The 283400-nt window shown below is 37.9% G+C and overlaps 5 protein-coding genes and 7 long non-coding RNA genes across 16 annotated transcripts in view; 7 read left to right on the top strand and 5 right to left on the bottom strand.

Moving 5' to 3' along the window:
• The first annotated feature begins 4850 nt into the window (after positions 1-4850).
• LOC137490419 (uncharacterized) lies at positions 4851-6420 on the top strand. The gene is made up of 3 exons (XR_015502558.1): positions 4851-4954; positions 5084-5190; positions 5533-6420. It is a non-coding gene; the product is annotated as an uncharacterized LOC137490419 (long non-coding RNA).
• Positions 6421-6497: 77 nt separating this feature from the next.
• On the top strand, positions 6498-33741 carry LOC147841727 (uncharacterized). 3 transcript variants are annotated; one of them, XR_015502530.1, is made up of 5 exons: positions 6498-7745; positions 11567-11627; positions 30644-30799; positions 31542-31635; positions 32832-33741. It is a non-coding gene; the product is annotated as an uncharacterized LOC147841727 (long non-coding RNA). The 3 variants fall into 3 exon arrangements; XR_015502528.1 differs by lacking the exons at positions 6498-7745; positions 11567-11627 and adding an exon at positions 17615-17790; XR_015502529.1 differs by lacking the exons at positions 6498-7745; positions 11567-11627 and adding an exon at positions 19298-21183 and having other exon boundaries at positions 27779-30799.
• Positions 33742-40878: 7137 nt separating this feature from the next.
• ghrh (growth hormone releasing hormone) lies at positions 40879-148577 on the top strand. Its single transcript, NM_001080092.1, is given in 4 exon segments — positions 40879-40995; positions 41549-41633; positions 147540-147644; positions 147902-148577. Coding segments are annotated over 4 exon segments (339 nt in total). The 5' UTR covers positions 40879-40988; the 3' UTR covers positions 148044-148577.
• On the top strand, positions 81260-86545 carry LOC147841726 (uncharacterized). Its single transcript, XM_087273592.1, has 3 exons — positions 81260-81375; positions 81745-81820; positions 84083-86545. Exons 2-3 carry the CDS (start codon positions 81746-81748, stop codon positions 85970-85972), a joined length of 1965 nt encoding a protein of 654 aa, XP_087129718.1. The 5' UTR covers positions 81260-81375; position 81745; the 3' UTR covers positions 85973-86545.
• LOC147841725 (uncharacterized) lies at positions 86963-90137 on the bottom strand. Of its 2 annotated transcripts, XR_015502514.1 has the most exons (4): positions 88899-90137; positions 88385-88759; positions 88184-88266; positions 86963-87466 (listed from the first exon to the last, which is right to left on the bottom strand). XR_015502514.1 is itself a non-coding variant. In XM_087273664.1 (3 exons), exons 1-2 carry the CDS (start codon positions 89706-89708, stop codon positions 88424-88426), a joined length of 1146 nt encoding a protein of 381 aa, XP_087129790.1. In that variant the 5' UTR covers positions 89709-89858; the 3' UTR covers positions 86963-88266; positions 88385-88423. The 2 variants fall into 2 exon arrangements, 1 of the variants encoding a protein (XP_087129790.1); XM_087273664.1 differs by having other exon boundaries at positions 86963-88266; positions 88899-89858.
• On the bottom strand, positions 90457-93908 carry LOC147841724 (uncharacterized). Its single transcript, XR_015502633.1, has 2 exons — positions 91651-93908; positions 90457-91579 (listed from the first exon to the last, which is right to left on the bottom strand). It is a non-coding gene; the product is annotated as an uncharacterized LOC147841724 (long non-coding RNA).
• Positions 94435-98779, bottom strand: LOC141376578 (uncharacterized). Its single transcript, XR_015502629.1, has 2 exons — positions 97976-98779; positions 94435-97865 (listed from the first exon to the last, which is right to left on the bottom strand). It is a non-coding gene; the product is annotated as an uncharacterized LOC141376578 (long non-coding RNA).
• On the bottom strand, positions 105590-120336 carry LOC148679629 (uncharacterized). Its single transcript, XR_015944896.1, has 2 exons — positions 119939-120336; positions 105590-107629 (listed from the first exon to the last, which is right to left on the bottom strand). It is a non-coding gene; the product is annotated as an uncharacterized LOC148679629 (long non-coding RNA).
• Positions 148578-150566: 1989 nt separating the features above from the next.
• On the top strand, positions 150567-156086 carry LOC110438909 (uncharacterized). Its single transcript, XR_015502591.1, has 6 exons — positions 150567-151846; positions 152129-152285; positions 152791-153268; positions 155125-155204; positions 155539-155582; positions 155704-156086. It is a non-coding gene; the product is annotated as an uncharacterized LOC110438909 (long non-coding RNA).
• Positions 156087-165802: 9716 nt separating this feature from the next.
• On the top strand, positions 165803-177057 carry LOC147841723 (uncharacterized). The gene is made up of 3 exons (XR_015502625.1): positions 165803-169480; positions 174691-174861; positions 176760-177057. It is a non-coding gene; the product is annotated as an uncharacterized LOC147841723 (long non-coding RNA).
• A 21725-nt stretch (positions 177058-198782) lies between these two features.
• On the bottom strand, positions 198783-204978 carry LOC147841722 (uncharacterized). Its single transcript, XM_087272943.1, has 5 exons — positions 204834-204978; positions 202674-202906; positions 202423-202503; positions 201704-201761; positions 198783-200002 (listed from the first exon to the last, which is right to left on the bottom strand). The coding sequence occupies exons 1-3, from the start codon at positions 204976-204978 to the stop codon at positions 202450-202452; spliced, it is 432 nt and encodes a 143-aa protein (XP_087129069.1). The 3' UTR covers positions 198783-200002; positions 201704-201761; positions 202423-202449.
• A 386-nt stretch (positions 204979-205364) lies between these two features.
• Positions 205365-283400, top strand: part of rpn2 (ribophorin II) — a 107317-nt gene continuing 29281 nt past the window's right edge. The window contains 15 exon segments of one of the 2 annotated variants that reach the window (NM_212748.1): positions 205365-205412; positions 220965-221152; positions 221245-221340; positions 221977-222152; positions 222228-222303; positions 232296-232430; positions 232563-232739; positions 254058-254176; positions 254816-254921; positions 255314-255405; positions 255482-255596; positions 257860-258054; positions 258146-258232; positions 274431-274526; positions 274650-274725. In NM_212748.1, the coding sequence (NP_997913.1) occupies positions 205400-205412; positions 220965-221152; positions 221245-221340; positions 221977-222152; positions 222228-222303; positions 232296-232430; positions 232563-232739; positions 254058-254176; positions 254816-254921; positions 255314-255405; positions 255482-255596; positions 257860-258054; positions 258146-258232; positions 274431-274526; positions 274650-274725 (1747 nt within the window). In that variant the 5' untranslated portion in view covers positions 205365-205399. 2 annotated transcript variants of the gene reach the window in all.

The raw sequence follows: 283400 nt of genomic DNA, 5'->3' as shown, positions 1-283400 counted from the left end.
ACATATTATTTTCTAGCCTACATAAATATGAAAAATCACTGCTTTTATGTCTTCATCTTGGGAGGCTTTTTCAGTTCATTCATAACAATTTGCTTTTGTATAATGTTATTATTATTAGCAGTATTATTTAATATTACCATATTTACATTTGTTTTATCAAAAACAAGCTTAGATTTGCCCACCTGTCAGGTTTTAGACCATATGGGGCATGGCAGGTGTATTTGGAAATAACTCAGTATTTTGACCACACTTGGTCATTATTGTTCATTTATTAGTTTGCTAGAAATTAGAACTGAATTTAGAAATAGTTTTGAAACAAATCTTTGCGCTTAACAAACGAAATTAATTATTTATAGGCTAATTGATGTCTGTGTGTAAAGGTTTCCAAGAGCAAATGTGAAAGTAGTTCCATTATCTCTCATTCTCACGCAGTAGATACTCTGTTTAACAGTTTTCTGTTAAGAAATTGTCAACTGTTAACTGTTTGCTTGTAAAATGCTCATTTTTTTCACTTAGACTTACTTTGCGTCCTGTAAATAGCGAATGCGCTCTTGGCGCGACGCAGCTGGGTCTTAAAGGGAATGGGAGATGAGACTCTAATTGGTTTATTCTCAAAACACACCTATAACTCATAAACAAAAAATAAACTCAACCCTTTTAGACCATGCGCCTTGGCGCAAGGCAGATTTCCCGTTCTTAAATTAGCAAAAACGCGTCCTGACACGCCCTGAAAGCGTTTGCGCCCTGTGTTTTGTACTCTGTGCATGGACCGTCAAAATAGAGCCCTTTGCCTTTGTTTGACCTTATAGTCAACAATTGTACTTTGTCTTTTGTCACTTATATGTCATTATCGTTCATTTCACTTATAGTCAGGGGTCTAAGAAACAAGTTAAGCGCAAAGCACTTTTATTTGTTTGGTAAAAACTATGGTTCAGACTTTTGTTTTTTTCAAGAAACCCATTCTGTCAAGGAGGATGCTAAATTCTGGAGATCTCAATGGGGGACTGATATTTGGATGTCTCATGGAACAGAACGGTCAGCAGGTGTCGCTATTTTCAAAAACAGGTTTTGTGGGGAGATTTTGCATTCTGTTAGTGATGAGAAGGGTCACTTTCCATTGCTTGTTGTATCACTTGGGAACAATATAAATAAATATAAATATAGTAAATATATATGGGTACAACACTTCTAAGGAGAATACAATTTTATTGAATGAGATCAGTGATAAAATTCAATATTGGTTAGACAAATTTCCTAATTTTTCTATTATTTTGGGTGGAGACTTCAAAATGGTAATAAACAGTCAATTAGATAGGTTTCCCTCCAGAGCCGGCTCTACAAATTCAATTCTAAATAATTTTCTGTTGAGATTCTCTGTTGTTGATATCTGGAGAGAAAAAAATCCACAACAGAAACTCTATACATGGTGTAGCAAGGATCATTCTAAAAAGTCTTGAATAGACTTTTGGCAAGTTTTTCAGAGCTTAGCTAGTAACTGTAAATCAGTTGATGTCCACATTTCTCCGCTTACAGATCACAGTGCTGTTTCTCTTAGAGTTTGTCTCTCTACAATAATTGATGTATACTCATCTTCTTACTGGAAATTGAGTAATTCTTTGCTCCATTGAGAATGTTAAAAAGGATATTGTATTATTGACTAAAAAACACAGGAGCAGAGCTGTTAACTGTAAACTTATTTTCCTTTTTTAATTTTCTTAACACAAGTTAATATTATTTGTTTTTCTTTTGCTGTTTTCTTTTCTCTTGTCTGTGCTTATTTAATGCTTTACTCTTCTGTAAAACTCATGTACACTCTTTGTAACAAATTTGTATGTTGTCATTGTTACCCTGACATTAAAAAAATAAATAAATAAATACATTTTTTTAAAAAGTCTAAATCGGTGCGTCTTCGATATCAAGAACACATCCGGGAAGTTTCACACGTCCTCTGTTCTTGCGGTCTATTATATATATATATATATATATATATATATATATATATATATATATATATATATATATATATATATATATATATATATATATATATAATTAGTTTTTTTGTTTTTGTTTTGTTTTTATTGAATACAAGAATAACAACATCACTGCATTGAAGAAAAATACAATAACAAAAAATAAGAAAGGAGAGAAAGAGGAAAAAAATTATAAAGCCTCAATCATTAAGAAAAAAGATTATCATAAGCTTTAAGAAACTTATTATTCTTATTATTATTAATAAGCTTAAGAGATTTAATATTGTACGAAATTTCAACAAGGAAAGTATTAAGTATTGTTTTTAGGAACTTATTTTTGTGTATGAAAAATTTATAGTGTAACACTAAAAATTTACAATAAGATTGAGAGCATGATCATTACCCGAGAAATACAGAAATACAGTATATATTTTATAGACAAATTTAAATCATGTTTAAATAACGAAGATAAATAAAAAATAATGTTATTCCAAAGATGTTTAATGTGAGTGCAACTAGAATAAGTGAAATAAAGTCTTTTCATGTATATTGCAGAAAGTACACAAATTAATTACATTAAAATAATTAGCAATTTAGGAATTTGTAGGATAAACATTATGCAAGATCTTAAAATGTATCTCTCTTTTTATTTTGTTGGATATGCTACATTTTTCATGTAATAACCATGCTCTCTTCCATTGAATGCAATCAGAAAAGTTGGTCCAGAAAAATTTACATTACTTTAGTAAGGAAAATCCCCAGGTACTTCACACAATCTTTGACAGGTATGTTGTGTATAAGTGATTGCTGTGTATCATAGAGACAAAAAAATTTGAATTTAAAGATTTAAATTTAAGCCTGAGGCTTCAGAAAAAGATTGAATAATTCTAAGACTTAAAGGAATTTGAGATTGATCTTTAAGAAATAAAGTGGTATCGTCAGCAAGTTGAGAAATTTTTAATTCTTTGTCAAACAAAGTGAGTCCTTTCAAATTTGGATTTTGTAGGATTTTAAGAGATAACAGTTCAACAGATAAAAGAAAAAGGAATGGGGCAGCCTTGGCGCACACCTCTATCACAAATAAAACGTTTAGTGGTTTGCAGATTAACCAAAACCGAAGAGTTATTGTCATTGTAAAGCATTTTCACCACATTAACAAAGTTATTCCCAAAACCATAAGCTCTTAGAGAGTTAAATAAAAAATTATGCTCTAATAAATCAAACGCTTTTTAAAATTCTTTAAACAAAATCATAGATTCTGAGTCAATGTTCTCTGAGTCAATAAGATCAAATACTAATCTTATATTAGAGCTTATATGTCTATTAATCATGAAACCATTTTGTGTTTCACCAATTATACTGTGAAGACCAGATTTTAAATTAATTGCAAGAGTTAGGGCAAGTAGCTTATGATCTATATTTAACAATAAAATCGGCCTCCAATTTTCAACTAAAAGCCTATCTGTATCTGATTTGGGAATTAAAGAAATAAGACCCTGCTTCATTGTGGGTGTCATTTCAGTTTTTTTAATACATTCTTTAAACAAAAAATATAAAGGCTGCTTTAAAATATTCCAGAAATGTAAATAAAACTCAACAGAAAAACCATCATTGGCTGGAATTATCCTTTTTTCATAGATTTTAATGCACCTTCCATTTCAGCAATATATATATCAGCTTCACATAGCAACTTAAAATCCTCACTACTAGGAACTTTATCATGGACAGACACAAAGAAACCATCACATTTTTCTTGAGAAAACTCAGATAATTTTTATAGAAATTGTATACAAAGGATGAAATAATATTAGGATCTGTACAAAGAACCTCACCAACCTTTAAAAAAGAAAGAGAAGTTTTCTATTTCTTTTTTCAAGAGCAAAAAAGTAATCAGTTTTTCTTTCACCCTTTTCAATCCATTTCGCTCTAGAGTGTATAAATGCACCTTTAACAAGTTCTGAATACATATTTTCAATTTTCATTTGACAAATGCTATATTCTATCTCATCTTCTTTACTAAGATTATTTTTCTGCATTAACACACCTAATCTATAAATTTGAATTTCTACATTATTTTTTTCTTTTTTAATTTGTTTGCTCCTATTTACGGCAAAATCTCTAACTTTATTTTAATTTAAAAAGCTCCCAGCTAGAGCAAGGAGCTTTTTCCCTATTGCTTAAAATACGTTTAGCCAGCTGAGATACATAATCATTGAATGGGGTGTCTTCCAATAAACGATTATTAAATTTCTAGTAACCTCTTGTATTGCTTGGCATCCTATTTTGTTTAAGGTCCAGATAAATTAACATGTGATCAGTAAACGGAGAAAAGCGATGATTAACAGAAAAAAACATCTTTTAAAATAGCATGAGAAACTAAAAAAAGATAAATTCTTTCCTTAAGTGATCCAGATTTGTTGGACCAAGTAAAGCCACCCCTGTCATTATTTAAAAAACGCCATACATTTACAACTGAAATATTTTTACATAACCATAAAATAATATTATCAGCGTTAGTTTTTGTTCTTGAAGGAAATCTGTATTGTAAGTCATCTAAAGTATCATTAAAATCACCAGCTATAATAACATAAGCATTAATATAACGCCTCTGAATATTAACAAGTTTAGCACCCAATTGTTTAAACATAAATACATTGGCACTTCTTGTTTTGTGTCCATAAACATTATGTAACCCAGGTTACTAGTGGGTAGTATACAGCAATAGAGCAAATAGAAATATAAGGAAAAAACATTGGCAGAATACTCGATAAAATAATATACATAAAAATTATTTACTTATATAAATAATTTATAATAGAGTATTATACAGCATTCAAGGGAATAGTGCTTTAGAATGACATCATCGTGCCTTACACTATAGCAGCAGATCAGCTTTCCAAACAATAACAAATCTCGCTTGTCTGTTAGTTTGTGTTTACCGTTGCTATGGTGATTCAGTGTTCGCAAGGGAAAGCAAAGATGTAAGTTGTTATATTAATAACAGTAATATAACTATTAGATTTACATCTTATGTTTTAATGCGTATTAACTGTGAAAATTGACTATTAATAAGATGCTGACATGATTTCAATCATATATTTTTAATGAAGGATTGAGAGAAGAAAAAACAAGATTTGTCTCTGAGAGTGAAATCTGCACATGAGTGCCACCTGGAGTTTTCCTGTTTGTTTCGTTTTGATTTTGAATGATTTCCTTGGTGAGTTCGTGTCTTTTTTTATTGTTTTCATTATAACATGTTTTAAACTAGTGTCGAAAAATGTGTTTCATTAATTAACCATTTGTTTGGTCTTGTAAAAACAAAGTATTATACAGAGTATTATACAAGTGATTGTGTAAAGTTTAAGTGAGAGAGTAAAATGCTGTCATTTATAAAAAGAAAATGCCAAATAGGAGAGAGAAATAGGAAAAACACAGAAATTCAGCAGAGAGAAGCATATACATGGTTATTTACTGTTGCTGTTTATTTAGAAATGTGTTAAGCTGAGTTAATGCATACACTGTAAAATGCTAATGGTTTCTTTGGCCTTGTGTTTTCAAGGCCAGGTTTTTTTTTTTTTTTCTTTTCCTTGGTTTTGTTCGTTTGTGCATCTTCTTCTGGTTTTTCATCGGTGAGATGTTCTATTGACGTCAGTTGCTGGATGTGATCTGCTCTGGATTCGAATTAATTGAAGTTTGAACTCTTTTCTGGATTTGGATTGTCTCAACTTCCATCGGCGTGTCTCATTGTGGAGTTGGACTGGCGAGCCTACCATTAAGTGGATTCTTTGGAAACACCTGTTGGAAAGATACAAAGTAAAACCTATTCAGTGTCATGGTAGGAGTGTAAATTTACAACACACTCACAAGTGCAACATCCTGGATCTCTGGAACTGAATTTGCAACCTAGTTGTTTTGCAAAAGAATCTTTTTGAAAGTTTATCACCTTTACTGGACTTTTGGAACATTTTGAAATGTTTTAAGTGAATGTTTTATTTTCATTTTTATTTTATTTGTACATTGTTCCTTTAGTGTTCATTCGTTGAAATTTTTGAATCTTTATAGAGAGAGGTTAACTGATTTAAGAAGGGAAATCTTGATTATATGTTAAATAATAATACAATTTTAATATTGTATTATTAACTTACACTTGCAAACCTTTAATATAGTATTGTTATTAGTATTATATTATTGTTATAATAGTAACCAAAATATAATATTAGCCTTAACAATAGAAAAACAGAAAAAATAACATTATATTAACTTACCTTATTAGTGATATAGCCATAAAACCCTGTGAAGAAAGAGAAGTGTTATTAGAGAGTGTAAATAAGATTGAGGTCATAAGATACGTGTGAAAAAAAACCTAGAATTTGTTTAATTTTTTTTTATTTATTTATTTTTTTATATTTCTGTGAACATTTTACAATACAATCTTTTAATATTCTTACCTCTGTGTCCGAGTCCTTCACTGTTGTTGTATCTTCTCACTCTTTGGAGGAATTTAGACTTCTGAGCATCTGGTCCATTGATTAAATCTTATAATACATTTGTGTACCGAGAGTTACAATTACACAAAATGAAAATCACATTTTTGATTTTACAAACCAAGACGATCCATCTACCCTCGTCAGATGTTAGAGATTCTACAACGTCACCTCTAAACTTGTGAGTCAAAATTAAAGTACCAGCCGAACAGTTAGAAACATGACTCATTAATCACATTTCCCCACTGCTTTTGCCAAAAAATTTTTTATCTGACTCAACAGAATGGCTTTCTTGGACAAAAATAAAATCTGAAAAAAAGAAAAAAAAAAAGTCTCACAGGCTTCATAATATTTCAATTTACAGTTTATGAGGCCTCAATCTTCTGTCCATTAATAAATGCAAAGGGACCAGAGAAGGATGCTTTCTTACCCTCCTCTCTTGCTTTTTTAATGATTGGCCATAACTTTGCACGCGCAGCAGCATCTGACATCCTTGACAGAAGACTAAAGCTCTGTAATGTCACTTGCAATTTTTTTCTGAGTGTTCCTTGACATCAGAAACAAGCTTAAGCACCACAAAAGACAGGTTGTTGAAGGCTTTCGTTGTAGAATCAGCCTAAGTCTCAATAGCGGTTAATTTTTGTAAAGTAGTGTCCTGTTTAACAGAAAATGTATGAATGTCGGTGAAATCCCCACTAGTTTCAGGCTTCTTCTTGGGTTTTTTAGATGGAGGACTTTTTGCTGGACTTGCAGGAAAGGGTGTCGCCAAACTAAGTTTCTCATGATCAAAGGTAGCAGTGATCAGCAAGTGCCTCGAACCTGTTGCTCAGGCTGACTTTGTGCCAACTTCGACATCCATGACTTTAGCTAAATCATGTCTTTTCCTTCCCATTTAAGAGAATCTCGGTAAAACAAGGCAGGCACTATATTAAGATATATTAATACAGAAAACAAGCAAAAAACAAAGATTAATGCTAACTGATTAATCACATTACTACACTGTAAAATATTACTCAAGGGGGTGTTAAATACCACCCAAGAAAATCAGTTATAGTTTAATTAAGTTTGTGAGTTAGCATCTAAAATGCAACATAATGGGTACATTCTACCTACACTATCTATTTTTTAACAGTAAAAAAATGCAACACTTAAAAAAATGAGTAAAGTATACTCTTAAATATTTGCTTTGGTACCGCAAATTGCGCATGTGTCAACATCCAGGAGGGAATTGCAGGATCGCCATTTTCCATGTCATTGCCAACGTGGTGGGACGGCAATTGAATTGCAGGTAAGTTTTATTTAACTTGTTGATTTATTGAATGCAAATGTTAAGTTGTGCAACGTTAAAATCAACCAGAAGATTATAATTTGCGCGCTTCTCTTTGTTGTCGACACCACTGTAACAGATTCATATTTTAGAATTTGTGGTCAGTCAAATTAGCATTTAAATTTTAATTGCCCAGTACTCGCACCTGCTAATATGAATAAACATCTATATCATTTAATTATAGTAGTTTTCATCATTGTCATTGTCTGAAATTTATAAACAGCGAAGCTACTCCACTCCAGTGTTTAAACTTGAGGTGACGGTCGTTCTCAAATGATTCATTCATGTTGAATGAATCTTTAATGGCACTCGAGAAGAACATGATATAAACTCAATTATATTTTCGGCACAGACAGTATTCTTTAGGTTTATTGGTTTGTCCCGTGATGAATGAACAATGCAAACCCAAAGCTATATATTTGTTCTAATAATAGCATATAGTTTTGCTTTGTTTGCAGTGTGATAAATGATTACTTAAGGAGTAGATGTGTTAGGGAGGTATCATGTAACATTTAAAAATGACATAAAAATAACGAAATGACTCGTTAAAAGATTCGTTTATTTTCCTCAACTCAAAGGTCCGAGTCGGTAAAATGATGAATCGAATCAATAGCGTGTGAAAACAAACCAAGTGGTGCCGAACAGTTGATGTGCAGTGGCGAAGGCATTCTGAGTAGGAAAATGGGAGTAAAACTGTTGATATGGTATGCTAGATAATAACTCTTATTATTCGTTTTATTGCATTTGTATTTATATATTGTGTTTTTTGTTATATGGGATCCATTTTTGTTATTATTTTCGCGCGATGTGCTTTATTCGTGATAATTTTTTTTTCCTTTACAAGTACTCAAAGTTAAAAAAATTTCGAACTATTTAAACTGTGTCGTACACAATGTTATTCTAACAACTAGTGCCTGGGTACGTTTGTGTTACGTTTATAAATTTGACTTTACAGCTTATCAGCCTTTGAGCACATGATTAGCATGAATGTAAGGTTACCGCGTGTGCTCAGCTAACGACAAATAGCAAATGATGAGAAATGAGAAAGGGTGTTTTTACGTTCCTATTGTGATCTTTAACAAAACAGCTGTATGATGTGATGTTTTAAATAGTACCACTTACTTTTATTTCATTTAATTGTGTTTGAGTTAACATTGGATTTGCAAAGGCATTGCTAAAGTAGTTAAAATAGTATTTTATTTTATGTTCAAAGAATATATTTTATATAATTGTTTTTTATTATTATAGTTAAAAGAAATATTTTACATGTGGCATCTTTTGTTCGGGCAAGTTCTATGCACGGTCATAATGAAAGTGTCACAGTGTAAAACTAAGACACTGTGACTAACAAACACACATCACATTGCACTCATACATAAAATACATACTTTTAAACATGGACCTTTGTGTTATTTGTATTGTGCATGTGTGTGTTTGTGTAATGTGTATATGTTTTTTTTTTGTCCAGATTAGTATTGTGTTTATGTAAAAATTTAACTTTTATGTCAAACAATAGCCCATATCAACACTGAAATAACCACAGACACATTTTCTTTCAAACTTCATATATTAACCAAACATAGAGTTTACATATACTTACCAGTTTCCATTTCTCAGCACCAAACCTGTTTAACTTTCAAACAAAGCCATTTATACAGATTTTTCCCGCCTTCACTTTGGAGCAGCCATTTTCCATAACATCATCAGGGTCACAACCCCCTGGTCAGTAAATAAAAATCACAGTTTTGTTGTTTAAATTTGTATTGGTTATTTGTTGTGTTGTATTTTGAGTTTTGTATGCATATTCATTTACTTGCATTAATTTATATTTCTGTTGAATGTCTTATGTATTTTTTTGTCTACATGGTAACCCACTACCAGTAAAATGGTTTAACCCATGGGCGGGGCCAATACAATAAAATGGCCCCAAACATTCACTTGGAGTGGGTAGTTGTAGGAGAAGGTTGTGTTTTGTCAGTATTGGTAACAGATTTTGTTCAGGTCATTTACTTGATTTAGCTGAACAAGCCTGTATATACATTGTAAATATTGAATAGTTTATTTTTCTTTATTGTTATTTTGTCACTTTCACCTTTTTGCTAGTGGTGGGCAAAGCGAGGCTTCGTGAAACACTGAAACTATCGAAGCAAATGTGTCGAAGCTTCAAAACGTTTCGAAACACCACTCTACGGTGACACCTAGTGGTCATTGTATTTGTATTTCACTGAAACAGCTTCAGCGAAGAACAGTTGAGCAAATTGAGGTATCAAACCCCACTTTGTAGCCTGGACTCATCAAATGGTTTAGTTGAGCGGTTAGAGTTTGTGGCTACCATGCGGGAATAATGGGTTCGAATCCAGACTAACACAATTGTTTTGAAATTACAAAAAACTTTATTACCAGTTGGTAATGCTTTGTTATTGTATCGTTTTGTTTCAACATTGCTCTGACATACGAATAAACACCTTGTAAATAAATTTGTATTGTTTTGTTCATAAAACAGGGTTGTTACTAGATCAGATACAGTTGTGGCCAGAGGTTAACAATAATTATTTATATTATTAATTAAATTTCCCATTGTATTTTATTAACGTCTATCCAAAACCTAAACCCATCACAGTACTGTAAAACTATGAATTATTGTTTTACAATGTTCCAAAAATGATGCTAAATTGATGGCATATCCACAGCTGTATCCTATCTAGGCTACACCATAAAACAGTAACATGATTAAAATACATAAAATCTGGATTTTGGAGTATTTGTACTAGTCGAGATTCGAACCCAAAACAAATTTGGCATAAAGTACCATAGTGCACACGCACAGTCCACTAGGCCATATTAGACAGAGACATAAATAAAATCATGCAAGTCAAATGCAAATTCTCCGGGTCTTGAAACGCCTCTGAAATGATCGATGCTTTGAATCGCTTTTGTCACGTGACCAAGTGTTTCGAAACACTTTAGTCACGTGACCTGGGTGTTTCGGATCATGCTTCGGTGCAGTGTTTCGAAACACTTGCGCTTCGGGATCTCGACACTGTGTCGAAACGTCAGTTTCACGTCAGCCATCCCTACTTTTTGCTGGATTTTTGTTTTCACTTTGTGTAAATAAATCACTCTTCACTTTCACCAGCGGCTTCTGTGACACTTTTTTGCCTTCATCCACCCGGTCAATCGTAACAGAAAGAAACAGTGTTAATGTTAACAAGATTTAAACGTATTAAATGTTAAAATAAACATTAACAAAGATTAATTAATGCTGTATAAGTGCAGTTCATGTTAACTAATGCTACGTTAGTTAGCTAATGAACCTTATTTTAAAGTGTTACCCATCTCAACTTTTCAAAATGCTGTGTACCGAGAGTCATGTGAAATGAACCAACCAATCAGCTTCGTAACATTAGAAACTTCATTCAAGGAGAGAGAGCTTTATAAATAAATCTTATAGCTGAGCTACAGCGAGGTTTTTCCTGACGGTAAATAGCAAAAATGTCATTGTAACTGACAGCGCCAATCATGATTGCTTATTAACAGCAGACACACACAAGTGCCCAAGTGCTTCGAAATTGATGTAGGAACCAATGCGCCTGGCGTTTTCCACGCGTTTCTCGGTGCGACATGTGAACGCCCCCTTAAGTTTAACATTTTGGATATTCTAAACTTTAAACATTTGAACCAATGTAATTATGAATATATATTTAGTACAATTCATTTTATTGTGAAGCTGTAATAATTCTGTTTCAAAAATCTGTTTCTGACATAGTTTTTTTTCTCCACAGAACAATTGATGTGGAGAGTTCAAGAATTATTCAGAGCAGTTATCCAGAAAGTAAACTATAGGTAACTGTACTGAACACAGCGTCATTTGTCACTTGTTGCAAATGAATTGGCAGTGCAAAATATGCAACTTTACGTCATCAAAACGATTGGATCTGTTAAAACACTACAGATTACAACATGTGCATTCAAGTCTAAACCAATCTATGCCCTGTCTCCATTCTGAATGTCCTTGCACCTTTAGGACATGGGGTGCATTATATACACATTTGTCCAGGTTTCATTCACTGACAACTAATCCAGGCCAGCTTCTTTCCTTCACATGCATAGTGTGTAAATCACACTATTTCCACACAAAAAGCAATATTTTGAGCATCTGGGTAGTCATCTTAAGAAGCATGAAACTGTTCCTTGTGTTTTCCGAGACTGTGATTACAAAACAAATGTATATACAACATTTCACAGTCATAAGAGCAGGAAACATAGCCCCCATTCAGTAGAAGATTTTAAAAGTATTGTTTTTCAAGAACACCAAACCCAGATTCAAGAAGAAAGTGATTCTACTTAACATGAAACTACTGCGACTTTGTCCTTAATGAGGATGAAGACTTGAGCGAAACAATTGTCAAGAAACTGGGATTGCTCTTCCTCAAATTGGAGTGCATTTTTAATGTATCTAATGTATGCATTGATGAAGTAGTAGAGGAACTTAATTTCCTTACGTCATCTGCATCTGGCCCTGTTATTAAAGACATTATCCTGAACACTCTAAAGAACCATGACTGCATTTTAGAAGATTCAGTGATTTTAGAACTGGTCAAAGATCTTTGCAAGCTTAACCCTTTATGTGCTGCTTTAGGACTGGATGGGCCTTTAAGCAATCACTATAGGAGAGACCAATTTTTGAAGGAGCATCTTTCACTGACTGAGCCAGTTGAGTACATACTTAATAGTAGCAAAGATGCAACCTTCCAGTATGTTCCAATTCTCCCATTATTGTCTCAGCTTTTGAACAATAGACCCATTCGGAACACAATATTACAGAACAGAAGGCAACGTAATGGTTCTTCTGAATGGCGATCACTGCGTGATGGATCTTTATACAGAGAAAACATCTTTCTATCTGGAGATGAACTTAAGCTCCCATTGATCCTTTATGTAGATGACTTCGAAATATGCAACCCTCTGGGTACATCACGCAAGAAGCATAAAGTCACTGGTGTGTACTGGGTGTTTGCAGACATCCCTGCTACTCTGCAATCCACTCTAAGTTCTATTAATCTAGCCATTCTTTTAAGGCAAATGATGTCAAAAAATATGGATATCCACAAGTGTTGGAGCCACTGCTTAAAGATCTGAAATGCTTGGAGGATGATGGTATTTTTGTACCAAGTCTGGGCAAAGTGGTGGGGGGTACAGTATTTGCAGTATCAGCTGATAACCTTGGTGCTCACTCCATTGGTGGGTTTGTTGAAAGCTTCTCATCATCACATTTTTGTCGCTTTTGCACTGCAGAGCTTTTACAGATTCAGATACAAGAAGTAAGAGCAGGAATGTTTCCTTTACGAACCAAGTCCAGCCATACCCACCATGTTGAAACAGCATTGTGTCAGACTGCTGAAGCTCATCATTGTGGAGTAAAAAGACAGTGTCCCATGTCTGACAATCTGAGTTACTTTTATGTCACATCAGGTTATCCCCCTGATGCTTTGCATGATTTACTTGAGGGGATTGTAACTTTCGAAATGGCACTGTGTCTTGATGTGTTCATAAAGAAGAAATAATGCTCTCTTCTTGAACTTAACTCTTCAATCTGTCAATTTCCCTACAAATGGAATGACAAAGTCAACTGTCCACTAGCGAACCCCCTGACTTATGCATCACGTAAAAGTATAGGAGGCAATGCACATGAAAACTGGTGCTTGTTGCGGATGCTGCCTTTTCTGATTGGGGAAAAAGTGCCAGAAGAGGACACAGCATGGCATGCAAGGAGATACAAGTGTGGCCAGAAGGTTCTTCAGAGGCTTTACAAGACTGCTTCAATACCACAGACTGGGATATGTTTAAACAGGCTGCCACTTACAACAACACCACTGACCTCCAGGAGTATGCTGAGACTGTTACAGCCTACATAAACAAATGCACTGAGGATGTAACAGTCACCAAAACCATCACAGTCCATCCCAATCAGAAGCCATGGCTAACAGGAGAGGTCTTCAACCTCCTGAAGGCTAGGAACACTACCTTCAGAGCTGGAGATGAGGCGAGCCTAAAGTCAGCTAGAGCCAACCTTTCCCGTGGCATCAGAGAAGCTAAGAGACAGTACTCCAGAGCTATAGCCCATCGCTTTAATGACAGCAGGGACACACGGAGTCTGTGGAGAGGAATACAGTCCATCACAGACTACAAACCCCAACCACAGACCTGTGACAGCACCATCCCCCTGCTGAACGAGCTAAACAAATTCTTCGCTCGTTTTGAGGGACAAAACAGCACCAGTGCACAGAAGATGCCACCTCCCCCTGGTGACCAGGTGATGACTCTGTCTCCGGACAGTGTGAGAAGGTCTCTCAGCAGGATCAACGCACGCAAAGCTCCGGGCCCTGACAACATCCCAGGTCGTTTACTGAGAGACTGTGCATCAGAACTCACTAATGTCTTCACAGACATTTTCAACATCTCTCTAACCCAGGCTGTCGTCCCCACCTGTTTTAAAGCCACTACCATCATTCCGGTCCCAAAAAAGTAATCTCCCTCCTGCTTTAATGACTACCGTCCAATTGCACTGACTCCTATCATCATGAAGTGCTTTGAACGGCTTGTTATGCAGCACATTAAGTCTGTCCTCCCCCCCTCCCTGGACCCGTTTCAGTTTGCTTATCGGCCCAACCGCTCGGCTGATGATGCCATCTCCACTGCACTTCACACAGCACTCACACATCTGGACAAAAAAGACTCCTTCGTCCGTATGCTGTTCATAGACTTTAGTTCAGCATTCAACACTATCATCCCCCAACAGCTCTCTCAAAAACTCCTCCAGCTGGGGCTGAACACCTCTTTGTGTAACTGGCTGCTGGATTTTCTCACTGGAAGACCACAAGCAGTACGGGCCGGCAGTAACACATCCAGCACCATCACTTTAAACACTGGGGCCCCTCAGGGATGTGTTCTGAGCCCTATCCTCTTCACCCTGCTCACTCATGACTGTGCACCATCACACAACTCCAATCTGTTCATCAAGTTTGCGGATGACACAACTGTGGTGGGTCTCATCAACAAAAGCGATGAGGAAAACTACAGAAGCGAGGTGAGCCGTCTGGCCGGGTGGTGCAGAGACAACAATCTCTTTTTGAATGTGGAGAAGACGAAAGAGATTGTTGTTGACTTCAGGAAAGAGCACACTCTCCATGCTCCCCTGACCATCAACGGTGCATCTGTGGAGCGTGTGAGCAGCACCAAGTTCCTGGGTGTACACATCACTGAGGATCTCTCCTGGACTAAAAACTCCACTGCACTGGCCAAAAAATCACAGCAGAGTCTCTACTTCCTCCGCAAACTCAAAAGAGCAAGAGCACCAGCCCCAATCATGTACACCCTCTACAGAGGCACTATTGAGAGCATCCTGACCAGCTGCATCACTGTGTGGTTTGGAACCTGCAATGCATCCTGCAGGAAAACACTTCAATGCATAGTGAGAACAGCTGAGAAGATCATTGGTGTCTCTCTCCCCTCCCTTCAGGACATTTACAGCACACGTCTTACCCGTAAAGCCCTCTGCATAACAGCAGATGCCACCCACCCAACGCACAGCTTCTTCAGTCTGCTGCCATCAGGGAGGAGACTGTGCAGTTTCCAGGCCAGGACCAACAGACTGAAAAACAGCTTCATCCATCAGGCTGTCAGGAAGCTGAACTCTCTCCCAGCTCTGCCTCCCGCTCCCTCCCCACGCACCTCCTCCCCTCGCATCTCTGGACTCTGACACACATACACTCACACTCACACACACACACACACACACACACACACACACACACACACACACACTCATACACTCATACTCATCTGCACTGGTCACTTTATGCAGACACACCATACTACCTCCCAATATGTCACTGACACTTTATCACAATTATCATGTTTACAAGTTCTTTTTGCACTATACTTTTTTTATCTGCACAACTCTGGTTTACTTTGCACTCATTTGCTATATGCCCTTAATGTCACTGTATTGTCTACAATTTTTATTACATATGTATATTTTTTAGACCACATTTATGTGCAATGTATATACTGTAAATTTTCTTTTTCTTAAACTCTACTATTTTTTTATATATATATTTTATATTAATGTTAAGCACCTTGGGTCTGAGAGTAACGCAATTTCGATTCTCTATATGTCTTGTACATGTGGCTGAATTGACAATAAAGCTGACTTTCACTTTGACTTTTGGTGAACTTGAAAGATGTCTTTGAGCTTGTCATGGCCCCTGTTTTCACAGATGAGACTCTAGGATACATGGATAGCAAGATCAGTGAACACCGTTACAGGTTTTTGGATGTGTTCCCAAAAGAGAAATTGACACCGAAGCATCACTTCCTGGAGCATTATCCTTTACTTACAACTGCTTTTGGACCACTTGTTTTTCTCTGGACCATGCGGTTTGAAGGCAAACACAGATTTTTTAAAAGAATTGTGAGGCAGACTGGGTCATTCAGAAACATTCATGATTGCATACCACATCCATGATGCTAACATTCTAAGGCCAAAAATCTCTGTGTCAAGAATGACTCAAGTGGCAGTGGAGGTTCTAAATGACAGCATTAAGGAGTCATTTGTAAAGAAGTTTCCCATGGCAATGGTTGTGAGTATGACAAACAAAGTCACCATTTTAGGCACTGACTATTGTGTTGGAATGGTGTTGCCTTTTGGATCAACTGGAGGACTGCCTGACTTTAGAGAAATACTCCAAATTATCATTTTGCTTGAAAGTCCTGTCTTTGTTCTGAAATTGCTAAGTGGATGGTACCATGAGCACTTAAGGAGCTTCAAAGTAGAGCCCACAGGAGAGATTGAAGTCCTTCAGCATTCAGAAATGAAAGATACTTACCCCTTGGCTGCATATTATACACTACATGGTCGAATGCTGTCCCTAAAATACTTCATTTGCATATCAGATTAGGTTTAAAACTTCAGTTTAACAATTCCTGTTGTGTATTATTCATGCTATATCAATCATGCCAAGTGTACTTACCAATCTTCTAAAAGATCTTGTTTCAGTAATCATTCAGACGTTCCAGGTACATGGTGAATTTGGACTGCTCTATGAGGACACATGCTTTGGGAACCAATTTTTCACTCTAACATCAACTGCAGACCTGGAAGACAAGGCCACTGTGAAATTAGTACGAAACGAGCCCTTGATAACTCTTGACTTGCTTCCAGTAGATGAAACAGGACAGTCCTCTTCACCGAGTACCTTGGAGACCTACCTTCCGGATGATGGTGAGACATGCACCTCTTCTGCAAATGACTCTGTATCATCAAGTTCACAAGATACCATTATTCTCCCTGAGTCATGTCGTTATTCTCCATGGCCAGTGCCGTTTCAAGTGCCAACATTTTCCTGTGACGTTAAACTAATCCTTGCAGAGGCTAGCAAGGCATATCATGCCTCTGAAACATATTTCCATGATGTAAGTGTTAAATCTGCAATAATGCAAGACCTTGCCAAAGCTATATTTTCTTACACTGCGTACCCTTCAAGCATGCAAATATCCTCAGTGGCTGAAGCCCTTCTACAAAAGTTTTCATGCCTAAAGGAGCCTGGTACCTTTGCAGGCATGTATGGCTGGCAGCAACGCCTCAAGTACAAGATGCACAATTTCCGTGCTAAGCTGAAGTAAAAAAAAAATATACATATCCAGAATTAGAAGTAAACACATTGAAGAGAAAGCCAACAGCTGATTCAGCACCAGCTAAAAATGTGTAAAGGCCAAAGAAAGCGGAAGTGAATTATCTCCCTCCTCATCCTGTTGGAGAAAATCAGGACACACTGGAAAAAGAGAGGCGTGAGTTAGTAGATGAAATAAAGAAAAAGAACAACTAAAAAGTAATTGAAGAAAAGATGTCAAAAACCTTTTCAGTTAGAAGACTGGAAGTCGTGACCACCAGCCCTCCTGTAAGTGTCTTTAGAGAGAGGTGGCCGGGATGTTCAGTAAGGCTCAAGTAAGAATATTTTTTTTCAGCTAAGAACTGTTCATCTCATTTGTTTAGCTAAACCTCTATAAGTGATGTTTGTAAACAAATTTCGGGAGGAGCATGCGCAGAAGTTTCAGTATCGAATACGTCATTGACAATTATCCCATCATCAAATCAGTTTCTGAGCAACGCCTATATATACCAAAGCTGTCTTACCTGCAGCATCTCACGACTTTAGCATTGGCACATCCAATCGCTGTAGCCTTGTCCAAACAGCAAAATTCCATGAGGATGACACGGCTCCTCTTGCAAACTCCAAGCCGACGTCCAGCGCATCAGCACTCGGCAGAGCATATCAATAGAGTCCGCGGTCTTAACTTAGGCCCGCCACGCCGCCGCTCTTCCAGACACCGGCAACAAACCTGAGCCGCTCCCCAGTTGGAAACCACCGGCCCAGATCAAGCGAGTGCCAGGCCACCGCTCTGCAGGCGAAGCGCCACCATCGGCCAATTCGCCATGACAGCGTGAGCACGTCTCCGCTACGGCCTCATCCACCCCCCACGCACGGAACATTTCCACTTAGTAGCGCCCGCAATCCCTGCTCTCGGCGCGCCAAATTTAGGATTAACAAGCCCGTCCGCTCGTGAGTGTGACGTCACGCGAAGCGGCTTCCGGGTCCAAGTGCTCTATTCAACTGCATGGGGAGACCCATGAAATGGTAATTATAACGTTTACAAAGCGATTTATTACTTTCGAAAATCATGATCACAATATATATGTCTATGCCTCATACATGATGCAAGTGATTAATTTTATAAATTGTTAAAAATGTTTGGTATTTGTTATGCAGCAAGCCCAAAAATGGTTGTGTACAACATGACTCTGTATAAAACTAACTTATCGTGTAATATGTTTAAAATTGATCATAAACAAATAATTTCTCAACTTACTGCATGGGGAAGACTCATGAAATGTTAAATGTTACAAAGCAATTTATTACTTTCGAAATCACTATCACAATGGGATATATGCCGAAGCATGCTAATATGACTCTTAATTTGCCAGTAACCTGGGTTAAGCGCTTCCGGCGAATTGAATGCCAATGCAAAAGCCAGTGCGTTTTAAGTCTGTTTTTTTTAAAAATGAGCGATCTCCACTAGCTGAGTGATATCGCCATATCTTTATAATATGAGCATTTATTTTACCCCAGTATGTTTAATGGAGCTTACGCGTTAGCCTGCCGTTTCTGACGAGCGCGTGCGAGTAAACAGCTTCTGTCTCATTTTACGCTTGAGCAACCAAATAAATGCTAAAGTTTATTTAACAATGTATTTTAATGACATTACAACATCGATGCTGTATAAGGAACCGTACAAATGGAAATAAGTTCACAATAACAGGTCACTGGAAGTGTATCAGCATGGGAACAGCATTAGCTCAGCATATACCCTATACATACGTCCACACCTTATATCTGACGGGCAGAAAGTGATTAATTTTTATAAATTGCTTATTGTTTTTTTTTTTTTTTTTTAATTGTTATGCAGCAAGCAATGCTTGTGTACACTGATTTTGTATAAAATTAACTTTAATGTGTGATAAGAACTTAAAGTGATCATAAACGAATAAATTTCTCAACTCAAATAAGTGGCGGCTTGGACCCGGAAACGGTATTACATACGTCACCAACAGGTCACCACTTAACAAGCGGATTCTTCATTCATGCTGCTTGCAGATTAACCAGGTTTGTTCAGGCCCTGATGCAAGTTCCAGCGTGAGGCTGCCTCCGCTGATGTCACCAACGCCAGCAGCCCCTTCTCTCTTCTCTTTTCCTTCCACCTGTGATCCTAGGGCCATGAGTAGCGCGAGCACGCCTCCGCAATCGGCTCTAGCCCCCAACTTTCTTCAGGTCCCGACGCAAGTTCCAGCGTGAGGCCTCCTCCGCTGATGTCACTAGCACTAGTAGCTCTCCTCTCTTCTCTTTTCCTTCCACCCGTGATCCCAGGGTCATCAGTAGCGCGAGCATGCCTCCGCAAACGGCCCTAGTCCCCATCTTTCTGTCAGGCCCCGACGTAAGTGCCAGCGCGAGGCCGCCTCAGCTGACGTCACTTACGCCGGCAGCCCCTCTTCTCTTTTCCTTCCACCTGTGATTCTAGGGTCATCAGTAGCGTAAGCACGCCTCCGCAAATGGCTCTAATCCCCAACTTTCTGTCGGGCCCCGACGTAAGTGCCAGCGTGAGGCTGCCTCCGCTGACGTCACTTACGCCGGCAGCCCCTCTTCTCTTTTCCTCCCACCTGTGATTCTAGGGTCATCAGTAGCGTGAGCACGCCTCGCAAACGGCTCTAATCCCCAACTTTCTGTCGGGCCCCGACGTAAGTGCTAGCATGAGGCTGCCTCCGCTGACGTCACTTACGCCGGCAGCCCCTCTTCTCTTTTCTTCCCACCTGTGATTCTAGGGTCATCAGTAGCGTGAGCACGCCTCCGCAAACGGCTCTAGTCCCTAATTTTCTGTCAGGCTCCAACGTAAGTGCCAGCGTGAGGCTGCCTCCGCTGACGTCACTAACGCCGGCAGCCCCTCTTCTCTCTTTCCTCCCACCTGTGATTCTAGGATCATCAGTAGCGTGAGCACGTCTCCGCAAACGGCTCTAGTCCCTAATTTTCTGTCAGGCCCCGACGTAAGTGCCAGTGTGAGGCTGCCTCCGCTGACGTCTCTAACGCCGGCAGCCCCTCTTCTCTTTTCCTCCCACCTGTGATCCTGGGCCACGTATAGACTATATTCCTTAGAGTCATCGTTTAGGTACTTAACATGCATAAACTTAAGTATGTTATTAACGTTTACATAGACAACACGCGTCTATAAAATAAATTGCTTAATTAAATAAATTTGATAAGTAATTATGAAGTAATAATAACACCAAGCTGATAAGCAACTTCAGCTCAGAAATCATCCAGAATCCCATGACTAGCGTACCCCATCTATTTTCACAGCGATTCAAGTCGCAATTGCACTCAGTATAAACCATGGAACTCCATTCAAAACTTCGGGTACTACTCAATGCTACTCGCACTACCTTAAGTTTCTTTAATCCTATCAATTAAGTTTGCCACAGAAATTAAACCGAAAAGTCAGTGGAAACGCGCTATCGTTGCCCCCTTTTTACCATTTCAACCCCTAAACCTTTCCTAACCCTGGTCATTCACCCCTTCAAGGAGTTCTATTATAAGGTTGCTGCTGCACAGCGACCGCTCTCACTGGGGACGCACACCCTATTACGTACTACTTCAAGCACAGTGGCTGCTTCCACTCTAGACACACGACTTATTACGCTCCACTGCAAGTGCAGTGACTGCTCCTACGGCAGACGTACACATCATTATTATGCACCACTGCTAGCGCAGTGACCGCTCCTACAGGAGTTGTGACGGGGTACTATACCTCTGTCAACGGAGTAAATTTACAGTTCTACTGGCGGACAAATATGGACATTGATTCCGGTCAGAGAATCAGGCAACAAAGAAGTAATCCTCTTCAAACTTCTTTAATAACAATTATTAGGCAGTCAGTGCCATCAAACTTTCCAAGTATGTTGTGTTATTTGGTGCATGAACGCACAACATGTCGGAAGAAAAGGAGCGCATTGTGATCTGGCCCGGCATCTGAGTATGGGAAGTTGCACCGCTAATAACAGTCCGTGTGAAACTCGCTAAATATTTTCGGTTCCTAGTGGGCTTTCTGACATAGCCGCCCCCAATTATCGATAAAGATAATTGTAAACCTTAAGAAAGGCCATCTTTGGTTTCCGTGTCTTTATCCTTCATTTCCGGAATTTGAATGAGTTTTACAACAGGCCTTAGATACGACTTATCCTTGACTTGGACTTTGGCAGTTCGAATCCTCCCATCCGCCCCTGCATAGGTCTCTGTAACAGTTCCCACAGGCCACAGCGCACGCGGGAGTTGATTATCTATAAGTAGTACAACTTGGCCGACTACCAGCCCTTTACCATCTATTCTCCATTTTTGCCTGCCCTGTAGTTCTGGTAAGTAGCGATGGACAAATGCAGCCCAGAATTGGTCAGCCAGTACTTGACTGTGTCGCCACCTGCGTTTACCCAGCATCTCGTTAGAGTCACAAAGGACTTGGGGCAAGGAGGCATCATGACGTCCCATTAGTAACATATTTGGGGTTACAGGATCTGGGTCGGCAATGTCAGATGAGACGTAGCCCAAGGGTTTGGAATTTAGTATGCCCTCCACCTCCACTAGTAAGGTTTGTAGGACAGACTCTGGTACACATTGTTCCCGAAGAATGACTTGCAAAGCAGCCTTAACCGATTTCACTTCTCGCTCCCAGGTTCCACCAAAGTGAGGTGCGTTCGGTGGGTTAAATCGAAACTGAATCTGCTGTTGAGCTAGCTGTGTCTGAAGCTTTGGGGCCATTTGCTTAAATGAGTCTCTTAACTCGTGGTCCCCTCCTACAAAGTTAGTCCCATTATCACAGAGTATTTCAGCAGGCTTCCCTCTACGGGATATGAAACGTCGTAGAGACAGAAGGAAGGCATCAGTATCTAGATGTTCAAGTAGGTCAAGATGCAAACATCTGGTGGTTAAACACTTGAATAAGATCCCCCATCTTTTCTCCCTGCGCTGGCCTATCTTTATGTGAAAGGGTCCGAAGCAGTCTATGCCCGTAGAGTAGAATGGTGGTTTAAACAGACGTAGTCGGCATGGTGGTAGGTCGGCCATTTGTGGGTTCTGTGGCTTGGCTCGCCAGAATTGGCAGTTCTGACAGAAATGCTGGTGTTTCCGCACAGCTTCGCGACCTCTAAGCACCCAATATCGACGCCTTAGCTCTGCTAGTACTCGTTCTGCACCAGGGTGATGGAGTTGTTGATCTATGTCTTGGATCAGTAACTTTGTGACTTGATGGTGAGAGTCTAGAACAATCGGGTGAATAGTATCAAATGACAGGGTTTCAGCACGACGAAGACGTCCACCCACTCTTATCAACTCAGCATCTTTGTCGAATTCTGGAGCAAGAGAACTCAAACGGCTATCTGTCGGAATGGGCTGTCCAGCTTTCAGGGCTCTGAATTCCCCTGGGAATGAATCAAGCTGAGCATGCGCTAAGAGAAGCTTTTCCGCCTGTATATACTTTGAGGCATCGTTTGTAGTTTCAGCGTCAGCCGCCCCATCACAAGATGTGACAGTCGCTTGAAGAAGTTCCTTCCAAGTTCTGAACTGACTGAGGTCTGCTGGTACTGGGCTGGGGGTAACACTAATGGCTGCAATGAACGATGCTCGTTTGACTTCATTCATATCAGGTTCAGACTTTGTACTGGGTGTCACTGGCCATACTTCCTGTGGTTGAGTCAAGAATGATGGTCCATATCTCCACTGGTGAGGGCCGGCTATTTCCTCTAAAGTAAGCCCCCTGGTAATGTGGTCGGCAGGGTTTCTATTGGAGTCAACATACCTCCACTTGGACACATCTGTCAGTGTCTGAATTTCAGCTACTCTCGACCCTACGAACACTTTGTACCGGCAAGATTCTGACTTTAGCCAATGCAGCACAGTAGTTGAGTCGGTCCAATGTGTAACTTGGTGTATGGGGATAGTAAGCTCAGCTTGTATGACCTTTGACATCTGAGCGCCAGAGTGTGCAGCACACAACTCCAGGCGGGGCATCGATAAACATTTGCGAGGAGCCACTCTAGAGCGAGCTAGGACAAAGGATACATGGACCTTCTCCTCATTCCGGATTTGAAGATAGGCCACCGAGCCATATGCCCTTTCTGAGGCGTCACAGAATACATGTAACTCTCTGATGGTGGAGGGAGTATCTGACATTGCAGGAGCGTATGGTCTGGCGAATTGTACTGTAGTGATATGGGACAGTTCTGCAACCCATGTGGACCATTTATCACGCAAGTATAAGGGTTCGATAGGGTCATCCCAGCTTAGGTTTTGTTTCCAGAGATCCTGAATCAAGGTTTTAGCCCTAGTGGTAAAGGGTATAATAAAGCCCAGGGGGTCAAACTGACTAGCCAGGGTTTTGTACAGGTTTCTCATTGTTGGCTGGATGGGTTCGGCTATGCGGGTTTTATAACCAAGGGTGTCATCAATACAGTTCCATTGCAAGCCAAGTGTGAGTTCCTGCAGGTAAGAGCTACTCTGGGACAACCAGCACTCGCTACTAGCCGATATAGCCTCTGATGAAAGATGCTTCAGGACAGAAGGTACGTTGCACGCCCACTGTCGGATTTCAAAGCCTCCCTTTAACAGTGACTCACGTAGGCCATCAATTATAGCTTTGGCTTCATCCTGATTGGGGGTACTGTGAAGGCAGTTGTCGACATAAAATGAGGTCTCCACAATATCAGCTAGGTCTGGCCTACTTTCTCTGTTTTCCTGGGAATGGCACTGAAGGGCATAAATGGCACAGCACGGGCTGCATGTTGTGCCAAATGGAAGAACCTGCCACTCGTAAATGTCCGGAACTGCCTCCCTATTCATATTCCTCCAGATGAATCGCAGCACAGGCCGGTCCCCAGGTAACAGACGCACTTGGTGAAACATGCCTTTGATATCCCCACTCACTGCAACGGCATGCTGTCGGAACCTCAATATCACCCCCAACAGAGATGGTCCTAGCGTTGGCCCAGGAAGAAGTTGTTCATTTAGACTTTGGCCATTATACTGGAAGGAGCAGTTAAAGACGATACGATCTTTTCCATTATGATGCACCCGGTGGTGTGGGATAAACCATGACTCTGTGGAGTGGTTTGCCTCTTGTGGTGTTATCTTTGCTATGTAACCTGCTGACTCAAGCTTTTGGATCTCAGAACAGTAATCCTGTGCCTGCAAAGGATTTTTGGCTAATTTTCTTTCAAGGTTTCTGAGGCTGGGCAATACAGCTTCAATGCCTGTATGGAGCAAAGTGATGGGGGTACGTCTTAGCAGTGGAGTAGCATAACGCTGTATCCCATTTACGTCTACTCTGACAGTAGTAGTCTGTAAGAGGTTATGGCATTGTTTGTCTTGCTGTGATCTTGTTATCAGCTTTTCATTGTATGGCAATGTGTCAATTTGCCACAAGCGCTCCACATGCTGAGACAGCTCTTCACGTGATGGGGCTGTCATAATATGTAGGCATTGTTGCAGGCCTTTGGGGGGCTGAATTGGACTCATTGGTCCCTGTAGTACCCAACCAAGCTTGGTATGTATAGCAACAGGGCCACCATCTGGTCCCCTTCGTACTGGCTGTGTTGGCGTCAGGAGGTGTGGCAGGTCAGACCCTATGAGGAGTAACGGCTTGACTCTGTCTACTGGCTGTAAAGGCAGACCTTTCAGATGGTGGTATGACTTCTGTAGTGCTGCTACGGGGTAGTTATGCTCAGCAAGACATAGACCAGGGGCAGAAAAGGCATTGCGTATGACATACCTCTCTGATGGCTTGGCAAATGGAGAGACCTCAAAGGTGACTTTGGACCCATTAAGGTTAGTATGGTTTCGCTGGATTGTCTGCAGAGAAAGCACTTCTGGAACTCCACTAAGCCCAAGCTGTCGAACTACTTGAGGGAGGACAATAGTCCTTTCTGAGCCATCGTCGAGCACGGCATAAGCCTCAATGGTTTGGGTTTGACTGTGCAGGAGAACTCGTGCAACCTTGAGCATCACCTTCTGTGAGCGGTTAGGTCTATCCAGATAGATTTGTGTCGAAGGCAAACTCACCATTAGAACTGCTCTGGAAGTGTCTTTAATTGAGTCATGCAGTATGGTAAGATGGATTTCTTTGCATATTTTACATGGCCGCTTGAGGTTACAAGTATTAACTGAGTGATTCCTCCCACACTTCCAACAGCGTTTGTCTCTTGTGATCCAACTGACGATTTGATCGGTGGTCAGCTTCTTGAATTTGTCACATGAGTTCAAATAGTGGTCTGGGTTGTCACAGTACGGACAATACGGCTTTGGCTTGGGACTGACCTTTGCCGGTGTTGCTGCTGGTGGCTTAACAGCGTTTTCTGAAGTCAGAAACGAAGTCGTTGGACGTTCCCAATGATATGAAGAACTTTTACTCCTGCCAGATGTCTTTGTAATATCTGACTGGAACATAGCAACCGCTCTACTGGAGATTCGCTTGGCTTGGGATTTTGTCTGTAACCAGGCTGCTAGGTCAGGAAGTGTATACGTTCTGTCTGTACCAGATTGAAGGATGCCATGACTAAAGCAGTACTCCACAAAGCTATCTCTGTAGGCAGGGGGCATTTTTCCTAAAAGGCGGTCAACATGGGAACCACACATGAGCTCAAATCCATTCTGGCCCTCTAGAGTCCTCAGCATACCGACTAGGGATTGGACAGACAGGGCGAATGAGTCAAATGAGTTTGCGTCACCTATTTTAAGTGGAGGTGTACTCATAATAGCCCCTAATTCAGATTGAACTAGCTGTCTGGGCTGGCCGTACTTCGCCTGTAAAGCTTGTAAGGCTGCGGTGTAAGGTTGTGGGTGGTGCATATAAGCTTTAGCTAGCTGTTGTGCACTAGCAAATTTCAGATGACTCATTAATACTTGGTATTTGTATTGCTCGCTAATGTGAGTATGGGGACTTAGTAGGCTGTCTAAGGCCAATTTCAAGAGGGCAAAGTAACTTTCTATACCACTTTCAAACACAGGTAGTGTTGGGCGAGGGATGCCATAGGCTGCGGCCATCAAAAGCTCTGTTCCGGGTTGAGGCAAGTAGCCAGTTTGGGAAACAGGTGCATTTGCAAAGGGCTGTGGGCAAATAGGCATGTTAGATGCAACTGTCACCCTCTGATGAGGAGCTGTTGGTGGTATAATATCACTGTCTGTGTGGGGCATAGCATTATGAGTAACTGTTGTATGCATAGGGTTAAAAGTGGGTCGTGGCCCTGAAATTGGGTTTGGTGGATGCTGATTGGCTATTTGGGCAGTGTGAGCTGGAGCTTGTGTTAACTTAGTTGCCTGTAGCGCCCCTGGGGGAATGTAGGGTGTTGAATGGGCCATATAAGGATCCTTTAATGTGCTCTGTGCCTCTGGAACAGTTTGTATGATCTGCATTCTGGGCGGTGCGGCGCATGAAGACTGCTGTAGGACAGAAGATGGAGCTGGGCTAGCACAAAGGGACTTTGGTGGCGGTGCTGTGGTGTCTGGGGATGCTTGAAGTTCAGCATCGTTCACACTTAGGTCTTGGCTGAGTAAAGAATTTACAAGTTTAGCGACTTCTAAGTCAGCTTCGGCCTTTTTCAGCTTCCGTTGTCTTTCCAATTGATTAGCTAATGCTTCCTTTGCCTCCAGAGCCTCTTCCTGTACGCGCTGAGCCTCCTTAGCTTGTGTTCGCAGTCTGTGATATTCTATTTCTGCCAGCTTGTCCTCCTCCATCTGCTCAAGAAGATTATTATACTGACGCTGCTTAATTCTCTCCTCCTAGATGGCTGCCTGACTGCTTGTGAGTGCTAAAGTAGCTTGTGCACGAGAAGTAGTGGAAAAACTACTGGATTTAGAATGAAGGCTGGCTTTACTATGGGACGTTTTCCTTGACTGGCTTTTATGTTGGCTGTGACAACGTGAAGCAGTGATTGAAGGAGGGCCCTCAGGAAGTGTATAGCCAACTTCATAATCTCCCAAATGTGATGGCAGTTTACCCTTTCTCTTCGGTCTGACTGCGGGGTCTGATACAACTACAGTTGCACTGTCCATATTGTTTGCTTTGCCAGATCCGGCTCGAAGGACCAACTTGTGACGGGGTACTATACCTCTGTCAACGGAGTAAATTTACAGTTCTACTGGCGGACAAATATGGACATTGATTCCGGTCAGAGAATCAGGCAACAAAGAAGTAATCCTCTTCAAACTTCTTTAATAACAATTATTAAGCAGTCAGTGCCATCAAACTTTCCAAGTATGTTGTGTTATTTGGTGCATGAACGCACAACATGTCGGAAGAAAAGGAGCGCATTGTGATCTGGCCCGGCATCTAAGTATGGGAAGTTGCACCGCTAATAACAGTCCGTGTGAAACTCGCTAAATATTTTCGGTTCCTAGTGGGCTTTCTGACAGGAGTCTTACACCATATTTTGTATTATTGCAAGCGCAGCGACTGCCCCTACAGGAGTCGCACACCTTATCATTTTGTACTATTGCAGGCGTAGTTACCGCTCCCACCGTAGTCACACTCCTTATCATTATGCACTTCTGCAAGCGCAGTGACCGATTCTACGGGAGATGCACACCTTATTACATACTACTGCTAGTGCAGTGACCTCTCCTACAGGAGACACACACCTTTTTATCATGCACCACTGCTAGCGCAGTGACCGCTCCTACGGGGAACGCACATTAATATTACGCACCACTGCAAGTGCAGTGACCGCTCCTACAAGAGACGCACACCTAATTACACACTGCTGCTAGGGCAGTAATTTCTCATACGGGAGACACCCTATTATTATGAAAAACTGCAAGCACAGTGACTGCTCCTATGGGAGAAGCACACCTTACTATTATGTGCCACCACAAGTGCAGTGACAGCTCCCACTAGAGACGTACACCTCATCAAGCATCACTGCCTGTCCAGCGACTGCTCCCACGGGGGAAGCCCACCTTATTATTATGCACCACTACAAGTGTAGTGACCGCTCCCACTGGAGACGTACACCTTATTATGCACCACTGCAAGTGCAGTGACCGCTCCTACGGGAGACGCATATATTATTATGCACCACTGTTAGTACAGTGACCGCTCCTACGGGAGACGTACACCTCATAATTATGCACCACTGCAAGTGCAGTGACTGCTCCTACGGGAGACGCACACCTTATTACACACTGCCACTAGGGCAGTGACCACTCATACCTCATACAGGAGACACACACCTCATTATTATGCACCACTGTTAGTACAGTGACCGCTCCTACGGGAGACGTACACCTTATAATTATGCATCACTGCAAGTGCAGTGACCGCTCCTATGGGAGACGTACACCTCATAATTATGCATCACTGCAAGTGCAGTGACTGCTCCTATGGGAGACGCACACCTTATTACACACTGCCACTAGGGCAGTGACCACTCATACCTCATACAGGAGACACACACCTCATTATCATGCACCACTGTTAGTACAGTGACCGCTCCTACGGGAGATGTACACCTCATAATTATGCACCACTGCAAGTGCAGTGACTGCTCCTACGGGAGACGTATATCTTATAATTATGCACCACTGCAAGTGCAGTGACTGCTCCTACGGGAGACGTACACCTTATTACACACTGCCTCTAGGGCAGTGACCACTTATACCTCATACAGGAGACACACACCTTACTATTATGCACCACTGTTAGTACAGTGACCGCTCCTACGGGAGACGTACACCTCATAACTATGCACCACTGCAAGTGCAGTGACTGCTCCTACGGGAGACGTACACCTTATTATGCACCACTGCAAGCGCAGTGACTGCTCCTACGGGAGACGTACACCTTATAATTATGCACCACTGCAAGCGCAATGACCGCTCCTACGGGAGACGTATACCTCATAACTATGCACCACTGCAAGTGCAGTGACTGCTCCTACGGGAGACGTACACCTTATTATGCACCACTGCAAGCGCAGTGACGGCTCCTACGGGAGACGTACACCTCATAACTATGCACCACTGCAAGTGCAGTGACTGCTCCTACGGGAGACGTACACCTTATTATGCACCACTGCAAGCGCAGTGACTGCTCCTACGGGAGACGTACACCTTATAATTATGCACCACTGCAAGCGCAGTGACCGCTCCTACGGGAGACGTACACTCATAACTATGCACCACTGCAAGTGCAGCGACTGCTCCTACGGGAGACGTACACCTTATTATGCACCACTGCAAGCGCAGTGACTGCTCCTACGGGAGACGTACACCTTATTATGCACCACTGCAAGCGCAGTGACCACTCCTATGAGAGACTCATTCCTCATCATACACCACTGTCAGCACAGTGACAGCTATTACGGGGATGCATACTTTAACACACACCATTGCTAATGCAGTGACCACTCCCGCAGAAGACGCCCGTCTCCTGTGGGAGCAGACACTCTTGCTAGAGACATTTGTCATGCACCACTATCAACACAGCAACTGCTTCCTCCCAAAACACATACCTTATAACTCAACAGCACCCCTCCAAATTTTTAAGATCAGCAAATTTTGGGGGGCTTGCACATTGTCTGGCTGCTGTCCTGTAACAAATAGCGTTTTTTGGGGAGCGTTCTGGGGCCGGGCAAGATACTTCGCTCAAATCCCAACTCCTCTTTGTTTCCTTATAAGGGGAATAACTCGAGTTGGGGTGTCTCCTCGAGCTCAGAGCCCTCCCCCCGGACAGCACGCCAAATAAGCTTTATACTTAAACGAATGCAAGTGTGAACTCGTGAAGTGATGTTTGTAAACAAATTTCGGGAGGAGCATGCGCAGAAGTTTCAGTATCGAATACGTCATTGACAATTATCCCATCATCAAATCAGTTTCTGAGCAACGCCTATATATACCAAAGCTGTCTTACCTGCAGCATCTCACGACTTTAGCATCCCTCCACCACCCCGTCACCTCACCTCTTGCATTACATTCCCGGGGGGAGCGTTCTGGGGCCGGGCTAGATACTTCGCTCAAATCCCAACTCCTCTTTGTTTCCTTATAAGGGGAATAACTCGAATTGGGGTGTCTCCTCGAGCTCAGAGCCCTCCCCCCTGACAGCACGCCAAATATGCTTTATACTTAAACGAATGCAAGTGTGAACTCGTGAAATGCTTACTACCACTATGAAATTTGTTGCGTTTTTGTCTTGTCCCTTAACTGATTTACTAGATCAAGGAGGAGTTCCGGCGTATAACAACAATCTCCTTGGAAGAGACATTTTTGCGGAATCTTGATTGGCACACACCACGTCTTCTGCAGCTGATGCATGCCAAAGGAGGAGCATTTGGTACCAAGATGCATCCTCTCCTGAACACTGTAAATGAGGTATCTTTCTGTCTTATTTTCTCATTTTGCAGAAGAAAAAAAATACATGACACATTCTTAAAGAGTTAGTTGATCCAAAAATGAAAATTCTGTCATTAAAGACTCAACCTCATGTCGTTCCAAGCCCTCTGTTCATTTTCAGATACACATTAAGATATTTTGGTTATAACCCAAGAGCTTTCTGACCCTTCATAGATTGTATAATCATGAATCACATTGAAAGTCCAGAAATGTAACATAAATATTCAGATATGACCATGTGACATCAGTTGTTTTTGTGCGCGAAGAAAACAAATACGTTTTTTCAACAATTTCTTTTCACCCGGGGCAAAAGTGCCATCTGCCATTATGGGAGGCACTGCAACGTACATGGATGAAGTTGCTAATTTCATTGCATTTGAAGTTAACTGGACGAGCACAACGTGATGGATGTTGGCTTATTCCTATAATGGCAGATGGATGTCTCTTGAGAGAAAAAATTGACTTAAGTTATATTTTTAGTTTTCTTTGTGCATGAAACGTATTCTTAAACTGTCTATGGAGGACCAGAAAGCTCTTTGATTACACCCAAAATACAGTATCTTTGTGTTTGAAGATGAACAAAGGTCTGACGGGTTTAGAACTACATGAGAGTGAGTTATTGATCACAGAATTTTCATTTTTGGGTAAACTAACCCATTAAGTTGTAGTGCACAGAACTCACAGAGTTACTGTATTTTCACTGAAAACCATGTCTTTGTAGTTCAAGGCTATTGAGAAAAAAAAGGGATACGTTGATCCGTTGCCTCATTGAGTATCTTGGGGAAACTCAGGAAGAACTCTTCCAAGACTGTCAGGTATGTTACTAAGTGATTTGTTGTTTCAAATAGGGCAACACGATTAACCGTTATTGCATCGATATCGAGGTTTTAACTCCCGCGATAACCTAACCTCAGGAGGCTGAGGTTTTTTCCCTCGCCTCTGACATTTGAGTGACAAACCTATTAGCCAATCAAAATGGTCGAAAATGACGCTATTATTTATTGTGCGTTTCTCCTTTAAGACGCAGCATCCACATTTACAAAGAGAGCCATTTCAGAAAGAAGTTACGAACAGGCGGGACATCCAGAGGAAACACTACCGATCTATACGAGCATCTTTAAAATCAAAAAATCGCATTGCAATCACAATATTTATCAGTAAAACCGCAATTAGGTTTTTTTCTCAAAATCGTGTAGCCCTAGTTTCAAGGTAATCAAATGATTACACATAGTTTAATTTTCCTTATTGAACATTGTGCTTAAAGAATTACTCCACATTCATAAAAAAATGTCACGATAATTTACTTACCCCCATGTAATGTGGGAATAATTACATTTGGAATGTAATTATCTGCGAACACATCTGCGCTAAGGCAATGGCTAAAAGAAAGTGCTCTAATGTTTGGGTTACATTTCACAAAGGTTCATGCGGACGGACATGGAGGACCAGAAATTACTTAAGTAAAAATAAATAAATGTATAAATACATAAATGCAGAAATAAATAAATGTAAAAATACATAAATTAATAAATAAATGCATGTAGAAATACATAAATAAGTAAATATGAATAAATAAATGTATATATAAATAAATTAATTAAATGCTGAAATAAATAAATGTAGAAATACATAAATTAAAAAAATTAATAATTTTGTGTTAAAGTGTCATTTATAATTTAGCTATTTTGGTACCATTTGTGTTATGCTACATTTATTTCTACATTTATTTGTATTTCTATATTTATTTATTTTTACATTTATTTCTGCATTTCTACATTTATTTATTTCTGTGTCCATATGTTAATGAGGTAGGCAGTCCTAACCTCTCTCAACGCAGGATTGGTTAAACGGGATCCCTATTTTTATGGCTGTAGTACTGTGGATAATACAACCATTGCTAACGATTTACAGCGAATGCACCAAGCGACTGCCTTTTGCTTTGTTTAAAACATGCTCTCGATGATTTAGTTCAGTTCAGTGCTGAAAAATGCTTTTTTTTTCTTTTTACCAGGAGAATGAACTTGAAGGCCACACAAATCACATAATGAAATTGGTAGTGATTAAAAATCCCACAGCTGAGGTGGACCCAGTGAATGTGTGTGTCGTCATAGAGGGCAGCAGAGTGCTGAACGGTTGTGGGAACATAACCACAGCATGCACATTATTGATGGGACTTATTTATGCACTCAACCTTCAATATCCAAAAAACCTCAAGTACACTTTTGAAGTGTTCCAGAAACTGTTTTTGGAACTTGATGGAATGAAGCTGCTAAAAAAGATCCAAAGCCTCAGGTGTAAGCTACTGGAATGAGCTGGCTACATCCAGTAAAGACACTGTTCTATATGTAAATGGTATTGTGTTGCAATTACAATTTTGTAAAATGTTTTATGAAGTTGTGTTGGGGGGAATTTAATGCACTTGTACCTAATTAGTGTTTTTTCAAATGTTTTTCAAAATGTTTAAGAAGTTGCATTCAATGCAAGTTATATGAAGTTGTATTTTCCTAAAAATTTTATCTAAGAGCATTTTTTGCTTTGGTTTTTAAAAAAAAAAGTTGTTGAAATGTTGGCATGGCATTCTGTTGAGGTAAAGGAGATTTTTTTTATTTATTTTTTTGTATTTTTTTTATTATCATTTCAGTGACTCCTTTCATTTGTGTTGCAAGTGTTGCACACGTATCTAAACACTGAAGTTTTAATTTTGGAATGTGTTCAGATGGGTGGAAAACATAATATGGAATGTTTAATGCTTTATGTAATGTATTTGTTTTGAAATTTATTGTAAGGTGTTTTGTATGTACTTTTTTGGTAAAAACGTACCTTTTTTGTACTTGCATTTTTTTGTACTTGCATTTTTTTATTACATTTTTTAAATGTTTTTAAAATATGTTTTGTCAATAAAAAAAAAGCAATTGATGCTATCTCCTGCTTCTGTAAGATTTTAAGTAAATTCAACCTTTAATGAAAAAATTATTTTTGATTATTCTTATTGGGTAATAATTAATAATAGTAAATTAGTAGATTGACTTTTGCTTACTAACATAGAGTTAATTTTACTCAATTGTTATAAGTAATAATTTATGTAATCTAATGTAAAATATTAGGTAGACCGTACCCAATTCTTTGCAGTTTGTCAGAGCTGTTAAATTGAGGTATTCTTTATATAAATATATAGTTTATAATCTACCCTTATTGAATAGACTCTATAGGTTGTTTTTTACAGTGTACCAGAACGAAAATCACACGACTAACCACAATGACGCCATTTTGGCTCACCTCTGTTCTTGTGGTCTTGAGTACAGAGTGGAGGAACTATGACGTCAATTTGTATGCAAAAACCCGGAAGCGAGTTAGCATTTTAGCACTTCCGGTTCCTTTGCCCCAAAGTCAATGTGTTTTTTATATAGGGTTTCAGTAAAATCGCTTAAATAAAGTCCATGGCTGACACAAACTCAAGATGCTTTCACGTTTTGTTCTACGATGTAAAACACATCAGTAAAAGCACACTCTTTAAATTTTAAATCGGTTATGCTTCTTTAAAAAGACGGTTGCTATCAAGTTGCTAAATGGGACTACAGGCGGTATCGGAGACATTATACGTCATCGAGCTGAACTAGTCTGGAGCGCAGCTCGCTTGTGTTGGGCATTTGGATTTGTCTGTGATTTGGGTATTTTCATGAATATTATTTTATGGTTTGTTGTATTATTCTAATTGGGAATTTATATTGTGTGTAGATTATTCCTTCAATTGTAAAGGCTGTCAAGACAGATTCATTTGTTGATCCTTTATTTTAATCAAACGATATTATGGAGATACTGCTTACCAGTGCAGCCTGTCTCTTTCCTTCTCTCAGTGACGCAAACGTGTGAATAAATGTGTAAAAATACTTGCATAATAACTGTCATTTTAACGTGATCAAATGACTTTTCGTCTTTTTTTCTGCATCTGAACACATTTAACTCTGTCATAACTAGGGATGCACGATATATCGGGGCCCATATCATTATCGGCCGATAAACGATATTTTTAAGATTATCGTTATCGATCCGATGTCATAATTAGGCCGATATATTTAAGCAGATAAATTACGTAATTGTACAGACCTGCGTGCCGCGCTCGCGTGGGGGGAACATGTTCAGACTTGTCCAGTGCACTATGGAGCTTTCCTCACACTGTTTCCTTCAAAGTCCGTCCTTTCTGTGGCATTGCTGTGCCTTAATAACTCAGTAAGTAACCATGTTCCTTATCATTGTAGATATGCTTGATGGAGAGTCATTGTGTATTTTGCTTTAAATTGCCTCAGGAAAAATATAACATGTGTAAACCTTTCCTGCTATGTCTCTTTGTTGTGTTAAGAGATATCAGGGGAGATTCACTTATTACACCAGGGCCGAATAATATTAATTCCGGGGTGAACTCTTTTCGTTGGAGCTGGTGAATGAAAGAGGACACATGTAACTTGGTCCAAAATATTTATTACTTTCCGTGTGGTACAACAAATAAGCCACCAAAGCTTAAAAACCGCTCTTTTCTCTCTCCCTCTCCCTCTGTCTCACACACACCCCAAACCGCAGCCCGGTCCCATTGAAGGACCCGCACATTTCACAACACGTGTAAACATAACGGTTGTTTGTAATCTGATTATTTGTTATTATCAACACATTGCTGGTCATGTCTTGTTGATGTAAGATGTATTCAGTTTGATCGGAATATTCATATTGATTATAACGAGGGCGAGCTGTCACCGCACACACACACACACACTGTAGCACGGGGGAGAGGCGAGAGGTGAATCCAGTCAAAGGGGCTCTTAACTAGCCGCTCATTCTGTCTTTATATTCTGCTCTGTGTTTGTCATAAAGTCAGCTTAAAGCAGGTTTTGACTCTGATGGCAACTCTGCCTCTACAGTTGAGTAAAACTCTCAGCGGTTTATTGTAAACTTTTCATCGATCATTTTCCCGCGACTGACTGCAAGAACGAGCGCAAACGATTGACAAGCAGCACCTACATGTGATATGTCAAAACGCCAAATAGGAGAAATCTGTGCCGCATTTTCTAAACGTGCTAAAACATACTATCTGTATTTACCTCTTGGCTTGTACGGTGGCTCTAAACTGTCAAAACACCTCTGATAAAGGCTTTTTCAGACATGACATATTTGTACATGTGTACATCACTGTAACATGTTTTATTCATGACCATTTGAGCTGGTTTCAGTCCCTAGCTCTTTCATTTTCATCCTATTTAATATATATTTATCTTGCTTGTTAAAAAATACCATTTTGTTAGTTAAACTATTATTTTTATGCAACAATCAACTTGCATATTACAGTTTTTCTCAGTGGCTTTGGTGCATTACTCACAGCACTAATTACATTTGCACAACAGGTAATGCATTTTTCAAAACAATTAGTCATTTTTGCACATCCTAGTAGCAGTTTCTCATTCCTTTCAACAAATTGCAAATGCTTTTGGACATGCAATAATTGCTTTCATACAAGTCTCTGCTATTTATAACATTATCATTTGCTTATGTCATGTCAGTCAAAATGAACTAAACTTGTAAATGCTGAATAGTCATTCCATATAAAACTTGTGGTCCTTATTTTATTACTTGAGTCATTACATACAAAAAATGTTGAACTAGTTGTCAAAATCTTGCAAGCTAATTATATATAAAAAAAAAATGTTTAAATATTTATTTTACTGAAAATGTCTTCAGTTTCATGAATGATTTACAGACCTGTGTATGTATGTTGGTTCAGTTCCAATATGTTCTGCAATATTGTTTACAGTTGTGCACAGCTCTACCTAAAGGGAGTTTATGTTTGTTGTAAATAAGGGTGTATTTATTCTTCTGCACAATGCTGTGAAAAAAATCAAATTGTAAAGAGCAAATGCAGAAAAAATGTGAAACACACATATTCAGTGTCTTGTACTCAGATACCTCACTAAATGCAGTGATGTCTAACTTTACTGTAGTTTTCAATTGGCTGTGCTAATAGTATATAGTACTATCTTTAGATTTTTTTAGGAAGTGTCACCAAAATCTGACTTTTTAGCATTGAAAAAATGTACAGAGTAAACTGTCATGATAAAAACATGACTAAGCCATTTGACTATCTTGTTCATAAACAGTGGTGTCAGGACCTTTCATTTTGATGATACTGACACTTTGATTGACATCAATACTTGTTTTTGAGGAATGAACTATCCATTTTTAGCATGTGACACTTTTGCAGGTTATCAGCTAGGTTTTGCAGTTTGTACTAACTGTTTTGAGAAATGCATTAACTGTTGTGCAGAAATGCACTGGTGTTGTGAGAAACGCACCAAAGCGACTGAGAAAAACTGTAATTTGCTATGAAGAAAAGGAAATAATTTTTTGCATGCTAATTTATGTGAAATCGTGAATATAGGTCTATAATCACCTTGCAATTTTGAAGTTATAGCTTTTTTGCTTTGTGTATAGGCTCAGTTCATAAGAACAGTTCAATCTTTTTTTTTTTTTTGCTGTATAAAAAGTTTGCTGTATAAAAATTTAACAATTTAAAATATTTATGATTATCGGCCTATACATATCGGCTATCGGCCTCCAAGTCTGAAGAATTATCGGTTATTGGTATCGGCCAAAAAATCCATATCGGTGCATCCCTAGTCATAACTGCAATATTTACACTCCTCCATAAAATGTATAGCAGATGTAACTGTATGGGTTGCTTTTCGCTGTACTTCGTGACAAAAAAGGAATATTGAATGTTGCTCTGTGTCCATGATGATGAATCTTGCAGGCATTTAATAGACTTGTTCCTCCTCATGCCTCATTTCTGTCGTTTGTTAAGGTAAGCAGGCTCTGTACCCGCGAGCGATACACTTATTTAAATATGTCTTATGATAATACTATGAAGGCACATACACACAGCTTTAAAACTTTTAGAACAACTGCAAAGCAAAACAGATGTATTTTCCACGTAAAAACGATCCAAAAGGCACATAGGTCTATGTGTTTTTGCGTATTTATTTGTTTATAATATATACCGCGGATTATAATAAACAGGGAGATTGACTCTTTGTCATGGACATTATTTCTAAAAATAAGCTAGAAAAGTTGTCTGTAGCAGGGTGGTGCTGACGTCACAGACGAGCGCCCCAAGGGCACTGTAGTCTGTTTATAGCCTAAGGTTAGTACCATTTACAGAGAAGCACAGCGGAGCGGGTGTATGTTTAAACAGACAAATACACTGAATAATATGTAAAAATCTCCATCCTGCATGTTTTATTTTAAACAGCTAATTTTCTCTTAAATGAGCACAAACAGATTCTAAAGTAATGGAATGCTTCATTATAGATCTGTGCATTCTTACAGAGACACCTCTGTTATCAAACAAAACAAAACATGAGATTAATTTGCTGTTTACTTGTTTGATAACAGAGGTGTCACTTTAAATGGTGCGTACAGAAGCTGATCTGGGATCCGTTTATTGTACAGATCGCGTCTGTCAGTCAGCGCTTATACATGCATTCACTGGTTCAGAGGTTGCATATAAAAGGCGACGATCGACGCACAGATTTAATGTAAAGAAAGCTGGATAGAATGGTAAAATATGGGAGAATTTCGCCAAAAACGGGAGGGTTTACATGAGAGAAGTGAACAGGAAGTGCTTGTGGAGAAACAGTTTTGCGAGAGAACGCAAAACATCTTTGCGAGGGAATGCAAAACATCTTTGCGAGATGACGCAAAACTTTGCGAGGGAACGCAAAACATTTTTGCGAGAGAAGGCAAAACTTTGAGATAGAACGCAAAAAATTAGAAATATATATTTTTCTCCCACCCATTTTTGTGGTTTACCCGGCCAATTTTTTTCTCCTCCACTACATCCCTTTCGGGGTTCCGTACAAAAGTACTCAAAGTAGTATTTTCGTGTGACGATTATCCGGCTGGACAAAACGTGTCAGTGTAATGAACAGTGTTTGAACACAGATTTTACTATTTGCAATGTTCGAAAACTCTATGGGAAAATCCTATCCGCTTGTTAAGTGTGACGTCACGCGAATCGGCTTCCGGTTCCAAGCTCTCTATTCAACTGCATAGGGAGGTAATTATAAACGTTTACAAAGCGATTTAATACTTCCGAAAATCACGATCGCAATATATATGTCCATGCCTAATATCCAATGGCCAGAGAGTGATTACATTTTTTACAAATTGTTAAAATGTTGGTATTTGATATGCAGCAAACCCAGAGATTGTACACTATGACTTTATATAAAGTTAACTTTGATGTTTGTTTTGAATAAAAAAAAATAAACTAATAAGATCTCAACTCAAATGAGTGGTGGTTTGGACCCGGAAACAGTTTTACAAACGTCACCAAAATGTCACCACTTAACAAGCGGATTGGGATTAGACTCGTTTGAGATGGCCAAAATCTGCGCAGAACTGATCACCGGTGATCACCGCAGGATGCATGCCGGTTAGAAAGGTGTCCGCCTTGCCTTCGCCTTGTGGTTAAATATTGTTTTTATTGTTAATAAACACAAAAGTACACAAAAGTAGACATTCTTGCTGAGTGTTTTATATGTTAAATATGTTAACAGTTATGTGAATTTCATAATGGTATTTCTCCTGCTAAAAATATTACAAAAGACCCAGAAAACCCTCTTCCCAGTGGTGTCACTTCACTTCTGCCTTTTAGAAATGCAGTGATTTTAGTTCTGATATTTTAATGGTTTATTATTTTGCTTCAAAATGAAAACGCATATTGCATAATTACAACAAGTAAAGGTAGAGTCTGAAAAAAAGCAGTGTTTTTAATTCAATTTAATGTTTTCCCTTTAAATGGGAGAGTTCTCTGGAAAATTTACAGCTGAAAATATTAACATTACACTTTGATTTAAGGCTATTAAAAATATTGGGCAGGTGTCCAAATGTTTACTCACTGCTTTGAGTTTGAAAATGATTTATTGATTAAGAGCAGAGATAAGCTCTTATTTATCAAGGGAAGAATATGTTTGTAACCTTTTCACTTATTAAATCATATTATTTTATCATATAATGGATTTATTTTTACGTTGATGCTGCTATGAATATAAATGTATATTATCTGTTGTATGTAAATGTTTCAGCACGAGTAAAATTCTACATAAATTTTTTTCATATTACCTGGTATCTCATCTATGAATGCAATCAGTTTCAACATTCATTATTTACTGATACATTAAAGTTTTGTTAAGTTTCTCCATTTTAATGAAGACTCTGCTGGATTTTTTTTCAATCGTTACATTATAAAAGCTATTCTTTTTGTGATTATCATTCACAGACAATCTCAAATAAAAAAATAAATAAAAATAAATAAAAAACTTCTGTGTGACCTCAGAGAACCCAATGAACAGCACTTCAATAGTATTATTATTGGGGGCGACACGGTGGTGCAGAAGGTAGTGCTGTCGCCTCACAGCAAGAAGGTCGCTGGTTTGAGCCTTGGCATTTCTGTGTGGAGTTTGCATGTTCTCCCCACGTTCACGTGGGTTTCCTCCGGGTGCTCCAAAAACATGCGGGTTAAGTAAATTGGGCAAGCTAAATTATCCGTAATGTATGAGTATGAATGACTATGTATGGATGCTTCCTAGCGATGGGTTGGAGCTGAAAGGGCATTCGCTGTGTAAAACATATGCTGGATAAGTTGGCGGTTCATTCTGCTTTTTCGACCCCATAATAATAAAGGGACTAAGCCAAAAACAAAATGAATGAATGAATGAATACATTTATTGTAATTTGTAAAGCTTCGGTTACTAGAAAGAAAACTGATTAGCCATAAAGTAGCCAACACAAGGTGTAGACTCTTATTTCAGAACTATATACACCAAGAACAATTCACTTTATAATGGCTATGCCAGTTACAAAGAAAGATCCATTAAATAAATAAATAAAAAACAACACATGTAGTGCACACGCTCTATAAAGCTGCAGAATTGAATGAGGCTGTGTAAATGGCTTGAAAAAGAAAGGGAGAAAGGGGGTGGGGAATATAAATTGAGAGAGATAATACAAAATGCCTAACTACAATCACCAACAGTAGAGGCTGGGAATAAAATCAAATCCTCAGTGAGAGAAACATCTTGTTTCCGTCACATTTGTTACAAACCTGGACCAGAAATCTTTGATCATGCAAGGTAAATCATAAATTTTTTCTTCTTTAGCATTTAGCTTTATAGTTAGAAAACATTTTAGGTTTGAAATTAAAATGTCAAAGTAAATGTACTTCTTTTTTCTGCAACATAGGTTTATCTTCAGTAAGCATATAGCTCTTTAGGGAATAAATGAGAAAAAGAAACGTTTGTCATATCATGCAGTAGGTTATTGATATCTATTTACTCTTTTCAGTCCCTTTGTTAATGTTTTTTTTTTTGCATAAAATAATGTAAAATTATCAATTTACATGACAATAAGAACAAGATGAAATTATTTTTTTATGCACGTCCAAAACCTCCAAATTACAAAATGTTTTTTTTATTATTTATTTGTTTATATATATTTTTTTACATTTGCTAAAGTAGTTATGTGATTATAGAAGATAGTCATGCTTAAAGAGCATAATTATTATACTGACTGCGTAGGCTACATGGAAGAACAGTCTATACAAGTGTGTAAATAAATGAATAAAATAACATAAAATACAGGTATAAGTTCAGTTGATAAGAATCATATTATGAACTGTGTTTCTAGTGGGAGTAATTCAGAGAACTGCCTTGCTAGTGCTCTGCTGCTTGTTACTATCAGCATCATCTTCCCCAGTCTACCCAGCACTGAAGTAAGTCAGACACTATCATTTTTTATTTCTTAATTAAGGGTTTTTAAATTCAATACTTTTTTGGTGTTGTGTAAGATGTAATATTTTCTTGCAGATACACTGACCTTGTTCTAAAGTGTGAGAATAAGCCTAACGACTACTACAGCTACACATTTCAAATATCTTTTACAACACTAAAATTACTTGTATTCGATACTGTACAGAATACTTGATTCCAATTACATTATATAAATGATCCAGTGCAATTTTCTGCAGCATATTGTGTTTATTTGCAGCAAACATTTACATTATGTATAATTACAAATATACATTAAATGTCAAATTACTAATTTATCATCCAAAAATGTATTATAGAAAATCATTTTCATGGCATTCAGAATGTCTCAGAACATTGGCTGTTCTCGTTGGAATAAGATACATTCACAATGCATGACTCATTTTTACACTAATATGGTTAAACACCTCTATACAGAGACATGGGTATACATTAGAGTGCAACAATTATTACCAAAGAATAAATTGAAACTGAAATTCCTGTGAGTTGCTTCTAAACATGTTCAAAATCTCTTACATCAGCCTAATCAACAGAGCCTGAGTTTTGTCAATTTTGTTTACTGGGATCAGGTTCTCATTATGAACTACTAACACTGGGCATCTCGGAGTCCACAACTTTTTCATATAAGTAATTACATGGAAATTTATCACACTTAATAAATTTTTATTATTATATTACAAATTGTTAACACATTAAAATTGAATTTTAAATGAACATAAATGAATCATAAAGATTTTTAAATAAAATTAAATCATAATCATCTCTAACATTAAAGAAGATCAAGGTGCAATAGATTGAAGAATTAAGAATTGCTTTATCTGAAAAATTTAAGTTCTTTACTGAATTCACTATAGCAAAAAAGGAAGAAATAAAAACACCATCACAGTGATACTGTATTTTCAGATGCTTAAAGTCAGAGGAAACATGTAAAACAGACCGCTAGAAAAATACACACACAGATCAGTTTTGATTGATTTTTTTTTAAAGTATTATTTATACAAACTTTTTTGGGATTTGATAAAAAAAGAGGTCTTATGTGGCAGACACACCAGTCATGGCTTGCATGAATAGATTGCGCTATTTGCTCTAAATTAGATGCGTAAGCATTATGAGTTTCCTTTCTTCATTTGCACATCTAATTTGCTTGATTTCCTTCTGTCACATGTGAAATTCCCTTTACAATAGATGCAGTAGGGGCTCTCTGCCTGATAAATCCTGTTTTGTTGTTAAATGGCAAAAATATATTTTATCAAGAGAGTTTCTGTGCTTTATGTGCTTTAGGAAAGCTGAAAAACATTGTAGATTCATTCGGCGCTGTGTCTGGGTCCATCAGGGGCCTGTTTCAGAAAGGAGGTTAAGTGAAAACTCAGAGTATTTTAACCCTGAAATGAGAGAAACTCTGGGTTTTCCGTTTCAAAATGGCAGGTTTGTTAAACTAGAGAAAGCGGGGTAAGTCAAGCCTGTTTCTAAAAGAGAGGTAACTTTAACTCAGAGTCAGTTACTGTGGTAACTTATTCTGTGAACCTAACCTGGTCATAAGCAGGTTTTAGTCTCTGAACTTAGAGTTTCTGTCGGTCTCCTCCCCTTTTTTAAAGACGAAGCGGTATTTCTCGCTATAGCCTTACATTTCCCACCTATTTTAATGCTTATTTTGGATATGTGCATAAAAACGATTGATAGAAACGTCATGATGCACATAACTTTTTAAAATATGCATAAAAACACACGCATAATTGAGCAGAATAAACTTTTATTCGATAGAAAATAAACACATAAACTACGATGTACACACTTTTACTGAACAAATTACAGTATGTACATTAAAAAAAGGTCATGATCATATGATGATGAAAACGTGTGTTAATGGACAATCCAGCAGGCTGAGCACACTGTATTACGTCTTAAATATTGTTTTAGTCATTCTAAAATGCCTTAACTGTTTCAGTATTAGTGTATATTATTAATTACCTCCAAGCGTCTGGGGCGTGTCAATAGTCTCCGTGTCTCATGGCTTCAGACGCCCCCACGTGTTCGTTGTGTTTCAGCATTGTCTTCTGACATCGAGGCACAAGTACATTAATTAAATAAAGAAATAATTGACGCAGCTAATTCTACCACAGTAAATTCTGTTTTTACTTTTGATATTTGGTGCCAGTTTAATCAGGAAGTGACAATTTTTTTCTCTTTGACTCGTTAGATGGAATCTCTGCTTTATTTGCATCTTTTATGCAATATTCCAGTTTTGCACATAAAATTATGTAATATATTTGGATGGAAACATAGCTATAGCCTACATTTTAGTCACACACAGAAGAACTGTACGAGAATGGCTTGTCCTTTTTTAATAAATAATTAAATTAAATTCACCTTCGACATGTACTGTAACTAGATTAATGGGATTATTATTCTTTCTAAAAAATATTTTTAGTACTGCTTACCTTCTAAATGTTATATCAAACTCTATCACTTAATCAATAAAAAAGGCAGACACACAAGTGCACTGTTAAATCAATTAAAACGGATAAATGTGTATAAAAGTTTAGAAAAAAATTATAAACGTCATACATTACATTACTTATTTTATTATACTTAAAAAGTGAAATTAAGCATTAACTTGAGCAGCTGTTTTCCCAAGCTAACTGTCTCTGCTTCACTGATGGTTGCTTCTTTTCAAATATATATGTTCATATATTTGCTATTACTTTGCATGAGAACATCAAGTTCAGCTGGAGAAAGAAATGGTGATCTCTTTTATAAGATATTGCCATAGTCACTCGTAATATCTGCGCTCCATTGATAATGCCTTTTTATAGTCACGGTGCGCGCGCTTAACTCTGAGTTGGTCTACTCGAAGTTGATTGACCCAACTCAGATTAGCTGTTCTGGAATCGAAAACTCAGATTTTTTATTCTCTCGGTAAATCAACTCAGAGTTCAAGTTTAAACTCAGAGTTGGTTGAACCTCAGTTCTGAAACAGGCCCCAGGTCCTTCAAAGCTTTACCCAGCTCTGTGATTTCATCAACTCCTCTAGAAGCTGTGCTTGGATGACGGACGGTTTCAGCGGTACTTCCGACTAAACCGGTCTCAGTTTGATGAGCTGTTGTCCTGTGTCGGCAGGAGGATTTTCTCTCAGGACATCAACTATAGGCGCTACATCATAATTATGCCCCTACTAGAGCAAACTCCTGATTGGAAGTTCAGATTTTTCAACTGGAGAAATAAAGTGGAGGAACTATGATATCACCTTGTAGGCTAATTGGGTGCAAGTATAAAACTTGTTCCCTCTATAAAATCCCCAAAGGATTTTTCCATAGGATTTTCGAAGATTGCACATAATAAGCTCTGTGTTCAAACACAGTTCATTACACTTACATGTTTTGTCCAACTGGATAATCCTAACACAAAAGTATAACTTTTATCACTTTTGAATCCTAAATGCAAATGCAATAACTGAAATAACTAACATAAGGCTATAAAATGACTATACTGACTTCAGGGCAATCGCTTGTTGTTACGTTAGCACCACCCTGCTTCAGACCACTTTTCAAGCTTATTTTTAGAAATAAGGTGTATTGGCAAAGATTTACTCTCTCGATTTACTATAATCCACACTATATATTATAAACAAATACAAATACTCAAAAAAAAAACAACACATTTGTATATAAACCTTCATGCATTTTGGATAGTTTTCCCGAGGGAAATTATTTTTTTTACATTACAGTTGTTGTAAAAGTTTTAAAACACATACTTTATGTTTTTATAAATGTGCCTATGTAATATTATCATAATACATGTTTAAATTAGTATATCGTGTGTGTGTGTAAACAGCCCACTTACCTTAGTAATAGCTACAGAAATGAGGGACAAGTCTATCAAGTCTATCAGGTTTCCATCATGGACAAAGAACCACATTCAATATTTGTTTTGCCAGGAAGTACAGCGAAAAGCAGCCCATAAAGAAAAAAAAAGAAAAATCTTTTGATTTATGTTTATGTGAAATGTTAAAATGTTAATAAATATTTACATATTTTTACAGATTTATTCACATATTTGCCTTACTGCACTGATAATATCTTCACAAAATAGTTTTATTGAAATAAATGAAGTAAAAGCATTATCTACACACAATATAAATGCCCACTAAGAACAATTTTACAAACTAAAAATATGATTTATAAAAATACCTAACCAAATAACAGACAAATCCAAATGCCCAACGCAAGCTGTAAGCAGGCTGCTTTCTAGACCATTTCAGTTCAATAATGTGTCGACATCGCCTGTAGTCTTATTTAGCATCTTGTTTCAACCGTCTTTTTAAAGAAGCGGAACCGTTTTTAACAATCATGAGTGAGATGTAACTTGTGGTTTTTATGTCGCAGAATAAAACGTGAAGTATATTGAGATTGTTGCAGCCACAAACCTTATTTAAGTGATTTAACCAGAATCCTTTCCAAAAAACCTATTGACTTTGGGATAAGAGAACCAAAACTGCTAAACTGTCCTGAAAAAAACCTGCTTAAACCAGCCTTAGATGGTTGGCTGCTTTTGCCCGGTTTCAAGCTATTTCCAGTCTGGTTTTAGCTGGTCATGCTGAAAAATGACCACCCAGGAAGGAGGCAATATTCTCACGACCTTGTGCAACGTTCCATAAAAGGTCCCTAAAGGTAATGAAAGTCCAGAACTTTTACAGAACATTAGGGATGTTCTCAAAACGTTCTCTTTTAGTCATAAAAAACGTTCCAAGTGTGACTTTAGGGGGACGTTCTGTTTTGGTCCTGCTATGGTTACATAATGACATTACAAAGAGAACAATTCTAACATTAACAGACATTTTCACATGGTCCTCCTTTAGTAATATAATAAAGTTTCCAGTATGACTTAAGGAGGACATTCTGTTTTGGTCATTCTATGGTCATATAATAACGTTACAAGAGAACCTTTCTGACATTAACATAACGTTTCCACATGGTCCTCCTTTAGTCATATAATATTGTTTCCAATATGACTTAACGAGGACGTTCTGTTTTGGTCATTCTATGGTCATATAATAACGCTACAAAGAGAAAATTTCTAACATTAACAGAACGTTTTCACATGGCCCTCCTTTAGTCATATAATAACGAGCTTGACCAGCCTGATTAAGCTGGACATTGTTGGTTTTGGCTGGGCTCCCTGCCTGGCAAGGCTGGTCAAGCTGTTTCAGCCTGACCAGCTAAGACTAGACGGGAAATGGCTGGAAACCAGCCTGGAAGTGGCCAAAACTCCTCTAAAACCAGCCTGGTTGACCAGCTAAAACCAGCCAACCAGCCTAGGCTGGTTTAAGCTGTTTTTTTTAGTAGGTTCACGAGTTCACACTTGCATTCGTTTAAGTATAAAGCATATTTGGTGTGCTGTCCGGGGGGAGGGCTTTGAGCTCGAGGAGATACCCCAACTCGAGTTATTCCCCTTATAAGGAAACAAAGAGGAGTTGGGATTCGAGCGAAGTATCTAGCCCGGCCCCAGAACGCTCCCCAAAAAACGCTATTTGTTACAGGACAGCAGCCAGACAATGTGCAAGCCCCCCAAAATTTGCTGATCTTAAAAATTTGGAGGGGTGCTGTTGAGTTATAAGGTATGTAATTCGGGAGGAAGCAGTTGCTGTGTTGATAGTGGTGCATGATGAATGTCTCTAGCAAGAGTGTCTGCTCCCACAGGAGATGGGCGTCTTCCATGGGAGTCGTCACTGCATTAGCAATGGTGTGTGTTAAAGTATGCATCCCCGTAATAGCTGTCACTGTGCTGACAGTGGTGTATGATGAGGTATGAGTCTCTCATAGGAGTGGTCACTGCGCTTGCAGTGGTGCATAATAAGGTGTACCTCTCCCGTTGGAGCAGTCACTGCGCTTGCAGTGGTGCATATTAAGGTGTACGTCTCCCGTAGGAGCAGTCACTGCACTTGCAGTGGTGCATAGTTATGAGGTGTACGTCTCCCGTAGGAGCGGTCACTGCGCTTGCAGTGGTGCATAATTATAAGGTGTACGTCTCCCGTAGGAGCAGTCACTGCGCTTGCAGTGGTGCATAATAAGGTGTACGTCTCCCATAGGAGCAGTCACTGCACTTGCACACGCAGCGATCTCAGATCAGTTCATCCAGACATTCTAATCTGATTCACAAACTTGTTTGAAGAACCAAATTAGCAAGAGATCAGTTATCAAGATTAAATGATCCAGGATCAGCAAAATCATCTTAGATCATTTAAGCGAGGTACGAAGAACGGACCCTTGGTTTAATTCCTATAAACAGGATTAGATCGGCTCAGTTCAAGCAAAGATAATATAGAAAATATGTACCAAATTCTGATATTTTCTTACAGTAGTAGCTATATACATTTGGGAAAATACAAAATATTTTAAACTATATAAAGTTATAGTTGTTTATAAAATAAATTAAGTTATATTAATAAAACGTATGCAATCTGCATCCCCAAAATGAAAGTACAAAGACTGCCACCTGGTGGTGCAAAGAGAAAACTTATTGATATGAACTTTTTTTGCAGTCATAAACATTTTTTGACAGTTAATATGACAGTGATTTGATGCTTCATAAAAGTTGCAGACGCCTTTAGTAATATCAAAATGCTTTTGTAAACATCTAGTTATTCTTTTTTTCACCAATTAAAAAAATGGCTAATACTACTATGGGTACTATAATAAACAGTATCCGCTCTAACTGTTAAACTAAATAAACTGCTCTTGACACATGAAAGGGCCAATCATGCAGCCCACAACAAGGTGTAAAGTTATTCATTCATTAATTTTCTTGTCGGCTTAGTCACTTTATTAATCCGGGGTTGCCATGGCGGAATGAACCACCAACTTATCCAGCAAGTTTTTACGCAGTGGATGCCCTTCAAGCTGCAACCCATCTCTGGGAAACATCCACACACTATGGACAATTTAGCCTACCCAATTCACCTGTACCGCATGTCTTTGGACTGTGGGGGAAACCAGAGCACCCGGAGAAAACCCACGCGAACGCAGGGAGATCATGCAAACTCCACACAAAAACGCCAACTGAGCCGAGGCTCGAACCAGCGACCCAGCGACCTTCTTGCTTTGAGGCGACAGCACTACCTACTGCGCCACTGCTTCGCCCGGTGTAAAATTATTGTGTGTAATATTTAACAAACCGTTTCCAATGAATTTTATGTAATTTTGCTCACATGGACAATTGAATATTAATCAGATGATGTCATTATGCTTCTGTGCCGTCAGCCAATAGTTGCATTGCTGATCATGATTTCGAGGATCGATAGATCAGTCCTTCACAACACACGGATTCAGTGTATCCAGACATTTTAATCCGATTCACAAACTTGTTTGAAGAACCAAATTAGACAGAGATCAGTTATCAATATTAAAAGATCCAGGATCTGCCAAATCATCTTAGATTATTTAAGCGAGCTAAGAAGAACATCATTTAAGAAGCACGCGTGCCTAGAATGCAATTGTGATCGGATCTCTTTCAAATGATCACAGAGATGGAGGAAACATGGGTAAGACAAGAAAACTCATTAAATCAATTAATGTGTAGTTAGTGTGTTAAGGCACATTGTTGGTGCGTTGCTATTTTGAGGAACTAAAATAAACTGTGTAATAGACCAGCTTAAAAGCAACGCTAATAACTTTACAAATGAAAATGAATTAAAGGATTAAATTTAATTAATTACAAAAATTATTATTTTCTACATCAATATAAACACCACTACCTCCATGCCTTCATCTCGGGAAGCTTTTTTCAGTTTATTTACGACAACTTGCTTTTGTATAATGTTATTATTTTTATTATTATTTATTATATGCAGGGCTTTACATTAACATCCACCAACTCGCCAAATGCAGGTAGATATCAGCAGATTAGACAGTCACTCTCACTAACCACTTTGGCTGATTGAAAATAATTTTTAAATTGTGGTTTTCTTAAAAGCAGGGTCTGACTATAAGAATGACCCAATATGCGGGCAAATGTGATCTTAGAATAAAGAAACAGCACGACTAACAAAAAAAATTGCATTCGCGTGAGCAGAAGAAAGCAGATGAATACCGAATAAGAGGATAATCACTCGCGCTAACAGCTGATGTAATGTGCGCGACTGTTTAAAGCGTGTGCGCGCTTCTGTTTCCTTCCTTGAAGCACACGTGCCTGGAACGCAACTGTAATCAGATCTCTTTCAAATAGTCAGGCAAAAAAGTAATGCTAATGCACACACAGTCTTGCTGCTTTCAGGAGCTCCAAATGTCTTTTTGTGAGCAGCACTGGTTGCTTTCGCTTTGAACAGATTATTAATTGGCCTTAACCGTGTGATCATCCTTCCATTATCACACAGTATGTTTTTCACCTGCTTTCTTTTGCTGACGGTTATTTTTGTTTATATGGTTTAATTATCATTTTTTACAACAACATTGCTTTAATATGAGATTAACTCTCCATTTATGTGTAGTTAAGTGGTGATCTGAGAGACCTTTAGCGAGGACAGATTACTGTGCATATTTGTGATACATGACAATAATTATTTTTAATAATTTAAAATCATTTAAAATTTGTGGCTAAGAAATAATTTTTGTTTGGTGTGGTCAGAGATAAATTATGTAAATCCTTAATTTTAAGTTCTGAAAAGTCATGTGAATGAGAAGGCATGTGGACATAACACAAAATCAAGTAATTTTAGCATGCCAAAGTCATATTTATGCATATAAAAATATTTTCCCAACAACAAAATTGTGGCTTGTAAAAATGCAGTAGCTAGTAAAGTTGGAAAACTACTAGCCACTGTGGCTGGTGATCAAAAAAGTTAATGTAAAGCCCTGATTATATGGATATTTATATTTGTTTTATTAAAAACAAGCTTAGATTAGTCCACTTGTGGGTTTTTGGACTATATGAGGCATAACAACAGGACGTGTGATTGGATACAACTCAGTTTTCTGACCACACTTCTATATTATTGCTTATTTATTAATTTGCTGGAAATTAGAATTGAATTTAAAAATAGTTAAAAAACAAATTTTTGTGCTTAGCACACAAAAATAACTATGTAGGCTTATCAATGTCTTCAGTGGAGTGCGCAACACCGTTTTCTTATCCATGAAAGAAAGAAAGTAAAGAGGCTGATTGGAGGAGTCTCGTTCTTTATCCTTACGCTGCAGATGCTTTGTTTAACTGTTTTCTTGCTAGTGAAGCGCTCAGTTTTTTCCACTTACAAAGTCTGCCATGTAAATAGCAAATGCACCATGGGGCAACAACTAACTCTTAAAGTGAACAAGAGATCATGGGACTCTGATAGTTTTATTCACAAAACACACCTATAAATCATTATGGAATAAGCACAACCCTGTTAGACCATGTGCCATGGCGCAGAGCATATTTTTCCGTCTTTAAAATAGCAAAAGTGGATTCGGACACACCCTTAATGCTTTTGCGCCTTGAGCTTTAGACTTTGCGCCTAGATCGTTAAAATAGAGCCTTGAAGATTTGAGTAATGATGCTGAAAATTCAGCTTTTCATTACAACCATAAATTACATTTTAAGATTCACATAAAAAAATATTTATATTTAGACTGTTGACCGATACCTTACACCTTAATTCATTCCTAACCCCTGAAATTTAAATATTTTATTTTGTACAGGCATGATACACAACTCATATTCAGTCAAATTTTGTCTTTTTCTTTTTTTCCAACAGCAGCTTAAAAGGAGCCTAAATGTTCTAGAGCTGCTAAACATCTTATGCAAGTACATTTTTGACTGACTGCCAAACAGTGATGAGCAAAATATATTTTAGTAGCAGTTGTTTAAAAAAAATAAGTGGGATGTAGATCTGGAGATTTATATATTTTTTAATTCAAAATATATTAATTTTGAATTATTTTGTAAAACTTAAACTCCACTGTATATACCTGAAAGTAAAAAAATAAAAAATAAATACAAAGAAAGTGAACTTATTTATAAATATTGTTATTTATGCTTTGTTTTAGGCAGCAGAAAAACAACTGGACAAAAGAGAAAGTGACTAAGACATGCACACAAACACACAGACACACCATATTAAATATTAAATTGGTTGACAAATGAAGAGTAAAGAACTTTTATTGTCATTGTAGTTGTACAACAAAATTTGTTTGGTAACTCACAGAGACCAGCAGCAACATAAAAAAGAGAGAAAACAAACAATAGACATAATACTAAAATATAAGAGGCAAGATAAAGTATACTAAATGTAATAAGTTGTAACACTCGTCTTTAAATCAACGGGATACACAAGAAAAAAATAAAAGATATGGTTCAATTCTCTAGTTTCTGTATTCAAATTTCATCATGGATTGAGAGATAGTTCATGTAATAGAACCACAAATGTCTCTGAACAAATCTTAACAATGAAACAAAAACACAAACAACATTTATACAATAACATAATACAAAAATGGTGAGTGAGGGTGTGTGTGTATGTATGTATGTATGTATATGTGCAAAGTCCAAAGTCCGTGGATGAGAGTATATGCAAAATGGATTGTTCTCACCAGAAAGGTTTGAGTCCAGATAATTGTACCATCATAAGTTGCAAGTGTCCTCTTAGGATAGTCTTTACTTCAGACCTGAAAGACTAACAAGTCCAAAAAGGGCAAAAAAATCCACAAAAACGATTGTCCTTCGCACACGAAAACAAGAAAAAGGTAGACCTTGGCAAACTCTTACTCCATGTGCTCCTCTGACTTCTTCGGATGACACTGTGAGTAATGTCCAGGTGCCCTCTATCTCCCCCTTGTGTTGAGTATGTTATGTGAATGTGTATAAATAGAAAAAAAGATCAACAGAACAGGAAATAGAACACCGATACAATCACCTCACCTCATCCCTTCAAAATAAAGAATCTAAAATAAAAGTCCATTACTCAGTTGTATATTTGGAGCCTCAAGAACCGTGAGTATGCTTTACTGCCAGGCCTATTCACACATTTAATGAACATAACAGAAAGCGTACCTCAATTATGTGGCAGCGCTACATAGATCCCCCCCCCCACCCCAGCCGGCATCTCGGAGGAAGAACGACCATAAAAGCATTTTAAATTAACCACATTAAAACAATCAGTTCTTGGTGGATCACCCCATGATACAGAGTAATTTATTGGCCCTTTTCTCTTAGTAATCACCCCAGGTCCTTCCCACTTCGGAGCTAATTTGGAGGTGAATTTACTGACTGCACTGGATAAAGGGTGAGTTTTAAGCCAAACTAAGTCACCCACCTTAAATGGTACATCTTTCCTTTTAAGGTTGTAGTACTTAGCTTGTTTAGCCTGGTTCATCCTCATTCTTTGCACGACCTCCTGTTGAAGGTAGTGTTGTCGATCCAGTACAGTGTATGATGTTTGTTCAGGTGATGGAGGCAAGTGTATGAGTCTTTCCAGAGGTCCATGGATCTGACGTCCTACCATAAGCTCCGCTGGGGTACAACCAGTTGTCTCCTGCTGTGCGGTGTTGATGGCATACCTTAACTCGGGCAACCACTGGTCCCAGTTCTGGTGTTGTTGGCCTACATAGGAAGCGATCATGGTTTTAAGAGTCCTATTTACCCTCTCAGTAAGATTGCTTTGTGGATGGTAAGCAGTAGTTAGCTTTTGTATGCAGCCCCAGGATTTACACACATCGGACAAGATGGAAGAAGTAAATTGTGGACCTCTGTCTGAGACCAAATACTTTGGGACACCCCATCGGGTAAATATTTCCTCTTTGAGAATCTTTGCAATCCTTTGGGTCTTACTGTCTCTCAAGGGAAATAATTCAGTCCACTTTGTGAAGTAGTCCACAATCACAAGAATATAAGCATTCCGCTTCTTGCTCATAGGGAATGGTCCCATCAGGTCAGTCCCTAGAGTGTGTCCTGGTTCAGTAATTAAATTACTCTGCAAAAGTCCAGAGGGTTTACTATTACTAGGCTTGTACTGCTGACAGAGCTTACAACTCTTAACATAACTCCAGACCTCTTTTCTTACAGATGGCCACCATGCCACTTCCAAGATCTTCAGAAGAGTTTTGAGTTGACCCAAGTGACCAGCTAGTGGATTATCATGGAAGTAGTGAAGAAAGTTCTGAGTGAATTCTTCTGGTACCACAAGCTGATACTTATTCCCTTCACCTTTTAGGGGAACTTTTCTGTACCAAATACCTTGGATTTTCTCAAAGGTAATGGCTTGATCTTTGGCAACACAGCGTGATGGAGTGGATGTTAACTGGAGGAGAGCTTTATCATCTTGTTGAGCTTTTTGAATTTCATCCAGACTGATGGGTAACTCTGTTGCATTTGTTGAAGTGATGGAAAGACAAGGGTTAGGTACTGATGAATCACCAGCTCTTGACAGGGCGTCAGGTACTAAGTTTACGCACCCTTTACGATGATGCACTCTAAAGTCAAATTGCTGCAGCCTCAGGGTCCAGCGTGTTAGACGAGAAGAGGCCTTTGGGCAATTAAATGCCCAAGTCAATGCAGAATGATCTGTGAAAACATCAAAAGGCATTCCTTCCAAGTAATGTCTCCACTTTTCTACTGCCCAGACCACCGCCAAACACTCTTTCTCTGATGTACTATAGTTCTTCTCTGCTGGAGACAGAGTCCTTGAAGCATAGGCGATTACTTTCTCTTGGTTGTCACAAGTTTGAGTAAGTACAGCTCCCAGTCCCACATCACTAGCATCTGTGTGTATCTGGAAAGGCTTAGTGGTATCTGGTTGTGCAAGTATAGGTGCATGTTGTAGGGATTGCTTCAGAGCATTCACACTTGATTGACATTCCTCAGTCCAATCCCATCTCACTCCTTTTTTCTTCAACTGATTTAGGGGGGCAGTGATATCAGCAAAATGAGGAATATAGCGGTGATACCAACCTGCTAACCCCAAAAACCGCTGGAGGGACTTCAGGTCAGATGGTGTAGGAAAATCCACCACTGCTTGTATCTTTTCTTTGTCCATTTCTATCCCTCTTTCAGTGATCAGGTGTCCAAGGAATTTCAGTTGTCTGGTGAAAAACTGACATTTCTTCATGTTCAGGGTGAGGTTGGCCTGAGTAAGTCTCTCGAATACTTGGTGTAAGTGTTTCTTATGTTCTTCTGGGGTTTTTGAATAAATGATGATATCATCAATGTAGACAAAGCATATCTTACCCCTCAACTCTCCCAACACTCTCTCCATTAGTCGTTGGAATGTTGCAGCAGAGTTTTTCAGTCCATATGGCATCGATTTAAAATGGAATAGGCCTTTGGTGGTGATAAAAGCAGTCAACTCCTTGCTTTCCTCTGCCATCTCGACTTGCCAATATCCAGATCTTAAATCCAAGGATGTAAACCAAGTAGCTCCCTCCAATGACTCCAAGATGTCCTGAATTAGAGGCATGGGATAAGCATCAAAGATGGTCTTTTTGTTAAGACGTCTGTAGTCTACGCAGAAACGATAAGTTCCATCTTCCTTAGGGACCAGGACCACCGGAGAAGACCAAGGTGAGAAAGAAGGCTCAATGATGTTGTTCTCCAGCATTCGATCTACCTCTTCTTCAATAATGCGTTTCTTCAAAGGAGATACTCTATAAGCTCTTGATGTTACTGGAGTGTGGTCTGTGAGGGTGATTTTGTGTTGATAAATCGATGTATGCCCAAGTTTTTCTGAGGTGGTAATTGGCCATGCAGTGATCAAGTCTCTTACTTCTTCTGGAAAACAGATGTTTGATGTGTCAGATGGATAAGTCATTTTTGGTTGATAGTCAGGTGGAACAGCACAGTACAGGTGGAGTGCAGCATGTCTCACTGAGCAGGATGGACTTACAGGCATTTCCTGGGAACAAGGGGGTAAAACAGACATGAAGGGGAAGTACTCACAGTCTTTTCCTCTTCTCATACCATATCTCCCTTGTTCTAAATCCACCACCACTCTGGCGAGCTTCAGAAAGTCAAGTCCAATGATAACAGGGAAAGCCAAATGAGAATCTTTCATAATGAAGGCTCCAATCTCGAACTTTCCTCCATGCCACTCAACACTCATCAACTGATGATCCTTAGAGTGGTGAATGGTTCCATCAGCCATGATGAATTTTTGAGAGGATAGAGTCTTTGATGCTTCAACTCTCTTACATCTTAGTCTCTTCCACACACTCTCTTGAATTAATGTAAAGGTACTACCTGTATCCAGGATGGCTGTTATCTCCTGTTCATTCACTTTAATGGTTACTCCCAACAAGAAGGATGTTGGATGATGTTGGGTTAAAGTCACACCAGCCAGATGTTTACGTGAACCAGCTTCAGATGATTTCTTGTTCTTGTCTCTTTCATTACTACTTTCCACTTTCTTCCAGTACTCCTTTGTCCCCATGCAGTCCTTTTCCACCAGGGCTCCCACTTTCACCAGTTGACTAACAGTATTAACTGTCCCCCTCAAGCATCCTGCAACTCTGGGGTTGATGTTATTCAGAATCCTATTCACCAGCTCTTCTTCTGAAGCATCTGGTTTCCATTTCAGGCATAAAGCACGATAATTGTATGCAAAATCCCTGAGCCGTTGATTGGGCTGCTGTACCATATTTCTAAGTTTTTCTTCTACTTCAGACATATAGTCAGCTGGTAGGAATGCATCCATTAATGCTCTTTTAAAGGATTCCCAGTCTTTCACCTTTCCCTTTTCAGCCTTCCACCAACTTAAAGCTGGACCTTGCAGGACAGTGCTAAGTGTACCTAATAGCTCTATATTGGACAATGGTCTCACCTCTAGATAGTCTTCACATTTCTCTATGAAGTTGAATACATCAGCTGTCTCACAGGTTTCACCAAAAGAGGGGAACTCCAGACGTACCGGAGGTCGAGCGAAAAAGGAGGATGAACCAGGTAAAGCGTTAGCGTCAGACCGTGTCTGGTGACCTGAGGAACTAGGGGCAGAAACATGGTAAGTAGCATTAAAAGATGGTTGGGTTATAGGTGACTGTGCAGCAGAAAAAAGATCAGAATGGGTAACATTTGTCTGTCTAGTTTGCCTTCTAGAAGGAAAAGGGGTACTAGTGGAGTAAATTTGTTTAATTTTACTTTCCCATTTTTCATCTCTCCTTAGAAAACAATCAATGACAGCTTTTTCTAATTTCTTCAATGAATCCTCAAAGTTTTCTTGCATACTGTTTAAACGATCATCTAATGCTTGTCTAAAGTTTGTTTCACGATTCACTGTACTCTCAAAAGCTTGGTTAAAGTCATATTCCATATTTTGAACTTTATCAGAAAGGGCCAATAAATCCTCCTTTAACTGAAAAACTTCATCATGAATTCCTTGATTACCCACTTCATCAGAAACAACATCAGCAGTTTGATCATGATCTGATATATATAATGAACTAAGCAGTGATGTTAATTGTTCAGTTGGATTACGTCTAGTTGTAAATTGTTCACCTGTATAATCAGTTTCATTTCCTTCACTTAAATCAACAGTGTGTATTACAGGGTTAATTTGTGGTTCTGTAATTTCAACTTCATCCACAGTTGTATATGCAGTATCCATGATAAAAAATGAAACAGAGAACTAGTGCTAAATATTGAATTTCCCCGTACTGGCCACCACTATGTAACACTCGTCTTTAAATCAACGGGATACACAAGAAAAAAATAAAAGATATGGTTCAATTCTCTAGTTTCTGTATTCAAATTTCATCATGGATTGAGAGATAGTTCATGTAATAGAACCACAAATGTCTCTGAACAAATCTTAACAATGAAACAAAAACACAAACAACATTTATACAATAACATAATACAAAAATGGTGAGTGAGGGTGTGTGTGTATGTATGTATGTATGTATATGTGCAAAGTCCAAAGTCCGTGGATGAGAGTATATGCAAAATGGATTGTTCTCACCAGAAAGGTTTGAGTCCAGATAATTGTACCATCATAAGTTGCAAGTGTCCTCTTAGGATAGTCTTTACTTCAGACCTGAAAGACTAACAAGTCCAAAAAGAGCAAAAAAATCCACAAAAACGATTGTCCTTCGCACACGAAAACAAGAAAAAGGTAGACCTTGGCAAACTCTTACTCCATGTGCTCCTCTGACTTCTTCGGATGACACTGTGAGTAATGTCCAGGTGCCCTCTATCTCCCCCTTGTGTTGAGTATGTTATGTGAATGTGTATATATAGAAAAAAGATCAACAGAACAGGAAATAGAACACCGATACAATCACCTCACCTCATCCCTTCAAAATAAAGAATCTAAAATAAAAGTCCATTACGCAGTTGTATATTTGGAGCCTCAAGAACCGTGAGTATGCTTTACTGCCAGGCCTATTCACACATTTAATGAACATAACAGAAAGCGTACCTCAATTATGTGGCAGCGCTACAAAGTCACATAAAAACCAACAATAGACATAATACTAAAAATATAAGATGTAAGATAAAATATACTAAATGTAATAAGTCACAGTATTTACATTATGGCAAATGAGTGCAAACATGAATATCCATAAAGTGTCTTTGTGCATTAGCAGCAGAACATCAGGAAGGTAGGGAGTGAGGGGGGGGGGGGGGGGTGATTGTTAATGTGTACAAAGAGGAGGGGTGGCACACGCTACAGCTCTGGGGAAGAAGCTGCTCTTTAGCCTGTTTGTGCGGGTCTTAATTGCCTTATATCTTTTCCCTGATGGGAGTAGTGCAAAAAGTTTATGTCCTGGATGAGTAGGGTCCTTAATGATGTTGCTAGCTCTCCTCTGTAGGCGGCTAGAGTAGACTGTATCGAGGTTTGGGAGTTTAATTCCTATGATCCTCTGTGCAGTCTTAACAGTCCGGGATAGAGCTCTCCGGTTTTCCGCAGTGCAGCTAGTGTACCACACTGTGATGCAGTGACAGAGGATGCTCTCTATCGTGCTCCTGTAGAAATTTAGTAAGAGCTGGGTCGGTACTTGCTTTGTTTTCTGCCATAAAGCCAATTTTAGTAACATTTTATTGATTGAGCTCTCTCTGTCTCTAACATTCAGGACAAGAAAATAACATTCTGTGAAGGTCCCCAAAATAACGTCCCCCACACCTTTAAAGAATTCCACATCTTGACCTTCTCAGAACGTTCTGGGAACGTTACTAGACAACAGCCTTAACACCAACAAGGATGTTATGAGAACGTTCTGAGAACGTCACATTTTCCAATAAAGTATGGTCCCCTAAACATTCTGAGAACATTCTGAATGTTCTGTAAAGGTCCCCTAAAAAACTTCCCTCCACACCTTTAAAGAACTCAACATCGTGACCTTCTCAGAACGTTCTGGGGCGGTTACTAAACAATGTCCTTAACACCGACGGGGATGTTATGAGAACATTCTGAAAACGTCACAATTTCCAAAAAAGTACCCAGATAGCAGGTAGTAATCGGCCCGAGCTTGGCTGACCTTCGGCACCTCTGGCTCCGACTTGGCATCGGCGAGTGTTATCTGGGCCAAGTATGGCCTGTAAAGCACTGGCCCGATTCCTGTTAACCATATCTGGCCCGAGTCTGTCTGTAGAGTCTGGGCTGCTTGTGGCAAGGACTCGGCTTGTTTAACTGATGACAACCAATTAAATTCTTTTTTTATCTAGTAATTTGTTAGCTCCACATTTAATGATAATTTGAGAAAATATACATGGTACGACTGCAACAAAATAATAAGAACATATTGTGTTGATGGTCCCAATGTTTAGACGCAAATAAAACAATATTAATTATAAATGAATTATACATATCGTCTAGGGAAAACGATGTAAAATGTGCTTATTTTCGAGATAGCACACTCCTGTGCTGAATGTTTTTTTAAAGCAGATCTTGGTTTCATAAGAAACACATGTGCGAGTAAACTCCTGATCCAAACTCCAATCCAGACAATGGTGGTAATGCTCCAAAATGCTGGTTGCCAACCGCCATGAAGATCACAAGAAAAAAAGAAGTTTGGTGTTTCAAAACAGTTTGGATTTAGGTCAGAAAGGTAAGGTTTTTACTGCTTCTATACTGTATACTTTGCAGATTCAGTGCTTAAAACATTTTTCAAAGTGTTAGGTTGTAATATTGTTTAGTAATTTAAAACAATTTGATAAAAAAAAAATGCAACTTGTTTTAAAGAAACCCGACTGAAGCTAATTGTATCCTAACTCTACGTTACAAATACGTCTGAAAGTTCCTGTTCCCCTTCGGTTGGGGAACTTCAGTGCCATGAATGGGAGGATTCGGATCAGAAGCCGCTTATCTGGAGAGTATTGAACGGGCCAATGAATGAAATTAATTGGCAGCGTAAGCTTGCGCAGGTGTGCGACATCTGCAATTATCTCAGCATATAAGCACACCTGAAGCCAGCAGACGCCATCCTTTTCGCTTCAGATCCTTTCTGAGTGAGTCGATGAGGGTTCCTCTTGCTGATCAGCACTTCAGAGCGAACGAGTGTGTCTCCCGGTCCAGAGTGGGTCTTCGCGGTGGCAGACGGTCGAGCTGGGTTACTCCCTTGCCTGCGGTTCTTTGGGTCCGGTCCTCCAGAGCGGTGCGTATAGTTGCAACTTTCCTAAAAGAGCAACACAGTCGTGCAGCACGTCCTTTTCAGGATGGCGCTCCGACTGTGCGTTTCTGGATGCGGGGGTTTCCTGTCTCCGGATGATGGACACGATCACTGCATTGCATGTTTGGGGGTCCAGCATGTTAATGCGGTGCTCGCGGGCGGTTCATGTCGTCATTGCGATGCCATGACCGTTGCACAGCTAAGATCGCGGCTAACTTTCGCAAGAGAGCGAGCCACCCCAGTTGCCTCCTGTTCTAAAAAAGCAGCGGGCGCTCGGGCAGATCTGAGGGTTTCAGCGGGAGCTAATCCGCCGCCCACGGGCTCGCGGACCTCTCGCTCCTCACGGCGCTCCATCCAAGCTTCGGGTGGTGAGAGTGATCCGTCTAACCAGATGGTAGCTCTCACACTCGCTGACACCGGAGATCAGATGTCCTCCGCGGCATCGGAGGGTGGGCTTTCACTGTCCGACGAAGATCCGGACCCGCTCGCCCCCTCCGGGCAGGTGAGCGCTGTCAAATCGGATCCTGAAGCGGACATGTTAGCCGTGCTTTCCCGGGCTGCTTCGGCCGTGGGGTTGGAGATGGTTTATCCCCCAGCTCCGCGGCCGGACCGACTAGATGGGTGCTACGTAGAGGACCAGAAGGCGAAGCCTTCGAAGCCTCTCGTCCCCTTCTTCCCGGAAGTGCACAGTAGGCTCACGCAGTCCTGGAGGGCACCTTTCTCTGCCCGTGCTGCGAGTGCCTCCGCCCTCACCGCCCTTGACGGCGGAGCTGCCAGGGGGTATGAGGCGATCCCGTCAGTGGAGCGCGCTATCGCGGTCAATCTTTGTCCGCGCGGCGCCTCTACGTGGCGGGGTTTGCCCCGCCTCCCGTCCAAAGCCTGTAGGTTGTCTGCCTCCCTCAGAGCCAGAGCTTATAAGGCTGCGGGCCAGGCTGCTTCTGCTTTGCACGCGATGGCCACCTACCAGCGCTACCAAGCGCAGGCGCTGGCCGAGCTGCACGAGGGCGGGTCCAACCCAAGCTTATTACATGAGCTGCGCACCGCGACCGACTATGCTCTTCGGACTACTAAGTCCGCCGCGTGTGCGCTGGGGAGGACGATGTCCACACTTGTGGTTCAGGAACGCCACCTCTGGCTAAACCTGGCCGATATGCGCGACGTTGACAAAGTTCGCTTTCTTGACTCGCCCATATCCCAGGCTGGCCTGTTCGGCGACACCGTCGGTGAATTCACCCAGGAATTCAAGGCGGTGAAAGAGCAGTCGGATGCGATGGGCAATGTCATCTATCGGCGTGGCCGTAAGCCCGCTCCGCCCGCCGAGCCATCCACCTCCGCTGTTCCTCGCCGAGGGCGCCCGCCAACGAGTGCTGCCCCGCCCCCGCCTGCGTCTCCGGCCAAGCGGGCGCGGCGTTCACCTCGAAAGCAGGCAGCCCCTCCTGCCCAGGGCGCCGTTAAGTCCGGTAAACGGACCGCAAAGCGTCCCTGAGACAGGCCATCCGGAGAAGAGGAAACTTGCTCTTTCCCCGCTGGAGGGCGGGGCCCCGATAACAACGGTACTTTTCAGTGCCACCAAAACATCAGTAAAAGAGCACTTTTTCCCTTCCCCGGATGTGACTGCACGAGTTCTGCCAGTCCGGGACGCGCTGCCTTCCGGCTCGCAGACTCTACGTGCTTCGCCAGTGGCTCACGAGCGCTGGGGGGACGGTCTCCCTTCCCTCAGCCCTCCAGCCCCCTCTCCGGAGTCAGGGTGCGGAGCCAGAGCGAATCGCTCTCCTCCAGCTTTTCCGCGGGACCCTCGTGCTTCCCGGATCAGCACACCCACTCCGCGCTGCCCCACCGCTGGTACGTCAGCGATTGTAGCGATGACTCCATTAGCGAGGGCTCTGCCTGCCTGGTTAGCGCGGGCCAGCCCCTCGCGGTGGCTCATACGCACAATCAGACTCGGTTACGCGATTCAGTTCGCGAAACGGCCCCCCAAGTTTACGGGCGTGTATTTCTCCAGGGTCAACCCCCTGTCCGCCCCTGTCTTGCGAGAGGAGATTGCTGCCCTCCTGGCGAAGGGTGCAATCGAGCCGGTTCCTCCAGCCGAGATGGAGAGTGGGTTTTACAGCCCATACTTCATCGTACCCAAAAAGAGCGGTGGGTCACGGCCAATCCTAGATCTGCGCGTTTTGAACCGCTGTCTGCACAAGCTGCCGTTCAGAATGCTCACGCAGAGGCGCATTCTCCAATGCGTTCGTCCTCGGGATTGGTTTGCAGCCATAGACCTGAAGGACGCGTATTTCCATGTCTCCATTCTTCCACGCCACCGCCAATTTCTGCGGTTTGCGTTCGAGGGTCGAGCGTGGCAGTACAAGGTCCTCCCCTTCGGGCTCTCTCTGTCTCCGCGGGTCTTCACCAAACTCGCGGAGGGTGCCCTAGCGCCCCTTCGGCTCGCGGGCATTCGCATACTCGGTTATCTCGACGACTGGCTGATTTTAGCCCACTCGCGGGAGCAATTGATTATGCACAGGGACGAGGTGCTTCGGCATCTCCGCCTACTGGGGCTTCAGGTCAACCGAGAAAAGAGCAAACTCGCCCCCGTGCAGAGGATTTCTTTTCTCGGGATGGAGCTGGACTCGATCACCATGGTAGCGCACCTCTCCGAGGAACGCGCTCGCCTGTTGCTGAACTGTCTGAGGGAGCTCGACAGCAAACTAGTGGTCCCACTGAAGTTCTTTCAGAGGCTCCTGGGGCATATGGCATCCGCAGCCGCCGTCACGCCGCTCGGGTTGCTCCATATGAGACCACTTCAGCACTGGCTTCACGATCGGGTCCCCAGACGCGCATGGCACGCGGGCACACACCGGGTCTCGGTTACTGCGCTGTGTCGCCGCGCCCTCAGCCCTTGGAATGACCCCTCGTTCCTACAGGCCGGTGTGCCTCTAGGACAGGCGTCCAGCCATGTTGTTGTTTCAACAGACGCTTCCAACACGGGTTGGGGGGCCTTGTGTCGCGGGCATGCGGCTGCGGGCCTCTGGAAGGGTGCCCAGCTGCATTGGCATATCAATCGCCTAGAGCTGTTGGCAGTGTTCCTCGCTCTCCACCGCTTTTTACCGGTGCTGGAGCGGCAACACGTGCTGGTCAGGACGGACAGTACGGCGGCGGCGGCGTATATCAACCGCATGGGGGGTATGCGCTCTCGCCGCATGTCTCAGCTCGCCCGCCGTCTGCTCCTCTGGAGTCACCCGCGGCTGAAATCGCTGCGCGCCATTCACGTCCCAGGCACGCTCAATCGTGCAGCCGATGCGCTCTCACGACAGCTGTTACGCCCTGGAGAATGGAGACTCCACCCCGAGTCTGTTCAGCTGATATGGGCGCGATTCGGGGAGGCCCAGATCGATCTGTTTGCTTCCCCCGAGAACGCTCACTGCCAGTTGTTTTTTTCCCTGACCGAGGGCTCTCTCGGCACGGATGCACTGGCCCACAGCTGGCCTCGGGGCATGCGCAAGTATGCGTTTCCCCCAGTGAGCCTGCTCGCGCAGTTTCTGTGCAAGGTCAGGGAGGACGAGGAACAGGTTCTGCTAGTTGCGCCCCTTTGGCCCAACCGGACCTGGATATCAGAGCTCTCACTCCTCGCGACGGCCCTCCCCTGGCGGATCCCTTTGAGAGAGGACCTACTCTCTCAGGGACAGGGCACCATCTGGCACCCTCGCCCCGATCTTTGGAACCTCCACGTGTGGTCCCTAGACGCGAGGAAGACTTAGGTAACCTACCGACTGCGGTGGTTAATACCATCACTCAGGCTAGAGCCCCCTCCACGAGGCGCGCCTACGCCCTGAAGTGGAGTCTATTCACTGAATGGTGCGTCTCTCGCAGAGAAGACCCCCGAAATTGCCAGATTAGTGTTGTGCTCTCTTTCCTTCAAGAGAAGTTGGACAGCAGGCTGTCGCTCTCCACTCTCAAGGTTTACGTGGCCGCCATCTCCGCTTATCATAGCGCGGTAGCTGGCGGCACCGTGGGAAAGCATAACCTGGTCATCCAGTTCCTTAGGGGTGCTAGGCGAATTAATCCATCTCGCCCCCCTCTCATGCCCTCTTGGGATCTCGCCCTCGTTCTCACGAGTCTGCGATCCGATCCCTTTGAGCCACTCGAATCAGTATCTCTAAGATTTCTGTCCCTGAAGACAGCTCTGCTGGTTGCGTTGGCCTCCATCAAGAGGGTCGGGGACCTGGAGGCATTTTCGGTCAGTGACTCGTGCCTGGAATTCGGGCCGGATTACTCTCACGTTATCCTGTGACCCCGCCCCGTGCGCCTTTTTTATCTGTCAGTAAAGTTCCCCGTCAGGTGAGCCCTGCAGATTCCTCCGTGGCCCCCAGCACTGACTCAGCGGAGGAGTCACTTGCTGGCCCACTACGTTGTAGGTCTGCCCGCTGGTCAGCCCGCGTTTTGGGTATAGGTGCCTGCTATGCGTGATCCCCACTAGGCGATCCCATATGCTTATTCCGCCACGGTTAAGTCCCCCCCCTGGGCGGACCCGTGTCTTCCCTCTCCGCTAACCACTCTTTGCTATGCGTACTCCCCCTTTTTAGGGCTAGTCCATAGGTAAATTCTGCCATCTATCCCCCCCTTGGGTAACGGATGGCCTCCGCAGCGTCCTCCCTATCGGGATTGCACGCTTCCCAACGTACTGTCGTATTTCCTAGAATTATCTAGATGCTCACGACTTCCCAAAAAATATATCTAAATCCGTAAAACTTCTGTTGAAGTAGGATAAATTAGGGCCAGGGACACGTTGGAGGACCGCGCCCCCCATGATGTGGGTGCGTCACGCTTGCTTGACTATCTCCTCATCGGGGGTGTTGGTAAGGTGCTGTCATTATGGCGCTTTCCATATTCTCCCATTCATGGCACTGAAGTTCCCCAACCGAAGGGGAACGTTCGAGGTTACAGAAGTAACCCTTCGTTCCCCGAGGAGGGGAACGGAAGTGCCATATTCCGTCGCCATAATGACTGTCCCTTAGCTGTTTGAAAGTCTCTTCAGCTTAAAAGGATGGCGTCTGCTGGCTTCAGGTGTGCTTATATGCTGAGATAATTGCAGATGTCGCACACCTGCGCAAGCTTACGCTGCCAATTAATTTCATTCATTGGCCCGTTCAATACTCTCCAGATAAGCGGCTTCTGATCCGAATCCTCCCATTCATGGCACTTCCGTTCCCCTCCTCGGGGAACGAAGGGTTACTTCTGTAACCTCGAACGTTCCTTTTACACAATGTTAGATTGTAACAGTGTTTAGTAACTGAAAACTATTTTAATTATTTAAAAGAAACATGAAACCAATTAGTGTGTATGCTAACGCTACGTTAAAGAAAGTTTCTGTAGACGAATGTTTCTGTAGGCCAAACATGTGCTTTTTATTTCTGAGTTAATTTAACATTATAAAGTATTATAAATTATAAATTTTATAAAAATAGAAATAATATAATAAAATATTATTGTTTAACTTGTTTATGCAGTGCATCACAAAAAAGTGATCGAAATTCGACTCTATTTACTATTCTCTTTAAATCATCTAAGAGAAATATATCAGCATGTGCTTTAATTCATATGTGTTACCCTTTGTGAATCAATTATATCTTATCTTCAAGCTGTAATTTGCGCATGAAAAACTGAACGTCTTAAAGCAGATTTTGATGTTGTTGTTTTTTTTGTTTATTGACAGTTTTACATTCTGATTTAAATGAATGGGTAACAATTTTTTTGTTAAGTCTTATTGTTCTTGTTTAACAAAGGTTAGAGGGGTCATTTTGCAGCACATCACAAAAACCAAAGATGCCAATGGCCTTCTTATGAACATGTGAATAAAAAAGTCCATAATAAGCTGTAAACTGCTGATACATTTTTAACATACTTGAGCTTTTCAGACTTTACATTACTAATTGCTTTACAAACAACTGAAATGGTTTATTGTTATTGGCTATCATCATTATCATCATCAAACATTTTTCAGAATGGTAGGTTAATCTTCATAGGTACAGAATAATGCATGTGCTTGGCCATCTTAAAAATCTATGTCTAAGATTCCTTAGGCTGTCACTCTACATGAATCTAAGAATAAATCTTGTGCAACCTTCAGGGTGCTGATTATTTACACTTTAGGTTTTATAGCCATTATAACTTTGATAGTATTTTAGGATTTGAACTTTTTTGGGGGAAGGTTAACAACAATGTGATGTTTTATTATAGACACACATGAGGAAGCTTGACTCAAACTTCTGCAAGCATCTGTGATGTCTGACTGGCAGACAGATGAAGACGATAATTGCCCGTCATACACCAAAAGAAAGAACAGGTTTGTTTGCAATTATTTTAAACGCATACACTGAACATTATGTCATTGATCCATTATAACATACGAGTTTTGCTCTGCACTATACTAAAACGATGTTTTGTTTTGTAAATGTATCTAATCGAGGGACATTAACGAAACAACTATAGTAATTGTGATGAAGAAAAATTATTTGGAAAAAAGAGGCTGGAGAAAAAGCGGATATGAAGATTTCAGAAATTGATGCAGCACCACCACAAGTACCATCACCACCAATGACTATGGCAGAATTCTAAAGAACACCGTCAAGATGCATAGATGCTGTACATTCCAGTACACCTATGATATTTTACAGTCCTTGTTCCAGTGCAGTTGGAGATCAAGACAGAATTTATTGCAACTTGCATGTCTTTGTAAGAATTCAAGACATCACTAAATTTGTCAAGGTTTTATGCAGCTAGAAAGTAAAGATCAACTAGAGAATATCAGCAGTATCAAACCCACTGTTGTATTTACACAAGTTGCATGACAATAAGCTACATGTTGACTTATATTAATTTGTTATTTTTCTTTTTTTTTAGCACAACTGACTGAAGTTTTAAAATCATATGACGTCATAAAGCAGCAACTGGGCCTGATTCTCAAAAATCAGCAAAACCAAAACAAACGTGATGAAATTCCAGATGTAAACACATTTAACCTTCCTTTGTCCAATTTGATATGGAAAAGCTTGAAAATCCATTAAAGGAGCAGCCCGAACAAATGAAGAAACTGGTAAGTTCAAGCTCTTGCTCATTTTAAAGTGTTTTAAGTTTATTTATTTATTATTTTATTTTTATTTATTTATTTTTTTGCTTTGTAGGTAGCCTAAATCATTGGTGTTTTCCTCTAAGGAAGCAATTCGGCGTATCCTGGGAAAGCTTTTGGCTAACTCCTTGGCTATACAAATTAACTGGAGCGGGGCAAACCAAAAAGTGGCCTTTTGTGCACTTCCCCACTACTGTCATAGTCAGTAGTTCTTTTTACAACTTTGACTTGTATATTTTACGGATTGTCAGGTATTTGTAAGATTTTGCTTGCTATATCTTAAATTGATTTCTATATTCAGGTGTATATAAAATTTAGCTGTTTTAAGATGTGTCTTGTGCAATTTTTTTATTTAAGTCTATTGGGAAAAAAAGGTTGCTTTAAAAAACTTTTGTGTATGTGGAAAATTTCAGATTTTTTCTTTAAATCTTCATGTGTGTCTTTATTGTGTAGTTTTATTGTTATTTTTATATTGATGTTCTTGTGCACTACAAAATAATTTAATCAATTATAGTATTATTTGTTTCGTGCAATCAATAAAAGTTTATTATTGTTTATTTTGTCTTTTGTTTGATTAATTTTGTTATCGGATATATATGCTGTTTGCATTTGCATTGCATTGCATTCAAAGGTTAAACGCAGTTCCTACACTTTGTGTTTACAGTATAGCCTGTGTTTGCTGTTATATATATACATATATATATATATATATATATATATATATATATATATATATATATATATATATATATAAATACAAATGGTTGTAATACCATGTATCAAGTACTAATATAATACCAAAAGGTTTTATTACAAGGTATATTAAGACTGAGTCGCGCCAGCTCCGGGCCGCAGCACATATTACTCGCGGGCCGATTCTGGCTCTGATGGTGAGAATTTAGCCGGAACTGGCCTAAGTGTATTTTGCTACCTGGGTATGGTCGCCTAAACATTCTGAGAAAGTTATGAATGTTCTGTAAATGTCCCCCAAATAACATTCCCCCACACCTTTAAAAAAACTTAACATCGTGACCTTTTCAGAACGTTCTGGGAATGTTACTAAACAACGTCCTTAACACCGACGGGGACGTTATGAGAATGTTCTGAGAACGTCACAATTTCTAACAAAGTATGGTCCCCTAAACATTCTGAGAACATTGTAGATGTTCTGTAAAGGTCCTCCAAATAATGTTCTCCACACCTTTAAACAATTCAACATCGTGACCATCTCAGAACGTCCTCAGAACACCGACAGAGACGTTATGGGAATGTCAAATTTCTTGATAACTCACTTAAGGGGTTTTGTATACAAATTGACATCATAGTTCCTCTATTCATGCGAATCACATATTAAGCATGTCAAATGCTCGAAACACTCAAGCCGTGCTGTGTGTGTGCTCATTCATACAAAGAGCACCGCAGGATGTCTGATCCCATCTTTGTATTGACTAAACAGGAAAATCACTCGCGGTTGATGCATCATTTGTATACTACTTCATTTGTGAGTAGAAGAAAGTAAAAGATTAATGAGGGACAAAGGAAAAGGCTTCTTACCATAAGCCTCCATGTAGTGAACAATCTAAATATTAAAGTATTCATCTTTGAGGTAAATTTGTACAGAATATATATGTTAGAAAAGATATCAGATTCAATTTCAGGCAACAGTTTTATTTATAAGGGGAAGAAATGAGCAGTGCGAGTAGTAACCGGATAGTCCAGCAGATGGCAGTGGTGAGCAGCGGGTCATTCAGACCAGTGAGAATCAATCAGACGAGGGCGAAGAAGACGGCTGCCGGTGGGTGTTTGGCTTCGTTCACACTGCGAGGCTTAGTGCTCAAATCTGATTTATTCCCAGATCAGATTTTTTTTGCAGAGCTGTTCACTAGGGTTGCTACCTGTCCCTTGAAATACGTAATCTTTCCAAATTTGAGAAAGAAATTGCATGTAGCGTTTTGAATCAATAGAGGATGGGTATTGTCCCGTATTTTAAAATTATTTTTACAATCTTTTTTCATGCAACTCAACCCACACGCATTAAATGCAGATGCCTTATTTCCTACTTTAGATTGGGTAATACTTGATGTCATCATTAGTTTGATTGGTCTTTGTCCAGTGAGGAGGGCGTGTCTATTAAGCAGAGTCTGTCAAGTCTTGACAGAGAGTAATGGCAGATGCTTCTCCAGGTAACCCCCCACGTCTGAAAGTTTCAGAGTTTAAACACAAGCGGCTACAAAAGTACTGCAGAGAAGGGGAGGAAACTAATACCTGGCTGCAGTGTTAGAAATTGTTATCAAGCCAACTGCACGATTTGTCGGAGAGCGTTCTTTGTGGCTCATGCGGCTCTGTCGTGCGACAACATGCTTCTGGAAAGCCGCATTCCCGCAATGACAGAGCTCACAAAAATCAAAGCACAAACAGTTCTTCGTACTCCAAGTCTTTCCCGAAGCAGACATGGTAATGACAGTGACCCAGTCTGACGCTGTGAAAATCTAGCTCTGTGTCTGATTCGTTTTTTTTTTTTTTGTAATTTTCTGTTATTTTATGTGAAATAAAGAACAGTCTGAAAATAAAAATATATATACGTATATAATATTAACTGAGTAAAACCCAGTCAACAACTAAAATTACAGTGAAATGAATGACTACAGTCAAACTTTATCTCAAAATTAGATTTAGCCTGTTTTTCACACACTGGTTCACAAATTTAAATTAGTAAAAATTCTGTAAATACAATGCAAGTGGATCACATTCCAATGCAATATTATGATTTGTTTTGTTAAGGTTAAGTCAGGCACATATGCATTAATTTATTACATGAAACATTACATTTAATACATTAAAACAACATAATGCCCATGTAAAGAAAATAAACTAATAAATTGCAACTTTCTATATTTTTAAATTAAAAATAGGCATTTGAAAACTTTACTAGCTAATGTTTGTAGCTAGTTTATAGGCCTATGTGCTGTTCCCACGTTTAGATAGGTGTTACTGCAAATTTCGACAACTATTTTAGCCAAAATCTGTTATCAATTCCACCCTTTAAAATTAGGTTCATATATTCTCCTCTCCTCTAGGTTACAGCAGCTGAGTTAACTCAGGTGTACCACACTGTTAAACATAACATCAGCTATATATCAGTGCTGCATAGTTGTTAAAGAAAAAGACTGACTGCATCTGTTTACACAGATTTCAACAAAAGACAGTTTATTTTAATATCTAAGTGTTCATACTTTCCTGAAAACATATTTTAAGTTGTGACTTACCACCACTGACAGGCCCGGATTAAGAAATCGGAGGCCCCTGGGAACAATGTCTTGTAGGCCTCCTACCTAGCCGCACCCCAATAGTTCAATAAAAAAATAAGATTAATATAATATTTGTTAAATAAAATTAATCTATAATGTAGAGCTGCACAATTCTGGCTAAAATGAGAATCATGATTTTTTTGCTTAAAGATCACAATTTTCTCACGATTTTGTATATGTAAAATAAAGGTATGGTAAAAACAAACATATGGCACAACATCGATAATTATATTATGTGTAGGTCTAGTGGTTTCTATAAATAATTCTATTCTACTTATAATAATTATGATGTTGAATTATTATGTTTGAGATACTGTATATGCTTGCAATATGTCATATTAGACTAGGGATGCTCATTTCGGATAATTTTGCCAACCGACAACCGCAGCTCGTTAACGGGTTATTAACGGTTAACTGGTCAGATTAATATTGAATTAGTATTTAATAAAAACATAAAAATAATTCACGTTTCTATTTTGTGACACATTAAATTTAGGTTTATTTTAACATGCAAGCAACCGCATACAGAACAACGGAGCATATTCACGCATCTGCGGGGTTCCAACTGCATAGAAAAAGAATAAACTAAAAAATAAAAAGAATATAATAAATAGGCCTGCTTTTTTCACTTAAAAGACAAATTTAGATTACGAAACGAAAACGCCGACTGAACCTTTTAAGAACCGGAATATGCTGCTTGTCTAGCGTTTTTTTTTTTTTCCGTCAAATACAAATAGCAGGCTATCTCAAATCGATCACTTGATTTGAGATCGCCCATGGAAAATAGACCTAGGCCTATGCATTTAGTTTAAGGATACTCGTTTCGGGTAATTTTCCCAGTGATAACTGCTATTTTCCCCAATATTAACTGATTAATAAATTATCATTTACTGAAAAAAGATTGAAAGAAAAAAGAACTGACGAGTGTTTGACACATTAAATATTGCATTTTTAAAAACATTTATTTAACGTGTGCTAACAGCAAATTACAGAACATATCAACAACAGAAAGAACCTGGATACAAATTTTTCATGCACCAGCAGCGTTTCCAACAGCATAGAAAACAGAATATAGGGCTAAATAAATTAAACAGAATAAACTAAATGGCCTGCAATCCTGCACATAATATTTTTCAATTGATCAAATTAAAAGACTAGATTAGGCTACTAAACGAAACAATACTGGATTATTTTAAAGAACCTAGCCTAGCTATGTTGTTCTTTCCAATTATCGAAAAAAAAAAATTCCCTCCATCAAATAAAAAACAGGCCTACCTCAAACAATAAAGTGTCTAATTTTTATTTTTAAAAAAGTAACATATCTACGTGCTGTGGGGATAATCTGGAGCGCAACCTGTTGACAGTTAATCCTGCGGCAGAAAAGACCCTCTCAGATGGCACAGATGTCCCGGGAATACAGAGATACCGCCTCGCTAGAATGGCGAGTGTCGGGAAGCGTCTTTCATTTGCTTTCCACCAGTCAAGAGGATTCATATCCAAAGAGGGCGGATTGTCTCTCAAATAAATGGCCACCTCTGCTTCTGAAAGTCATTGTCTTCTTGTGGAGTGGCATAATCTTCTCCAAGGAGCAACATCATGGCATTGCTCTGGCTGCATTGTGTGCTGTGGGCACCAGCGGACGCCGCTTTCTCATCGCCTCCCGTGGCCGTTTTTAAAGCAGAGCACATGTTTATAAGTTTCGCCTTCGCGGCTTCTTTTTCAGCTTGCGCAAGGTAACGGAGGTGTTTATGGCTTGGATCCAGCAGAGAGGCAATCAGCACTGGTTTGGCAATGAACTCCTCTGTGTCAACCTTTAACCAAACAATATCCTTATAAACGATGCATAAAAATAATAATAATAATAATAATGATAATAATAATAATGATAATAATAATAAAAATAATAATATCTACCCCCATGCGGTCGCTTAAGGTCTGCCGAACTTTCGCCTTAAACTCTGCCACTCTGATGTCATCCTCCTCAGCCCTCATCAAATGTGTGTTGAGGAGGCTGAAGGTGATGGGGTAAATGTTGGAAATTGACATGTTTTTTTCTGCCGACATTACTGTGGTTGCACATTTTAAAGTTTCCAACATTGGCACAATCTCAGCTATTACAGTAGGTGAGAGTTCAAAGTGACTATTACCGCCACGTCATATACCGCCGCCGTTTGAAATAGGAGCCGCTTTGTTTTTAGTGTATGACCGCAGTTTGTGAATGAGCCGCCAGGGGGCGCAAAGGGACGGGATGCGAACCGACAGAAATAGCCCACACAGCAGCCTTAAATATGCTATTGTGCTTGTAAATGAGATTAAACAATAAGTCAAAGCATTATAATTCCTTTATTAATCATTTAAAATTTGTTAACACGATTTATTGTTATTCTAAACTTTTTAAGTGCAAAGAGGAATCTTTTTGAAAAATAGAATTGAAGAAGTTAAAGACAACTAATATGAAAGCACAAACATTCAGTACAAATATTCTAAGTATGCCTAAATTAAAAAATTAAAGCAGTCTTTTAGCCTAAATGTAAAGAGATTTTCAGTGTTTGCTATTTTGGTAGGACTAACACAAGACCTTTTCATTTATGTTTTAATTTACCTTTTTATTTACATTTTCGTTGTTAATTATATTTTACTATTTAATTTTATGTCACAATTATTGTACATAATAATAAACAAATAATGAAAAATAATAAAAATAGGCCTTGTGGTGAAACACTAAGAAACGGTCAGGCGCATGGTCTAAAGAGCTTAAGTTGAATACTGCTTCATAAAATAATTTTGCCGCAGGACATATCTCGCAGGTTTATTTTTAATAGTTTTCAGTTATTTTTTTGTTTCAAAACAACAATGTTCTCTTTAAAGTTCTCTTTAAAGTATAACTGTTGTTTTGTTTTTTTACTTAATGGCCCAGTATGTTTTGTATTTTAATTTCAATTTCAGTCACCTTCCATATGCATTTGAAATATAATGCGCGCATAACCGCGGAAAGAAAAAAAAACTGTCAAAGGTTAGAGCTAATTCATCAAAAGGTCGCATTCTGCTTTCACTCTCCCCAAAAAATGCTCTGTTTGAACGATTTAATTATTATCATCGTACACACCATATAAATATTTAAACCTTCTCTGGTGTTTATTGTTTTTAGAAAATATCTAAAATCTTTAAAAAAAAAATATCTTGTAAAATGAAAGTTTAATTTGACTTTAACGGTTTCATTTATGTAGGCTACATAGACCTACCTAAACTGTTATAGCTTGCTTTTGCTTGTTTTATATTGGTTTATTTATTTAATGCGGTTTTATCCGATAATGTAATTCTTTAAATTATATTTTAATATGGCTTAGGCAATTTTTTCAAGATTTGACACTTGTTTTGAGTCTACAAAAGGGGACAGGTAATTTGTAAAGATTTATGTCTTTCTGTTGTCTTTAATATGGTGTATAGATTATTATGCGTTATTGAAACATCAAGGGGACGCAACAAAGTCACTTATAAATTAAAATTGTATTATGCAACAGCCTTTAAAACGGAAACATAAGGGCAATTATAAGCAAAAAGACCTCAGCCTATAAGGTTAGATGTTTTCTTTCCTTTATTTATTTATTTATTTATTTATGTATGTATGTGTTTGACGCATGTAACTCGTGTGCGATCGGTGTAATGACGGCAAGCCATCTTTCCCAGACTCGGGGCAAAAAAAAAAAGTGTTATAAAAATAAAGTTGCCGCAGGACATAAACGAAGTCCTGCAAGTTTAGTTTTAATAATTTAGTTCCAGTTCTGTTCAGTTTTTTTCCTCAAAACGTCTGTTCTTCTTTAAAGTAAAATTTTAGTTTTTTGTTGTTGTTTTTTGTACTTGTAATGGCTCAGTATCTCAATATATATATATATATATATATATATATATATTAATAAACTTCACAGCCACAAATATACATAACACAACTTGCGGGTGCAACCAACAAGGGTTGTGCATTTTAGTTTAACTTTTTGAGCGTTATAAGCAGTTCGGTGTTAATTTTTATATCAAGCCGAAACTAAACAGCGCATTCTCTCCGCCTCCTCGTTCATAACCAGCTGGACACACGCTGCTGAAGCAAGCAGGAGAGATAGCCTACTCCGTCATTCATAATCTTAGCTGATGTATCTGAGTCGAAAGAATATATTAAAGAGGAATGTTCTTTTAACAGTCCCGATACGTTTAATCTTTTTATTTTTTTATTACTTTTTTCCTGTCATTTCTCTTCATCAAATTATTTTTAAGCTGCTTGAAACAGAAACTATGTTAAAACAGAAAGCAGAGCCCGTCAATTGAGAGCGATGCATGTCATGTGTTGCATAATTGCCTTTTTTCCTGTGCGTGCGTGATCAATTTCTGATCCTTTTTTGCTCGGGCTCTCACACACAACCTTTATGTCTGCTGTGTCTTTAATATGGTGTGTAGATTATTATGCGTTATTGAAACATCAAGGGGGACGCAGCAAAGTAACTTATAAATTAAAATTGTATTTTTTTATGCAACAGCCTTACATTTAAAACGGAAACATAAGGGCGATTATAAGCAAAAAGACCTCAAGGCTAGATGTTTTCTTTCCCTTTTTTATTTATTTGTTTATGTGTTTGGCGCATGTGTGCGATAGGAAAACTAGTGTAATTACGGCAAGCCATCTTTCCCAGACTCGGGGCAAATTCCGCCTTTCCTTTCACTCCGTCCCGAAGCCCCAGCTGGCCCTCCTGCCATCCACTGCGTAAAACATATGCTGGATAAGTTGACGGTTCATTCCGCTGTGGCGATCACAGACTAATAAAGGGACTAAACCGAAAAGAAAATGAATGAAGAATGAATGAATAAATTAATAATAATAAAATAAAAATAAGGTAATAATCTTTAAACACAAATGCCGCATAAGCGGCCTTTTTATTTTTAGAGATGGTACATTTGAATTGCCTCTTCCCACTTCCCCCACCTCAAAATTGAAAGTTGCTAAGAGAACTATAGCTCATTTACACCTTGATGTCTATAGCCTCAATAGCAAAGAGCACAGCCCATTTACACCTCAACACAGAGCAAGTTTAGCAGAAGAATGTCAAATCAGAATCACGCAGATGAAGCACACCAGCTACTACTTTCATGAAACTATTAAATGTGTATTGTCATAAATTTGCTTATTTGCAGCAGCTTTTTTTTAGCGCAACAGAATTGCGGCGTTGGGAAGCCGTCAATGAATAAAAACAGGGTCAATAGTGTCCACACAGTGAAGATGACGCTCATAATGCAGCACGGCGCCTCAACATTTCTGCTGTCTGTTTAGTTGTTAATATTAAAATGAAAATAGGCAGTTCCTTATATCATGTTTACATTTTATTGTTGAGAAAGTGAAACAACGTAGCCAGGGTGATGTGAATGAAGTTATAAAGTACACTGTTCCCTGTGAAGATTGACGCGTGTCCTCGGTATGTTTTCCATATCAAACTGAGAAGAAGAGCCTTGATCAAACTTGCGAAGTCTGAACTTACTGAAGAGCGGTGTTGACGCGGTATTGTCGCGCGCCTACTGAAGGGCGGGACCGACCGCGTCTCGGGGGCACTTTTGATCATTTTGGAAGGGCACTTTCTATCCAAAGGGCATGTGCACTGCACAGGTTGAGCCCTATGTGTGCACGTGCCTGTCTCGGAGTATTTAGTGCACTATTTAGTTAGGATATGCAGCTCCGTCTGCTGAGGGCACAGCCGCTTCCCCACCGGCAGCCATGTCCGCTGCCCTCTTCTAACATGTTAGAAAATACTGCAAATCAAGCTGTTGGTATCTCCCCGTGGTTGAAATTGTTTGTTATTCGAAAAAAAAAAAGAATAAATATCCGTGCGCAAGCTTTCTAGATTTATTTTAGGCCTATATTCAGCTGTTTTAATCTTGCAATTCTGATAACTTTTAGAGATAATGTCTGTTTTTATCAACTTGTCTGTCATTTATTTCTCATTTGCTACTTATTTTATTAATTTGTTGATGTTAATATACTACATAGTCTTGTATATGCATATCTAAAATCCTTTGGCATTCAAATTTGCTTTGAACTTGAAAGAGAGAAAGAATCTGATTTTACCCGTCAGAGCACATTGCATATGCCTTTTTTAAATAACATTTATTTAACAAATATTTTAGCACATCGAAAGTAATTAAATTACCTGTCTTTTGATTAAAACCTTTATGCAAAAAGATCAGAAAAAAAAGGCAATATATGCGCCATGACATCGCTCTCATGCCACGATTTGAGGATAAATTCGCTTTTAGGCGCTGCTTTGAATAAAATAAAACTATTAAAAAGCACATTAAAGACACTCATAAAATAAAACATTAATAAAGGAGTATCTTATGAAAAAACACCAATTGACGGGCTCTGCTTTCGGTTTTAAAAGAATCAAGCAGCTTTAAAAATATAATTTGCTGAAGAGAAATGACATGGAAAAAAAGATTAAACATATCGGCACTGTAAAAAGAACATTCCTCTTTGATATATTCTTTCGACTCCGACACATCAGCTAAGATTATGAACGTCGGAGTGTCTCTCCTGCTTCAGTAGCGTGTCCCGCTGGTTATAAAGGAGGAGGCGGAGAGAATGCGCTGCTTAGTTTCGGCTCGATATATTTAATTAAAAACTAACACCGAGCTGCTTATAACGCGCAAAAAAGTTAAACTAAAATGCACAACTCTTGTTGGTTGCACCTGCGGGATGCACAATGAACCTAACGCGCCATTATTTTAATTCTATATTCGTGAAGAATGAGCCAACCGCATATGCTAAGTCAGTCCTGTTGGTCGGGACTCTCTGCTTTATAACTTATTAGTTTATTACAATAATCACACTTAGCTTTGCCATCGTTCTTCACCACATATAGCCACTCAACACATCTTGCGGTCCATCTTTAATGTTTAGATTATTGAAGGTGCTATTGATGTTTTGAGAAAAAAAAATTGATAGTACTGAAACTAAATTATTAAAAATAAACTTGCGGGACTTCGTTTATGTCCTGCGGCAACATTATTTTTATTACACTTTAAGTGATCTGCTTGAGGTAGGTCACGTTTATCAATGGTAAGTTTTAGCCTAAGTTTACATCAATAACATAATGTGCATTGTCCTTTACCATACAAAAAAAGTAAAAAAAAAAACAATTATTTATATAGCATTTATTTTTAAATGCATTAAAAAACAAGCGCATATCTAAGCCTTGAGTTTGTTCACACTCTGCCTGACTCTGTATTAACATAAATGCTGTATTTTAATATAGCTAATTTTGATTAGCTTTAACTGACAGCCTTTTCTTCTTTTTCCGCGGTTATGCGCATTATATTTCACACGCATATGCAAGGTGACTGAATATGAAATTAAAATACAAAACTTACTGAGCCATTAAGTAAAAAAACAAAACAAAACAACAGTTATACTTTAAAGCAGAACATTGACGTTTTGAAACAAAAAAAAAACGGAACTGAAACTAAATTATTAAAAATAAACCTGCCAGACTTAATTTATGTCCTATTTTCATTTTTTATTTATTTTTATTATTCGTTTATTATTATGTACTATAATTGAAACATAAAATGAGATAGTAAAATATAATTAACAACGAAAATGTAAATAAAAACGTAAATTAAAAACATAAATGAAAATATCTTGTCTTAGTCCTATCAAAATAGCAAACTACATCTCTCTATATTTAGACTAAAAGACTGCTTTATTTATTTATTTATTTATTTATTTATTTATTTATTTATTTAAGACTACTTATTTGTACTGAATATGCTTTCACTTTAGTTGTCTTTCATTTCTTCAATTCTATTTTCCAAAACGAATCCTCTTTGCACTTAAAAAGTTTACAATAAACAGGTAAACAAATTTTAAATGTAAGTTGAGGTGATCGCAAGTTCACAACTGTGAGGTGATGTGCTCTACCGGCAGGATAATATATATTATTTTGCTGTTTTTTATATGCGTACGTTTAAGATTTGAGATAATAACATTGCCATGATAGTCAAAGAAATCAAAACATTATTTTCACCCCAACGCAATTTAATCGGGCACTGAAGGCTAATAACTTAATTCTTATATTTGCTTTTTGACTTCTCACCATGTATCTTTTCTACAGCATAGTATAGTGTAAGAACATGTCTATTACCAGAAAAACTAAATTGAAATTATATTTTAATTGAACACATCACATCACATACAGTAAGCTACGCCTACAGAACAGTCTGTTTAGCATTGTGAAAAGGCAAAGCTGAATATCTGTGGTTAAAGTGCCACCCAGCGGTCAAATGCTGCTGGCGCATCAAGTACCGCTGTCGCCGCGGTATGAATGGCGGCACAAGGAACACATTGAAGTAGTAACATCTGTATATGCCAGTGTTCGTCTCGCATCTCGAGGGTTCTGGCATCTTGCATTTTTGTTATCGTTCTGTCAGACAGAACCGCTGTAATAGCCCACCTTTGTTCAAGAAGCCTCCTGAACATGTCAAACACCGAGTTCCATCGTGTCTTACATGATGTTCGTCAGTCTCCTGTTTTGCTTCCAATGCTTTGGATGCGGGTGTGCTGTGGTTGAAATGTCTGACAAGCCGCCCAGCTGCAACAATGACGCGATGCACGAACACGTTGAATCCATCATTTACAGCGAGCTGCAGTGTATGCGCAAAACAGGGAACTGAGTCCCAGTTAACTCGCCCTGGAGACTTTGCCGCCACGATGTTCCGTGCATTGTCATGGACACATGCAGACACTTTACCATCTAGACCCCAGGTCTCCACTGTATCCACTAATTTAGCTGTCAGGTTCTCAGCCGTGTGTCTGTTTGCCATACTCTGTGTTATTAGAAGAGCTGATTTAACTTGCCAGTTCTCATCGATGTAGTGACAAGTTACTGTTATATAACTTTCAGTAGTGAGGGCTGTCCAGCAGTCAGTCGTGAGGGCCACAAACTTTGTGCGACTGAGTTGTGTTTTGAGCGATATTTTTCTCTCCTCAAAACAGGTCTTGATTCTACGGGTAATAGTAGCTCGCGAAGGAATATCGTAATTCTGTTCAATAAATGTCAGCAGCTCTTGAAAACCTTCACCACATACGACACTGATAGGCAAAATGTCTTTAACTACCATTAAACATATTCTCTGAGTTTTCTCTTCAGATCGCCGTGCATCGCATCTTCTCCCTGATAACATGGAGGGCAGCATTTGTTGTCCTTCATCACAGAATGCATGTGGATGTTTGCTTCGCAGGTGATATTGCATTTTACTTGTACTACTGCTGTATTTTAATACCGCGTTGCATATTTTGCAAGTTACTTCGTCTGCCTTTCTGTCAAAATGGTCCTAAACGGTACTTCTTTTTGCTCTCTTCATTTTGCTTCTGTCAAAACACGCGACCTCTGTAATCACGTGCGATTGCACGTGTTAAGGACCGTGAGTTCTTAACAAATATGTGTCGCATATTTATTTATTATTTTAAAATGTATAAGGATATAACAAAACTACTAATAATATTAATGTTATTATTAAATGACAATATAATAATGAAAATATTAATAATCATAATAATAATAATTTTAAACCGTTTAACTGATAACATTAATCGGTCAAAAGTGCACCCTTTCGGTTAACGGTTAAATGGTCAATGTGAGCATCCCTATATTAGACAAATTTATTCAGTGGTAAAATCAGACATTTGCAATTATCAGATTATATTCAACAATATATAGGCTAGAGTAGTTATACTGACATTGTAAACATTAATTTTCATGCACAACTGTGGGTTTGCTATGAAATAAAAAAAAGAAAACATATCAAATGCTTGCCGTAATCGTAACTCTAAAATGCGATATGATCATTTAAATGAAGCGCACACTTTCTGTTTAATTTTGACTGCTAAGTGCGTGTTCATACTTCGCGCGCGGCTCCCAAACGTAGACGCGCACGTGTGTATCATTAAGTAGAGCGCGCACGCCCTCTCTGTGATAACAGCTCACGGTCAGCCTGGCCGCGAAAACATCATTATATGAAGACAAAATTAGATTTTTAGGTGAATTATACCTTTTAAATACATTATGTGACTCATTCAACATCATTTGGACGTGTCAATGTCACTGAGCAACGTATGTGAAACAATGGAAAGACTCGTGCAGCCGTCTATGGAAGCCCGTTCCCGCCACTGAATGATAAAAAAATTAAGAATTTATATAAAAAAAATATATATAATACTATTTTTAAAAAAATTATAAAGTCAGAATTCTGAGTTATTAAGTCACAATTCCGAGTTATTAAGTCAGAATTCCGAGTTATTAAGTCAGAATTCTGAGTTACAAAGTCGCAATTCCGAGTTATTTAGTCAGAATTCTGAGTTACAAAGTCGCAATTCCGAGTTATTTAGTCAGAATTCCGAGTTATTAAGTCAGAATTCTGAGTTATAAAGTCGCAATTCCGAGTTATAAAGTCAGAATTCTGAGTTATAAAGTCGCAATTCCGAGTTATAAAGTCAGAATTCTGAGTTATAAAGTCAGAATTCTGAGTTATGAAGTCCCAATTATGAGTTATTCAGTCGCAATTCTGAGTTATAAAAAAATCTTTTGAATTTCGACAATTTCTCACGACATTTCATATTACGTTACGAGAGTTCCTGTCGCCAGCAGCTGAACGTTTCTGCGACGCCAAGGTATGGTCATATTTACTATTTGGCATGATAATTATTTACGATATGAAGTGTTACAGTAAATGCCGTGTTATAATAGAAGCCTTTGGCGAGTGTAAAATCCGAAAGTTTTGCGTGTGTGGTATCATAGCCTACAGGCTCATGCGGTTTCCTCGAATAGTAGTCGTGTTGCTTTTATGGACAATTCAGTAGGCTAGTTTACATTGCACCAAAAGGGAGTAAAATTAGGTTTGGATTCAAAGCTTGCTTTGTTATGTACAGTATACTAACCACAAAAGTACATGGATTTTGTTTTCTGGCTTATATACTCGGTCTAGGCTTTATATTGGCCTCTAGCCTCACTATGTTTTCCTTTTAAAACTATCATTGTAGGATGGACGAATTAATAATTTTACTAAGGGAGAGAAACATCCCTGAAACAACTATCAAACGACTGGAGGAAGACAAGGTAATACCTAAACAATTTACCACACACTTTTAAAGTCATAATTTGGAAGAAGTGGACATTTTAATGCATGTTTAATTTTAGTCACTTGCAGTTTTATTTCTTAAAGTAGTTATATACTGTTTATTTTACAATAAATAACTTAACTTAAGCTGAACACTTTGGCAAAGCTCCAGTGTTTACCTAAACACTTTCAATTATACTTCAGTTTAGTGACTGAATCTTAATATTAACCAGTTGCTTGTTGACATGCATAATACTAGCAGACTGCTTATTGGTACTTAAAAAACATATATTAATGCCATATTTTGAATGACCATATTTTACATTCTTTTTTAAACCATTCATAGTTACTAAGAGGCATACTCAAAGAAAACAGTACTACACCATTGGGGAATATTACAGAAATTTAATACATTTATTGAAAAACAAAGTACCAAAATGTATGTAATGGCAGAAATATGAAATGAAATATGAAAATAAAAATAAATAAAATAACATGAACTTGTCATTTATAACCAGTAGATGGTAGCAGAGGTTAACTCATTTAGCTCAGTTACTGTATCGACTCCTTAGATGTTTCAATGTCTTTCTTTTGGATTTCTTATGAAAACATTAAATATAGCAAGTTTACTGTATTATAAGGAAGTACAAAGTACAAGAAGTCAGAGTGCCATTTAAATATAAATAGTGAACCCATACACCAACAATCTTTAAGGGTAATTTACTTAAATACTTTAGTATTAAATTTACTTTATTCAGCCAACTCAGATTTGTTATTATTTAGTTTTGGTACTCTAAATTTAGTTTGATTTACTTTATGCACAACTCTGAAACTGCATAGGTGGATTACACATAAACACACGCACGCACGCACACACACACACACACACACACACACACATATATATATATATATATATATATATATATATATATTAGGGTTGTAACAATATACCGGTATGACGGTTTACCACGATTTGAACGTGCACGATTATCATACCATGAATAATTGCATATCAACGGTTTTAACCCTTAAAGACCGAGACAGCCGCCCGCGGCTAAAAATAAGTATTGCTCTTAAATGTTTAATAACTTTTGATCCGCTGATCCGATTCATACAATTCAAAGATTGGCATAAAGAAGAGAATCTCAGCTTTCCAGTGCTGTATCACATAACATTCGCGGACTTTCAGAGGCTCCGGAATCAGTGCGGTTACGTCATCAAAATTTGACAACGCTGATTTGACAAAGAAACGCTCGTCACTGTGTCTCCGGACAAATCAGACACGATACATTGATGCATTGTCCCTCCTCCATGCCCAGATTGGTTCAAACTCGCTATATCACAACCAATAAGCATAGGTTTCGCTTTTGTTTGTGGACCAAGCTTTTTGAACAACACGGAATGAGAGAAAGGCATACATTTATGCGCGGCTAAAAAAAACGCAAAAAAAAAAAAGTTTTGCATGAAATAATTCTCATACTAAGTACTTTTGCATGCACAGCAGCACAGAAACATGACAAAACAGTGACACAGCAAAGACGAACTGCTGCTCCTGCTGTTTTCAAAAGACGCAAATGAAGGTGCAGCTGTTTGTCTGCATTGCAGACAACCAAATCCAAATCCATATCCACAGACAACCATATCCATGCTGGCACATAAAACCTAAGGATGTTCCATATTGAATCTAGTTTCGTTATGTAACTATTTATAGTATAGTAAATATTTATATCTATTTTTTACTGAGGATTTGCACCATGTTTATTTGGACTTTATTTGGACTTTGACACATTATTTATTATTTTCTTATTTTTATTTGTTCATTGTAAGTGGTGTTGTTTATAGTAACTAAAAATATATTATTTGGAAAAAGTCAAATTTGCTTCACTGTTCTATTATTTTGTAACATTTGTAACATACCGTATACCGCGAAACCGTCAAACCGTGGTATTGTTTTAGACGATTATCATACCGTGAAAAATTCATACCGTTACAACCCTAATATATATATATATATATATATATATATATATATATATATATATATATATATATATATATATATATATATATCTAAAAACATACATACATACATACAGTACATACATATATGTATAGATATATATATATATATATATCTATATATATATATATATATATCTATATATATATATATATATATATATATATATATATATATATACGCGTGAGTGTGTGTGTGTGTCTGTATTTATTTATGTAAGTATTTATTTATTTTGCAGATTGATGTCAGTGTCCTACTGTTAATGACTGATGATCAGATGAGAAGCTATTTTCCTTCATATGGAGACAGACTGGCCGTGATGGGATTTTGTAGGAGGCAAGAAAGAGAACCAACTTGCAGGAAGTCAAAGCTGTTTGAGCGCCTCAAATCAAAACTGACCAAAAGACAAAAACCTGACAATTCACAAACAGAAACCCAAAATACTACAAAAAAACATTCTCAGCGTACTGTAAGAAAAATTGAAATGGGGTGGATGCACCATGATGGTCAGGGCTTTGTTCAAATGAGAGCAAAAAAAGGAGGGGGAACAAGGAAGTTGAGTGTTCCAAAAGAATGGAAAAGGGAAGAGCTGATTGAGGAGGCAATTCGTCTGTTTTTTCCAAATGGAAAAAATTCTCATGGGAGTATTTCTGAGTTTAAATTGGATCTAACAAATTATCAGGAAGTGTCACTAGATGCAGAATCTACAGTGGGGGAAATGTATAATGCATCCAAACTCACAATGATGAGGTTCTACTTGACAACAAAAAAGGTGGAGAGGGAAGTGGAAACAGAAAGTGAAGAGGAAATGTCAGATCAAATGGAGAACTTTCACAGTAATAACCAGGATCAAAGCCTTCCCTCTACTTCCAGTGGGATGAATGACTTCTTTCCTTCAGAGATGGATGTAATTTATGTAGATAGTCCGGTTAATGACACTGCATCTCCCTTTCATTCCACAGAGGATCATATTGCAGATGATGACCTGAATGTATCTTTTCAAAGTTCTTTAGTGACCTTGCCAGATTACTTAGATTCAAGCAATGTAGTAACAGTACTCACTGGTGACATCATTGGAATAGATGAACAAAACTTAGATGACACTTTGCCGCTGAGCCCAGAACCCATTGCTCCACAGAAAAAAATCCTTGTTGTTCATCGTGGACAAATATTTTCAGAGCTCATTGCCCATTTCTGTGATGAAACCCTTATTCATACACAGAGTGAAGTAGAAGTGAAGCTGCTGCTCCCAAATGGACAGTTTGAGATGGGTCATGATGTTGGTGGAGTGTTTAGGGATTGCCTATCAGAGTTCTGGCAGGAATTTTATGATCAGTGCACATTGGGGAACAATTTTAAAGTTCCCTTTCTTCGACATGACTTTGGCAAAGAAAAGTGGGAAAGTGTGGCCCGAATAATTTTGTTCGGCTGGAAGAAAGAGAAATATCTCCCAATAAAACTTGCACCTGTCATCCTCCAGCAAGCAATACAGGGATCTGTGAAAAGTGATCTGATTGAGAACTTTTTGAAGTATGTCTCAGAAAACGAGTGTGCTTTGTTAGAAAGCTGCAGAAAAGACTTCTGTAGTGCAGACCAGGAGGAATTGCTTGAGACCTTAGACAACTACAGTTGTCGAAGAATTCCAACAAATGAAAACTTCAAGCAAATTTTGGAAGAACTGGCTCACAAAACTCTCATTCAAGAGCCTGCTTATGTTCTTGAACAGTGGGCATGCATACTTGGACCTCTGAGGAAGGACCTTGAGGAAATTGAAGATGTGTACTGTGCATTACAACCAACAGTGAGGAAAATTGTGCAATCTCTCAAATTTCCTGAAACAATGAATGTACAGCAAAAGGACATTTCAAAGCACTTGACAACTTACTTGAGGGAGTGTGATGCAAAACGGCAGTCTCTGTTTCTTCGATTCTGTACTGGATCAGATTTGTTTATAGGCAAAGCTATAACAGTTGATTTCACAGACCTTAAAGGGTTTGAGAGAAGACCAGTGGCGCACACATGTGGCTGTTTTCTGAGGCTTTCAGTGCACTATGACAACTACCCTGATTTCAGATCTGAAATGAACAAAGTCCTTGAAAGCAACATCTGGGTCATGGACATAGTTTAGTGGATTTAGTCGGAACTGAGTTGTGGCCAGCTCCTATGCAAGCTATTGTTTTCTGTCATTCTTATTACACTTCATACAGTTAATTCACACTGTATACAGAAAGTAAATCATTCCCTTTAATTTTGCACTTACATATTGCTGGTTACATTGAATGCAGACCAACCTTTATTATTTTTGATGATTGAGTTTTTTTTTTTTTTGATGATTGAGATTTGATTAAAAAAAAATAGGTGCAACCAAATGTTTGAGTTAAATCATTAAATTGTTAATTTCAACTGTTCAGTCAAATAGGCTTGGAACTGTCCAAATGTTTTAATGGTTCCTTTTTCATACATGTACACGCTCTACCATTATTTGACAAGTTCAAGGAGTGAGGAAATTGACAAGTTCATTTTTGGGTGAACTATCCTTTTAAGTTTGTGTTTCTATACAGTTGGGTGTTGCATTATTGCAACAATACATAACAATTTTATAACATTGTTTTATTGAAATAGTTTTAATGTGGTTTGTTTTATTTTTTCTTGTACCACATTGTAATGTTAAGTACTCATACATTAAACAACACAACCTCCATATATTGTGCCATGTTTTTTTGAGAATTCAAGATGGAGTGAGTAGGCTACTACACTGAAAAAAAAAATGATTTATTGGATTTACAAAAAGTGGTTGCAAACAAATTGTTTAGGCTGAATTTAAACAAACAAATTAAGTAGAACATAACTAAATTTACTTTTTTGTTTATATTCAGCCCATATAAATTTTTGCATTTCAGCATTGCATTTTTTATTGGCCAATAAATAAATTGCTCATCAAAGTCTGCTTTAATTAAAAAAAAACTTTGAACTTTTAAAATCAATTTCACTTAAAGCTCTGTAGTGGTGCACAAAACCTGACAGCCAGTGTACCATGTTAAAATGATTACAGGTTCGTTAAGCATGTATAGGAAAAACATTGGGAATACTGTTCGAGCATTTGTTTGAAACAAAAATGTACTACTACAAAGTTGAATATTTAATAATAAAAATACTATTACAAATTCAGTTCTTTATTTCAGGTATAACACAAAATACAGACAGTTTACCATTTAAACCCTTTAGTTTATGTTTTAAATATACATCCCCTTTATATTCCTAAGGTGAAACAAATGAAAATTCTATACATTTTGAAAAATTTCAGTACTATTGCTTTACAGTTTAAACAAAATTATTTTACTTTTGAGTAACAAAATACTTCTAAAACTCACTTCCTCTGTTTCTATTGCATTCAGGTTAGGTCTAAAAGTATTAATAGAGCACCACAAAAGTGTTTGAAATCATGCAAAAATGTGCATTACTGTAGTTGGGAAAGATGTCATTTAAAAAAGTAGTCATAAAAAAGTTTTTTTTTGTGTGTGAAGTGCATCTTGATGCACTTTTATTATCTCATCTACCTAAGTTTGCTGGCCTTCTTTTGCACATGAGGATGGGATGGTCTGGAACAAATTATTCATTCCTTCTGAAAACACAAAGCAACATCACTGTGATTGTGTGTCATCATAAAGAATTATATTAGAGGTTATTTACTGTACTTTGAGCACTGTGTCTGACAGACAAGGGATCCTGAAGCGTGTATGAAAATGATGGGATGTAAACAGTTGTTCCATTATAGTATGTAGAGTAAAGGTACATTAATCCCATAACCCTAGAAGATAGGGCTGTTACTAATCAAATACAATCAGCATCAATAAAATACATCCTTCGATTGCCACAGTGGCACAGAAGATACATCAGATGTGTCATTCATTCATTAGTAACGAAGAATTCATGTTTTAAAATTATTCTTTGTTTGCTGTGAGCATTTTGCATGCTGTTTATGTGCCCCAGTACATAAAAAAGCAATGTTATTTGACATGTCTGTTAAATGCAGCTAAGTTGTAACACAACTGTGATGCAGAAAAAAATACAATTCCAGTTGTATCAATAATGGCATTGTGTTAATGTTTTGTTTATAGAATTTTTTTCATATAAAAATATGACATGTCAGTGGCAATCCCAATTTAAATATTATGCCCTTAAATTATACACTATGGCATTTAGACAACTGGCTTGTTATCAGTTTCATAATTAAAGATGTAATGACTTTTTGAGTCTGGGGCATAATGGTAACAAAATTCATTAACATATTCATGTTTAAAGCCAAATAATAATAAAGTGAAATATAAATCCTGCTCACCTGTTATCTTGATAGACAGACACAGCACAGTGAAAGTAAAGTGGGAATTGCAGAGATTTTAACCTCAGAGAGTTCTTTTGAGACTTGCATGAAAAAAGCACAATAGAAGTGTTTCAAATAATGCTCACAGATAATATTGTGTGTGTGTGTGTGTGTGTGTATGTGTGTGTGTGTATGTGTGTGTGTGTACAATACCTTTACCTTCTAGTGAAAGTTGTAGATAAGATCTCAATGGTGCATCTAGTCATCCAAGTCCAGTCCTTCAAGGATTAGTTCACGAAGCTTAAGGTAAAGGTCTGTAATTTCATAAACATCATCTGACAATGCAAGGTTATGTTCATCCATCAGTTCTACGCACAGTTGAAAGACATCCTCATCACAAGGGTAGTCTTTAACTAAACACTCCTCTTTGCAAATACTCAGCTTTGTTTGTTCAATTGGATGCAAGAAATTCTGCACTCCATATAAGCTGGGAACAGCAAACATTATTGAAGGTCGACCACTGGGAGCACGTGGATTGTGAGTTGGCCGTATCCTGTGGCAATTCCAGGCACTGACTATTTCATCAAGCTCTTCCTTTATAAAATAAAAGCAACAAAATTAAATTAATAAACACACTGTAAACTGCATATTGTAGGCTATGTAAATATTAAGTTAATCTTTAACGGCAATATTGTTTTTATGATTAAATAAACTATAGTAAACCAAATGTTACCTGTATAGAATGCTGGAAACAAAACTGGATGAGAGATTTATCAATGAAACTATCAACAAAGTGCCCATCTTCTTTTAGCTGTTCAAAATGATCCATCCAAAATTGTATGCACTGACTTCTCAAAGTGGACCACCATCGTTCAATTCTCTGGTTCCCCGTGCTTGGACCAAGCGTGACAGATTCGGCACTAGCAGTGCCTCTGAAGAATGTCTGCATATCTGCTAAATGCGTATTTTCAGTTCCATGGTCAATGCGAATTCTATGTGGAAATCCGTTATTCTCAGCAACAGCTTGTATGAAATAACCCGCAATTACTCGTGGGTCATTGTTCGTTTTGTATGCTTCAAGCCAGATCATTTTTCTGGAAAACCCATCAATGCATCCGTTTATGCATATTCCGTAAGGTTTCAACTTGTCGTACCCGTCAATATGCCAAACATAGTTTGGTCCGCGGCTGTTATACATGCGTCGCCGCAGACGACCGCGAGCGCGCAGGTCAACTCCCTGTCCATCTAACAGCCGCATCAACTGACGGACAGTTTCTCTGTCTGTAATAATGCCAGAAAGCCAACATTTCTGGTGCATCCAACGATATCCATGTTGTCGTCCCGATGTCTGTAGCTGTTGGTGTATAAAACGTGCCACGTCGGCCTCGTCTGTTTTATTGCGTCTCCGCCACAACTGATTCATACATAACGTTCTCTCAAGAGTCCGCAAACTAAACTTTATGTTGTGTGATTCCTCCAATAAAATTAAGATTTCTCTATTAGTAAAACCGCACCAAAAATAATCCTCTATAATCTTTTCCATTTAGGCTATAGCCTTCATAAGAAGGTCCAGCGATGTAACCTACTTCCATGCCATACAGATAAGACTCAGATAAGCCTTTTTTCTCTGAATTGCGAGATATAAACTCAGAATTCTGACATAATAACTCAGAATTGCGACTTAATAACTCAGAATTACGATTTTATAACTCAGAATTCTGACTTAATAACTCGGAATTGCGACTTAATTACTCAGAATTGCGACTTAATAACTCAGAATTACGACTTTATAACTCGGAATTCTGACTTTATAACTCGGAATTACGACTTTGTAACTCCGAATTCTGACTTAATAACTCGGAATTGCGACTTTATAACTCAGAATTTTGACTTTATAACTCGGAATTGCGACTTAATAACTCAGAATTCTGACTTTATAACTCGGAATTCTGACTTTATAACTCGGAATTGCGACTTTATAACTCAGAATTCTGACTTTATAACTCGGAATTCTGACTTATTAACTCAGAATTCTGACTTTTAAATTTTCTTTATATTATCATTAATTTTTTTTTTATTATTAATTCTTTTTCTTTTTTTTATTCAGTGGCGGGAACGGGCTTCCATAGCCGTCTTTTCTTCTCTCCTGAACTTGAAAATATGATTGGCAGAATCATAGAAATGCTGGATTAAGATCGTCTAGGGGGTTGAATCAAGATCGTAATCTTTTAACGATTAATTGTGCAGCTCTACTATTATAATTTCCCTCAAGCATACGCTAGCACAAGTGGTTTCCGTGTTACTGGTTTATTTGTTGGCTTTTTCCCCCAAATCCACCTTGAAAACTAAACAATGAATACAAAACAAATGTACTTAATACAAATCAAAACATATGTGCACAAACTAACAAAGCTTAGAAACTTCAAACACAACATACAAATATAAAGCAAAATACCTCGTTGGCTGCATGCTATACGAAAGAAATTGTTCTGAATGCTCCTTAAATCACTTGAAGTCCTTGTTGAAGTCGATACATCCATTGAAGAGAACATGCAAACAACTCATGTTTGCCAATTGCTTGCTAACAGCAAGTAATAACCTCATGTCCAGTCAGCCATTTTATACAGCCGCAGAGATTTCAAAATAAAAGTCCCGAACCAAAAAAAAAATCACAAATAATACATGTAACTTGTTTTCTTTGAAAACATAAACTTATATACATAATATACAAAGTAACAGTAAACTGTTACACTCCCACCAAATCGCACAATGTGAGATTTTCTCAGACTTCAAGACTGGCAATGTTTTACACTTTTTACTTAATCTTCACACTCTTAATCAGCTTCAAGCAAAACAACAATTTTATGTATAGGTCTTTCAAGTACAGTTTTAGTTATGGGTTTAAATTTGTCAACTGTGGTATCACTAGCCATCAATTTTAATTTTCTCACTCTACCATCTGACCCTGGATAAACTTCTATGACTCTGGCCAACTTCCATTCATTAAATGGTGCAAGATCATCTTGAACAAGGACATTGTCATTAACCTTTAAATTCCTTTGATTCTTGTGCCACTTCTGTCTTGGCTGCAAGTTTAAAAGATTCTCCCTTTTCCATCAAGTCCAGAATTCATTTACCAAATACTGTACTCTGCGCCATCTCTTTCGCAGGTAAAGATCTTCTCTTGTAAACTGTCCTGGTGGAGGAAGAATGATAGTAGACTTCATAGTAAGAATGTGGTTCGGAGTTAAGGGTTCAGGTCCTAATGGATCATTCAAATGTTCGGTGGTGAGTGGTCTGCTATTAACAACGGCCATAACCTCATACAAAAATGTCCTTAGAGAGGTACTGTCAAACCTCTGTGCAGACTGATCCAGAGCGGCAGTAGGAACACTTCTTATGGTTCTTATTTGCCTTTCCCAGACTCCTCCCATATGACTTGCTGCTGGAGGATTCATAAGAAATTCACACCCTAGAGCTTTAACTTTTTCTGATCCATACCTTTCTTGAGTTCTGCAAACTCCCTTTTCGCTCAAACAAAATTGGTTCCTTGGTCACATCTTAACTGACGAACATTTCCTCTTATTGCAATGAAAGCTCTTAAAGCATTGATAAATGAATCAGTGGTCAAGTCATCAATCATCTCTATGTGTTTGGCCCTTGAACATAAAGTAAGCAACAGACCATACCTCTTGAGCTTCTTTCTCCCTTCTTTGATATAAATTGGACCAAAGCAGTCAATATTAGCGCAAGTAAAAGGTGGAGTTGTTTCCATTCTGTCTTGCGGTAAGTCACTCATTTTTTTTGTTTTCTGCAGGTCTTCTATACTTTCTACATTTGACACATTTAAAGATGTGTGATGAGACTGCACTGCTGCATCCCAGGATCCACCATCTTATTAGCTCGCAATTCGTTCATTGTCATTCCATGTCTTTGATGATGTACCTTTTCGTGGAAGTGCTTGATAAGCAAGGCTGACAGATGGCTGTTCTTGGGAAGGATTACCGGATACTTGACATATGGATGCAACGTAGCTTGACTTAAACGCCCTCCAACTCTCAGGATACCTTCTTCATCCAATAATGGATTTAACTTATACAGCCTACAATTTCTAGTCTTGGCAACTACTTTCTTCAGTTTCAAACACTTTATCTCATCTGAGAATGCATCCTTTTGAACCAGTTTAATGATGAAAAGTTCTGCTTCTTTCCTTTCTTCCAGACTTGTACTTTCTTTTGTTGGTTGCTTTACCCCTGTGAATTCTTTGATTTTTACATTTCAGTGTAGTAACTGCCTTCACAACTCTTGACCAGTCAGAAAACTTCAGTAGGCGATCCAATAATGATCTGCTCTTCTTAGAAGCAGTGTTACACACAACCACCTTGCGAATTTCAGGATCATCTTCCTTGATTTCTTCCACCTTGCATTCTCTTTCTGGTAGTTTCGTTTGCCAAAGAAACTTTGGTGCTGTGAACCAATTTGAGATTTTAAGTTGTTCTGCAGTCAAACCTCGGGAAGCATGATCAGCTGGATTGTTTTCAGAAACAACACAAGCCCATTGCTAAGGTTTGGTACTAGATCTTATTCTCTGAATGCGATTTGCTACAAATGCATGAAATCGCCTGGCGTCATTGTTTATGTAGCCAAGAACGACTGTAGAATTGGTCCAAAAGAACTCCTTTAGATCTTGAATTTCATGCTCCTTCCGAAGCATATCACTTATTTGTACTGCAACAACTGCTGCTGTGAGTTCTAACCTTGGAACAGTTGTAACTTTAGTAGGTGAAACTCTTGCTTTTCCCATCACCAAACAGCAATGAACTTCATTAGACTTGTTAATGGTTCTCAGGTAAGTACATTCACCATATCCAGTGACACTTGCATCTGCAAAATGATGGAGCTCATACATTGTGGTATCATCGAAATTTGAAGGCAAGAAGTTTCTCTTGATTTCCATTTCAGCTAGACTGGGTAAATCTCTGAGCCAGGACTCCCACCGAGGTCTCAATTGCTCTGGAATTTCCTCGTCCCAACTAACCTTCTCTTTGCACAATTCCTGGAGAATCTGCTTACCAAGAAGAACAAATGGCGCCATGAACCCTAGAGGGTCATATACAGTGGCCACAGTAGAAAGCACACCTCTTCTGGTCAAAGGATTAGTTTTCACTTGAACTCTAAATTTAAAAGAGTCAGATGTAATGCACCATTCTACTCCAAGAGCTCTTTCCATTTGAGGTAAACTCAAAGCCATATCAAGATCTTTACCTATGGCTTGTTCACTTTCTGGAATGGTTGCCATGACACTTTCACTGTTAGAAACAAATTTGTGGAGTCTTAACCTTCCAGTAAAGCAAAGTTCGTTTGATTCTTTGATAAGCTGAACAGCTTCTGTCTCAGTGTGAACATTTATGAGCCCATCATCTACATAGATATTTCTTTGAATGAAGCGGATAGTATCTTCACTACCTTGCCCTTGTGTTGCCAGATATTTAAAGCCAAAATTAGAACAACCAGGTGATGAGGCAGCTCCAAACAAATGAACACCCATTCTGTAGACTGATGGTGCAGTCTCTAAGTTTCCATTATCCCACCACATAAAAATCGCAGGTAATCTTGATCCTTCTTACTGACATGAAACTGGTGGAACATTCTTTCAATGTCACATGTGATAGCGATGGGATACTTTCGAAAATGTCATAGAACTCCTACCAATGCATTGGTTAGGTCAGGACCGATGGTCGTTGAGACATGTGTCTTGAAACTTAGCAGAACAGTCAAATACAACATGTAATGTATGTAATGTAATGTAATGTAATGTGTATTTAATGTAATGTGTATTTATATAGCGCATTTATTGTGTATGGCCATACACCCAAAGCGCTTCACAATCATGAGGGGGGGTCTCTCCACACCACCACCAGTGTGCAGCATCCACTTGGATGATGCGATGGCTGCCACAGGACAACGACGCCAGTGCGCTCACCACACACCAGCTATTGGTGGAGTAGAGGGACAGTGATAGAGCCAATTCGGTAGAGAGGGGATGATTGTATTTTCCGTTTTCTGTGGATAATAAACTATGATGTGGAATATACCAAACTGGACTGTTGTTAATTTCTTCTTCAGGAACCTTCTCTGCATCACCACGGGAAATTATGTCATTCATGAATTTTACATAGTCCTCATAATACTGCTGATCTTTCTTAAATCTCCTTTCAAGACATTTCAGACGTTGAACTGCACATATCTGATTATAAGGAAGGTTTGGCTTTTCTCTTTTAAATGGTAATGGCATTTCATAATGACCATCACTTTTCTGTGTGATATTTTCTCTCAAAGTTGACAAGAACCTGAGATCTTCTTGGGACACCGGATCAGTCTTTTCAGCTCTTTCAGAGAAGTCTGATTCAAGGACCTTTAATATTTCTGAAGGACCAATTTCTTTTACTTTAATTCGACTCACATAATGTACTTCAGTTTTGAGGTTAACAGCAGAATCCATAATTGATGTTACATGCCTTACAACTATACGATGGCTGGTTCCGATATCATCTCCATAGTCCACATGAGGATTACCATTACCCACAATGTTCCATCCAAGGTCGGTACGTTGTGCATAGGGCTGATGGTCTTGTCCAGAAACTACTTCCCTTGGATGAAGAGCTTGTGAGCAATTATATCCAATAAGCAAACCTACTTCACAATCCTGTAGAGGTGCTATCACATCTTGAAAATTACTTAAATGAGACCAATCATTTGCAGTTTTATTTGTTGGTATATGAGTTCTGTTGGCTGGAATAAACTCCAGAGTGTACATTGGTGATAATGGTATCCTTTTAACAGAATAAATTCCCCTGACTTTAAGGTCTTTTACCTTTCGAGAGCTTACCACTGTAGTTCTTGAAGTCATGGTAGAAAGCTTGAGCTTAACTTGTTCTTTGCTTGCATCTTATGCTTCAGCTACTTCATTTAAAATAAATTTCGTATTACTTTGGGAATCTAACAGGACATAAACAAGAACTTCTTCAGCTGGTTGAGTTATAGATAAGATCCAAACATGAGTTATTGCTGCTGTTTGAGTGTTAGTATCATCAAGAATCACTCTGTTGGAAGTAACCATGGTAGTTATTTCATTAGGCTCTTTTAATGGAGGTCTTTCTTGGTGCCTTTCTTGTCTTGAGCTCAATTTAACTTGTGGAAATTTTGGATTTTCTTTAATTCGCTCCTCATGTAAATAAGTTGGATGCCTCTTGTGGCACACATCACATACACTTCTGTCCTTGCAAATCTTTGAGAAATGACCAGACTTAAGGCACCCAAAGCATAACCTTTCAGCTCGAACGAATTTAATCTTGTCTGGAATTGAATTCTCCATAAACTTCTCACATTCATGGAATATGTGTCCTGGCTTCTGACAGAAAATACACATTATTAAAGGTCTCTCACTAGTACTTGTTGTTAAGGTTTTTGCTCCAAAGCTTTGACGTTTTTGGGTTTTCAGCTTCACCAAGTTTAAGTGCTTGTAAGGATGTAACAGGATTGCAAGCAATCTTTACCTCTCTCGGCAAAAACTTGACAAATTGACTGAAAGAAAGGAAATTGGTCAGTCTCCTTTTCAATTTCAATGACCTTTCAATTCCAGCTTTCAGCTAACCATTCTGGTAACTTTAAAAGAATCTTCCGGTTCTCATTACAATCATTCAAGATTTCTAATGCCTTGATGTGAGCCATAGCAGCTTCACAACTGCGAAGAAAATCAACAAATTCTCTTAGCTCAAAACTGTCTCTATAGCCGATCTTAGGCCATGCTTGGAGCTTATCTCTATATGACTTTGCAATTGTGAACTGATTCCCATATCTCTCCTCTAAAACTTCCCATGCAGCAGCATTAGCAGATTCGGTTTCAAGAAGGAAATATCCATCAAGTGCTTTCTTAGCTTGGCCACTTACATATCTACGAAGATAATAGATCTTCTCTTTATCTTAAATGGTTTTCTGATCAATTAGCGTTTCAAAAGAAAGCTTCCAATCGATGTACTTCAACGGATCACCACTGAATACTGATGGTTCAGGAACTGGAATTCTACTTGCACTTAAAGCACCCACCAGAACCTTCACAAGATCTGTTATACTTTCATTTGAGGAGGTGGTGGTCACAGCTTGCGGTACTGAAGAGATTTTCAGGGAGTCTTTATGATCTTCAATGCTTCTTCATCATACACTTTCATTCTTGCTTGTGCTACCTTCAAACTTTTCTCTGCTTCCAACTGCTTTGTCTTTCTTCTTTTTTCCTCAAGAGTCTTCTGCAAGGCTTCATGTTCCTCTTCTATTTGAGCTTTAATCTTAGCTTCCTCTTCTTCTCTCTTTATTCTTAGTTTCAACTCTTCTGATTCTTGCTCTAAATGACGTTTTGCAGCTGCTGCCTCTTGATCAGCTATCTTCTTTTTAACTTGAGCTTCTAGAAGCTGAATTTCCTGCTGTTCTTTATTTTGTTCTTCTAACACTGCAAGAACAGCCTGGCTTGCAGCAGCATCAGCCGCAGCATCTTGTCGCTTTACAGAAGTTAGAAACTTCCCCATACAAGTCCACTCTTCTACGCGTTTCTTGCTCTGGTGTTGAAATCTTGCGCAGTTCATCATACAAGCGCTTCTTCAGAGATACCTACAACATCACTAATAATATCATTGAGAATATTATCAGATAACATCTGTTTTGGCTGTGATAATGCCCGCTTAGATTTGACATAGTTTTTCCATTTGTTGTACAGATAGGTGAACCTTTGTTGACGTGATTTAATCTTTGCAGCTTGCATTTCTTTACCTTTCTCTGTTAGAGTTCTTTTTCTTTGACTTTGTCTTGATTGTTGCTCTTCTTTTTGAGCTTGACCACCCTCTTTAGTTACTTTAACTTGATCTTGCACATCTGCACTATCCCTAATACTTTCTTTGACTTGAAGTGTAGGGTCACTTGGTTCTAACATATTGAGAAACTACATTAACTCAAATATAAAGATGGATTATACACAAGCGCAATCTAACTTAATCTTGACAATTACCCAAAAAAATTACTTAATTTAAAGATTAAATACTAGAAATGTCAATAAATAGCTTAAAATAACACTGCATAAGATATAAAATGTGCAAATCTTTCTATCCAAGTGTTTTAAACACTCAATATAAAACACATCAATTCCTTTAAAAATGTATATCAAATAACCAACAGCATTTTCAAAACAGCATTTATTTTAACTCTAGAAAAATTCAATAAATACAAGCTACAATCAAAAATGAAGTGTGAGCAAACAATTAAATGCTTCACACACCTTACAAATGCATTTTAAATAACAATTATTTAGAAACCCTTACAAAACTTCTTAAACAACTCTTAAATACCTAAACACTTGATAACTTAGTCTATTGTTGTTCGCTTGTGTAATTGTATTGTGTGCATCTTCTTAAATCTTCATACATGTGCGTTTGTTTGTTTGTGTGTGTGTGTGTGTGTGTATGTATGTTTGCTCATCCGTTATTCCTATGACCATGCTCTCCACACGTTGCTGACACGTGCCAATCCTGTCCATTCAGCAAACATGCGGTTGCTTGCGTCACCCACTCGTGTAGTTGAACAGTCCGAGTTTTCACAATAATTTCCCTGTTACTGGTTTATTTGTTGGCTTTTTCCCCCAAATCCACCGTGAAAACTAAAAAATGAATACAAAACAAATGTACTTAATACAAATCAAAACATATGTACACAAACTAACAAAGCTTAGAAACTTCAAACACAACATACAAATATAAAGCAAAATACCTCGTTGGCTGCATGCTATACGAAAGAAATTGTCCTGAATGCTCCTTAAATCACTTGAAGTCCTTGTTGAAGTCGATACATCCATTGAAGAGAACATGCAAACAACTCATGTTTGCCGATTGCTTGCTAACAGGAAGTAATAACCTCATGTCCAGTCAGCCATTTTATACAGCCGCAGAGATTTCAAAATAAAAGTCCCAAACCAAAAAAATTCACAAATAATACATGTAACTTATTTTCTCGACAACAAAAATTATCTTTGAAAACATAAACTTATATACATAATATACAAAGTAACAGCAAACAGTTACAACTATAATGTATCGCACACATTTTTAAAATGAATGATATACAGTACATATATTTCTAGTCTACAATGATTTAACAATTTTTTAAAGCATTTAAAGCATTCTTTGAAAAACAAAATTACTAATGCAACTAGTGAAAATTAATGGATTTTAATACACTTGTTTAGGTTCACTTTTACAAACTTATAATGCACATGATTTGGATATAACAACTCTCTAATCCAGTTTTATGAGTCTGAATCCTACATGATACACACACTTATTGATGATTCCTACTTGTCTTCCTCGTGATGAAGAGTAGGAAAAATCTGATATAAAGTGGGAGAAAAAAAGAATAACATGTTCATCAGATGCTGGATTCGAACCTTGTTCAAGATCGATCACCTCAAAAGATGTTGCCATGCGCCTTACGAGATACACAACTCACACTGCTGTCTGTTGCACTCTTTAGTTATGTTGTCTCTGTCAATCAAACGGTGATGGGCGTAAATCGCTAAACTAGTTTATTCCAACAAGCTCTATTTGTACTTAGCCTAAATAGACACTCCAAAATCGGCATAAATGTGGCCAGTATCAGATTTGCTGTGTGAACAGATCATGGTACTAAACTGACCCGCATGCACAAAAGTACATTTACGGATAGCACAAAATGGCTAATTATGCACACAATGTGTATACTGTGTGATGCATGTTGTCAGATTATGCTTTATATGATTATTGCCCTACAGACAACCGTGGTGTGTTTCATGAACTGTAAAGAGCTGTTCTGCTACTACTAATGTGTATTTCGGCATTTGAAACCTAAAATAAGACAGTTGTGATAATAAACATTGATCGTTTGTGATTTAGGCGGTGCGCGTCTTTCTGACAACCAGTGTAGTGAACTCATCACGGGTTAATGAGCAGACACAGACTGTAAAGGCGGAGTTGCTTTATCTCCATTTGGGTTATTTCATTTTACTTTGTTATAAACAACAGACATGTGCAGAAGGGGAGTTTGGGTGCTTGAGCACCTGTCTTTTTCTCAAAAGACAAAGTTCATCCATAAAATGAAAGTGCCTCTCCTTTGTGCACGGATCTCTTATCAGCAAAATCCCAGATGCCTTTCAGCTTCGCGGTCAACCCGTGTCCCAATCATTAAGCAGATTGGCTAACAAGGACCAGTTTTGCCTTGAAAATGTTTTTTAAAATGAACCAACTTTCTGTGGTAAAGTTATTGCCCTTTGTGCCATTCTACTTTGCTGCTGAGGAACAGATGATGTTTGCAGCACAGAAATATGACGCTCAAAGATTATGTAAAAGTCACATGAAATCACACATAACCGTTCATACTGCGGTCGCTTTGCAAAACATCAGGGGCCTCATGTATCAATGCTGCGTACGCACAAAAAGTGCATACGCCAGGTTTTACGCTCATAATCACTCACGTTTGGATTTACTAACAATGAAATGAACGTGGGAATGTGCGCAGCTCCACGCCAGCTTTATGGCTGGCGTACGCACATTTTTTGTGTGTGTCTGTTTTATTTCCATTGGTGACTCCTAGAGGCAGGTTAAATTGCACTCTACAAAGTGTCTTTGAGCCGTGCAATGGCAGCTGTATGAGACGGGTTCATCTAGCAGGTATATAAGGTTTCCATACCATACAGTTGACCAGCCAAACATTAAAGCACAATTTGCAGCTGTCGCCTGTTTTCCCAATGTAATCTGACCTATCTACTGCACGCACATTGCTATAAAGACACTATCTGAAGATGAATTTGCATGCGTGAATCAGAAACAGTTCCATTCAATAAATGTGCAAATAAAACATGATGCAAAGACTTATTAATGATTCCTACTTGTCTTTCTTGTGATAAATAGTTGGCAAAATCTGATATGTAGCGGGGGAAAAAAAGAAGAGTTTACCAGACGCTGGTTTCGAACCGAGTTCATGCTTGAACGTGTCAAAACATATTGACATGCGTTTTACAAGCTGCGCCACTGAAACTGTTAATGGTGTTGCAACATTTTACACTTATAAATCACATTATTTCTTTTTTTAATTCACTCAGTGCAATGTTTAGACCCAACTGTGTTAACCGCATCAGCTAAACTCTCCCATTCTATTTTTTTTTTCTTTGGTTGTTAATTCCGAAGAACAAACTTGCAAATAACACCGCTTTTCTCCGGTCTACCTCCGAAAGGAGCACCTCCAATTCACATTCTGTTCAAAGTTTCTCTTTTTGCTTGATTTTGACATTTCTTTTTCATTGAGTTTTGCCAAAGTAGAGTCATTAGCATATTCATACGGGGGAGGAGGCAGGGAGGGGTTTTGTGCTCGTGCATGTTGCGCTCAATTTCACATTCATTCGGATGTACAAAAGAATATGCGTGGGATTCGGCATTTTTGTGCGTACAGCACAAGCTTGTGATTTACAGCTTTGTGCGTATGCAATGTTTTAGTATGATTTCCACGCAAGTCTTCGTACATGAGACCCCAGGTGTTGAGCTAGCATCTACCTTTGGTGTTCAGTTTAATACTACATACGAAAGTGGCACAAATCTGAAGTGAAAAGAAAAAGTCAGATTCGGGCCACATTTGGCTGCAGTGTGAATGTAGTCTTTGAGTCAGCACAGCAGCGGACAGTAATTGCTGGCGGCGACTGAACTCTTGATTGGCTGACAGAGAAGGTTGGCGACTGGGACAGGTACAGATGGAGCAAGCAGTGTAAACCGGGAGTTGAGAAAGTAGAGCGGCTGTCGGCCTCGGGTATTGAATAATACAGCAAAACCAGCCAGAGAGCAGGAGCCATATGCAGCGAGCATGGAGATAATAAGGGTAAGTAGTGACATACAGGAAACTCTAACATACAGGCGAGAGGCAAAAGCAAAAATAAAAGTTACTAGCTTAACTAGACAAGGATGTGAGCTGGGTCTGTGGGATCAAGCAACAAACACAACGATCTGGCACAAGACAAAGGACTTTGAAGGAAATTGAAGGAAACAGAATCGGGTTCCTGTGGTGAAAACAGAAGAGGTTAGTAACCAACAGAACACTGAAATGCGGACATACCTGTGGATGCTACTGGGGGAATTGTGAGCATATTGAATCCATGTCAACTTTGTACACCAAGAACTAAGATTTTGGGAGTCCATGCAGGGGAGGGCTCTCTTTCTCAAGATCCGGGTTAGCTCACTCACACTGTCCACTGGTCTGTGGATGGAATTTCGTAGACAGACTCGTAGAGGCCCCGATCTGTCGGCAGAACTCCCTCCAAAACCGGAAAACAAACTGGGGACCCCTATTCAATTCAATTCATCTTTATTTGTATAGCGCTTTTACAATGTAGATCGTGTCAAAGCAGCTTCACATAGAAGATTATTGATAATTGAAACAGTTTCAGTTCAGTTTTTATTGTTGAAGTTCAGTTTAGTTTAGTTCAGTGTGGTTTAATATTCACTGCTGAGAGATCAAACACTGAAGAGCAAATCCACTGATGCAAGGAAAAAACATCACCAATTGACGAAAGTGAAGAATTAAAAAACCTTAAGAGAAACCCGGCTCAGTTGGGCACGACTATTTCTCCTATGGCCTAAAGTCTTGTGCAGAGCTGAAGTCTTGGCGCCTTAGGCTGGAGAGCGCTGGACGTCCATCATGGAGAAGCCACCAGCTAGTGTAGGAGTCCACTCATGGAGTCCACCAGCTAGTGTACAGGCTGTCCCTTCAGCATCAATGCGAGGACTCGTCTGTCACGGGTGTCTTACAAGGATCAGTCTCATGCTCTCCACTCCTCCATGACCACCACAGCAGCTGCTCAGAATTTGGCCTGGTCCAGGATTATAGTAATCTCAAGAATAAGGTTTCCCTCACCTGCCGCTCAATGTCCCAGAAAAAGACCCCACTATCACCTCCCTGGGGAGGATGGTCTCAGGTAGAGTCTCCTTGGGGGACCCAAATATGCATAGGATTTGACATTTTTAGTTCCAAGTCGGTATGAGAAAGTGAAATTACATTGGCTAAAGAAGTGTGCCCAGCGGGCCTGACGGGAACTCAACCTCTTGGCCGAATGGATGTACTCGAGGTTGTTGTGATCCGTGCAGACCAAAAATGGCTGCGTTGACCCCTCCAACCAGTGGCAACACTAGCCCAAGGCCAACCTGACTGCCAGTGTAGTGGAAAGTTGCTCTGGATCTCGACAAACATTTTCTAAGTTTCAAAAAAGAGGCTGAGGTCTTCGAAGTTCTCAAGTTGAAGCAGTTTATTGTTACAGCAGAGTTGGTCGATCGATCTCTCTCCTCCCAATGTTCAAAAACCCACAGTTTATATACAGTTTTTTCCCATTGTCATCATGAGAAGTGGTTTAGCATTATGACATTTCCCGGCTCCAATAGTATTCTAGCTTTTTAATTAATGGCTGTATGTTTTTCTGTTTTTACATATCTTAAGGTCATATAGCATGTGCTTACAGTCATGTGTTTGCACATGATCATGTTGTTTCCATACTTTCTAAATGATTCTCCCTATGTATGCTATTTTGGGGAGTGTTGTTTTGTCTTGGTCAATACATACTTTTGTCTAAATGTATTGCATATGCGGTCTGAATGTTCTTACTTCACCACATGACCTGCCATGCCTCAAGGCCGTGAGGCCCTCAATTTTAAAGGCCCTGCATGCCTGTGTGTTTTCGTCAATTATAAGGCACTGCATGTCTGTGTATTTTCCTCTGCATTACTTGAATGTATTTCTGTATGTTTTAACAGTGTATTTTAATAGTAATCTATATTTTAATAGTGGCAGATTATATAGTGATTACATAATAAAAGTTCCTCTTTATGCATTAGAAAAATTATTCTATACCAGCAGTTCCTTGTTGCCAATATCGTAGTTACGCTCTGCTGGGCTCAGCCGATAGGAGAAAAAGGTACCTTCCTATCCTTGAGAGAAAGTTGAGACAGGACCACGCCTACCCTGACATCAGAGACATCCACCTCGACAATGAACTGCCCTTCCTGATCTGTAATGGAGAGAACATGGCCAAAAATCAAATGAGATTTTAAGTCATCAAAGGTTGCCTGAGCTTTCAAACAGAATGGTACCTTGGTGAAAGTTAGAGCCGTTAAGGGTGCTGTAGTGTCCCGTGGGTGTGTTAAAGGTTGTCTTCCACTCATGTCCCTCACAGATCTGTACCAGATTGTAGGCATTGCGTAGGTCTAACTTGAAAAAGACCTTGGCTCTCTGCGACAATTCAAAAGCAGACAACATAAGAGGTAAGAGGTACTTGTTCTTAACTGTGAGGCCCTTGTAGTCAATACAGGGACGCAGGGAGCCATCCTCCCTAAAAAAAAGAACCCAGCACCAGCAGGAGATGAAGAGGGGCGGATGAGGCCAGCATGGAGGGATTTCTGAGTATACTTGGCCATGGCCTCTCTTTTAGGACCAGAAAGGGAATGAAGGCAACCCTTGGGCGGAAAAGTACCTGGATCAGTGGTACAGTCATAAGGTCAATGAGGAGGCAAAAACATGGCCCGAGACTTCCAAAAAAACCAGACGAAGATCTTGGTATTCCGCCGGGACCTTGGTCAGGTCAGCTGCCTCCACCTGCAACACAGGAGACACAAAACCAGAAATGGCAGTACCCAAACAAGATGCTAGAGATGACTGGCTCCAGGCTAACACAGAGTTACTAGACCAATCCATATGACGGCCATGCTTTACCAACCAGGGGTGTCCTAAAACTACTGGTGCACTAGGCGAATCAAGGAAGTACAGCCTGGTAACCTCATGATGATTGCCAAAGACAAAAAGACTTACAGGAGGAGTGGAGTGAGTAATGGACGTGATGATGTGACCATCATGTGACCAAACAGAAATAGGACTAGGAAGGAGAACAACAGGAATGCCCCACCAGGCGACAGTGGCAGTATCCAAAAAACAGAGTCCAATAGGGAAAGACAGGAATTGGAGAGTTCCTTATAGTGCAAGGAAATATGTAACTGAATGCACGATTAAGTGGGATTAAAACAGGGGTAAGCGCCCACCAGGATACCCCCGTCTACTGACGGGCTTTGTTTTTTAACAGGCATTTCTTAGCAAAGTGGCCAGGCTTTCAGCAATACAAATAGAGGCCTTGAGTAAGTATTAGTTGCCTCTCTTGGGGGAAGAGACACATACGCCCCAACTACATAGACTCTGGATCTGCAGATGAAGGTTGGGGTAAAGGGACAGTGACAGGAGGACCCTCTTCCATCCTCAGGGTAGGTGGTCTGCCCAATGATGGCATCAAAGCAGAATCCTGCTCTTAATATGGAGAGCCAAATTCATCAGTTTATCAAGATCCTTGGATAACTTCTGGGAGGACTCCTGGGAGTAGTCAGTGACTGAATGACCACTTTGTGTGAGATGACCCAGACGAGAGGCTGCTTTGTCCCCTTGTGCTGATCAATCGAATAATCAGATCATCTCCTGACAAAAGTCTTCAAACTGTTGACAAAAGGGAGCTTTGGTCTCCTAAACAGCAGTTCCAAATTCTCCCTGTGTGCAGGGTCAGAACAAATGCCACTCTTGACTTCTCAGTGGCATAGCGACGGGGCTGAAGGGTAAAAACAAGAGAGCATTGGCCAAGAAAGGACCAGTAGGCTCTGGCTGGCGTGATTCTGAAGCTGGGGACATAAAAGAGCTGCTGGCTGCTGCTTGTTGGGGTCACATGTTGTTCCAATAAAGCACCCTGCTGAGCGAGTGTGGTTCTGACCTGTTCTGCACCTGCTGAATCCATGATGTGGCCAGATCGTTCTGTCAGGAAAGAGATTGGATTCAACTGCAGTCAACAGTTTTATTTATAAGGGGAAGAAGTGAGCAGTGCGAGTAGTAACGGGACAGTCCAGCAGATGGTGGTGGTGAGCAGCGGGTTGTTTAGATCAGTGAGGATTAACCAGACTGCCTGCTGGCAGATGTTTGTTCAGCCTGGAGTATCGGAAGATACAGTAAAAACCAGCCGGAGAGCAGGAGTCTTAAACAGCAAGAACGAGCAGTGAGATAATCACGGAGATAATCAGTAGTGACATACAGGGAACTCTTACATACAGGGGAAAGGCAAAGGCAAAAATAAAAACCAAAAGAGGTAATGCAAAACACCACTGGAGCCTCAAAACAAGACTAGATGTTAACAAACTAGACAAGAGCGATTTAACTAGCTTAACTAGACAAGGATGCGAGCTGGGTAAACAAACTAGACAAGATTTAAACAAACTAGACAATAGTGACTTAACTAGTGTTGGACTTCAAAGGGTCCAGTGCATGTTCAAAAATGGGTTCGGAGTCAATCTGTCAAAAATTATAAGTTTTATTTGCTCAAGCAGGAAAGAAACCAAAAGCAATACACTGCGCAGGAGAGGTACAGTTCTCTGAACTGTCCTTCAGAGACACATCCTTTTATACCACAGTTATCTTCCGTGCATCTTCTCTTAAGAGTTAACCTTTTAAGGCAAATGTCTCCTCTTAACACACACATGGCTCATACATCCTGTCATTCTTAGAACTCGCACCTATATTTAATAACAGGATGTGCTTGTCTCAGCAGTCTGCAACACTGGTCTATACCGTGCTCACAATATGGCTGTTAACCCTTCAGACGATTTCATAGTAACCAACACCCTATGGGTCAATCATTAAAGACTTCTTATGCATGGAAAACATGGAAAAATTATAAAAACACCACAAATCCCTCTCTTGGCCTCTGAAAGAGGCCACACCCTATTGTATTCAATAAATCTTTAAACTACCACAATTAGGTCTATGTGTTAAATAAAATAAAATAAAAATTCTTTTCAGCATAGTTAAATAAAATAAAATAAAAATTATTTTCAGCATAATACGTCCGGATGAGCCTGAGTCGAAAACCTCTGAGGAAAGACACCCATGCGACCCCCTAGTTGACGTATGGGCAGCCACCACATGTTCATCTGAGGCATCATATCAGACTGCTATTGTAGATCAACATTTCACCCTAGTCTACATTGTACACTCATAAAATTCAGAAATAAAAAATCTCTATAAATGCCCTTTAAACCAGTGTGCTCAGACAGGACTGGGCCGAAAACCCCTGTGGGGAAAAACATCCAGTCGGTCCCCTAATTGACATGTGGGCGACCACAACAAGTCAGCTGAGTCAATCACACAAAACAAAAAACAAAACAAAACAACAAAAAATATATCTAAGCTAAACTTTTCGATAGATTCATTTTAAACTCAAAATATCTACTTAACATTTCTTATAACACAAAATATATATTGAAACAGCATCTGCGGAAAAAGCACAGTTAGTAGAGAGACATTTACACACGGCTTTCCTCCTCTTCCTCCTCCTCAGCAGATATTAATAATGGCATTGTGTAAGGGGGTGGTAGCCCATCTTTCTTTTCAATTGCTGTTACTATCACCCTGTTACACAATGACCTGATGCATGGGACACAACAACATCCACATGTCACCATTATAGCTACAAAGGTAGCAATTGAGATCAAAACTGAAGTTATCATAGTTTTATATTTTCCAAACACACGGGTCATCCATTCATCAAAGGGGTTATCTATACCAAAGTGTTCTGCCATCGTCTTTAAGAGTATTTTCAATTCCTCTAGGGCCCTGGTTATAGACCAGTCATTATTTTATTATACCTAAATTTTCTTCAATCTAATTTGTCTAATTCATTTATTCATTTTCTTTAAGGCTTAGTCCCTTTATTAATCTGGGGTTGCCCCAGTGGAACTTATCCAGCATATTTTTACACAGCGGATGCCCTTCCAGCTGCAACCTATCACTGGGAAACATCCATACACACTCAATCACACACATACACTACGCCCAATTTAGCATATCCAATTCACCTATACCACATGTTTTTGGACTTGTGGGGGAAACAGGAGTGTCTGGAGGAACTCTGTCCAATTTATTGACACCCTGTCCAATTCATATCCCTTTTTTCTCATTCTTTCTTTACAATTTTTGGCATCAAGATGCTTTTGATGTTATTTTCCTTACAGTTGTCACTCACACACTTTCTGTCAGATTGTCATGTGTTAGTAAGTCAGTCTTTTTTTTTTTTTTTTCTATTTTAAAATTTAACATAGTATTTGTTTCCCCTTTTTGTGTTGGCCTGTATCTAATATACAGTTGGCCTCATGCATTGGTGTTGCAGCATGTTCATCTCCTACACCAATACATGCTTACACACCAATTGGACCAATTAGTCCAATTAGTCATCTGTTAATTAATCTCCCCCTTTCGGCCTGGACCTAGTTCCAGGCCGCTTTTACACCCCTGTGTTGACTGTCAAGTTAGTCCCGACAGCCTTACACCTTCAGCATTCTGTTTAAAAAAAAAAAATTGTGAATAAAGTTGTTAATCTGTCATAATATAATCTCTACATAAATGATTTAGTGCACATCAAAGCTGCACCAGGTACCCGAAACTGCAGTCCTTTAAACAATTTAAAAGTCATTAATTCCATTTTTTTTTTCCATAATTAACTAAAATCCCTTAATATGATTTTTATTTCATTTCCTTTTGGTCTGTGCACAGATTTTTTGCCAGTTTTGTTTTCAAATTTCTGTTAATTCTCTTGACATTTCCCTGTAATTATTATTTTTTACACCATTTCTAAAATCATGTTTCAGGCCCAGTGCCCACTCCACTGATTTAAAATATTTGTTATTCCAGTGTTTATCATTATCTAATCTAATTTTCCCACAACATCTATTTGTTTCTAGATTGTTATTCATTAAACACTTAATCACTCCACCTATCCCAGACACCACTCGTCCCAATATTGTGGCGTGTCATCTACTCAACTATAATTTTAATTTACTTTCTTTAAATCTGGTTCCCTATAAGTGTCATAACACCTGCTTACTTCCAATCAATCAGGTGTCCACTATTTTTCAGCTAGTAAAATATCACCATCATATATAGTGACACCCCCTCTGTCAAGTGGCAATCACTCAGCGGGCCTCGCAGGGCGTAATTTAACAACCCTGCAGACAATATTAATTCTTGTGGTACTCTGGTGTACCTGTATTGCTGCCCCCTAAAGGTAAATGAAAACACATCCTTCAAATTTGGTGCCAGTGTTAAATAGAAAAATTCATTGGCTAAGTCTAGACATTAAAATCACTTATTCTCTTGGTGTAAAGCCGGTAATGCAGTGTATTAATTTGGAACTGGCATTGTGGCGGTTTTCACTACCGCATTAACTTAAATCATGAGCCATTCTGTATTTTCCTGTATTTTGTTTTTCTACAGGTAAAATTGGAGTGTTTAGGTGTCAGGTCGATGGCTCTAACACAACTATAGTCAACAATTCTTTAATTGTATCTGCAATACCTGCTTCAGCTTGTGGTTTGTGAGGATACTGTGGCTGCCAAATCGGCCTTTCATTATTTAACTTCATTATTAAACTTTAATTTATGTCTGAGAGTGAGGAGCAAAAACCCACATCTGCTGGTCCTGTAGACCATAATTGGCTTGGTAAACTGTACAGCATTGGTGCCGTCACCTCATTATCCGTTCTTTCTCTTCCATGCCACCTTGTGACCCATATATGTTTAGTTAATCTGCCAACCACACCCTTCTAATTATAATTTTTTTCTTTCTTTCAGTTTAGTTTTGGTCACAGAATAAAGTCATGTGAGGTGGGTTGGTGGGAGGCATGTATGGTGCAATAAGAGTTACCCAAGGTCTCCATTGAGCATAAAGTGAGAGAAGGCCGTCTCCCGGCATGGTTTCTGGCTACAGTTTGCCCCAGTAAATGTCAGCTCCTACAGGCTCTCGCATCGATGACAGCAACCATTGTCCTCGCAGGTGAGGTATACCCAGTGAACAGTTCTTAGTCGTCCCTGTAGGAAATCTCACCATAACACCATCAGCATACCATAGAATGATTCATCAAGCTTTATCAGCAAGTCTCTGCCCCATAAGTTCGTGTGGGCTCTGTCTGACAACAGAAAGTGATGTTTCAGTTGTTGTCCATCAACAGACACTGGTATTAGCTCAGTTAAAGACAGTCTTTCACATTTCTCAGTGAAACCCATTACTTCCACAGTTTTTTTTTTTTTTTTTTGTGAAATCAAGTCCTGATTGACAGGGTTAATCAATGTTTAATAAGTCGCACCCGTGTTGACCAAAAAAGTCCAGACAGTCTTTGTTGACCCTTCATAGATAACAGTTGCTCCACCTTAGTCTCGCTTGGGTCTTCCTGTGGGCCTCCTCAGAAATAGTCCCATCTTCCCCAGAGTGGATATTGTGTTCCACCCTGCCCTGGGTTCTGTCCTCCAGGGTTTGGAGCTTGCCCTGCAAGTGGTGCCACAAAGCTTTTGCCTCCTTGCACGCCCCCTCTCTCGGCATACAGATTTTGTCCGTTGTGATATCTTGTCGAAATGCGTCCTAGCTGATTGCACGTGTAGCATTGACTAGCCTGGCAGTTGCGATGTAGCTGACATAGGCGGCCACACCTGAAACAACCCTCTCCAAATCCACACCCTCTGTAAGCCCCCGGGACCCCCTTGACCCTAATGCCTCCCCTATTCTGTCTTCTAAATTGAGGTTGGTGTTTAGGTTTTTGGTTTGATGGCTGTTTGTACACAGGTGCCATGTAAGATTGTTCAGGGTCAGGCAACTGCACCAATTGTTTGCCTTTATCTTTCTCATTTGATCATTGACTTCTTGTCTGGCTTTGTTCACTTGTAATTTCACTAACTGGTTTTTCAGTTCCTCAATCTCAGACTGACTCTCATCAGCTTTATCTTTAGCTCTATTGATGTGATGGAGCAAGTGTCTCTCCCAGGTGGCCGAAGCACTTACTGGTATGTCAGGGGTTATTATTTATGTATTTTTTATTTTATTATTATTATTATTTTAGTCATTTAACACAGCTTGAAGTATCCTCAACCACTCCTTTATGAATTGGTTAGCCTGAATATGTGTCCCAGTCTGGGCTTCTCACTCCAGTTTACATCTCAATACATATGCTGCTGATGTTTCATCTGCCTTAGGGGTGGACTTTATGTTATGTATAGCACGAGGTGGTGCAGAGAATTTTCTCCTTATTACTGTGCCCCAAGCAATTGCTACTTTGCCAAAAGGAGTGTCTGATTTACATTCATTTGTATTAGCTACCTGTTAAAATTGTCACAATTCTCCATTAGTAATCTTAGAATAACAACAAACTTTTATTATTATTATTATAATCTTCTTTAATTATTATTATTATTTTTTTTTTGCACCTAAACACAATTTTATCCTCTAATATCAAGTCTTAGTTCCTCAACTAGTTACTTCCTTAAAGAGTTATTGCTTTTTCTAGTTTCTATCTCATCTGTTTAATATCTCTCTTTTTTTTTTTATATATATATATTTTAGACATATTTTAAACTATAATCTTTTTGACATTTCTTTCTATTAAACAATAATTTGGAGTCTTTTTTTCTTAGCTTTTAATTTTTCCTTATTTTTTTTTATTATATTATTATCTTCCTTATTTATTTGGCCAGTATCACTTCAGTTAACCATTTTCAACCAGTCAAATGTTCTTTTCTAATTTTCCTCTCCATCGGCCGAAGACTCCTCAATTTTATCTCTTTGCTGTTTAACAGCTTATTTTCTATCTCTTATTTCAGTTCTTCATTTTCTTCCAATGTATCTCTTCTAATGTTTCTTTAGTAGCTGGTCTTTATGTTGTATTTTAATTTATCTTTATTATTTATTATTATACTTATTTATTTTATTTATTTATTCATATAGCTTCAAGGTCCATTTCAACTTTTATAACTATATTAAGTATATCTCCCATTATTTTTTATTTCACTTGTCTTTTTATCCTGCAATATAATAGATCTGTTTAATTAGTAACTTATACTAAATCTCTAATTATTATGTCAACATTTATCAGTATTTGATCAAATATATATATTTATTTTTTTATATTTTCTTTTACTATATTCAGCCTAACTGTTTTTTCCTCATGAAAAGGCATGGCTCCAGTTATCTTCCTTTTTTCATGTCTGTCTAAGCCTGTCTGCCTTTACTTTGTCAACCCCATATCTTTCTGTAAATAAATCCCCAGTTTTGTGGACCAATTGCAAAGCTTATAGACTACTTTGTGGTGAATGGAAATTTTCTTTTTGGTCTTTTCCTATATGTGTATGTGATGGTGTAGTGCAGCTGATTGATATGAGTAACCAAAATGTGATGGTGCTGTGCAGCTGATTGGCATTGACATCGGCCAATCGGCACGTAGCACCGCCTTTTTAAATCTGATTGGTCGGTGCTTGGGATACGTCACGTCCGACTCCGACGCACTGGTTTGGGTGTCTGTAGCCGCGGCTACAGGTAGAGGCTCTGCGCTCGTTCTGAATTTTGTAAGTTGTTTGAATCGACCCACGTTAAGCACTCTTTTGGCATTGTTCTAGTGCATCGTGTGGCGGTGGCTTTTCCCTTGGCTGTGGTGGCTGGATGACTGTTCAGTTGCAGGTATGTGATGGCTTTGAACTGGCTGAGTAATGGGGTTTAGCCGCATTTTAACCTGCGTGTTTCATGCTGTACAGCTATTAATTCCGGCACCTCGCTGTATTGTATCGACCAACGAGTGATTTAGAACGTGTCTGAGTGTGCGCCCATTGGTAAGTGAAGCACGTATGATGTGGTGTGATCATTTAAAGGACCATGTTAATGGGCTTGTTGGCGCTTTTCCTCCTTAGGATCCTCCCTTTTCCCCTTTCTTTCTCTCTTACGTCGGATCTTCCTCTGGTATCATTTGCTTACTAGCTCCCGTGTTCATCGCTATTGCCGTGGTTACCGGAGACCGTCTGCAACTGCTGCTAATGCTAACGGCGGCGTATTGGCTGCCGCTTGGACACCACCAATGCAGCTGCTAGCGGGGACTGCCTGCAATAACTCTTAGCGTGCTGCTTTGTGCTCCCCTTCATTCTTTCATTTGTTTATTTGTGTTGGATAATTGATTTGTCAACATAAGCATTCTTCTGTTTTTTTGTTGTGTCTATTTATGCAAAGTATTGATTTTGTTTTTCGTTATTAAGAGTATTCTTTTGTGAGTTTAGTCTTTCTAGTAACAGTTAATGTTGGGTCTAGTGTAGGTCAGATGGTGTAAATACAGCTGTAGCTATCTTTCAATTAGATCATGTAAAGTAGGTGTTAACCTGATTGACCCACTTATTTGTGTTTTGTTGGTTATTGATTTTTATTTTTATTTATTTCAGGAACTGAGGTTTCCCCCCGGTGGATGACGGGTCACTTTCCACTGGTGGTGGTGTTTCTCTATCGTGTGCTGTGGACACTGAGTGCGTGATAGCGTGATTTTTGAGTGCACTGTGGTGTGTGCGTGTGCTGGGGTAAAGTCTGTCCACTCGTACCCAGTCAGTGGGAACCTCCAATCCTGGTTTGGTTTTGTTTATTTATTGTTTCTTGTGTTTAATAATGAAGTGGGAGTTTTTGATGTATTTTTAAGAACCGTACCATTTGGTAGTTTTATTCCAAATAAATATTTTTGTACTTTTTCATTAACTCGCGTCTCTGTGCCTTTCTGGGAGAAACGAACCTGTGTCCTTTTCTAATAGTTGTTTCCCTGGGTAACTCCTGGGGTGGCGTAGTCGGTTATTTTTATTTACAGAGATTTAAACCCTACTCTATACCCTCGTCACATTCTGGCGTAGTCGGCAGGTTCCCCCTCATTGTGTGCAGAGACGTGTGTTTGTTTTTGTATATTTTCATTTTTGTAGGAATTGAATTGCGGCAGTCTCCCTCCCCTATTCTTTTTGGTGAGTCAACAAACGTTGACTTTTCGCTTGTACGTTGTAGCAATGGAAGATGAATTGCGTGAGTTAAGGGAGTTGGTAACTCAATTAAAAGCTGATAATGAGCGACTACGGCAAGAGCAGGTGCCAGCTGCACTGCCGGGTCCATCTAATATTTCTATTCCTGTTGTTTCAGATCCTCCCCTCATTGATGCTGGTCCCTCGTCAACCGAACGATTTGTTTTCGTTCCTCGAGAACGTAAATGTCCAAAATTCAGTGGCCGGTCCGGAATTGACATCAATGAGTGGGTGGAAGAAGCAGAGGCTTGTATGCGTCTTTGCCATTTGTCTTCAGCTGATCGGGCATTTTTCTTGTTTGATCACCTGGAGGGAGAGGCAAGAGAGGAAATTCGTTATAGGCCACAGAGTGAAAGGGAGGATCCAAAGCGGGTGATTCAGGTATTGCGCGATCTATATGGCTGTACTAAGTCTTATGTAGCTCTTCAGGAGTCATTCTTTTCCAGAAGACAGCAGGAAGGGGAGACTTTGGTGGAGTTTTCCTTAGCCCTGATGAGCCTTCTGGAAAAGGTTAAAGGTCAGTCACCTCATGGCATGCCTAATGCAGAAATTTTACTGCGAGATCAGTTTGTGGTAAACGTTAATGATTGCACCCTTCGTCGTGAACTTAAGCAGTTTGTTCGGCGTCAACCTACTGCCACATTGGTTGACGTACGTGGTGAAGCACTTCGGTGGGAAAGAGAGGGCATGCCTGGGGGAGCGCGGGGCCGAAGTCAGTCTGTTCCATCAGTTTATGGTATTCAGTATGGGGTGCAGGGGAATCGAAGTGTTAGTAGTGGGGCAAAGTCTGAAATGACTGAATTGCGGGACATGTTGCTGAAGCAGCAGCAACAATTAAATCAACTAGTTCAAAGTATGTCTCTGCTTCAGAGTTGTTCACCCAGTTTGCCGCCACCTAAAGTTAACCCTGTTATTTGCAGAAGATGTCGTCAGCCAGGCCATTTTGCGAGAAATTGCGATGGTGGGCGGATGTCGGTCCGTGCACCATCAGCCCAAATAACTTCTGCTTTAACAAGACGCGAACAGTCATCCTCCAGCCAGCCGTCGGAAAACTAGTTCCCACCAAGTTACAGGGCCATAACTTGGTTGGGAAAAGGGTAGGCTCTAATGATCATATGCCGTGTTTAATGTCTACATGTCCGAAGCTCGTTGTAACTATAGGTGGGGTTCAGGTCCCTTGTTTGGTTGACACCGGCTCCATGGTGTCCACCATTACTGAGAGTTGTTTCATGACTAATTTTGGGCTGTGGGGTCAAGAACAGCTTAGATCATGTCATTGGTTACAGCTTAGAGCTGCAAATGGTCTTTCAATTCCTTATATTGGTTATTTGGAATTAGATATAGAGCTTTGTGGGCGAGTAGTTTCAGGCTGTGGCGTGCTGGTTGTTAAAGATCCTCCTGGGGGCATGTGTGCACAAACACCTGGTGTATTGGGTATGAATGTGTTGAGCCGCTGCTACCAGGAGCTATTCGGCCAGCATGGTACAGGCCTTTTTGATTTACCGGCAGTATCACAGGCCCCTAGTTTTATCTTTCAGGCCTTACAAAATTGTCATCAAGCTGGAGTTCAGCCAGTTAAAGATGCAGAAGGACAAGTCAGAGTGCGTGGACGTCGGGCGTGTCGCATCCCAGGTGGCACTGTAAAATTTGTTGCTACAACTTGTTCGGTGCAGTATTCTGGTAATGCTGTACTGTTTGAACCTCCAATTTCTGGTCTCCCTGCAGGTTTGCTGGCCTCTCCTGCGCTCCTAAAGGTGGATGGTGGTACGGTCTATGTGCCCATAGTCAACGTGGGCACTATAGATGTGGTATTGTACGCCAGAACTATTGTGGGCGTTGTGAGTAAGGTTGATGTAGTTACGTTACCCCCAGAGGTCGCAGAGGTAAACATGGTGGCCGCTAGGGTAAGTGCACAGTCTTCTCCTTCTGTGCAGGAGCAAATAGCCACTTTAGACCTGTCAAAACTGCCTGAGGTAGAGCAGGGTAAAGTTAGGGCATTGCTGTTGAAGTATTTGCCTGTGTTTTCCAGTTACGATGGTGATTTGGGTTGTACAAACCTGATATCTCACGATATACCATTGTTAGATAAGATCCCTGTCAGGCAGCGGTTCAGGCGCATCCCTCCGTCTGAGTATGAGGTGGTAAAGGCACATATCAACCAACTGCTAGAGACCCAGGTGATTAGAGAAAGTTCCAGTCCTTATGCTTCGCCCATTGTCCTGGTTAAGAAAAAAGACGGTGGTCTGCGCATGTGTGTAGACTACCGTCGTTTGAATGCGAAAACCAGAAAGGATGCATTCCCTCTACCACGTATTGAGGAAACTTTGGACTCGCTGGCTGGGGCCTGTTGGTTTTCCACCATGGACCTAGCCAGTGGGTATAACCAGGTGCCTGTAACTGAGAAGGACAAGCCTAAGACTGCCTTCTGTAACCCTTTTGGCCTTTTTGAGTGGAATAGGATGGCGTTTGGACTGTGTAATGCCCCAAGCACCTTCCAACGATTGATGGAACGGTTGTTTGGGGATCAACAGTGCCAATCCCTCCTCCTGTATTTGGATGATATTATTGTCTTTTCCTCTTCTATAGATGAACATCTGGCACGGATGGAGGTTGTCCTGAGCCGTCTGCAGAGGGAAGGGTTGAAGGCCAAGTTATCCAAGTGTGCTTTCTTTCAAAGGGAAGTGCGTTATTTGGGTCACGTTATTTCGTCAGAGGGGGTCTCTACCGATCCAGGTAAAGTGGAGGCAGTGGCCAACTGGCCTTGCCCGACCAGCGTTACCGAGTTGCGCTCATTTTTGGGGTTTGCTAGCTACTACCGTCGTTTTGTGGAGGGGTTTTCCAAATTGGCTGCCCCCCTCCATAGGCTGGTGGCTCAGCTTGCAAACCCAAAACAGCGAAAGGGCAATGCCCATGACTTTGCGGCTTCTTGGTCCACAGAATGTCAAAGTAGCTTTGAGGGGTTGAAAATTAAGCTAACTAGTGCTCCAGTGTTGGCCTATGCTGATTTTTCTCTGCCTTTTATTTTAGAGATTGATGCCAGTCAGGGAGGCTTGGGGGCAGTCCTCTCACAGGAACAACAAGGCAAAGTGCGACCAATAGCATATGGCAGCCGCAGTCTTAGGCCCACCGAGCGTAATCCATCTAATTATAGTTCAATGAAATTGGAGTTTTTGGCACTCAAGTGGTCCATGACTGAAAAGTTCAGGGAGTATTTGTTAGGCCAAAAATGTATTGTCTTCACTGATAACAACCCCCTTAGCTACCTGAATTCTGCCAAGTTAGGTGCAATGGAGCATCGTTGGGCTGCTCAATTGTCCGCATTTGACTTTGAAATAAAGTATAGATCGGGTAGGAGCAATCGTAACGCAGACGCTTTGTCCCGGCAGAACTTTTCCAGTACAGGAGAAGTTCAAGGCCTGTGTCCAGGGGTGGCTGTTCCAGCTGTGTTGCAGCAAGTGGCCCCAGATGGATTGGTGACCCAGGTCAATCAAGTTACCGCCTTTCCCTGCCCCTCTGGCAGTGACATGGGTGCTCTGCAGGAAGCAGACACAGTCATTGGTGAGGTGTTGGTGTTTTGGAGGCGTAAGTTGCTCCCTACCTCGGAGGAGCGTAAGCAGCTCTCTCGCTTGGCAGTCATCTTGCTTCGCCAATGGGGCCGCCTTGTGGAAATTGAAGGGGTGCTCTATCGGCGTGTGTCACGGCCGGATGGCGGAGAGGAAGTTCTCCAGGTGTTACTACCAGCCGTCATGAAGACTGAGGTCTTGACCCAGCTGCATCAGCAGCATGGACATCAGGGGGTTGAGCGTACTTCCCAGCTGGTTCGTCAGAGATGTTACTGGCCGGGTATGTTTGCTGACATTGCACGCTGGTGCCAGGAGTGTGAGCGCTGCCAGTGTGCTAAAGGCACCCCCTCTGCTCCCAGTAGTTATATGGGACATCTTCTGGCTTCTCGGCCTAATGAGATTTTAGCTCTCGATTTCACTTTGATGGATCCTTCAAGATCTGGCCTAGAAAATGTGTTGGTCATGACTGACATATTTACAAAGTACACCTTAGCTATACCCACTAGAGACCAACGGGCCGAGACTGTAGCACAGGTCCTTGTGGCCGAATGGTTTTGTAAATTTGGGGTGCCAGGTCGCATCCACTCCGACCAAGGTCGTAATTTTGAGTCCACTTTGATTCAGCAGCTGTGTGGGTTGTATGGAGTTGTAAAGTCACGTACTAGTCCATACCACCCTGCTGGAAATGGTCAATGTGAGCGTTTCAATAGAACGTTGCATGATCTGCTGCGTTCTCTTCCACCTTCTAAAAAGAGTGATTGGCCACTTTGTCTCCCTCAGGTTCTCTTTGCGTACAACACTACTCCTCACCAGTCAACTGGAGAATCCCCGTATTATTTGATGTTTGGACAGGAACCTAAACTTCCCATTGATTTCCTCTTGGGTAGAGTTAAAGAGCCGTCAGCCGGCAGTGTTCATGGGTGGATTGTGGAACAGCAAGATCGGTTACAAGTCGCTTTTGAAGGTGCTCGTGAGCGATTGGGTGCCGCAGCCGACCGGCGGAAGGCCCGGCATGATCTTCAGGTAAGGGAAGCACCACTGAAGGAGGGTCAACTAGTTTACCTTCGCGATCATAGTGTGCGAGGTAGATGTAAAATCCAAGACCTGTGGAGCTCAGTGGTCTACCGAGTCCTAAAAGCACCTACTGAAAGTGGAGTAGTCTATACTATTGCTCCTGTTGCAGACCTCAGTAAAACCAAACATGTACACAGATCCTTGTTGAAGGCCCAGCTTGGTCCGAATCTGCTTCCTAGTCCACCTGAATCTGCAATGGGTGATGGCATGCAGCCTTCAGATGAGGAGTGTGATGGAGACTTGCTGGTTCTAGTTCCTGAGACACCAGAGCTTAGAGGAAGGTCAAGGTCACAGGGTGCTGTCCCCCCTGTTCCTCGGGTGGTAGACGAGGAACTGGAGGGTCGAGCAACTGGGGAGACTGTGCAGCCTGAAGTGGTGCCCTCTAACCCTGTAAGAGCAGCAGAAGTTGTGGTAAGGAGAACTGTGAGAAGTACGGCGGGTCAGCATTCTAACCTGCACCACCTCCCACGAGCTGTAGGTACAGGGACAGTGTCCAGTATAGCGACTAACCCTTTTGGTACATTCTTTCGCCCTTGGAATTAGGCTCTTCGATTAATGATGTTTAGTTCACCGTCGGGGCGACGTTGCAGAAATTGGGGGTGGAATGTGATGGTGTAGTGCAGCTGATTGATATGAGTAACCAAAATGTGATGGTGCTGTGCAGCTGATTGGCATTGACATCGGCCAATCGGCACGTAGCACCGCCTTTTTAAACCTGATTGGTCGGTGCTTGGGATACGTCACGTCCGACTCCGACGCACTGGTTTGGGTGTCTGTAGCCGCGGCTACAGGTAGAGGCTCTGCGCTCGTTCTGAATTTTGTAAGTTGTTTGAATCGACCCACGTTAAGCTCTCTTTTGGCATTGTTCTAGTGCATCGTGTGGCGGTGGCTTTTCCCTTGGCTGTGGTGGCTGGATGACTGTTCAGTTGCAGGTATGTGATGGCTTTGAACTGGCTGAGTAATGGGGTTTAGCCGCATTTTAACCTGCGTGTTTCATGCTGTACAGCTATTAATTCCGGCACCTCGCTGTATTGCATCGACCAACGAGTGATTTAGAACGTGTCTGAGTGTGCGCCCATTGGTAAGTGAAGCACGTATGATGTGGTGTGATCATTTAAAGGACCATGTTAATGGGCTTGTTGGCGCTTTTCCTCCTTAGGATCCTCCCTTTTCCCCTTTCTTTCTCTCTTACGTCGGATCTTCCTCTGGTATCATTTGCTTACTAGCTCCCGTGTTCATCGCTATTGCCGTGGTTACCGGAGACCGTCTGCAACTGCTGCTAATGCTAACGGCGGCGTATTGGCTGCCGCTTGGACACCACCAATGCAGCTGCTAGCGGGGACTGCCTGCAATAACTCTTAGCGTGCTGCTTTGTGCTCCCCTTCATTCTTTCATTTGTTTATTTGTGTTGGATAATTGATTTGTCAACATAAGCATTCTTCTGTTTTTTTGTTGTGTCTATTTATGCAAAGTATTGATTTTGTTTTTCGTTATTAAGAGTATTCTTTTGTGAGTTTAGTCTTTCTAGTAACAGTTAATGTTGGGTCTAGTGTAGGTCAGATGGTGTAAATACAGCTGTAGCTATCTTTCAATTAGATCATGTAAAGTAGGTGTTAACCTGATTGACCCACTTATTTGTGTTTTGTTGGTTATTGATTTTTATTTTTATTTATTTCAGGAACTGAGGTTTCCAGTTGAGGTTTCCAGTTGAGTTTGGATGACGGGTCACTTTCCACTGGTGGTGGTGTTTCTCTATCGTGTGCTGTGGACACTGAGTGCGTGATAGCGTGATTTTTGAGTGCACTGTGGTGTGTGCGTGTGCTGGGGTAAAGTCTGTCCACTCGTACCCAGTCAGTGGGAACCTCCAATCCTGGTTTGGTTTTGTTTATTTATTGTTTCTTGTGTTTAATAATGAAGTGGGAGTTTTTGATGTATTTTTAAGAACCGTACCATTTGGTAGTTTTATTCCAAATAAATATTTTTGTACTTTTTCATTAACTCGCGTCTCTGTGCCTTTCTGGGAGAAACGAACCTGTGTCCTTTTCTAATAGTTGTTTCCCTGGGTAACTCCTGGGGTGGCGTAGTCGGTTATTTTTATTTACAGAGATTTAAATCCTACTCTATACCCTCGTCACATGTATGTGTTAGTGTGTCACCTCCTTCTGCAGTGGTCTCCTTCCTGGTTGCCTCCCTCTCTTGGACCCGAGAGACTCAGCTAGTTTCTGTTCAAGACACAACTACACATATACTTTTAACCTTCACATTAACATTGTTTTCAGGGTGTGGTGTCACTCATCCTCACACTTCTTTACCATTTATCTCATTCATACCAACACATGACCTCGTCAGGTCAGTGCTTTTCCCTACACTGTCCTAATCCTGGTTCTCTAGAACCTTTTCTTCTAGTCCCTGTTCTACAGTATTTTTCATATTTTCTATAGTATTTCATATATATACAGTATATCTCATATTTTCTTTATGTTCCTCAAATTGCAATATTAACTTTTTCTCTCATTTATTTTTCCTTTAACACTCCCTCTTGTATTCTTCTTCCACGACGTCTTTCCTGTATTCGCGCGTTAGATGTTTTGAGCTCTGTTCCCTACTCTGACCCTCAGTATACGGCGTCACCCACGCCCGGGGCTACCTAAGCTGTCCCTACGTCTTTTCAGAATTTTTTTTTTTATTTATTTATTTTTTTTTTATTTTTATTATTTTTTTTTTTATTATTTTTTTTTTGTTCCCTACTCTATCCGTTCCTGATACTGCAATCAGTCTTTCTCAGGAAATTATTTTTTCTTCTCAATTTTTATTTTGAAAGTATCTGGTTCTCGTCAGAACAAGAGTGACTCTCAAAAATGCCTCCCCAGGGAGGGGGACTTCCTTACAAAGACATGACTTTCTGTCTTTGTCCCTGGTATTAAAAGCTTTCTACCTTCGTCAAGAGTAGGGTCACTTTTAATTTTTTACCTCCTAAGGGAAGAGGATTTCCTTCGAATTCTCTTGCGCGAAAATTCGCCCTTATACCTTGTAGGGACAAGGATTTTATTTGAATTCTAGTAATTCACCCTAAATTTACCCTGCAGGGACAAGGCCTTTCCTTTAAATTCTAACAATTTACCCTGATACTCTTCAAAAAATGTAAAAAAAATGTAAAATATTACTTTTGGTTTCTCTGTATTTTACTTACATCAGGATTATGCTGAATTCAACACTTAATTTGCAGTATTCAATCGCAGAATTTATTTAAAAGTTTTCTGCTTACCTTATTTTTTAGGCGCGCCTTTGTGTTGAATTCAGTTCATCCCTCTGTTCAGCAAAATTCCTCCTTTTCCCATCACGTCGTGGGTCACCAAAATTGTTGGACTTCAAAGGGTCCAGTGCATGTTCAAAAATGGGTTCGGAGTCAATCTGTCAAAAATTATAAGTTTTATTTGCTCAAGCAGGAAAGAAACCAAAAGCAATACACTGCGCAGGAGAGGTACAGTTCTCTGAACTGTCCTTCAGAGACACATCCTTTTATACCACAGTTGTCTTCCGTGCATCTTCTCTTAAGAGTTAACCTTTTAAGGCAAATGTCTCCTCTTAACACACACATGGCTCATACATCCTGTCATTCTTAGAACTCGCACCTATATTTAATAACAGGATGTGCTTGTCTCAGCAGTCTGCAACACTGGTCTATACCGTGCTCACAATATGGCTGTTAACCCTTCAGACGATTTCATAGTAACCAACACCCTATGGGTCAATCATTAAAGACTTCTTATGCATGGAAAACATGGAAAAATTATGAAAACACCACACTAGCTTAACTAGACAAGGATGCGAGCTGGGACGGCATGATCAAGCTACACAACGATCTGGCACAAGACAGTGGACACAAGGAAGATTTAAAGGGATACTGATTATTGGTTAAATGAAAACAGGTGTGTAATTACAGGTGAATGAGAGGGTGGGGAAACAAATTACACTGGAGCACATGTTGAGCTGTCAAAACAAAGCTCACGAGCTCTGACACATAATAACAACAACAACAATAAGACAAGAGTAGAACAGACCAGACCACAGTTATGTTTTTTAAGTTTTTTAAAAGGCATGACATTTTTTTATTAGTTTTTTTGCATGATGTTAATTATATGCTATGGTAAGACCATTCAACATATGAGTCTTTAAACTACATTAAAAAGACATTTGATGCTTCCTGATTTAAAACAAATAATTTTAGAACAGACAAATATAATACAAAAATAAAATAAAAAATAAAATGGGAAAAAAAAATATTGCACCGAATTCATCATAAACTACAAAGATGCAGTGACAGATTAATGTGCTGTGTAGTCAGTTTTTTTTTTTTTAATTAAAGGTAGTTTTGTGAGATTAAATTGCTTTTTAATAGCTTTTGAATGATTGCTAGTGCAAATTCATGTTGTTGTTTTATAATTAAGATAAATTGTAACTTCTTGATATTTATTGATGAATTAATAAAAAAAAAAATCCAAAATAATCAAACACTTGCTGCTATTATTCAAATTAAGAAGAGATATGTCAGCATTAAACTTTGTGTTGTAGCCATTGTTCGATAGTGTACTTTTTTGTTTAAACATGACTTTTTTTTTCAATTTGTATGTTGTGAATATCATAAATGCACGAAAAATTAGTCAGCAGTAAGAAAGGACGATAAAGACTTAATTCAAAATACTTTTGTTTTTAGAACAAATATAATTTGATATAATTTGTATGCTAATTTTTTGTTAATCAGTTTTTTCTAATATAATTATAAGTTCAAATAAATGTGAAACAAAACCATGCTTATGCTGCCAAATCAAACAGCCAGAACAATTCTTTGTTTTTGTTATTTAGCTACAATAATTATATTAGTACAAAATATATATTTTTGTGAGATTGTATTTATACTTGAGTAAATAATAATTGATGAATCATGTGCAGGTTTTATTTATATCAATGACAATGATCTTTTTTCTATGATAAAGATCCGATTTTGCTTTCTATAATGTTCTACGTGGAGCCTGTAGCATAAAGCCATGTGCTATTTCATATGGCAATAATATTAAGCAGAGATGGGAGGTAACAAAGTACAAATATATTTTTCTGGTATCAGTACTGCACTCCTTTTTTGACAACTTTTTACTTTTACTCCTTTTATTTTTACACAAATATCTGTACTTTTATGTGTTTGGTGACGCAATCTATATTATTTCTTGTCATTGCGCAATTTGAATGCATTTTTGATGCAATCAAGTGTATTTTTCACCATTGCTTGCCTGAGTTCTGCAGGGCACGGCTTTTTTCAACCAAGGCTATCATGCATCTTACGCAGTCGTTTATGAAGATTGCCATGAGAAAGGCTGAGATGACTACGCAGATGAGACAGGAGGCAAATTTAACATGACTGATGCTTCCCTGTTCAAACAGTAAAAAGACAATTTTTTATTGATTATATCACAAAATAAGAGAGACACATTTCAGTTAAAAAATAAGCAGTTTAACGTTAAAGCCTTTTGTCTACTTCATGAATTTTCTCTGGCATTTCAATCAATACTGTAAAATTTTTTTGCTTTTTTTGTAAAGATTTGTTTACATTTAGTACTAAAACAATAAAATACGTTATAAACATGTTATGCATTGTGATGTATTTCCTTATTTTTGATAAGTTCATATTTCCTAATACAAAATTTTATGCTTTTTTTCAAGTTTTTTATAGACTATATGATTTTACATAAAGGCATTTACTGTTGTATTCAATTATACAATGAATAATTTTGTAAATATTTTACAACAACAAAAGTAACTATAATGTTACATATATATATATATATATATATATACACATACATATATATACATTGTAGCGAGGCAGAGGGAAAACAGCGACACAGTTGGATAAGTTTACAGACAAGTCCCCGGAGGGTGCTTTATTTACAAAGTGAATGGTGTGCAAACGGTGCTCTTCTTCAAGGTGAGGTGCTCTGGTGCTCCGGGAAGTAAGTGAAGGACAGTGAGTAGTCGGGTGTGGGATCGTCACGAGCTGGAGTCTGCTGTGGAGAGACAGAGAGCCAAGCATTAGCGCAGGAAGTCATTTAGAGGAATGAAGCTCATCTTCCTTTGGCGTGGGCTTGTCTTATATGCCTCTCCGCTTGACGACGTCCAGCTGTGAACGATCCTGTGCTGATGACGGTCCAGCTGGGGTGAATCCTTGACCATGACGACGTGGCACCGGTATACTCGCTACAATATATATATATATATATATATATATATATATATATATATATATATATATATATATATATATATATATATTGTCACGGGGAGAAGAATCGCCCCGTAGAGTGGTTTATGTACAAAAGTGATTTTCCGAGGAAAAAACTTCACCAATTGGCGAAAATGAAGAATAAAAAAAATCGATTATAGAATTATGGAAACCTCGGGAATAATAATAATAAAAAAACATAAGCGCAGATGCAGTTTAAATTATAATGTCTTTTGGGAAGTGTTCCTGGCTCTGGTTGCCCTAAACAATCTTTAGAGGATTTGGATTTCAACAGCATTTGTGTATTATGTGTATGCTAATGCAAAGAGATGTGTCTTTAATCTAGTTTTGAACTGACAGAGTGTGTCTGCTTCCCGAAATGTGCTAGGATAACTGTTCCAGAGTTTAGGTGCCAGATATGAGAATATCTACCACCTACAGTTGATTTTGATAGTCTGGGAAAAATCAATTGTCCAGAATTAATTAAGTGTATAATACACAAGGAGCTCGCTCAAATACTGGGGAGCTAAGCCATTCAGGGCTTTGTAGATAGTCAATAAAATTTTAGAATGTATACAATAATTAATAGGGAGCCAATGCAATGATGAAAGAACTGGAGTAATATTATTATATTTCTTTGTTCTAGAAAGCACTCTAGCAGCTGCATTTTGAACCAGCTGAAGTTTGTTAATTAAGCCAGTTGGGCAACTGCCTAGTAATGCATTACAATAATCTAATCGAGAGGTCTTGAAAGCATGAATAAGCTTTTCCGCATCAGACATTGATAGCATATGTTGAAGTTTGGCAATATTTTTAAAATGAAAAAACAGACCATACACTCTCACATTCACACATGCTCTCACATTAACACAAGATACAATATCTTACTCAAGATACACCATGTCATATGCTCTCACTTTCACACAATCACATTTGTTGTAGCTCACTGGCATACAGGATTTGACTATTTTCATTGATGCTTGGTCCGCAGATATTGCGTTGACTCTTTACCAAATTTAATAAACGATTTAATCAATTAATGGTGCATTACAAGCCTTCCAACATAAAACCTAACTAATTGCCTCACAGGACTCTTTACAATACATTGGTGTAAACGAAGAACTAGTAGTACAAAAAGTATTCGTCTTTTAATATTTGATGTAAGTTGAAGATTTCACTATTGAAATAAACAAGCAGTCTGTTGATGATTGATCCTGAGTACAATGGTACCAGGCTTGGCCTTGCCCTCCATGGCAACCGCTCATTGGAAGACAGTGCTATTGGGATGGACCAAACCAGATTACTTAAAAACTTACTGCAACAGTAAAACTTTGCTTTTTGTACTGGCTTGTTCGCGGTCGCTGCTCTCTGCCACCTTTCTACTTGGACACCGCACCGCCACATGATTGAGTCACCATAAAGTTTCCAAACAACCTCTTAAGTTTCAGGACTGCCAAACCCAAAAGAACTTCTGCAAAACGACTCTCAGCAAAGTTTGTCACCCTGGTAACCCAGGAAAACCTCCACTGACTTTTATGTATCTTGTGCAGCTCAATAAATCTTTGTTTTTATTTTGTATGAACGCTACGCTTACTAAAATTAGTCAGAAACCAATCATCTAAAAGAGTATAAAATCGGGCCAATGAAATGCCAAATGAATTGACGGCATCAGCATGCCCAGCTGGCGTCAATGACAATCAGTCAAGTACATAAGACGCGGCTAGTGCAATGCTCGACATCCTTTTGAGCTGAGGAGACTTTCACGCTCAACAGCTAAAGGACAATTAGCTTACACCCCCTCCCCCCCTTGGGGAACCAGGGTTACTTTAGTAACCGTAGCGTTCCCTTTCGGATGTGGAACTACAATGCTATGTGGAAAAACTTCCACTATGGGTAAATCTATAGAAAACACCTCAACGAAAGCATATTACCGCGTCCCTGGCGAAGGGTGTGCCACGCAGTACAGCGAGCGCACCTACGACGTGAGATGCAGTCTTCCAACATGTCCCCTGTCTCTTACTTACCTGTTCAGGTTTAGCTATATTTCTCGGGGAGTCGAAAATAGCCCAGTAAAAAGGGTTTTTAATACGACAGTACGTTGGAAAAGTGTTCAGTCACAAAAGGAAGGACGCTGCAGAGTTCACCTGCTACCAAAGGAGAGGAGACCTTATGAAAGTCTGTGGACTAGCCCCGAAGAAGGTGGGAGTACATTAAAGAGGATGATTAGCAGGGAGGGAAAATGCTGGGGGCCTCGCAGGAACTCTGCAGGGTTCGCCAAACAGAGAACTGAACTGACAAAGCTGAAAAAGCGCATGCATCTCTGTGTTGGGGAAAATGGCGCAGCAATCATGTTTCAACACCCTAACCGAATCAATCCCTCAATCACCAAGGGTTACCTAATACCCTTGAGGAAACCGGCTCCACTCGCAGATTGTAAAACCTTGCAAATGTATTAGGTGTTGCCCAGCCCGCAGCTCTGCAAATGTCTGTCAGAGAGGCGCCGCGTGCTAACGCCCAAGAGGATGCAACGCTCCGTGTGGAGTGTGCTCTCACCCCTGGGGGACACGGCTCACCCTGGCTCTGATAAGCAAGGGAGATGGCATCCACTATCCAGTGGGCTAACCTCTGTTTAGATACGGCACTTCCCTTCTGCCGACCACCATAACAGATAAAGAGCTGGTCAGAGGATCTAAAGCTCTGAGTGCGGTCCACATAGGTTCGCAAAGCGCGAACAGGACACAATTTTTCTGGCATTGCAAGGAGGGAAAGCTCTGAATTACAGATCCAGTTGGGCCAGAGAGGCGCAACTAACAAGACCTGCTCTTCGTCCTCCCTGGGGTTTGTTAGATTTTGCTGTATTTGGCTTAACCGTTCTTGGGTGGCTCGCCAATGTATTAGATTACTCTAATACATAAAATAAGTAAACTGACCAAAGTTCTTACGGAGAGAAGACTTTATTGAAGACAATCAATAGTGCAGTTCCTCAGCAGTGATGTTAACCCGTCGGTCTTCAAGTAACTTAACCCAAAGTACTGTCTGTGAGACAGTACTTTATATTAGCATCAAACAAACCATTCTGTTTAAGAGGCTCAGCAGGACCCTCTTCAGATGTTTCAGCTGTTGTTTTGCTAATACCCATTGAGATTGTAAAAGGGTCATTTAGTTCACACCTATCAGTTTGTGGGGGTCGAGGCACAGGTCACCCCATCATATCACATCAGAGTTTAATCAATGTAAATGCAACTGAACTAAAATGCACATAATCTTTCAATCCCTCCTCTGATCATATTTGATCATAAAACAAGTTAATCATGTTTACAGCAATCTGCAATACAGGCTATATAACTTAAAGTGACAGAATAAAAAGGCATGGTGAAGCTTGCATTTCCTTAAATGCCTGAGTCCATTTCTATTTGAAGTTGTGATGTTGTGGAAGTAGCGGATGTGGTTGTGTTCTGTGAATGTTCAGGTGTGTTCATCTAGGTGTCTGGTGTTGTGTGTCTCTGGTCATTCTCTGGAACATCGGAACACCTGCAATCACACAAAAAGAGAAAAGGGAAACGTATCTTGCCCAAAAAAAGATTTTAGAGAAATTGTCAAACTGCCTATAGAAACTATAGAAACTGTCCCTATTTAATATAGACAGGACACTACAGTGTTTATCAGTGGTGGTTTATGTCTTCATCCTCAGGCGACAAGCTAGAGCCTAAAAACTCTAGTCCCGCCATATCTGGACTCTGAAAAACACTACTGTCATCTATCCCTCGTCTCTAGGCAAACTCACGTTGATCCATTTATCAAGTCCCTGAACTTTATTTATTGAATCAGATACTAAAACCTTCTCATATGAGCTCTCACACCTAGATTTTAAGGGTAATATCTGAGGTTGTCGTATCTTTACCCATTTTCTGGGCTCTAAACTATGGCCCCTCTTCAGAGGTGACAAAACTTTATTATTGTCCTCATGTACTGCCAGGCTGAGTCTTGCTTTGTATTGGACAAGGCTGTCAGATGTCAGGTTTTCAGTGGACATGGGCTGGCTTGGGGCATGTTTAAAAGGGCATAGTCTGTTTCCATCCATACTGCATTGGTTGCCATCATGCAGTTCTTTTGCATCGTCCATCAGCATTTCTTTTGTTGAGTTTTCATTTGCAGTCTGCTTTCTGTCTAAGACTGATTGGTGGTCTTTCTGAAGCTGTCTTAATGCCGCTGTATGTTCACCTCTCTCCTTTACGGCTTGTTTGGCAACACCATCTACTAGGACATCAAACTTGTCTTCATCTGTTGAGACTTCTGTGTCAGCTTTTATCTTACTGTTTGCATACACATTCAGTTCATCAGCTTCTGGAAAAGACGTCACTAGTTGGTGCTGCAGAGAGAGGTTCTTCAGTTTCCCTGCGGCTGTACAGCATTTAGCAGAGTCTGTTTTTGTTGTATTGTTAGCTGCTGAAACTGCTTGAACAGGTGGTCATCATCCTTGCTTTGATGTTTTAAACTGAGCCTGCACTCACGGGCCCAGTGTCCTTCTTCATTGCAATTTCTGCATCTTCCTTTAGTTCGTAGTTTTGAGTATCCCATATACTCACGTTCTTTTTGCTCATCCTCAATTCTTCTGTTCTTGTAAAACAAACTTTCCGATTGCAAAGATCTGAGTCTGACATCTTGTGCTCTCTCCAGTTTAGCTGACCTTTCAACAATCTGGATGAAAGTTGTTACAGTGCTGTCCCAGTCATCATACCTGATTTTAAGATCTTTAGAAATCTCAGGATTGAGTCCATTGACAAATGCTGTTTTCAGGGGAATTCCAGTGTCTTTGTCAAGATCTTCACTTGTATTCAGACCAGAATGTTCCGTCCATATATGTCTGAAGCGTTCTTCAAACTCTGCAACACTTTCTCCAGTTTTCTGCATGCATGAGGTAATTCTTGCCCAATTGACCTCTGCAGGTTTCAGCTCAAACAAGAAGTTTTTTATGGCTTCCCATCCATCCTCTATGTTTTCTTGTGATTCACCAATCCTTCTTTCAACACTTTCTGTAAGTCTCTTTTGGTCACTGTCTCTTAGGGTGACATTAAGAATCATCACACCGTCTAGTGGATGTAAAATGTAGATTTTCTGCAGTCGTTGAAGAAACTGCCAAACCTTTCGTGGTTGTTTGTATACATCTGGCAGCTCTTTTGACCATTTGTCAACTTGCTCTGGAGTAGCTGGATGGTATGTCCTGTATGGAACAAACTTCTTTACCAATTTTTTCACAGTGCGAGTTCGTCTCTCTCCATTGTCTTCATAGCTCTCCTCATTGTCAATTTCAACGTTAGTCCTTCTGTGTTTGACAATCACAGGAGCTAATCTAATCTTTGAGTTCACTGGGTCATAAACACAGGTGTTGATGGAAAGATCAGCCTCACTGTCAACAAAGCTGCTTGAAGATCTTGATTCCACCTGTTTGGAGATCAAAGTCAATAGCTTGTTGTTTTCCTTTTCTAGTCTTTCTTTATCCTTCTTTAAGTTTTGCAATTGTTCAGCCAGTGCTCGAACTTTAGCTTTCTCCGCTTTGTTCTCACGTTCCAATCTGTCAATCTCACACTTATGCTCATGTTGAAGAATTTGCTTAACCAAAATCACAGACAATCCATCCTTCTTGGTGGTTGTGCATAAGCGCTGTGTCTTTCCATAAGCCCTTTTAATGTCCGGCAATGCCCATAATCCACTCTGTGAGTGCTTGATGCTGTACTTCTTGCATACATCATCACGACACTTCCTCAGTCCCAGCCTTTTGTCTAAATATGCATTCATGCTTATTTTTTCACAGTTTCTACAATCTTCAAAGCAAGAATCAAGTCTAAAATTGTCTAAAAGCTTCTGTCTAATAACAATTCTTTCTGAGCATTATCTTAGAAGGCCAAGTAACTTTCTTTAGGATTTGTCCCTAGTACAATGTGCTTAAATCTTACTGTATCCTTAAACCTAAGGCAAACAGCTTTCAGTTTTATGCCATCATATTTTAACACAGTTAGAATTTTCAAAATTACAATAATGGCTACTGAATTAGCCCACAGTCAAGAATTCCTAATTCTCGCAGCAATATCAGTCGCAAACTATTTATGTTTGCTTTATATGGCTCCTAACCATCTTTGGACAAAGGAGCTAAACTGTTATTTTTCAATCTCTACAATCACAGCTGAGAATGGACCAAGCTCTGCTTCTGCATAATCTTAGTGATTGGACCAGAATGATTATTTAACAGTTCATACAAACTCCAGAAAACTAACCAAACCTACAATGTTTTTAAGATTTCTATCACAGAAGGCTGTTACTTTCAAAATTAAAATAGTGGCTACTGAATTAGCACCCAGTCAAGAATTCCTAATTCTTGCAGCCACATCAGTCCCAAACTATTTTATGGCTCCTACAGTCCCCTGGGGAAATGGACCAAATTATTTTCAACAATTCCTACAATCTCCATGAGAAAGGACCAAATTGTTTAAATAATTCCTACAAGTACCCTGAGAATGGACTAAGCCTAAAATTTCCACTGCTCTTTCAAAATCTTTTGATAAATGGACCAAATTGTTTCTTTAACAATTTCTGCAAATATCAAGAAAAAGCCTGAAATTTCAGCAATACTATCACTGTATTTAGTTTATTACTGCACTACATATACAGGTTGATCTGCTTACTTTAATGGTTACTTATAAAAGATGTTTCTTTTAAGGGTTCTTTAAGAGAGCTGATAAGTTTCACTCACCAAACTAGGATCTTTGAGATGAGATCCAGTTGATTAAAATAAAGTGTGTCCACAGATACAATATGTAGATCCAGGACTCGTCCACAAACAAAATCCGTTTATCTTCAGCTTTAACTGTAGATTCTCCAAGATTCTTCAGTTCATTTCTTGTTGCAGTTGATGAGTTTTCCTCTTTTCAGTCTCTCCTGGCTGGCTTCGCCAAATTGTTAGATTTTGCTGTATTTGGCTTAACCGTTCTTGGGTGGCTCGCCAATGTATTAGATTACTCTAATACATAAAATAAGTAAACTGACCAAAGTTCTTACAGAGAGAAGACTTTATTGAAGACAATCAATAGTGCAGTTCCTCAGCAGTGATGTTAACCCGTCGGTCTTCAAGTAACTTAACCCAAAGTACTGTCTGTGAGACAGTACTTTATATTAGCATCAAACAAACCATTCTGTTTACGAGGCTCAGCAGGACCCTCTTCAGATGTTTCAGCTGTTGTTTTGCTAATACCCATTGAGATTGTAAAAGGGTCATTTAGTTCACACCTATCAGTTTGTGGGGGTCGAGGCACAGGTCACCCCATCATATCACATCAGAGTTTAATCAATGTAAATGCAACTGAACTAAAATGCACATAATCTTTCAGGTTGCACAGTAACTGCACGAGCAGGCTCACTGGGGAAAACACAGGTTTGAGCATGCCCCAAGGCCACTTGTGGGCCAGTGCCCATGTCAGCTGAACAGACTCGGGGTGGAGTCGCCATTCTCCCGGGGCAAGGAGCTGCCATGAAAGCCTGTCGGCCGCATGGTTGAGCTCGCCCGGAAGTGAACAGCGCTGTGAACAGTGACTTCAGCTGCGTATGACTCCAAAGGAGCAGACGGCGAGCAAGCTGAGACATGCGGCGGGAGCGCATACCCCCCATATGGTTGATATACGCTACCGTCGCCGTGCTGTCCATCCTGACCAGCACATGTTGCCCCCTTAGCGCCGGTAAAGAGCAGCGTAGCGTGAGAAACTCTGCCAACAGCTCTAGGCAGTTGATATGCCAATGCAGCTGGGTTCCCTTCCACAGGTCCACAGCAGCATGCCCTCAACACACAGTCCCCCAACCCGTACTGGAAACATCTGTAGAAACGACAACATAGCTGGATACCTGACCCAGGGGCACTCTGTCTCGTAGGAAAGAGTGGTCCCTCCAGGTTTTAAGGGCGCGGCGACACAGCCGAGTGACAGTCACTCGATGTATGCCCGCATACCATGTGCGTCTGGGGACCCGATCATGAAGCCAATGCCGTAGTGGTCTTATATGGAGCAATCAGAGAGGCGTGGCTGCGGCTGCTATATGCCCCAGGAGCCTTTGAAATGATTTCAGGGGGACCACCTTTTTTTTCTGTCGAACTCTCTCAGACACTTCAGCACTAGCTCGGCGCACTCTCGTGAGAGGCGCCTTCATGGTGATTGAGTCCAGCTCCAACCCAAGAAAGGAGGGCCTCTGCACAGGGGCGAGCCAGCTCCTTCCTCGGTTGACCTGAAACCCCAACAGGTGGAGATGTCGGAGCACCTTGTCTCTGTGCAAAGTCAATTGCCCCAGAGAGTGGGCTAAAATCAGCTAGATGTCGAGACAATTGAGTATGTGAAGGGGCACGCATGCAATACGTGTCCTTAAGATCAATTGCTGCAAACCAATCCCGAGTCAGAATGCATCGGTTGAGGCACTTCTGTGTAAGCATTTCGAAGCGCAGCCTGTGACAGTAGCGGTTCAAAACGCGCAGATCTAGGATTGGCCATAACCCACAGCTCTTTTTGGGCATGATGAAATACGGGCTGTAAAATCCGCTCTCCATCTCGGCTGGAGGGACCGGCTCGATTGCATCCTTTCCCAGAAGGACAGCAATCTCCTCTTGCAAGACAGGGGCGGACACAGGACTTAGTGAAATACATGCCTGTGAACTTGGTAAGACGTTTCGCAAACTGTATCACATAGCTTAGTCTGATCGTACGGATGAGCCATTGCAACGGGCTGGCCCACGCTAACCAAGCAGGCAGAGCCCTCGCAAGTGAACGTGCCCACACGATTGCTGACATGCCAGCGGTGAGGCAGTGTGGTGTGGGTGGGCTTGCCCGGGGAGCGCTAGGATCCTGCGGGAGAGCTCACTCACTCTTGTCTCGCACTCAAACTCCAGAGGAGGGGCTGCGGGAGGGAGAGAAAGGAGACTGTTCTCTCGTGCTCTGGGAGCCATTGGCGAAATGCACAGATCCTGCAAGCTGGAAAGCATAGCATCCCAAACTGGCAGTGTTCGGGCTGTCAAATCCGGGGAAGGGTAAAAAGCTTTTTCTTTAAAGATTTGATGGCGTTTTCTTTTTTTACGCCGTTAAATGAAGAGTCCCACCCCCTTGGTGGGGAAGGAGCTAATTCCCTCCTCTCCGGATGGCCCGTCACAGGGATGCTTCACAGCCCGTTTATCAAACTTAGCGGCACCCTGGGGTGGGGGGCGCCGGTCGCCTGCGAGATGCTCGGCGCAGCCGCTTGGCTGGAGTCACAAGCGGGGCGGCGGAGTAAAAAGCTACAAGCGAGCGCACTCTGCGAAAAAAAAAGTGGATGTGGATGGCTCAGTGTGAGGGAGCGGTCTTACGATCCTGCCGATAGACTATAATCCATCGCCTCCGACTGCTCTATCACCGGCATAAACTCCTTGGTGAGTTCACTGACTGTGTCGCCGAACAGGCCAGCCCGGAATATGAGTGAGTTTAGAAAGCGAACTTTGTTAACATCTCGCACATCACCAGATTTAGCCTGTGGTGGCATTCCTGGCCAATTATGTGGCCATCGTACTTCCCAGGGTGCGGAGCTCATGGCCAGTCCTGGGTCGGAAACATACTCGCGCCGCTGGGCCAGCACCTGCACTTGGTTGTGCTGGTAGGGGGCCATAGCATGTAAGGTGAGGGTGTAGGCACACACAGCACACTGCGTAAGCCTACAGTGCGCATCCAGGAAGAAGGGTTTTCACACCCCTCATCAGATATTGACAGCCCACCCTCCAAGGACGGTAAGGATGGAAGCGCATGCAGATCGAGTAGAAAAAAATGTCCTCAAAACTGTGTGAGCTTACTGTGCACTTCCGTGAAGAAGGGGACGGAAGGCTTTTAATCCTCCACATAACACCAATCTAGTCGGTCCGGTCGCGGGGCAGGGGTATAAACCATCACCAGGCCCATGGCCGAAGCAGCCCGGGAAAGCACGACCATCATGTCTGCTTTTTAGATGCCAATGCCGTGCTCTCCACTCCGTAGAGAGAGAGCGAGCGGGTTCGCATCCTCATCAGACAATGACAGCGCATACTCCAATGCAGCGATGGACATCTGATCCTCTGTGTCATCAAGTGAGAGAGCAACCATCTGAAGACGGAGCGCATTTCTTTACTTTCTTTCTTTCTTCACTAAACTCAGAATGCTGCGGTCAGAGAGAGTGGCTGCGCATTTTATGGGAGAATTTATCTTAATCAAGTAAATTGTGTGGTTGAATCCACATGTGCTTTGACAGTCTAGTCTTGACAAAGAGCGCTAGGTTCTGGAGAGATCTCAGTAGTGTTATAAATTTTTGATCAGAGTAAAATTTCATTTGATGCTTGTAAACTTGTTTGCATGACTGCTTATTGGTTCATTCTTTGTATATCGTCATGTGAATTGGCTGTAGGCATAAGCACAAGACTAAGCTAATAATATGGCTGTTTGCACTTTCAGCAGTGAAAACCCAGACTGAACTGAACTAAACTGAACTTGAAACTCTTAAACTGGACTGACTGTTTCAATTTACTGTAATCTTCTATGTGAAGCTTATTTGACACAATCTACATAGTAAAAGCGCTATAGAAATAAACATGAATTTAATTTAAATAAATTAAATAATTTAATTTAAATCTAGTGGTAGCGCTTACGGTCTTGAATGCAGTGTGTTTGTGTTACCAGCCTCAGACAGTGAAGTATGAGAGCCAGTAACTGCAAGAAAGATGCAATACACACAGATTAGGATCTGCTGCGTTCTGGCGCTTTAATAGCTTTTTTCCACTTTTAAAATAAACAGCAAATGCAAAACGTTTAGTCAATAACTATTAACAGTATTCCTTAACAGGTTATGCTTTCTGGACAATTCAAATGACAGTATTACAATTTTCATCCATGAAGTCAAAAAACGTAATACCGAAACATTTTCTCTTTATACATTTTAAAGCAGCAATAAACATCTGAAGACGATCCAACACATTTTGTGTCTTACCACAACCACATGCCTTCATTTCACACATAAATTTATCTTAATGATACACTTATATATTTTAGATATGGTGAGGTTTTGTACAAAGGAAAATCAGCATCACTAGAGTACAAAATTATAAATTTTATTAAATATACAATTAATCAAAATCAACAGTCATTTATATATGTATAATGTGTTTAACCTTTTCAGACTACCACCATTTTGTGTTTTCCCTTTTACATCTTAACTGCAGTGAGTAACATCAGTATAGCACATTATCCAGTTTAACCCGACAAATCTATCAAGATTATACAGGAAATACAGAAAAGTTATTTAACATCTTTTATTAACACATTGTTTCTGAAGTATGATGCAGTGTAAACTCTATTATACAACTTGTAATTACATAAACTGAATTGCATATAACACTCATTTTTAGAACTCAACAATTACAATAACTGCACAACCATCATCTATGATGTTTATGAACCTCTTAACTTCCAATATAAATGAGTATTGGGTTATAAAACCGATTTTACATACCTGTAAGAAAGATGCAATACACACAGATTAGGATCTGCTGCGTTCTGGCGCTTTCTTTAATAGCTTTGCATTTTGACTGGAACAAACTTTCTCATTGCGCTAGTGTAATGCGCCCTCCACAGGCATTTTACCAAACACACTTCAGTTCATATAACAGAACACACTTATTCTTGAGGTCTTTTAAAAAAAAAAAAAGAAAGAAAAAAAATTATTTGGGTGCACTATTTTTGCTTAAACTTGTATATTTTACTGTTACATTTACAGTCTGTCACATTTGTTTCACGATTACCAGCGATTGTACTTTATAGTTCGTTGGATCTCACACATAAACTCTAATGGGATACAATTCCGCCATTCTTGGACTACATTTTCATACATGCACTTCGATCACACACACACGCTTCCTCATTCTGACTGATTACACTCGCACCACCAGAGGATTGTCAAAGACTGAATACACATACTATTTAAGCAGCACACACACTCACTTTCACGGCAGAGTCTTGTTATCTTCTTTATAGTTACAATTCAATTTTCTTAGTCTTGTTTTTCTGTGTGTTTACCTTAGCATTTTTCCAAGTAATCCTTGTCTGCCGCCTACCTTCTGACCTCTCGCCTACCATAGTGACTATGATTCTGGATTTGCCTTCATAGATCTGTTTGCACCCGTGTTGACCTTTGCTTGCCTGAATACCGAATAAACCTGCATGTAGATCCTAACCTCGGTTGTCTCTGTCACTCCCCTGGTTCCAGTTTGGTTGAAGTGACAACCTATAGTGAGAATTTTACTCTCAGTTCTCACTCTTTATAGGCTACTTGCCTTGTTTCTCATTTTCTCCCCTTTCTTGGAAAAGGTTTTGAATAATGCAGATTTAATAAACCCTATTATTTTATACAATCTCATTGCTGGTTTAATTTTATTTGTCAAATGTTTTTACTGCTTTTCCTCAGAAACTTAATCAACACTATAGACAAATTACCATGTTTGTAAACATTGAGGATGCGTGCAAGGTGGCAGAAGTGCTTTCAGAGTGTTATAACAGCTCGTCACCCAGTGATAGGTACAGTGATTCAGGAAAATTGACAGGGCGTTTGTCTGACAGGTCCAGTTGCGATAGCACCCTCCCAATGAATATTGGATACGACGAAAGACCAAGCATCCAGCCCGAAATGTACAATCTCATTGAAGCTCCAATCAATTTTACAAGAGAGAAGTTAAAGGCCTACAAGTCTTTGGATGCCAACAATGTTGTTCTGTGTAGTCATGTGCCAGAAATAATGTTCAAGTGATGACCAGATTCAACACTATGTAGTACTAAAAACCAAGGTTCTGCCTAGCCAAATACAACGGAAAAAGACAGAACTGTACAAGGCCTGGGTAATCATCAACAAGCAAAACAACTGCATTCTGACTGAACTACACTTGTACGGCAGGGTATGTGAACTTACACATAGAGGTAAAGTTGGTTTTATATTCGCACATTCAGACCTTCTCCTTAATAATGTCATTTCATTATAGTATTATTTGCGAACTCTAAATAGCGAAATCATATTAGCAGCCAATGACTATCAAATTACAATAATGTTTACAGTCACTCTTGAAGGTTATTTCTGACCGAGTATTCAAAGTGCTGTGATAAACAATATAGGGAGTGTGTCACAGGTTGTCACGGAATGAATGTGTGGAAAGGAGGAACCCTAGTGGTTCGGTCCTGCTATGGGCTGTTCATGTTTTGGAGCTCAGAATAAAAGGTGATTTGACAACGCTGCCTCCTACCTGCTTATTCTGCCAGACAGCTGCAAACAGAGACACTCAGAGTCGTGCGGTGTATGGGACATGAGTGCTTAACACGTGAGGAAATTAAATTATACGCTGTAGATGCTAGCACCCTGCTAGTCATTTTAGCTTAATTAAACAGTTTAGGTAGGTTATAATAGCTCCAGTTGTCCACATACAGCAATTGTTACAATATCCTCGTTGAAACTGAAACTGTTAAAAGTAGTGAAAGAAGACAGACATGTGATAAACAATTAAATACACTGGGGTTAAATTTTCTGAGGTAAATTAGACCCAATTATACCAGATACATTATAAATACTTCTACAATGATAAGAACGATAATTACTTACAGTTTTATACGCGCACAGTGATACCACACAATAAAGGATATATTTTTTGAGCATGTAACAGAGTAAAGTATAAACAGAGTAACGGCGACTCTGTGCTGTCATGCTCTGCAATGTACGACTGAACTGAATAAACGTGCATGCGCCAAGCCTGTCTAGAAAAGTCTCTCTCGCTCATGCGCGATAGGGGGAATTTGGTACAGTAATGCTTGCTGATTAAGTAAATCATAATTGTGTTTATGACTTTAATGACAACCTCAGAGTGTTAGGGTGCTTTCACACTAGCACTTTTGGTCCGCACCAGGATCTGTTTGATAGTATGGTGGTACGGTATGTTTAGCTAGTGTGAACATGTCTTCTGACCTAAGGTGCGCACCCCTGAGCCATACCCAAGTCTGCCTGAAAAAGGATTTCTGGGGTATGGTTCATGCGAACTCTGGTACAGTTCACTTCTGCTATGAATGCAATCATACCAAATAATGGAAGTGAACCGTCAACTGAACAACAAACTATCGCTTTCATAACATTCATTTGTGTCTGTGTGTGTGTGTCTGAGCCAGGGCAAACACAGTGATACACAGTGATGTCTGCTTGCCTCCTACAAAAACAGCTTCTGCAGACACTGTTTAATGTTCTGAATGTTTATAATAATTTTGTGGCAGATGGACGCGAGTCGCTTTTTGTATGTCCAAATCTATAAGATTCAGTAAAAGCAAATCGACCAGGATGTGCGGAGGTCTTTTCATTTTGGCGCTTTGCTTTTGTGACTGTCACCTAGCAACAGCCATAAACAAAACAGCAGCTCGATGATGCAAGCGTACTAAGGTTCAGAAGCAAAAAAGACAAACCAACCAAGAGGGTGGCAAGGGGGGGATAATCATACTAGGGTACATTCCAGGCAATTGAACCAATTGTGAAAGCACCCTAAGTCTTATCCAACACTATTACTGTTTTGAAATTTTAATTTCATTACTAGTCAATTTTTGTTTGGCTTTCCTATTTCAATAACAATAATTGATTCTTTTAATTATAGGAGCTCTTAATTAAGTTTATTGATAAAATCAAAATTACTAATTATGTCATTATCAATTTGATTAATGTTTTTTTATATACATTCACAATCAAGTTTTTATCCTTAAAAGACCATAAAACCCCCTTATTTCGGGCGTGTCCAGCTCTGTTTAGGGGGAAGTGTTGGAGGAGTAAAAGAGGGAGGGTCTGTAAAAAAATTGCACAAAAATGGGAGTGTCGATTTGGGCACTCACTGATTTTTTTGATGAGTCAAAACACTCACTGGGGAGAAGGACGGTAACTGTGTTTACTTGGACATCAGTAACCAAATTATTTGCCAAATTATTAAATGGTGGACTTTAACTGCAGTTTGGCTCTCATTCAGGGAATGCCCATCATGACAAACAAGATATTTGATTTGAGGAACTGCTCTAAGCGTGTATTTTTTATGCAATGTTTGATGCCGCATGGCGAATGAGAGAAAAAAAACCTCTGCATTTCCCAGAAACTTAGATGCACTCAGCAGGTAGCGTCAGAAAGCCGTGTGTGTGTTATTCCTTTCACAAAATACGTTGAAAATCCTACACAACAGTAAGTTTGATTGTAGTGCTAACTCGGTGTAATACTTAGTTCGATGCAAATTAACTTTGCCATCTGAATAAACAAAGACCACTGGTTGCTCACTTACCAAATCTGTAAAGACATCAGTCAAAAGAAAAAAAAAAGTTTTATAATACTGTTAAAGAAATCAACAGTAACTAAAGCCGCGTCTTTATTAAGCAGCAAAACCCGGATCCCACCATTTCCAGATGAGAAAAGCTCTCGGGTAAACAATGTTCCTTAGACACGTATTGTTTTAGAGCGTCACATGCACTGTAATCCACATGTGAGTCCAGATGCGCTCTCATAGAGAGAAAATGAAAACAAAACCTTCACTGCAGCAAATTATAAAAGCAACACTGCACGCTTGTTTTGGCAACACAACGTGGCTTCTCTTAGCCGTCTGAGCACTGTAACATTAATGAACACTAATGTAACATTAACGAAAACTAATGAAGTTGCACGATAGAGCGCACTGATTGGTTTGAACCAAGCCTTACTCATGCATTAATGCAGCACACTCAGAGATGTAATGAGGCACTCCCAGGTACAAACTTCCAGTCTATACGCTGGAATACACGCTAAGATCTCATGGCCTCATGACTCTTCTTTGATAAAGTCCAGTTGCTGTGTTAAGATGGTGCTCATACATATTACACACAATAACAGAAAGTAAGTACTCTACCTGGGAAAACTTAAGCCGAGCAAAACATAGAAGACAGGGCATTACTAGTGTCTGCACTCTGCCACCAAAAGAAGAATTAACAAGACCGGTGTGGCAGAATCTGACAGAGGTAAATGCTGGCTCCAAAGACAGGAACAGCAGAAACAGCCCTTGAAATTCACCTGTTTGAAGCAAAAAATAACTAACACAGCAACTGGACTTTATCAAAGAAGAGTCAGACAGCATTAAAGATGAACTCACACATGCACATGAACTGACAAGCTGAAGGGTCAATGCTAAAACTCTCACCAGCTACTTTTGCTCCAGCCAGCCATATATCACCATGTGGCCTGGACCTCGGAGACCTTAACATGGTAGTCAAAAACCTGGGCACAAGTTCACACTAAATTTGCAAGACATTGACTTTTACCTGGACAGACCCAATTTTACTGACAAAGATAAACGGTATTTCCTCTAAGCAGCCTCTAGCCCTGTGCACAGCTTCCTTGACCGTGAGCCTGCTCACACAAAGACTGACTACCCTCTGCTCCTAGAAGCCCTCATCAGAGAGTTTGAAGTCCCAGAGTCTAAACAATGACTTCTAAATGTCCTGGAGATGAAACAAGGTCACCATGACTCTTCTCAAACCTATTACAGCAGACTCAGACGAGCCTACTTCGGCACTTGCAATGAACCTGAGATGGAAGAGAACCTAAACTTCAAAATTTTCTTCCTGAGAAACCTCCATCCTGGGGTAAACCACCTTCTTGGGGTTCAAACATACCCCCACATAATGAACGCTCAGCAACTGCAAAATTTGTCACAGGCCTACGTCAAACAAAAAAATTACTTCAGAAAAGAGACCTAAAATCCCTGTTGTTTATGTCTTCAACACTCAAGTCAAGTCAAGATCTGGGCCTTGAGGGTGCCCAAATGCCCAGGCATAGCTAAACTAACTCCCAGAAGGTGGAATGTGTCTCCTGAACAGCACTCACCTGTGTGTCATCAGGAGATGTTGTGGAACCAGTCCACCTCATTTGCAAACCAAAAGGGCACAAGCTTGTGGTAATCCAGTGGTACCTCCAAGGTAAACAACACCATCTTGGAGCAACCAGCTCAAGAGATCAACAAAAGATTCCACAGTGATCAAACTCCAACTGAATCCCCAGAAGGGAAAACATTGCTATGTTTATATAGCATAATAACTACATAATAATAATGCATAAGAGTGAAATAATTGTGCAGTGCATGTGTATGTACAGTAGCTGGTGTGCAAGCAGAATTGTAGAGTATTGCACAAGTTAACAACAATAATTGAGTTTGTGTAATTATCAGCAACATGGGGAAGAGGGGCAAACGCGAAAAGTCAGAGAACATGTCCTGTCTAAAGCACAATGCATAGCAGTTGTGGCGAATTTTAAATGTTAGCCTCACTAGTTTACTTGAACAACCAAAAATAAGTTTTCCAGATTCGTGGAACTTACCTGAAAGTGATGCACGTGATTCATCTTGTACTTTATTCCTCTTCTCGGCTTCAGACTGCTGTTGTCTTATACCGGGCATAGACCTGCAACTTGCATCCATTATAATTATATGCCGCTGGCAGCCGCAACGATAAATGGACCGGGCCTCGCCACGCGCATAGCCGCGCACAAAAAAAATTACGTCACATGTTTGTTTATGCGTCCGTCATAAAATGATTTTTTAAATGTATTTAACAACTTATTATCAATATATATGTTATTTACACTCAGTTTATGTTGTTATTAATATAAAATAAATATCAATACTTTTTTTGAGCAGCCGAGATGGTGCCCCCCTCTGGAGTTGAGGCCCTACGCAGCCTGCGTACTCTGTGTATAGAGAGCGGGGGTACTGCTGATATGGTAAATGCAGATAATAGTGTCAAACGGTCATGTGTGTGCAATTTCCTTTCACAAAACACTGCCAAAAGTCCAACATGATGGTAATAGTTTAATTACAGTGTTTACATGTCTGTACCACACTTAATTAATGCGACTAAAATCAGCATACTCCACGTCTTAATCTGATTACTGTTCTATTATTTAAGGTCATTAAAAAAACACTGTTTATATGGTCAACTTTTAATCACAATATTGTCTTGATCGTACTACAATTGGATTATTGGTGTCCATATAAACATTCTCATTGTAACATGTTCTTTATATTGTTTTTTTTTTTTAATACCAGCTTTAAGTAGTCTTCTTTTATTGGTTTTATTTCTTGCTGTTTTTATCTCGTTAAGTTAAATTTAATTAAATTTCTTTGCTTTTATTTTCAACAGTTTTGATATTTCCTTGATTTTTTATTTTTTTATTTTATTGTTTCTTCGTTAATAGTTAGAAAGCTGCCTCATACTGTGTTTACACCAGACGCGGAAGAAGTGTCAAATGTGAGTGATTTACACTGTTACTTTCTTGATAAAATCCATGTTAGCCATTAAGCAATGAAGCTAGAGTCACTGGCAGACAGAAGCCCTGCCCATCACGCGAATCCGCATCAGTTCTGAAGTGAATTTGACGCATGGATGTAGTGAGTAAACTCAAATGTTTATGTGGCTATTTACGAGCAAATAGTGTGATTTATCTGCATGTTCTGGGTCTCGCGTGAACACAGCATCATAGCTTCTGTGAAATGTAATTAAATCATGCAGAACTTTTTTCTGTTCTTCATTGACATGAGGTAGGCCATCAAATTTTGCTTGACTAGTTTATTTTTAAAGGGGTGGTCCACTACGATCTCATATTTTAAACTTTAGTTGATGTGTAATGTAGCTGTGTGAACATAAACAACATCTCTGATTGTAAAAAGTTCTAAGTTCAATGCAAAGGGAGACCTTGGTTTTTACAGAGTTAGCTTAGCAAAGCCTACAATGAACAAATTTTGGGGACTACAAAAAAATACTTCCGCCCCCTGTGAGATCACAAAAGTTCATTACTGCACATCCCACACTGCGCATGCAGGTAAGGGCCGTGGCTAGAGGCGCTGTAACGTTATAGCAGAGATGAAGCTAAAAATGCGTCTAAACACGGCTGTTTCCACAGAGCTTCGTTTGCTTCTGTATTTGGGCTTCCAAAGGACACGACACAAAGACAGAAGTGCCTTTAGTTCAATATTAATTATGTTCCAGAGAATTATAAAATGCACAGCAAGCATGATTTGACAAAACAGCTCCAGAATCTCTCCCAGTTCAGTGCTGGATTCGGCTAAAATCTCCTCAAAACAGAAGTTGTAAGCTACAAGTAAGTGTTTTTATTTGTTAAATTTGATCATGACATGTACAGTGTCTAACCTTAACGGTATGCTGTAGCAATGATGTAAACAATGCGAAATGCTGCTTTGCGGGCAAACATTTTTGCTACAAATTCATAGTTATCAGCCAAACTCCTGTAAACACACACACACACACTCACTCCACCAGCACGGTCTCTTATGTGTATGCGCGCACGGCTGCACTGATTGTCTTCAGGCAGCTTTTCCATGTGTTTCACATCTCAGATAATGAAGTCGCAAAAGATATGTGGATGGTTCATATTACATATACATGCATATTCCGGATACTCGTGAAAGACGTCATGTAACGCATAGAGTTCAAAAAAATACAGATTAGCTTACACGACTCGTGATCGCAGCAGAATAATAATTCAAGGCTCAACAGGTACAGTAGTAGCAGCATCCCACATCTTGTGCTTTATTCTTCTTTTATGATATATTACGGAAAATAACTTAATCCGAGCATCAGAGAAAAAGAAAGTCCCGCACACATGCGCTTGTTATAGAAAGTTCACACATTCACACACACATAGACATTTTCAATCGTTAGATACAGACACTTGTCAAATTTTCTTTTAGAGAGCGGGCGCGAGGTTCACTGCATGTTTACACAGCAGAAAAGTGCATGCTTTTACGGGCGTGACGTGGAGCCGATCCGCCAATAGCAGCACATTATAACGATGACCAATCAGAGTCACTTAAGGGCGGGTCTTTTAGAGGAACTAGGAAATATGACAGTCATTTTCATGTTAGCTGAGTAGCTGTGTATAATCAAAGTGAGATATATGAAAAAATTACGCGATTTCCTTCAAGTGAAACATAAGCACACATTGCTTTGCATCTTATAAACACAACCAAGCCTTAAAATTACATTCTGGACCACCCCTTTAAGGTTTAAAAAAAAAGAACTCTAATAGACTAATTCTAATAAATCTTATTCTTGCTCATTTCAGAACATAAAGACCTGTCTTCTAAAGGACAACACGTTTACAAAACTCATGTTTACATCTTAAAGGAACTTTTTTTAATCAAGCTAGTCAACTTCCCATATCGCATCTGCCTCATTGTTTTGAATGAATGAGGCATATTTTAACATTACTACACTCTAAAAAACGGTGGGTTATTAATTTAACCTAATGGTTGAGTTAGAAATATTTGGTGCTCTGTTGGGTTATTTTGAACCTTTATTGGGTTATTTGTTTAAAACTCAAACAGTTGGGTTAAAATTTTTGAATTTCAACATTCAACTGATTTAACTGACACAGAACAGCTGTATTAATATGCATACGTGATGTTTTTGCGTTATAAAGTTTATTTAAGCTCTATCGCAGTAATGTTGTTAATTTTTAAAATCATAACAATAATAATAACCCAACAAATTAGTTATTTATGTAACCCAAATAGTTGGGTTTACCTTAACAACCCAATTGGTTTAAGTGAGCATAATAACCAGAGGCAAAAACTAAATTGATAAAGTCTCTGCTTACCACTATTCTGCTGCTTTTAAGATAATTCACTTGACTGTTTTCCTTCACAAATAAACTAACCGCTTTTTATACGTGAAGACGAATAAATGTTTTTAACTCCTATTACAATTAGCACATTTTCCACGTTCACCCTATTTGGCATCATACAACTGACCAGTGTTAGGGGTAACACATTACAAGTAAAGCAAGTTATGTAATAATATTACTTTCTAAGTAACTAAAGTAACACATTACTTTTAAAAATTAAGTAATATTATTTGAGTTGTGGCAGCACAGTGGCTCAGTGGTTAGCAGCTCCACTTGGGTCAGTTGGCATTTCTGTGTGGAGTTTGCATGTTCTCCCCGTGTTGGCATGGCTTTCCTCCTGGTGCTCCCTTTTCCACCAAAGTTCAAAGTCATGCGGTATAGGTGAATTGAATAAGCTAAGTTGGTACACCGTAGTGTATGTATGTGAATGCGAGAGTGTATGGGCGTTTTCCAGTGCTAAGTTGTGGATGGAAGGGTATCTTATATAAGATAAATCTTTAAGGAATTATCTTATCCATCATTAACATGGTGAATAGGTTGGCAGGTCATGCTGTGGTGACCCCTGTTAAATAAAGGGACTAAGCCAAAGGGGAAATAATGAATGAATGAATGATTATTTGAGTTACTTTTTTAAAAATGTAATGCGAGTATGGCAAGTATAGCTATGGGGTCAGGAAGTTTTCGAAGATAACACTATCCTACATTGCTTTTTTATGTGTTTTTAAAGGTAAATGAAGGTTATACAGTGTGTTAATTCCAGAGCTCCTCTGTTTAAAAAAAAACCTGCAGGTTCTGAAAGAAATCAAGCCACAGCCAGGTCAGAAATTTTATGCAAAAGTAACTCAAAAGTAAGGTAGCACATTACTCAACATAAAAAGTAACTAAGTAACGCAATTACTTACTTTTTTGAGGAGTAACTCAATATTGTAATGCATTACATTCAAGTAACCTTCCCCAACACTGCATCTGACTGACAGAAGGAAACCACCACCCTTCACTTTGTGATAATTCTCACTCAAACCCAACACTCCCAGCACATGCACTAAGATATATATATATATATATATATATATATATATATATATATATATATATATATATATATATATATATATATATATTCTCCTATATTTATATGTTTTCCTCTATTTATATGTATTCCTTTCCAATGTCAGAGAGCCATTTTCTCATCACCTGGACTCACCTCGTCAGCACCAACCACCAGTGCCTAAGGACAAGTCAAAGGGGGAGGATATAAGCGCAACCTAGCAAAGACTTAGTGAGCTACAAACTCCCAACTTAAGTTGCGGTCACACTGATTTTCATTCATATGTACGTGACTTTGTCAGACCGAAAATGCATGACCTCTCTGGACAAAAATGTAAAACATGGACCAAATGCTTGCTTTTTTGATTGTATAATCATCTTGTTTAATCGCGACCCTTTTTGCAGCGCCAGAATTTTGCACGCACTAACACTAGTGTGACCGCAGCATTGTCCTGACACTAATATTTCTCTGCCTTTCGCTCTCCAAAGAATACCCCAACTCACCATCCAGAAGCCTCCCTACTTACCTTTTTACTGCACTCACCATTTGGATCACTTTGTAAATAAAACATCCTCTGGGGCTTTTGTTTAAATAACCACAGCCTATGTGCTGTGTTTGATTCCTCTTCTTGCCACTATATATATTTGCTCTGGGGAAGCATCAGCTCAACATGAAGCACCAACAATGCAAGTGCCAGCACATGAGCAACAAGCATGTTGCTGTGATGAATAAACCATAGCATGGCTGTTCTTTTATCTTTCTTGTGTACAGGTGAAATGTATGGTCTTTAACACCCCCTCAAAAAAAAAAAAAAATGTCTGCTATAAGTCTAAAGCAAACAACACAGCTAGTGGTTTTCAGAGATGGGAAGTAACAAAGTATAAATACTTTGTTACTGTACTTATACTATACTTACTTATTTATTTTTCACACAACTTTTAATTTTACTCCTTACATTTACACGAATATCTGTATATCTGTACATTACATCTACTTACTTAAATTTGTAAAATTGTATTTTTTATTTCCTTTTCGTTTTGGTTCATAACAGGTAAACAAGAGAGACACATTCCTATATAAATCTGGCATTGAAATGGGGTTAGGGTCTTTTGTTCACTTCTGACCATGGTGAACTTTACTTCTCTGGTCTTTCAATCTAATACAGCAAAGAATAAAAAAATAAACTAACAATTTTACGCTTTTAAGTTAACATTTGTACAGTATTAGAGTAATAAATACATTATAGGTCATGCATTGAAATGTATTTCCTTTGTTTCCAATCAGTTCCTAACACAGAATTGATACTTTTTTATCGTTATAACATATATATATTATATACACTTCATTTTAATGAAGTATCTTTTTTTAATTGTGTTAGAGAAGTTGCTTGATAAATATTTTAAAACATCAAAACTATTTATACTAGGTAAAAATTTAAAGGATCAGGGATTTATCACATGAAAAAAAGTCAATTTTCTTACCCCTGTGGGACAGACAAAGTTTAGTGAATTGAATTGAAGCACTGTCATGATGTGATCTTGTGCTCAAATTCACCCTTTGTGAGGAGTAATCTAAATTGCAACATTAGTATTAATGTCAATACAAATTTCCATGTTAATATTTGAAACAAACCAAAAATATTCCTACACATTTAACTTTGTCACAACCATATTTTTTTAAACACTGTTTCTAGGTTTGGAAGACATGCTGATGCCATCTTTACTAACAGCTACAGAAAAGTTCTTGGTCAAATATCTGCCAGAAAATTTCTTCAAACTGTTATGGGAAAAAGACTTGGGTATGTTTCCTTAAATATATACACATTTTAACCTGTTTTACTTAATATAAAGTATATTCAAAACATATATATTGTTAATTTTCTTAGGTTGCAAGAGTTTCAGAATGAGTCATTTTAAGGAATTAAATTATTCATTTATTTAGTAAATTTTTTTGTTCATTAATAATTTGTTTGTTTCATTGTGATTTTAACATATAATTTTATCTACTCAATTTTTAATGGTGTCCTAAAAGACTGGAATTATTTTCTTTCAACAGACCAGAAACTGAAAGCAATGTAAAGCGTCAGTCAAGTATGTATGGAAACACCTACAAGCAAGATGTGGACATGAATGTCATTGAGAGTGAACAAAGTTACAGAGACCCACAAAAATTTAAGTTTGCATTAATTATGCACTGAATTAAAATGTAAAGTGCATATACATTATGAATATTTAAAAGCGAACTATTGCATTTGCTGTATTTCATATTGGATAATTAAAACTCACCCATGTTATAATCAGCCAATGTTCAGATGATCTGCCACAGTGAATACTGAATTTCAAATATTTAAATGGCTGTATTTTGCATCCATACTTTAGAAAGAATATACAAGTGTTTAGTAGCCTTTATGACCATTTGCTAAGCTCCTGCTTTGAAATGATGCCAATTCCAAGTTGTACCTTATAAGCATGTACAGTATACAGAAATGTGTACACCTCTGGCTGAGGACAGGTAGAAGGTAGCTTCTTAACTCATTATTTAAAATAATATTTTCTATTATTTGGCAACTTTTTATTATTTTTTGTTTGTTAGTACAGTTTTACAAATTATTAATCCAAGAGAAATCAATATGAAAGAACCCCTATTATGGGGTTTTGAAAATGACCTTCCATGCACTGTGTAAAGCAGCTCTAAGTGAATAAAAACATCCAGCTTAAAGAGGTTTAAATCTGAAAGTGTGTCATGTTTAAAACTACTAATTGATGAAGAGTTGACTCAGAGTACAATATATGAATCGCCTTGGGTTCAAATTTTGTTTGTTAAAAAACATGAACCCGCCCTTCCCTTCAAAAACTAGTGGTGTGCGGGGGGTTGGATTGATCATGATGCGAAGATGAATGATTATCATAGAAAGATGGCCAAAGAAACAGTTGTGTGTATTAAATAGTTAATTTTCAAACAAAATCACAAGATATCCACGCCATGTGGTGTGTTTGTTCTTGTCATTTTTCTGATGATTAATACAATAACCTACCCTGCAACAATGGATTCATCAGCCGATTGTCAAAGGAAGAAAACCACCATAAACTATAATACGTATTTGGCAGTACGTAGTTCATATGGACCTGTTTGTTCTTTCTCCAATTTACAACCTGTAAGTGTGATTAATATGGTTAACTCCTTGTTTTCTGTAGCTTGCAAAATATGCATTTAATTTTGCACAGCTTGTACAGTATCTGTCTGGTTAACTCTTAATGGGGCCATTCACATATCGTCATAAAAAACGTGATGCTTTCTTTACAAATTTAAACAACCCAGGCTCATTACAAAAATGTAAGGCTGACTACATTTCTAAAGAACTAGAAATACGAACAAATAGGTACACTTCCCTGCACTTTTAAAAAAAAATCATTCCCTAGAGGTGCTAAGTGGTATTAAAACTCAGGTCATGCTTGTTTATTAAACATAAAAACAAGGAAATTAAGGTTCGATCTTCTCAGTGCACACTGATTTTAATGTGTATTAAGTGAGTGAGGAAAAACATGTGGCATTTCAACAATCAATCTAATTTGCTGGGATATACTCGGGATATAAACCGCCGTGCTATGTTGATTACGTACCAAACAGCACAAAATTATTATTAAACGGCCATAAAATATTGCTTTGTATGTGCATCTTTTGTTCTTTTCTCACATTACCGGGAATGACACCGCAAATGTAAGTCTATCTTATTTCAAATAATATGATGAAAGCACGAAGTAATAATATAGATAAAACGTAGCACAGTTACATTTCAGTCAGGTGGTTTTATGTACTCCTGAAACGTACAGGATTTCTAGATAGCCTACTTGCTTCGAATGGTGATCAAAATATGAATTATAAGACCATAAGATTGAAATGCTAATTTTTTTCTAGTTTTCTTCTTAACAAATGTGTAATATTTAAACTTGCCTGTTTAATTTGTTTTTTTTCATTTGGAATGACAATAAGTTCAAGATTATTTTGAGCGATTTAAAGCATAACGTTTTGAGTCTAACAAATTAATAACTAGTGTTTAATTCCAACTTGATTTAAATTTGCATTAATTAAAAGCATTTGAAACAGTAACGGTTATAACGGCAACCCTTTTTTATTTTAATCCGTTTCAAAGGGCGAGTTAACGTTACACCATAGACTTTTAAAACATTTTTGATTAATTAAGATTTTAATTAATTTGAGAACAGGGGCGAGCGAATTGGGATGATGACGTATACATCATGCGTCGAAGAGCTGGATAATGCAGAAACAACGTGATCACAGGTAATAATTTTTCATGTACCGTACGTGCACTGCTTTAAAATATATTTTTATGCATGCCTCCGTTTTATCTATGTTTTATTAATGTTATAGTGTATTTAATGTGTCTAGTTTATTTAGTCAAGACATAAGATCATATGTAGATAGATCATAATCATGCTGGCAATTATTGAATTTGTGTAATTGCATACTGTAAAACTAAGCAAACGTGTTGTGTACTAACAAGTTTTAGTATCTTATGAAACCTTATTGCATTATTTAATTATCTAATTAATTAGTTAAGCATTTGTTAAACAGTATGTAACATGTTAACTAAACATATATTGATTTGTTAGTAAATGCATTAGTTAATATCAACAAATGGTGAGCAATAATTTAATTTATCATCACATAATTTGTGGTAATGTTAACTTTACCATATTTTCACATCAACAGCTTAATTAATGTTTGCTTACACATACACTAATGCATTTATGAACTTAATATGAGCTAACAATGAACAATAAACTACTAAAAAATGCTAATTTTAATGTTATCTAAACATATATTAATGGGCTCTTTAATACATTAATATGTAATGTGTTAGTAAACATAAATAATGAAAAATTCTTAGTAACACATTTGATAATTTTGGAGCAATGTACACTTTACAATTCCTAATTCCCTTAACAAATGTTTATAGTGATAAATCATGTTAATAAAAAGTCCACAACATGAACAACATGCAAGTTGAAGCTGAGGCGTCCACTTTAACACCAAAAAAGGTTCCATTTAGAACTTCTTTGTCTTTGAGTTTGATCGGGGACTTTGAATGTGTCCAAAAATTTATCAATTAGCATGCATTAGTATGTACATAAGTAAGTCTTGTACATTATTTGTTCATGTTAACTAATTCAATAACTTATACATTTATAAATTTGTCAGTTTACATAAACAAAGATTTTGCATTTCTAAATAAATGTGTTATTACAATTATTAGCTCATGTCACACAATCTACAAACAGTAATATTGGTGTGTGCAAGTAAACAATGATGTAAAGAGGCATTAGAACATTAACAACAATTGTGATGCTGAGTGAAGTTAATATTAGCTGATGTCCTAATTAAAACAATAATTTGTTTAGGTGACATAATTTTTAAAAAATGTAACAGATTGTTCATTGTAAATGTGTGTTAAATAATGCATTAACTAACATTAACTAATAGAATTGTAAAATGTTATTGTCATTTTTGTTTATAAAAATTGTATAATGTCACTTAAAAGAATGTTTAGTGTTCTGAAGGAAATGCAATTTAAAAGCATTCATTTTGCCGGTGTAGTAGTTATTATCCAGTGAAATTTCTGTTTGCACAAGAGTGGTTTTAATATGACTGTTACAAGTCTGATTACATGAGCTAAGACAAAATCCAGCAAATAAGAAATGTGTAAATTGTGGCATTGTAATGTGTGTATGTGCTGTGTATAATATCTTGGCCCTTTTTTCTTTGCAGGGATGCCTGGGAGTACCAAAAAGACATGCATTAGCTGCAAGGCCACAATAAGTGTGGCATGTAAAACATGTCCTTCTTGTGGGACTTGCCAGCCTTACAAGGCAAAATTACAAAAAGCAAGGGACAAATTTTAATTAAATAAAACAAAATAGGCAGCCTCAGTTAAAAAAAAACAGCAACAAAGCTAAAGTTGTTAACAGCAGTTATCATTTGGTAAGTGTTTAACCCTAGGTGTGCATTGATATGGGAACATTTTTTACTGAATAATATTAATATAATGTAAAATGTTTAGAATCTTTGTTATTTATGTGAGATTTTCTGACATTCATAAATGTCAGTATTATGTTAAATGTAATACAAAATATTATATAATACACTGAGCGGAAATTTTTCATGAAAAACAAGAAGAGGTAATTTTGTAAAATTTTTGTTAAAAAACATTGATGAAATTATCTAATAGCAATCTCTTTGTGCATTTTTTACTTAATATTTCAGCTTGACAAGTTAGCTGCTCTTAACATCCACCCAATATTGCTTCTTGGGAAAAACATGGAACAAACCATTGTGGCTGATGTCATATTTGGTGGAGACCATGTTTTAGATGACGATCTCTTCCAGAGATTGAAGATTGTCTACGAAGCTGTATTGAAAAGTTTGTAGAAGTTTTCTTGCCTTGCATTCACTTTTCAGTTTGGTTATTTAATCATAATTTATTTTAGAGACCAGTTCTCACTGTTAACTAACTGTTAACTACAACTTTAAATTTATTGTCTTTTTTATTAGTGCTTATTAATAAGATTGTAGTTGTTAAATTAATGAGGTAGTTGTTAAGGTAGTAGTAGTTGTTAAACTTGGATTACAGTGGTAGAATATGTTCATGTATAATATCCAATTTTCAAATAGTAATAAATTAACATTACTGTAATAATATACATGCTAATAATAAACTAGATAATAACAAGTAATAATGAAGTATAAGTATAATGCCAAAGTATAATAAAAAGGTTTTATCGATAATTCTTTGAAGATTGTCATATTATAAACTAGCTGTAGAGGTTCTTATTCATCCTGCATTACTTCTCACATAGTTTCCTAATAATTGTGAACTATTATTCTTTAATGATTCCTATTTAACATGTTGTTATTAAATTTTAAAGTTCATTTACAGAAAAAAGAAAGGAGCTGCCTCAGATAGCTTTAGCGTCACCTCTCCTGTGCCTGTGCTGGACCCCACCACTGCTCCTGTGTCTGTGCTGGACCCCACTGTGCCTGTGCTGGACCCCGCTGTGTCTGTGCTGGATCCTACTGTGCCTGTGCTTGACCCAATCATGACTGTGCATGTGCTGGAACCCACTGTGTCTGTGCTGGACCCCACCGTGTCACACCCGGAGAGACGGATCCAAACGCAAATGCTGTTAACACAAAAAGGATTTTATTAACCCTTCAAAACAATGACGAGCCAAGGCTCGTGACTCAAATGAAAATGGTGAGATCGCTCGGCGAGAGCGAAAGGTAACTCGGCAACAGTGTCCAAATCGACGGGCGTAAGAGAGGTCAGGCAGGCGAGCATCGATCAAGAGGCAGATGGGATAACGGAGGAAAGTCAAGTTCAGCGTCGGACAGGCGAAGTCGAAGGTAGGTGGCTGGCCGGGGTGTTTTAGTATGCCCCAAATTTTAGTATGTAAAATGTTTCAGCATACCAAAAAGGTTTTAGTATGGTATGTGTTTATGCAAGGGAGACAAGTGTGGTGCTAATCGACAAGAGAAGGCACCAATAATGATCCATACACCATACTAATCAAGCAATTCAACTGTTTATTGCTGGTACACACAGCTGATATCAATTATCACAATAATATTCAATAATCATGAATCATACTCATTAACATCATTAATCAAAATACAACAAAATTGCATAAAAGGCTTATAATGTGAAATAAAGATGAGATTACATGAATATAAGACAGATAATGAAAACTTCAAGCAATTTGATACAAGTGTATACAACCTCAGAGACGTGCCATCATTTTCCTCTTCAAAGACTGGGGAGCCCGTTGCAGTCACATTGGAAAACCAACACGTGTGTCCGAGAATGCCGGGCGATGCGCGCTTTTCCCACGGCTGAGCTTCCAATGTTTCAGCAAGAAACCCTCACCTTTACAGTCAAAATTTGGGTGCTGGCCAAAGGTCGGCCTAATAGGTAAGAGAGAAGTGTGAGTTGATCAGGCCCACCTCCACTCTCAGCTAGTTGCACATTATTTCTGATTACAAAGCACTAATTTGAGGTTTGTAGTGTCAGCATGATTATCTAGAGTCAATATTCTACCTCCTGAAATTTGGAAAAAGTTAACCTTAAGGTCATGAGACCCTTCTCTGTTCATTTGGTTGTTTGTTGAGCTCAACAGAAGAAAAACAAAAAATATCTTATTTGTTACACCGGGGAGAATCCAAAATGAAACAGAAAAAACACAGGCAACCGAGCAAAAACTGGGCAGAAGAGAAAAACAGAATCAGAACATGAAGTAATGCATGACAATGACAGGAATCAGATAACGCAGCGAGATAGCTTGACCAGCACACTAGCGACCAGAAAGTGGGAAAAGGAGAGCTTAAATAGCAAGGAAATTAATGGAGACCAGTAACAGGTGCAGCAAGCCGTGTGCGCACTGATTCGTAATAATGATCAGCTGAGTGCACGCTGCAAGAATGAAAAGCAGGGAGAGAGAGAAATAAAGAGAAAGATCAAGCCAGTGTCCTGACACACCGCCCCTGTGCTGGACCCCTTCTCCTAACCCCACCACTGCTTCAACGAAAAGAACCCAGCACTCCTGTGCATGTGCTGGATCTCTCTGTGCCTGTGCTGGACCCCCCTGTGCATGTGCTGGAACCTCCTGTGGTGGACCCTATTGTGCCTGTGTTGGACCCTATTGTGCCTGTGCTTGACCCAGTTTTGACTGTGCCTTTGCTGGACCCCACTGTGCCCGTGCTGGACCCTGCTGTGTCTGTGCTGGATCCTACTGTGCCTGTGCTTAACCCAATCGTGACTGGGCATGTGCTGGAACCCACTGTGTCTGTGCTGGATCCTACTGTGCCTGTGCTTGACCCAATCGTGACTGTGCATGTGCTGGAACCCACTGTGTCTGTGCTGGAGCCCACCGCCCCTGTGCCTGTGCTGGACCCCACTGCTTCTAACCCTACCACTGCTTCAACGAAAAGAAAAAAAGGCAAATGTATTTCCAGAGTTTTTAAACAGTTGTGAATGTAAAACATTTTATCCCATATTAATTTACCTATCTAATCTTTTTTTAGAGTCAACAAAAAAAATTAAAGACAAGAAACATAAAGGTGAAGTATATCAAAAGGCCAATATCTAGTACATAAATATGATGTTTTGCTGGTATGTGTTAAAGGTGTAATAACATAATTGTAAAATCCCATGTATTTATTACTTTTGTAATGTACTCTTTTTTTGTTTGTTTCATTTATAACAGACAATTGATCAGAATGCATGGAACAGCTGGAGAACAACAGCTTTCCATACCAGAGGATATTGAAAAACAGAATGAAAGGAGTAAGTGATTTTGATAAATAATTTCCCAGTTTTGCTTGTTTCATGTAATGTTTTACAACTTTTTTAATTCTAGAGATTAAATTTGTTACCTTTATTCTTATAGCATTTGTTTATTTATAGCATTTTATAGATTGTTTAAAAGCAAGTTTTTGGTGATAAACAGGAAAATTATCATTCAATGATGCAAACACAGTTTAATTGTTTAAAGACAGTTCAGTGTTGTTCAAAGACAGTTCAGTGTTTTAGTTTATCATCGACATTAGATATGTTACATTACACATATGTTATTTTTGGGGGCAGAATATTGTTTTCTAATTTTTGCTTTTTCGCACAGGGTAACTTCGAAGTCCTTGTTAGATGGGCTCCCTGCACATCCTGGTATGTACTCTTGCTATACTTCAATACATTTTGATTGGTTACAGCCTCTGTTTTAATCTACTTTTATTGAACTTGCATGACTTAAATTGTATTTCTTTTTTTTTTTTTTTTTCTGTTATAGTGGAATCAAGTGGAAAGACTCTTGGGAGCCATCATCATTTGTTGAACAGTAATATTTAAGTAAATTTCTTAGTGATTCTACAGTTTCATGTAAAAAATTTTATATATAAATAAATAAAGCAGTGCTTTTACCATTGTTAAAACAGTTCTGTTAGGACAGTTATTATCAGTTAAGCCATGTTGCTAATCCACATGCAATATTTGTTAATATTTGTTAGATTTAATAATAATAATAATTTACAATAACAGTGTTCCACTCAGATACACTACAATTTATAAAATTGTATATGTTTGTTATTAATTATTACTTTTGTTGTTATTTTTTGGAATTATAAGTGGTGTGTATGTTTAACACAAATAAAGTTAACTGTGTTTGATAAATAAGTTCAGACTGCTTATTTGCATACTGGGATAATTGACATTTATTTGATGTTGTATTCTAAAACATAATTCCATTTTCAAAGCACTTAAATGTTTTATTTAATGCAATTACATAAAGTGCAACAATTGTATCAAGCATTTAAATTATATTAATTATTTTATAGTATCAACACCAAACTGGATATAGAATTGTATTTGCACAGTTGTATATTCAATGTTTACAAGCAGTTTCTATGTCTGTACACATACATATATATCATAGAAGTTTTCTCCTATTTGGTTAACCAACCAAATTTGCTATAAAAATAGCCATATTTGCAACAAATTGTATCCTGTATGAATCCTTCAAGGTAAGTAAAGCATTAGAGTATGTCTTGCTAAAATTGATGCAATTTTATAACTATAAATTTGTCTTTCATTTATTCACAATAGAAGTGAACTTTGATTGCAGAGAGTAATTAAAGATTACTACTGTAAAATGTGTCATAACCACATGGAAATTCAGGTGGGTGTTAAGGAATTAATACTTAATAACAGAAAATACATAATAATAATTTAATTTGTATTTCTTCACATTGTCACATTATGCACTATCAAATACAAAATACATATCGTCATTTTTAATAATCGTTTGCTTAAAGAGTAAAAAAAGTTTTTTATATCTGCCTTAGCTAAATAAGGCATGAATGCTGTGCAGTTACACGGGCAGTTAGGGTTCAGTTTAATACATAAATGAACGTATAAAAAATAGAGATAGATAGGCAGACATATTATTTATATGAAAGCTTTCTTCAGTCGGAAGCTAAAACAATATACGCCTATATTTTGACGCCTCTGAACAGTCGGATCGTCATTGGCTGTTGACTCCCGTAAAACTCCTTGTGGTTGGACTACCTTTCAAGCCATATAAAACAGTGCATTATGTTATAAAGTATGTTTTTAAATAATCAGCTCGTTAATAAAACATAATATTATCAGTGAAACGTTGCAATGGGGAGAGATGACCATTTCACTGAGATTCAAACCCTAACGACGGGCTCTTAGTCCGCAGTAATAAACTACAAATAACCGCGCCATGTTTACTTATTCCCTTGACTGATTGACTGAGGCTTATGGGAAATATAGTATAAAAACTGTTAATAATATATATATATATATATATATATATATATATATATATATATATATATATATATATATATATATATATATATATATATATTAATAGTTTTTTGGATGAAAATCTTTGTTAGATATGTTCACAGTATAAGACATCATGACATATCTGAAAAGTAACCTAAAATGTTATATTTTACGGTTCACATTTTATATAAACACCTTTTTTACACCTTTCCATATATGTCTGAAAACTGTGCACAACATTATTGTAAAAACATGGCATTTTCACTTTGATATGATGATCACACTTAAAGTTACAGTCATTTGAAATCTGAATTTTTGTACTGTTCATTTGGGGCTCTACTTGGCCCCTGGGGGTTGAAGAGCAGTAAAATCCACATATGTATTAAGAGCATCATGCACAAATATCTGTAGCCTCAGATTTTAATTCGGTTATTTTTTTTACACTCTCACAACATGCTTGTTTATAGGATTTGTAGGATGTTTTGTGACATCAGATGAAATATAGAAATATTTCATATAACGTTCTAATACTACCACTTCTAGCATAAGTAATAATACTAACAACAACTTAAATTATTGTTGCTTTATTGAAAGAATATCCAGGCCTAAGTTTAAACCTGCAACTACTTGCAGTTTTAATTATTGCCAGGACAATTGGACAGTTTAAACAAACATTAAGATTAACTGTTACTATAACACGCTAAAGTTACAGCATTTAAAAATCACTGTACAGATCCTGCAATTAATTTGTGCAAACTTTGCAACTGGACAGTATGGATTGCAGGTAACACTTATCCAGAATTACAATACACCTGAGTAAATATTTAAAATGGATCACAAAAATTACAATAATAAATGAATGAATGTGTTTATTATTTTTAGAACTTTGATTAAAGGCTTTAATCCACTTTAAAATTATAACTACTGTACACATAAGGTACTCAAAACCAAGCAATGAACATTATATGATACTGTGACAAAGGAGATTGTCACTGGCCTGCGGCAGAACTACATATAAACTTTTTTCCTTCACACGCATCCATTAAAACACTGTACTCCATACTCACCATCAGCCGATCACAGGGTGCACACTGGAGTCGCGCTGCTGCCAGAACGCATACATACAGACAAACACGCACACATTTCTAGTTAATAATCCCGATATACATCCAAAGCATATTCACTTACCTGTTGTTCAATTGTGTTTGTGTTTGTCTCGTCTCGTCGATCTTCCGGGCTGCGCCATGATGGCTATGGAATGCCAAAAGGGCCAAAAAGCCTAACGCGTTCATTTTATGCACAAACGTGCACTGCGCATGGGCAAAAGGGACAGCCGGCCGGAGATCCTATTTGTTGTATGTATGGGGGAGAAAGATTGTCCGGGACAATAAAACAGAAGTGGTTCATAAAAACTGGAAAATAAAAAAATAATTAGTTATGGGGTAAAACTGTATAGTATGCAAATGTAGTGTATACATATAATTAAAATGTTGATCAATGAAATGTTTATAGATACAGTTATTTGATACCTGCTGTGATGATATGAGCCATTCCATACCAGTCTCTCCTGCTATATAAAGGGCAGAGTGAGCACAGTATGGTGTGGGTTGTAGGAGTAAGGTTGTAGAGTGGTGTGGAGAAGTAAGTTGATTATTGGATTTCTTTATTTGCAGAAAGAAAATTTGCGTTGTTTTGTTTTGCTGGTTATTATTTTTGGGGGATTTTTTCTACTGAGCACTGTAAATAAAGACACTTTGCACCATAGTGCTATTTCAACTCTGCCAATTTTTGAGGATTTGAAAGGTCTGGGACCTGAAGAGAAAAATAGTCTCCGTAACAAGTGGTGTCAGAAGTGGGATGGCAAGTCGAAAATCAGTGCATTCAGGAAAACAGACAAGGAAGGGTCTGAGATCCCAGAAAAAAACAGCGATGGAGGAGGTTGCATGGGACACGGTGGATGAGGACGAAGAGGTCACCAGTGAGAAGGGTGCTAAATCCAGCCCTACTCGAGACCCACCGGTTGCAACCACCATAGAGGAAGACGTAGTAGCGATGATGAGGACCTTTTTAACAGGCCAGCAAAAAAGGGAAGAAGGTCTCATCTACTAGCTACGGGGGCTACGAGAAACACTGCGCCAACAATCCACACCTGAGACCTTACAGAGCCGGTGATGGGACCTACCCACACCAGTAGTCACCCGCACCCGGAGAACGGAAGCTGCTCAGCACCAGACACCAGTGCCACCACAGCCAATGCGACCAGAAACTCGGATGCCAACGTTGCAAGAGGGGGAAGATGTTGAAAACTACCTCCGTCGATACAAACGTCTGGCAAAATCCTGGGGTTGGCCGGAGGTAGAGTGGGCGTGTCGACTGGTTCCTCTTCTCTCCGGAAAAGCACTAGAAGCATACCTCGCTATGGATGAAGATCGGGCTGATGTCTATGAGGATCTTCGTGAGGTACTGCTGGAAAAATTTGACATCTCAACAGAATCATACCGACAAAGATTCCGGCAGACAGTGACACCTGCTGGAGAAACCCCCACAGAGACCTATAATCGACTTAAGGGCCTCTACCGACGCTGGGTTCAACCGGAGCGGAGCACGAAGGCAGAGATAGGAGAAGTCATCATCTTGGAACAGTTCCTACGAGTGCGGCCATATGAAGTACGAACCTGGGTGAAAGAGCATGAGCCCATGGATGGACTAGGTGCTGCCAGGCTGGCCACACAATACCTGAATGCACACAGAGTTCAGACGCATACACGGGCTACTGCAAACCGAGGGGCCAAACACACTGACAAAGGAGATGAAGGTACTGTTTCTTTTGTTCCTAACAAAAAACTTGTGTGTTTTTACTGCCAACAAGAAGGGCATAAAGCATCAAACTGTCCCGTATGAAAGTCCAAACTAACAAGTCTTTGTTATGTCCCAAGAGAGGGTTATGAGAAAGATACGGTTATACATGCAAAACAGCATATAGATGTTGTGGTCAATGGACAGACATTGAATGCACTCATTGACACTGGCAGCAAAATGTCTTTGATAAAACAATGTTATGTGCCAGCAACTCGCATTGTCTTTACACACACACACAAAACATTCTATGTGTTCATGGGGACCAGAAAAATTACCCTACCACTGAGATAACTGTTCTAATTAAGGACCAACCATATTTGATGACTGTTGGACTGGTAGTAGGGTTACCCGTAGACATGGTATTAGATGGGATCTACCAATTGTGAGTGAACTGTTAAATAAGACTGATGGGTGTACAGATGTTACTTCTGGTGTTTCATGTCCTGTACTGACACGTGCACAAGCTAAAGTGGGTTTAGAACCCCTACCAAACTTGGATGACAGCTTAATTCAAGGGGAGGGAAAAACTAAGAAGTCACGGTGGAAAGGCCGCATGGAAAAACAGTTGGGTTCACCCATACAAAAAGAGAAAACTGAGGGGTTGCACGTTACTGATTGGGACATTCCAACCAACATAGCCCAGTTACAAGCTGATGATGTTACCTTAAGACCTTTGTTTAACAAAGTATGTGAGGGGGCAAATACAATTGAGATTCTTGGGCAGAAAAGTATGTAGTTGAAAATGATGTACTGTATGTCTTGTCTGATGGTGTCAAACGTCTTGTTGTTCCTGAATGTTGCAGACCACTGATTTTGCACCTAGCACACACCATCCCATGGTCAGGACACTTAGCACATCAGAAAACATACTATCGCATCAGTACATGTTTCTTTTGGCCATCCATGTATACTGACGTACACACATACTGCTCTACATGTGCTGTCTGCCAGAAAACCAGTTCTGTTCGCAGGTCAGCACGAGCTCCTTTGCATCCATTGCCAGTGGTCACCACTGCCTTCAAACGGATAGCGATGGATATTGTCGGGCCTCTGGAAAAAAGCAGCACAGGCAACCAGTACATTTTAGTGATCTGTGATTATGCCACCCGCTACCCAGAAGCCTTCCCTCTACGTAGCATCACCACAGCAAAGGTAATAACAGCACTAATACAACTGTTTTCCAGGGTTGGATTCCCAGATGAGATCTTAACTGATCAAGGTACAAACTTTACCTCAAGCCTTATGAAGTTACTACATGAGCAGTTGGGCATTCAGCCGATTCGGACAAGTCCATACCACCCACAAACTGACGGTTTAGTTGAACGGTTTAATCAAACCCTCAAGAGGATGCTGAGAAAGTTTGTGAACGACACCGGGAAAGACTGGGACAAATGGCTGCCTTTTCTGCTTTACGCCTACCGTGAGGTGCCACAGGCATCTACAGGGTTCTCACCCTTTGAGCTTCTCTATGGATGGCGAGTCCAAGGACCCCTGGAGCTTGTGAGGAAAAGCTGGGAAGCACCGAATACTGTAGGAGAAGGAGAGACCAACATTGTCAGATTTGTATTACAGATGAGGGACCGACTGGACACATACCGCGAACAAGCACAAGAAAACCTGGAGAAAGCCCAAAAAGCTCAGAAATTGTGGTATGATCAGTGGTCCAGACAGCGCAAATATCAACCTGGACAGAAGGTACTATTGTTCCTACCATCATCCACAAATAAACTGCTGGCGAAATGGCAGGGACCTTATGACATCCTCAGAAAGACTGGACCTGTAACCTACGAAGTACTACACCCTGACAGAGGGAAAAAGAGTCAAATCTACCACGCCAACCTCTTAAAAGAATGGCGAGAACGTGAGCCTATGATGAAGAAGGCTATGCTTACTTGTAAGGTGGATGCACCAGAAGAAGAGGAAGAGGACAAGTTAGATGAGGATACTCCGAGAAGGTTCCAGTCAGTGGTGAGTGTAGACCATCTAGAGGAAAAACAAAGAGTCGAGTTGATGGATGTATTACACAGTTACCCTGAACTTCTGAGGACACAGCGGGGAAGGACTAACCTGGTGGGGCACAGTATCTATCTGACTGACCCAACACCAATCAGGCAACGACCTTATAGAGTACCAGAGAGCTTGATAACTCCATTGAGGGCAGAAATCAAGATGATGATGGACATGGGGGTGATTGAATCCTCTACAAGTGCCTGGAGTAGTCCAATAGTCCTTGTGCCAAAAAAGGATGGGACATTAAGGCTATGCCTGGATTTCAGAAAGCTAAATGCAGTATCAAAATTCGATGCCTACCCCATGCCATGTATCGATGAGCTCATTGAAAGGATAGGGAGAGCAAAATATATTACAATGCTGGACCATTGCAAAGGCTACTGGCAGGTGCCACTAGAGAAGACCTCCCGAGAATACACCGCGTTTCGGACACCAGTCGGCCTCTATCAGTTTACCACCATGCCCTTTGGGTTACATGGGGCCCCAGCAACCTTTCAACGCCTAATGGATCTAATACTGCAAGATTGTGAGGACTGCAGTGCAGCTTACCTGGATGATGTGGTAATCTACAGTAACACGTGGAAAGACCATCTCCAGCATTTGCACAAGATTTTACACAAGATCCAGAAAGCAGCACTGACCCTGAACGTCACAAAATGTGAGTTGGCCAAACATGATACGAAATACCTGGGATTTCAGCTTGGGAATGGTGAGGTGCGTCTACAACTGGTGGAGGCCATCCGCAATTGTCCACGACCGAGAACCAAGAAAGAGGTACGATCATTTCTTGGACTAGTTGGATGGTACCGTCGTTTCATTCCCCAATTTTCTGAGAAAGCTGTACCCTTAACAAATCTGAAAACCAAAATGGTAAAGAATCCAGTACCATGGACGGAGGACTGTGAGCACGCATTCACCTACTTAAAAGAATGTCTCCGTACCTTTCCTGTGCTGAGGAGCCCTGACTTTGCAAAGAGATTCCTGGTTCAAGTAGATGCATCAGCCAGAGGAATAGGAGCGGTGCTGTTACAAGAAGACAGAGGTCAGAAGTATCCTGTGCTGTATCTAATTCGGAAGCTGTTGCCAAGGGAAAACCGATATGCAACAATAGAAAAAGAGGGATTGGCAATCAAATGGGCCTTGGAAAGCCTCCGGTATTATTTACTAGGCAGAGAATTTGACTTAGAAACTGACCATAGGGCACTGTCATGGATCCATTTAATGAAAGATCGAAATGCCCGAGTGACTCGGTGGTACCTGTCCTTACAGCCATACAAATTCCAAATACGGTACAAGGCAGGGAAAGAGAACATCATAGCCGATTACCTGTCTCGATTGTCGGACACCTTCAATCCTGGAGAAGGGGGAGGTAATGTGACAAAGGAGATTGTCACTGGCCTGCGGCAGAACTACATATAAACTTTTTTCCTTCACACGCATCCATTAAAACACTGTACTCCATACTCAACATCAGCCGATCACAGGGTGCACACTGGAGTCGCGCTGCTGCCGGAACGCATACATACAGACAAACACGCACACATTTCTAGTTAATAATCCCAATATACATCCGATCCGTTATCACAAAGCATACATAACACTTACATGAAGCATATTCACTTACCTGTTGTTCAATTGTGTTTGTGTTTGTCTCGTCTCGTCGATCTTCCGGGCTGCGCCATGATGGCTATGGAATGCCAAAAGGGCCAAAAAGCCTAACGCGTTCATTTTATGCACAAACGTGCACTGCGCATGGGCAAAAGGGACAGCCGGCCGGAGATCCTATTTGTTGTATGTATGGGGGAGAAAGATTGTCCGGGACAATAAAACAAAAGTGGTTTATAAAAACTGGAAAATATAAAAATTAGTTATGGGGTAAATCTGTATAGTATGCAAATGTAGTGTATACATATAATTAAAATGTTGATCAATGAAATGTTTATAGATATAGTTATTTGATACTTACCTGCTGTGATGATATGAGCCAATCCATACCAGTCTCCCCTGCTATATAAAGGGCAGAGTGAGCACAGTATGGTGTGGGTTGTAGGAGTAAGGTTGTAGAGTGGTGTGGAGAAGTAAGTTGACTATTGGATTTCTTTATTTGCAGAAAGAAAATGATAGCCAAGTGCTACTTGTCTTGTAAATAATTTTTTTTTGTTTTGTTTTGTTTTGCTGGTTATTTTTGGGGGGGTTTTTTCTACTGAGCACTGTAAACAAAGACACTTTGCACCATAGTGCTATTTCGACTCTGCCAATTTTTGAGGATTTGAAAGGTTTGGGACCTGAAGAGAAAAATCGTCTCAGTAACAGATACACAGATTGGTTTTGAACTGAATAAAATTTCTTCAAAAGTGTTAGTCTATTTAACTAACACTTAATAAAGAAAAAACGAAGTGTTAAAAATGTAAACCAGCAAATTAGAAAAGGTCACAGAGAAAATTACACACACACACAGTCAGTCAGTCAGTCTTTGTCACATGTTGAATCACACTAGTCACTCAAGTCAACTGATTGGCTTTCTTAACAGTCCTCGTCTTCTTCAAGAGCAGGCAATCCATACCATCCAGTCACTATTTTGTGGTATTTCTCCTTCACCTTTTCTTGTTCTGCCTTAAGTTCATGGAGCTGCCTCAGAAGAACAGAGAGCAACCCACAGTATGCCGAGACTCTGAAAGTCCTGGTGGATAGGCTGAAAGAACAAATTCATATAGATTTAATTAATACACTAGATTCATTAAATCTGCAAAAAATTTAGAATAATCAAAAGCATACAATAATAGGCATTTAAAATTGCATAGAATATCTCAGATTTATAGCCCTCAGATTTATTTCATGTTTCCAGTATTTATAGAAAAAGTGAAAATTGTCATAATTGAGTAGACTTCTAAAACAATTAATTTATTTGTTTAGGAACTTTTGCTATTAACAAGACATAAGATACATGATAATGCTGTTACCGTATGACTTTTCTCTCTCTCTCTCTCTCTCTCTCTCTCTCTCTCTATATATATATATATATATATATATATATATATATATATATATATATATATATATATATATATAAATTTAAAAACCAAAGTAAGCTTTTTTGTGTCAACATAATACATACACATGTACAGCATTAAAGTTTTTAGAAAACTCTTTTCAAAAGAAAATGTCTAATCTTAATAGATATGTTAAAGTGGTGTACATAAATGATAAAAATGGTCCATCCAGTATGCAGCTTAACAATGAATATCTAAACAATAAATTAGCAGAGCATGTCAACATTTTTTAATAGAACCCAAAAGAGCAGCACAATTATTCATTATTAAAATAAATACATTTTGGGAAAAAAAGAAAAAACACTTACCTTTGGTGGACAGGCCATCCGACAATGCATCAGCCTGATCGTTCACATTTTTTTATAGTTCTGCAGATATGATTCCAGTGCCTTTTCACTTCTTCAACAAGTATAGCCTCTTCTTCCTCGAGTCTGTCCAACTGCATCAGTTTGTCAATCACTGACTTTTTCAGGCCCAGTGATGAATCATCAACCGAAACAAAAAGGTGAGCTTAGTAAAAAAAGTAATAATAATAATAATAAATATAAAAAAATGACTACTAGCCAAGTTTGAGGAGTATTTTATCCCAAAAAGGAATATTATACATGAGCGGGCATGTTTTTATCAGAGAAACCAACAATCGGGGGAGAAAGCGGAGACGTATATTCACTCGCTTTATGAACTTGCCGCAAATTGTGAGTTCGGTGACAGAAGAGATGAGCACATTCGTGACCGATTAGTAGTAGGGATTAGAGACAAAAGTCTTTCCCAGAAGTTACAACTGATGTCTACGCTGACGCTAACAGAGGCAATACAACATGTAAGACAGTCAGAAGACATCGCAATGCAAGTGGATCTACAATCGCGTGAAATGCGGAGTGAGCTTATTCAACAAGTCATATACGGAATACCCAGAGGGAGGGGGAGACACACTCTAACACACAGAGCGAGAGGTGCAGCAGCACAGAGAAGCACAGACAGCTACAGAAACACACGGAGCTGCAGTAGATGTGGTAATAGACCACATATAAAAGACGAAATTTGCCCTGCAACAAAAAGTACATGCAACAAATGTAACAAAAAAGGACACTGGCAGAGGGTGTGTAAAACAAAAGCAGTAAGAGAAATAACTGAAGAAATGGAGAGCTCATTGTTTCTGGGGTCTGTTAATGAAGACACAAATGAGAAAAATTGGACAGTTGAAATAAAAATCGGTCAGACATCACTAAAATTCAAAATAGACACAGGAGCTGATGCATGCGTGATAAGTGAGGAAACATTTAAGCAGCTGGTGCCACAGAAAGAACTGTTTCCAGCAGAAACATCACTCAGCACGCCAGGAGGCAAACTTAAATGTTTGGGTCAATTTCTTCCAAAGATGTCATACAAAGGTAAATGTTATCACTATCCTGTGTATGTAATTCCAGGAAAGGATGCACATAATCTGCTCAGTAGAATGGCAGCCACAGAGATGGGTCTGGTAAAGCGAATAAATGAAATAAAAGGTGTGTTTCAGCAGGGAGGAAAGCTAAAAACTGAACCAGTGAAAATCGTTCTGAAAGAGGGAGCTGAATCTTATGCAGTGCATGTATCATGCCGTGTACCAATTCCTCTTCTGCCCAAGGTGAAGGCGGAACTGTGTCGTATGGAACAAGAGGGCATTATCGAAAAAGTGACAGAACCAACTGAGTGGTGTGCAGCCATGTTTCCTGTACTAAAGCCTAATGGTGATGTTCGTGTTTGCGTTGATCTGAGGAAACTAAATAATGCAGTGAAGAGGGAGAAATTTGTTCTTCCCACAACAGAGGAAGTTATCTCTAAACTCTCAGGTGCCAAGATATTTAGCTAGTGGATTTTACCAGATTCCCCCTGAGGAAAAGAGCAGTAGGCTGACTACGTTCATCACTCCCTTTGACAGGTAAGCATTTAAAAGGCTTCCGTTAGGTATTACAAGCGCACCGGAAAATTTTTTCAAAGAAAAATGACAGAGACACTACACGGACTGGACGGAGTGGCAATTTATATGGATGATGTTCTTGTTTTTGGAAAAACAGAAAAAGGACATGACGAACGACTGGACAAAGTACTCAAAGTCATTGAGGTGGCTGGATTAAAGTTGAACAAACAAAAATGTAAGTTCAAACAAAATCAAATTCGTTTTTTGGGTCACATCATCGATGCAGAGAGGGTAAGGCCAGACCCGGCGAAAGTTGACAGCATTAATAACTTTCCGGTACCCCAAAATGTTCAAGAGCTTAAACGGTTCCTAGGAATGGTGAACTATTTGGGGAAGTATATTCCTAATCTAGCCACGATCGGTCAACCAATGTATGACCTTTTGAGAACCAAAGTAATGTGGAATTGGGGTCCAAGTCAAGAGATCGCTTTTCAAAAGGTAAAGGATGCTCTGATGGGTGCTCCAGTCCTCACAGTTTTTGATGCCTACAAACCCACAACAGTTTCTGCAGATGCAAGCAGCTATGGAGTAGGGGGCGTCTTGCTTCAAGAGGATAATGGCGAGTGGAGACCAGTGGCGTATTGCTCAAGACGCTTAAGTGATGCTGAGTCAAAATACGCACAAATAGAAAAGGAGTGTTTAGCAGAGGTTTGGGCCTGCGAACGGTTCGAAAAATATCTTTATGGGCTAGATAGCTTCAGATTAATCACAGACCACAAACCCCTAGTTCCACTTATCAACAATAAAGATCTTGATAATGTTCCACTCAGGTGCCAGAGACTCTTAATGAGATTGATGAGATACAGCTGCTATGCAGAGTACGCACCAGGAAAGACACTGGCCATAGCTGATGCACTGTCAAGGGGTCCAAATGATACCACTGAAAGCACAGACAGTCATTTGGAGGTAACTGCGTATGTTGCATCTGTCATCAACAATGTCCCTGCCACACCACAAAAAAATGGACATTATCAGAGTGAAAACTCAAGAAGACAGTCAGTTACAGTCGGTCCTATGGTTTATCAGGAATGGGTGGCCAGAGTATGTAGCAAATACACCTGAAGCAGTTCAAGAATACTTTAAGGTGAGAGGAGAACTGTCTGAAATCAAAGGGATAGTTGTGAGAGGCAACCGTATAGTTATCCCCACCTGTATGAGGAAGGAAATCCTGGATAGAATCCATGACGGTCATCAGGGTTTACACAGATGTCGCGAAAGAGCAAACCAGGCAGTTTGCTGGCCTAACATATCCCAAGATATCAAGCAGCAAGTGCAAGATTGCTTATACTGCATCAAAACAAGATCGGCACAACGGAAGGAACCATTAATTTCAAGTGAACTACCCTGTAGACCCTGGGAGAAAATAGGTGTAGATTTGTGTGAACACAACAAATTCCAGTACTTAGTCATATCAGACTATTATTCCAGATATATAGAGATCTTGTCACTTCCTGCCCCTACCACGACTCAAGTGATCGAAAAACTCAAAGCCACATTTGCTAGTTTTGGGATTGCAAGTGAGCTAAGAAGTAATAATGGCCCACAGTTCTTAAGAAAAGAATTCAAAGACTTCAGTTCTGAATATGACTTTGTCCACATTACTTCCAGCCCACACTTCTCACAAAGCAATGGTCATGCAGAGAAAGCTGTGCAGGTAGCTAAGAACATTGAGACAGCAAAACCCTCTGCTGGCTCTCATGTCATACAGGGCAACTCCATCTGCATCCACAGGGTACAGCCCAGCGGAACTCTTAATGGGAAGAAGGATTAGGACAACAATCCCAACACTGGAAGAGAATTTAAAACCTGCCTGGCCTGAAGATGGAAAAGTCAGAAGTGCTGATGCCCTAGCAAAAGGTAAACAAGCATTCTTCTATAATCGTCGAAATGGAGTGAGAAACTTGCCCTCATTAAGACAAGGAGATACAGTCCGTGTCAGAGTCGGTGAACAGAAGGATTGGACTAACCAGGGGACCATTCAAAGTTCCTTTTACACGCCAAGGTCATATGTTGTAAAAACTACCGAAGGAAAGCTAGTTAGGAGGAATCGCCGTCATCTCCAGCAGGAGCAGATTCTTTCAGTAACTCATCAAGACAAAGTGGAACCTGAAAGAAAGGATTTTCCAGACTCCGAGAGTGCACATAAGCAGGACGTTCCCATCATAGAACCAAACACAGTAACAAAGACATGTTTTGATTCTACAGCTATTGTACCAGAGTACGGACAGCAGTCACGGTCAAACACAGTGACTCGCTCAGGCCGAGTGAGTAAGCCTGTTCAGAGACTTAATTTGTGAGCTGTGTGCTCTTATACACCGTAAATGGGACTGTTAAAATGTTGAATAGAGTTTTGTGTTCGTGTGCACATCTATAGCATTGTTGTAAATGAGGGCGATGCCAACCCTCTTGTGCACCACCAGAGGGAACCATCGCCAGAATTCTGATTCGACTCACGGACTCAAAATCCCATAAGCCCTGCTACCTGGCACTGATTACGGTCCAGGTGCAACTCATCAGTTCTCGTGTATATATACCACACTCACGCTCCGGTTCTTTGCGAAGTCTTGATTTGCCTGGCTGTCATTTCTGAGCGTTCCATACTCCCTGCTTCGGACTGATCTGTGTTTCTGACCCTGTGCTTGTTCTACGATTACGAAAGACATCTGCCTGCCCCTGATCTCCAGCCTGTTATTCTGACCAGTAAGATATCTGCCTGCCTTTGAACTTTTGCCTGTCCCACGTTCTGTCTCCTGGATTGCCCCTTTGTGTTTGTTTGTATGTGTGCTCTTAATAAAGCTTGCAAATGGATTCAATGCCTTCTGACTCATCACAACAGAAGACTTCGCCACTACAGAATCCAGCAGCTTTAGCACAAGTCTCGACTGAACTTTCCGCTCAAGCCACTCAGTTAGCCACCCATCATCAACAACTCACCCATCTAACTTCTCTCACGGAGGAACTGGTGAGAGCTATGCAGCAACTCCGTCATCCGAATCCTGCAGTTACCTCGCTTGCTACCATGACAGCTTCTCAAACAACGCATGTCTCCAATGCTCCGGCTACCGTAAGTCCCCGATTAGCTTTTCCTGAAAAGTTTGATGGGTCACCTTCTCGCTGCAAAGGCTTCTTATTGCAATGCAAACTATTTGTTAACCAACAACCTGCATTATATCCCACTGATTCTAGTCGGGTGGCTTTTGTATGCAACCTGTTAACGGGGAAAGCGCTGGAATGGGCTACAGCGATATGGAAGGAGGAGGAATGTAACTATCCCACATTTGAAACTTTTCTCAAGCAATTTCGGGAAGTGTTCGAGCACCCAACAGATGGGAGAAGCCCCGGTGAACAGTTACTTTCTCTTACACAGGGGCGTAACACAGCTGCAGAATACGCCCTGTCATTTCGCACTCTCGCCGCTCAAACTAACTGGGTTGAGGATACACTGAAGACACTATTCAGACGGGGTCTGAATACCAATCTACAATCTGAATTGGCTTGCCGTGACGAAGGAAAGAAATTGAACGAACTCATTGAACTTACCATCCGTCTTGATCATCTGATTCGCAGCCGTAGAAATCCTCGCTCACAGCTCCATGTTTCAAGTGACACGCCCCCTGATGAACCCATGCAACTGGGTTTCACCCGTCTCACCCATGAAGAAAGAATGCATCGATTGCAAAATCATCTATGCCTGTACTGCGGTCAATCAGGGCACAGGAAATCCACCTGCAGCGTACGACCTCAGACACCAGTTCAATCGGTGAGTCCTTCCCATGTTCCTGCACTTTTCAGTGTACTGATTCCTGTAATTATTAAATTTGATAAAAGAATGATTAATACTACGGCTCTTGTCGACTCTGGATCTGCCGGAAACTTTATATCTAAGAAATTTGCTTTATGTCACGAACTATCTCTCAGCTCATATGATTCCTGTCTTGCAGTGGAAGCACTAGACGGTCGTCCTGTGGGTGAAGGACGCATCCGTATGATTACGAATAAGCTACAGTTACAAGTTGGTGTTCTACACATTGAAGAAATGCAATTCTACATTATTGATTCAGTTAATCATCCACTGGTGTTGGGACTGCCCTGGTTAAGGCGACATGATCCTCATATCTCCTGGAGGGACGGACAGATATTGCAGTGGAGTGAGTCATGCATGAAACAGTGCATCCAGCCCATTCACAAAATTCCATTACGAACCACCAATGTGTTACCTGAACTCGTTGATGAACTAATCCCCATTGAGTACCATGACTTACATGAAGCTTTTAGCAAACAAAAAGCTACTCAACTTCCCCCACATCGACCAAGTGATTGTGCTATTGAGTTAATTCCAGGTTCAAGTCCTCCAACGGGTCGAATATTCTCTCTGTCACAACCTGAGCACAAGGCAATGTCTGAATATATCGACGAGGAATTGGCCAAGGGTTTCATCCGACCTTCTACATCTCCTGCTTCAGCTGGATTCTTCTTTGTAAAGAAGAAAGATGGCAGTTTACGTCCCTGTATTGATTACCGAGGGCTCAATGAAATCACCGTAAAAGTCCGCTATCCATTACCCCTCGTACCTCCTGCCCTGGAACAATTAAGAAAGGCTAGATATTATACCAAGCTTGATCTTCGCAGTGCATATAACCTTGTCAGAATCCGTGCTGGTGACGAGTGGAAGACCGCGTTTTCCACCACTAGGGGGCACTATGAGTACACGGTAATGCCCTTCGGCCTGTCAAACTGTCCATCCGTGTTCCAATCTTTTATGAACGATGTCTTTCGGGATATGCTGGATCGCTGGGTCATCATTTACATCGACGACATCCTCATATATTCAAACACGATGAAGGAACATGTTGAACATGTACGTATGGTGTTGCAACGCATGATTCAACATCGTCTGTACGCCAAATTAGAGAAGTGTGAATTTCACCAGACACAGATCGCCTTTTTGGGATACGTCATCAGTGCAGAAGGGATTACCATGGATGATACGAAGGTACAGGCAGTTCAACGATGGCCGTTACCCCAGAATCTCAAGGAGTTGCAGCGATTTCTAGGTTTTGCCAACTTCTATAGACGGTTTATCAGAGGCTTTAGTTCAATAGCCGCACCATTAACAGCCATGACCAAACGAAATTCCCACAAACTATCCTGGTCCTCTGAAGCACGCCAAGCATTTAGCGATCTGAAGACTCAATTCACCACAGCTCCTATTCTCCGTCATCCCAACCCAGACCTACCTTTCATTGTGGAAGTGGATGCATCCAACACAGGAGTCGGTGCTGTGTTATCTCAACGTCAGGGTCAACCATCCAAAATGTATCCATGTGCCTTCTTCTCCCGTAAATTGACCAGCGCAGAACGAAACTATGATGTGGGAAATCGCGAATTACTGGCAATGAAATTAGCCCTGGAAGAATGGAGACACTGGCTGGAGGGGGCTAGTCAGCAATTCACCATATTAACTGACCACAAGAATCTGGAATATCTTCGCTCAGCCAAACGTCTAAATCCCAGACAAGCTCGTTGGGCTTTGTTCTTCACCAGATTCGACTTCATTGTCACCTATAGACCAGGGAGTAAAAATAGTAAGGCAGATGCACTATCCAGGCTATCAGAGGATAAAACCCCAATTAGAGATGAAACCATTATTCCTACGAACTTACTAGTGGCTCCAGTACAGTGGGACATACTTACCGAGATCCAAGAGGCCAACCGAGAAAACAACCCTCCAGTAGACTGTCCGAATCACCTGATTTTTGTACCCAATAACATACGTACCAGATTACTGACCCATATTCATGACACTCCCAGTTCGGGGCATCCAGGCATCACTGCAACTTTGGAGTTAGTCAAAGCCCGTTTCTGGTGGCCGTCCCTCACGAAGGATGTAATTAATTATGTTCAGAAATGTAAAATTTGCCAAAGCACGAAGGCATCTCACCAAACCCCTGCTGGCCTGTTACAACCGCTACCGGTTCCGCAACGGCCCTGGTCCCATATAGCGGTGGACTTCATTACGGATCTCCCTGTTTCCCAGAACAACACAGTCATTCTCACGGTGGTTGATCGTTTCTCCAAGGCTTGTCGCCTAATACCGTTGCCCAAATTGCCCTCTGCCTTTGAAACCGCAGAAGCCCTGTGCAATCATGTATTTCGAATGTTTGGCTTACCTGATGATATCGTCTCAGACAGGGGATCCCAATTCACTTCCCGGGTATGGTCCGCTCTCTGTAAAAATCTAAATATTAATGTTAGTCTCACCTCAGGGTACCATCCTCAATCCAACGGCCAAACTGAACGTATGAATCAAGAAGTCATTCGATTTCTACGTTCCTACTGTCATCAGCAACAGCACGACTGGAGTCGCTATCTGATGTGGGCAGAATATGCACAAAATTCATTAATAAAGCCAGCCACGGGTATTACGCCATTCAAATGTATTCTTGGCTACCAACCACCCCTGTTTCCATGGTCCGGAGAACCCACTGAGTTACCTGCTGTCACGGATTGGCTGCAGCGGAGTGAGGATGTCTGGAACCAGGCTCACAGACATCTCATGAGGGCAGTCAGGAGGAGAGAGATTCAGGCGAACCGTCACCGACGCCAGGGACCCACGTATCAACCGGGGCAGTGGGTGTGGTTGTCGACACGAGACCTTCGTCTGAGATTGCCCTGCCGCAAACTCAGTCCCAGGTATGTAGGGCCATTCAAAATTGTACGCCAGATTACTCCAGTGTCTTTTCGCTTAGCCTTGCCTAATCATTATCGTATTTCTCCTACTTTCCACATGTCATTACTCAAACCCGCTGGTGGTCCACGAGAGGAGGCGGTTGAGGAGGAATCGGAAACCAGGACCCCTCCACCTGTCATGATCGAGGGCGAGGAAGCTTACCTCGTTCGAGAAGTGCTGGACTCTCGACGTCGGGGTGGCGCCCTCCAATATCTGGTGGACTGGGAAGGGTACGGTCCAGAGGAACGGTCCTAGGTGAATGCTAGAGATATTCTAGACCCAACTCTCACGGAAGAGTTTCATCAAAGGTTCCCAGAGAAACCAGCCCCCCGACAGCGCGGTAGACCCCGGCGTCAGGTGCCTTCTCGCTTCAGGAGCCGCTCGCAGGAGGGGGGTTCTGTTGTAAATGAGGGCGATGCCAACCCTCTTGTGCACCACCAGAGGGAACCATCACCAGAATTCTGATTCGACTCACGGACTCAAAATCCCATAAGCCCTGCTACCTGGCACTGATTACGGTCCAGGTGCAACTCATCAGTTCTCGTGTATATATACCACACTCACGCTCCGGTTCTTTGCGAAGTCTTGATTTGCCTGGCTGTCATTTCTGAGCGTTCCATACTCCCTGCTTCGGACTGATCTGTGTTTCTGACCCTGTGCTTGTTCTACGATTACGAAAGACATCTGCCTGCCCCTGATCTCCAGCCTGTTATTCTGACCAGTAAGATATCTGCCTGCCTTTGAACTTTTGCCTGTCCCACGTTCTGTCTCCTGGATTGCCCCTTTGTGTTTGTTTGTATGTGTGCTCTTAATAAAGCTTGCAAATGGATTCAATGCCTTCTGACTCATCACAACAAGCATATACCGTTTGAAAAAAAAAGGGGAAGATGTCATGTATGTTAAGTGCTAATATAGTGAAGTGCAGTAGGGGGAGTTACTGAGTTACTAGAGAAGTTGTTGTAATAATCAGAAGAAGAGTAAAGTTAGTTGAATAAACATATGTGTGAGTCTCTTTATCTTCACATGACAGTTTTTGAGGCAATTTCCTTTTGCAAATACATTGAGTATGCAAAAATAGGTAACGCTTTCTTTTACAAACCGCAAAGTACCGCGTAAGTACAGCGAAATTACAGTGTACTTTTCTGTACGTACTGTGTAAGTATAATGAACGTATGTGTAGGTATAAGGGAACAAACCGTAATGCTTGGGTAAAAAGGGGGTAACAACCAGATGTTCATCACGAAAATTACCGCGTAAGTACAGTGAGATAACGGTGTACTTTTCTGTACGTATAGTGTAAGTATAAATAACATTTACGTAGGTATAAGGGAACAAACTGCAATGCTTGGGTAATAAGGGGGTAACAACCAGATATTCCGCATGAAAAGTACCGCGTAAGTACAGTGAAATAACGGTGTACTTTTCTTTAAATTGCAAAAGAACAAACCATAATGTTTGCGTAATGGGGGAGTAACAATAAGATATTGAGGTGGATTTTATACTCTTTAAAGTGTGAAGTTAATATATATATTCAAAGTGTATGTATATAATCTGCTTGTAGACTTGCATACCATTAGAAGAATTACCATATCACAAGAACTGGATAAGTTATATAGTTACCAGGTTTGGGTCAGGGGTTAACCTAGGTGGAAATTGAGGTCAGGGGTTAACCTAGGTGGAATTTGTGTAATATATGGAGAACAAAGGAAAACAACGGATGTAAAAGGGTATTTAAATAAGGCCATAACATGAGTGAGTTAGAATTTTTCAGACAGAGATGCTACTGGGGGTCTCCTGAAAGTTCTCCTTTGTTGTCGACAATAAAGTATATTCTTCTGATATTCATAACCTCCAGACTGAGTTTGATTTAGCAAGAGAATAACCAAGAAAACCACTACAATATTCATCACGCAAAGAAGTATATTACGTTTAAGATGTACTTTTCTTCAAGTATTGTATACATATAAAGAATTATGCAAGGATGGTGACAACCTATTGCTATCTGCAAATGTACTGTACATGCACCTGCATGAGTACATTAGTACTCTTATTCAGTGCTTGGGTTTTATATGGGGTGTTTAATGAATAAAAGGTTTACAACCTGTGAAATTATGAACCCTTACTGTATACTGTATGTATTTTAAATCTGCAATTCAATATAAAATATATTTCCATACACTACTTACCTTATGTTTACTCGTCGATCTCACCAAAGCCATCAATGTCTCCATAACTCACTATCAACAAACAACTTTGCATGACATAGGCCTACCGTCAGGGTTCAATGCAGATTAAAACAGCCTCGCATCTTTACTGCTGTTGCACAGGGGGGTTAACTGTTGCATTTCAGTAAATGTAAAGCTGATGCTTTATAGAAAAATTTAGTAATTTGGTCTTCAATCAATAAAAACTGCTGCTGTAGTTTACTCTGTTCTTAGTGTTCAAGTATACACTAGTGTGTTAAAGTTCAGCTTCTTCCCTCTTTGTTCCCTGTAGTTAAAGGGTAAATACAGTATTTGTTCCCTCCTTGTTCCCTGTACTTACAGGGTATATACCACATTTGAGGGTTGTAAATTAAAGTGAAGCATTGTTCCTCCATTGTTACCCCCTTGTTCCCTGTACTTACAGGGTAAATACCACATTTGAGGGTTGTAAATTAAAGTGAAGCATTGTTCCTCTATTCTTACCCCCTTGTTCCCTGTATTTACAGGGTAAATACCACATTTGAGGGTTGTAAATTAAAATGAAGCATTGTTCCTCCATTGTTACCCCCTTGTTCCCTGTACTTACAGGGTAAATACCACATTTGAGGGTTGTAAATTAAAGTGAAGCATTGTTCCTTCCTTGTTCCCTGTAGTTAAAGAGTAAATACAACATTTGTTCCCCCCTTGTTCCCTTTAGTTTACAATGTAAAATCTTGAAGGCAGTAAAATTGTAGCGAGGGGGCGTGGCCGAGAGCCGTGGGAACGGGGTGAGGCCACCGCATGAGTGGATACACGTGCGGTGCGCACCTGCCTCGGATCCCACGGAAGGAGCTCTGGACCATAAAAGGAGGACCGATGGCAGAGGAAGCCGAGAGAGGACCGGGCCCGGGCATGTTATTTTACTTTTGCTTTCAGTTTGACGGCAGTCTCCGCGAGGAGCTGCCGTCCGTTTGTTTTGATTTAAATGGCAGTCTCCGTGAGGAGCTGCCGTCATTATTATTAATAAATCATTTTAAAACTCCGTCGGTTCTCCGCCTCCTTCTTCCCGGCGGCCAAAGGGCCGTAAACTTCATTACAGTGGTGCCGAAACCCGGGAGAAGGAGGGACGCGTTGTCCAGATGCCCTCGCCGCTGAGAGAGGGGGCGAGTGTTCGGGAGTTAACCCGAGTGGGGGAGAAACCCGTTCGTCTGCCCAGAGTGCCGGGGCGGCCTGAGGCTGGCGAGGAAAGGATCTGCCTGCTGCCGTCTCCCAGTATGGGGAGGAGCAGGGGACGCGGGGCTCACCACCGGAAGGGAAAGAGCTGAAGGGAGCCATCCCACAGAACCCGGGGGAGTCGCCGCGATCCGCCATGATGCCAGAGCCTGCATCCATCCACCGAAGCGGGAGCGGAGCAGGAGACCAGAAATGCCGCCAGCCAGCCAGGAGAACCGCCGCCGGACGCCAGAAGACGGACGGGTGGATAGATTCCTCCACAGGGCTCCCAGCACGTCGTCGCATCTCTCAGCTGGTGGAGGACCGAGTGGCAGCGTGTCTGGAGAACCGAACCCCAATTTTTTTTTTTTTTCCTCTCTCCCCTTTCTCGGTCTACTCTGTCTTTCCTCCTTTTTTTTTTCCATCTCCTTTTCTCTCGGCCCGTCTCGGATAGGTCTCGCGGGTGCTGTGGCGCCAAACCGGGGTGCCCCCGGCCTGTGATGGGAGATGGGGGTATGTGGCGAGGGGGCGTGGCCGAGAGCCGTGGGAACGGGGTGAGGCCACCGCGTGAGTGGATACACGTGCGGTGCGCACCTGCCTCGGATCCCACGGAAGGAGCTCTGGACCATAAAAGGAGGACCGATGGCAGAGGAAGCCGAGAGAGGACCGGGCCCGGGCATGTTATTTTACTCCGCGAGGAGCTGCCGTCCGTTTGTTTTGATTTAAATGGCAGTCTCCGTGAGGAGCTGCCGTCATTATTATTAATAAATCATTTTAAAACTCCGTCGGTTCTCCGCCTCCTTCTTCCCGGCGGCCAAAGGGCCGTAAACTTCATTACAAAAATAAATATACAAACACACAATATATTTCTTCCTTCCTTTGTAACCTTTATTTTAATAAATAAGCATTTTAAAACACTTCATCTTAATCAAATATTGTCTTGTCTATCATTGCCTATACTCATTCATTTTCTCTTCAGCTTTGTCCTTTTGTTAATCTGGGGTCGCCACAGTGGAATGAACCACCAACTTATCCAGCATATGTTTTACGCAGTGGATGCCCTTCCAGCTGCAAACATCCATACACACCCATTCACACGCATACACTACGGACAATTTAGTCTACCCAATTCACCTGTACCGCATGTCTTTGGACTGTGAGGGAAACCGGAGCACCCGGAGGAAACCCATGCGAACGCAGGGAGAACTCCACGCAGAAACGCCAATTGACCCAGCCGAGGCTCGAACCAGCAACCTTCTTAAAGTGAGAAAACAGCACTACCTACTGTGCCACTGTGTTGCCACCCAGCTGCAACCCATCACTGGGAAACATCCATACACACTCATTCACACACATACACTACGGACAATTTTAGCTTACCCAATGTCACCACATATTTTTGGACTTGTGGGAGCACCCGGAGGAAACCCGCGCTAACATGGGGAGAACATGCAAACTCCACACAGAAATGCCAACTGACCCAACTGAGGCTCGAACCAGTGACCTTCTTGCTGTGAGGCGATTGTGCTACCCACTGCGCCTGCCTATACTCAAACAGCAAAATAACACATTATTTCCTTCCCCCTTTTTTCTGGCATCTCTTGCTTGGCTTCCTCTTCTGCTCTTCTCAGCTTCCACTGAGGACTCTGATGGTGAGTGGCTGATGAAATCCCATGGGTCTTGCTGCTCTGCATTTATATAAAATATATGAACAGACATAAAGGCTTTTAGTAAGCTATAGACATGTTTATTTTGCTGTTTAATGTGTGTGTGGTGGTTGTCCAACAATTTCACACTCTAAACATTTACAGATACCATACAGACACTATACATTACTATCAAACAAAAGTACTATCATCAGATCATATGGGAGATTGTGATCATTTATAGTGATAATAATTAAAGCGCAGAGGGGAAAAGGCTTAAATAGTAGGCTACAGCCCAGGTGAAAAAGAAGTGCTCTTAAATATATTACAAATGTACTTGAAATGTAGATAGTATGTTTAAAGCACAATTAGCACAAAAACCATACTTGCTTAAAGTGCATTCTAAATGTGTTGGTTTGCATTTTAATGTATTTATTATAAAGTATACTACAAGTACATTGGTAGAAGATATGTTTAATTGCACTTTTTAAAAATAGGCTAGAACTCAAGTATACTATTTATGCATTTTAATGTATTTACAGAGAACATACTAATTTTCTTAATTCTTTCTTAAAGTATGTTTTCTGTACTTTGTATAAGAACATTGTGAAATGGTGCCAATTTGAGTGTGTTTAAGGTATATGCATGTTTTTTTTTAATTGTTTTAGACATAAATAAACATTTTTTTAAATACTGCAAATGAACATGTGCTTCAGCCTGTATTTCAAAATATGTATGGGTTTTTTAAAATATATTTTGTAAAGTATAATAATTCACTCAAACCATGAATATAACATATTTTTCTAAAATGAAGATATATTTAAGTATTTAAGATATTTTTGTCAAGTTTATTAAGGCAAACCTACACACATTATAAAAGTAAAATATGATAATGTAGCACTTCTTAATATATTAAGCTATTTATGTTTAACAACGAAACTACAATATATATGTAGTTATGTGTGTACTTGGAAAAATAGATAACCTTTTTTTGCACTACAAATATATTTACTTTGCTCAGAAAATATGTTTGCCAAAAATTGCTCTTAAAGCAATATAATTTCATATTACATCTTCCAATACTTCGTAGTGCATCACTATATAGTCATTTTAAAATAATCCACTTTTAAAACCCAGATTTACATAAGGTACACCTATAACAAAACAAATTACAAAAAATAAAACAACTGATAAAAGTTTCACTTATATACTGTACCAGCTGAGCATATGTCATAAACATCCATAATTAAAAGCTCAATGGCTAAAATAAAATATATTTTTATATTAAAATATAAAAAATCACTCCACAAAAGGATGTACATTTGCAAATCACTAGTTAAAGCATTTTGAATCAATCACTTCAGTCTCTTTCGATATTATGTGGCAAATGTATGTGACATACATTTTCTCTGTAAGGTCTACCAGAATGTTGCGTTTAATTCTGTTTGACCAATCAGAGCCAAGCTTTTCAAATCGAAACATAAAATTGTCCAATCCCACGCAGCCATAGAAAGGTAAGCTTATTGAGCGCGATCAACAAGTTCATATTTCCCATTAACAGAAGACAGATCGTTTCCGAGGTTCCTGAAATTTTTATTGTTTTATTTCCCAGACTCAAATCTTGTAAAGGTAGACAACACCGATATAATAACACAAAAACATTGACGACAAGAAAAACCTGGTCAGATCGCGCGAACAACTGGACTGTGAAGAGGATTACGTTAGTCAAAGCAGGCACGGGGCACAAAATAAACTGGCAGCGAAAATACTTCCTGGTGGTAAGTTTATGCTCAAGTTAACTAACTTATGTTGTTCACTTTGGCTTTAGAAAATATTTTTCAACGTGTATAGTACATAAGTTTGTATTCCCTTCAGCATATAACGATGGTTGCTCAATAAGCAGTGGTGGGAGTAATGAATTACAACTACTCACGTTACTGTAATTAAGTAAATTTTTTTGGTAATTGTACTTTCATGAGTAGAATTTTAAGCCTGTAATTTTTCTTGTACTTGAGTACAAATTAAGCCGAGTAATCTACTTCGTTACTTTTAAAATCACAATTCGTTACAGAGTACTGTAAATAAATTAATATTTCAACCACGCACTGACCAGCATTTCGGTAGCCAATAAAAAAAGCTCATCTTAACGGACCAATGAAAAGGCTGGTACATTATTTGAACCGAAAAACAAGTTCAGGCTACTGCAGATTTACGTGAACTGACCGTCATCATCATACAGTCACAAAGTTATCAATTGACATATGGAGATTTAAGACAGAAGAAATGAGGAAGAAATAGCAGAGGATGAATGCCCATGGCCACGCCCCGGAGGAGCTGCTCACCTACAGGTACATAGGGAAGTGGACAGCTGTGCTGATGCAGTGTGAGCTATGTTATCATCTAAAAATGATAATTAAATGTATGCTGTGTCATCCGGCTTACACAGGGTTTTCGTGGGGTCTTAAAATGTCTAAAATATAAACATCTAAATTTTAGGCCTTAAAAGGTCTTAAATTCGCTGTTCTAGGTCGCTGTTCTAAATATTTGCACAGGTCTTTTCCGATGTCCATGTAACGCTACTAAATTATTTTTTGTTGTTGCTTGGTTTCGTGGTGGTGTAGTTCTTTATTTCACTAGTCCTAATGTAATTTGCGGTATTAAAACTACAAACAAGACCAGCATGCAATAGCTCAGGGCGCGCGGCGAATGTGACATCATCGCAGTGTTTGCAAAGGTTCACTTTGGATTCGCGCGACAGGATTTCGGGTGAACAGTTCGCGCTGCGCTGCGTTTGATTTGAGTTGAATATGAAACACTGAAGAGATTTTGTCTGAAACAATACGACTGTACAGACATCTTAACGATCCGACCATGCGTGATCACCATAGAGATAACCAAATGACCAATAATTCTTGGCTACAAATTGCAACAGCCATGGAAAGGAAGTGTTTTGTTTAAAAGTGTGCAAAAACCTGGGGGATAAGTTTGTTACAATAAAAAAGAAGCCATGGCAAAAGTGGAGACCCAGGTGGTTTTAATATTACAGAATATGTTTTCCCACCATTTATAGGTTTTTCACAGATGTATATTTTTGAAGTTAAAGTAATGTAACAAAAAATAAGAAACAAATTATATTTTTGATAACTGGAAAAGAATATATGAACCCATCGGCTTACAGTATAGTGATGCCCAATTTCTAGGCTTTATTGGTGATAATGGACCGGATTGTTGGCCCATTATTGCCTTTTCAGCTCACAAGTAGAGGACAGAAACTAGCCAGAAAATAATGTCTCAATTGTTGAGTGGGCAAAATAATTAAAAGTTTTTTTTTGCTATTATTCTTGCCAGAATAAAAAATATAATTGTAGAGTAACCTATGTTCTGTTGTCAGTGATATTTAACTTTAATAGGTAGAACTGTCCGAGATATAAACAAAATTGAGTGATGCATCAAAGTTTGATTTAAAAAAATCTTCAATAGTTATAAAACTTTATAATTCATTCATTTTCTTTTTGGCTTAGTTCCTTTATTAATCTGGGGTCGCCACAGTGAAATGAACCGCCAATTTATCCAGCATATGTTTTACACAGCAGATGCCTTTCCAGCTGCAACCCATTCTCATTTACAACAACAGACAATTTAGCTTACCTAATTCACCTAAAATGCATGTGTTTGGACTGTGGGGAAAACCGGAGCATCTTGAGCAAACCCACGCAAACGCGAGGAGAACATGCAAACTCCACACAAAAATGCCAACTGACCAAGCCGAGGCTCAAACCAGCGACCTTTTTGTTTTGAGTCGAGAGCGCTACCCACTGCCCCACCCCGTCACCCAACTTTGTAATAAAAATAAATTATATAAATAATAAAAAATTATAATTTTTAAAATCTTGAACAGTATTAATGATATGACGTAGTTCCGGAAATTTTGTACTTCTTTGTTTATCCGTCTGACTTTACAGTGGATTTCTTTTGACTGGTCCCTGATGTTTTAAAGAATATCACAACGATGAATGCGCTAAGTATTAAAGCCTCATGCATTTCGTAAAGTGCGCACAGTCAGCGGAGCTGTACAATGCGGAGCCAGGTGAAAGTAAAAATCAGCCTCAAAATGTTTGTTTCTTTTTTTTCCTGTACTTCAATGGTGCATCTAACTTGTCTTCAATACTGTTCAATTTAAATAATTTTATTTTACCAACACTTTTGTGTTTTTGCATTTTCTCTTGCGTGCTTTTGATATTGCGATATAGGTCTTAAATGTAATAATTTATGGTCTTAAAGAGGTCTTAAAAAGTCTTAAATTTGACATTATGATATCTGCAGAAACCCTGTTACAAGACTTCAGTCTATAATCTGAAAAAAAAAGAACATTATGGTAAGAAGACATATAACTTAATTTGTGTGATGTTTAATTTACTAATAATATGTTTAGGCACTAGGCAGTGTTGTTCTGTGGTTTCTGACGGTTCAGTTCGCGAATTAGGTAATTAGCAAAGTTTCTCCATAATTTGCAAGTGTTATTTCTAATTAAATCATCTATTGATCGAATCTTTAAATGTGTTATGTAAAATGTATTTTACTGCCTGGATCTTGTCTGACTCCGCATTTATGGATAATTCCACCAATTCCGCCAGCTAAAAAGTAATTTGTAATTTTGTAATTTGAGTAGTTTTTACGAGTAATTTGTAATTTTACTTGAGTACTTTTTAACACCAGTACTTTTACTTGTAATTGAGTACAATTTCAGCAATGTAACAGTACTTGTAATTGAGTACAATTTTTTGTACTCTTACCACTACTGTCAATAAGGAACAACTTTTTCCAACGTATTTGAAGACTGAATAATGGTTAATGTTATTACAGTGTGCTGACCTTGTAACGTGCTTGTGATTCGATCTAATACAGTATAATGAATAGCTCACTCCAAACAAATTCTGGATAAGCATTTAATATAGACAGCTGTTTTAATGGTTACAATATTAAATCATAAAAAGCTGATTAATGGAATTGTATTTTCTCTTTTTTTGCAAACTAATTCAATGTGTTTTTTACTAAAGTATATTACTATATGAACTCCTAACTTCTCTTAATCATTAACTTCCATTGTTTGGACAAATTTATAGTATGAATATAATAAATATATCTACTTATAAGCATTGTGCTTATAAGAATGATTTACTGTGTGTGTGTGTGTATACATTATATATATATATATATATATATATATATATATATATATATATATATATATATATATATATATATATATATATTTTATATATATATATATATATATATATATATATATATATTTTATATATATATATATATATATATATATATATATTATATAAATATATATATATAAATATATATATATATATATATATATATATATATATATATATATATATATTAAATATATATTATATATATTAAAAAGTAATAAAATAAAATTCTTCTATTACACACACACACACACACACACACACACACACACATATATATATATATATATATATATATATATATATATATATATATATATATATATATATATATATATATATATATATACGTATGTGTGTGTGTGATAGCAGAATCCTTATTTTATTTTACTACTTTTTAATTTTTAATAAAACCTATTGTATGATGGATTATTTTCATACAGTTTAAACTGACAACTGTACTGCTTTTCTTTGATTTATTTATGTCTAACTGCAGATGTGTACAAAGATTTAATTGTGAAAAGGGGATGATTTCAAGAAAAGAGAAGACCAGTGTCCAGTAGGTGGCACTTCAAAACAAGCTTCTGCAGCACTGTCAATGCTGCAGACAATTTCTTGATTTGTTGATTTGGACAATTTTAATGATTCCCACTGTAAATGCTTCAGAACTGACTACTGTATTACTCTAGCCAATTACTATAGACAAGAAAAGTAGTGACTGCAGGTAAAAGGTTGCAGGAGTTACGAGTAAAAGTACAGATACAGGTTATAAACATTTACTTAAATAAAAGCCCAATTAAAAAATAAATAAATAAAGTACAAGTATAAAAAGAACAACTTAATTACAGTAAATCTGAGTATTTGTAATAGTCACTAAAAACCACACTGAAATTTTTCAGTTTTGGATGGTCAGGAATGGTGTTTAATCTTTATTACGTAAATGTTTTAGGTTGCAAGTACTTCTCAAAGTTCAGCTATGTTTGCAATGGGGAAACAACTTAAAAGAGACCTCAAGAAGCGATACAAATAAAGAAAAAAAAACAGCTCCTGTAATCTGAGATTGACTTGTTTCAAAACAGAGTTGAGAAGATCAAGGAAAAGAACCGTAAGTAATGTTTTAGTACTAAGTAATTTCAAAGGCACTCAAAAGGTTTGAGAATGTTTTCTAGTCTTGTGGAGAACTGTTGTATATAAATATTAACTTGTTAAACGTGACTGTTTCATAATACAACAGTAATACTAAAATAAAGTGGTATGGTAGAGCCTCTTCTAACCTTCTATCTGTTTAAACAAATACAGGTGGCAATGGATAGTGACAACAAGAAAATGATGGAGACAAGGAATTGGAGAACAGCCTTTTGCAAAGGAAGTCTCCACAGAAAAACTTCTGTAGAGCTTGATGACGACATAGTCAAAGCTTTGAAAGGTAACTTAAGGCCATCATGTAGATTAAAAGTAATTGTGGATCTGTAATGACAGCTATGTTACAGTAGCATGCAATTTTTATTCAAGTTTTTTTCATCATGTTTTGCACATGAACAATATACATAAATGTTTGACATTTTATATTCAGCTTTTTCCTATAATTATATTTCCTATATTTTTCCTATAATTAAGTGCTTCTGCTAACAACCTGCAGCTTTCACAAGGTAAGTGCTATTTTAGAACAAGAAAATACATACTATATAAAAGTTTTAAAATTACAGCAATGCTTCATTAAAAATTAAGATTTAAATTTAAACATAGAGAAAACAGGGCAGCATGGTGGCTATGTGGTCTCTGTGGTTAGCACTGTCACCTCGCAGCAAGAAGGTAACTGGTTTGAGTCCCAGCTAGGTCAGTTGATTTGTTAATTTGCTGTAGCATATGAGAGTGTGTGTGAATGCAAGAGTGTATGGGGGTTTCCCAGTACTCGGTTGTAGCCGGAATTAATCATTTAATTATTATTACAATTTTGTAGGCCTTCCTGGAATTATACATTGTGTGTGCATGAGAAGAAGTTAATCTTACAACAGTTCAAGCCTGAGTTCTAGTGAATTGTCTCCTTCTGCTTCATCAGAAAGGGTAAGACATGATGTATGACAATATTTTTTAAGCTGCCTTTTTGTGTATTCATGACCACCTACATTTAGTACAATAACATAGTTATCACTTGTAATCAGGTATAAATAATTTTATAGTACTCTTGCTTGTATTTCATTCAATTTAGATGGTGCTTGCCCATTTGGACATTACAGTGTCAAAGAGGATGTATGATGTATAAGAGTGAATAAATCAAGAGTTTCACTTTTCACCCAAGAATTGGCCACATTTTATTTTTTTTGGTAAAGAAACTCTTAGGGTGCTTTCACATCTGTAGTTCGCTTCATTTGGTCCGGACCAAGGGTAATAAATGATACATTGTTGCATTCTCTGCCGTCTTTGGGTCGTTTTCACACCACACTGCTGGCTTTGGTCAGTTAAAACGAACCAAAATGCAGTCATCTGACAAAATCCACATCTCTCATTGGCCAGATGTTGTTGAACATATTTCCTAAACTGCTTATTGATTGGTCAGAATTCACGTGTGGGAAAATGCCAGTGAACTGCCGCAGGTAAACAAAACCTTTTACTCTGGAGGGACGACTGCGCTGGCTAATTGTATCACTGCTTTAGACAAACTATACATTACGAAAATGAAGCGCGGCCGCGGCTGGAAAACAGTGTTTAATGCATCGCTCGTCACTTCAGGAGGAGGCGTGAATTAATTTAGCTAAACTGCGACATGGTCGTCGTGCGTAAATTTTACCAACGATCCATCAGGTAATGTTTTCCCCCTCTCTCTCTCTCTCTCTGTTGGTAAAGCGCTGTCAACAAATATTTTTCCTCCATATCCCATAATGCACAGCGCATCGGCCTACGGCAGCTGAATGGGGTATATGCAGAAGCATGCTAATAGGACTTTTAATTTGCCAGTAATCTGGGTTAAGCGCTTCCGGCGAATTGAATGCCAATGCAAAATCCAGTGCGTTTAAGGTCTGTTTTCTTTAAAAATCAGCGATCTCCACTAGCTAAGTGATATCCAATTTAAAGTGGGTCTCAGATTGTACAAGAAGCAGTGCATTAAATTGCATTTCCCCCGCCATATCTTTATAATATGAGCATTTATTTTACCCCAGTATATTCAATGGAGCTTCTGCGTTAGCCTGCCCGATTCTGACGGGCGCGTGCGAGTAAACAGCTTTTTGTCTCGTTTTACGCTCGAGCAACCAAATAAATGCTAAAGTTTATTTAACTGAATGTATTTTAATGACATTACAACATTGATGCTGTATAAGGAACCGTATAAAATGGAAAAAGTTCACAATAACAGGTCACCGGAAGTGTATCAGCATGGGAACAGCACTAGCTCGGCATACCCTATTAGTCCAAAACGCGCATTACTTTTTGTGGTTGGACCTGTTTTAGTACGGATCATATTCTCACCACAAATGAACAACTCCAGGGTTCGTTTGAAAGCGTACCGAGACCACCTCTTCAAGCAGGTCTCGGTACGCTTATTTGGTCCGCTTTTGGTGCGTACTCGAGTACAATTGCTGCATTCTCACCTGCCCAAATGAACCGTACCAAAAGGGAAAACGAACTCTAGTGCGATTCAATCGAACTAAATAAGGCAGGTGTGAAAGCACCCTTAAAACTCATCTTAAGATGCACCCTTACGGGAAAATCTGGCAATGAAACCTGTAAGGACCAGTTGGACCCTCACAAGGTCAATAGGTATGTTTTAGTCCTATACATGATCATTTTTTAAATGTTTTTTTTTATTGTCAATAAAAATAATAGTATATTCACTAATATAATAATAGTATAATAGTATTCACTAAAATAACTTTTAGTAATTTTGTTTTACATTATTTGACAGTACATGCAATTTTTATATTAGAAAATAGCTTTTATATTTAACTTTTATATTTATATTTAACTTTTCTCTTTCCACAGACACTGTAAAAAAATTCCTAAACACCATAGTGTCTGAGGTGTGATCTCTCATCGCAGAAAATGCGACAAAAATTTGGTTTAATGTGTTTTGTTACGCATGTTTTTTTCCTGTTTGATTGCACTTTACTTCACACTGTTGTACATTGTTAATTGTCAATTGAAAAAGTTGAAAATTAAAGTTTTTAAGCATTCAAAAGCCGTGCATTTATTTGTGTTTGTAATGTACTTTTACAACATATTTGTAATAGAATTTAAATACATTATTCTGAATGATGTTGTTAATTGTTGAAATAAAGTAGGTCTTGTAGTACTCTGCAAATGTATAGAAAGTATAGTAATAACACAATGTAAAATGTTTAATGTAAAGCTTAAAATATTCTTCTAATATGCTTAAAATATACTTTAACTAGTTTTAAATTGCACTTTAGGTGTGCTTAAATTATACTTTATCACAACTTAAATTATACTTCAACTGGGCTTATACTATACTTAAATGCACTGCAGCTGGGCTGAAAATACACTTTATCTAAACTTAAAATACACTTTAACTGTGTTTTAAATATACTTTAACTGTATTTCAAGTACATAATTTAAATGTACTTTAAATAAAATACACTTTTAAAAGTACACTTTAATTGTACTCAAAGTATGTCCATTTTAACACAACTAAGTATGTTACAACATATTTTAAGTAGCTTAAAGTTAATCTTAAGTATATATAAAGTAACAATAAATATGCTTGAAGTTGTTCCAAAATAACACACTTAATATACACTTAGTATAGTACAATTAAAGTATGATAAGTATGTCTAAAAAAGTACAACTTAAGTACACTTTCTTTTCACCTGGGTGTGCTTAGGTCCTAGGCTAATGTTACTAGTAGGTCGGGGTGTGGGGGGGATATTCATATATCAAACTGGCATGCTACAGAAAATATCAATTTACATTTCCAAACATTATTTTTGTCATTAACTTAGTCTGCACAGTGAGTATGACAGACAACAGCCACAGAGATCTGACCTGATCATCATCCAGTCTGTCTGGAATGACATGAAAAAACTAAATCCAGAGGAACTTTGGCAACATCCCTAAGATGTGCAAAGTAAACGACAGTAAACATTGGTAAATATTCGCTGCTGGCCGTTTAGATTCGGCCATGAACTAACGTTAATGTTACGCTAAAACAAATGAAACAAAATAAATATAATCTGGTTAATGCACAATTTCTAATCGTAACAATAGCCATATTTACTAACAACGATTTACTCACATGTGTTACATGGTTACGAGATGGAGCAATTCCAAACGTCCCAAAAGTCTGAGCAAAACCTCGTGGCGTGCTGCTCCTTCTTCTTCTTCTTTTTCGTTTAATGGCGGGTGGCAAACCAGCTTGAGGTGCATTACCGCCACCTACTGTGTTGGAGTGTGAGACTTCAATGAGTGGAAGGCTTACTACTTATTCTCTAAAAAAAGAATAATAAAATAAAATAAAATAAAAAATAAAAAAAAATAAACCCTTTTTTTTGTCAATAAAACACAAACCAAAAACCTATTTTAAACCCTTTCATAGTAAATTAATAATAATGAACAATATTCATAATAAAAATCTAAATAAAACTAACTAAATAACCAAATTATAATTCTTTCCGATTAAATCCTGTAAAACAAACCTGTACTCCTCAAGAATTTTAGCAGATAATCATATACCTTAGTTTCTTTCTGAGCATTTTAAAAAATGTTAGTGATTGTAATGTCAGTCATGTCCAAATCTCTTAGTTTTATTTTAAACTGGTCCCTCTCTCTTCTATATTTTGTGCACTTGATTAATACATGTTCTATGGTTTCGATCTGTCCACAATGTCTGCAGCATTCTGTTTCCCTTTTCCCTATCTTGAATAGTGAACTGTTTAAATTGGAATGACCTATACGAAGTCTGGATATGACTGTGTCTTCCTTCCTGTTCCCATATACTTTCCTTTCTTTTCCCACTTTATTTTGTATATTATACAGATGTCTTCCTTTTGATTCTGAATCCCAGTCCTCTTGCCAAAGATTATTTACTGATTTATTTATAATATGTTTTATTTCTGTTTTAGATAGCGGGATCTCAATATCCACCTCATCTTTCCCCAATGCTGTTTTTGCCATCTTATCTACTATTTCATTTCCTTCTACTCCTACATGAGCAGGGATCCATAAAAATTTTACTGTTACTCCTATTTGGTTTATTTTATTTATGTTTTGAAATATTTCATTTAGTAGATCCTGTCGTGTTTCTGAGGTCCCCATATTCAAACAATGTAGTGCTGAGTATGAATCAGAGCACACCACTACTCTTAATGGCTGATTTTGTTCCACTCACTGTATTGTGGCGTGCTGCTGCAGTTTGAATCGGATCTTTAAAGGCTTCTTGATTCACAACTTGTTTGAATCAACGAATCAGTAGGCGCGTACCTGAAGTAGTGATGGGACGTTGTGCGCCGAGGCTTCGGAGCATGTATCAAAAAAACAGGCTCGTTTGACCTGGCCAAAATCTGCGCAGAATCGATCACCGGTGATTACCGCAAGATGCATGCCGGTTAGTAATGTGTCCGCCTTGCCTTCGCCTCGCTCTGATGTCACGCTGACGAGCGCCAAAAAACTCTCGCGATCGCGAGGTGGGTACCTCGGATAGAGAAGTCGGCCGCAGTTGCTCTCAAAAGACTGCGCTACCAAAAGCATGATGGGAAACGACTGGCTGACGACACAGCTGAATGCTGATTGGATGAGACTGACACATTACACTTTATTATCTTGTTTTACTAAGGTTTATACCTGGATTTGTTGAATACCTTTTTTGTATTTTCGTTGATAATTAAAGAAAGTCATAAAGAGCGTTACATATGGTTATTAATTTAGATTTACACGCAAACAAAAACAAAACACATCTTTGTAAAACATAACGTGACCGTAATATAACTAAATGTTACTTATAAATCATTAGGATGTGTGTGTGCTGTATTTTATTTCTCTCTCAGTTTTAAGTCCTGTTTGTTGTCATTTTCACTTTTTGTATGTTTGTGTGAATTTTGTATTGTAATTTTTATGCAGCGTTATTCAATGAAAGTCAATCCAATATATACATATATTCAGACATACAAAGGTAATCAGACTGTTTTGTCATTATGCCTCATCTTTGTGTGGTTTCATATGAGAAGTGAAAAGGGTGTAGTAAACAAGACACACACACACACACACACACACATGTATATGTATGTGAAGTCAAAAGTCATGTTTAATAGACCAAGAATATTTTCACAGTTTTTCCTACAGTTTAATAGTTTTTATTCTGGAGAAAGTCTTGGGCTGTTTATTTTAGTCTGGCTGGATTAATATCAGTTTATATAGACCTAATAAGCTTGTCAATATAATTAACCCCCTAAGACTTTATTTGTCAAACAAACATTTGTCATGACCCGTCACTCAAAAGCATCTATGGCTACTTCATTTATAATGTAGCCAAATTAGGTTTCTTGAAAGCTTTCTTGCTGTATAAGCTGTTTATTTTGTTATTCTTTTAACGTTTGTTGAATATACAGAATTATATTTTAAATACACCCTTTTAGTTAATGAGCTGTTCATCTTCTGTAATTCTGAACCATTTTTTTGTAAAAACAGTGATATTTCTATTGCATCCACTCCCATATTAAAAATACTATAGTAATGTATACTGTAGTGCTTTTGAACCATGTTATAAAATAGCCTATTTAAATTGTATAGTTGCTCTGGTATCACAACAACTATAAACATAACCCAATACTGAAAAAAACATATTTAAAATGCAATAATATTTACTATAAATCACCATAGTATTTTTTCATGAGGTCATTCGTCTGCGATAAAAAAACGCGAACGAGATCTCCGCCACTGGTGTCGTTTCCAGGTGGCTAAACAGCGAGATTCGGCGGTGTCCGACTTCTGATGTAATTTTTGAGCCCTCCTCTTACTGCGCATTTTGGCCCCAACGGCCTTCCATATCGGAGCGCTGTCGCGGTACTTTGATGCCACATGTGACAGTCACGTGGCGTCGGCGCAGCATCAATCCGGACAAGATTTCTAACCAGCATGCACCGCTTTAAGACAGATTTCGATCGATCTGCGCAGCGCTGCATGAAGTCTTTTTTTTTTTTTTTTTTTTTTTTGTACTGTCATTTTTATTTTTAATTGCAATTTTAGAACACGGAACATGCAACAAATATAACAACAAATATACCGACATCAAAACAAATACAATATAAAAAGAAAAGAAAAAAATACAATTATTCAAAGACTAAATTTAAGGCTTTAAAATAATTAAGTAATTTTTTCTTTGGTATTTTTTTGTTTCTTTTATCGTGCATAGGTAGTGACCTATTTCTGTTTTAAAGTGAGTAAAATTTATTTTTTTCACATATATAATGAGCAATGTTTGTACTTTTTTTTTTTTTTTTTTTTTTTTTTTTATTAACAAGAACCAGCATGTACAGTTACAGTTGTTTTGTTATACAATACAATCACTTTACATTTCTTAACAAGAATGAAATAAGTGAAAAAAACAAAGAAGAGAAAAAAAGAAAAAAAAGAAAAAAAAAACAGAGGAGAGGGTACATAATTATCAAATTACATACAAATATGTTTCGCACATTTTATAATTTTAGTGATTTACAAGAGTTAGTAATGCACTTTTTTTTTCACAGGAAATGCATATATACAAACATTTTATGTAAAAATGTTAAAGGAGGAGCATATATTAATTGTTTTAATTGCTTTTCTATTTTGAGACTTGGAAATCACTTTTATATACATTTGAATCTCTTTTTCTAACACCATGAAGAGAGGTTTGCTTTTGGAAAACTTGGATTTATGTATGTGAAATTTACATAATAATAAAATTAAATTTATAATAAAACCAGCATCTTTTAAAGAGCGATCCTTAACATAAAAACCCAAAATCACATGTTTATAAGATAAGGAAAAGGTTTTTAAGATATTATGGGCAATAAAAGCTTCAACATTGATCCATAATAGTCGAGTATATTGGCAAGACCAAAATAAATGTGAAATAGTTTCATTAAAGCTTTCGCAAAAACAGCATTCTAACTCAATATCAATTTTAAATTTTTGTAGAAATAATTTTGTGGGATAAACTCTATGAAGTAATTTAAATGATATTTCTTTAGCCTTATTTGTGATAAAAAATTTTTGAGGTAATGACCAAACTTGAGTCCAGTTTATGTTATTAAAGATATTGTTCCAGTAAAAAATAACATACGGTATAGACATATTTTCTTTTAAGATTAAAGATCTAATTTTGTGATTATTAGGCTTAAATCCAGAGAAACAGATAAACCCAACCGAGGTTTGTTCAGGTTTAGGAGGACAAACAGTAAGTGCTGATGTACATACACTGCCTTTATACAGCATATGTATACCAGTGGGTATTGCCCCGGTTAGAATAGTAAATTCCTGTAATGTAACAGGAATTTTGTATCGTGCCATAAATTCTGTAAATGTTAATAAATTTCCGGCATTATCAAATAATTGGTTAACTAATAATAGTCCATTGTTAAACCAATTGTTAAAGAATAGTGACTTATTTCTATACATGATATTGGCATTATTCCAAATAAGAAAACTATGTGGGGAGAAGTTGTGTTTATAAATAAGCCTCCATGTTGTAAGCACTTGTTGATGAAATTTAGACAGTTTGATTGGGAGTTTTTCAATTTTGTAATTACACATTAAAAGAAATTCTAAACCACCCATATGAGAGAAAATGAAACGGGGGATAATATTCCAGATAGAAGAACTATTTATAAGAAATTGTCTTATCCAATTAATTTTAAAATTACCATTAAGTGAGTTAAAATCAATAAAATTTAAGCCGCCTTTGTCATAAGAATTCAGCATTACTGATTTTTTTATATAATGAATTTTGTTTTTCCAAAGAAATTTTGTCAACATTCCGTCAATTAGTTTGTTTGTGTGCTTATCAACTGAAATAGACTGAGCTGTATATGACAATCTAGAAATACCTTCTGCTTTAGTGAGCAGAACTCTGCCTTTGATTGATAGATCTCTTTGTAGCCAATGGTTCATCATCTTTTTCGTTTTTTCAATAATTGGTAGAAAATTGGAAATACATCTACTTTTATCGTCCTTAATTATTTTAATTCCCAAATATGTCACACTCTCTCTCACAGGGATGTTACAAATTAGAGATTCTGAACAATTACCCACTGGTAATAATTCACATTTATTTATGTTAAGGCAGAGACCTGAGGCTTTAGAAAAGGGTTCAAGAATTTCTATTGCTGTAGCAATCTGTGAGGCATCCTTCAGAAACAAAACAGTATCATCCGCTAACTGGCTTATTACCACTTCAGTGTTTTCAATAGATATTCCTTTTAAGGAGCTTTCTCTAATATGTATATTTAGAAGTTCAGTAGCTATCAAAAACAGGTACGGGGATATTGGGCATCCCTGCCTAACTCCTCGTCTCAAAGAAAATCTAGGAGAGGTGCCGCTGCTGAGTCTAATAGAACTATTGCAATTAGTGTAAAGCATTTTAATAGATCTACAGAAGAAATTTCCAAATCCTACCCTACTAAGAGTTTGTAACAAAAATTCATGTTCTAAAGAATCAAAAGCTTTATAGTAGTCAAGAAAAAGTATAAAGTTGTCATTAGAGAAGTAATGTGAATAATCTAGAATATCTAATACTAAACGTATGTTATTAAAAATGTGTCTTTTTTGCAAAAATCCAGATTGACATTCATCAATTAAATTGTTCAAAGTACATTTTACTCTTTTGGATAAAACTAATGCAATAATTTTATAATCATTGTTCAGCAAGGTAATTGGTCGCCAATTATCAATTAATAAGTGATCTTTATTTGGTTTTGGTATTAAAGTTATTAGTCCTTGACATAAGGTTGGAGGAAGGAAGGATCTATCTATGCTCTCATTAAAGACCTCAAGCAAAAAAGGAGTTAAAAGTTTCTCAAATGTTCTATAAAACTCAGCAGAGAGTCCGTCCGTTCCAGGAGACTTGTTGCTTTTCAGTGATTTAATGGCATCCGTAACTTCTTGTAAACTAAGAGGGGCTTCACATATATTGAACTCATCATCACTAATCTGTTTTATGTTATGTAGCGATTTAAAGAATTCTGTAGTAGATTGTTGAGAAAATTTAGAAGAATACAAGTTACTGTAAAATTCAGAACAATAGTTTGCAACAATTTTTGCATTCTCCACAATATTACCATCAATCCTCAATTGCTCAATATAATTATATTTAGCTTGTTGCCTCTCAAGTCTAAAGAAATACGCAGAGCTCATTTCACCCTCTTCAAGCCATTTCCTTCGAGACCTTATAAAAGCTCCTTCTGCCTTTTGTTTGTAAAATTCTTCTAATTTAATCTTTTGTTCAGTAAGTTCTGCTTTTTCAGATTCTGATAATTCTTCTATTGTTTTGGATGATAAAGTGGATATTTTTAAAATAATACTATCTTCTTCAGCTCTTCTCTTTTTTGCCAATTCACTACAGTATTTCCTAAAAAATTTTCCCACTTCAAATTTGAGAAGTTCCCAATTATTACAATATTTTTTTTCAACTTTCGCTTTATTCCAGTAAGTTAAAATAATTTTTTCTATTCCAGTAATAACTTCCTTATGTTTAAGAACTGAATTATTTAATTTCCAGTAACCAGATTTTTGAGTTAAATTACTAAAGTTTCTAAAGGGAATCATAATCGAAATAGCTGCATGATCTGAGAACGGAGATGGTATTATGTCAGTAACAATGTTATCCAAGTCATTGGAAGTAAGCCAATAATCAATCCTAGATTGAGAAGATAAAGATTTGTTACTCCAAGTAAAGCATTCTTGTGTTGGATGAGATTTTCTCCATGGATCAAACAAGGAAAATTGTTCTATAAAAGCCATAATATAATCTGAATTAGGAATTCCAGTTTGATGAGGCCATCTATCTAAACTATTATCTAGGACAACATTGAAATCACCACCAAAGATTAGAGCAGAGTTAGGAAAAATGGTTAACATTTGAATCACCTGCTTGCCTAATCTATTGAAGAGAGCTTTATTTTCTTTTTGTAAGTTAAAACCATATACATTAACTATAATATAAGTTTCATTTAAAATCTCAGTGGCAAGTACAATGTAGTGCCCAGAAGCATCACAGATAGATCTTAAGATTTTTCCTTTAAATCTGTCCTTTAAAATACAAACCCCAGCAGATTTAGTAGTGCCATGGGAAAACCACAGATCTAGTCCCCACTGTGACCTCCAAAATTGTGCATCTTCAGTAACAGAGTGGCATTCTTGTAGAAAACAAAAATCTGCATTAAAGCGCTTCAAGTATAAGAAAATAGCTTTCCTCTTAGTGATATTGCGTAACCCTCTACAGTTAAGAGAAACAATAGATAAAGACATAGAACAAGAGTGAATATGAAACAAATAAAAAAATAAAACAGACCCAGAAGATTCCTATATGAATATATAGCAAATCTTAAGCAAACGCAGCAAAAATATCCCAGGATGAGAACAGCAATCCCTTTTTAACACGTATATTGGTTATACTAAAAATTTGTATAAGAGAAAAAAATTAACAGGAGTCTTAGTCTCTACCACTTCTTTAGCCAACATAAGCAAAAATAATGTATTTTCTTTTTTTTATCTAAAGAGAGAAAAAAAAAGAAGTTTTGTTTCTTTTATAAAAGTATTACATTAATCAATATGACTGGAGTCTGAATCCCTTTCATGTTATCGTTTCAAGTAATGAAAAGAAAATGTCTCCCTTTAAAGTTGAAAGAAAAATAAGCAAATATCGCATCTTCTCTGAAAGTTCAAATCACCAAAACTGAATTTGAGTAACTGTTTCTTTTCAGTCTATAGACCAAAAATATGGAAGAAAAGTATTTCAAATTTAAATCCAGAGAGAGACGGGAAAGGCGTTACTGTTCCTTGTGTAAATTAAAAAAAATATTTAAACAGGTCTTATGTTCCAGTTTTTACAAAAATTAAAAGGAGAGTACTTTTGTACTGAAAGGGGATATTAGCATGCTTTTTTTTCAGTTGCAGTTGCCACTTTTTCCTTTGTAATTTAGGATGAGGGCGAGATCTCAACGCCATCCACAAAGGCACGTCCACCGACAAAGAAAGCCTTTTTGTTTTCCTTACGAGCTTTTTCGACAGCGGGCCATAATTTCAGTCTTCGTTCTCTGTCAGCAGGGGACAGGTCCTCGGAGATCCTTAGCTTATTATCCTTTAGAAAGTCTGCATCTTTGGCGGCGCGCCAGACAGCATCCCTAAAAAAGCGTGAAGTAAATTGAAATATAATACCTCGAGGAGTGCTGCTTCCAGGTTTGTTACGGCCAAGACGGTGTGCGACGTCTACGACATCAGACAGCTTCTCTTTAAATTGCGGCAGGAGACGCTGACATACTTTAATGACCTCGAGACGAACATCTTCTCCGCTTCTTTCTTGAATCCCTTGAATCCTCAGATTCCACCTTCGGGAATAGCCTTCTAGCAACGTTAGACGTCTTTCTTGCTCTTCGATACATCTTTCAGCTTTTTTTAAGCCAACTTTCATGGCATTTACGTCCGTACAGATGAACTCGATCGTTTCCTTTAATTCCGCGATCTGCTTTGTATTGACGCCGACTTCGGATTTTATTTCATTTACTATCTGAGAATTTTTTTCCACCAGCTTCTCAAGTGTGTCTGACCTATTTTGCACGAGACGTGAAAGGTCCGAAATCTGGGAAAGGATGATCGTTGTATCTTTTTCCACACATCTGCGTTGTTTAGGGGCTGGTGATTCACAAGGAGTTTCTGGAAGAGATGGAAGTTCGACCTCCGCTGCCAGCATAAGTTCCTCAGAGTTAATATTCTGCTGAAGGTAGTCATGTAAATTGTCTGTAATCAATGCGTTAGAAGGGATTTTATCCAACGTTTCGGCCGTCGGCGAACTGCTATTTTGATTAGCCAAGTTAGCATGTGCTGTCTTTTCGGTCTTTCCAGCCTTTTTTCCTGCACTTTTTCTTTTCTCTGACCCTCCCATTGTCGTCTGTAACGGATCGCTATAATATCAGTTCAAGTTAACTATTAATATACACTTTGCGAAACGTTAAACAGGTCAGTTTAAGTAGTTAGGATTGCGGAGCTCAACGAAACGCGTGCGATCAAGGAGCCATCTTGAAAGCGTCCCCCTCGCTGCATGAAGTCGAACGCACCTACTGATTCAACTCTCCGTCCTCCATTCCCAGAATTTTCTGTTCACGGCAGTACAAGGACGGCAGCGCGAGGTAAATAAAACAAGTAGTTTTATGACGTTATGTACATAGAAGTGTTTGTTTAGGTTTTTGTTTCTATCTGATGTTTGTACCTATTTTTAACAATTACACCCTTTTCACAATACTGTTATGACACGTTTAATGATCATCAGCATCTAAAATCCTTGAGTTTTTATATAATTTTTTTTTATAAAATAACATTTGTTTGTATTTACGTATGTATTATATAATATGATTACATGTGCGAGGTGTTTCAAACAGTGTCTATGGACATGAGTAAATTAGATGTTATTCTCTCTTCTTGCTGGCGTTATCAGTTTCACAATATTTTTTTTCCTTTTTCTAATTGTCGAGACAACACCGTCATAAAGTTTTCATTTTATTTGAGCAAAGAAGATTGTAAAAAAATGTGTTGTACTTTCCCATTCACTGCACTGAAATGTAAAAAGGGTCCATAACATTACATCAACCATATTTTGTTATCTTTCACTTTATTTAGGACTAATGATGGGTTAAGACATGTACTTAATCAAAAACTAACCTTAGGGGTAGTTCACCCAAACGTTACATTTACTTACCATTTAATGAGTAACACAGAATTTAAATATGTACACTGAAATCAAATAATCTTTACTTCAAAGTCTATACTGCCTGCACATATATTTAAGCCTTTTCCCCTCTGCGCTTTAATTATTATCACTATAAATGATCACAATTTCCCATATGATCTGATGATAGTATTTTTGTTTGATAGTAATGTATAGTGTCTGTATGGTATTTGTAAATGTTTAGAGTGTGAAATTGTTGGACAACCACCACACACACATTAAACAGCAAAATAAACATGTCTATAGCTTACTAAATACCTTTATGTCTGTTTATATATTTTATATAAATGCAGAGCAGCAAGACCCATGGGATTTCATCAGCCACTCACCATCAGAGTCCTCAGTGGAAGCTGAGAAGAGCAGAAGAGGAAGCCAAGCAAGAGATGCCAGAAAAAAGGGGGAAGGAAATAATGTGTTATTTTGCTGTTTGAGTATAGGCAGGCGCAGTGGGTAGCACAATCGCCTCATAGCAAGAAGGTCACTGGTTCGAGCCTCGGTTGGGTCAGTTGGCATTTCTGAGTGGAGTTTGCATGTTCTCCCCATGTTAGCGTGGGTTTCCTCCGGGTGCTCCCACAAGTCCAAAAATATGTGGTGACATTGGGTAAGCTAAAATTGTCCGTATGTGTGTGAATGAGTGTGTATGGATGTTTCCCAGTGATGGGTTGCAGCTGGGTGGCAACACAGTGGCACAGTAGGTAGTGCTGTTTCCTCACATCAAGAAGGTTGCTGGTTCGAGCCTCGGCTGGGTCAATTGGCGTTTCTGCGTGGAGTTCTCCCTGCGTTCGCGTAGGTTTCCTCCGGGTGCTCCGGTTTCCCTCACAGTCCAAAGAAATGCCGTACAGGTGAATTGGGTAGACTAAATTGTCCCTAGTGTATGCGTGTGAATGGGTGTGTATGGATGTTTCCCAGAGATGGGTTGCAGCTGGAAGGGCATCCACTGCGTAAAACATATGCTGGATAAGTTGGTGGTTCATTCCACTGTGGCGACCCCAGATTAACAAAAGGACAAAGCCGAAGAGAAAATGAATGAGTATAGGCAATGATAGACAAGACAATGTTTGATTAAGATGAAGTGTTTAAAATGCTTATTTATTAAAATAAAGGTTACAAAGTAAGGAAGAAATATATTGTGTGTTTGTATATTTATTTTACTGCCTTCAAGATTTTACATTGTAAACTAAAGGGAACAAGGGGGGAACAAATGTTGTATTTACCCTTTAACTACAGGGAACAAGGGAAGAACAATGCTTCACTTTAATTTGCAACCCTCAAATGTGGTATTTATCCTGTAAGTACAGGGAACAAGGGGGTAACAATGGAGGAACAATGCTTCATTTTAATTTACAACCCTCAAATGTGGTATTTACCCTGTAAGTACAGGGAACAAGGGGGTAACAATGGAGGAACAATGCTTCACTTTAATTTACAACCCTTAAATGTGGTATACCCTGTAAGTACAGGGAACAAGGGGGTAACAATAGAGGAACAATGCTTCACTTTAATTTACAACCCTCAAATGTGGTATTTACCCTGTAAGTACAGGGAACAAGGAGGGAACAAATACTGTATTTACCCTTTAACTACAGGGAACAAAGAGGGAAGAAGCTGAACTTTAACACACTAGTGTATACTTGAACACTAAGAACAGAGTAAACTACAGCAGCAGTTTTTATTGATTAAAGACCAAATTACTAAATTTTTCTATAAAGCATCAGCTATACATTTACTGAAATGCAACAGTTAACCCCCCTGTGCAACAGCAGTAAAGATGCGAGGCTGTTTTAATCTGCATTGAACCCCGACAGTAGGCCGATGTCATGCAAAGTTGTTTGTTGATAGTGAGTTATGGAGACATTGATGGCTTTGGTGAGATCGACGAGTAAACATAAGTAGTGTATGGAAATATATTTTATATTGAATTGCAGATTTAAAATACATACAGTATACAGTAAGGGTTCATAATTTCACAGGTTGTAAACCTTTTATTCATTAAACATCCCATATAACACCCAAGCACTGAATAAGAGTACTAATGTACTCATGCAGGTGCATGTACAGTACATTTGCAGATAGCAATAGGTTGTCACCAACCTTGCATAATTCTTTATATGTATACAATACTTAAAGAAAAGTACATCTTAAACGTAATATACTTCTTTACGTGATGAATATCTTATTGTTACTCCCCTATTACGCAAACATTATGGTTTGTTCTTTTGCAATTTAAAGAAAAGTACACCGTTATTTCACTGTACTTGCGCGGTACTTTTCATGCTGAATATCTGGTTGTTACCCCCTTATTACCCAAGCATTACAGTTTGTTCCCTTATACCTACGTAAACGTTATTTATACTTACACTATACGTACAGAAAAGTACATCGTTATCTTACTGTACTTACGCGGTAATTTTCGTGTTGAACATCTGGTTGTTACCCCCTTTTTTACCCAAGCATTACGGTTTGTTCCCTTATACCTACACATACGTTCATTATACTTACACAGTACGTACAGAAAAGTACACTGTAATTTCACTGTACTTACGCGGTACGTTGTGGGTTGTAAAAGAAAGCGTTACCCAAAAAACACACCCCTGCTCATATTCAGGGCTTTAAGCAAAATGTTGTGTCTGCACACAGTCACTTCCAACCCCTCCTCATCCAATTTACCACTAGACTTACTTGAAGTCTCTCTGGCAGCAGCCCAAGTGGATTTTCCACATGTGCCTTTTCCTTTTACCTGTATTAAAGAAAACATATCAATAGTATTAAGTGAAATATTTATATTTGTTAAATAACCAATTTAATCATAAAATTATAGAAGCATACTGAGCTGGTATTTTGTTGAATGAAATTGACAAAATTGGTCACATTCTCATCCTTGGCAATAAAAACTCCATTGAAAAAAGGCTGTTCTTCGACTCTATTAATAACATGAAAAAATGTATACGGTCAGCATAAACTAATATGCATAATCCATTTGCATTTATTACTGTGAGTAGTATGCTCTTACTCTCTGGCTTTGTTAAACCGATACAGTTTGCGGTTTCCATCTGCAGACACCGCAACAGCATTTGGGATACATGTGTAACAGGTATGAAAATTATAATTCGCTTCAAGTATAGAATTACACAAAATATGTATTTTATCTAATGTGTTAAGTGTACCTGAGGTGTTTGTTAGTGTATCTTTTCCTTTAAATTTCTAAGGGAGCTCACGCTGTTTAATTTCTTGTTTTGCACCCGCCTCTTCCCTTTCTACACTGACTACGCATGGGAGAGGTATGTTTTGTCACTTTGTTAATATTGTTTGGAGTTTTGTTCTATCTCTCTCTCTCTCCATCTCACCCTTTCTGCACTGACTACACATGGGAGAGAAAAGCTGTAAGGGCGAAGACACACTGTAAGAGCAGTGCTTTCTGTTTATTCTCAGTAAGGAGCCGTCACAACTGCAGATCTCCGACTGGTTATTCCTTCATAAAACTAAGAAAACACAACGCAGAACCGGTTACACATGCAGGACACGAGAAGTGATCAATTGCACTGGGCTTCTCTTTTTCATTGGGGGGTGGGGGTTGGGGGGGGGAGACAATGGAGCTAAAGAGCTGTTTTTTTTTTCTTAACATTTAAAGCATTATTTAAAGCATTTTTACCCGTCCAAAGTTCTGTGACGTTTGCTCTAACATCTTTATAAATGCTTGTCGTGATAGGCCTGGTGCAGCAACTTTAAACAGCTCAAAAGAAGTGAACAGGTCAACCTGATATATTGTTTGAAATGTTACAGAGCCTGGCCAGTAACCTCTTCGGGTAAGGTCCAGCAGCCCAGGTGTCCATGATTTGTGGCATGTGTTGCAGCACCTCATAGGCAAAGAGAAGTCATAGCGACCTACAATCAAATCAAATAACATAGAAATTGCAGACACCAGTGTCTACTCTGTTTGCCATGAACCACGAAAATAAGTGCTTTTAAAAATTCATCGTCAAATTTGAGAAAACACATTAAAGAAAGACTCTATTTAATGTTATTTAATGTGAATTTAATACAGTTACCCATATGGCAAAAACCACTGCGACATGACATAACTATTTTAGCTTAATTTTTTTGGGCCAACGTGAATTAATCTATCACTGAAATTATACATTTTGCATCAGGTGCATTTAGCTGTGAGTTTGTGATGTATTTTTCATTGAATTTATATGTAGTATAATTTGAAAAATAACACTGATCCTCTTTGTTTAATTTTAATGCAGAGAAGACATCATAACTGAAAAACTACTCAAAGTAAAGTATTGCCCCCCTCTGAGACTGAGAGGTGAATCACGTGAAAGATTTTTTTAACGTTTTACTAAAAAAAAAAATTTTTTTTTAATTGTTTGTCTTTTTTGAACATTTGAGTTTGACTAAGACTTTTTTTTCTTTTCTATTTTGTTCTACCGTATAGAAACATTGAGGTGTTTAATTTAATTTCTATATTATTAGGAAATAAAACCTTTCTTGGTGTTCTTTGAGCCTACATTCAGAATGAGTAAAATACTCAAGTTCTTTTTAAAATCGGATACTTTAATACTTTTACTCAAGTCTTATTGGAATAGGTGACTTGTAACTTGTAATGGAGTAATTTTTACAGTAAGGTATCTGTACTTTTACTCAAGTATGGTTTTCAGGTACTTTTTACACCTCTGGTCGTTAGGCAACAACTAAATCCGCTGGGCATTTTGCGAGAGTGTTGCTGTTGATATTAATATAACTTTATTTTCAGGCTCATTGTTCACATTAACACACTCATAACAACATGACTTGGAATAACAAATACTAAGATTCTTCTTGCGTTTTATCTTACAGTTTTATACTGATTGATATGAGCATATTAATACAGCTCAAACGAGATTGTTGTGAATTTGACTCAAATTATATAATAAATGCTGGTTTAATGTGTTAATTTTTGTCATACAATATATTTCCATGCATACATCCACTTTAAAAAGTTGTTTTATCAAAAATTTGTGGGTTTATCAAGTTTTATGATGATTGATCAGTATATTCTAAAAGCAGTGCAAATTAGATTATTGTAAATTTGACTGAATAGTAAACTTTAATAATTATTTTTAATGTGTTAATATGACATTTTTTTTTCTATCAGATAATATCTTTTCTATTATCCACTGTAAAAAAATGATTACATTATTATTATATTTTATAAGGGATTATTTTTTGTCTCATGATGATTGATGGGTAATGATAAATAGCACTGCAAATTCATTTGACTTGTAAATTTGACTTAATAATAAGTATATATTTTTTAAAAATCAGTTTTGTGTTAATGTGACATGTTTCTGTTCAATATTCACATGTTCTATGCATACTGCCACTATAAATAAAAGATATTTTTTGAAAGATTTGACACGTGGCTCTTCACTTGGTATGCAAAACTTGATGTGGCCCTCAGGTCTAAAAGTTTGCCCACCACTGATCTATCCTATGCTACATTCCCGTATCTCTAAGGAAGTTTAAAATAGCCTTGCTAATTTCCCAATTTTTTTCCAACTGCCCCAATAATCTTTTCAAGCTTCATTCTTGTTCTAATTTATACATTCTTTCCGTCAATATTTTCCTTTCTGTTTTATATTTATTACATTTCATAAGGATGTGCTCTACATTTTCTGTTTATATTACAATCATCACATTTATCTGATAGACTTTTCCCCATTAAAGCAAGAGTGGGTTTTAAACACCAGTATCTGTCATAATCTTAGTCTAGGTATTATCACTTCTTCCCCTCTGCATTTGCCTTTGCAAATCAGCATTGTCTTACCTTTCATGTCTAGCCAGTCTGTCACTGCAGCGCAAGCAACTTTCGAACACGCCACGTGATTTGGGACTTCGTGTATCTCATTGGCTAGAAAGAGAAATACTGGAAACGGCCAATTACAAACAGACACAAAGCACACCACCAACATTCCGTCTTTTTCTACTCAAGCCTGTTTATACGATCACACAACCGTTTATTTCATTACAAACCAACATCGTAGGTTTAAAAAAGGTTTCAACTTTAACGTTTATTATAAAGACGTTTAGATGTTTATGAAGGTTTCTTTAATTTTTCATTCATTTTAGCCTGTTTTGGCTCACACCATGTTAGGGTTTTTTTTGCCTTCTTTTAATGCTCAGTTCGTGATTTTGACACACTTGCGAAGTTTGTATTTATAAAATATATGTTTACACATTAAGTAGATTGTATATCTATTGTTGTTCGTTTGTAATGCCTGGTTATGTTTGTCATTAAATCAAATAACCACATATTTCACCCCCAGCAGTGAAATAGGTTTCATCCGCGTGACCCGGAAGTTCTCTCAGCTGGGTGACGCTGCATTAGGCGACATGGCTAATCTCTGTGAGTACAATTTATGCTCGTTTTAACGCTATTTGTTATCAGATTAGTGTACATCAAATCACTTTAAGAGCAAACAGTTATTGGTTGATGACATGTTTAGTTGCTTTACTGAATGTAACGTTAGTTTCATAGATTTCGTCTTTATCAGTTCTTGCAGCCAGCTCTCAACAGCCCGTCTGTAACTGTTACTTTAATTCATTACGCATGATTGTTATTTTATTTTTTTAAGTTTACGTATGTGCGTTATATTTATCCAAACTGGTCCGTGTACGGTCCGTGTATCATCCGTTCATTTGATTATTCCTTTTTTTACGGAAAACGAAACATCAGAAAAACGATACATATTTCGTTTTTCTGTTTATTCTGTAGGCAGAAAAAACGGAAACTCATCTGTTATTCTGCTAATTAACTTAAAACGAAATATTAAAACAAACACAAAACCAAAACGAAATAATGAGTCAAAAAATGGTCTGTGTACGTTTTGTTCATTTGTTTTCCATTTTCAAACGGAATAAAGGAAATGGAGAAAACGGCCGTTTTTCCGTTTTTCTTTTGCTCACGAGAAAACGAAAAAATGAGATTTTGGCTGGATTTTCCTTTTTTGGTTTAGGGTAGGAAAACGGATAAACGACTTTAAAATTCATCTTACACATGTAGGCGGTGCTGAAACGCCCACTTTCCTCTAATTGGTCAACCAAATCTGCGCTCGTGACGTCACCCTCAAAATAAAAGCCTTACACGCAGGCTTTTAATTATTATTATTTAATTATATATTAACTAAGTTTACATATTCTATCATTTGAACCACACACAGTTAGCAGGCTTACATTCATTGCGTATGTATAAATTAAATAAAAACGTAAAGCAGTATTCTTAGACATTTGTCATTAAAATAAGGTCATAGTTCACTGCCAAGCTTCTTGCTGCTGTGCACCTGATGCTGAGCAAAGATAGCCATTTCCGAGCAGCACCTGGTTTACATGATTGTTTCAGAGCTATTGTAGGCCTAAATAATAGCCTACTCTGTATAAAATAATAATTTATTATTATTATTATTATTATTAGGCCTATTATTATTAGTATTGTTATTATTATTATTAACTTAGTTATTCAATGGTTGTAAGAACACATTGGACCCTGCATGGGGCTATAATAAATGGTACCATTTGTTTCTATTGGATTTTCTCCTATTTTAATTTAATATATGCCTTTAGCCTATTGTAAATATTTATTTGATAATTAATACTTTTTTTATTGCAACGTCAAATTAGGCCTGTCTTATTATTATTATTTTTTGTTATTATTTTGTCGTTGTTGTTGTTATTATTATTGTAGCAGGGACATAGCCACAGGTGTGGCAGAGTGTGCTGGTGCCACCCAAAGTGGCATCTTGCACCTGAAAATAGATGCCTTAGCGCTCAAGCGCGCGCAAAAAACTTGCACAGGGAAAAGTAATGATGAATGTGTTGAAGGAAAAAAAAACATTCTAATTATTTGTTAATAAAATAGTGCAACATTATTCTCAGTCAGTGTAAGCTGAAAAAATTAAGATCGCCAGCATTTCAAGGGTGGTTTTATTTTTAGTTCATTGCTGTGACGCGCTATATTTCACTAAGGCTGCATGAGACTGCGCCTCTTGCTTATTTTCTCTATTTTACATACAGAACATATCATACAGTCCAGGTTCTACCGTTCTAGTGAGTGTGGGGCATTGCTTTACAGTGTTAAAGTAGATTATTTCTTGGCAAATTCATAATGATTCACTTTTAGTAATAAATTTCATTGTTATAAAATAACTACATTTCAAGAATATGTTAACACTTTCAACTATTTAGGATTGTTTATTGCATCAAAAGTAATTTCAAAGTAACATTAAATGTACGTATAAACTGCTTAATTTGTGTGTGTAAACACCTAAGATGCAAAAAGCTTATTTAGACCAGAATAGGCCTACTAAATGCAACGGTCAATGTATGTAAACTTATGACCTAAAATGTCTTAAATGACTAAATTTAAGTCTTTTTAAGTTTTTAAATAATTTAAGTTTAACATAAATGATTTAAACTTTAAACTTCAAATTAACAGAGAATGGCAAATAAATTGTTTATTAAATGGAGGTCAGGTGTCTATCTTAATTATAATTATTAAATATTATGACACTATAATTCAGTGGTGTATTGGAGAGTACGCACCTTTTAATTAATTAATTTTAAATAAGTGGTTTATCCTAAATAAAATGCAATGGGATCGGTGTGCAATGAATAGTTTGAAAACCCCTGGTTCAGAACAGACGAGCTAGTTGTATGTGCGCTGTGCTAATAACTTGGCATTTGCTCTTTTCGGTGCTGCCAGATGCATTTATAGTGCATAAAAAATAAAAACGGTAATTCGGTAAAGCGCGCGATGCGCGCAGAAATAAGCGCACTATATGCATATGTCGAATTAAGTTCTCTATTTCTTTAATCAAGACTATTCCATTCGAGGAATTACAGTTATTAATAGCTTAGTCCTTATAAACGATCAGTTTATAAAATACACAATTTACGGATCAAGCCAAATAAAGAATAAGAAGAATATGCAACGCATTATGATCCTTGAATGATCAGAGCGCATTTATATAAACTATATATTTTATATAATCCATAAATATTAAAAAACACTATACATTTAAAGTAATGGAACATTATATGTTATAAAATGTAAACTATTATTTAGGCTACAGGCTAAATAAAGGCGCCTTTTCGGGGCTGTTCAGCGCGTGCGTCAAAGAAAAGACATGACACAATCTCTATAAAAACTTGTTGTTTATTTACAATATCTAAAGGGATATAAAACATCTAACATGCATCTCCATTCTCAACGAGTTTCTGTGTTCTGCATCCTTCACCTGGACTGTATGGAAATATATGTACACCATATATATATATATATATATATATATATATATATATATATATATATATATATATATAAAACAAACAACACTTTTGTAAAATAGAGAAAATAAGCAAGATGCGCTTTCAGTCTCATACAGCCTTCGTGAAATATAGCGCGTGACAGCAATGAACTGAAAATAAAACCTTGAAATGCTGTCGATCTTATTTTTTTTCATCCTACACTGACTGAGAATAATGTTGCACTATTTTATTAACAAATTATTAGAATGTTTTTTTCTTCCAACACATTCATCATTACTTTTGCCTGTGCAAGTTTTTTGCGAGCGCTTAGCGCGAAGGCATCTATTTTCAGGTGCAAGATGCCACTTTGGGTGGCACCAGCACACTCTGCCACACCTGTGGCTACGTCCCTGCTACAATAACAACAACAACAACAACAATAACAACAACAAAATAAAACCAAAAAATAATAATAATAAGACAGGCCTACTTTGACGTTGCAATAAAAAAATATTAATTATCAAATAAATATTTACAATAGGCTAAAGGCATATATTAAATTAAAATAGGAAAAAATCCAATAGAAACAAATGGTACCATTTATTATAGCCCCATGCATGGTCCAGTGTGTTCTTACAACCATTGAATAACTAAGTTAATAATAATAATAATAATAATAGGCCTAATAATAATAATAATAATAATAATAATAATAAAATAATAATAAATCATTATTTTATGCAGAGTGGGCTATTATTTAGGCCTACAATAGCTCTGAAACAATCATGTAAACCAGGTGCTGCTCGGAAATGGCTATCTTTGCTCTGCATCAGGTGCACAGCTGCAAGAAGCTTGTCAGTGAACTATGACCTTATTTTAATGACAAATGTCTAAGAATACTTCTGATTTACGTGTTTATTTAATTTATACATACGCAATGAATGTAAGCCTGCTAACTGTGTGTGGTTCAAATGATAGAATATGTAAACTTTGTTTATATATATAATTAAATAATAATAATTAAAAGCCTGCGTGTAAGACTTATTTTGAGAACGACGAAATTATCCAGCCAAAATCTCGTTTTTTCGTTTTCTCGTGAGCAAAAGAAAAACGGAAAAACGTCCGTTTTCTCCATTTCCTTTATTCCGTTTAAAAACGGAAAACAAATGAACAAAACATACACGGACCTCTTACAACTTGTCTCTAACGTTACACTCGCACTGTGTAAAGTCACTGTCATTTCTATGGCCTGTTTTAATAAGGAGATTCAACCAACCCTGAGTTAAACATTGAGTTTACTTATGCCGAGTTCACACTGCACGGTTTTAGCCTTGAATTACACTTGACAGCTGGAATTAATTAAGACGCTGTGTTCAAACATAGTTCGCTATACATAACGTTACACGTTTTGTTTATCAGGATAATCTTCACAATATATTATATCTTTGACTTTTGGGTAATAAATACAAAAGCAGTTTCTGAAGAGCAAACATTATGCTTTAAACGAACTACAATGACTTTAAGACGCTCACCTGCGACCTCACCATCACAGTTGTAATATTTTTAAAACGCGTAACTTTTTGCTTTATAAATGGTTACCGATTATAATAATAATAAGCCATATTTGAACAAGTGTATCGCACGCGTGCCTATACCATCGCAACACCACACTTCTCTGAGGAGTGAAATCCTAACTATGGTCAATAAAAAAAAAAACATATATATATATATATATATATATATATATATATATATATATATATATATATATATATATAGTCATATTATGGAATGAGAAACAATCTTTAAGATACTTTATTGTCACAAAATGCAGTGAAAAGTAGTTCCCACAGTGCATTCATATAGTCCTATGAAAAAAAAAAACCTGACATGTCTAAATAAACAAACATTTTATATTCATGTGCACACAATCTAGCCATGGGTGTACACAAAGCAACCATAGTGAAAGCCTTTATAACAAGGCATTTTTTTAAAAGTCATGTATATTTAAAGTCATGTATACCCTTCTAAAAATGCATAAAAAACAACACAACCCCTGTTTTTTAATACACCCATTATGATAAGTTTGTTACCACGTCAACACCAAATTATTAGATGACACCCAACTGTGTTGTTGCCATGCACCTCTTCCTGTCTGGACCAAAAAGGTGTCTGTTAACACTGAAACAAGAGAGTGCGTTTTGCACCTGCTTATGAGTAAGTGTTATTTTAGAGCAAAAGTAATGCATATGTCGTCAGGACATAAAAAACAGATCATGGTAAAATTTCATTAATCATGAATAGGGCTGGGCGATTTGGCAAAAAAAAAAATCTAGATTTTTTTATAAAGTTTGACCAATTCTCGATTTAGATTTTTAAAAAATTTTTTTTATTGTGTTACTAGTCTTCTCAAAACATAACAACAACATGACTGAAGTAACATTCTCTTTAAAAGTAACTTGAAAAACCATCTGGTTAAGGAACATTGTATTTTTAATGGCCATGTCATACAAAAATCGGTCAAGGTGTAAATAAATGTAAAACAAATTTACGAGTTAAATAGCGTTGCTGAAGATTTTAATAAGAAACAATTGTGTAAATATTGCAGTTGCAGGAATACAGAGGTATTTTTTGCAAGTTTTACTGAGCCTAGGAAAAATTGGCTGTCAGCTCGGCTTTGGGTTTGTCTTCTGATTGAATGACAGGTTGTAATGCTGCTGCCTTTTTCTTAAAAAGATACAGTGGAAGTAAAGGGCTGAACATGGATACTGTAAAGCCTAATTTAACCCAATGTGTGAAGTTGTGGACGTATAGCAGGAGTAAATACAAGTACCAGATGTGTGTCTTATATAAATTAATATAGTTAATCTATTTTTCTTTTCCCCTATTAAATACCCCTATTAAATCCGATCATTTGTTGCGCTTTGCTCCACTCTCTGTATTATGCTGACTGATCTGTCTAGTTTTCAACTAGGTCTGCTAAATGACGTCATGGGGGCGGGTACTTTAATTTTCACTGCTAATGACCCCACCTTTGCTGGTGTTCAAACCAAAAGACCGGTGCGGTTTTTAGGGATGCACGATATATCGCCGCCTATATCGTTATCGGCCGATAAACGCTTTTTTTAAGATTATCGTTATCAATCCGATGTCATAATTAAGCCGATATATTTAAGCCGATAAATTAGGTAATTGAACAGACCTGCGTGCCGCACTCATGTTCAGACTTGTCCAGTGCACCATAATAGATCTCTCCTCACACTATTTATTCCTTCAAAGTCCGTCCTTTCTTCACGTGGCATTTCTGTGCGTTAATAACTCCGTAAGTAACCACGTTCCTTATCATTGTAGATATGCTTGATTGAGTGTCATTGTGTATTTTGCTTTAAATTACCTCAGGAAAAATATTACATGTGTAAACCTTTCCTGCTCCGTCTCTTTGTTGTGTTAGAGATATCAGGGGAGATTCACTTGTTACTCCAGGGCCGAATAATATTAGTTTCAGGGTGAACTCTTTTTGTTGCAGCTGGTAAATGAAAGAGGACTCATGTAACTTGGTCCAAAATATTTATTATTTTCCGTGTGGTACAACAAATAAGTCACCAAAGAGGCAACATCACAGAAAATGGTCTCATTGCGAAAAAAACACTCCTCTTTTCTCTCTCCCTCTGCTTCTCACACACCCCAAACTGCAGCCCAGTCCCGTTGAAGGACCCGCACATTTTACAACACGTGTAAACAACGGTTGTTAGTAATCTGATTATTTGTTATTATCAACGCGTTGCTGGTCATGTGTTGTTGTAAGATTGTATTCAGTTTGATCGGAATCTTCATATTGATTATAACGAGTTTGCGTGAGCGCTGTCACCGCGCACACACACACACACACACACACACTGTAGCACGGGGGAGAGGTGAGGTAAATCCAGTCATAGAGGCTCTCGACCAGCCGCTCATTCTGTCTTTATGTTCTGCTCTGTGTTTGTCATAAAGTCAGCTCAATGCAGGTTTTGTATCAAAATCTGACTCTGATGGCAACTCTGCCTCTACAGTTAAGTAAAACTCTCAGCAGTTTATCATAAACTTTTCATCAATCATTTTCCCGCGATTGACGGCAAGAACGAGCGCAGAATTGTCTGATTGACAAGCAGCACCTACATGTGACATGTCAAAACGCCAAATAGGATGAATCTGTGCCGCATTTTCTTAACGTACTATCTGTATTTAGCTGTTCGGTGGCTCTTAAAGGTTCAGGACACACTGGAGAACTTTTTTTAATATATTAACAGATTTGTGTGTGTTGAGCATCAGTTAAGACAATGTTAGCACCTGTCAGCTGTAATTGTGGGGAAAACTGGATAATTTTGAGCTTTTGTCAGCTAATTTCAGCTTCCGGGTTTAAAATGATTTTTGGGGCGGGATCAAAATCGGCGACGTAGCGCAGCACTGCAAGTGCAAGGATGACGCGTCGGTTTTACATTATTATTCATAGCGGAGTTTTCTTATCCTATGAAAAGCGCCGGCTGCTTAATTAATCATGAGACCTGCCAGACCTGCCAGAGTCAAGCCCGAGCTCTGAGACACGCACCCAAGCACACAGTTTTTAGCCCTTCATGAAGGCTCATATGCGTTTGTTTCCATGATCCACGGGGTTTGTTGCATGTTTTCCCCCGCGATCTTGTCAGGGCCGATCATACAGCAAAGCTGTGTGTTTGCTGCTAGCATTTTTGTCGGGAGAGCAGCACGAGAATTAGAGAATGGCGGACGCTGTCTTTTATCAGGAGTTCACTCACATTCAGACACATCACTGTGCTGCTGTGTTTGCCTAAATCCTCCAGATAACCAGCAGGGCTACTGGTTAAAATAGACAGGTCAGGAGACCTGCTGCACTGAGTCTGCTGGATACGATTGAGGGAGAAGTCCTCATTTATAGGGTTTACATGAACACACTTATCTTTATAATGATATAAATTGTGGTTATGTGAATACGAATAACAAATGTAGCAGGGCACTAAATCACTGTTCGTTTCTTTGCATTTTAACTTTGTAAACTATAAACTCATGCGTCTCCTCACGGTTTGTCTCATTTTGTGAGCTAACTGACTACAACTGTTGTTCGCTCCCCATCTCCCCTGCTGGCTACGCCCACTCCTGCCCCATACTCGCGGAGCTCCACGCCCATTAATCATGCATCTTTTGAAAAAATTCTGAAGTAGACTTTAACCGAATGTGGGGGGTGTCATGGCCCTTTAACTGTCAAAACACCTCTGAAAAAGGCTTTTTTGGACATGACATATTTGTACATGTGTACATCACTGTAATATGTTGTATTCATGACCATTTGAGCTGGTTTCAGTTCTTAGCTCTTTCATTTTCATCTTATTTAAATATATTTAACTTGCTTGTTAATTAAATACCATTTGTTATTTAAACTATTATTATTATGCAATAATCAACTTGCATGTTAATTTGCTATGAAGAAAATGAAATAATATTTTGCAAGCTGATTTGTGAAATCGTGAATATAGGTCTATAATCACCTTGCAATTTTGAAGTTATAGCTTTTTTTGCTTTGAGTATAGACTATATAGTTCATAAGAGCAGTTCAATCTTTTATGAAGTTTGCTGTATAAAAATATAACAATTTAAAATATTTATAATTATCAGCCTATACATATCGGCAATCGGCCTCCAAGTCTGAAGAGTTATCGGCCTAAAAAATCCATATCGGTGCATCCCTAGCATTTTTTTACATGGCAGGCTTTTACGTCCTTTATACATGTTGAGATCTAGTTTATCGACTTGATGAGGGAATGTCTTGACAATCCACACAGACGTGACTCATACATGACTTTAATAGGCAGTCAAGCAGGTCGTACACCAGAAGCGCCGCGACACGTGACACATGACAGTTTAAACTATCACACACCAAACGCGCACATTCTTAGCATGATATTTAACATAGAACCAATCAGATGGCGCTGTGTGGTGCGGCTGAAATATGACCTGCCTCCTAAATCGTGGCTGGGCGGCGCCGGTGTGTGTATAGAAACCTGTTTAGAATTCTAAAATCCGTGGCACTGCGTGGTGCTGCGAGGCGCGTCACCGAGAGGTGCTTCTGGTGTGCTTCCTGCTTCATAGAGTGAACCAAAGCGCATTGGTGCCATTATAATGTATTAAATTTATATGTTTTTTAAAAATCGCGATTTCTTGATTTGATTCAAAATTAAATTGTCTTAAAACGTAAATTCGAATTAATCGAAAAAATCGGAAAAATCGCCCAGCCTTACTCACGAAAGACGAAGACTATAAACCTACCAACTGTCAGTGTTCTGCTCAGGCGCATATATTACCGATATGATTGCTTGGGCTAAGGAAGCTGCTCAAAATTCTGCACAAGTTGGGACTTTTTCATGATTGCTGGCTTATCTTGGTAATCAGATGGTGCCTCACTGCACATCTTTACCATGTATATGATATGTACAAGTTGTGGAGTTTGCCAGACCTCAGTAGCCGCGTTTCCACTGTCGCGCCTAAAGCGAGCGAGCCAAGGCCAGTCGCGTTTCCACTGTCACTTCCGGGGCCTAATCGAGCCAAATTGAGGCTTTCTTGGGGTCAGCGGCCGACCTTTTTCGGCCCAACGAATACCTTGGGCCAAAGAGGGCCAGGCGGGGCTTCGGGGCCGAGTGAAAAGAGAGGCGGGCACAGTTTTCTGATCGCACACGAGTACATGTGCCAAACACAAACAAATGAATAAATAAGGGCAAGAAACATCTGGAACAAATTATAGGCTGGGGTCTTTTTGCGCATGATCGCCCTCATGGTTCTCTTTTAAAGGTAAGGCTGTTGTATAAAATAATAAAGTAGTTTTAATCTATAAGTGACTTTTTTTTGCTGCATCATCCTTGATGTTTCAATAATGCAAAATAATCTTTACTCCACATTAAAGACACAGCAGACAGTAAAGGTTTTCGAGAGTTTTTGTCAAGTTTAAAAGATGTGTTTGTGTGTGTTTAGATGCCTGTATGTGTGTGTGAAACCTAAGAAAAGAGCGCTCCCTTCATAGTCCTGTTGATGCCGCGAGCGGCTTTTTTCTTTTGTTTTTTTATTGTTTTTATTTATTTTAGAGATAATACACTGTATGAAAACAACAGAAAGACATTAAACTTTACAAATTTCGTGTCCACTTTTTAGGCTCAAAACAATAGTGTCATATAGATAAAATGGCCTAAGCTATATTAAAATAATTTAAAGAATTACAAATATTGGATATAATAAAATCACATTAAATAAATAAACCAATATAAAACCAACAAAAGCTAGCTATAACAATTATATAGGCTACTATATCAAACTGTTTTAAAGCCATATGACTTTCATTTTTCAAAAGCCCCTCTGAAAATTTTTTTTTTAGATATTTTCTAAAAACAATAAACACTGGAGAATGTTTTAAATATTATTTATAAAGTATTTGGATACGATGATATTAATCAAATTATGCAAACAGCATTTTCGGCTTGAGTAAAAACAGAAACTAGGGGACCTTTTTTTCTGTCTTCCAGCTGCGCAGCACTTTTTTGACGCATTGGGGAAAACTGCAAGTTCAAAATGTGTTGTGTGTCCTCAAACAAGTGTGTATGTTTTTATATGACGTGGTAAAATTAAAAAAGTACATTTTAAATACATAGAACTTTATTAGTGCAAAGCTGCTGAGCGCATCGAAATGTAGGCTAGCCTATATTTTATTACGTGCTGCTCTTATGTGCTGAAACACTTAACACTTTCCTTTACTTAAGATATAATAAGCAACATCTTTAAAGGTTCAGGACACCCTGGATAACTTTTTTTTTATATTAACAGATTTGTGCGTGTTGAGCATCAGTTAAGACAATGTTAGCACCTGTCAGCTTTGAGTGTGGGGAAAACTGGATAATTTTGAGCTTTTGTCTGCTAATTTCAGCTTCCAGTTTTAAAATGGTTTTTGGGGCGGGATCAAAATCGGCGACGTAGCGCAGAACTGCAAGTGCAATGATGACGCGTCGGTTTCTCATTATTATTCATAGCGGAGTTTTCTTATCCTATGAGAAGAGCCGGCTGCTTAATTATTCATGAGACCTGCCAGACCTTCCAGAGTCAAGCCCGAGCTGTGAGACACAGCACGGGCACACAGTTTTTAGCCGTTCATGAAGGCTCGTGTGTGTTTGTTTGCATGATCCTTGAGGTTTGTTGCATGTTTTCCCCCGCGATCTTGTCAGGGCCGATCATACAGCAAAGCTGTGTGTTCGCTGCTAGCATTTTTGTCGGGACAGCACGAGAATTAGAGAATGGCGGACGCTGTCTTTTATCAGGAGTTCGTTCACATTCAGACACATCACTGTGCTGCTGTGTTTGCCTAAATCCTCCAGATTACCAGCAGGGCTAACGGTTAAAATTGACAGGTCAGGAGACCTGCTGCATACGGGGTCTGCTGGATACAGGGATTGAGGGAGAAGTCCCCATTTATACGGTTTACATGAACACACTTATCTTTATAATTATATAAATTGTGGTTATGTGTATATGAAATTACGAATAACAAATGTAGCAGGACATTAAATCACTATTTATTTCTTTGCATTTTAACTTTGTAAATTATAAACTCATGTGTCTCCTCACGGTTTGTCTCATTTTGTGAGCTAACTGACAACAACAATTGTTCGCTCCCCATCTCCCCTGCTGGCCATGCCCACTCCTGCCCGATGCTCGCGGAGCACCACGCCCATTAATCATGCATCTTTTGAAAAAATTCTGAAGTAGACTTTAACCGAAAGTGGGGGGTGTCATGGCCCTTTAAATAAAGGGGAATCGCCTATTAAAGGGCCATGACACCCCCCTCTTTCGGTTAAAGTCTACTTCAGAATTTTTTCAAAAGATGCATGATTAATGGGCGTGGAGCTCCGCGAGCATCGGGCAGGAGTGGGCGTGGCCAGCAGGGGAGAAGCGGAGCGTATAACTGCTGTTGTCAGTTAACAACTATCTAACTAATGCTGTGATGACTTATTGATATTTGTGTGCAATAAATCCAAAATGCATGTCTAATAATTATTAAATATTGATGACAAAAATGACAATAATACTAACAATAAATTACATTTCTTAATATGATGCTGCCTTGAATGTGCATGAATGCGAGTTATCTGCTAAAAAAAGTCTGTTACTTTATGAAAAATATGGTTTGCATCAAACTAAATTAAAGCATTGCAGTAAGAAATATTTATTTTGTTTTTATGTTTATATTATTTATATTTATTATTTTTACCGATTACCGATTTTCATTTTCCTGTGTTTGTGGAAAGCAGACGAGTCAGCCGCATCAATTTATGAGCATGCAGCAATACCCCTCTTTGTTTATGAGCCGCAGATTCCATTTAAAATTTAAGTTTAAAGCGAGCCTCTTTGGCGATGACGTGTACAGTGTTAGATTTAACATTTCTAGCGGAAATTTTCGCTGAACACCTAGTGAATGCAACGCATCGAGATTCGGGCACCTCCTCTGAAAACACTCGAATGATCTCGGCTGACAGATCAACCTTCACCACATGTCATGATCGCTGTCATTGGCGCCGTTACGTTGTAACTTTCGGTGGGGTTTGCAAATCTGAGTACTTTTCACTCTTCAAGTGTTTGTATTTCCCGCAGTAACAACAGCTCCCTGTCATCTGACAGCGGAAAGACTTAAATGATTGACAGCTAATATGAACGGCAAGGAAGACCGATTTAGCACGTTTTTAGAAAAAATCTTATCACTACAACCATTATATTCAGTCGCAGAAATGCTCCCAAATATATTATGAGGTCGCATTGATGAAATTTCGGGCGCAAATGCGACCAAAATGGTCGCAATTTCGAGCCCTGACATACATAGATAAGGGATGAAATTAATATCAATATTATTTGCAAATTCACGCTCTCATCCACGTGCTCTATTAATGTTGTATATGCAGTTTTACATCCACAAACGAATGGCTTTCACCTGAGTATGAATTTAAGATTTGCGAAAATATAAACATTTTCATGAAAACTAATATGTTTTGCATTCATGCATCTTAATTTAAATAAAGAGAACATTTTCAAGACTGGACCTTTGTATGAAATGTGTATAAAATGTGTACTAAAATGAAAGAGAAACAAATATTTGTACAGGAGTAGAGGTTAATGACCTGGCAGAGAAGCTGATTTAAACTTGCTTCGTGAAACGCTGTTGCTGTCAGTCATTGTTTACTTCACTAATATCTATCGAATTTGCCTTTTGATAGATGGCTAGTGAAGAAATTTTATACTCCCATGTAAAGTATTTTGCAGTATTTTTAAAATACAGTATTTTATTTTCAAACATGTTGTCGCTAATACGACACAGTATGTTTGCATGTTTTTTTTATAAAATAATAAAGATACGAATAAGCACATTTCCTACATCTATCTATATTGGATAAGAACATTATGGCTTTTCCGTGTAAAGTTGTTTGCGTTTATTCCTGAAAAGCTTAAAAATGGTGTAAAGAAAGTCTTAAAGTTCAAACAAAGCTGACAGTATAGATTCAAACAAGTAAATTCACACACATGCACACACACACACACACACACACTTCTTTTTCGCACACATAAATTAAGATGTATGACTGCAAAACATAATTTTCTTTTTTTTCACAAATATGTTTTGTTTCTGCAAATCTTAAATTCATAAACTCAGGTCGAAAGCCATTCGTTTGTGGATGTAAAACTGCATATACAACATTAATAGAGCATGTGGATGACAGACACACCTACACTCGCATGTACATATAAACTTGAGCAATAGTATTACCACTATTTTTTACTTTATGTAGATTTCAAGACTTGATTTAATTAGTTCTTTAAATTATTTCGATATAGCTTATAGGCTATTTTATCTAGATTAATGAAATTGTGTTGAGCCTACAAAAGTGGATACGTACTCTGTAAAGTTTTATGTCTTTTTGTTGTATTCATATGTGAATACAAAAATATATTAATTATCTTTAAAATAGGAAAAATGAAACCCAGCCACTCACAGCATCAACGAAGCATCAACGAGCGCTCTTTCGCCTGGTCTCTCTCACACAAATAAATGCATCTAAACATGCATGTTTCAAACACGCCTTTTAAATGTGACAAACTCAACAACTAAAAGTTACTGGCTGCTGTGTCTTTAATGTAGTGTAAAGATTAGTATGCGTTATTGAAACATCAAGGAGAATACTTGCACTGGCCCGACAATGGAAAAGCGATTGTTCCTTGCGCCACCTGGTGGATATTGCGTAAAGCGCAATGTTTTATTTTAATGAAATGGTGGCCTTTGCTGCTGCAGCACTGTGTGTGACTGCACTTGCCAACAAGTTGCAACACTGAGAAAAAAACGTTTTCTCACTATTCTTATCTGTGGATTATTTATGTATCATATGTTGATCTTAATGTGTTTTTGTTGGTCAGTTATCTACAAAATAAACTAGAAGTAGAATGAATAACATCAGAGTTTAAGTGCTTCAAAACAAGTCCGATAACACACTGGTTTATTAAACAATAAAAGTAATATAAATAAAGTTCTAGTCGCCTATATTAAACTGTTTTAATTTTTAATGACAGTTTAAAAGTTTCACTTAGTTTCACTTTCATTTGTTTAATCAATTCATTTGACCATAATGAGCAGGACGGGCTTTACAAAATATTCACAACACTGAATGTGTTCCCAGGTTTCCTCGGAAGAACAAACTCTGTCAGAAGGATTAGAGAACTCAGAAAGTCATGGTGAAAATGGACATGCTCTGGAAATGTCTAGCTGTGAGGGAAATTTTTTTTTAAAAGTCTGCATATTCGTGCCAGTCTCCCAAGATAGCTTATGTAGATAAGGTTTGCATAGCAAATGATTTTCTCCCATAATAAAAAAATCATGCATCCTATTTTTGATTAACTAACCCGCGGATTATCGGCAGTACCCTTGGATATAGCCAAGAAGGTCCGCCATAACAGGGTTTTATGAGCCCCCAATATGCAATGTCAAGAGAGTGAATCCATAAAGCCTCATTTACACTATGGACAAGCCACTGTTTGTTTGCAATGGAGAGTAACAACTTTCGACGACCTCCGTCTAAGTTAGTGAGCGACCATTGGTTACTTTAAGCAAATGAAGAGTGACTTTCTTGAGCGACAGCCAATAGGAGCACCAATAGAGCTCATGTGATTCTCTCTCAGCTCGCTCAAAGACTGGTTGTAATTGTGCTGTATAGAACTACACAGACCTGTATTTGAAGCAGGTTGCCGCCTAGAGCAACAGGAAGCTACAAAGTCGCTGCTAGTGTAAATGAGGCATAAATTCCTGAACTCATGTCTCACAGCGCAAAGCATAACTTATCCTTTAAATATCTGCTTAATTGGTTTTTGATAGGGTCTTTCGATTAAAAGGAAACATACATGGAACTTTTTTGATCAACTTCAAATGTTGACTACTGTGTACTAATGATGCTTTTATGCTTTAATTAAGGGAAATTGTTGGACTTATTATATATATATTTTTATAATCAGCTAGAGGTTGCTCTCCAAATAAAAAAAAAATTCTGATCTATCATATGAACTGCATTAAATTTATGTTATATATTTGTAGGTGTGTTCAGCGTGTTGGTCCTGTCCTTGGTTATTGAGACCCAGACTCTAACCCCATCCCATCATCTGACCACCACTGATGTGGCCAGACTGCAGGCTGTATTGAGCCAGCCCCTCACTGATCTCAAGTCTGCCTATTACTCTGTTGTTGGACTTAGGAAGCTGGGGATCTTTGTTGCAGATGCAGATGTAAGAATTGACAATCTGTTGTGTTTAGTAAAAGGTTTACTTTAATTTTTGTGAATATTCACATCAAGTTTTGTATTTCTTCTTTGTTTTAGGAGACATGCAGATTTATTAAGTCAAACCTTGACCCCTCTAGTGTCGAGTCACTGTTTTATGCAGCAGAATCTAGCCAAGCTCTTACTGGATGTGAGGTAAGATACATAACCTCTTTCCTTTTTTTTCCTGCTTGTTAACAAATATTTGTGTTGACGTTTTACAGCTTGAGTGTATGAGCCATCTGTGTATAGGATTCCCAGGTCCTTAATTTTTGAAACCTAAATGAGGATAAATGTTTCTCCATTAAAAGTGCATTTAACCCTTGAAACATTGACACTTTAAAATTGTTAAAGACAAAGAAATTGTTGTTAAGGACGTTTGGTACTTTTTATGCTTGTGTGTTCATCAAAGCACAATAAGGCTAGCTTGAATCACTATAGCTAAGGACAATAGATACAGTATAGTGAACTTCTTTGTTTATCATTTTTGATTAGCTTCATGTTTGTGGGTTTTGTTTTTAATAAAAGCCCAAAGTAAACCTTTTCATAATATAGTCAAGTATCTTAGACATAATAATGCTATCAATAATACTTGTTATTAATAATAGTCATGATGCTTTATTCATACTTAAAGCATCACAGAATTTTTTTTCACAGTATTTAGTTGTGTGAATGTATCTTGTGCTTGGACAACAGGACTGGCATGGACTTTTCACTAATGATACCAAGTGAAATGCTCTTAATGTATAATGTCTTGTGGTAACTTTTTTTGCGGTATTTTGATCCTGACAGATTCTTGTGTCAAATGACACGCGTGATTTGTTGTTGGCCACAGTGAGTGAGGACTCCACTGTCTCTCAGATCCATCACTCTGTGAGTGCTCTCAGCTCTCTTGGATTACCTCTGGCCTCACAGGAAGTAGTCAGTGCCCTTAAATCTCGTATCTCCAAAGAAGACAATGTCTTAGCGTATGTATATTTTCTACAATTTCTTTTTTTTTTTTATACGTTTTTTGAGACATAACTAATTTTCTCTTCTGACAGAATCATTCTGGCACTGCAGACTGCAGCTCGTCTGTCTCAGCAAGCTGAACTTGGTGACATCTTGGAAGAAATTGAGGTAAACTGATTTGGCATTTTTAGTCTTGATCACTGCAGTGGCAAGGGTGTTGACCACCGCTGATGTTTGTTGGGTGAGGGGCCTTCTTCCATTTCCCTGTTTTCATATTATTTTAGGGGTCTTGAAAAACCAGCATGCACATTAAACGCTAATGCACTTCATTTTTGAAATATGAGTAAAAGTCCATTAACATGCATTTGTTGACATACCTCATGTAACAAACATCAGCCATTTCTGCCTCTGAACTAGAGATGTCAATTTCTACATGTCCCATGATCGATCATCATTTAAATGAAACGAATAATCGTTATCTTGAGTAATGCTAGAGGTCTGATTTATGACATCTGTAATTTAGACTTTAGATGTAATCATTCCCACCCAAAGAAATTTTTTTTCTTTTAAATGAAAAGTTAGTAAGATTATATAAAGAAGCAACAACGACTGACGAAAAGTGCATTAATTTCTAGTATCATTGACAACGAAACTAACATAAGCATGTACTCGCACTAGGCATGGTTGAGGTCGTTTTATGATGCAGTGACAGTGACAGTTCTTTTACTGAACGGATTCACCACTATTGACAAATTTAAATATTTAATTTTAAATATTGAACGCTTTAATAAAAATAACGTAGTTGCAGTTTATATATATATATATATATATATATATATATATATATATATATATATATATATATATATATAATTATTACTACTGTAAGAAAATATCAGTATTCGGTACATACGTTGTCTCACCTTTGATTCAAATGACACAATCCTGTTTATATGAAATAAGCCTGCTCCAGAGCATGTTTGGCCTACGATACTTGTTGCTATGACAACTCTCGAATGTGTTTTGAAGAAAAACAATCATGCATCCTGTCAAATAGTCAATTACCAAATCCAGCTATTTGAGTAATTCATATATGAAGAATACACCTTAGGTGTGCAGTCACTGAAAGGAGACAGAAAAGACCACAGCGGTGCAACAACTGAGGAACCATTCACAAAACACACATATCTTTTTCCTAAAATGTGAGATGCAGTGCTCAGGAGTGGTTCAGTTGTCATGCCGACTTGCAACCTCAAAGTAGAAATATTTCTATCTTCACAGAGCATCTAAAAAAACTGCTGCAAAAGACGCAAGTATATAACGGTCATGCACATCTATCAAACAATGGAAATATAAGATACTATTTCATCTTTTAAATACACAAGTCAGTCTGTAAATGAGTGACCTTCTCTACACACATACACCTTATTGAACAGTTTTTTTTCCTGCTGCACCTGCTGTTATGGATGGACAGTTCTAGCATTTACATAAAAAGAGATTTCAGTTTTGAAGCTTTCTGAATCTTAAATTTAGTACACAATTATTGTTTTTCTGTTGTTTTAAGAGAGGGCAGACCTTAATCTTTGAAAGTTTAATACACCGTTTCCTAATTTTAAAGTTTTATTTTTCATTCTTGTTTATTTTGTACTTTTGCATCACAAGAAGCTCTTCAGTTCTGTAGAACACTTCTGTCTGTTAAAAAAAAACAGAAAAATCAGGTACTGGAGACATGTTATTTCATTTGTACTGTAAAGCACCCAACGCCAAGGTGCATACTGAACCATGACTCCAGTGTACCATTAAACTATAATATAATATTATAATAGTGATATACCATGGAATATAGATTCTAGAATAAATATTGAGGGGCTGGACAAAGGAACTGAAACACTGGCCAATTTAATGTAGGTTTCATGGCAAACCTTTCTTATCCTGATGGCCAATCTTCATTGATTGCACATTCCACCAGTAAGAGCACATCCAACAGAAGTAACTGAGGGCAGAAGAGGAAGCTGTTTGAAACGGAAGTCAGGTGCTAACCCGGATTGTATCCAAATAACAAACCACAGCTGTTCAACTTGCTGCATAATTAAATGTTCAACTCAACTCTCCTGTTTTCACCAATACCGTTCATCAGGAGCTCAACAGGGTCAATATACATGGCTAGACTGCTGTAGATAACCGTGACTCATGCCAAAGCCAAATACTGGTTTCAATGCTGCCTGCAGCAAAAATATTGGGTTTTGGACTATGTGAAACATTTATTGTTCTCTGAGTCCACCTTCACTGTCCTTTCCAAATCCAGATAAGCTAATGTTGGTGATGTTGGTGGAGGAAAATTTTTCCTGATTCACTCTGTCAAAACACCCCAAAGTGCATTATTAAAGAGCCCATATTATGGGTTTTTGAAAATTCCCCTCCATGTAGTGTGTGACACAGCTCTAAGTGAAGTGAAGTATCCAGCTAAGGCTTAAATCTGTTAGTGTACAGTGTTTAAAACTGTTGATTCATCTATAAAAGAGTCTACTCATAGTGCTTCAAACGAGTCGCCTTGATACCGATTCATTAGGTGTTTCGCCATGACATACGAACGAAACCAAGTTATTCACGTGCACGCGCAAACCCGGGAGATTTCAAACCTGAGGCCCCGCTCTCTGACGCAGAAACCCAGACACACACACACACACACACACACACACACACACACACAAACATGCCGGTCGATTGAAGTCACACTGCAGATGGATATATTGAGTCTCTACCCAAAGCAGAAACATCAGCATTATAGCCAAGCAGTTGGAAACTACTGGAAACTTCTGGAAACTACATGCTACAAAGAATACTTCATCAGCGTTTGTTAAAGGAAGGATCAGTAAAGAGTAACTTACTGCTGGATGTCAGGATAGATTTTTCTTCCTCCATTTCTCAAGTGTAAGTACGTGCGATTAAAGTTGCCTCGTTGACTCTAGCTTGCAAATGTATTTAGTTGTGATTTGTTACTTGTAACCGCGTGTACTGTATCAGGTTAACTGGCTATATTGTCTTATCGCTTGCAAAGTCACGTTAAAAACGCGGGGCGTGCTGCTTTGTTAACGGAGCTCCCTGGACGAGGAGTAGTATGTGTGTCTGTGTGTGCGTGTTCGCACGCGCGCTGTCGTCCGGAGGTGTGTGTGTGTGTGTGTGTGTGTGCGTGCGTGCGTGCGCGCGGAGCAGGGTTAAGTGCGTGTGTGTGTGTGTGTGTGTGTGTGTGTGTGTGTGTGTGTGTGTCTGTGAAAAGAGCAGAGTGAGAAGCTAGGAGATCTCCTCAACTGTTTTTGGAGTTTTTGCTCAATAAAATAGTTAGTCGTCTGTATTTTCAAGTCCATAGTCTGTATTTACATTGACCCACTGGCTGCTAAAATCCACGCCTACACTATCGAGCGTGTATGAACTGTGATTACTTTTCATTTCACTCTCTGACTGAAGGCAGTCGACCAATCGCAACAGACTGTCATTGGTCCAATCAGCGCAGATTAGCTTCGCGCTAAGGAGGGGTTTGGGAACAAATGAATCACTGGACGATTCATACAGGAGTCGCTGGGATAACTAGGTAAAAATATATGCAGATTATAACACCATGAAAGTGTTGTTTGACCTTGCATGCATATTAAACTGTTGTTGGAGACCCTTACAACCAAGATATGACCCCATTTCATGTGTAATATGGGCTCTTTAATATTTAGATCTGGTGATTGTGCAGACCATGGGAGATGTTCAACTTGACTTATGTTTATCAAACCACTCTCACCAGTCTTGCCATATGTATTGGTGCATTAGTATCCTGATTACATGCGAGGATACAATGTTTGAACCATTAGGTGCACATGTTTAAGCAGAATGTTTGGGTAGTCCTTGGAGTCCAGACCCCTAGAGACTGGTCAGACCCCTACTCCTGGCATTTTTAATGACTATAGAAAATTCTAGGGTTCAAGAAAATTGAAAGGGTTCAAGGGCGAAATGCTGAAACCATATTGTTTTTGTTAAGATTTTTTTAGGGGTTTAAGCGTGAAACGCTGAAACCCTATTGTTTTTGTTAATTTTTAGGGGTTTGAGCACGAAGCGCTGAAACCCTATTGTTTTTGTTCATTTTTGCTCTTCTTATTATTTTGTTTTTTTTCTGCCAAAGTTACTATTGCACAGACTAAACCGTAAGGCCTAGAGAGCTGAAACTTGGTCAGATAGTTGTACTCCGGAACACTACAAGCTCAACAAAAATCAGCCAAATCGGACCATAGGTGGCGCTATGGCACCAAAAAACAATTTTTTGGACATTTTCGGCCGCCATTTGTACACCGTTTGTCGTAGACTCATAAAACCTACATATTTGTAATCCCTGGGTCAGCCCAAACAAAGTCACTCCCCGATTTTTTTTCCGTACGTTGGAAAGTTTTTATGCTACATCGCGATTTGTCCAAAACCTACTTTTGGGAACTAGTCCTAGTATTTTTGCCCAATCTGAACCAAAACAGCTGTGAAATGTTCTTTGGACACTGAATATCAATAATTATCAAAAAAAAAAAAGTTGAAATTTTGATTCCTGCACGAAACAGTAGGCAAAAATGCTAATTGAAGCTAAATGCTTATTGTAGCTATAACTTTTGAACAGAATAAGTTATCACCAAATATGATACAAACTTGTGTAAGGTCAATTTGAGGTCACAGTGCCAAACGTGCAGACTTTGGCCACATGTTGGCGCTTTAGAGTTTAAAAACCATAAAATGACTTTAATCTTAAAAAATTTAAGATTTAAGATAAATTTTTACACAGCCACACAAAATGCGTATCATATGATTGGCCTGCTCATTGGTAAAATCATTGGTAAAATCAGCTTGAAATTTGGCATGCAGTGTCTTTGACCAAGTTGTCATAACATACATTGGCATATCTCGTGGGCATATTCGACTCATGGTCCTAGAGGTCTGTAAGAATTTTGAAAGAAATTGGCCTCTAGGGGACGATTTTGTGTTTTTGAGGTTGTAATTGATTGGTTATTACACAAATTTTTACACAGCCACACAAAATACGTATCATATGATTGGCCTGCTCATACTGAACAGTTTGACACTAAAACCACTGCTGTCACTCAAACAGTTCATTATTAATCATCAATATAAGAAAAAAACTACTTTTGCGAATAGTCCCTGGTTTTTAGCCCAATCGCAACAAATCCAGTGTTGTTAGAATCTCTGGACTGAGTAGATCAATAATTATGAAAAAAGTTAAACTTTTCACTTTGGATAGCTGTAACAGGCTCATTTACAAAAGGGGTGTGTCCACCAGAACCTACATGCCTGTAAAGCCATAAGGAAAACTCAAAACATCACAGAAATTGATGAGCACATGTGACATATTAATGTGAAGAAGCATGCAAAATTTTGTAAAGATCAAGCTATAGGTGGCGCTACAATGGCAAAAATAGTCTTAAATCCTGCTAAATAGCTTAAAAATAGAGTAAATGTGATTAATTTACACAATATTTCACAGATACACTTAAACTAAATATAATAGGGCTTCACGATATTGGAAAAAAATTGACATTGCGAATTTTTTTTCCCCCTGCGATATATATTGCGATATTTATTTATTTATTTATTTATTTATTTATTTATTTATTTATTTATTTATTTATTTATTTATTTATATATATATATATAATAATATAATATATTTATACACACACACTTAAGACAAGGGCTGTGACAGTCACCGTGACCGACGGTAGTACGTGACATCACACACTTTAAAACACAAATTACTGTTATGTTGCCAAGTATTACATATCTGTTAGGATATAACATTAGGCGCGATTCAGCAAGTTCAAGTTCAACCATGAATTTTGTTAGCAAACAAAATCTTACATCTGGGAATATTTTGGATTCATGCCGACCAAGAAAGGTGAACGAATTAATTTGGATTAAGCTTTTTGTAGGGGTTTTTTAAGTGTTAAAGTGTGTTTTAATATTCATTGCTGAGAGTCCAAACACTGAAGAGCAAATCTGAAGAGTGGCGATTGACGGCGAGGGAAAAAAAAGCCATGTAGGCTTTAATCAACTCCTGTCTTCTTAACTCAAAAGCCCAGCTCAGCCAGGCATGGCAGAGGCATTTGCAAAAATTGCCAGATACAAAAGAGAAAGTGAAAAATGTAAGACATTGATGAGAAATGGAGCAACATATTTGGTAACTAGCTAACCCTAACCCTAACTTAAGAACACGTCGCTCCGCAGTGTAGAGAAACCTGCTTTGCGAGAAATGCGGGCGGCGTAACAAAAGCAACCCTCTCTCGCATGGTTGTGAAAAAGTAGCCTGTCTGTTCATTTTCACTACAAGCACACCGTCTGACAGTGTATTCCTGGAAACACTAAAACCCCATTCTTTACTTAAACCGGACAAAGTTAACATGTTAGTTTTTCTGGCAAATAATTTAAAGTATGAATACAAAAGGTAGAGAGAACCTACGCTGTTTTTTTAAAACATCTGACTTATATTGTTACAAGGTTAATATATTTTTTTTACTTATAATTATTAATATTTATATTATTATTACACTGATTAGTAAAGTGCCATTTGGGCTATTTGTTAAGTTCTTAATGTAACGTTTAATTTTTATTATTTTACGGTTTTAAGCAGTTAAAGTTATTTAATATTTAACTACAATATTTATAAACAGTTTTGTGTTGTTTTACTAACGAAAGTTCAAAAATAAACACGTACACTTATACTGATGTTTTATTTATTAATATTTAATTAAGTTATTCCTTAATTTTTACATAAAAGGTAAATTAGCTTAGGTAGGCTACTTTATTTGTTGATATAAGAGATCGAGGAACATGTTTGCCAGTAAATAATGTTCTCACCACTTTAAAAAAATAGATAAATAACTTGCAAAAAGGATACAATAAAAAATGCAAGCGCTTAATCATTCTTTAGAATCGGATTCGTACGTGCAATAAGCTGAGGCTATATTGCGCCAACAAGAACAAGCATTAAAACAAAGTCTAGAGAGAGAATTCATATTAGTTAATATTAATGATTATAAACACGAACTGCGTTGTATGATAAACGCCTCACAATGTCGTGAACTTTTCTGAAGAACAGATAATCCATGTTATTGCCGTCTCCCCAGCCAGGTTTTCATCTGCTTTTTTTTCTTCTTCTCCTTACAAACAATAAAGTATCAGCGCCAGACCAGTGGTTTAAATTATATTTTACTCTCCTGATTTCTTTTCTTTTTATTTAAAAAAACCATAAATGTTTAAAGTTTTGTATTGCTTATGTATTTTTAAAGATTATCATTCAGCCTACCTGCAGTGAGAGGTTGTGTGCTGGGCAAATCCCCTTTACTCATGCTACCTATTTTATTTATGACACTGTAAACTTGACTAGGCAGGCTGATCATCTTTAAAATCAAAAGGTATTTTTAACTTGAGACTGCTTCTGCATAATGTGATGTTTCTTATTACAACTGTTAGCGGTGTCAAAATGAAAGCAAACATTAAAAAGGGTTTTGATTTATCAAATGTATAGTTTAGTTTTAATAATAATGTATATAATAAATTATAATATTGATTATTGTGTAGACTACAGTGTCCAACAAAACATTTTTATTAGGTTACTCTATAGACCTAATCCCTACCTGAAAAACGAATGTGAAAAGGACAGGCAGTTGCGTCTCTGCTAAAATTAATTTACCGACAAATTTCTTTTGCGTTTTTTTTTTTTCCTCTTTAGAGATCAAGAGAGCTGTATTTAAAGAATTATTTAACTAAAACATGAATTGAATGCCCAGTTATTTTGCGTGTGAGTTTAGTGCGCCTCCGCGTCTGCGTTTTAAAGGTTACAGGTGCACCCTGACCTGACGCGGGGACCAGATCTCTGCACTATTGCTTTAATTTCACAATTTTCATAACTGCATTGCATTTTCATATGGTAAAATATCAAAATTTATGTTTTGAAAGTAGTAGAAATGACGGGAGTGTTAGTAATTAATGACAGAAAGAACTTTCACTTTTGAGTGAACTTCTGTCACGTGTTATTTTAGTATGATGAAAAAAAATTATTTAACAAAAATAGTAATGCAGTATTTTTCACTCTGCCAAGCCTTCTCTATTGCTGTGTGGAGCAGCAGCATGCGTCGGTAACCTTTTACCCCATCCCACCCCGCCCCCCCCAAAAATCATCAATATGTAAAAAAACCTACTTTTGTGAACTAGTCCCTGGTTTTTAGCTCAATTACAATGATTACATGCCTGTAACCAATAAGGAAAACTCAAAACATAACAAAAATTAGTGACCATGTGGCATATCAATGTGAAGAAACATGCAAAATTTTGTGGAGATCGGGGATGAGATAGGTGGTGCAATAATAGTAGAAATTGTCCTAAAACATGCTAAAATGGTTTAAAAATGTAGTAAATGTGCTTCATTTACACACTGTTGCAAGTTTAGTCCAAGCTTATCACTTAAATTATTTACATGCTAAATTATTTGTCCATCTTGGATGTTTTAAAGGTCTCAAAATCACTTATTTTCAATATTCTATAGTTTTAGCCATTATAACAGACTTTTAATTGTCACCTACCATATTTAACTACTAGAGGTCAACACAAGACCACTTCTTATTTGTTCATTGCATTTGCAAACTTTTGATTTTTACATTTTTAGAGCTTAAAGTCATGGTAATTGTATTTAGGGTCATCCTGAATCACAAGTTGACATGATGTAAACACCTATGTATTAAAAAACAAATTTAGTCCCAGTTTACCTCTTCATAATAATTCTAATAGGCAAAAACTGGTTCTATAATTAAACACCTTGTTTTAAAGAGCCCATATTAGGCTCCAACAACAGTCTAATATGCATGCAAGGTCAAAAAACACTATCATAGTCTTAAAATCTGCATTTATTTTTACCTAATTATCCCAGCGACTCTCTCTGTTGGTCTGCATTAACACTTCCGAAATCTAGTTGACAGTGAGGTGTAAATGTTCCTCTGTGTCGAGTTTCTTCGCTGCCGTTTTGCTTTTCCTGAACACTTCCGGGATGTACAAGTGGCTCAAACTCGCTCATTTTGAGGCAGGAACCGGCGGACATGCAACAATTTTAACTATGAGGTAAACACAAAACAAAATTTACACCCAGAGCAACTTCACGGGACTACACACTTGTAAACAATCGCTCCATCAGGCTCGCACCATTCACGCGGCTCTCGGTCCCGCCCAGACTCGTCAGCGCTACCAAGCCGACCAATCACAGAGCTTGCGCTAAGCGTCGTAGCGACGTGTAGTTACACATTTTTGAGAAGTGCACGTCAGCGACTCCGACGGCCACGACGAAGGGCTATGCGTCAGCCCCGTAGCATACGCCGGCATTTGACGCAGAAGTATAAATCAGCCTTAACCCTCCTCCAGACGACAGCGCACACACACACCATCAATAATATCCATCTGCAGTGTAACTTCAATCGACTGGCATGTTTGTTTGTTTGTTTGTGTGTGTGTGTGTGTGTGTGTGTTTGTGTGTGTGTGTGTGTGTGTGTGTGTGTGTGTGTGTTTGCGTGTGTGTGTGTGTGTGTTTGCATGTTTGTGTGCGTGCGTGTGCGTGCGTGTGTGTGTGTGGGTTCTGTGTTAGAGGGCGGGGCCACAGGTTTCAAATCTTCCGGGTTTGCGCGTACCCATGAATGGTATCGTTTGAAGCACTATGAGTCGACTCTTTTATAGATGATTCAACAGTTTTTTAACACTGTACATTTACAGATTTAAGCCTTAGCTGGATACTTCACTTCACTTAGAGCTGTGTTACACACTACATGGAAGGGCATTTTCTAAAAGAACATAGAACATAGGCTCTGTAAAATATTCACAACTCTGGCCACTAGATGGCAGTAACAGACCACTTATAGTTTATTTTACTGCTCTGTAGTAAAGAATGTTATGAATGGTAATGTAATGCATCCTGAATCCCAAATTGACTTTGCATAAACACAGTAAATGCATTTAAGATTAAATTTAGTCAAAGCTTGTCAAACTTTTTACTCTGTAGTAATATTCTTTTGGAGTGCTTTTTTGGAGTTATTATTATTATTATTATTGTATGATTTTTCTTTTTTTATTCTTTATTATAGGACCTGGCTGCCCGTTTAGATGATCTAGGTGGAGTGTATCTTCAGTTTGAAGATGGCCTGGAGGCCACAGCACTGTTTGTTACCGCTGCATACGCCCTGTCTGATCATGTGGATGTTGAACCTCCCTTGAAAGAGGTTCGTTATTCAGCACTTCTAAAACAAATATAGAACTTTGTAGAACATTTCGCTACTGATGAAGTAGACTTGGTGGTCTTTGTTCAAACACTATCGTGAGATTAATTTGCATGCTTTACTTGTCTGTCACAGGAACAGGTGATTCAACTGGTGAATTCTATCTTCAGTAAGAAATCTTGGGACTCTCTCTCGGAGGCATTCAGTGTGGTCAGTGCGGCAGCAGCTCTTTCCAACAATCACTTCCATGTGCCTGTTATTGCTATTGCACAGGGCCCCGCAGCTGTATCCCACAGTCAACCCTTTCTTCAGGTAGGCCCCTATCGAATGTGTACTGAGGAAATAATCATTTATGAGGCCCTATTATGGGTTTTTGAAAATTTTCTTGCATGCAGTATTTAACCACTCTTAGTGAATGAAAACATCCAGCAGAGGTTTAAATCTGAAAGTGCACCGTGTTAACTATTGATAGTCAAAAAAAAAAAAAATAGTTGAATATATGAATGGTCTTTAGTTCGAAGCTTTTGCCTGTTCATATTGACATTGACATGAAGCAATTTCAAATATGAGGTCAATTTTCAAAATACGTTAACTTTTGCCACTGTGTCGATTTAATACTGAATGTGTGTTATTTTTAACCATAACCTCAATTAATAACAGCAATATGCTGGTATTTAAGTGTGGTGTTTATTGCATTCTTGGATTGGGCCCACACATACACTCTGTACAAGTCACTGTTGATAAGCCGTGGTGGGCGTTTTCTTTTCCATCTTACTCTGAATGCAGTTGACTGACTTATTGTATCAATCAGTACAAATTAGCATCACACAAATTAATTGCTAAAAAATATCTAAAAGGAGTCATTGGAATGTTTAGGTTGAATCAAATACATTTTATAAGACAAATGTGTTTTTGACATTGCATGCATATCTGCCTTTTCACCATAAAACCAAAATATGATTTTTTATGATGCATAATAATCTCTTTAAAATGTTTAAACTATGGGCACATTTTTTTTTTGAAAAAGCAGCACACATATTCAAGATGCACTTTGCTTTTCTATTAACAAAAAATACTCTTTTTCTTGGACTGCTGGTTTAGAGCCAGAGCTTAGTTTCAAAGTTGTTCTTTGTTTTTTGACACCCAATGAATTGGCCTTTAAGCAGAAAATAGTAGCACCAAAGCATTGTCTGTACAGAGATGAAAATCTCTTGTATCATAGTCTGGGGCAGGTTTACCATTGGTGCAAATAAAATCGTTGTTTTTTTAAGCTACTTTTGAATTGTCGGTCTTAACAGCCACAGATTCACAAACATACTTCACACATAACTATTTTGAAAATATTTTCCATAACAGAGTAAATACTTTAGTCACATAGTGTACTTAGACTAATGGAAAATTAAACATTTCTACTTTCTGGGCTGATATGGCTAGGAACCATACTTATTGCATTGTAATCAAGAATTTTTTTAGATGCTATAATATTGTGCAGCACCTGAAAATTGGTTACTTGCACAAGGAGCACCCCTTGCTACCATGAAGGCATCCGGCGCCTTGCCACACTCCACCACCACTTCATCCTAAAACGAAATATATAGACCTTTATCACAGCGGAATTGAACAACGGAAGTTCCCTTTGAAGCAATGTATTGCTATTTCCTGTTTTGCTAGGAGTCGCAGAAACATGACAGCCTCAGGACAGCGGATTACTTTCTCTTTGTAAACTTTGCCATAATTTGGACTGGAAGACGTTGTTCGGTGAATGTATAAAACTGACGTAGTCCAAATAAAACAGCACTTAAAACAGGACAGCGATTTGCAGAATTTGTGCAGAAAACGTGTCTTACACCAAGCGTTTGCAAGGTTAGGTTACAGTAAGGTGCACAGCCAACAGCATAAGATCTGCTCATTCAAGCCATTCATAAGCAATATTAACTAGGCTATTTAACATCCAGCAGGATTAGTTTTATGTCGGTAGTCTCGTCTGTAAAGTGTGCTAACCCCCCTTCCTTTTTATTCAGAGTCAGATATAGTGAACGGCAAGGTAGTTGTAAAGGCAAGTTTCTAGTGGTCAATGCGGGAGCCCCATAAATTACACGTTGTTTAATGCTCGTAAGGTTTTCTCAAGTCTTAAAAAACATACGTTAGCTCCTACTCGTGAAAAAAAAAAAAACATTATTTATTTGAAGAACAGCAAATAACATTTTACAATACAAAAAAAAATACATGCCAACGTGTAATTGTAAATAAAATACAAATATACAAAATGTAATAATTAAATACATTGTAGAGTTCACACATTTTTAAAGTGGGTCATGCTTTCTTGTTTAGAGAGATGATACTGGTATTATACAAGCATATTTCAGTCATCAATACCTTAAAATTTAGTTTCTTATTAATAAATTTACATTTATGAATGAAGAATTTTGTTACCAACATAAGCAAATTAAACTATTTCCCCCTGATTAGGATTATCCCCCCATAAGCTGACTATGTACAATGCCAAAATAAGTTTAAAACCATCTCCTCATATTTACATCATTCTCACTTTAAAGAAATACTGTATAAACTTATCCACAGGTTTTATCCAGCAAAATATTATTTGCAAAAATGTAAATTTTTCATTTCTAACATGGTATTTCTGTGGTAACAGCCACACTTTTCTTTAATTTACCCTTTAATAAAGACATCCAATAAAATTAGATATAAGGTATAGTAATTATTTCTTTTTTGGAAAAGAGTATGAATAGCTCTATCATTACTCTTGGTATTTACTGTAAAACAGAATTTGCCAACATAAGATTTAGTAATATCAAAAGACGATGCATCACAAGGATGGTCTTTTTAATACCTCTAAATAACTTGAATGACTAACATGTCTCTGAAGGAATTGAAGCAATAACAGTTCAAAACTTGCTGGGTTATTGAGATTTTGTAATGAGAAATGACTTCTTTATAAGAAAAGTACACCATGAAATGATATAACTGACTAAACAAATAATTTTGTTGTCAGACCAATTAAAAAAAAAGAGATTTCTTTTTTTTGTATGAATTGTCCACTATTCCAAAATAAACAACGACGTGGGGAGAAATCATGCTTAGATTAATGACCATGATGAGCACTTGTTTGTGGAAGGCACATAGCTTATCTGAAGTTTTGTCTATATTATGATTACTCATTAAAATAAAACCAAGACCACCAGTCTTTGATAAAACATGATCTCCGCTTTGAAGTGCATACAGTAGGGCTGCTCGATTTTGGGGAAAAATCATAATCACGATTATTTTGGTCATAATTGTAATCACAATTATTTAAAACGATTATCAATTGAAGTCAAAATTATTAGCGCTCCTGGGAATTTTTTAAAAATAAATATTTCCCAAATGATGTTTAACAGAGCAAGGAATTTCAACAGTATTTCCTATAATATTTTTCTTCTAGACTTATTATTTTTTTAAGCTAGAATAAAAGCAGGTTTAAATATTTTGAAACCCATTTTAAGGTCAATATTATTAGCCCCCTTAAGCAATATATTTTTTGATTGTCTGCAGAAGAAATTACTGTTATACAATGACTTGCCTATTTACTCTAATTAAGCCTTTGAATTGCACTTTAATCTGAAAGCTTGTGTTTTAAAAAAAAATCTTGAAAAATATTATGTACCGTCATCATAGCAAAGATAAAATAAATCAGTAATTAGAAGCGAGATATCAAAACTATTATGTTCAGAAATAAGTAAAAAAAAAACTTTCCATTAAACAGAAATTGGGCAGGAAAAGGGTTGCTAATATTCAGGAGGGCTAATAATTCTTCACAGGACTACAGGACTTCAACTGTATACATAGTTATTTTCCACTCTGTAAAGGAAAGATAAATAAATACAACAGAATAAAAATATGAAATAAACTGTGCTTTAAGCATCTTCACTGTAAGAAAAACACTTTAGCTACAAAAATCCTTCAGTCAAGAGCAGAGAGGGATTTTCTCGTTTTGTTTGATTAATGATAAAAACAGGCGGCAGCAGGAATATTTCGCGCGGGCACTTTAAGGGTTTCTCTTTCACGTGTCTTTTGATCCTCAACTCGTTTGTTTATTACACAAATGAGGGTTAATATGAATAATCACTAAACACCGTGTTTTTAAACCTATTTGACCAGCTCGTGTTAAGATGACTTTTATATGTCTGCGCTCCTCTGCTTGTCTCAGTGTGCGAATGAGACCAATTTAACCGATTAATGGTATCAGTTAAATGATTAAAAATTATTATTTTATATATTTTTATTTTGACTGCATAAGAGGCCGATCAAATACGCTTTTTTTTCGTTAAGAGGGGCATCATTTGAATGGATTACTAACGGCCGCAAGTGTTTTGCACGTGCACATCCCAGAGCAGCAGTGTTTGTGTTGTCAAGGCAACTACAGAGAACTTTTAAAGAGTATGGTTTCCGCTACATTTTTTTATTACATGGCGGGGTGCCACACCAAAATGCCACGGCTACATTCCAGCTTCTCATTCAAAACATTTAGTCATTGTTGTAGATGGTTTTAATAACGGATTATAATTGCACCAAAATGTATTAAAAGGTAAGTGAATTATAACAGCGCAAACTTTTCTTAACCATTTAGTGCTGTGTAATTTGTTTAACCCTATGAGGTTACATACTGACTGACTGTCTGACTGACAGGTGTGTTATGCGTGAGGCCAGCAAATACAACATGGCTTTTAGTTATGATGAACACAGATTGCATAATTATAATTTATTTATAGATAAAGGTCTATGGTTCTGCATATAATGGGCTCTATTTTGACGGTCCATGCGCAAAACTCAAAGCGCAGGGCGCAAACGCTTTCAGGGCGTGTCAGAATCCATATTTGCAAATTTAAGGACGGGAATATCCGCTTTGTGCCATGGGGCATGGTTTAAAAGGGTTAAGTTTATTCCTAATGAGTTATAGGTTTGTTTTGAGAATAAACTAATCAGAGTCTCATCTCCCATTCTCCCGCGTCATAAGCGCATTTGCTATTTACAGGACGTAAAGTAAGTTTACTTTCGCTTTTGCTCTCGTCGATAGGGAAACCTTCACGCACAGACATCAGTTAGCCTATAAATAATTTTGTTTGTTAAGCGCAAAGATTTGTTTCAAAACTATTTCTAAATTCAGTTCTAATTTCCAGCAAACGAATAAATGAACAATATTAAGGAAGTGTGGTCAAAATACTATTATTTCCAAATACATCTGCTATGCCCCATATCGTCTAAAACCTGACAGGTGGACAAATCTAAGCTTGTTTTTAATAAAACAAATATAAATATGGATATAATACATAATACTGCTAATAATAATAACATTCTACAAAAGCAAATTGAATGAACTGAAAAAGCAATATTTTAATCATTTATATTTATATCCTCTCTCTCTCTCTCTCTCTCTCTCTATATATATATATATATATATATATATATATCCTTAATATATTATATCTTTTTCATATGTAAAGATATTTGCTTATTGCTCTACATCTTGTCTGTAGTGTGTAAGCCCGGAGCACTTTGGGCCAGACAATAGACCAACTTTATTCTGGTCTAAAGAACAGACTATTTACAGTTTCTCAAAATAGCAACGCGCCAAAACACACCTGCTTTTTTAGACCAGAACGCCTATGAGCGCACATTTGAGCGCAAATGCATTTGCTATTTAAACAGTGTGGCGCAACACCTCAAAATGATCATTGCACCAAGGTTAAAGTAGCAAATAGCAATTGCGTTGCGCCTTGCGCCACATTGCGCCGGGTGTATGATAGGGTCCAATGACTTTATCTTGCTGCAGTTTATAGCAGTTACACTTTACTTCAGGATGCAATAATGCTCTGTAAGTCTATTGGAGACATTCACAAGTATTCTTAGAAAATGTAATAAATGTTGGAGACATACTCTCTACATAAACACACTAAATGGCATTTCAGCACCATTTATTTGAGAGCGCACAAGAAGATCTGCGCTTGAGCAGCGTATATTTGAGGGGGTGTGCAAGAGGTTTTGTGCACAAGCAGAGGAAATCGACGTGCAAGCACACTCGTATTACACATAAATGCAATCTCGACTTGTAATACTGTGCCCATGACATTTTTTCCATTTGTCATTAAAAATAACGCCATAGGTAGTTGGTAAATTTGTGTAAAAGGTTTGCTGCCACAGCTGGAAAAATCCTAGAGGAAACACTGAAGATGTAGGAGAGACTAGAGTTCGCTGTTTCAAGTTATCCAGAGCTGTATGACTTTACAGGTCTTGAATAACACAATATTATTAAATATTACAATTGTAACAACATAGACAGCAACACTCTTACACAATCAATACCCAGCCTAATCAGTCATTTCATTGTAGCATGAAAAAGAGCACCGCGCTGCTTTTTTCCTTGTCAACATAAAAGGCAGTGTTTGGAATAAAAAATCACATTTGCTGTGATCGGCCCCTTGTTCAACTGCAACACATATTTGTTAATTCACGGGATGACAACGTATGACCACACGTGCCTACAGACATATTTTCCAAAGAAGCAAAATGGAAGAAGAATATTGCTGTTTGATACAGACGAGTTGATGCCAAACCAGGGCTGATGCTGATAGCCTCCTGGGTCTGCGTCATAAACACAACAAATAGGCTTTAGCTTTCATTTTACAGCTTATAAAGCATGTATGCAAATTAATGCAATATCATTTTGTAAACAGTTGTTTACAAAAAGTCAACATATGCGCACATTGTCACTGTCTTCTCATCACCACAGTGTGACTTGAACCGTGAGTGAGAGAGGAAACGATATATTAAGACATAGCCTAATCTTTAAAATAATGATTTCTATTAAAAATGTAAAAAGGTTTTGTGATATAATAATAACAGCGAGGCATTAAATAAATGCATATTTTCTGTGAAGTGAGTGATTTGAGGAAGTCTGTTGTTTTTATTTTGACCGAAGACAAAAACATATGTTTGGGAAAAAAACATGCCGGGTCTTAAAAAGGATTCAGTCAGTGTTTTCGTTTTGTAATCTAAATGAATAATTTAAGGGGAAAATAATTAAGGGCTGGCCTATTTATTTTATTCATTTTTACTTAGCTTATTCTGTTTTTCTATGCTTTTGGGAACACTGCAGGTGCGTGAAGATGCTTTGTTGTTATGTTCTGTTATTAATATGCCAGCATGTTAAAATGAATCAATATTTTAAAATGCAATATTTAATATGTCAGACACAAAATAGACAAGTCTTTTTTTATTTAATAATAATTTAATTTTAATCTGACAGGTAATAAATATTTAATCGTTAATATCCGATTAATGATCGGCGGTTGTCGGTTAGCAAAAATCAATGTTTGAAAGCTGTTTGGACAGAACGGAGTAGCTATAGTAGGTATGGACTAGGCTTGAGTGGTAATGCGGTTACCAGGTATACCGCGGGATCTAAAAATAGCAACAGTGTTGGTTTCAATTCCGTTATACCATCATAAAAACAATGCACTTAAATTAATAATAAATATTATTTATTTAATGCCTACAAATGCGTATGCATGATTGTCATCACGGGGCAGTGTGGAAGAGAGAGAGAGAGAGGTGAGGCTGTGTGTCGCTTGGTGCTCTCTCTTTGTGTGTGTGTAAATGAGTGAGAGAGAGAGAGAGAGAGAGACAGAGAGAGAGAGAGAGACAGCACCAAGCGATACGTTGCTCGTCACACACACAGCATCCACAAGGATGCGCGTGTGCAAGCTCGCTCGGGAGCGATATTGTTAGACCACATGACCCTTTCAAGTTACCGACTGCTCCCACGCTTTATTCGGAAACACATACACATACATTTATATATATATATATATATATATATATATATATATATATATATACATATATATATATATATATACATATATAATATGATTACTCCAGACATTATTGCTTTTATTACTATTACCATTAATAACAATAATAATAATTAATATTAGTGATTTCTGAGGGATCATATGACTGGAGTAATGAAGCTGAAATTTCATCTTTAAAATCACTGGAATAAATGATAAACTAAATTAAATTAAATGATAAACTACTTTTGAATGGTTATTTTATAGTGCAACATTTCAAAATTTGTATTTATGATGAAATAATTGCAGCCTTAATGAGCAGGAGAAGCTTATTTTAACATATTTAACAATCATACTTACCCCAAACTTTTGACCAGTGGTGTATAGAATATTTTATAAGCGAAAATGTGCACTTTAATTTTAACAACCTACAGACATCATCACCAAATATAAAGCAGAGGTCAGACTTTCTCATACAGAGCCTTATTTCAATTGTCAGGTTTTGTAAAAATCTCTCTATCTATTGAATTAATCAATCTATTAAAGAAACGTTGGCTAGAATTCTGCATTATAGGCTTAACTTATAGAGAGACATAGCAGATGAACCGAGACTTCATCAGATCGCGAAGCAGATCAATGTTGATCTTTCCTTCGAGCTGTCAGTGCAGAAATGAACAAAACAACTGGCCTAACACAACATATTACAAGATTAAAACATGGAAAAATGATCATAGTAACTTCGGTCAATTTTCCTAATGGATAAACAGCTCTCGGTAATATTTCAGCATGCTTTCACTTTCGCATTCACCGGTAAGAATGACATCTCGCCCTGCTCATCATTCTCTCTCTCTATATAGCGTATAAATGGCTATTACACAATCATAATACACTGTGACATAGCCTGGGTCGTTAGTTTGTTGCATTGTTTTGTTTTCTCACTACAATCGATCCACTCAATAGGACAGAGAACGTCTCATTCAGGCAATGTCGGACTGATTGATTTGGCGCAGATGCGAGCGCAACTGCTGGATATATGCCCAACAAGCCGAACTAACGTTGGAAACGAAACAGATTCCAAAACAAACATCTATATGTGAAAGCACCGTAAGATTGTATTTGCACACAATTGATAGACAGTCGCAGCAGGCAGCTCTGGCTCGATCTGGCAGGCAACAAGGCAGCACTGGACCGATAGAGCCAGTAACATTCTGTACACTGGCCAGAGCGGTTCGCCCGCTGGCCAAGGGCCATCGGGCAGTGCTTATTGTCGAGCCCTGCTGATGTTAAAATAGGATTCAAATTCCAGTGATTTTTGAGACTTATTGCAACGTGACACAGCAGTGTGGTTTTTCCCTGCGTACTGAATTGATTGGCTGGAGGATATTAACATGTCTCCATAGTAGCACTTATAAACCTCTCCACAAAACAGTAATTAAAAAAAAAAAAGTGCTTAAAAGATTTGTTTCAACTCTGTGATCAGCCGCACTTCAAGAATTTAAATCATAATCACGAAGCAGCCTGGAGCGTGAATATTAATAATTCTTTGTGCAATAAATTAGTATGCATTTTGCTGATCTGACACGGCAGCTCGTCAGGTCTAAATGACATAGAGTGTGACCCGAAGTACATTGAAAACTTGAGGGCCTTCCTCCATAAATAACGCATCAGTATGTATTGTATTCTAGTTTTACACTAGTGGAATTTACAGGAAAATTAGGAAATGATGTTTGAGGCACAAGGTATTGACATTTTAGTGTATTGAACTCAATATTATTTGACTGGGTGTCTAGGTATACCCAGGTTTTTTATAGGGCATCCAATTTACAACACTATTGGAACTAAATATGTGCAGTTGGTACAAACTTTCAGTATCACTTTCAAATTGCAAAAAACTAAGTAGCTCAAAACTACTGATATCTAGTGATGTTTCTTGTCAACAATGTCTGTGACTCTGACCTTATTTACTTTTTTTTTTTTTCTTACTCCAAGTGCAACAGACACTGTATGACTGTAAACTTGTATTCTGCGTGCGGCACTCGGAAGGGCAGGCTGCAAAATGCCTACGCAGCGTTACGCATAGTGCATAAATATTATTGAGCAATTATCAAACTGTTATCATCGTTTTATCGAAAAATTATTCATCGTTAAGGGTGTCACGATTTCGATTTTAATTGAAAATCGATCAATTTATGCTCTATTTTGATTATCGATTATTTCGAAAAATAGAATCGTCGATGCTGCCACGCCCCCATGTCACGTCAGCTTGGCTTGCCAAGCGGGAAAAAACACGCTTGTTGAAGTGCTTGTTAAACTGTGCAGACGCGGGAGACGAATCGTCAGAGCTTAAACCTTCAGCGCTCAACAAAAAGGACTGCCTGATAGCCCGGAGCCAGTGTGTGAGACGCTCGGGTCAGTGTACAGTGCTGCCTTGTTGACTGACAGATTGAGCCAGAGCTGCGTGCTGCGACTGTCTGTCAATTGTGTGCAAATACAATCTTACGGTGCTTTCACACATAGACGTTTGTTTCAGAATCTGTCTCGTTTCCCCCGTTAGTTTGTTTGGCATATATCCAGCAGTTGCGCTCGCATCCGCGCCAAATCAATCAGTCCAAGATCGCCTGAATGAGACGATCTCTGCCCTATTGAGCGGATCGATTGTAGTGAGAAAACAAAACAATGCAACGAACTAACGACCCAGGCTATATCACAGTGTATTATGATCGTGTAATAGCCATATATACGGCTATATGAAGAGAAAATGATGAGCAGGGCCAGATGTCATTCTTACCGGTAAATGCGAAAGTGAAAGCATGCTGAAATATTACCGAGAGCTGTTTATCCAGCCTGATCTCGGTTTATCCGTCAGGAAAATTGACCGAAATTACTATCTGTTAATTTTTCTATATTTTAATCGTATAATATGTTGTATTAGGCCTGTTGTTTTGTTCATTTCCGCACTGACAGCTCGAAAGAAAGATTTACATTGATCAGATGCAGTCTCGGTTCATCTGCTATGTCTCTCTATATATTAAGCCTATCATGCAGAATTCTAGCCAACGTTTCTTTAATAGATTGATTAATTCAATAGATCGATTTTTACAAAACCTGAAAATTGAAATGAGGCTTTGTATATATGAGAAAGTCTGACCTCTGCTTTATATTCGGTGACGATGTCTGTGGGTTGTTAAAATTAAAGTGCACGTTTTTGCTTATAAAATATTCTATACACAACTGGTCAAAAGTTTGGGGTCAGTATGATTGTTAAATATGTTAAACTAAGCTTCTTCTGCTCACCAAGGCTGCAATTATTTCATCATAAATACAAATTGTGAAATGTTGCACTATAAAATAACTGTTCAAAAGTTGTTTATCATTTAATTTATTCATTTATTCCAGTGATTTTAAAGATGAAATTTCAGCTTCATTACTCCAGTCACATGATCCTTCAGAAATCATTAATATTAATTATTATTATATTTATTAATGGTAATAGTAACAAAAGCAATAATGTCTGGAGTAATAATTTTATTTGAAACTACATACAATAACATAGTTATTTAAAATTTTGATAAATATTTAACAATTTAACATTTTTTACATTTAATAAATGTAGCCTTGATGAACTGAATAAGTTTTCTTAAAAACATTTAAAAAATTACTGTAAATATATATATATACAGTGGAAGTCAGAATTATTAGCCCCCCTTTGTTGTTTTTTTTCTTTTTAAAATATTTCCTAAATTATGTTTAACAGAGCAAGGAAATGTTGATAGTATGTCTGATAATATTTTTTCCTCTGAACAAAGTCTTATTTGTTTTATTTTGGCTAGAATAAAAGCAGTTCTTCATTTTTTATGAACCATTTTAAGGTCAAATTTATTAGCCCCTTAAGCTAATAGTTTTTCAGACCAGAAAAAACCATCAATATACAATAACTTGCCTAATTACCCTAGCCTGCCTGGTTAACCTAATTAACCTAATTAAGACTGCTTCAATCTTTTACTTTCACACTAGTACTAAGTCATTTTAGCAAAAACCTCAGATACTGTTGGCTGGTTCCTGTTGGTTGTGCATCTTTTTTTACCATAATAACGACAGAGATCACTGCCTATTCACAAGAAAAAAGTGATTGACAGGTGGTAATTATGTGTGTAACTTGCCTTTATTCATTTACTGTATGATTTGTTTATGGGTAAAACAAAGACCATACAGGTCAGGTAGTTTAAACGGTAGACTACAAATAATTAATTTGTTATTAATTAATTAATTAATTATTCATAATCGAAAATCGAATCGAATCGTGACTTAAGAATCGAAAATGTAATCGAATCGAGAATTTGGAGAATCGTGACACCCCTATTCATCGTGATAATTATGGATATCGAATTATCGCCCGGCCCTACTAGTAAATAATGCAGTTGTGTTTTGTGTGTTTTATAATACACAGTTGTGTGTATTATAACTCCATGAATTAAGGGTAAATGCTCTGTAGTTTGGGATTGAATGTTTCTCTGATGTGCTGATAGTTTTTGTCTCCACCTCTGCCTGGACACAGTGTGGGAACATGCAGCTCTCTCTGGCTTGCCAGTTCTGTCTGTATCAGCCCATCTCTAAAGTTAGACTGTGAGCAATCAGGCTGGATTGAATCGTTGTTCTTAATTGACTGTACTTTACTGCACTCAGATATACTGCAGTCTTATAATCTCTGTTTAGGTCTAAATAACTTTTAAATTAAATTTTGCTTTCCTGTTGCTTCATTCCATTCTCGTTTCTCGATTTTTATAAGTAGAGGATACTGACCTAATTCTGCCCTGCATGCATTGCTGGGTGTGTTCCACTGTACCCTTGTAATGCTTCTACATAACTCTACATGTAGGCTTTCAATTGCATTTTTAAACTCATGACTGAGGAGAGGACCCCCTCACTTCACTCCCGTATAGCACTATAGGTTCAATCACCGACTGGAAAATTTTGAGCCAGATTCGAACTGGAATTTCTATGTGTTGATTTTATTTTATTTTTTTATGGCACAAAAGGCCCTTCTTGCTTGCTTTCTTTTTCAGTTCATTCACCGCCAGATTTAGTTTTCAATTAGCACTTATTTTCAACCCAAGGTATGTGTAGCTTGTGGCAGGTTCAACATTTGTCATACCAAGGGTGAAACTGTTTCTTTCCCTGACATAAGGGTTTTTTTTCTGAAATATTAGGGTTTTGGTTTTCTTTGAGTTAACGATCAGGGCTTAGGTCTGACAGAAGCTGTGCAGGATATCCAGCTGCTGCTGCTGACCTTCGTCTGTTGGCGACAGCAGCACCAGATAATCTGCAAACAGCAGGAACTTTACACTTGAGTTATATAGTGTGAGATCCGGCGTATCTGCTTGCTCTATGAGCATTGCTAATTGATTGATGTAAATATTGAAGAGGGTTGATGACAGTGACAGCCCTGTCTTACACCCCGTCCCTGAGTGAAGAATTCTGTTAGCTTAATTTCCAATTTTAATTGCGCACTGATTGTTTGAATACATTTTTTTTATTATGTTGTATGTTTTACCGCCAATACCGGATTCTAGAAGTTTAGACAGCAGACCTTCATGCCAAATTAAATCAAACGCTTTCTGAAAATCCACAAAGTAAGCAAATAATTTGTTTTTGATTTGATTGACATATTTGTCAATAAGAGTTTGCACTTTAAAACATTGCTGTTAAAAAAACGATCAGATTCTACGGTAAAATAATGTTTTTTTTTCACTAAAACAGTAATATTCTGTTTAAAAAGGAAGTAACCAACAACAGAAAACTGTGAGCTAACAGTTCAGATTTGACGTTTTTAAAGTCTGTGTTTGAAATCGCACTCTGTGCCCTTGTTCACTATTCAATTCAATTCAGCTTGATTTGTATACAATGTATATTGTGTCAAAGCAGCTTCACATAAATGGTCATAGTAACTGGATCAGGGTAGTTCAGTTTTTAGTGTTTAAGTTCAGTTTAGTTTAGCTCAGTTCAGTGTGGTTTAAAGTCATTACTGAGAATCCAAGCACTGAAGACCAAATCCATCGATGTGTAGCCCTACAGATTCTGAACCATGCAAGCCAGTGGCGACAGCGGAGAGGGAAAAAAACTTTACCAATAGGAAGAAAAAAAAAACCTTGAGAGAAACCAGACTCAGTTCAGCACGACCATTTTAATTTCTCCGCTGGCCAAAAGTCTTGTGAAGAGCTGCAGTCTCAGCGGTGGAGGCTGGAAGCTGGCCTCAGCGAAGACTCGTCTGTTTCTGGAGCGTCACTGGAATCAGTCTCATGCTCTCCACTCCCCCATGACGCTCTCCATACTATTCCATACACTAGTCCACTAATATAGTTCACCTGACAGAGTAATAACGACTAATGAGTGAAATCAGACACTGATGAACACCTGCTGTTTATAATCACATTCACTGAAGGAAAGAAACAAGAAACACAAATAGTGACTTGAGTTACAGCATTAAACAAAATAAAACACCTTCAGTCTCAGCAGAGAATCTTTAAACAACTCCACAAACAACAGCAGACACACTTATTACTGACTGCTTTGACTTATATACCATTCTCATTGAGATCCAACAGAAATGTAGGTGTTTTTTTGTGTCACCGTAATGGAGTGAGGGGCTGGTTTAGTTGGGCTCATTACCCTTGAACTCATTAATTTTGACTCTTCAACTGCTGTATTACAGTGGCATGCACTAAATTCCAGGGGTTTCATTACCACGACGTAAAATGGGCGTGGCTCGGTCGATGTTTGGGAAACGCCCCCTTAAAAAAAAAACAATACTGAGAGGTCACCGATCATGCGCAGTACAGGTTCTTTTTTATCCCGGTCATTTCAAACAGGATGATTATGGATAAAAAACCTACCCCGGTGGATAACGAGGGACAAAAACAATCATACAGGTTATTTTTTTGTTTTTATAATGTTATATTTTAAAGATTTCATTAGCAAAAACAGCTGGCCTCGTTTTACTCCGTTTTACTGTCTCTGGGCTTTTGTATTTCCATTTTAAACCAAATAATAATGGTTGTGGTAAGATTAACCGTGTTTTTGTAGTTTAAAATATGGTATTCAGTCATGTTTAAACAAATAAATACCACATTTTCTGTAATAAATCGTGGTTATTTTTTCTTTCTCGATCTTAGTTAATTAACATAACTCATATTTATTTTCTATTTTTATTTAAAGTCATCATACACAAAACAACTGAGATCAGGACAGGTATCTGATGTTAACTAATATAAAAGTGACCATACATGAAACCCCTGGGATCAGGACAGGTATCTGATGTTAATATATATAAAAGTGATCATACATGAAACCCCTGAGATCAGGACAGGTCTTTGATGTTAATATATATAAAAGTGATCATACATGAAACACCTGGGATCAGGACAGGTATCTGATGTTACTGTATATAATATAAAAGTGATCATACATGAAACCCCTGGGATCAGGACAGGTATCTGATGTTAATGTATATAAAAGTGATCATACATGAAACGCCTGGGATCAGGACAGGTATCTGATGTTACTTTATATAATATAAAAGTGATCATACATTAAACACCTGGGATCAGGACAGGTATCTGATGTTACTGTATATAATATAAAAGTGATCATACATGAAACCCCTGGGATCAGGACAGGTATTTGATAGTAATATATATAAAAGTGATCATACATGAAACCCCTGGGATCAGGACAGGTATCTGATGTTACTGTATATAATATAAAAGTGATCATACATGAAACACCTGGGATCAGGACAGGTATCTGATGTTAATGTATATAATATAAAAGTGATCATACATGAAACCCCTGGGATCAGGACAGGTATCTGATGTTACTGTATATAAAAGTGATCATTCATGAAACACCTGGGATCAGGACAGGTATCTGATGTTACTGTATATAATATAAAAGTGATCATACATGAAACCCCTGGGATCAGGACAGGTATCTGATGTTACTGTATATAAAAGTGGTCATACATGAAACACCTGGGATCAGGACAGGTACCTGATGTTAATGTATATAATATAAAAGTGATCATACATGAAACACCTGGGATCAGGACAGGTATCTGATGTTAACTAATATAAAAGTAATTATACATGCAACCCCTGGCTTCAGGACAGGTATCTGATGTTACTGTATATGATATATAAAGTATTTGACAAAAGCCGTGGGATAGGGACAGGTAGCTATCTTAAGTTATAACAGTATTAATGTAATCTGAGAGGTATCTTAAGTTAATTTGTTTAATATAACATACACTGACTTCACATGAAACACCTGCGATCAGGACAGCTATTTTGTACTGCATATAAAAGGCATTGGACACGAAACCCCTGCGAATACGTACAGGTATCTGAATCAAACGGCTGTTTTCACAATCTGCGCATGATCCGTGACCTATGCAAATTCACAGATAGACCACGCGGTTACGCTGTACTGAAACCCCTGGAAAAAAGTGCCTGCCGTATTACAGTTTACAAAACACTTACTATAGCAATAAAGTTAGCAATTCAATGGATAGATAAATTTATTTGTCTGAAATTTGTTCTGATAATTGTTCTGATTGGTATAGGTCTGGATAAAAGGCCTTATGCAACAATTTTTATGCTTAGTTGCAGATATTAATTTTAACTAATAAATGGAAACAGATAAGATACATACGTAATTACTTTACAGTATAACATACAGAAACAGTTTGGTTAAGACAAAGACGCACTCAGACCTCATGAATCAGACCTTGTACCTCAACAATGTTAACAACTCAAATGTTTCATGCTGCAATGCATGCTGGGTGTGGCACAGTGCAAATATCCCAGCATGCATTGCGGTGTGAATAAATGTAGTATAATGGTCTTACAGTTTTCTTTATTCGCGTTTTATTCTGCTTTTGTTTATGTTTAGACTTTCAGTTGCCTGTTTGTGAGTTAAACTGTTAATTTTATTAGTTGTCACCATTATTGAGGTTCATATGCTGATTATTGATGTCTGTTTGAGTGCAAGCAAAGAGTTTTTTTCCAAGATGTGGAACAATAGATTAAACATTGAATAGTAGCAGTAAATTATATTATATTAAATTAGAACAGACTCTGACATTTAATAGCAACATGATCATCACCAGATCTTATTTAGGTTTTTGGCTGGCTTGCCACATCAAAAGAGCTTTTTAAACAAAGTTCTTAACAATTGCAGCAGCCAAAATATATTAATAATAAAAATGTCAGGGCTAAGAGCCCAACTAAAGAAAACTGTTCTCCATGATGGTGATTGTAAAATGTTAACCTTTCTCTAAAGAAGAACTTTAGTAGATGTTATACAAAAGAAAACGTTTAAGTAATGAGTATAGCTGGTGATGATGTTTGTAGAGTTGTTTAATCATCCACTGATAATTTAAACAATTTAATCATTTGTTAACCTTCAGGTTATTTCATTACAAAGCTGTGACTAAAATTGCAGTTTTTTGTATGTTCTGTTCTTGTTTTTTCCCTTCAGTATTTCTTTATTTTTTCATCGCTAATCCTCAATTATCATTTAATCAGTCATTTAATGAATTAATTTACTTCAGCTTTGCTACATGTTTCTTGAACACTCAGTAGTGTGGACACTTCAATTAAAACTAAAGTATATACACTGGGGTTTAAAGGGTTAAAGGTGTGAGGTAAAAGTGTAAAAATTTATTTTAACAGCAATATACTGTTAATTTAAACTACGTAAATAGACTGTAAAAAAACAGTAGATTGCTAGCAACCACAGCTACCAGTAGTTTACCGTTCAATAAAGGAAAAAAACAGTATTTTACTGTAAGAACTGAAGCAAATTTCTTACTGTGTCACCGTTGTGGAGGAGAGTAGAGCCAGTGTATGAGTTAAAGATGAACAATGAGCTGCTGATGTGATTCTGCATGTTTCTTTATTTAAAGACAGTGGCTGCTTAGTTGCTGATGCAGTAAGATGGCTGCTTAGTTGCTGATGCTGAGAACCAGACAGAACTGTTGTATAAATATTTATATATTTATATATATATTAGGGATGCACCGATATGGATTTTTTTGGCCGATACCGATAATTCTTCAGACTTGGAGGCAGATAGCCGATATGTATTGGCCAATATTTATAAATATTTTAAAGTGGTATGTTTTTAAACATCAAACTTCATAAAAGATTGAACTGCTCTTATGAACTAAATAGTCTATACTCAAAGCAAAATAGCTTTAACTTCAAAATTGCAAGGTAATTATAGACCTATATTCACGATTTCACATAAATCAGTATGCAAAAAATACGTTACTTCCTTTTCTTCATAGCAAATTAATATGCAACTTGACTGTTGCATAAATTAATAAGGTTAAATAACAAAATGGGATTTAATCAACAAGCAAGTTAAATTTATTTAAATAAGATTAAAATGAAAGAGCTAAGTACTGAAACCAGCACAAATGGTATTGAATAAAACGTGTTAGAGTGATGTACACACGTACAAATACGTCATGTCCGAAAAAGCCTTTTTAGAGGTGTTTTGATAGTACAGAGCCACCGTACAAGCGAACAACTAAATATAGATAGTACGTTTAAAAAATGCGGCACAGATTCATCCTATTTGGCGTTATAGATTCTTTTGAACATGTTGCTGCTGCTTGTCAATCAGACATCGCTTCTGCGTTCGTTCTTGCTGTCAATTGTGAGAAAAATTATCAATAAAAAGTTTATGATAAACCGCTGTGAGTTTATTTTAATATGATTTTACCTTAGTGCTGCACTTTTCTCCTTTTCTCCTCTCTCACGCTGAGTTCGGGTGACGGAGTTTTGTGAAGTAGTTAAACTATCCTCAGGAATACCAGTATATTAATATAGGTTTTACAGTAAGCAGAAGCTATAGGCTAAACAGATGCGCATGCTGCGACCATGGTGATGAGACAACAATCGCATATATGTTGACGTATTTAAAGTATGCTATAGCATATAATAATTTTGTATAAAGAAGTTTATAAAAAATGTAGCCAATATATCACAGGGCTTTATGTAGCAGCAATTACAGTGGAGCAATAATTAAATCCTTTTTTCCCGTGGAGCGAAACAAGCACAGTTGTGTAGCAGATGGGGACGCTCAAAAATATACAATTCATATATTTTTGTCGGGAAAAAAAAATTCTTGGAACGAATTTCGTTTTGCGCAATTTGTATCTTGTTTTTTGTCGGTCTGTTATCTACAAAATGAACAAAAATAATGAATAACCTTTGAGGTGAAGCGATGTGCCTATCTATTGAAAGGGTTACCTACAACTTTAACGCCATTGCTGTGTAGCGCTTTATATATATATATATATATATATATATATATATATATATATATATATATATATATATATATATATATATATATTAGGGATGTGCGGAGCAGCCGGTATTTGTATTTGTTGAGGGGGGAAAAGTATTTGTATTTGTATTCGAGTAAAATTCAAAATGCCGCAAAAATATATATTTTTTCTATTACACTTCTAATTTACGTTATAGTGAAAGTATTGTTTAATTATACCCATTATATAAATTATAGATATGCAATATTGGCTGTTGTTTTTGAACATGTGATAAGAAATGTCATTGAAAAGAATATAACATAGAAGCCATTATCTCATCCATGGTTAAACCAACAACTAATAAAATACCATTGTGAATATTATGAACCCCACCACCACCCTTCTTGATAAAGGACACTGAATAGACAGAATAAAAACAAATAATACTTCAAAAAACTGTTCTTCTTCTGAATGAACTTCTTTCCAATGGACAGAATTCCAAAAACTAAAATTAGCTAAATAAATCTAAATAAAACCCTGCCCGGGAGATCTGGCAGAACAAAAGTATTCTATATAATACTAAAAGATACAGCACTGCTATTATCATCTGCCAGCCACAAAAAAAGACACAAAGTTTGTTTGTTTGTTTTTTTTTATGTTTGAAACTGACTTGCTGGGGCAGAATGTGGCTGTGTTAATGCTTTTAGGATGCTTTTAGTGCATGTGATAATACATTACATAAGGTTGCGCGGTGCTCTGTTCAGTGAGAAGCGTTCTCTATGGCAAGCCTTTTTTTCATTTAAATCTTTGTTCTGACTCCATAAATATATTAGAGATATCTCTAATTATATTTTGACTAGTCATAATTATAATTCCACTACTCAGAATGACAATTAGACATATCTGCAATTAGAATTGTACTAGTACGAAATCAGATGAATTTTGACTAGTAACAATTGTAATTGATATCTCTGAGTTTTTACTAGTCATAATACATTTAGAGATATCTTTAATTCATCATATTTAGAGATATTTACAAATATATTTGAAGATATCTCTAATTAATTTACTAAAAGTCTAATTACAGTTGTAGATATCTTGAATTGGATTTTTGACTAGTCAAAATTCATTTGGAGATATCTCTAATTACAATTGTGACTAGTCAAAACTTATTTAGAGATATCTGCAAATATTTTTCAATGGAAGTCAATGGAGGAATATGACTAGTCAGTCATAATATATTTGCAGATATTTCCAATCTGACTAGTCGAATTATAATTATGACAAGTCAAAATATAATTAGAGATATCTCTAAATATATTTATGGATAGTCTGAACAAGGTTTAAATGCTAAAACGGCTTGCCATACGCTCTCATCCAGTAGCACAGTGGAGAGTTCTCTAGTTATATCCTTTCAGTCGTTTGTTATGCATTGATATGCAGTCAAATATTTCGCCAAACAGTCCTTAGGGATGCGGTGACACGCAGTCAGATATTTTACCGGACAGATCCGCCACTTTTGGCGCGCATAAACAATCATAAAGCTCTCGTGCTGCAGGAAGGAGGAGGTCTGCTGAAGGCGCGCAGCTGACGTGCAGTGAGAGGTTTGCGTCTTTAATAAACTACGGCAGTTTGCGATCACTGAACAGTAAGAATGATTAATAAATCCATATGAAACAACCCCTTAAAAGTCACGTCTCGCTTTCAGTTTCGGGCTTTGGCGCGTTTTGTCTCTCTCTCTCTCTCTCTCTCTCTCTCTCTCTCTCTCTCTCTCTCTCTCACTCTCTCTCTCTCTCTCTCTCTCTCACATATATATATACACACACACATATATATATATATATATATATATATATATATATATATATATATATATATATATACATGCATATATATATCCCTAACCTCCCCAATTCCCCAGAATCTGATACCAGCCCATGACTAGCTAGCTAGTGCACTTTTCATGAAGTCACAAAGATGGTGGTGCCACAAGGGCTTGGGCCCCACAATGCTGCTTGCAGCTTTAATTCGTTTTTTAGTATATACTGTTTTTCTATTTTGTTGGAAATGCTGCAGTTGTGTGCAAATTTGATGATATATCTAGGTTGTGTTACATTCTGTATGCTTTTGTTCGCACATGTTAAAATAAATTTCTGAAAAATATATATTTTGCTATATTTAATGTGTCAGACGCTAAAAAAATGTAAATGATAAAAGTGCCCTTTCTCCACTTGAGACCCTAGCTCTCAAAACATCCACAAACTTGACTCTCCATTCAAAACAACACTGACCTCACAATAGCATTAGCTTCAAACTAGCAACTGGTTTAAAATGGAAAAAAAAAATCTAAATTCAAACTTGGTTGTCTGTAGTTTTGATGTGGCTTTTTAGGATTTGATGCAGAGTCCTGTAATGATCTGTTTTTTTTCTGTACTGTCAATTCAGCTTCAGGTGACAGATGTCTTGTGCCAGCCATTGAGTTCAGCCAGCGTGCTGGTGGAGTCTGCCAGTTCTGTGTCCTCAAAATCTGCAATCCTAAGCCAGGCACCCTTTACCTTCAGAGAGTATGTGTTTTATATGACAATTTTATTTTTATTTTTTTAATGTTGATGGTTCAAAAACTGTTTAAAACAAAATGTCTACAGATAAGATCAGTGCAATCATTAATAAGATCTTCCATTTCTTCATTTAAAAGATTTACTCAAATGTAAATTAGGTCATTACTTGATCACTCTCATGTTGATATTTTAATTTTAAAATTTAAAATTTTAATTTTAAATTAATTTTATCAGATAATTCTAATTGCATATAATTAATTGCATAACGTACATTTAAGATTTTAATTAGTCAATTAATGGCTTAATCCAATTCTTTTTAAGAGAGACAATGCATCAAATGATGATTTAATTTAGTTTAGGCTTTTATTTACAAATCAGCATTTACAGTTCTCAATACATGATTCACATCAGATATGGTAAACAGCAGTTCTAATCTGCATGTTTGATGTGTAAAACAATTAGGTTTGTCTGCTTGTCAAGCAAGCACAGTTGTGCTTCATGTTTGTATTATATCAAAGTTAGCTCATTTATTGCACACATTTCTAAATCAAAGATAATTTAGCCATGCATAATCCAAAAAGGAAAGCCTGTTTTGTATTTGTATAAATATACTTTTTGGTTAATACCAGTTTTTCTGATTCACAGTGGGATTTTTGAATTGAATTTCATGGCCAACCAACCAACGAGTGGCTATTACCAGTTCTCTGTTGCCATTGCTGGTGACCGCCGATTTGTTGCCAACCATGTTGAGGTACTTAACTGAATCTTTTTCTCTTGCCATGGGTGCTCATAATTTACATATTCAAAGTGTTGACCTTAACCTTTAATTCATAATTGTTGCAATGAACTGTATTAATTTCTTCATTCACTGAACATTTATGTGTGCAATTGGTCAAGTTCATCTTTCATTCACTTTGTAGATATGTAAAGAATAATTGCTCTGACTGTTTAGTGTGCAGTTTAAGGTCAAGAGAATGTAACATTTGCTGTGGAGAGTTTTTAAATATAATGGCCTCTTTCGTAATTGCTGCAATTTAATTTATTTAGTTTTCACAGAATGTTCAAATGTCTGAATGTTGTTTTTTTATATTACAACAATTTCATAGTTTTGTATCTTTTAAAGCTTTTTATTTACTTTCTCAGCTCAAAGTAAAGGTCTCCACCAGGGTTGCAATTAACAATATGGATTTATCTGTGGTGGACAAGGACCAGAGCATTGGCCCCAAAACAACAAGGTCATCATCTATTTTTAGTTTATTTTTATTTAATTGTCTAATTGTGCTGATGTTTGTGCTAAATTCTGTGTTTCAGAGTTGAATATCCAACTAAAGCCAAATCATCTTTTATGGCTGATAGCCATCAAAACTTTGTAATGACCTTCCAGTTAGTAGATGAGATCACAGGCGTGGAACTTACCCCTCATCAGGTGATTCTGAATTCTGATGAATTTTAGACTGTACAAATAACCAGGCCAGTATTTAAAAGAACATGCCTGGTTCATACTTTTAAAACGATGGAATGAAGGCTGAGTTCACACTGCGTGATTTTCATAGTTGTCAGATTGCTGTTGTGTTTACATTGCACAACTCAATAACAAAACTCATAACACAAAGCTTAGCATTCAATAATCCACGACTCTGTCACGCAATCACAGTCTGACACGCATATGAAACTGTATGCCACAACATGTATTTCTCATGGATTAATGGAGAAGATACGCATATGAAATGAACTGTTAATGATCTGATATTGAAATCAATTCAATTCAGCTTTATTTGTATAGCGCTTTTACAATGTAGATTGTGTCAAAGCAGCTTCACATAAATGGTCATAGTAACTGGAACAGTGTGGTTCAGGTTTTAGTGTTTAAGTTCAGTTTATTTCAGTTCAGTGTGATTTAATCATTACTGAGAGTTCAAACACTGAAGAGCAAATTCATCGATGCGTAGCTCTACCAATCCTGAACCATGCGAGGCAGTGGCGACAGCGGAGAGGGAAAAAAACTTCACCTGATGGGAGTGAAGAAAAAAAACCTTGAGAGAACCAGACTCAGTTGGGCACGACCATTTTTATTTCTCCGCTGGCCAAAAGTCTTGTGCAGAGCTTCAGTCGCCGTGGTGGAGGCTGGAAGATGGCTGCCAACTGCCAATTGCTGTTTCCGGATAAATTATGCGACCCCCATCGCAAATAAAATAAATCATCATGAAAAAGGTCTCTTTATTACTTTCACTGTAATTGTATAAGATTTTTTAACTTGTATTGTCAATAATATAAACTTCTTGTATGCTAATTATAAATGGTTAAAAGTAGTAAATAGTTTAATTTTTATTTAAATGACAGCTTTTTTTTAGAATATTTTGTAGGTTTAAAACCTTCAACGCTAAGCTTTTTTGATGGATGGATGGATGGATGGATGGATGGATAGATGGATGGATAGATGGATGGATAGATAGATGGATAGATAGATGGATAGATAGATGGATAGATAGATGGATACATAGATGGATAGATAGATAGATAGATAGATAGATAGATAGATAGATAGATAGATAGATAGATAGATAGATAGATAGATAGATAGATAGATAGATAGATAGATAGATAGATAGATTGAAGAATAGAGTTAAAGTTAGAATTATTGCCCGCCCCTGAATTATTAGCCCCCTATTTATTCTTTTCACCATTTTGTTTAATTGAGATTTTTTTTCAACACTTTTCTAAAAATAATTGTTTTGATAACTCATTTCTAATAACTGATTTATTTTAAATAATAAGTAAATAATATTTTACTAAATATTTTTCTAGACACTTCTATACAGCTTAAAGTAATGTTTAAAGGCTTAACCAGGTTAATTAGATTAACTACACAGGTTAGGGTAATTTGGCAAGTTATTGTATGACAATGGTTTGTTCTGTATACTATGGAAAAAATATAGCTTAAAGGTGCTAATAATTTTGACCTTTAAAATAGGGTTAAAAATTTAAAACTGCTTTTGTTCTAGCCAAAATAAAACAAAAGACTTTCTCCAGGAGAAAAAAAAATATTCTCACATACTGTGAATATTGCCTTGCTCTGTTAAACCTCTATGAAATATTTAAAGAAGAAAAACAAATCAAAGGGGGGCTAATTCTGACATCAACTGTGGACAGACAGACAGAAAGACAGATGTATGCTGGAAAGCAGGATTTTGCAATCGACAATCCAGGAGAAAAGGAGTAAAACTTTCTACAAAAAAAAAAAAAAAAAAAAAACGAGAACACATTGCAGTTGGAGGTGAATAAATAATTATTTTAATTGAGTTGCTGCCACAGCTGAACAAGCAAATTTAACTTTTTTCTTTGTTTCTGTTTTTTTCTCATTGGCTGTCGCTCTGCTGATGTGTTTGTTTTTTTTTTTCTCCAGACATTTAGCATGCATAATATTTCATAGGCGTTTGTACCCACTTCACTTAAACATGCCCTAATTTGGGATTTTCACAAAACTTGAGTGAAAATCAGGGTTACAATTGTGCAATGTGAACTCGCCATAATGATGTCTTGTAATAAATCTTGAGTAATAAAACATTTGGAAAATTTAAGCATTGATAAATAGTATTAACTTTAAAATGCATTTTAATATATGGATAGTTGACATGAAAAATATTTGCCTTGAAGTTAGCCAAGAGCTAATCTCACTTTCTTGCTTTCAGACTTTTGTAAGGTTGCACAACCAGAAGACAGGTCAGGAGGTTGTGTTTGTGGCTGAACCTGACAGTAAGAACTTGTATAAGTTTGAGCTGGACACAGCTGAAAGAAAGGCAGAGTTTGACTCTATCTCTGGCACCTATGCTCTTTACTTGATGGTGGGAGATGCTACACTGGAGAACCCCGTTTTGTGGAATGTGGTTAGTTAGTCTTTTTATTTCTGGTATCCAGAACTGACATATTGTTTACTCTGGAATTTTGGAGTTGAAGTTATTGTTTTGTCTTTTCTAGGCTGATGTTGTGCTAAAGTTCTTGGATGAAGAGGCACCTTCAACAATTCAGGCTAAAACTTTGTACATACCTAAACCAGAAATCAAGGCAAGTGCTTCACACAATAAATCTTTTGCATCTTGAGTTTTATCCTATTATTGATCTGTGTTTTATAAAAAAAAAAAAAAAAAAAAAAAAAAAAAAAAATATATATATATATATATATATATATATATATATATATATATATATATATATATAAAATATATATATATATATAAATATAAATATATATAAATATAAATATAAATATATATTTATATATATATATATATATATATATATATATATATATATATATATTTATATATATATAAATATATATATATATATATATATATATATATATATATATATATATATATATATATATATATATATATATATATATATATATAACTGAAGCAGACGAGGGAGATTTGTCAGAAGGAATTTACATAATGGGTGAATGGATAGTTAAAAAGTTCCAAGATACCCCATAAGCCAGAAGAGCTGATTTAATGCGCAGAAACATAAAAAAGGAGGTGCCTGGAAAATTATATTGAGTTTTAAGGTTCTGGAAGGATTTTAAACCACTGTCATCATAGATAACTCCTAAAGGGTTTACTTTATTATGAGACCATTGTGGACAATGAAATGGAGTACCACCTGACAGAAAATTATTATTACGGAAAATAGGTGAATGCCTATGTCATTTTGTGAATAGTTGTAAACATCTTTCTACATCCCTCCCCGGGAGAAAACATGGGTTATTATAGGACCAAACTGAGATTTACATTAAGCAGGACCCCTGAAAAAAAAATTACGATTCAACTTATATGGATAAACAAAAGATTCCTCAATTGCTCTCCAAGACACAGAAGTATCAGGATCAAACCAAACTGATAAAAGGTGGAGGGGAAAAAGCTTGTACAGTCTGAAATTGGAAAAAGACCTCCGTGTAATCTACATAGTTGTAAAGTAGTCAGTTTAATGTGAGGACGTTTCCCATCCCATATATATCATGAAACACATGCATCAAGTTTCTTCCAGTAGCCAACCGGTGGAGAGAGAGGAATCAGAGAAGAAAAGAAATTAATGCGTGGGAGGACATTCATTTTAATCACTGATATACGTGTCTGAAAAGAGGTAGGAAGACGCGACCAGTTTTCTAAATCTGCGGATACAGTAGTTAGAATACTGTTTTAGTTTTTTAAGATGATTTCCTGCAGGGAAGGATACACAGCTATATCCCCAAGTACTTAAAGTTTTGAATCAATGAGATAGATTTAGGAAGGGACAACGGATCAATTTTTGAATTGAGGGAAAGTAAACAGGACTTATTCCAAGTCATTTTAAACCCAGAGAGAGATTCAAAATGGTCAAATAATTTTAAGACGTGAGGGATAGAATGTGCTGACTTCTCCAAAATCATTAAAATGTCATCAGCAAACAAAGAAATATGATGATGAGTATTCTGTATAATTATAGTAGAAATAGTTTCAGATTGTTGGACCACTTGGGCTAAAGGTTTCAAGGATAGGGCAAGTAAGAGAGGAGAGAGCAGGCAACCCTGACGAGTACCTCGATGTATAAAGAATGAATTGGAACAAACGGAGCCTGTGAGTACAGTAACTGCTGGATTGGCATACAGGACTTTTATCATGTTTATAAAACTCAATCCTAGGCCCGACGTTGTTAAACTGCCCATAAATAGTTCCGTTCTAGCTAGTCGAAAGCTTTCATTGCATCGAGAGAATACTGCAGAGGGGGAAGATAACATATCTGTTGAATTAATAATATGATATAATCTACGCAAATTATCCATAGCGGAGCGAGATTTGATAAATCCTGTTTGGTCATGATGGACTAGCATATTCATAAATTTTTCTAAACAACAAGATAGTACTTTAGTGCATAATTTAACATCAGTCCCAATCAAAGAAATTGGCCGGTAGCTAGAACAAGAGGTTGGATCTTTATATTTTTTTCAACCGGAGAGAAATAACAGCTATATTTATAGATTAATGAAAAGAGCCTTCTGTAACTGAAAAAAATGTATCATATCTAACATGATGATGATGATTAGCCAATCAGTCGACACCGACTTTCGGCCACTTTATGGAACGTGATTTGCCACGCTTTCCTATTTCTGACTGCTTCTTTCAGTTGTTCCATGTTCAAGTTTGTGTTAGTCTTGATTGTGTCCAGCCATTGTGTTCTCTGACGCCCTCTTCTTCTTGATCCACTGACTGCACCGAGCATTAAATCTGTTTCCATGGAGTTGACTCGCTATTATTGCCAAAGAACAAGAGCCGCTGCTTGGTGATTTAGCCCTCTAGCGATACATTTGGTTTGACACGCTCCAGGATCGTTTTGTTTGTGATCCTGTCGTTGTCCATGGTATGCACATCATTTGCCTCCAGCACCACAATTCGAAAGCATAGATCTTCCTTCTGTCTTTCTTCTTGAGTGTCCAGCTCTCACATGCATGCATGAAGATTGGGAAAACGATGGCATTGATTACACTGATCTTTTTTACAATGCTGATGTCCTTGCTTTTCCATACCTTCTCCATTCCTTGCATTGCACTGCGACCATATCTATACAGATATCTAACATAAAGGGCCCTAAATCTGACCAAAAATGAATATACAATTCGATTGGAATACCATCTATGCCTGGAGATTTACCCTTGTTCATAGCTCGAATTGCTGATTCCAGCTCTTGTAAAGCCTCTGCCAAATATTCTGAATCTGACAACCTAGGTAAATCGTGATTGGAGAGAAAAGATACAAAAGAGTCAGGGATGCCATTAGTAGAATTATAACTGTTAGGGAAAAAAGAATGGTTAATATTCTATGTTAATTTCTTTGGGGTCTGTCACAATAAGCCCAGATTGGGATTTTGCTGCTGAGATATTAGCGAACTTTAATTGTTGCGTAGTCTTAGAGCAAAAAGATGGCTTGGCCTGCTCCCTTGAAAATAATAATTTTGCCTTGATCTTTGAATGAGGAATTCTTCCCTGGATCTCAGTAATGAATTGAGGTCAGACCTAACCGCCAAAATTTTGCTAAATGTATTGTCTGAAAAACAACATTGATTATCTCTAGTCAGATTCTGGAACTGTAATTCTAGTTCAGCATTCTTTTTGTGACTGCTTTTTTGAAGAAAGGAGCCAAATAAAATTGAGTTATTCCTTATAAATCCTTAAACTGCATTCCAAAGTGTTCGTGAAACATCTACTGAGCCTTGGTTAATTTCAATAAACACTGCAAATTTATTTCTGAATTGATTGCAAAAATTTTCATCCTGTAACAATTTAGGGTTAAAACGCCATCTGGTGGCACGAGGTGGCCGTGGGCTCAAAGTTAATCTGCACAAATTTCCATCATGGTCCGACAAAGATAAGGAACAAATATCTGCATCACGAATAGCTGAAGATAGAGAAGTAGATTTGAAAATAGTCAATTCGTGAATAGGATTTATGTCTAGCAGAAAAGAAAGTGAAAGACTTAGCAGAAGGGTTTAATAATCGCTATCCACCAATGAGGATGAGACTATGCATTGCTGAAGTTTGTCAGAGTAAGAAGTTTGAAAGTATGATTCCTTTGGTCAAGATCTATCCAATATATGTGACATTACAGATTTTGTATCTGCACCCATTACAATTTGAAAGTCTGAGAATTTCAATAGATAAGCTGATAAAGCAGAGAAAAAATTAGGGACAGGAGTAGCAGGGGCATAAACTGAAAGAAATACAATATTCCTGTTTTCTATTACTGTTTTTATGTGGTATTCTACCATCTGTATCACAGCCTTTATCTAAAACAGAAATATTTAAAGTCCTCCGCACTAATATAAAGAGACCCTTAGTTTTAGTATTCGCTGATGAGTGAGATACCACTTGATAAAACTTATTATTGCACCTGTGCATATCCTCCTCTTTCAAATGGGATTCTTGAACTAACACTGTCAATCTTTCTTCTTTGCAAAAAATCTGAATATTAAGATATTCTGAATATCGTCAGAATATTAAGGTCAGTCATAAGTATCAAACAGAATTACTGCATAATAAGACAAAATACAATTTTGCAAGTAAAACCAGTTGAGTCTATCATTAACCCACCCCCAATCTTCCGTCAGTAATTGAAAAAACAAAAACGCATTCCCATGAACTATGGCAGATCAAGTCCTTAATATGATCCGTGGCGTCAACAAAACCTGCACAATACTGAAGCACTAACATTGGCCCCATAGTCATACACTGACTAAGTAGTATCTCTTAAGTGTATGTGTGTGTATGTATGTATGTATGTATATATATATATATATATATATATATATATATATATATATATATATATATATATGTGTGTGTATATATATATATGTATATTTATGTATGTATGTATATTTATGTATGTATGTGTATGTATGTGTGTGTGTGTGTGTGTATATATATATATATATATATATATATATATATATATATATATATATATATATATATATATATATATATATATATATATATATATAAAATAAAAACAAAAAAAAATTATAATTTAGAAACGAACATAAATCAGGGCACACAACGGCATTATCAGTAATCAATACTTCTAGTAACTTTGATATAAAAGATGAAAAGGGTGAACTAAGCATCCATCTAAGGCCAATTAGACAGCAAATACCCAGTTAAAGTCTAAGAGCTGCTGGGTGAATGAGATCTCAAAAAAAATCTTGCCTCTTCTGGAGAGTATAGCATTTTGCATTCACCCTGACTGAGAATGACCTTCAGTGTTGCTGGATAAAACAGAAAATTCTGCCAGCTTCTTTCATTTCCTTCCTAACTGATGCAAATGCACTTCCTTTTTTTGTGCGGTGATTGGAGATAAATCCGGAAATAAAAAGACATCGCTGCTCCGTCGGATGTTTTCACTGGGGCACGGAGTCTGGCGGCCCACAAAATGAGGTCCCTGTCATGTACCGCAGTAATTTAAAGAGGAAAACCCGTGGTGCAGCGCGTTCTGAGGACAGCCTTGTGTATACGCGATGCACTCGTTCCACTTCAATATCTTTTCCCGCTAGATACGGGAGCGGCATTGGCAGCGATCTTTTCAAGAAATCTATCAGGTTGTCTTTTTCGGCTCCTTCGGGCAATTCAACCAGACGTAAATTGCTGTGCCAACTACGATCCTTTAAATTCACTACCTTTTGCTCCAGCGCGGTTACTCGTCTATCGTGGTCTGCAAAAACTTTCTTTTGTGCTCTCATTTCCCCTGTTAGAAGATTCAGTTTGGAGCACATTGACTGAACAACTGACATGTGAGAAGCAAACTCATTAAGCATCAGTCAACTCACTTTTTAGAATATCCTTAAAGTGCGCTACAGTGTTCGCCATCTTGTCCACCATATCGCTCGTGGGCTGAGGCTTGGGTTTTTTCTTTTATCTGGGAAGCCGAAGGTGACAACTCATGCTGTTTCCAACTGTGTGCCATCTGAGAATTTAATATAAATATGAATACAACAGAAACACATAAAACTTTACAAACTACATGTCCACTTTTGTAGGCTCAACACGTATACGTGTTGAGCCTACAACAGTGGACATGTAATTTGTAAATTTTTATGTCTTTCTGTTGTATTCATGTTGTTTTATCTCCAAAATAAAAAAAGCTAAAATAGCTTAAGCTATTTAAATAGCCTAGCCTAAGCTATATTGAAATAATTAAAAAACTTACAAATATTCAATATAATAAAATCACATAAAATAAATATAAAAAAACAAACGGTAGCTATTACAATGTTTGAACATACAATAAAAAAAATTAGACCATATTAAAAGCCATATTAAACTTTCATTTTACAAAGGCCTGTCTAAAAAACATTTTAGATATGTTCTAAAAACAATAAACACAAATGAAGGTTTAAATTTATTATTTATAAAGCATTTGGATGCTTTGATATTAATCAAATTGTGCAAACGGAACATTTTTTAGGTGAGTGAAAGCAGAAAATATCTTTTTTTCTGTCATCCATTCCTGCGCAGCGCCGCTTGACAATGCATTGGGGAACTGCAAATACAAATTGTGTTCTATGTCCTCAAATAAGTGTTTTTTTTAATGATGTGGTAAAATTTAAAAATGAAATTTTAAATACATGTGAAGCTTTATTAGTGAATAGCTGCCAAGCGCAACGAAATATAGGCTATATTTTATTACTTGCTCTTATGTGCTGAAACACTTAACGGTTTCCTTAATTTAAGATAAGCGAATAATATGCAACATTCTTAAATTATTCTCTACCTATTAAGTGTCGTAGCCTATAGGGAAAAAATATGATTTAGGTCTCTTAGGAGCATTTGGGCTGAATGTTAGACGGCGTCTGTTAAAACGAGGATATTATATATTTATAGGATTATTATATATTATATCAATACTTCAATGCATTATAGAGCACACCAGATTACTGGCATGAAACTTAGCAGGTATGCAAGTCATTCAATTGATAAAAATTACCAATAAAAGTGTGTTATTGATACTCTGCTGGCTGATTTGCTATTGATTCTAATCGCAAGCTGTTTGTTTTATTTTGTGTGTTGTTTTTACCAGGGTTTGCATTTTTCTGTAATTTCAAAATGTCACCTTATTTTCACTGTCACACATATTAAATCAATGTGCAGTAGGCTTCGTGTGTGCCAAACATTTTGGAGAATTACATTTGTTTGGGTTGGTTATATATTTAAAAGAAAGAGAAAATGTTGACTTTAGCTGACAAAGCTTCATTTAAATGACAGAAAATGCCTTCTGACAACAAGGGAAAAACACCTCACTGCATTTGTTTACCATCCTATTAGATTGCATTTTTTTTTAAATAATCTGGTGTCCCAGGTGTGTCCCCAGGTGGTGCTGATCGACAACAGTATTAGTTCAAAGAAGATAAAAGCAGGTAAAATAGATTAAAACTATAGTTTTAAAGCTGTCCAAATGTGATTTTATACGCATCAGCTGTCGACTGAAAGTTTGTAGCATTCTCCTTGTGCATACACTCAAAGCATAATGGGTAATTTTGCGTTCTAAGAAAAAGGTCTATAGGCCCAATGCCAAAAATATTTTTGTACCACTACCCCTTCCCCTGTCCCTTTAACCCTTACAACTGAGGGTTAAGGGAAGGTCTTCAAAGTTTACCCCTAAGAATTGGGGCAGCACTACAGCACCTGTACACGTCATCATATGTCATTGCAATCTTTTGCTTCATATGAGATCACAGATTGCGACTGCTGTAGTTATTCCAGTTGTGCTATTTTTGGTATTTATTTTCAAGAAATCACTGAAGGCGTATATTATGTTATCATAACAATCTAATGTGGCAATAAGATCATCACTGTACTATGTATTTACACTGCGGCCACATTCATCTATGTAAAAACCAAATAACAACATTAACATTATAGCAGACGCTGTAAAAAGCTCATTTACAGCCACTAGACTTTTCTGACAGGGGATTCGAGTGTCAGAATGTTGTGGGACTGCTGTACAGGAGTTATGATTATTGATTATAGATCGCGAAATTTAGCATGGTTTTTTGCACTTTTTTTTGTAAAAGCATGACTGTAAAACTTAAATGCGGATATGAATATATTAAAACGTGTTTGTTGTAAAAATAATTCGTAATAATTGCCGGGTTCGGCAATACTGCCGTTTTGGCAGGTGTATTCTGGAAAATTTTTATACCCTTTAGTTTTGAGTGTGGTCCTGTAAAATCTTTGTTCGAAGGGCTATTCACCTCTTCCTCTTAGCCCTACGGATTCAAGCTAAAGAGAATTGGGACAACCCTACCCCTTGGCGTGAACGCGCAAAACGAGGGGTAGGAGTAAGGGGTAAGGCTAAGGGGTAGAATTGGGATTGGGCCAAAATAATTTTTAAACTAAGTTATTACCAGAGAATTTCTGTGGTTTTATATTATGGATGGGTGCGCTCACTGTGCTGGGTCCCTCCGTTAGTGGCGAGACCACTCGATACACAATGCCAACAGTCGGTCGACGAGTAAACAGATATTATTCGGGGGATGTTCTGAGGGCGTGGTTTGCGGACGCATTGGTAGCTACTATCTTAACAGTAGAAATGCTGATTTCCCCCTCACTCACCAAACTCGTGGACGAGCGGTCTGGCCTGATAAAAGCCCTGGCTCGCACTGGCCCGATAGTGGAAATTCGGCTGATGACGTGGAGCCAATCTGCACGATTAACAGAGCACATTATGTTAGATGACCAATTAGAGCCTCTTGAAGGCTGGCCTTTCAGTCGAACTAGGAAATATGACAGCTGTTTTCATGTTAGCTGAGCAGCTGTATATAATCAAAGTAAAATTCATGAAAAAAATACTGTGATTTTTCCACAAGTAAAGCATTAGCACATAGATTGCTTTGCATCTTATAAACACAACCATGCCTTAAATATACACTCTCAAGACCACCCCTTTATTAAGCTCCAAGGGATGTTTAGGCAATTTTCGATCTGGTTTTAGAGCACATCATAGTACAGAGTGCCCTTTTAAGATAATCAATAGTATTCATCTAAATATGGTTTCAGGCAAACTAACTTTGTCAAATGCAGCACTGGGATCAAGCAATACCAGCACTGTCGATCACAGCAAACTTCTGGATGGGCTGAAAAACTGGGTTGGGCTGTCTGAGACATTTCTCAAATGGTTCAGATTTTACCTTGAAGAGAGAGGTTACTATGTCAATATAGGTGACCATAGGTTGAGGTAGAAACCCATGACGTGGTTCAATTCTGGCACCTCTCTTGTTCAACCTTTATTTGTTTCCCACTGAGCCAAATAATGAGAGAACTAAATGTTGTACCACAGCTTTGCTGATGAGACTTGGGTTTACTTATCCTTACTGCCTAATGACTTCAGCCCCATTGACACCCTCTGCCAATGTATTGATGAAATTAACAGTTAGATGTGTCAAATTTTTTTAAACAAATTTAAACGGAGAGAAAACTGAAGTCATTGCATTTAGGAACAGAGATTAAGTTTTCAAGGTGAATGTGTACCTTGGCTCTAATTCAAATCAATTTATCCTTATTTCTATAGCACTGTTGCAATGTCGATTGTGTCAAAGCAGTTAGAGTTGAAGTTCAGTTCAGTGTAGTTTAATTTTTACTGCTGAAATTCCAAACACTTAAGAGCACGATGCGCAACTCCGCAAGTCCCAAACCATTCAAGCAACAGCGGCAAGTAACAAAACTTAACCAGTTGACGAAGGTAAAGGAAAAATATCTTGAGTAAAACCAGGCTCAGTTGGGCACCACGTCCATCCTGGAGAAGCTGCAGGTGTGAAAGGTCACCGGCAGGTGTACAGGCTGGCCCATGGGATCATTTTGAAGACTTGTCCGTCAATGGGGTTTTTCAGGAATCAGTCTCATCCTCCCCACTCCTCCATGACCACCACAGCATCTGCTCAGGATACAGCCTGGTCCAGGATTATGGAAACCTGACAGAACTCGAAATTGCGACCATTTTGGTCGCATATGCGCCCGAAATTTTATCTATGTGACCTCAAGATATATTTGGGAGCATTTTTGCGAGTGTATGAAATTGTTGTGTGTGACCAGTTTTTACTGCAAAATGTTTACCACATGCGCGGATTCAGGAGACATTCACGCAGAATGCATCTCTAAGCTCTTTGTCTGCTGTAAACTGTAAAGCGCTGAAGATGAGAATGAAGATAACACTGACAGATTTTGTTTTAGAAACCATGGCATCTAAAGTTATAAATAATGACACATCTTACTAGTGACCATGTGCTGAATGTTAATCCACCACCTACACTTTTCAAAAAGTGGATAAAAGACTTCCATTGGCTTCAAGTCCACAATTTAAAGTCTGTGGGATGGAATTTTCAGGTAACTGTTTGCCACATCTAGCACGACAGTTTCTGTTTAATCCTTCATATAATCGGCAGATGTTGTCTGCAGTGTAAGGGGCAGCTATATGTCAAATGTAACACCACGTACACCATCGCAAACGGGCTTGCACTGAGTAAACTAATGTCGCTACTCATGAAGACTGGTATGGCTATTAACATGATGTAATGTTATGCATATAATAAGGTACAGTATATGTCAAAAGCATCAGTGCAATATTAGAGAGCACTTGTGAGAACAGCACAGTTATATCGTTAACAGATTCATGTCAAGCAGTGCGTGCAGGGCCGGTGAGCGATCCGTGTACCTTTTGGTCACTCAGTTATGTTATAAAAATATATTTTCTTGTGATAACGGGATTTTGTTGAGACATTTTTCTCACGCTTGCCCATTTATATTTTTTTGCTTGTTTGATTACTGTTGATTTCAAGTGCAATAAATCTGTTTGTATGACACTTGTAGTAATGGTGCTTATAATTGGTGGGTGCGACTAAATTTTGGCTAATGCGCCTACATTTTTTAAAGTTAGGAGCACCAGTGCTACCAAGCAAAAAGGTTCATTTCGAGCCCTGCCTCAGTAATAATAAAACAGCCTAACATAAGCTTAGGTGCTGTTCAAATGATGTCTTTTGGGAAGTGTTCCCAGCTCCGGTTGCCCGAAATAATGTAGACTAACAATCCTTTAGATGGTTTGGATTTCAAAGCAGGGTAAATCGGCCTTCAGCTACTATGGCCCCTGCTGCTGGAATCAGCTTTCAGAAATGATCAGATGTGCTTCAACATTAGGCACATTTAAATCAAAGCTTAAAACATAGATGTTTAGCTGTGCTCTTACTTGAATGATCACTGTGCTACATCTCACAGATCACACTATTGTCTTTTTTTTCATTCTTTTATAACCTGTTTTAACACATTTTAATTACTTTTAATATTTGTTTTTATTTTCTTTTACTTGTCTTTCTTTTTTGTTTTCATGTCATTGGATGACCGTATATCTGATTTATATATGCGCTTACATGTTGCATTTTTTTGAATTAGTTTATTTCAGTATATTGTTAATTATCAGAATTATTTTAGAATTCCAGTCATTCAGTTTGCTATAAAGTCATGCCTGTGCATGTACCTTCACTATGTTATGTGTCTTTCTTAAGTGGCACCATCTCTCACAGCTCCCTCAGAAGACTCATGCAGCATTTCTGTTGTTTTACCCTCATTGGTCTTTTTTGTCTGCATTATAGTGATCCTGCAGCTTTAGACTTCATGACATGTTTTACTATTACATTTTGCTATAATCAAGCAGATTGCAATTTCAATACTGCAAGGATGCCATCAAGCTGGATGTGTGTCTATTTGTGCATCTGAAACTCATCATTTTCATTGATTTTTTTAAAAAAAAAATTTTTTTTATTTATTTTCATGATAATTCATGCTGCCGAGAAGTAGATCTGTAGATTTGTAGGATTGTGAAATTGCAATGAGTTAATATGACCTATTGTGGTCTTGCCTGTGGAAGTCATCATTTGATGACTGTTTCATCAGCTGATTTATTTATTTTTATTTTTGCAAATTATGGTTTCATTGCCTCAGTGGTGTGTTTGGTATCATCAAAAAATGAAACCTAAACCAATAAGGTGATTTAAGTAAGAAAATGGCTTAGTTGATTGAAAACCATCTGTACTTTTTTACATTGTCACAATAAGATAATATTGCCAACACCACTGCAGAAATATTGAGCGTCCATCATGTATCACATGCCTTAAACCAGTGGTTCTCAAACCTTTTTCATCAAGAACCACCTCGGAAAAAAAAAAAAAAAAAGTCTCTCCAAGTACCCCCATAAGGGCCAGTATTAAGCAGCTACATCTTTGCACAGTTCAAAAACGAGAAAGATTAATTCCTATTCAGACTAAGAGACTAAGACTATTACTGTCAACCACTTTAAATATTATTAATAGTTTGAACATTAGCTGAGTTTGCAGGTAAAAACAAACAAACAAACAAAAATGTTTAAATTAAAATGTGCTCTAAAAGTTCATTAAAAATGGCACTGTTCTTTAAAAATAAAAAGAAAATTATTAACTAAGTAGCCTATTCATCAAAACCTGGAAATGTTGTTTGGATCTCATAAATATACACTATATATATATATATATATATATATATATATATATATATATATATATATATATATATATATATATATATATATATATATATATATATTTACATTTTACATTTACATTTAGTCATTTAGCAGACGCTTTTATCCAAAGCGACTTACAAATGAGGACAAGGAAGCAATATATATATATATATATATATATATATATATATATATATATATATATATATATATATATATATATATATATATATATATATGAGATCTAAACACGCACATTTTCCAGCACCTATTTTTATTTTCAAGACTGACACACAACGCATTGAACACCTGAAATGTATTCTTAGCAACCATAGAAACATTGCAAAGGAATTTACAAAAATAAAAAACATTAATATTAATAATTATTAGTCATATATTATTAATATGGTAAACCTGCACTAAATTTGCTTGTGAAATGTTTTTTGTACTCTGGTAAAAATAATACTACACTGCTAAAATATATATATATATTTTTTTTTTTTGTAAATAATACTAATATTAGGTAAAAGTACAATGTACTCTTTTAAAAAGTACTAGTTACTTTTGAAAAACAAAAATCTGATTTTAATATGAAATCACTTTAAGAGTAAACCTGTTTGAATGGTTTAATTGCTTAAATCCCAAAGCTACATGTATGGGAATTTACACAACCAAAGGAAGTATGGTTGATTTTTCCTATCATGACAATTAATCTTTTTCAATAGCACATGCAAAACAACCACATAGTCACACTTTTTTTCCATTTGTCAAACAATATTTTCAAGCTTTGAAAGGTTTAATTAAAATATATGATGAAAAGGTTTACATTTAGTCTTTTATTTACATATCTATTTTTTATTATTTATTTATTAACATACACTATTTTTCTTTACAATATGGCAAATTTGTTTCTTAAATAGCTGTACATCACATAGAATTTTTTTTTACACTTGATCTTAAACTAAAATAAATTTACAAAAAAGACAAGTACACTGTCAGTTATAAAATAATGAAACAAATTACTTAGTTTCACTTGAGGCGTTTAAAACATGACAACACTACATTTATCAAAGCAGCGTTTTTAAGAGTATTATTGTTTATTTTAATAAATAATAAGTAACAACAGATTGCTTGTTAACTGTAATGCCTGTACAATCGAGTGATGCATTAAGACACATCAGAATACAGATATTATGTATAAATCACACAAAAACCTCAACAGAAACATTTCCAGCATAACCATTTTGTCGTAAAGAAATAAAGTTCCACCTTTGCTAAAAGTTTCACTTCACGATAGAGCCAAATAAGAAGTTTGTTAGCATTGTCATATCACGCATTGATCTAATTCTAAATACTTGATCATTTTTTACTAAATTTATTCAAGGAGCAAAGATAAATCATTTCTACTTTAATAGGGAAAGAGATCGCGATAGTATACAGTCTGAGCACAGAAAAATGATAATGAAAGGATTTGTGGTTCATTTAATAAAGCCTATTTAAGAGCTCCCAAATCGGTTTTGCGATTAGCGTACATGAATGCCTTGCATGTTAAAATAAAGCACTTGCGACATTTGCAGAAATGAGTAATTGCGCGTTACCTGCATTCCTGTGCCGACATTTAAGCCTGGTTTAAGACTGATTTATACTCCGCGTATACTCCTATAGGTTTAAATATTCCTTCTCAGTTATCAAAGAAATAATTATGTGACTTCATTATAGTTTTGTGACTATTAAACTGTTTAAACACAAAATTAAACAAAATACCATCAGTGTAAAACCTATGACTGGTGGAAAAACATATTCTGTGATTGTGTACCTGTCTCACTTTTGTTATGGCTTCTTTTGGCTTTAATAAACTTATCCCTCAGGTTTTTCTAAACCTTTTAACAAAAACTTTCTCTTTTTTTTTCCACGGCTGTTGCTATTTTCAGCCAAGAATTATGAATCATCTGGTAATCTCTATGATCACGGGTCATAAAGATGTGTGTACAGTCATACTGTTTCATATAAAATCTCTTCAAAATGTTTCCTATTCAACTTAAATCAGTTGTGGCACCGCGCGCACTGTTCGCTCGAGTCTCAAAAAATGCCCTACGCAACACCAGCCGAAATCATGCCGCACGCACCCAAAGCGAACCTCCGCAAACTCTGCAATGACGTCACATGTGCACTCAAGCGAACAAGCGGACACGTAGAGTATAAACCAGGCTTGAGACTCGAGCGAACAGTTGGCGCGGCGCCGCAACTGGTTTAAGTTAGCAAAAGTGGAGACCCATGTACACAATTACAGAATATGTTTTTACACCAGTCATAGCTTTTACACTGATGTATTTTGTTTCATTTTGTATTTAAAACAATTTAAAAGTTACAAAACTATAATGAAGTCACAAAATTATTTTTTGATAACTGGAAAAAAATACAATATACTGATGCCCTGTTTCTCTGGGCTTTATTGGTGATAATGATTTGCAATGTTAGACCATCACTGCCTGTTTTAGCATAAGTATAGGACAGAAACTAGCCAGACAGTAATGTGTAAATTGTGGAGCGGGTTAAATCTAAAAGAAAATCTGTATTTTTTTAGTAATCAACTTTTTTTGCTTTTATTTTTGCAATAATAAAGCATATATTTGTAGAGCAACTCATGTTCTGTTGTCATTTAGTATTTGAATAAATTGTAATGGGTATAACTGTTTGAAATATGAACAAAAGCAAGTGATGACCAATAATTATTTGCTAGAAATAGCAACAGCAGTGGGCAAAGGAGGAAAGTTTATGTTAAAAAGTTTGGAAAAACCTGGGGGATAAGTTTGTTTATGCCAAAAGAGGCCATGACAAAAGTGGAGACTAGGTACACAATTAAATATATATTTTTTCACCAGTCATAGGTTTTACACTGATGTATATATTTGTGGATCAGGCTAAATCAAAAAAATAAATAAATAAAAAAAAGTTAAAAAAAAAAAAAAAAGAAAATATAAAAGAATGTATAAAAGCAAAACAAAATAATTTGTTTAAAAGTATTTAACAACATTGATATGACATACTTCCGGAAACTTTCTACTTCTCCGTTTATTCGTCTGATTTTTTTGGTGGGTTTCTTTTGACCGCCCCCTGTTGTTTTAAAGAATATCACAATGACGAACGAGGCAAGAATAAAAGCCTCGTCCATTTCGCTAGGTGCGCACACATTCAGTGGAGGTGTGTGATGTGGTGCCAGCCGAAAGTATAATTCCAGCTTTAGAAGAGTGACAGGTCAGAGAGAAGAGAGATCTGTAGATCATTAAAATGACAGGAAGTATGTCTGTGGTTTAATTACTCTTGCTAAAGCATTAATCTAATAAAACATTTGTGTTTCGGTTGTTTTTTTCTGTCTTTGCAACACAGAAAGGCTTTTGTTCTGCCCTTACATTTCTTGCAAAACTGGACAAGGTCGACAGTGATTGGCCACGTTTCACATCAGTCAAATCACCACTTTGAAATCAATTCTTAAACTTCGGAAACTGATTTTTAGCAGCTTATGTCACAATGCACTAAAATAAACATTCTAAGCACAGTGCAGCGATTGTACGCTTCAGGGAACAGCCAGTGTTGATCACATTGGTATTATCATACGCATCAAAGAATTAAGTGTTATTTTTTTCTTGCATTACTCAGCGATTCCTCCGCGTACCACTAGGAGGAAGCCTGCGTACCACAGTTTGAGAACCACTGCCTTAAACAATTACACAACAAGAAACAGCAAGAAACCCTCACCTTTATATTCAAAATTTGGGTGCTGGCCAAAGGTCGCCCTATTAAGTAAGAGTGAAGTGTAAGTTGATCAGGCCCACCTTCTCTCTTTCTAAGCTAGGGGGGCATTTATTTCTGATTGCAAAGCACAAATTTGAAATTTGTAGTGTCAGCATGATTATCTAGAGTCAATATTTTACCTCCTGAAATTTGGAGAAAGTTAACCTTAAGGTCTGAAGATCCTTCTCTGTTTATGTGGTCATGCTTAAGGGTCAATATTTTACTTCCTAATATTTGGAGAAAGATGTAATGTTAACCTTAAGGTCATAAGTTCAATTGTTTTTTTTGTTTTTTTTGTTGAGCATAACAGGAGAAAAACAAAAAATAACCCATTTGTTATAAATGCACTTCAAACAACATTTGTTTTTTCATTAAAACTTCTTTTGTTTCTACAGCATCTGTTTAGAGAACCAGAAAAGAAGCCACCCACAGTTGTATCTAACACTTTTACTGCCTTGGTCCTTTCTCCGTTTCTTCTGCTCCTTATACTGGTAAGGGCATTTAGACACATTATAATGGCATTTATAAATTGATAGTTAACTGTGCAAAATAATATATTAAAACAGTTAATGTGTTGTTTCATCTGTCATGCTGATTTTCAATTTTCTGTTCAGTGGTTTAAACTAGGAGCAAACATCTCAAACTTCACACTGTCACCCAGCACTATTCTTTTTCACATAGGCCATGCAAGTAAGTTAACTGACTTTTAAACTCTGCGTGTGTGTGTGTGTGTGTGTGTGTGTGTGTGTGTGTGTGTGTGTGTGTGTGTGTGTGTGTGTGTGTGTGTGTGTGTGTGTGTGTGTGTGTGTGTGTGTGTGTGTGTATTTGTATGTACAGGGGTAGGATAATGAAACTGAAATGTCGGGTTTATATATATATATATATATATATACACACACACACACTTGAAGTCAGAATTATTTGCCCCCCTGAATTATTAGCATCCCTGTTTATTTTTTTCCCCGATTTCTGTTTAATCATTGCCATGATGACAGTAAATAATATTTTACTTTATATTTTTCAAGACACTTCTATGCAGCTTAAAGTGACAATTAAAGGCTTAACAAGGTTAATAAGGTGAACTAGGTTAGGGTAATTAGGCAAGTTATTGTATAACGATGGTTTGTTCTGTAGACCATCAGGAAAAAAATTAGCTTAAAGGGGCTAATAATTTTGTCCCAAAAATGTTTTTTTTTTAAATTAAAGAGCCCATATTATAGATGAAATAGGGTCATATCTTGGTTGTAAGGGTCTCCAACAACAGTTTAATATGCATGCAAGGTCAAAAAACACTCTCATAGTCTTATAATCTGCATTTATTTTTACCTAATTATCCCAGTGACTCCTGTATGAATCGTCCAGTGATTCATTTGTTCCCAAACCCCTCCTTAGCGCAAAGCTAATCTGCGCTGATTGGACCAATGACAGTCTGTCGCGATTGGTCGACTGCCTTCAGTCAGAGAGTGAAATGCACAACAGCTAATCAGCAATATAAAAGTAATCACAGTTCATACACGCTCGATAGTGTAGGCGTGGATTTTAGCTGCCAGTGGGTCAATGTAAATACAGACTATGGACTTGAAAATACAGACGACAAACTATTTTATTAAACAAAAACTCCAAAAACAGTTGAGGAGATCTCCTAGCTTCTCACTCTGCTCTTTTCACAGACACACACACACACACACACACATATTGCACACACACACACACGCACTTAACCCTGCTCCGGACGACAACGCGCGCGCGCACACACACACACACACACACACACAAACACACCTCCGGACGACAGCGCCCGCACACACACACACAACTCCTCGTCCACGGAGCTCCGTTAACAAAGTAGCACGCGTCGCGTTTTTAACGTGACTTTGCACACGATAAGAGAATATAGCCAGTTAACCTGATACAGTACACGCGGTTACAAGTAACAAATCACAACTAAATACATTTGCAAGCTAGAGTCAACGAGGCAACTTTAATCGCACGTACTTACACTTGAGAAATGGAGGAAGAAAAATCCATCCTGACGTCCAGCAGTAAGTTACTCTTTACTGATCCTTCCTTTAACAAACGCTGATGAAGTATTCTTTGTAGCATGTAGTTTCCAGAAGTTTCCAGTAGTTTCCAACTGCTTGGCTATAATGCTGAGGTTTCATCTTTGGGTAGAGACTCAATATATCCATCTGCAGTGTGACTTCAATCGACCGGCATGTTTGTGTGTGTGTGTTTGTGGGTGTGTGTGTGTGTGTGTGTGCCTGGGTTTCTGCGTCAGAGGGCGGGGCCTCAGGTTTGAAATCTCCCGGGTTTGCGCGTGCACGTGAATAACTTGGTTTCGTTCGTACGTCATGGCGAAACACCTAATGAATCGGTATCAAGGAGACTCGTTTGAAGCACTATGAGTCGACTCTTTTATAGATGAATCAACCGTTTTAAACACTGTACACTAACAGATTTAAGCCTTAGCTGGATACTTCACTTCACTTAGAGCTGTGTTACACACTACATGGAGGGGAATTTTCAAAAACCCATAATATGGGCTCTTTAATAACTGCTTTTATTCTAGCCGAAATGGACTTTCTCCAGAGGAAAAAAATATTATCAGATATACTGTGAAAATATCCTTGCTATTTAATCTCATTAAAAAGACTGAAACTTAACAAAATAATTTTGGCTATTCAAATGTAAAATTAATGCAAACGCAAGACAAAAAGTATTTAAATTCAAAATACAATTGTTTATTAGAATTTTTGTTCAACTTCTAACACAGATTTTCTTTCTATGTAAACAACATACCCACAAAAAAACTATCAAGATCCTAGCTTGACAGCCATATTTATTACAGAAATAAAAACACAGGCAATAAAATTTCAAAACAACCAATACCAATAAAGAAAAAAATTATTTCCATGTTGGATTCTAAGTGTACTCATTGCAGGGCTGGACTGGGACACAAAATCGGCTCTGGCGTAATGGTCCAGAGCGGCCTACTACATCAATCAAAATGCTCCCTATCTATGCATGCCCTTGAAAATGTTTACTAACTCCCATTCTATAAAAGCACAAAAGCCATTTATAGGAAATAACGAGAGTTGACATTAAAAACTTTTTTATATCTATTATTATAATAAAATTATAATACACAATGGAAGTCCATCTTGTGTGTGCCTGTGTGTTTTGAGGGAGCCTAATAAATAATGAAATTAACAAAAACTGCCTGTTAAAGCACACAGTTAATGTTGATTAATAAAATAAAGATAAATAATAAAAGCAATGTATCAGAGACCCTTAAATAAATGTTAAACTCAACAATGAAATATCAAACGTAGCTAAAAGATTTTACATTGTCAATCAAAAAAACCTTAAACGATTGAAAAATGCAAGAAATATTTGTTTGGGCCCGAACTACAAAACTAAATGTAAAAAAAAGTTGCTTAAGTTGCACACTAGTTTGGTCATGTATAAATATCATTATAACCATATTGTATAAATATTATTGTCACTATAAGCCTACATCATGCTGAAAATCAAAAACACAATGTCATGATATCTCATGCGATTTGTCTTCTGACCGAGTGCATCTGAAAATACATGAATGACACACCTATATTTATATGGACAAATAAGTAACTAGATAGAATGACAGAAATATATTGATCTGTGCCCCGCTGCACGCTGCAAAGTGCAGACGCAAAAGCAAGTGCATTGCCTGCTCGCCGCTTCTGCTCTCCCGCACGTGAGAAGCAGGCGTGACTCTCAACTATTTTGACAAATATACACCTATGTTGCACGCTTACACAGAGCCCAAAACGGAAGTTTGTGATTGGATCAGCCCAATGTCAATAAAGAAAAGAACCGATGGGCAGATTGTCACATGGGCCACTCTGTCCGGGAAATAAACATCTTACTTACACAGCTCACAGGATCATCAATCACTTAGGCAGAAAAAAATTACAGTCTGCTAAGTGTTTTATATAAAGGACGATGCAGTGGCAGAGCGGGTAGCACGCTCGCCTCGAAGCAAGAAGGTCGCTGGTTCGAACCTCGGCTCAGTTGGCATTTCTGTGAGGAGTTTGCATGTTCTCCCTTCGTTTGCGTGGTTTCCCTCTGGGTGCTCCGGTTTCCTCCCACAGTCCAAAGACATGCTACAGGTGAATTGGGTAAGCTAAAAAGCCCCCCTTTGAAAAGGAAATTTTCACTGTATGTCGGATAATATTTTTTCTTCTGGAGAAAGTCTTATTTGTTTTATTTTGACTAGAATAAAAACAGTTTTTATTTTTAAACAATTTTAAAGTCAAAATTATTAGCCCCTTTAAGCTATTTATTTTTTCGATAGTATGCAGAACAAATCATCCTTTTACAATAACTTATAGGGATGCAGCGATTAACCAGTTTCACTATTAATCGTGCTTTAATTAGTCACGGTTAATTATTCATCAAGGCTTCTCAACACCATGTTTCTGCACGAATCGAAATTGCGGCAACTAAACAAAGTTATACCAGCTGTGCCCTAGTTTGTACACCGAAACTAATATTCACACACATTGGATTAACTATGGCTGAGGCTATTATCTAAGGCAAGCTTGTGCAAGTTCATTATTTCTAATGGAGGGACGCGACGCAACGCGCTCGCACTTTTCAGGCGCACTAGTTTAGATGGGGGCTTTTGTGATCGCGGTAACTCCAAATGGCTGAAGTTTGAGGAAAAAGCTATGAAAAATACATAAGTTTGCAACCCCATTTAAAGTTACAAATAATTTGCCAGCCGAGATAAATCCAGTGTTTTCGGAGAGAGTGCTGAAAGACTCATAGTGGATCAGCTGCTTAATTGGCGAATCTCGATGCGTTGCATTCACTGGGTTCAGCACAAATAGACGCTAAATGTAAAATCTAACAGTGTAGATCTTTGCCAAAGAAGGTTGACTTTACTAAGTTTAAATTGAAACTTCAGCTCATGTCAAATAACAGTATTGCACAGGTGGTCGTCGCGAGAATGCTGCTTTGCGCCACTCATTGGGTCGGCTGACTCGACTGCTTTTTTCCACAAACACAAAAAAATGTAAATCAGTGCATAACTAGACTGAGCCTTTACAATGACCAAACCGAAACCAAAACCTTTAAATAATGGCAGAAGTGAGATTTTCTTTCTTTCTTTTGTCCGTTCTCTCTAGTCATTATATTGTCATGTGTATAAAAGCAATAGTGCAAAATGTATATTTATTACTGCAAAGCTTAATTTTTGTTTGATGTAAACCATAGATTTATATGTCATAATTTAACAGTTGGACTTTTTATTGCATATAACTCGCGTTCAAGCACATTCAAGGCAGCATGATAAGGTTATTCATTGTTAGTAGTATTGTCATCATCGTCATCATAATATTTTATAATTATTAGACATTAATTTTGCAATTATTGCACAAATGTCAATAAGTTATAACAAAAGTAGTTAGTTCTTTTTTTGGTTTTTGTTAGTCCTAATTGATGTTGTTTTCAAATACAATATATCTGTTAATGTACAATTTGCAGTGGTGCTCATTCATTTTTGGTGGGTCCTTCAAAAAATTTTATGGTGCTCCTAATATTTTTGAAGTGGGGAGCATCGGTGCTACTAAGTAAAAAAGTAAATTTCAAGCCTTGCATTAGACAAATGCTATTTTTAACCGTGATTATTACTCAGACTATAATCTTAAAACCAAAATGTATAATTGTTACATTCTTACTTGCCTAATTACTCTGACTTGCCTAGTTAACCTAATTAACCTGGTTAAGCCTTTAAATGTCACTTTAAGCTGTAAAGTGTCTTGAAAAATATTTTTGATGAAATATTATTTACTGTCATCATGGCAAAGATAAAATAAATCAGTTATTAGAGAGAAATTATTAAAACTATTTTGTTTAGAAATGTGTTGAAAAAAAATCTTCTCTCTGTTAAACAGAAATTGGGGAAAAAATAAACGGGGGCTAATAATTCAGGGGGGCTAATAATTCTGACTTCAACTGTGTATATAACCCCAAATCAGAAAAAGTTAGGACAGCATGGAAAACTAAAATATAAAGAATATTAAAAAATACTCAAATTTATTGTCTTTTAACAGCATAAAACAGCATATTTGATGTGTTACTTATGAATTTTTATTATTTTAAATAAACATGCATTCCAATTTTGGTTTTTCCAACACATTTAAAAAAAAATTGAAACAGTAATGCATTTGCCACTTTGTAATGTTGCCATTTTTTTCACAACACTTAAAAGACGTTTAAGGGTCAAAGACATCAAGGACTTAAGTGCTTCAGGTGTAAATATTCCTGCAAACAAAGTGGGCAACAGTAAAGGGTCTTCGTTGTCCAATTTGTGCTTCAAAGTGCACTACACATCCTTTATTAGAGAAAAGTCGGGACTGCAGGCACACCGTTAAAGTACCTGTAACCTCTTCTTCTGCAGTCAGGGTTCAGTTATTTGCACTTTGCTTAAATGATCCAAGATGATTTGGCAGATCCTGGATCTTTTAATCTTGATAACTGATGTCACCCCCTTGCTGTTTGTAAGAGGCGACAAATGGGGCAACTTGTTGGCCTTGAGTTGCGACTCGTGTTGGTGGAAGAAGAGATCCTGGGGATTGAGGATTTTGATTTGCTGCCGCCATTATTTATCCAACACATCACTTTGGCTCATACTTCAACCAGACGAGAGGTTGGAAAGGCCCATTCCAATCATTTGGCTTGTCAGGACTTGCCTTTCTCCTGGAAGGCGCTGTTATAGGGTCAATTGAGTATTATAGACCCTGTGTTTATATGCTCAAGTAAATCATCACTGTATCCTTGATGTACATCCAGTGGATGTTCGTGGCTCTGTACATCCCCTTGTAGGACTTCGAGGTGAGTGAGGAGCAGAGATGATGAACAAATATCTAATCAATATGGCAAAAAATCAAAACACTAAAAAACGGATATTGGAACAAGACTTGGAGACTAAACTAAGAACTGAATTTATTTTCTCATCTGAAAATAAAAACTGGCAAAGATTTATTATACTAGAATTACTGACTGAAGACATGCCCCTGACCAAACTTTTGCGATCCACAAAGGAATTACAGGAATTGCAGGAACAGTAAAAGACATTTAAAAGCTGCGATCTGGACAAATTTTGGTGGAATGTGCTAAGAAAGCTAACTCAGAAAATTTACTACAAGCAACAACTTTGGCTGGAATTACGATAAAAGCATTCGCTCATTCTACCTTGAACAACAGCAAAGGTGTTATCCGCACCATAGAACTACAAGATATGGACGAAATTGAAATCGCTTCAAAATTAAAACCAATAGGTGTAATTGACGTAAAAAGAATAATCATCAAAAAGGATGGACAGATAATTAAAACAGGAACATACATTCTGACCTTCAACGGACCACAACCACCAGAGAAAATCAAACAGGGATATTTAAGTGTTGCTGTAGATGTATTCATACCAAATCCACTGAGATGTTTTAAATGCCAGAAATTTGGTCATGGATCTGCAGGGTGCAAAAATAAGACAACATGTCAAAATTGTGGTGAGGATGATCATGGAATGAACTGCACAAAACCTCCTAAATTTAAAAACTGCCTTGGAGATCATGCAACCTCATCAAATAATTGTCCCATTTGGCATAAAGAGAAAGAAATACAAAAAATAAAACACACAAGGAAGATTAGCTATCCTGAAGCACGTAAAGCCCTGCCTTCAGTCTGAAAAAGCCCTATTCTGTTGTAGTCACACCAAAAACTCAAGTTGTCAGACGGACCTAACTTGGTTATTTAAGGACAAACAAACCATAAGCAACACCAAAAATTCAACTTCCCAAAAAACTAAAAATGAACTCATTCAAACTGGACCAATTCCAGACATATACCTAGAACAGAAAGAATCAAAGGTAAAAAAAAAAAAAAAAGCTCCAAGTTCAACAAATCAACAACCAAATCAAGATAAATGTCGAACTCACAAAAATGACAATCCTAAAGATATTGAAATGACGGAGACAACGACCAGTCGTAGTCATAGTCTCTCACCTAAATGTAAAAATAAAGAACCTGTACCTATATTTCCCACTTGAGAATAAACAATCACTTAATACAGTGGAATTGTCGGGGACTAAAAACCAACATTTTTAACCCACTTGCCTATTGTATTCAGGAAACCCACTTATCTCCAAATGATGCCTTAACTTTTAAAGGTTTTAATACGATTAGTATATGCGAACCAAATATACTACGACCCTCTGGAGGACAATTGCCTTAACCAGTTGTTTATGTAAAAAGATGGAAAGAATGAATAACAACCTTATTGTCTGGACACTGGAAACAAATAATCAACTCACTGACTACCAGTGTGGATATAGACGTGGAAATAGTACACTAGATCAGTTAATCCGACTGGAAACTTATGTCAGAGATGGATTCATCAGAAAAGAACATGTTATTGCTGTTTTCTTTAATTTAAAAAAAAAGCATATGATACAACATGGAGATTTGGATTTTTTTAAAGATCTTCACCAAATGGGATTTAGAGGAAGTCTTCCTACCTTCATTTCAAACTTTCTCACTAGAAGAAACTTAGACACAGAGAAGAAACTTAGAAGAAACTTAGAAACAGAATCCAATTGGGAAATTCCCTGTCAAATACTCACCAACTAGAACTCAGAGTTCGTCAAGGAAGTATACTCTCGGTCACTCTAAAGTATTAAAATAAATAGCATTGTGGAAATCATTGCACCAAATATGTTCTGCAGCATCTACGTGGATGATCTATGTATCCTTATAAAGACCACTGTTTTCTGGGCAGTGGTGAGCCTGGGTGTGAGGGCCTTTTTAGTGCTGCTTGTAGCTTTAATTATTCCATCACATTTTTGTGGGTCTAAACATCAAGCAACTTTGCACACACTTTTTGTGTCCGTTTTTAGAACTCAATTATATGCATTGTCTAGCCTCATGACGATTGCAGGGGTGTCCAAACTCGGTCCTTGAGGGCTGGTGTCCTGCTGAGTTTAGCTCCAACTTGCTTCAACACAGGACATTTCTAGTATATCAAATAAGAGCTTGATTAGCTGGTTCAAGTGTGTTTGATTAGGGTTGGAGCTAAACTCTCCAGGACACCGGCCCTCCAGGACTGAGTTTGGACACCTCTGGACTATTGTAACTCCTTCAGTTATTTATTGCATTCTTACAGATTGTACAAAATGCATAATTTGATTAAAGTATGCAGACGAATATAATTTGCATTGTTTTTTCACAACCCCTCATTACTTATCTACACCTGTTTTACTTCATATACAATGTAAGATGCTTCAGAAAGGAACCAATAAATAAATGTCTTGCTTTATATA

Source organism: Danio rerio, chromosome 11, assembly GCF_052040795.2.
Source record: "Danio rerio strain M-AB ecotype USA chromosome 11, GRCz13ab, whole genome shotgun sequence".
Lineage (NCBI taxonomy): Eukaryota > Metazoa > Chordata > Actinopteri > Cypriniformes > Danionidae > Danio > Danio rerio.
Note: the sequence above shows the minus strand (reverse complement) of the source record. Positions and strands in the feature narration are given on the sequence as shown.

Bases quoted from the DNA above. Each gene is read 5' to 3' on its own strand.
- LOC147841722 (XM_087272943.1), bottom strand. From the start codon at position 204,978: ATGTTGGTGGTGTGCTTTGTGTCTGTTTGTAATTGGCCGTTTCCAGTA. The intron at 202,907-204,833 runs GTAAGACAATGC...ATTTGATTGTAG, and splicing joins AGACTGGCTAGACATGAAAG to GTCGCTATGACTTCTCTTTG. The intron at 202,504-202,673 runs GTAAAAATGCTT...GTGTTTTCTTAG, and splicing joins CGTCACAGAACTTTGGACGG to TTTTATGAAGGAATAACCAG.
- LOC147841725 (XM_087273664.1), bottom strand. From the start codon at position 89,708: ATGGAAAAGATTATAGAGGATTATTTTTGGTGCGGTTTTACTAATAGA. The intron at 88,760-88,898 runs GTAACATTTGGT...TATTTTATAAAG, and splicing joins GTTTCCAGCATTCTATACAG to GAAGAGCTTGATGAAATAGT.
- LOC147841726 (XM_087273592.1), top strand. From the start codon at position 81,746: ATGGACGAATTAATAATTTTACTAAGGGAGAGAAACATCCCTGAAACA. The intron at 81,821-84,082 runs GTAATACCTAAA...TTTATTTTGCAG, and splicing joins AACGACTGGAGGAAGACAAG to ATTGATGTCAGTGTCCTACT.